The sequence below is a fragment of the Pelodiscus sinensis genome, chromosome 6 (assembly GCF_052426305.1).
Source record: "Pelodiscus sinensis isolate ZL-2025 chromosome 6, ASM5242630v1, whole genome shotgun sequence".
Taxonomy (NCBI): domain Eukaryota; kingdom Metazoa; phylum Chordata; order Testudines; family Trionychidae; genus Pelodiscus; species Pelodiscus sinensis.
This window is the reverse complement of record NC_143057.1, coordinates 4564723-4853080: the sequence shown is the minus strand read 5'-3', so window position 1 is coordinate 4853080 and position 288358 is coordinate 4564723. Positions and strand designations below refer to the sequence as shown.

General features: G+C 43.2%; 8 protein-coding genes across 12 annotated transcripts; 5 read left to right on the top strand and 3 right to left on the bottom strand.

Annotated features, from left to right (window-relative positions):
• Positions 1–16193: 16193 nt before the first annotated feature.
• Positions 16194–30014, bottom strand: POFUT3 (protein O-fucosyltransferase 3). Its single transcript, XM_006111096.5, has 5 exons — positions 29915–30014; positions 26534–26880; positions 24336–24627; positions 20787–21622; positions 16194–18451 (listed from the first exon to the last, which is right to left on the bottom strand). The coding sequence occupies exons 2-5, from the start codon at positions 26612–26614 to the stop codon at positions 18227–18229; spliced, it is 1434 nt and encodes a 477-aa protein (XP_006111158.3). The 5' UTR covers positions 26615–26880; positions 29915–30014; the 3' UTR covers positions 16194–18226.
• Positions 30015–38657: 8643 nt separating this feature from the next.
• On the top strand, positions 38658–50912 carry FNTA (farnesyltransferase, CAAX box, subunit alpha). Its single transcript, XM_075931334.2, has 9 exons — positions 38658–38838; positions 39985–40070; positions 41640–41754; positions 43276–43380; positions 43767–43893; positions 44293–44441; positions 44847–44909; positions 48021–48192; positions 50247–50912. The coding sequence occupies exons 1-9, from the start codon at positions 38702–38704 to the stop codon at positions 50367–50369; spliced, it is 1077 nt and encodes a 358-aa protein (XP_075787449.2). The 5' UTR covers positions 38658–38701; the 3' UTR covers positions 50370–50912.
• A 7364-nt stretch (positions 50913–58276) lies between these two features.
• KCMF1 (potassium channel modulatory factor 1) lies at positions 58277–106109 on the top strand. The gene is made up of 7 exons (XM_075931328.2): positions 58277–58545; positions 89570–89737; positions 93557–93696; positions 97987–98088; positions 99276–99450; positions 101104–101386; positions 104042–106109. Exons 1-7 carry the CDS (start codon positions 58530–58532, stop codon positions 104301–104303), a joined length of 1146 nt encoding a protein of 381 aa, XP_075787443.1. The 5' UTR covers positions 58277–58529; the 3' UTR covers positions 104304–106109.
• Positions 106110–109629: 3520 nt separating this feature from the next.
• On the bottom strand, positions 109630–204721 carry HOOK3 (hook microtubule tethering protein 3). 3 transcript variants are annotated; one of them, XM_075931326.2, is made up of 24 exons: positions 204587–204604; positions 188387–188472; positions 183584–183772; positions 177088–177160; positions 167985–168035; positions 164726–164858; positions 163391–163458; positions 157996–158058; positions 156230–156313; positions 155226–155389; positions 151596–151736; positions 151153–151354; positions 148463–148573; positions 145864–145951; positions 144852–144921; positions 143960–144100; positions 139560–139647; positions 131041–131075; positions 129512–129594; positions 127200–127300; positions 124885–124989; positions 124578–124649; positions 122822–122958; positions 109630–111830 (listed from the first exon to the last, which is right to left on the bottom strand). In XM_075931326.2, exons 3-24 carry the CDS (start codon positions 183595–183597, stop codon positions 111815–111817), a joined length of 2040 nt encoding a protein of 679 aa, XP_075787441.1. In that variant the 5' UTR covers positions 183598–183772; positions 188387–188472; positions 204587–204604; the 3' UTR covers positions 109630–111814. The 3 variants fall into 3 exon arrangements, with proteins under 3 accessions (XP_075787441.1, XP_075787442.1, XP_075787440.1); XM_075931327.2 differs by lacking the exon at positions 183584–183772 and having other exon boundaries at positions 204587–204721; XM_075931325.2 differs by lacking the exon at positions 183584–183772 and having other exon boundaries at positions 109630–122958; positions 204587–204721.
• Positions 204709–232399, top strand: RNF170 (ring finger protein 170). 3 transcript variants are annotated; one of them, XM_075931331.2, is made up of 8 exons: positions 204709–204839; positions 207194–207251; positions 215057–215200; positions 220437–220512; positions 221823–221931; positions 227033–227106; positions 228674–228778; positions 230790–232399. In XM_075931331.2, the coding sequence occupies exons 1-8, from the start codon at positions 204752–204754 to the stop codon at positions 231057–231059; spliced, it is 924 nt and encodes a 307-aa protein (XP_075787446.1). In that variant the 5' UTR covers positions 204709–204751; the 3' UTR covers positions 231060–232399. The 3 variants fall into 3 exon arrangements, with proteins under 3 accessions (XP_075787446.1, XP_006111163.1, XP_075787444.1); XM_006111101.3 differs by lacking the exon at positions 204709–204839 and having other exon boundaries at positions 215057–215138; XM_075931329.2 differs by lacking the exons at positions 204709–204839; positions 207194–207251 and having other exon boundaries at positions 215066–215200; positions 220386–220512.
• A 28303-nt stretch (positions 232400–260702) lies between these two features.
• Positions 260703–275628, bottom strand: LOC142829786 (transcription factor JunD-like). Its single transcript, XM_075931323.2, is given in 3 exon segments — positions 260703–263857; positions 270038–272634; positions 272637–275628. Coding segments are annotated over 2 exon segments (1170 nt in total). The 5' UTR covers positions 272917–275628; the 3' UTR covers positions 260703–263857; positions 270038–271744.
• A 126-nt stretch (positions 275629–275754) lies between these two features.
• On the top strand, positions 275755–279211 carry THAP1 (THAP domain containing 1). The gene is made up of 3 exons (XM_075931324.2): positions 275755–275976; positions 276763–276964; positions 278627–279211. The coding sequence occupies exons 1-3, from the start codon at positions 275906–275908 to the stop codon at positions 279062–279064; spliced, it is 711 nt and encodes a 236-aa protein (XP_075787439.1). The 5' UTR covers positions 275755–275905; the 3' UTR covers positions 279065–279211.
• Positions 279212–283703: 4492 nt separating this feature from the next.
• Positions 283704–287551, top strand: IQCN (IQ motif containing N). Its single transcript, XM_025183207.3, has 2 exons — positions 283704–283730; positions 286032–287551. The coding sequence occupies exon 2, from the start codon at positions 286094–286096 to the stop codon at positions 287510–287512; it is 1419 nt and encodes a 472-aa protein (XP_025038992.2). The 5' UTR covers positions 283704–283730; positions 286032–286093; the 3' UTR covers positions 287513–287551.
• Positions 287552–288358: the final 807 nt, after the last annotated feature.

Genomic DNA, 288358 nt, shown 5'->3' with positions numbered 1-288358 from the left:
TTTGGCAACCCTGTGTGTTTGTGGACCAGATCCTGAGCTGGTTTAAATCAACACCATTCATTGGTTTCAGAAATGCTGGCGATCTAGGCCTTTACTTCTTTCTCTCTCTCTCTCTCTGCACTCTCGTAGCTTCCTTGACTTCAGTGCAGTGACGCAGGTTTACATCAGCTGAGGATTTGGCTCAACGTCTTTCTGTCTCCACACTCTCGCGCTATTTCCTTTTCAGATCAAAACAGCTGAAGTTTTCAAGGATGCTGAAGGAATTTGGATGACGCGTTCTCCTTGGACTTGGGCCCTCCTCGGCTTGGCAGATTTCCCCTTACTGTTGACTAGATGATATGAGTCCATTCTGTAGCTACAACAATATGAGACTGATCAAAAGCCCACTGAAGTCAAGGGGACAGCCTATTGATTTCAGTGGGCTTCATAATAGTACTTTACTTTAATCTAAGTCTTTATTTAGCATCCACTAGCTCTGCCTGTTTATCATGTGCCATATCTTATTAGCCTAGTCCTGACCTCCTTGGTTTTACAGTGCTGACTCATCATCCACCTACTTCCCTCCCCCACCGCTCCATGTTCAACAAAACTGATTGATTGTAACTCATGTTTCTGCCCTTTATTTCACTTACCCAAGGTGGTGGTGGTGGTGGTTGTTGTTTGAAGAGCACATTACAGCATCTGCCTTTCTTGTCTGGTGCTATTTTTGTACGCTACGCCCAGTCTCATGGAACCCTCTCATACAGGCCCTGCTGTGATTTTCTGACATTTTAATTTTAACTTTAATGTGTGTGGGAGGGAGGGGGGCATAAACAGTGGTGCTAAATTAAATAGCTCATTTGGCCTTGGTTATAATCCCCTCGTATTGCGAGCCAGGCCCACGCTGAAGATGTGCGATGTGGCTTTCAGGCCTGGTGATTGTGCCGAAGCCAGACTGCAGGGAATTGGGACATTGTTATGGAGTTTTCAGACCACTTAATGGGTGATCTAGAAGCTCTGAACAACTTCTCCCCAACTCTGGCTACCACAAAAGATTGGAAGCTCTGGAAGTAGTGTAGTAATCAAACTCTGCTTTTTAGGGTTGCCAGATGGTTTAACAAAGAAAACTAAAAACCGCCGCCCCCCCAAAAAAAAACCACTGGGGAAAAAAATCTGTTGAGTAAAAAAAAAAAAGGGAGGGGAGACCAAATGTGTTCATCAAAAAAAAAAAAAAGGACCCCGAGACCCTGAGAGTTGTTAAGCAAAGAAAAAAAAAGTGCCCCCCCCTTTAAAAAAAAAAAAAAAAAAAAAAAGCTTTGCTTTTGAGGCTTTTTTGGCCCTCACAGGCTGCCGATGGCCACCCATGCCACTGACACCTGCTTTCTTGCTCTCTGGTGATCCCCACCACCCTGTCCTGCTGGGCCAGAAGCTCTGGTCTTCCCCAGCCATAGCACAGAGTTGGGGTTACCAACTTCCAGCAGAGCAATACAGATGGTGAACTAGTTTAGCTCGGGGAGGGCTCTAGGCTATAAGGCTGCTGACAGTACTCCTGTCCCCACAAAGGGGACCAAACCCCCAAATAAATCTGTCTTATCCTGTGTGAAAGTTTTACACCAAGAAAGATCATAAAGATGGTCGCCCCCTTTAACACTGGAAGAGAGAGATGCACAGTGGTTGGGTTGCTTTCACTCCTCAGCAATAAGTAATTTCCACTGGGCTTGATAATTATCAAAAATGTTTTTATTAAGTATAAACCATAGGATAGAATGATTGTAAGTGAAAACAGACAGGTCAAAGTAAGTTACTAAGCCAAAAGACACTCATTCTGATACACTAACAAACTTGTTACATACAAATTCTTACCCTAAACAGTGATAGAAATGTAGCCGTGTTAGTCTGGTGTAGCTGAAACAAAAAACAGGACTGTGTAGCACTTTAAAGACTAACAAGATGGTTTATTAGATGATGAGCTTTCGTGGGTCAGACCCACTTCCTCAGATCAATTGGTGGAAGAAAATAGTCACAACCATATATACCAAAGGATACAGTTAAAAAAATGGACACACATGAAAAGGACAAATCACATTTCAGAACAGAAGTGGGATGCGGGGCGGGGAGGAAGGTAAGTGTCTGTGAGCTAATGGTATTAGAGGTGATAATTGGGGAAGCTATCTTTGTAATGGGTAAGATAGTTGGTCCCTTTGTTGAGACCAACACATAGAGTGTCGAATTTTAGCATGAATGATAGTTCAGAGGATTCCCTTTCGAGTGCAGATTTAAAATGCTTTTGAAGTAGGATGCAGGTAGTTAAGTCGTTGAGACAGTGTCCTTTCTGGTTGTTTTCCGGTCTCTTCATGTATATCTTCTAAGGGTGGGGAGGCAGTTTCAAAAGCCAGCGGAAGACAAAGACTTACCGCAGCTGGTTGAGGGGTTGGGGCTGGAATCCCTGTGCTGTGTTTGGAATTGATTCTGGTGAAGCATTCGTTGGGAAACAGATTGGGGTGGGGAGCAGCTAAACTTGGGTTGGAAGAGAGGGTAAAAACAAAACCCCTGTGTGTGGGGAATGGCAAAGAAAACACAGGCCAGGCGTTAAACCACAGGTTGTTGGAAAGGGAATCAATAGGACAGAGCGGGCCAAAGGCAGGGAGGAAGAATCGTGACCTCCCATCCCTTTCTTACTACTGGCATTATGGTCACAGCTAGAGGCTCCAGCTGAGATGGACTAGGCACAGACATGGAACAAGAGACAGTCCCTGCCCCAAAGAGCAGACCACCTCACCGGGCCAGGCAGCCAGAAGGGAGTGGAGGAGAAGTGACTTGCTCCAGGTTATGCGTGAAGTCTGTGGCAGAACCAGCATGGGGCCCTGTTTGTTAAATCCGGGGCCAGCACTTTAAGCTCCGAGCTGTGCTGCTGCCCCATCTTGGCTTGCATTCAGGCCACCGTCCCACATTGGGAACCACTAACCAAAGCCTCCATGCCCTGGCGCAGCTCCCATGGAGAGCTTCCCGCAAAGAGCCACACGCAAAAAGCCATTTGCAAGGCTAGCAGCATTCGTGGCTTGACCGTTCCAAGGACCAGGGCAGTATGCTATGGAGCTCCGTCTGCCAGTACCTCATAGATTGACTATTTACAGAGGTACAGAGACCACCCACTCCGGGAATTATTCCACGGGTGACTCTCCCAGCAGATACCAATGAGCATTGGGAGCTTAGATTATAAACTCTTCTTGTCTTTATTCCATGCCTGCAGGGTACCTAGCGCCTGTCTCAGGCTATGTCTAATCTATGGGGGTTTTCTGGGATACATCTGGTATCCTGGAAAAATTCCGCCATGTCCAGGGAACACGTCTGCTCTTCTGCTTTTTTGTGTGGAAGAGCAGATGCGCTCTTTTGGAAGCCCTGTCTTCCTCCTCCCACAAGGAAGAAGGGCTCTTCCGAAAGAGCATTTTTTTCCCAAAATTTGGCCCAGGGTAGACAGGCCAAATTTCGGAAAAGCCTCTTCCAAAAAAAACTACCGGAAAAAGATACGCAAATTGCGGAACTAGACATAGCCTCTGAGAGGATGATTCTAGCCCTGATCTGGGAACTGCTCTAGGCAAAGGAAGGAGGCTGGGGCCCACATATCAGTGTGAAGATAACTCATGGTATTTTCACTTTTAAAAAAACCCTGCGGAGCTTCTCAAGACTCTGCTTTTCCTTTAGTAGGGTTGGCAGAGACCTCCGGAGGGCCTTATGGGGGTAAGTCACAGCTCCTGCAGTAGATCTGGGAGCGGGATGCTGAGAGCCTGTGGACCCAGCATGCTTATCGCGACATGTTCATCCGCTGAGTGCAGCTCTGCACCGCCAGGTCTGGGGTGGCACCACGTCTCCGACCATTTCTGCTTCTGCGGTGACTAGAAGTCTTAGGCAAGTGCTTTTGTCATGATGTCCTTATAAAGAAACGGCCAAGTCCTTCCAGCTGGCTGGGACATAAATATCTTAATTAGAGATTTTAAAAGAGAGAGAAATCTGGAAGGCTGCACGATGTTTGTATGAAAAATAGTCCGGTATTGCTGGCACCAGGCTGCTTAATCCACTTAATAGGGCAGAGAGGGCTTTGTAGCTGCACCACAGATGCCTTTGATAAGTTGGGGAAAAGACAGCAATCTATATCTGCAAGCAGCATTACAGCAAGTATGGATTGGAAACCAAACTCAGCTGATGTTAAATTTAGGAGCTTGACATCTTACACAAACACGATTGGATCTTCGCTGCCTCCCCTCCCCCTTTTTTCCCCTTTTTTTATGCAAACACTCATTTTGATCTATTGTTTCGATTCAAATGGCTACCCAGGAGCTGATTGTAATGGTGCCGCTGCAAAGGTGGTTTTTGCTGACACATGGTTGCGTGGATGCTTTGCTTGTTCATTTCCCTACATGCCTGTCCAGCTCCTCTCTTAAAGCAGTATTGTGACCCAGGCAGTTAAATCCCCCCGTGACTCTTGTTAAAACTCCAACTTGAGCTTTAAAAAGGGACCGAGGGATATCATCACTTGCTGTCGGGTCAGATGGGCTGGCACCAAAAAATTCTGTTCTGGAATGGATACAGACTTGTAGAGAGGTCCCTGGATGTACCATTCCCAGAGTCTTGACTGGTGCCCATCTCGTGCAGAGACATACTAAGACTTTCTTACTAAAGCACAAGCACTTCTTGCGTTGGTCATTGTACGCTGCAGGCTGGTGTAAGCGGACCTCAAAGTCCACGGCACTCTCTGTGTGGTCAGTGCCCCGTGTTGAAAACTCACTGGTCGTCCCTCCCCCTTCTGACTCACTGAATTTTCAAAATCCTCAACTGTGGCTTCTTTTAATTTATTTGCCTTGTGACTTTTGACTCCTCAGGAGTCTCGTTTTTCAAGCTATTCCCCACAGGCTCGCAGTCTAGATCGGTGCAGTTTTATGAATGAAAGCTGGGATTCTCTGATAAGCACATAGCACCAGGAGGTGAAGCTTTTTTTTTTTTTTAAAAAAAATCAATTCTTACAAATCTTGGGGGCTGTGAGCTAAGAAATTCTCCTTTTTGTTTTTGCTTTCTTCTGCATTCCGAGGCCTAGATCTTTGATGCAAATCTCGTTTATTTACAAGGAATGTATAAAGAAAATACCAGACTTCGTCAATTTCTGCTCCGAATGGGAACATCCCCTTGGCTCCAGTTTTTGAGTAAAAAAGGGACAACATAATACTAAAGCAGTGATTCTCAGTTGGGGGTACATGAATCGCTGGGGGAGCATACAGGGGTCTTTCAGGGGGTACATCAGTTCATCTAGATATTGGCCTCACTTTACAACAGGCTATACAAAAAGCACTAAAGTCAGTACAATAAAGGCTAGTTTTTTCTGGCATATTAGAGGAATGGAGTGGTGTTGGTAAGTGAACGAAGAGTTTGGGTGTGGAAGGGGATGCAGGGCTGGGAGCTGGGCATGGGAAGGGGCTCAGGGTGCCGTGTTTGGGGCAGGGGGAAACTCACTTTGGCTAACCACCTGCCAGTGGCAATCTGTCCCGGCTGCTCTTAGGCAGATGCGCAGCCATTAGGCTGTGTGCTGCCCCTGCCTGAAAACAGGCTCTGCAGCTCCCATTGGTCAGGAGCCTCAACCAATGAAAGCTATCAGGGTGGTGCTGCAGGCGGAGGCAGTGCGTCGCCTGCTGCATCTCCGCCTAGAATTAATCCGGTTGCCTCTTGCAGGGAGCCACCCACAGTGAGCACCCCCCAAATCTAGCTCTCCCAGCTCTCTCCCATGCCCAGCCCCAGACCCCCACCTTCACCCAAATTCCCTCCCACATCTCGCACCCCAGATTCCTCCATCAAGGAGCAGCAGGGACTTGTTGCTGCTTCCAGGGAGCCAGGAAGGGAGCTTGCCAGCCCCACACCAACTGGACTATAAACCAGACTTTCCATGAAGATTAGAAATGCCAGTTTATGGAGCTTGCCAGTGTGTGCAGGCCGGATAATGCAGCTTTTACTGTGCAAACATAAATTTCAGACAGAGAGTGACTTGTCTACCCCGCTCTATAGCCAATATACTGAAATGTAGGCAAAATAGGTACATTCCAATTGATTTATTTCATAATTATATGCTACAGATGAGAAAGTCAGCACTTTCTCAGTAACTGTATTGTGCCCCTTTTGTATTTTTGTGTCTGGTTTTGTAAGCGGGTAGTTTTAAAGTGATGTTGTGACAGGAAAAGCTGCAAGAGCTTACATATTCCCTGTCTCCATTCAACCTACTAATATTCACGTGGCCGCCTGCTAATTTCAGCCCCTCTTCTAGCCCCGCCTGTCCCCAAGATGCTCTTTCCATCCTCTGACAAGCCCCATTTACCAAGTGTGTGTATGTAAGTGCTGGTTTTGTGCTAGCAGCGAATTTCCTTGTAGCAGGAGAATTCTGTGCCAGCCTGTTATGGCAAGAATCTATCTCCCTTGTACTGTTCGGTGATCGACACACACAGCGAGATTGTCAAGTCTCGGTCTTAGTGAGCTTTGACAAATTATTCATTATTACTAATTCTCTCTAGCTAGGGAACAGCTTCCTGTTAAAAAGGCGGCATGGGAAATATTGGTATAAATTGGATTTTATTACTGTGTGTCTATCCGAGATCTGCCCAAGTTGAGTCATATATAGTAGCATTTTTTCTCTCTCCCTTTGCTAGTAGTCTCCTCTTGAATTGACATAGACAAGCTCCCAGGGAGCAATCTTTTGTTATCAATCCACACGGTCCTCTTGCAGTAAGAATAACCATCATCAGTATCTTTTCTTTTCTCCTTTCACATTTTGTCTGTTGATTCTCTTCCCAGTCAGGGCAAACTGACTAAGTTTGTCACAATGAACTTGTCACTTGCATTTAAATCTCAACTACCAAAATGCAGATTATTCAAAGTAAGGGTATGTCTACATTGCATTCCTCTTTCAGAGAGGGATGCAAATGCAGCTGAGTGAAATTGCAAATGAAGCGTGGATTTGATTTTCCCGTGCTTCATTTGCATAATGGCATCCGGGCACTTTTTCAAAATACCCTATTTCGAAAGAAAAAATGCAGTCCTCACTGGGTTATTTCGAGGAAAAAACTCTTCTTTCGAAATAACCCTTAAACCTTGTTTTTTAAGGAATAAGGGTTATTTTGAAATAAGGTGTTTTTTTTCTGAAATAACCCCATCTAGACTGGATTTATTCTTTCGAAATAGGGTATTTTAAAAAAGCACCTGGACACCATTATGCTAATGAAGCGCTGGAAATTCAAATCCGCACTTCATTTGCAATTTCGCTCCGCTGAATTTGCATTCCTCTCTTGAAAGAGGAATGCAATGTAGACATACCCTTAGTGGCCAAGCACATTGAAAAAGTCCGAAGATACAAGAACAAGGCAAGTGTAGGTCCTCTGCTTATTAGGGAAGGAGTGCTGATAGCCGATGACATAAAGGAGACGGAAGTTTTTAATGGCTGTTTGGCTTTGTTCTTCACTAAAAAGGTGAATGGTGACCAGATACTCAATACAATTAATATTAACAAAATGGGGGAGAGAATGCCAGACAAAATAGGGAAAGAACAAGTCTGTAGATCAGATGCAGGTACAAATGTGTCTGTGCAGAGCTCTTCTGAGGTTGGTAACTTTCTATGATAACTTTCCAATATAAATCAATGGCAACCTCCTCCATCAGCTTTGACCATGATGAATACTGGTCTCAGGCAGTGTGGGAGGTTAAGGCATCGGTCGGAGACTAAGGACACATGATTTTCAGATGTGTCTAAATATTTGGGTGTGCCCAATTTGAAATATCCTGATGTCCCAAAAGTGCAGAGTATACACCTTCTGCAAATCAGGCCTTGTCCACGCTTCCTGGGAGATTGGCGCTATGGGGATCGATCTCTCGGGTTGATTTAGAAAGTCTAGTAAAGACCCTCTAAATCAGCCACTGATCACACTCCTGTTGACTCTGGTACTCCGCTGGGTTGAGAAGCATAAGGAGAGTCAATGGGAGAGTTTCTCCTGTCGACCCCCCACATAGGGGATGGCATGGTAACTCGATCTAAGGTGTGTGACTCCAGCTACACTAGTCATGTAGCTGGAGTTGTTTGCTTTAGTTTGATGTTGCCTCTTAGCATAGAGCTGGCCTCAAACTTCTTCAGGTGTCTCCCATTGGACACCTAGAAATTGAGGCACCCAAATCACTGGTCACCTTTGCCCAATACCTATGACACCACCATAATATCATTCATCAAAGGTAAATGAATTATAATGGGGTAATACATGCTTAAAATGGTTAATAATCATTTAACAGAAATGAGTAGTTTGTGTTAGAGGCACAACAGGGAGGGTGTCAGGTGGCTGTAAGCAATCTATTAGCTTCATAATTGACTAACCAATTATTACAACAAGCTATTAATTGATAAAGGGTCAGTAATCTATCTGTAAATACAAGTGTGTAGGATAAAATGTCAACCAATTCTTAATATATTCTAGGCTAACTCAATTTTTCTGCTTGTGGCAGCAGAGTTTTCTTAAAGTACCACCTATAGACTTGCATGTTTAAACAATGCTCTGACCCATAGTCCTTTACGGTGTTTTGGCACACTGGAAAAATGTGGTACGTTCTTTATTTTAATTGGATTTTTATTGCTTTGTAATAGAGCTAACTCTTATCACATGCTGTTTTCCCATAGAATGCAAAGCACTTTGACATTACCCCCATTTACTGGTGGGGAAACTGAGGCACAGAGAGGTGACATGACTGGGCCAAGGTGACTCAGCAGGCCAGGAATAGAACCCTAAAAACCAGGTCTCCTGAATCACAGACGAGAGCTTTCCCAGGGTACGCTGCCTGCCACAGAGTAGTGGGGAGGTGATAGCTCTGGGAAGAAAAGACTGGTTATCCTGGACTGAGATGTCTTAAGAAAGAAATAATGTATTAATGGAAAACAAAATAAGAGAAATCCTTTTACAAGCTGATCGTTTTTATTAGGTGCATACAGCACTGACACGGCAGCAAGGATACAGTTCTGGGGACAGGCACATTCCACAGAGAATTTCCTCCGGCACAGCTTGTGTAGCACGCTGCAGACTGCAACAGCGGAGCGTTTTTAAACCCTGTAATAGAAGGGAAGAGGCCGCGTGGTCAGTGGATTGGGCACTGCCTGAGGAGACCTGGGTCTGTTCTCCGCTCTGCCACGGAGCAGTTGCGGGACCTTGGTGGGGCATCGAAGCTGCCGCCGTAGGCGGTTAGACAAGCCATGACAGTTAAAAGGCTTAGCCAGCAGCTGGGATGTTATGTCGGAGTGGAACCCCTCTGAAGCTGGGAAGGGAAAAGCTCCAAGTCGGACCTCCCTGGCTGGACCCTTGGGACCTGTCTGGTTCCAAACCAGGGTGTTTGCTTGGCCAGGAACGGTCAACACTCCCCTGCTGGCCCTCGCTCTCAGGCTCCCCTCCCAACCTTCAACCCCAAGCACCGGGCTCCACGCCCAGCCCCAGCAGAGCTCCTGGCCGCAGGTCCTCCAGCCACTGCCCACCCTGTGCTTCCAGCCCCAGCAGAGCTCTCAGCTGCCAGCCTCCACTTCCTCTGTCCCCTCTGCACTTCCTGTCCCTGCAGGACTCCCAGCCGCTGGTCCCATTGCCGCCAGCCTGGCTGCACACCTGGCCCGGCCAGGCTCCTGCCCCTCTTGCTACCGGACATTCGACTGGCCGCCGCTCCCGATCTCTCTGGTCCAGAAATATCTGTGGTCCGGCAGTTGCCAGACAAAAGAGTCCCGAATTACAGAGGTTCATCCTCTATTTCTTTCTTGGTTTTTACTTCACGGTCCCATCTGCTGCCATGCGTTGTAGTTTTCCTGCATGTTTCTTCTTTCTTCCCTGCTTTGCTTTTGTCCCCCTGTTCTCTTCCCTTAAAATAAGTGAATGCAAGGAACGACTACATTTTCTCCTCCTTCCTACTGCTTATTTTTCTTCCCAGTTACATCTTGTTTCAGGTTAGATTGCAAGACCTTTCAGGCAGGGACTTGGAGTTCTTCCTGTGTCTCTGTAAAGCAGCCAGAAAAACTGGGCCTTGATCCGGATCATGGCTTTTGTGCTACCACAATTAGGGTTGCCAGATGGTTGAAACAAAAATACTGAACCCCTACCCCCTCCAAAAAAAACCAAAACACTGGGAAAAAATTCTGTTGAAGGGGGGAGAAAAAGGGGTGGGGGGGGAGACCAAAGTTGTTGGGGGGGGGGGGAAGACTCCAAGGACTTAAGCCGAAAAAAAAATTAAAATAAAACAGCATTAAAATAGCATATCCCCTTTAAGTGCAGGGAAAGGAACAGGGGAGCGATTGAGCACTAAGACCAAGGTGCTTCCCCTAGGTCTTTTGCCAAGAAGCCATTTTGTGCTGGCAGCCTTGCGAGCCAGGTAAGCATGGGGGCTGGGGTTGGGAGTTGGCGGCGGGGAGGCCGGGCGCTGCATGTTTGTAGGGTTGCCAGGTGCGCAGCATTTTCGCCTCCTGGCTGGGGAAAAATTCAGAAAATACTGGACCTCTCAGGTGTCCGGTAATCTCTGCATTTTTTTTACCGGGCAGGAGCTGAAAATACCGGATTGTCCAGGTGAATACCGGATACCTGGAAACCCTAACCACAATAGACATAGCAAAGGACAGCAACATGGAGGCTGATCCCTTAAACACACAAAGGTTGGGCTAAAGTCAATGTCCTCAGAACAATGTTAACGCAACTCTAATCATAATCTTTCTGATCAGACTATTTGTCATTAAACGTATACTTTAGCGCACAGGGCATGTTATGTGGCCAAGTTAATGCTATTCTAGGAACTCATTAATTTACTTCTGTGCATTCACTTTATCAGCTGGAGGGTTCATTATTCTGCATTTGGTAGATTTATACCAGTGTCCTCTGCAACTGAAGGAGGACTAAAAAAATGAAAAACTGCTGTGCCATGTTTTGTGCTGTACTCTATACTGTCCTCTTCCTACTTGTGTAATAGCATTGTCAGCTTTTAGTGAACACTCACATTGTAATAATGAATAGCTGATGGAATTGCAAATACATAGGATTTGTTTACTTGATTATAGGAACAGTCTAACTATGTGCCAAAGTGCAGACATTGTGGTCCAGATTCTCCAAGGTGTTTAGGAGCCTACCTTCTCGGGTGAGTTAGGCACCTAAAATAACTTTGACAGTCTGGTTTTTAGGCCTAATTCTGAACTCTGTGACCTCAGTGGCAGAACTTCCATTGACTGCTTAGCTATGAAAGCTGGCCCTTGATGAGAAGGTAGTCAGCATGCAAGCTACATGTGACCAAGGATAAAATGTTCAAATATGCCTGTGTGATTTGGGAGCCATCAGAAGCTGATGGGGCTAAGGTCTCTAAGTCACTTGGGCACTCTTAAAATTTTTCTCCCATTTTGGCGCGGGTATTTAAATTGACACCTATGTCCATATTTAGGCCCCTGTATATTCAGTTTGATAATCAATTGACAGATCAAACTGCAAAAGGGCCTAATATGGGTTCAGGTGCCTCACCCAAGGCCCCCATATTTTAAAATGTTGGCCTTTGACCTTAGGCCTAGCTCTTCAGTGAGAATAAGGCAATGAAATACTTCAGGGAGCGTCTTGGCTTTGGTGTTTGTGAGGATGCTGAAGGATCGATGGCTCAGGCCATTTAACGTCTCTGTTGGTTCACGAGGCTGGTCCAATCTGGGGAGCAGTGTCACAAGACTCCTTATGCTGCTCTGCCATTGTGGGACCAGGTCTCTGGGTGTGAGAATTTTTAGTCTCCATGGTCAAGCCCAGGCCTTTTTGTTGAGTCTGGGAGCCAATTACTTTGTGTCCAGAATGGACCTGATGTCACAGATAGCAAATCATGAATAAACTTGGATACTCTGCCTAGGCAAAGAGATGTAACATCATTTATGGTGTCTGCACAACCTGACTGGAAACAATTAAAACAATTAAAAGTGGCTGGAAAGGGACGTGTCTCTGCCCTTAATCCTGAGTGGTAGCTTGCGCCACAGTGACATCTTGTGGTCAACGTGCAGATGACTGGTCTGAAGACACCTAGAAAGGTACCTACTAGGATGCTATTCAGAAGGAAACTGCCCTGGCAAATTCACGCCAGCTGCAATTGCCGTTCGTTCTCAGGGTGCGGTGGGAAGTTTTATTGCACAACAATGATGCGGCGCATAAGCCGAGCAGTATTAGAATGAAAATACTGATTTTAATATCTAGGCAAGACAAGTGCTTCACTCTCCCCTGCCCCCACATTTCTGCTTGGTCTGCCCTGTGCCTCTCCTGCAGTACCTGCCCTGAGCACATGTGGTCCCTGTCCCTGGAAACCGAGCTCAGACAGGAAATAGAAGAAATGGGACCAGCCACTTCACATGCTGGTCTTTCCAGGTCCCTGCTCCCTGCAGCATGTGGCTGCCTAAGAGAGCCCCTCTGGGAAGGCCGTAGTCCGTCCCCTGCCTGAGCCCAACTTAGTGTTGCCAGATTGTTGAAACAAAAATACTGACCACCTCTCCTCCCCCACCAAAAAAAACCTGGGAAACAATTCTGTTGAAGAAAAAAAAGGGGGGTGGGAGACCAAAGTTGTTGAGCCAAAAAAAAGGGGGGGGCTCCAAGGGTTATTAAGCAAAATAATAATAATAAAACAAATAAAACAGCATTAAAACAGCATGTCCCCTTTAAGAGTGAGTGCAGGGATAGGAACAGAGGAGCGGTTGAGCACTAAGACTCTGGGAAATCATTGCTTCCCCTTGGTCTTTTTGCCGGCAGCCATTTTGTGCCAGCAGCCTTACGGAACCAGGTAAGCATGGGCTCGGCGGGCTGGAGGTGTTGGGGGCTGGGGAGGACTTGGGGGGTGGGGGAAGCCGGGCGCTGAGTGTTTGTAGGGTTGCCAGGTGCCCGGCATTTTCACCTCCTGGCCAGGGAAAAAAATCAGAAACAGAAAAATCAGAAATCGGACATCTTAGGTGACTGGTATTTTCTGAATTTTTTACCGGACAGGAAGCGAAAATACCAGACTGTCCGGGTGAATACTGCACACCTGGCAACCCTAGCCCAACTGCAAGTGATGGGGAATGAGCAAGCCAGAGTTCCCTCTCCCACCAGCACTTATCCAGCTCTCTCGTCCCCTATGCCTGGCTGTTGGGCCTGGGCAGGGAGCAGCCTGCTGCCACCATCTCTCTAGCTAGGCTCCCTTGTGGAAACATCAGCTGTTCCAGCTGGCAGAGCTGGGTTCTAGTCTAGCATGGGAGGGAAGGCGTGTGAGGCTCAGACCTTTCGGAACACAGGAATGCTCCGAAAGCGGCCAGCAGCGACTTTCCTTCCCAACTACCATGTTACTATGGGTGATATTGAAAGGCCAGTTGTGATCCTCGGGGACCCAGCCAACCCCTGGCTCTCCTCCCTCAGGAAGCTGTACACCAGCTGCCTTGACAGCACCAAAGAAAGATTCAGGAGCTGCAGAGTGGCAGCTGAATGTGCTTTTGGTCAACTGAAGGGACATTGGCGTTGCTTATTCCCCGGATTGGATCTTTGTGAGGAAAAACATTCCTGTAGTTCCAGCTGCCTGCCGTGTCTGGTGTCATATCAATGGGGGAAGGTTGCTGTCGCTGGGGAGCGGCTGTTTGCTGTGTTTGAATAGCTGGACACAAGGGCTATTAGAAGAGGCCTCAAAAGAGCATTTTAACTGTGATCCACAGTAATGTGGGTGCGCTGCTCTGTGCTCTACCTGGCCCTAACATTTTGGAGTCTTATACAGTGCTTGCTGGACATTAATTATTGTAATACTGTCCCTGATCTTATGAGTTCTGTCACACCGTATAATAAGTACTGTTAGGCATTCTGTGACCTAATAAAGATTAATTATTTTCCGTGACACATCCTGGCCTCTTTGCAGAGACTGCAAACAAATAGGGCTACAGATCTGTCATGGAGGTCACGGACTCTGTGATTTTTCATGGCCTCAGCAACTTCAGGGCTTTTGCCATTAGCCCCTCTTACTCCCTGCCCGTCAATATGGTTCTACATGATGGAAGGTCTGCTTTCCTAGTTGTCTTTTTTTTAAAAGCCTAGGCAATTTTACAATTCTTTTGTTTGTAAAGATCATAAAAGTTTCAGAGTCAAGCACTTCAAAGTTAGGAAATGCCAACATTACGGTTACCAGTTCAAATTTAATTCAGTCCCCATGTTTATAGATAGCATGATTCAGTCTTTAATTATACAATCACATGCTTTTTAATCTAAAGCATCCCTGCCTCATTTATAGGATAGACAATGAATGAGGTAGATCATTGCAAGAAAAGAACAGATGTTCTCTTCTCTTCTGGATATGGGACCCACACGGACTGCATTCTACTCCTGGTATAGACTTCTTCTATGATTTGGTTATGCTTGACTTTGCAACTTTAATATTATTTTAATGAAGTTTTTTGTATGTCATACAGACATAGGCTAGATGAAAACTCTTTCAAGCTATTCTAAATGTTGAATGTAAATAAAGCATTACTCTTATTTTTTAAAAAGGAGCATATTAAGAGATGAGCAAACTACTATGTTATAAATGGTCAATTAAAACTGTGTTTAGTAGATGTGTTTACACAGATGCCTGAAAATGAAGGCTCGGTATTTTAAAAAACAATTAAGCAAAAGATTAGGCCAGTTACTCTATCACAATGCTGCTTTTTTTTACTACCCCTTCTGTCTATGTATAAGCTTTAGTGAGGCTACAATATTTTTGTAATGTTTGATGTCTTTCAAAGATGGCTGTTAGGTAAACTAATGAGAAATATTATAATATTTGGCCCACTATGAGACAAGGGATTACTTATGGGAATATTTTTTTTACACATGGAAAGTATTTAATTTACACTTGGTTCAGTTTTATCTATGAAATATAATAATTGCATACAGTAGAGCATGCGGACAGGTCCCAAGATGCGTTACACGAGGCTTCTTTGCGGGCACGACCATTTGCTTAGCACTTCTGTGGGCACTTAGCTGAGTCCACATGCTATCCTTCATTGTATAGGATGGCAGATGGAAGAAGTGTGCTGGGATGGACATTTGATGCCTAATGTCCCAAACAAAGGTGCCTCGTATACTGTTCACCCCAATCCACTGTTATAAAGGCAGAGGGGAGACTACTCCCTATACCACCAGATTTCTTAGAAGGCAAACACAAGACTGACGACTAGTAAAAGGCATCATACACTTGGTAGGGGTGCATCTACACGTCAGGGCAAAAGTCGAGTTAAGCTACGCAACTTCAGCTACGTCAATTGTGCAGCTGAAATCGAAATACCTTAATTCGGCTTTTGGCGCTGTTTACGCAGTAGGAAGTCAAAGGAAGTCGAAGGACGTCCCTTACTCCTCGTGAAATGAGGGTTACAGCAGTTGGAGTAAGAAGTCCTCCAGCTTGCCATTATTTCAAAATAATGGCTTGCTGTACATAAGAACGTAAGAACGGCCATACTGGGTCCAACCAATGCCAATATATCTTTCTGAGATGAGGGGACCACATCTGTATGCAGGATTCAAGACGTGGGCGTACCATGGTTTTATATAGAGGCAATAAGATCTTATCTGTTGTATTCTCTATCTCTTTTTTAATGATTCCTATCATTTTATTTGCTTTTTTGACGGCTGCTGCACACTGAGTGGATGTTTTCAGAGAACTATCCACAATGACTCCAAGATCTCTCTCTTGAGTAGTTGTGGCTAAATTAGTCCCCCTCATAATGTATGTATAGTTGGGATTGTTTTTTCCAATGTCCATTACTTTACATGTATCAACATTACATTTCATTTGCCATTTTGTTGCCCTCTCACTTAGTTCTTCACAGTCTGCTTTAGTCTTAACTATCTTGAGCAGTTTGGTATCATCTGCAAATTTAGCCACCTCACTGTTTACCCCTCTCTCTAGATCATTTATAAATACACTGAATAGGATTGGTCCCAGGACAGAGTCTTGGGGGACACCCCTAGTTATCTCTCTCCACTTGGAAAACTTATCATTTATTCCTACCCTTTGTTTCCTATCTTTTAACCAGTTATCAATCAGTTAAAGGATCTTCCCTCTTATCCCATGATACATACTTTACTTAAGAGCCTTTCGTGAGGGACCTTGTCAAAGGCTTTCTAGAAATCTAAGTATACTATATCCACTGGATCCCTCTTGTCCACATGTTTGTTGGCTCCCTCAAAGAACTCCAGCAGATTAGTAAGGCATGATTTCCCTTTATAGAAACCATGTTGACTTTCCCCCAACAAATTACGTTCATCTATGTGTCTGACAATTTTATTCTTTACTATAGTTTCAACTAATTTGCCAAATACTGACGTTAGACTTACCGGTCTGTAATTGCCAGGATCACCTCTAGAGCTTTTTTTAAATATTGGCATCACATTAGCTGTGTAGACATATCCTAACAGTGTAGCGCCTGTAGCCTTCAAGATCCCTTGGCATCTTTCTTCAGTGCCTTGTATGAGAACATATTTGGCTAAATTTCCAACAGGTGCCTCCGCATCTCTGTGTGCCGGAGACAGCAGAGTCATTCCCCCACAATCTGATCGGGGTTCGTGCTGCACTGAAATGAACACAGCCATTCTTATTGTGTATTTCTTTAATTAATTTCTAGTCATTGATTCGGTGTAAGGTTTCTAAGTTAGTTGCACCATTGTTCTCCTCCTTTATGCTTAGTACATCGTTCCAGCATTAACCTTCTTTGCGGTTTCTAGAGGAAAAGGGAGAGGGAAAGGGTGCAAATGTTTTACTACTGTTGGCATTATGTTAAAAGGTAAAGCAGCAATTTATTGTGGGGAAAACCCTTGGTAATGAGCATGTGTTGGAGAAAGCAGATTGCGTGTCTACACTGCTAACAAAAAACAAGGGAGCAATTTGGCACTTGAGTCAGCTCCCTTGGGCTCACAGGGCTAAAAATAATAAGTAAAAGGGGCGAGGGGGTTGCGCAAAAAGGAGCCATCTACACAGCTCTTTTTTTGTGCAAAAACCTCTTGAGGAAAAGGGATCTGAGAAGGAAATTCAAATGCGAGCGCGACATATGCACTTCTTCTTGCGGAAGAAGATTGCAGTATAGACGTAGCCTTTGTAGCAGGATCAGACCCTCAATGTAATCATTGCTGCACCCGATCCTGTTCTTTCATCAATTGTCTAAGGCCAGGACTACGCTAGACCCAGAAGGTCACATTAAGGTGTGCAACTCCAGCTATGTAAAAGACATAGCTGGAGTTGGTTTACCTTATGCAGAGCTTGGCGCCGTCTTCACAGAAGGAGGCCAATGGGAGCAAATGCTCTTATTGGCTTCCCTTACTCCTCATGACTGCCAGAAGTACCGGTGCCGACCGGAGCTGCTCTCAGCATTTGAGTTAGCGGGTCTTAAGTAGACCCATTAAATCAAACGCCAGAAAATCGATTTCCAGTGCAGCAAGTGGAGATGTGGCCTAAGTGAAAGAAAGTAGATTACTACAGAATTATTTAGTTTGGAGTGACCCCCGTTGAGGGTAAAAATTCATATGGCCCTATGTTTTAAATAGCAGACAATGGTTTAATCTTACCCTGCGCTTTTTCATTCATTCTGTCCCTAGGTACTAGCAGATGGGGGTTTCCCAGTGCTCAATGCTGATGTGTTTTACATCCTCAGCATCAGAATACGTTAGTTTGTCAACTCTCAGTTAAAACTGTGAAGTCCAACGGGGCTGATGATAAACAGACATTCTGAGCAGCTGTGTGATCGCTACACCTGCCTCAAAGGCACTCTGCTGTGACCTTTGTGGCCATGTGACTAAACCGTTCCACGACCTGTGAATGTTTGTTAACCCAGAGAGGTGGGGGCTTGGATCAGAGAAGGTGATGGGCCTGATTCTGCACAGAAGTTCCTGATCCTAAGTAAGTGACCGTGGTCCTATCAGCTTCACTGGAACTACTCATATGCTTTAGATCAGGCTTGTGCTTCAAGCACTTTCCTGAATAGGGGCATTAACAAGCTAAGGACAATTAGTATACAAATATGTACTTTTAAAAGACAGCTCTGGTAATTCTGTGGCTTATCAGTACTCACTGAGTATTGTACCTACTAGATTCTGTCTTGCAGGACAATTTAACTCTTTCCTGTACTTACTGGCCTACAAATGTTAAGGCAGTGGTCAAAAGTATAATACACAGCTGGCTGCATTGGGGAGCTCGCTGTGTGGGCAATAACCTAGCATGTTCATTCTTTGAACACAAGTGCCCAAAATTCCCGCACTGTAAAGTTCGTATTCCTTTCCACTAGCTTTCTCAGTGCTCGAGCTTCTTTCTTGGATTGTTCAAAGCTTGGAATCCACATCTCTCGCAGAGAGGCCCAGCGTATGTGTGGAGAGGAGAACAAGAAAGTCTCAGGTTTCGGGCAGCTCAGGTGGTTAATCTGTGCGTTCCATCTCCTGGGGGACAGGCCCTGGCAATGGAAGAGAAACACAGGAAGGATTTAATTAGACTCCAGGTCATGGGTAGCTGCAGTGATGAGTAAAAAGCATTCTTCCCCTCTTCAATACTCTCTCTCAGCTGAGAGAATATTTCACTGTTTCTTGTACTGTTGGAGTTCCTCTTTGTGAAGCTGGTGTTCTGGACTGCTTCCTGCCTGTTTTACCTTTGCCTTCCCCACCCTGCCCTGCATAATATACCTTAATCATGTCCTGGACAGTGACAAACAGAATAGACTGTTTCCATGCCCATCCACACAAGTTCTCTGCAGTGTTATTGTAGCTGGGCTGGGCCTGGGATACGAGAGGCACAAACTGGGTGGTCCTATTATTGGACCAGCATCTGTTGGTGGGAGAGACAAGCTGTCAAGCTTCCCAGAGCTCTTCTTTAGGACACTGTGTAACTTGAGTGCTTCTCTCTTCCACCAAAAGAAATTGGTCCAATAAAAGATATTACCACCTTGTCTCCCTCATATCCACGAGCGTGGTAAACATCCTGCTAATTTTTGGAAAGGAAGACATCTCTCCTGCAGGAACTGAACTGAAACCAAATGAGTTTTCATATAGGCCACTGAAAAAAAAGACTCGGATGGTAAAAGCTTCCAGATGCTACAGACCTTGGCTATGTTGAAGTGACAACCTAATGGTGAAAGATGCTATATAGCTAGCAATCCACTGAGTCATTTCAGCAGAATAATCTAATCCCTGCGCGAGGGTCTGATCCGATGTTGCTTGGTACCACTAGTAAAGTTCCTGCTAATTTTAGTGGATCAGGATCAGCTTCCTCAAAGGGTGTGTCTAGACTGCATGGCTCCGTCAATGGAGCCATGTAAAGTAGTTTACTAAACATAGTCAATGAAGCGGGGATTTAAATAATCCCCGCTTCATTAAAATAAAAATGGCTGCCACGCTGTGCCAACGATCAGCTGATCTGGCACAGCGCGGCAGTCTAGACGCGGATTGGTTGACAAGGGAAGCCTTTGTCGACCGCTCCTGTAAGCCTCCTGAAACTTGTCTTGTCCCTTGTTGACCAATCCGCTTCTAGACTGCCGTGCTGTGCCGGATCAGCTGATTGTCGGCACAGCGTGGCGGCCATTTTTATTTTAATGAAGCGGGGATTATTTAAATCCCCGCTTCATTGACTATGTCGAGTAAACTACTTTACATAGCTCTGTCGACGGAGCCATGTAGTCTAGACACACCCAAAAAGCCAGAGCCTCAGCTCATATGAATTCATAATGTTCTCTTGACTTGGACAGAGGGATGCTGAGTTAAACCTGCTGATATTGTGAGACTGAGTTTAGCAGTTAATTGTTGTCATTTCAATATATATGCACTGGGTTGGGTGGTAAGAGCTATGAAGCAAACACTGGTGAACTCTGGGGTCCTGGAAGCCTCTGAGATGAGACCTAGCAATGTGGGAACTAGGAAAACCTTAGTGTTCAGTTTTATCGTTTCTCTCCCCTACACCTGCTTCCTATGCGTGCATGGTTACACAAATAAGAGATTTTCTGATCAGAAACTTGCCGAGTCAATTGAAGAGTCCATTGAATGGACCATCCTGTGTAAGCTGAATGGCAAAATTTCTACTCCCATTCAACTAGTGACCGACAGACAAGTCGCTGAAAACAACTTGAGTATTCTTATTCCCTTTTTCCATATGAGCACAGCTGACCTTCCTAAGAGTTGTCTGTCTTCCCTTGCTAGTTGATGAAAAAGCGTGGCAGGTCAGACAGCCACAGTAGAAAACAAACAACAGAGGAGATGTTAAAAACCAGACTGATATATAATGTAAATCTAAGCAAAGTTCTTGGTTATGTTAAGCAGATGTAAAAATTATTCAATCCCTATTGAGAAATGACTAAAGGGGAAAAATTCAATTCAGATTTTGGGCACCTCCTTTGTTGGTGTTTGAAATTGGGCACCTAAATGTCTGTGGAATCTACAATCAGTGGCCATTTTGAAAAGGTGGCTGCCCATCTTTACTGTGTGATGATTAAGGCCTACATGAAATGAGTCGGTGGTTTCGGTCAAATTCCAGATGTGCCATGTCCCTATCAGAAAAATCCATCACAACTAGTAATCCCTGGAGAGAAGCCAAGGAGCCGGAAATACTCTGTGACCCTAACAAGTGACCCTTCACAATCGTAACTGATGAACTTGTGAGGCAATGTTGTCTAAATAAAGTGAGTCTCACTCTGTGTGGTGTTGGCAGGGTTTAGCCCTGCTGGAAGATCAGTCTGATTCCTCTTGCCAAAACTGGCTGTACTTAAAAGAAAACAACCCCCAGACAATGAGCGTTATGAGTACCTTTTCCTGCCTCCTGATGTTTTCCCACACCCTGTTGCACACCATGCATTCAAACACATCAATATAATTGTCCTGGGTGATGTCCTGGACTCCCCATTTGCGTTCTTGGAGAGCAGCGAGCAGTCGTTGGTTGGAGATGGCCCCTTCCAGTTTCCATTGCAGGTAGGCCTCGTACTCTTGGTCATTTGTATCCAGCGCCTTGATGTAGTGCGCCAGCTCCCGGGGATGTGAAAATCTTGTTACAAAGATTGCACTCTTATTACTCGGCAGCCAGTCCATCACACTGGGGGACCCATAATACACTGGTACCACTCCCAACTTGAGGGGTCTCCAGAGCTTTTCAGTGATGTAATCCTCGCAGACTGCATTTTCAAAAGCAAGAATGAATTTGTACTGAGCAAGTATGCTATAAAAGCTACCATCGTCCATGGAGGCTGGGTTTTGGAGGTGCTGAGGGAGGTCTCTGTTATGCAAGCATTCCCCATAGGAGTCCACCTGGATGTACCGCATTAGCTCGCGCACATAGCTGTCCCGGTCTGAAGGAGGGTCACAATCGGACTGCACATACACAAGCGGCGCAAGTCTCTTTCTCAAGATATTCTTCTTCTCCAAAGGAACCATGTAGCTCAGAGACTTTATGGCCTCTATGCCCTCTAGGTACTGTGTAGTCAGCGGCAGGTGGGAGTGGCGACTGAAGGTAGCGGTATGGTTGAACAGGGTGATGGTAGGTTCGTGGAAGAGCTTGTAGTTGTTTTTGGGTGACTCTTCATGGAAAAGGGCCCAGTCGTGATGGCGTTTACGAGGGAGGGGCAAACTATCGATATTAAAGTCAGTGCCTAGACAAACACAAATAGTGTCACCAGTCAAACCCTTAATATATTGAGCCAGGAAAACATATATTTTAATCACTATACAAGACCCCTGTAATTTACTTTGGGTCTAACTGTGCCACTTTACTCCCAGTGAATTGGACTGTATGGCTGTGTCTAGACTGGCAAGTTTTTCCGCAAAATCATCTGATTTTGCAGAAAAACTTGCCAGCTGTTTACACTGGCCGCTTGAATTTCCGGAAAAGCACTGACGATCTCATGTAAAATCATCAGTGCTTTTCCAGAAATACTATGCTGCTCCCGTTTGGGCAAAAGTCTTTTTCCGAAAGACTTTTGCGCAAAAGGGCCAGTGTAGACAGCATAGTACTGTTTTCCGCAAAAAAGCCCCGATTGCGAAAATGGCGATCGGGGCTTTTTTGCGGAAAACCGCGTCTAGATTGGCCACGGACGCTTTTCCGCAAAAAGTACTTTTGCGGAAAAGCATCCTGCCAATCTAGACGCGATTTTTCCGAAAATGCTTTTAACGGAAAACTTTCCGGAAAATCATGCCAGTGTTAGACGTAGCCTATGTGTCGTAAGGGTCTACTGATTGCAACAAGTCCCATAATAAGGTTCTACTCACCAGAGGTAAAGGGGGCACAATTGAACTCTGAGTTTTTCCAGTGAACTCTGTAATAGAATAGCAGTAGACTTCAGACGGGCCAAAACGGGTTATGTTAATTTGCATTTTAATGTACTCATTAGCTTTAATTGTTGTAACAGGATTGCACCTATCTCTGGAATGATGGGCTACAGACTCAACATTCCAGATGCAATAGTCACAACTAAGGAACCAACACTACACAACAACAATAAGCACTAGCCTGGGGAGGTAGGGATCTGTACCACATGTTCTCGTGTAGTCACGTTCTCCGATTATGTGCCTTGGAGCCCATGAATAACCACCCTTCAGGTGACTCATGCGTGATGGATGTGCAAATCTGGTCCCATCAACTCCTGTCAGTTTCCTCTTCACTGTACATCCCCTTCTCCTGGCCAAGTAAAGGGAAAGGTCCTAAAATGTGGCAAGGGCCTGTTTGCAACTCAGCTGTGGAAGCCATTTAGCAGCAGGGAGCTGGAGAAAAGCCTCGGGAACTATTGACGGGGCTGCAAATGGACAGGCTGTGACTGCTGAACATCACAGCTGTGTGCAGGTCTCTTGTGAGGCTTTGTAGGGAGTGGAGGCAGCTGGGCAGGGAGCCAGTGCAAAGCCCCCCCCCTCCCTCCCCCATGAGAGAGACACCAGGCATGCTAGTGGTACCCCTCGGAATTGGGATACACAGTAAGCCCAATAATTACACTTGCTTCTGGGTCCTTTAAAGGAATCCTACTTCTCCCCAATGATAAGGGGAAGGTGCCAAGAAAAACGGGACTACAAAGAGGATGCAAGAAAGCAGAGGGAGATGAGGGAATGGAAATAGGAGACTAAAACTGAGTAATTGAGGAGAGGAGGATTATGTGAGGGAAAACATTGTGCCCTGTAGAAATATGCACTAGATCAGTGTTTCTTAAACTTTTGAAGACCGAGGAACACCAAACAATATTGTTTTTAAGGAGGAACACCAAGGGTTTTTTTGTTGAGGCTGGGGAAAAGTTATTGAGCAAAAAAAAGGGGGGGGGGGTTGGGAGAAAATTATTGGGGGGAGCAATAAGTTGACTGCCCCTTTAAGGGTGGTCCTTTTGAATTCTGTTGTAATATGGAGCTGTCCCTATCTCATAGAAGGGGACGGGACCTGGAGAAGTCATCAAGTCCAGTTCTCATGGCAGGACCAAGTACTATCCCTGATAGATTTGCCCTAGAGCCCTAAATGGATTGAACTCTCAGTCCTGGGGTTAGCAGGCCAATGTTCAAACCACTGAGCTATCCCTTCTTCCCTCCCTGCCTGCCTGCCTGCCTGCCTTGCAGCACAGGGGTGTGCTGTGGAACACAGTTTAAGAAATACTGCACTGGATGGTAAAAGGCCCGGAAATGACTGATTCTGATATCACACACTTACTCCATCTTGCTCAAGCTGGTTGACCAAAAGCTTTTAAGGATGAAAGAGGTGACAGCAGTACCGGCCAGTGCAGGACAAAGGGGGATTAATCTGTTTCCAATGAGAGAAATGTGGGACAAGATGGAAAGTGTGCATCATTTCCAGCGTATTAATTGGGAACCCTTTGACAGGAGGGAATGGAGGATGTGAAAAGGCTAAACTCTGCTCCTTTGAAAGCACTTTGCACACAGGGGCAAGGCGACACCATGGCTTCAGCATTCCCTTCTCCATCCCTCTCCCCGCTCTGCACAGCTAGCAGGAGATTCCTGGGAGCAGCTCAGCTGCAGGATGGAGCGAGGTGGGGAAGTCAGCTGTAAATATGCTCACTCTGCTAATCAGCTGGGCAGGCGGGAGAGAAATGCTTGGCGGGCCACATTCGGCCCCCAGGCCTGATTCTGCTCACCACTGAGTTAGAAGTTAGCAAGAGACAATACACAAAGAATTCCACCATGCCATGTCCCACGATCACTTTTTAGAAAAGAACTGCACTGGAGATGCAAGTGAAGATACGTGCTGGTGCACTTTGCCAACTTGCAGACTCTAACAGCTTCAGTTGCAGAGGGTTACGGTTACGCAGTGCTTGATCTGTAACAGAGAAATAGCTGGGAGGGAGGGAACTCATTTACAATTACTCAGTTCCTTACCATAGAAAAGAAAGGCTTTTGTCATGTGATTATGCTGGTAGCTCCTCTTGATAGTAAAGAAACAGACATTTTTTCCGCACTGACCCAACCTCCCCGTCTCGCCAGTCAGGGGGGACCACCAAATCAGGATAGGGTATCTGTCCGTATTTAAAACTCTTCTGGTATCGCTGTAGAGTTCCTGTTTATTAAAAAACTGATATGCATGTTTCTGCGGCTTCTCCAGTTTTAATGAACCATCTTGTAAACTGGAGACGTGTATCTTCCTTTCCGACTTGCCCAGTTCAAGAACCACCTTTGGAGAAAAACACATGGACCATAATGTGCATGGCCAGAGATTTACAGTTTGGTTAGCAGACACAAATTTCCTTGTATAAAGTTTGTCAGTGACATGCACCCATCTCCTGGGTGGACTTTGGCAGCTGTTCAGTAGCTCTGAGCAATGCTTCATGGCTATTTTACATAGGAAGTGAAAAATACTCTACCCATTTAAAACTGTCAAGGGAATTTAAGTAGACAAAGAAAATTATTCAGCTTCAAACTGGCGAGGGCACTAGTGGTTTATAATATACCTTCTGCTGTCTGTCTGGTTAAGACATACAACATAGACAATTAGCCCTACTTGTGATAGGCATGCTCTATAAACAGTGATATCAGGAAACTGTGAAATTACAAGGGAAATTAAATAGATGGTGCTCAAGAATATACAAAATTTTCCCTGATATTGTAGGATCACTAAAACCTTCTTGAAATCCTATGGCAAGTTAGGGTATGTCTACACTAGCCCCCTGGTTCGAACTAGGGAGGCTAATGTAAGCATTCAAAGTTGCAAATGAAGCCCAGGATTTAAATATCCCAGGCTTTATTTGCATCTTCCCGTCCGGGAACCATTTTTAAATCCCCTTAGTCCAAACTAACTGCCCGCGGCTACACGCAGCAGTCAAACGTTAACTCGAACTAAGTCCTTAGTTCGAGTTAACTGTTACACCTCATTCCACAAGGTGGAACTAGGGGGCTAGTGTTACACCTCATTCCACAAGGTTCGAACTAGGGGGCTAGTGTAGACATACCCTTAGAGACTAAGGGCACGTCTACGCTACAGAATTATTTTGAAATAAGGCATGTTATTTCGAAATAACAAGATGACATCCACACCGCAAGCCCGTTATTTCAAAATCATTTTAAAATAACAGGCTTTTTCTTCCAGAAGAATTAACCCTCCATTTCATGAGGAATAACACCTATTTTGAAAGTTATTTCGAAGTAGCGGTAGTATGGATACACCACTGCGGCTATTTCAAAATTGCTCCTCCCCAGGGCCATTCAAAGTAATTACTCCCCAGTGCTTCCTGGGGCTCTAAATCGAGGTAGCGTGTCCACATTAGGGGAGCCTGCCTTGGACTAATTTTAAGGCTTCTCTGCAGTGTGAACATGCTATTTTGAAATAGTTTTTCAGGATTTATTATTCCAAAATAGCTTATTTCGAAATACCCTTGCAGTGTAGACATACCCTAACTGATTAATCTGGGCATAAGCTTTCATGCAAAAACCTACTTTGTCAGGTGCATCAGGGTTTGATCTTTTCTCCTTATTTTTTTAAGCAAGTTATCAATTCATTTATCTTTTCCTTCTAGCCCTGTGTTCTCAGGCTATGTCTACACTATGGATTTTTTTGCAGAAGGGCAATGCAAATGACACGCTGATTAGCATTTTCTCACACTTCATTTGCATAGTCTCTTCTGATCTGTTTTTGTGCAAGAGGTGGTTGTGCAAAAACATGCAATGTGGATGTTTCCATTTTGCGCAAAAACCCCTCTCTGAGGCATAAGGATCTTGCGCAAAAAGGGGTTTTTGTGCAAAACGGAAACGTCCGCACAGCACAGTTTTGCACAAAAATCTCTTGCGCAAAAACGGATCGGAAGAGACTATGCAAATGAAGTGCGAGAAAATGCTAATCAGCGCTTCATTTGCATTGCCCTTCCACACAAAAAACATACCGTTGCCATAGTCTCGGTGAAGTAGAATTTCTTTACACTGGTACTTCTTAAAGTGTTATTGATTAATGAAAATATTCAGGGCCTTTAATGGCATTTTTGTCCTGCCAGAGCTGTATCACAGTTGGAATGCAAACACATGCATCTCTTTTCCCTCCCTTCCAAGACTAGAACTCTTCAGCTACCCAGTCTGAGGATTCACAGTACCTGGAGTGTCACAAGAAGGAAAAAGAGAGCTGCAAAGCAGAAGAAAGAGGCCCAAAGTTTCTTCCTCCCAATTCTAATCATGCTGTGCTGTCAGGCACACGAGGGTGCCAAATGATGGTCAGGGCCTGTTATCAAGAATACCAGCTCCTTCTACCACGTCAGTCATTCTCTCTGTGCTTTCCCATTCAGTCATTGTCTTTCTCAGTGGCCACGGCTGCTGAGGAGGCTCCATCCAGGACTGTGTTCCCAGCTCGGTGTTTAATTCAGTGCCAAGACAGGACTGTGTTCTTCTGTAGTCGTCAGAGCAGCATTTTGTACCAAAGGAACCTCGGAGGAGGATGCAGTAGCTAAAGCAACCACAGAGCAAATATTAGAAACTATGGGCTGTAATCCACAGCACAATTAAAATTAATACCGGGTGGGACATTGGGAAGCACTAACTGATATGTTCACTAGCTACATTTCAGAGGGGAGCCAGGCCTGCAAGGCACGCCAACAAACTAGAGCCTGATTCTCCTCTGCCTATGGAAACACCGCCATAAATTTAGTAGCCCAGAGAAGATGATGGCTGTTATCACGGTGGCATGATAGCCAGAGTGAAGGGATGTGCTGACTCATCAGAACGCTTCACTGTCACCAATGGCACCAAGCAAGGAAGTGCAGTGGACTAGGCCTTCTTTGCCATTGTTTGCATTCCTGGACTCTGAGGGACGTGCACACACCCTGGTTAGTTTGGTAGAGCGCCCATTCAAGCTACAGCGACGCAGGGCCTGTGTCAACAAAGGAGGTGCTAGTGGGGACTTTAGCCATCCCAAAATTTGCCTTAGCCCCCTTATAGCCACTCTTCCCCACTCAGGAAGGGTTCCCCACCACCCGGCTGCTCATGCTCCCACAGGCTCTGCTCACTGTCCCCTGCCATGCGCTAGCAGCACCGCTGCTCTCGGTTCTCAAAGTGGGTGCCACAGAATATATCGAGAGGGGTCGCATGGGCTCAGAAGGTAGAGTAGAGAGAGGCTGCTGCTGGCCGGGCACCCAGCTCTGAAGGCAGCGCTGCCTAGCCACAGCGGAGCAGTAAAGGTCACATGGTAAGACTGGGGAGTACCCTGACCATAGAGTTGAGGGCGTGTCATCGCCTGAACTTGCCTGAGTGACCCGATCCAGTAGGCGGCCTCTGAGCACACCTGCTGGGTTGGGCCCCCTAGTTAGTCAGCAGAATGTCTATCTTGCTGGGTAGTGATAGAGATGTAGCCGTGTTAGTCTGGTGTAGCTGAAACAAAATACAGGACTATGTAGCACTTTAAAGACTAACAAGATGGTTTATTAGATGATGAGCCAGACCCACTTCCTCAGATCAAATAGTGGAAATATCTTGCTGGGGTGTGAATCAGTCTAGGGCTTGGATGCGAGTTAAGCACCTAGACCCCCACAAGGAGGCAGCGGTGCACCTGCTCAGAGGCATGAGCATTTAAAAAACTTTTACTGCAAAAACTTAGGAGCCGAGTGAGGTTCGGCATTTACAGGGTTTGAGCTCTTTGCATTGCAGTGGTCCCCAAAACTGGGATTTAGATGCCTAATTCCTTCCGAGTAGTCCTTTGGGCTTCGTCTCATAATATTAAGGGCCAGATTGGCAAAAGAGCTCAGCTCCCATTTAGACACCAAAATGAACTAGACATTTTTAATGTGCTCCAGGCCTCAGCAGCTCCTATTATTCTCAACGAGAGCTGCTGGAGGCTGAGTTCACTTGGAAATCTGGCACTCGGTTTTCTCTCGGTAAGTGCGGGGAAAAGCAGTTGAATATGCTCCGCCATGGCTTTTAAAAATGCGGGCCTGAAGTTAGGCTCGTAAGGGTGACTTGGCGAGAGTTGGCGACACAGTGGATTCTTATTACATGCCTCGTCTACTTGGCATTTCTATTAGAGCTGCTGGTGTCCTGATGTCCCATAGATACACTCCAGTTTCAGGTTTTGTTTTTAAAAATTAAAGTTTCGAATAAACTTTATCACCAGAAAGGAGAGTTTGAAAACATGAATCCGCTCTGAAAGCTGTGAAACCAGAAGAAAAGGACACACAGGCTATGTCCACACTTGCGGCTTCTTGCGCGAGTAATATGCAAATGAGGCTAAGCGTGGAATATCGCTGAGCCTCATTTGCATACCTAATCAGCCACCATTTTTTTCAGAAGAGGCTCTTGCACAAGAAGGAGCGTCTACCCTGCCCCTTCTTGCGCAAGAAAAACCCTCTTGCGCAACGCCGTTCTTCCTGAAAAGTAATAGGTGCAACGGCATCGCGCAAGAGGGTTTTTCTTGCGCAAGAAGGGGCAGTGTAGACGCTCCTTCATGCGCAAGAGCCTCTTCTGAAAAAAATGAGGGCTCATTAGGTATGCAAATGAGGCTTGGCGATATTCCACACTTAGCCTCATTTGCATATTACTCGCGCAAGAAGCCGCGAGTGTAGACATAGCCAAAATGTGGTTTTAGGCCTTACTCATGACTTGTGGATGCTTTGGGCTGACAGTTCTGGAATGCCTTTTGGAAATCAATCCACTTGTTCCGGGGCCTCGCTGCAGGGTTTGAAGTGCACCAGAAAGCAAGTAAGTACACCTATGTAGCAGGCCAAATTCTTTACTCTGTTCAACTGGTGTGAATCCAAAATATCTATATCCAGAGCTCAGCAGACATCAGTCTGGAGTCTTTAACACAATGCATTATATTTTCTCCTGCTTAGGTCAAAACTAAAAATCTGATTCAATAAAAAATGTCAGCCAGAAATGAAGCAACAGTTGGTAATTTTGGAGGATGAGGGTGACATATATTTTCGCTGCAGAGTGTCCGCATGTTGTGATGTTATTATGGGATGCACTGTCTGCATACTGAATTTACAATGCCAAGAATAAATTCAGAACTCCCAAATAGTGGTTATAGTAAATACTTACTTTAGGGTAGCACCCCTCATTGTTTTGAAAGCTTAGCTGGCCACCTGTGATGATCAGAACTTTCCAATTAATTTCAAAAGGGGCGGAAAGCCTTGGGATTTCAGCAATGAATGACAGGAATCCATTACAAACTTTTTGTCTTTTAGGGAGTGAAACAACCTCATTTAAATTTACACAACTGCATTTTGGAGACTTTGCCTATTCAAAATGCCAGATTTTACAGCTCAGCAACACACATAGATTATTTGTTTTCCAGCATCAAAGTACATCTGTTTAAACAATCCAGTTCATAACAGCAATCAAAGGCTTTAAGATTTGCTGATCTTGCTCTCCAGATCAGCACTGAACGGGTTGCAGACAGCTCTTTGCATCTTTCTCAGCATCACTGCATCCTATGCTGTTAGATAACCATGAAATTCACCAGTGATGGGGGTTTTTTTTTTCCTTACCTCGGGAAAACTGCTGTGCTCTTATGCCATTGTTGCTATGCTGTTTTTACTTTCAGTTTGTGCAGCTGTTCAAGATCAGGATAAAAACCTGGAGCTCAGAATAATTCTCTTAGCAAAATGAATATGCAGAGAATCCCTCTGAGAGGGGCCAACTCCTGTTAATCCAGTATCCATAGTTTCATTAGTCCTATTGCAAAGCAGAGCTATTGCCAGGAATGGAATCCGCTCTTTTCTAGGTCCTGAATGTTCTGCAAAGGAAAACTCAGGAGACTAATTACATTAATTGTGCTATCATTTTAGTGAAGATTGCTCTTCCTGGAAGTCCCGGACAAGGAGATTTCAGCAAAAATCTGTTCTTGATTGTGATGACTTCTTTTTGGATAACAGTGCAGTTATTTTAGCCAGTATCGGTCTCCTAGCAGGACTTAAATTCACTGTACTCTGCCAGAGGAAGGTTGTTCAGAAATGCGTCACAAAAGTTTGGAGTGTGTGGTGAGCTCTGTTTTTCAGTCCAAGGGCAGGCCAAAATGCATACACTTCACATATTCTGTAATCAGATGTGGCAGTTAGGTATGTCTAGACTACAGAGCTTTTCCAAAAAAAAAGTTAGAAAAGCGGATGCGTTTTTTCGGCATCCCTGTAAACCGTGTTTCACGAGGAAGAAGGGATGTTCCGAGAGAGGGTTTATTTGTAGATGGGCCAAATGTCGGAAAAGCCTCTTTTGGAAGAAAAGCAGAAAAAGATATGCAAATTGCAATTCACAATTTGTGTATCTTTTTCTGACTTTTCTTTGTAGTGTAGACATGGTCAGCAAAATGAAGTGGACATGTCCAGTATAAAAATGATGAGACCAATTCTCTCTTGCCTTGTGCCCTACACAGGTATATCTCTCTATCCCTGTGCAAAGTGAATTTTCTAAGGCTCTGTTTACACCATTTGTTTTCTTCAGAAGAGGAAATGCAAATGAAGCGCTCATTTGCAAATCTTGCGCTCTCATTTGCATAGTCTCTTCCAATCCTTTTTGCGGAAGAAGTTTTTGCCGAAAAAAACCACAGTGTAGATGGGATCATTTTTCAGAAAAAACCCCTTTTGTGCAAGATCACCTATTCCTCAAAAAATGAGCGTTACAGGATCTTGCACAAAAGGGATTTTTTCCAAAAAATAGTCCCGTCTACACTGCGGGGGGGTTTCACAAAAACCTCTTCCACAAAAAGGATTGGAAGAGAATATGCAAATGAGAGCACAAGATTAGCAAATAAGCGCTTCATTTGCATTTCCTCTTACGCCAAAAACAAATGGCGTAGACGGAGCCTTAACTGCTCGCATTCTGTGTAGGCAGAAGTGCTACACAAAAGCAATGAGGACACTACTCAGTCCCTTTGGGTCTAATGTGCTTCTATTATCTGGCTTAAAGGTGCGTATGTGTTTGAAAGCAGATTACTTTGGCTCGTGTCAAGTTTCTTTTGCAGCAGTTAGAAAATCTCATGTGTTGTGCCCTGAGCATCAACAGGGCAAGTGGATTGAGTTTGGGGAAATGATTAGAATTCCCTGCTACCTTTCACCGGTATAGATGTCTAGTTCTATAACTGACGGACCAAGATGAGCCCAGTCTGTGTGTGATGTAATTGTTTGAGGGAATGGAACTGAGTGATGGAAGAGGAGGACTGAGAAACTGGTCATAGCAGAAGGGAAGGTTCGTGATATAGCGGACGAGACTGGAATAGCAACGCAGTTTAAAAGGAGTTTGAGTAGGCCTGGTGATGTTGAGGGGGTGGGATAGAAGTGGAACATAGGCGGTTAGGGAAAGGATGGTGGGGAAGAGAGTTGGGTCACAAGTGGAGGGAGATAGGATTGCTACCAGTGGGGAATGGAAAGGGATAAATGACAACTTACCCCAATGTGGGCATTTTGAAGGGCTGGCTATAGAAATGTATGAATGTCCTGGTCCAATGTTGCAGTGCAGAGCATTAACTTAGGAAATGTAATGCTAACAACTGTTGCAGGCTCCTGCCCCGTGTGGTTATACGTAGAACTTTATGGCAATATGGTCTAGCAAACAGTGCCAGCACCATTTATAATTTTCCTGTCAGTCATCTACTGCACGGAATAACCACAAGATATGTATCATTCTCAGAGGCAATCTAGTGGCTAGAGCAGTGGCAGAAATATCATGATTTCTTAAGACTCTTGTGATTTTTGAATATGAGGGGTTGGTAATACTGAAGTCTGCATGCAACAATGAGTAGTCTAGAGAGCTGCAGACAGAATTAGAACGTAGGGACTGACTCAAAGCCCACTGAAGTCACAGAAAACCACGTTGATTTCAATGGCTCTCATTCTACAGTGTAATTAGATGGTGTTGAGACTGTCAAGGTTTGCATCTTGAATAACGCCTCCCCATATTTCATAGTCTGATAATGTTCATCTGGGACAGAATATCTCTTGTAGTTAAGGCTGACGGCAATGTTAGCATTATAAAGACTAGGAAGAGAATGTGGGTGTGTGGCCTGGTCCAGATGTGCCATCCAGCGGAATTAAGATGCTACTGCAGCTTCTCACCTGACCACACAAAATAAACTTCAGTGATGACTAAAACAACATGAGCAAAGTATGCATTATATACAACATGCTCAGCACCATGGGAAGCCGGATGTTCAAGAAAGAATAAGCATTGTTTAGGAATGTGCCTAGTTCATTCATGGGTATCCCTCAACTCCCAGTAAAATCCTGCAATTGTAGATTCCAATTAAGGAGATAGGAACATAACTGAATGTAAAATTAAGAAAAAAATGTAGTCCAAGCAGCATGAAAAGCCTGGCAAAGAGGTATATGAAGTGGTAGAATGATTTTCCCTGGGAAATGGTGGAAACCCTTTTGTTTAGGACTTTTAAAACAGGAAACATATTGTAGGAAACATTGGTATTGGCAGAGAGAGACTGGATGATTTAATAATCTAATTTCTGATTTAATTTCTTTGGGGCCATATCCATATCTCTCTTTCTGTTTTACCTTCATTTTCTTCACTTCATTTTTTTGATCTTGAAATATTATTGCACGTCATCTTTAATATTATAATCCCAAAATGTAATTTCTCAGGTCCTCAGACGGTATAAAGCAATATTACTCAGGATTTGGCCCAGTAACACCATTGCATGGTTTAATATATGTATTTTTATTTTCTTTATATTTTTCTGCTCCAGTTTTGCCTGAAAAACAAGGATTATTTTGTTTGTGCTCTTTTTTCTCCTCCGCATTTCTCTGTTTCCCCATGGTTAATGTTGCATTTCTCATGTAAATTGCAATCCAGAATTTTTCCCTCTATCCCTTGTATCAGACTCTTCCAGCATACATCACGTTTTCTCAGTGTTATCTATAATTTTTATTTCTTGTTTTTCCTGTGTTCTTAGAATCATAGAATTAGAGAACACTAGAACTAGAAGGGACCTCACGGCAGGACCAAGTACTGACTAGACCATCCCTGATCGAGGTCTATCTAACCTGTGCTTAAATATCTCCAGAGATGGAGATTCCACAATCTCCTTGGGCAATTTATTCCTGTGTTTAACCACCCTGACAGTTAGGAAGTTTTCCTAATGTCCAACCTAAATCTCTTTTAATGCAATTTAAGCTCATTGCTCCTTGTCCTATCCTCAGAGGTCAAGGAGAACAATTTTTCTCCCTCCTCCTACTGACACTCTTTTAGATACAGGCAGTCCCCAGGTTACATGGATCCGACTTACATCAGATCCCTACTTACAAACGGGGTGAGGCAACCCCGCACTAGCTGCTTCCCCCCCAGCAGACCAGGGAGACGCAAAGCTAGCGCCCTCCCAGCAGACCAGGGAGACGCGGAGCGGCTTTTCTCAGCAGACCCCTCAGCTTGAGAATAAAGGGCTGAGGGAAGTGAGGTGTGGGAGAATAAAACTGAGCTCTGGAGAAATGTTTGGCTAGAGTTTCCCCTACAATATGTACCAGTTCCGACTTACATACAAATTCAACTTAAGAACAAACCTAGAGTCCCTATCTTGTACGTAACCTGGGGACCGCCTGTATTTGAAAACCACTATCATTTCCCCTCTCAGTCTTCTCCTTTCCAAACTAAACAAGCCCAATTCTATCCGTCTTCCCTCATAGTTCATTTTCTCTAGACCTTTAATCATTCTTGTTGCTCTTCTCTGGACCTTCTCCAATTTCTCCACATCTTTTTTGAAATGTGGTGCCCAGAACTGGACACAATACTCCAGTTAGGTCTAATTAGTGCAGAGAAGAGTGGAAGAATGACTTCTCATGTCTTGTTCACAACACTCCTGTTAATGCATCCCAGAATCGTGTTTGCTTTTTTTTGCAACAGCGTCAAACAGTTGACTCATATTTAGCTTGTGGTCCACTATGATCCCTTTCTTCAGTGCTCCTTCCTAGACAGTCACTTCGCATTCTGTATGTGTGAAACTGATTCTACCTTCCTAAGTGGAGTACTTTGCATTTGTCCTTAAGAACCTAAGAACATAAGTCTAGGTATACCACGTCCACTGCTTCTCCCTTATCCACAAGACTTGTTGTCCTATCAAAGAAAGCTATTAGATTGGTTTGACATAATTTATTCTTTATGAATCCATGCTGGCTGTTACCTATCACCTTATTTTCTTCCAGATGTTGCAAATGAATTCCTTAATTACTTGCTCCATTAGCTTTCCTGGCACAGAAGTTAAACTGAAGTTAAACAGGTCTGTAGTTTCCTGGATTGTCCTTTTTATAGATGGGCACTATATTTGCCCCTTTCCAGTGTTCTGGAAACACACCGGTCTTCCATGATTTTTCAAAGATGATAGCTAAAGGCTCAGATACCTCCTCTATCAGCTCCTTGAGTATTCTAGGATGCATTTCATCAGGCCCTGGTGCCTTGCAGACAACTAACTTTTCTAAGTAATTTTTAACTTGTTCTTTTTTTATTTTAACTTTTAAACCTACGCCATTCCCACTAGCATTCACTATGTTAGGCATTCCTTCATCATCAAACTTCTCGGAGAAGACCAAAACAAAGAAATCATTAAGCACCTCTGCCTTTTCCAAGTTTCCTGTTATTGTTTCTCCCTTCTCACTGAGCAATGGGCCTACCCTGTCCTTTGTCTTCCTCTTGCTTCTAATATATTTATAGAATGTCTTCTTGTTAACCTTTATATCTGTAGCTAATTTGAGCTTGTTTTGTGCCTTTGCCTTTCTAAGCTTGCCCCTGCATACTTGTATTGTTTGCTTATATTCATCCTTTGTCATTTGTCACTTTTTATATGACTCCTTTTTTATTTTTAGATCATGGAAGATCTCCTGGTTAAGCCAAGGCAGGTCTTTTGCCATACTTTCTATCTTTCCTATGCAGCAGAATAGTGAGCTATTGGGCCCTTAATAATGTCCCTTTGAAAAACTGCCAACTCTCTTCAGTTGTTTTTCATCTTAGTCTTGCTTCCTATGGGACCTTACCTACCAGCTCTCTGAGCTTACCAAAATCTGCCTTCCTGAAATCCATTGTCTCTATTTTGCTTCTCCCTTCTACATTCCTTAGAATCACGAACTCTATGATTTCACGATCACTTTCACCCAAGCTGCCTTCCACTTTCAAATTCTCAACCAGTTCCTCCCTATTTATTAAAATCAAATCTAGAACAGCTTCCCTCCAGTAGCTTTTTCAACCTTCTGAAATAAAAAATTATCTTCAATTCAGTCCAAGAACTTATTGGATAGTCTGTGCCCTGCTGTGTTAGTTTCCCAACTAGTTCTTGTTTTATTATTTAACAGGCTAGGGGTTGTAAGAGTTATTTTGGCTATTTTGGGTTATCTGTTTTGTATGTTCTGTTTTCTTGTGTATGTTTATTCATAATCTTAAAAGTCAGAACAGCCTTTCTGTATATTATACGGGTCAGCCCATTGAGTTATAATAATCATCTATATGACAATCATGACTAGTAATACTCACTGAGATCAGCAGCACTGCATTGTTCCACCAGCTGTCCAAAACCAGTGTGAGAGCCAACCCATGGCCCAGAGTGTTTGCAGTGCAAATTGGCAAGCCAGGTGAAGACTAGGAGGGAAAACAAAGGCCCAAGTGGTAACTCGCCCAAGGATGTGCACAGTAGAGTTGCCAAACCTCCAGGATTGGCCTGGCATCTCCCAGATTCAGGCATCAATCGGCTGGTGACTATTGAAAGCAATCAGGCACATTTTAATAGGCTATTTTAAGAAAATGACCTGACCTCATGTTGGAGGAATAGCTTCAGTCAGAATTGGCAATCGTAGCACACAGTTCAATGGCAGAGCTTGGAAGGGAAGCAAATGGCCTGAGGGGCACCACAACCTCTGAGTGTCACTTAAGACTGGTCAACACTATGAGCTAAGGTCAAAATTAATCACGTTAGGCCAATTTTTTAAGCAGTGAGTCTACATCACCAAACCCATTCCACTGATTGTAAAGGCAGTTAAAGTTGGTTGATAAAATTTGAACTTGCATTGTTGACTTTGAGATAGAACAGATGTAGCACTGTTAAAGTCAATATTCTTGGATTCTGGGGGTGCCTCAGAGTGCCCAATGTGACTGCTCTGGCCAACACTTTCAACTCTGCTGCTCTCCCAGACACATAGGAGAAGCCCTGGGAAAATTTGAATTTTGTTTTGTTTGGCCAGCAGCACATTTGACCATGAATGCCCAGGGTTGCAAATGAGCGCCAGCATGGAGTTGATCAGATTGCTATATGAGGAGAGGAACCTGTGTAGGCAAAACTATGAAGCAGCAGAAGAAATCTATGCCAAAATTGCACACAGCATGGTGGGGAAAAGATACGGCAGGGACACGTAACAGTGCTGCGTGAAAATAAAGGAGCTCAGGCAGGAACACCAGAAAACAAAGGAGGCAAACAATTTGTCTTGTTCAGAGCCACAAACATGTTGCTTCTATGAGCAGTGCATGGGATTCTAGGACGGGAACCAACTAGTGTCCTAAAGCTGTCCATGGATACCTTCTAAGCAACTCTTCAGGAAGCCTCTAGTAAAGAGGAGGAAATGTTCAGCACGCAAGCAGACCATCTGAGTTCATCAACAGCTAGGATCTTTTTTTAACTTTGGATGTATTGCTGTTGGATCCTAATGGCAGGGAGGGTGTAATGTCAAAAGCTCCTCATTGAGAGATTGTGCTACTTCCTGCTATTTTCTGAGCACTGAGCATGACCGGACCCACTGAGCATGCTCAGCAGTTCTCTTGCATCCACTTCCAGAAACACTGGTTTAGAGTAATCCTTTGTAAACAACTGTTGGTGGACTCCTACATTGTTTTTAGATCAGTATTTCCAAAATGGTGTTCCATGGAAGACTGGGGTTCAGCAAAGATGAAAGTGATACTTCCAGTAGGAGTTTCTTACAATAGCAATTTCTTATTTCTGGAAATCAGAAACTGCCCCCAGGAGCATAATCCTACAGGGAGCTGTTTTCAACACAGAAATGTTGTAAACTACTGCACGTATGATTGCGCTGCCACTAGCAGCTGTTTCCTACAGTAGCACTACCTTACAATTGTACCAATAAGAAAGTGCCACCTGTAGCACATTCCTATAAAGTAGGAGCTTTCAACATTACAAGGGCACTTCACATTTGTAAGAACACTACAAGTAGTGGAAGGTGGTTGAGTTTATCTGTGGCAGCCCCTCTGCCTACACACCAGGAAGCTCCCCCGGAAGTTTAACGTGTCTGAAGATGGGGCAGGAATCCATAAAAGTGGCCTTATGCATGCGAAAGTTTTGCAGCCACTGGTCATGGTTCCATAACTGCATAACAATTCAGCCTCACCAGTCTATGTTTGTCTCACAGGACCAGAACTGGTGTTCCTCTTTGTCAACAGGACTGATTGCCGCCAGTTTGTGCCAATTTCTCCCATCAACGGTTTCGAGCATATCTGTGTTTATGGCTTTTTCAACATTCATCCTCTCTCTGGCAACCACGAGGTGTTTGCAATGCTTGCCAAAGCAGTTTGCAGATGAACAGGGGTTTGGGGGTGGTCCATGCTCGCCCAGTTATCCATTCAGGTGTCATACCTAGGGGAAAAGGGACACAAAAAATTGCTTTCACACGGGATGGAGGAAGGCAATAAGTGCATTCAGGGAGGCTGATGTTCCCAGAAACACCCACTGGAATGCTGTTGTCCCATTGGGAACCTAACCAGGGCTCCCTCTAAGCTGAGTGGTGGAGTAGCAGGGGAGAGCCTGGCATATGGACCAGCTGATTGGCAGAGCACCCACAGCGGGCATCCTGTGTTTTTGTGTGTGGTGCGCAGCCACGCACGCCTCGGTGCACAGAACAAAACTTATTCCACACACAGATAGGAGCATTGAGCCTAACCCAGAATGCAAAGGGGCGGCAGGAACTGGGGGAGAGCATGGGACAGGCAGCTCTGCTCTACCTGGCGGGTAACGATCTCCCCGCCCTGCAGGCGAATTGCCGTTGAGCTGGCCCCGCCCCTCTCCCGCTCCAGACGAATTGCCGTTGAGCTGGCCCCGCCCCTCTCCCGCTCCAGACGAATTGCCGTTGAGCTGGCCCCGCCCCTCTCCCGCTCCAGACGAATTGCCGTTGAGCTGGCCCCGCCCCTCTCCCGCTCCAGACGAATTGCCATGAGCTGGCCACGCCCCCCCCCCCCCCCCCGCTCCTCGTCTTGTCAGGAGCCAATAGACGCGCGGGGGGGGGGGGGTACCGGAAGTCGAGAATCGCGCCGGCCCCGCCCGAAGGAGGAGACGCTCTAGTGAACGTCTCTCTATGGTGGGCGGCGGCGGCGCTCCCGGAAGCGTCGCTGCAGCGGCGATGGCGGAAGCCGAGGGCCTGGAGGCGCGGGACGGGGAGGCCGAGCTGGAGGGCGGGGAGCCCCTGGAGCCCGGCGGCTACGTGCTGTACAGGTACCGGCCTCGGCCCGCGCCCTTGCCACGTGGAGCGGCCCCGCCCGCCGGACCGGCTCCCCTCAGCCCGCCGGGGGGGGGGGGAGAACGTGGGCGAGCGAGGGGCTGCACCCTAGGCCTCGGGGGGGGGGGGGCGGTACCTCACTGCTGCTGCTGGGGAGCGGGGACAGGTGGGCGGCCCAAAATGGGGGGGGGGGGGCGAGTGCTTGGCAGTTGGGAGCTGACTTCCTGCCACAAGAGACCTGCCTGCCCCTTTATGCCAATCAGGGATGTCAAATCCTCTTTTACACGCGCATTTACCCGGGGTCCCGCGGCTCATAGACTCCAAGGTCAGAAGGGACCATTATGATCATCTAGTCTGACCCCCTGCACAGTGCAGGCCACAGAATCTCGCCCACCCCTCCTAGAATAATCCTCTCACCTATATCTCAGATATTGAAGCCTTCAAATACTTTGAAGGCCCCAAGATGCAGAGAATCCTCCAGCCAGTGATCCATGCCCCATGCTACAGAGGAAGGTGAAAAATCTCCAGGGCCTCTGCCAATCTACCCTGGAGGAAAATTACTTCCTGACCCCAAATATGGCGATCAGCTAAACCCTGAGCATGTGGGCAAGACTCACCAGCCAGACACCTGGTGACCCTGGTAAATATACCAATAAGGGGACTGTTTGCCAGGTAACGGGTTAACTCTTTATGTCCTTAATGCGGCTCGACCTAAAATGAATTGGGGTTCTGGCATGTGGTAACCCGCATTAGTCCCTTGAAAGCGTGGTACATTTGAGTGTGTGGAGCCTGCGATCAGAATTGAGGTAAGAACACTCTGACCGAGGTGAGCGCAGCCCAGGGAAGAAGAGCGCTGTGTACATCCGAAAGGTGGTCTTGCTCACCAGCAGAAGTTGCTCAATAAAAGATACTACTTCACCCTCCAAGGTCAAGGAACACAGTCACTGCCTAGGCTACAGCGTGACTAAATGATAGGACTTTTGGCATCAAAATTGTGCCTGTGTCATGCAAGTGTGTGGTACAGATAATGACCGCTAGGAAGAATGGTGCATTTGTAAAACTGTGTTTTTTAGGGAGGAGGCTTGAGTAGTTTTTCCGGTTTATATTGTTAAGCCATTCAAAAGAAAAATGTACATTTGCAGGTACAGAAAAGATTGGTCTGATGTTGAACCAGTACCTCAAAATGATGGGCCAAATCCTGTGGTTCAGATCATCTATAGTGAAAAATGTAAGTTTTTAAAAAGCTTTTAAATGTAATTAAAACTTGGTAAGGTGAAAACATATGTGTAATGTGTCCATGCACCACTCAAACTAGCCTTTAATTTTCTATAATATTGTCATCTAGAAGTGAACTTTAAAAGTTGAGGTTTTAATATTAAAATGGAAAATATACCAGATAAAAATATCATACACATTAGGGGTTCTTTTGAGAAATTATGTATTAACCAACTTGAGCCTTGAACAAAACTTGTTTCACTTTGTCATGATTATTGGATATACCGTATATACTCGAGTATAAGTCGACCCGAATATAAGCCGAGGCACCTAATTTTACCCCAAAAAACTGGGGAAAAGTATTGACCCGAGTATAAGACTAGGGTAGGAAATGAGTCGGGGCGAAAGCTGCTCCGGTGCCCCTGGTCTGCTGGGGTCCAGCAGACCAGGGGCACCGGGCGGGTTCCCGCGCTTCTGAGGCTTTGCCCAGAGGCGCGGGACCCCCCGCGGCTGCGGCTTCAGTCCGGGAGCCTGTGGTCTGCTGGGGACGGTCCCCAGCAGACCACAGGCACCCAGATTGAAGCGGCAGCAGAGGCTCTTCCCCGCGCCTCTGAGGCTTTGCCAGAGCAAAGCCTCAGAGGCGCGGGACCCCCCGCGGCTGCGGCTTCAGTCCGGGAGCCTGTGGTCTGCTGGGGACGGTCCCCAGCAGACCACAGGCACCCAGATTGAAGCGGCAGCAGAGGCTCTTCCCCGCGCCTCTGAGGCTTTGCCAGAGCAAAGCCTCAGAGGCGCGGGACCCCCCGCGGCTGCGGCTTCAGTCCGGGAGCCTGTGGTCTGCTGGGGACGGTCCCCAGCAGACCACAGGCTCCCAGATTGAAGCGGCAGCAGCGGAGGTTCCCCGCGCCTCTGAGGCTTTGCTCTGGCAAAGCCTCAGAGGCGCGGGGAAGAGCCGCTGCTGCCGCTTCAATCTGGGTGCCTGTGGTCTGCTGGGGATCTGAGGCTTTGCTCTGTTCCCCGCGCCTCTGAGGCTTTGCTGAGTTTGTCAAAGCTCCAAGGATAATGTTTACCTGCTTTCAACCTTAATATTCAGCATTGTCTAACATTTAAAAAAAAATCCTCTTGTTTCCTTTCAGATTTTTTTTATGACAGAGTTAACAGGTTTTTAAGGAAGAATAAAGCAAGTATTAAAGCTACTTGGTAGGCAGCTACATTTCTAGTAATGTGAGCAATTAGGAAGGTGTGTCTAGGCCTAAAGGAAAATGCAGTGATGATGTTGAAGAATGTTGAGCAATAACATGGCTCCATAGTGTTCTCATGGCCATTTTGGACGTTATCTAGATGATGTGTTGAAAGATGTTTTAGGAGCTGTCTAGTCTTAGGAGCTGTAAAGTACCCCAACCATAATGGTGCTAGTGAATGGTGATTGTAACAGCATGCAGACTGTTAGAACCAAACACCTTCAAACATAGTTTTATGAAATAGTATTTGATGCATACAAAGTAGCATCAATGGGTTGCCAGCCTTAGAAATCCTGAATAGAAGATTTGTAATTGCTTTGGATAACATGCTGTCATCTGTCCAGTCAGAGATGTCTATGATTACTTTCGGGCTGTTCTGCAGCGGGATGAAAGGAGCGAAAGAGCTTTTCAGCTAACAGGAGATGCCATTGAACTAAATGCTGCAAATTACACTGTGTGGTAAGTAATGGTCTTGGGGGCGGGATCATTAAAAATTAGTTGATTAAATTAAATTGCCTCATTTATCTTTCAGCTCTCCTGGCAGCGTATTAGTCACAATACAATTGCCTTTCTGGGTGGCTGGGTGTTAGAAACTTCAGTGGCTCTTAAAGCTACAGCAGGCTCTTAAAGCAAGATTGTAATGCAGCATAACAAATTTCTGGGAAGTGCATCTGGTAATATAAACTTTTAAACAAGATTAGGACTAGCCATTAAAACACCCTACTGTCTGTCATGGCTCCTTCCCCACTCTGGCACGATAAATGCAGAAGTGGGGGCCAGCAATTGTACCCCAAAGCCTTATCTACCAGGCTTTGGTAAAAACTTCCCCCAAAATCTTAAAACCCTAGATTTTTGGGAATAAAACTTCCGCTGCCACCACCCAAATATTAATAACGAGATTAGGGGAAAGATCATTTGGGAAATCTCACCCCATTATAAAAATTAGGACACACAAGTAACCAATGCCAGGTTAATAAAAAGAAAGGAGAAAACTTTTATTATTACAACAATATTCCTGTTGCAAGTGTAAAGATCAGATGGAAAGGTAACAAAATATATTCATGGAGGAATTACACCATGGGCTAGAACTTAGTTAAAAAGAAAAGCCAAACATTTCTTAAGCAGTGCCAGATATCAGATCCCATACCCAACCCTTAAAACAATAAAGTCTAACGAAACTACCTAAACTTTACCCTACTTACAGAAAGTGAAGAATTGTTTCTTGGAGAGAGAGAGACATGCTTGTCCCTCCCTGTAGCTGCAGAGGACTCACCCAGAGAGACAAAAGGAGAAAGGAAAAAAACCAAATTCCTTTGTCCCAGTTTGAAAGTGCCACCTAGATTCCTACTGGTCACTCCACCTGGCTAAGTGTAGTTAACCCCTTAATTCCCAGGCTGCTGGCTAACCCTCAATTTAAGATGACATGACAAATATTGAAAATGTTTCTCTTACACGCGTTCCTAGTGGAAAAACTGGAACCATTTCCTAATAGTTTCAAAGAAAGTTCATAAGTAAATATATTAGCCGCTAGTTTTTTGTAATATATATTACTAAAGTAAGTCCAGAATTTTCTTTTCATACTTGCCAATTTAATTTTCAAGTAAATGCTAAACTTGTAAGACTTCTGACATCACACAAGTAGATTTCGCAACCAATAACTGCTGTTAAATTCTTCCCTGTATAAATTAATGCACTCATAACAGGAAATATATACAACTTATTTCATATCCAGTACACAATGTGTAGTGTCACTGCAACAGGTGTGGGGTAGACAAACCTAAGTAGAAACTCAAAGTTGCTAAGGTCTTGGCTATCCGTCTGTTTGCAGACTTACCTATTATGGTTACCATGAGCAGCTCAGTAATGAATAAATATGTAGCAGAATTATTTGTGTCCTTAAAAATTAGTTTAATTCTTAAAGTACTTTCAACTGCATTTATTCCAGCTTAAAAAAGAAAAATGTTTGTTTCTTTTCTTTAGGCATTTCCGTAGAGTTCTCCTGCAGTCATTAGGAAAGGACCTGCATGAGGAAATCAGCTACATTACAGCTATCATTGAAGACCAGCCAAAGAATTATCAAGTCTGGTAAAATCTTTTTGGTTTCTAGAGACAAACTGTTTCACCTTTGTTCATCTCAGAAATGGACATGGTCCTAAAAGTGGGAGGTGATGATTCATCCTTCCTCCTTGGTTGGAGGCAGTTTCGGAGATGTTAAATGGGACTGGCAGTGAATTTTTACAGAGTGGATATATCTAGTGGTAGTGTACTCAGAAGTTTGTCTGCTTACATTTAACCGGGTAACTAGTTACATGGGATTTTACATCCCTAGTCTGGTGACTAGCTGGTGTGGTGGTGGTGTTTTGTGCATTTGTCTTGGTAAGTATTGTAATCAGGTGGTATTTTAATACAAGTCTAATGTTCAAGCAAATATTGGAAGGGAAGCCTTTTGAATTATGGTATTTCATCTTTAGGCACCACAGACGGGTGTTGGTAGAATGGCTGAAGGATCCATCTCAAGAGCTTGAGTTTATAGCTGAAATTCTTAACCAAGATGCCAAGAATTACCATGCTTGGCAACACAGACAGTGGGTTATTCAGGTATTGTATCCAGGTCTGCTGTTTTCTCTGTAGGGAGCATCCTCCCAAAATTGTAGAGATTTTTATCTTAAATTGAACTTTACGTGCTGATTCTTGTAGATGGAGAGAAAACAATTAAATGTGTGTGATATCAGAATTCATCTCTAAACTAACCCGTCAACGAACCAGCTCAACAAATTGCTGTTGGTGACTTGCCTTTGTGCCTTTTTTTAGAGATGGCACTAATAGCACTATATAATGAGGGTTGTGAGACACTTCCCAATTACCTCAATTTACTACTTGGATTTCTTGGGGGACCTAGAGTGTGAGAAGCTAGGCTGGAATTCTTTTTATGAAGAAGGAAGGAATTTGTTAAAACATATCTAAATTTTTTGTGTTTTCCTCTTCTCATCATTGTAGGAGTTCAAGTTGTGGGATAATGAACTGGAGTATGTTGACCAGCTTCTGAAAGACGATGTGAGAAACAACTCTGTCTGGAACCAAAGATACTTTGTAATTTCCAACACCACGGGCTACAACGATCCTGCTGTTCTAGAGCGAGAAGTCCAGTTAGTAATACTATGTACAATTACATTTGGTGCCCTCCATTTCTCATAGCCTAAAGAAGTGGGGCACGTTCTCGAATGCTTCAGTTCCCCTTGACTCTGCACAGTCTGGGTACAGAATAAAAGCTATGGTGCTGGCATGGGTAGAAGATCTTGAACAATAATCAGGAGATAAGTATCCATGCTCATGTTACATCTAGCAGATGCCTTTAACAGCTGCAGTTAAATTGGAGAGCAGTTGTATTTTGTGCAGCTATCTGAGTTGATCATTAAAATGTCTGCTTTAGTCTGTATTTTAAAAAGCCTGCGGAGAGGAGGTTGATGTGAGTCTGGATAAAGAACTGAATATATTTCTCTCTGGCTCATTGACCTTTGACAGAAGCGTTTAACCTCTGTTTTTTCCCATAGGTACACTCTAGAAATGATCAAGATGGTGCCGCATAACGAAAGTGCTTGGAACTACCTAAAAGGGTGAGATTTGTATTTTGTATCTGGTAAGGGGGATTGTTGCGGGGTTGGTGTTAGTTGCTGGCTATTTCACTTTGAATGTGTCATGCCTAAAAGTACAGGAAACCTTTGCCATTTGTGGTGGATGCTATTTGTGGGGCTAGACAGCCGCTGCCCCCCTCCTAGGCTGGGACAGGAGTCCCACAAATATGTGGAACCACAAATAGTGATTCTGCAAATTGTGAGGGTCTCTTGTATATACAGCTTTAGGAGAACTGAAAAGCAATTATCTAAATCAGCTTGAAATATACCCACAGAAAGGGGCAATATGATAACCTCCAAATCCACTTGCCATATAATTACTGACTAAGTAGCTTTGGCCAGGGGATAATGAATACTTGAAAGTGCACTACACAGCAGATTGTTTCTATTTGCTGGATCCAAAAAAGTCAGTCCTTTAAAATAGCCTATAAATAACTTGATTGTCGGGGTGCTGACGGTGTACTAGCCTCTCTACAAACCACCAGGTGATGCTCTGTAGAGAATGAAAAGTCTTTGATAGTACAGAACTTGGAAAGAGAAATGGTAGCATATAGTAAGTTGGTTGACTGGAGTCAAGTGCATCTGCTTTTGGGGCCTCTTCTGACTGAGTTGGGTGGCATAGTCAGCTTTCTGATTACTTTCATTAGCGCGTACTGAGTGTGTTTCCAGAATCCTTGCTAGAGATGGGATGGCAGTGTCCCAACAGCTTAAAATATTTTCACAGTAGTAGAGGAAAGCAGTTGAATCTTTTCACTTGAACTTGCTCATCTCTCTGTGGGCATATTAATAATGAAGGGATATGTGGCATAAGACCACCAAAAGTTGACTTAAAAAGAAAGGCAAAATAATATTATTAGACTGCTCTGGCTATGCATTGGGAGAATGTTGATTAAAGGCATCTGTATCACTGTGCTCTTGAGATGTTCATCAGTAGCTTTCTAAAGCTGTGGCTTTTCAGCCTGTGGCCAAGAGACCCCTGGGGTTCTGCAGACTAAGATTTCCAAAGTGGTCCACATCTCCATTTGAAATTGTTTAGGGGCCCACAAATGAAAGACCGAAAACCACTTGCTATAGCAAAGCTGTCTTGTTGCTGTATTGAACTACATTTATTACCCTCTGTGGGCTATAAGGTTAAATTGCTTGCCTGCCATACCAGATAATATGCCTTTCTTGGGTGATTCATACTAATTATTATTGGATCCAGTATATAAATATAGTATACATTATAAGGTATTCATGGTTATCTGTAGTATCAAGCTGTAATGAAAAACCTACAGATCTGGATCCTATATGAACAGCTAACACATTTTAAAGTAAGTTAGCATAAGCGACTTTTTCCTAGATACAGTGCTTACTCGGATACTCCTCAGCTTTGGTGTACTGAATAGGGGAACTAAACATAAAATAGATGAACTGGCTCAGATGTCAGAATCAGTCAGTGACCGCAAAAGGACAGCAGGGCAGAGAAGCTGCTAGAAAGGCCAGAGGTAGTAGTTTCAGGAACGAGATAAACCTTATTAATATGTAGTGATAAGCGTCATAATTTACTAGTCTGTAGCATAAATGTGCCCATAAAATTCTTTGAGTGAGGAAATAAAATATGGGCATTGTAGGTTGGGTCAGATTCAAGCAATGACCAGACCCTATAAAATACCCGTGCAGCGGGTAGGGTTAGGGTAGGTGGTGGTACTTTAAAAAAAACAACAACAACAAATGGTCTGGTAGTACTTTATAGACTAACAAAACATGTAGATGGTATCATGAGCTTTCGTGGGCACAGCCCACTTCTTCAGATGACCTGAGTTATGAGTTTGGGATGTGAAAACTTGAAATAAATAGGGGGAAGGGAAGGGGCAGAGAGAGAAAAAGGGAGGGGTTTAGAAGACAGCTCCTATTTATTTTGAGTTTTTATATCCCAAACTCATAACTCCGGTCATCTACAGAAGTAAGTTATGCCCACGAAAGCTCATGATACCATCTACGGCTACGTCTACACTGGCAGCTTCTTGCGCAAGAACTCTTTTGCAGAAGAGTTCTTGTGCAAAAACTCTTCCATAAGAGAGCATCTACACTGGCATGTGCTTTTGCGCAAGAGATGTGCTTTTGCACAAGAGCATCCATGCCAGTGTAGACGCTCTCTTGCACAAGGAAGTTCTGATGGCCATTTTAACCATAGTGTTTTCTTGTGCGAGAAATTCATGTTTGCCTGTCTACACTGGCCTCTTCTGGAAGAGCTCTTGCGCAAAAGGGCTTCTTCCTGAGCGGGTGCATCAGAGTTCTGGTGCCAGAAGCCCTGATTTTATATATTAGAACGTCAGTTTACTTGCACAAGAACACGCGGCAGTGTAGACAGGCAGCAAGTTTTTGCGCAAGAGTGGTCGCTTTTGCACGAGATGGTGCCAGTGTAGACACAGCCTACATGTTTTGTTAATCTATAAAGTGCAACCAGACCATTTATTTTTTTCTGTAACAGACTAACTTGGCAACCCCCTGATACTCCTGGGTCATCTTAGTTTGTTGTTAGTTCTTCTTTGCTGCTTGTTGGCTTATCTTTCACAATATAGCTTAGCCACTCCACACTCTACCCGTCTGGACCTTCAACTTCATTGGGCATGCCAGGGACAAGGCTGGCCCTATGTTTCCTGACGCCAGGCCTTCAGGAAGGGGTATGAGTATGCTAGATTAAGCAATTCTTTGTATTAGTAATGTGACCAGAGGGAGTCCTCAAATTGTATTCTGTTCTGATAACTTTATGCTTTTTGATGTTTGCAACTGTTTAACATTTATTTTAATAAAGGTTTTTAATGACTCGGTATTGTCCTTGACTTGTTCGCAGTTTGAATGCCCCACCACATTCCCTGAAACTCCCCTTCCGAGAGTTCCGCTCTCTGGCTTCTCTCTCTCTTTCTGTAACGTATTTTGGGACAAGAACCTAAATATCTTCCATAACCCCATACCCATTAAATTCAGGTCGACACCTCTGCCTTTTTTTACTATTTATAGCTCCTATTAGACTAAAATCTTCAGAAAAAGCCAAAACTTGCTTAAGTTTTAGTCAGAGTTGCCAGCAGTACTTGTTAATCTCTGTTTCAGAATTCTGCAGGATCATGGTCTTTCCAAATATCAAAATCTATTAGAGCAACTGCTGGATTTACAGCCAAGCCACAGTTCTCCCTACCTGATTGCCTTCCTTGTGGATATATATGAAGACATGCTAGAAAACCAGTGTGACAACAAGGAAGAAACACTAAACAAAGCATTAGAGGTGAGTTGAGAGCTCAATTTCTTCACCCCAGGGAGTTGTCCAGCTGAATCTATTACCACAGAAAGCAAAGGCTAGATTATTTAATTGAAAAGCTCTCTTGTAAAATAGAGCTGTACATTAACTGCACAGTTATTGGGTGGTGATGATTACTATAAGTAGCTGTTTCCATGCGCTGTGGTTTAGTAAATTGTTAGTGTGTGGAATCAGTTTACTACTTCTCATTCTACTGAAGAGAAATCCTTAGGCACTCAAAGTTCATGGATGCTGGTGAGTTGTCCTTTTCCTTCACTCCCAAAGCATCTAATGCTCATTAGCAATGTCCTCTTGCTAACTGTACGGTACATGAATCCTCACCCTCTGACATCATCCAGTCTGTTTGCGAGAATTTTTATAGTAGCTTGCCAGCAACATAGGTCACCTTCGCTCCACTTGACAGAAGCAAAGTGTAGAAACATCCCAAACATTAAATGCTAATAAGCAAAGAACCCAAACAAGCTTTCAAATTGCTGATAGAGCAGTTTTGTTTTGTTTTTTAAATTATTTTGTTTAAGTTCCTAACATGCTTGCTCTGCCCTCTGCATAATTTAGCAGACGGCTCTCTTTAGACTCAAAATAATTGACATATGTATATGGAGAAACCTTCAGCTTCCTGGTCCACAAGACTGATGGAGCAGAACTCACCATGGCTCTTGAAGAGCTTTTTTACACCTGAGAGTAACAACACTGTAATTTAGCAGGAGGTAGATTCCCTGTATAGACTTATAGGCTCCCCATACTGCGTCTACAGATTACTTTCTGCAGCTGTAGATTCCAGCGGTGCTCTTCAGAAACCCTTTTAATTGTGTCTGGTCTGATAGAACTCAGGCACTTGCCTTGTGCTGCTACTGCAGTACTTCACTACCTTGCTCTCAGCATTAAGAACATAAGACTGGCCGCACTGGGTCAGACCAAAAATCTATCTAGCCCAATATCCTGTCTTCCTACAGTGGCCTATGACAGGTGCTCAGAGGAACGAACAGAACAGGTAGTCATCAAGTGATCCCTCTCCTGTAGTCCATTTCCAGACTCTGACAAACAGAGGCTAGGGACACCATTCCTGCCTGTCCTGGCTAATAGCCATTAATGGACCTAACCTCCATGAATTTATCTAGCTCTTTTGAATCCAGTTATAGTTTTGGCCTTCACAACAATCTCAGGCAAGGGGTGCCATTGACTCTGCTCATTGTGTAAAGAAAAACTTCTTTTTGGTTCTTTTAAACCTACAGTCTATTAACATGACGTTTAACCAAATGGAAGTTCTTCTGTCACGAGGAGTACATAACACTTCCTTATTTACTTTTACCATACTAGCCATGATCTTATAGACCTATCACATCTCCCCATAGACATTTTTTTCCAAGATGAAAAGTCACTCTTATTAATCTCTTTTTGTATGGAAGTTGTTTCATATCACTTATTTTTGTTGCCTTTTTCTAAACCTTTTCCAATTACAATATCTTTTTTTGAGATCAGGGCAAATACACTCAAATCTACATGCATTATTCAAGATGTACCATGGATTTATACCATTTATCCTTCACAGTTCACAGGCACCAAAATGTGCCTTGACACCTTAAAATTTCATGCCTCTTAACTGTCTGCACTGTTCTGTTAATCACTGGCGCGCGCTCTCGCTCTCGAAGTTGGTGGTACCAAACCCTGGCTCATCAAATGAGCTGGATGGAACATTTGAAGGGCATTATTTATGCCTGTGGGATGGAGCACAATATCTGATGTCCCATAAGGGGAAGATAGTGGGGTGTACAGAAAGCTATGAGTTAACCTACAACTGGAGAGCCAAACTTCTGTTGGGCATTAACTGTAGAGATCATTGATTGTGTTTTAGGAAGATGCATTCATCAAAAGTGTACTGATACTGGTACGAAACTTGTGAATGAAAAGCCATGCTTTGCTTGCTGAAGAGAAGGCCTTGCTTAATACGAATTATGAATATTTATTTTTAAGGACTTTTAACGTTTGGCTTAATATATTTCAACTTTGTAACTTTTCCTTAGTTATGTGAAATTCTGGCTAACGAAAAAGACACAATACGAAAGGAATATTGGAGGTATATTGGGAGGTCCCTTCAGAAGGAGCACGGCACTGAACCAAGCTTGCATACAGATAAGCAGCAATAACTGCATGTGGAAGAAGATGGTGTGTCAAGCTCTAAGATGCTTGTAAAGAAACTCCCAACTGCGGGGAGGGGACACAAGCCAGTATAAACTTAGATATACTGTTCCCCTCTGCCTGAGTATGATGTAACAGTGTGCACTGCACAGGTATTACTCTTAACAGGAACTGAGTTTGGAGTGTTCAGTATAACACAATCCCCTTTGGTCACTGCTGCTACTGACAATAGCTATAGGTAAATCAAAATTAATTTGACTTGAAATATGCCAAATAAAGGACTTATTTCTTAATAGAAAATACATAATGCTCTCTCACGTTTTAGCCGAATCCACTCTAGCCCCCCTTCCTAATACAGATTACCTGCAATGAATTAAGTCCTGTATGTAATGGTTATAAAGCTGCTTAATTTTAGTTACTTTAAGCAGAGGAAGGCAATTGTTGCTATAGGACAGAACAGCTCTGCAACAGCAACAAAATTATGCTATGATTGTACCCAACTAATGCCAACAACCTGGTTTTATAATAAAAGTGTAGATATATTTCAAGTACTCATGTGTTTTAGCATGTTTCTCTCTTCTATACAGTGTCTTGTAGCAACAAGACAGTGTTTGCTGTCATTAGCCATCTCTTAGGACAATCCGGGGAGGTTCTCTAATTTCACACTCCAGCATACACATGCTTTTTAGGTGTCAGTCTTTGCATTGGAATGTTTAAACTCCCATGTTGCTTTAATGCATCTTGTGCCTTGGAATATTCTGATCCGGACAGCAGAGAGGAGTTCTTGTCATACTCAATGTAAAGAGCAGGCATGAGTGAGTTGTATGGGGTGACCCAACTTCTCAGAGCCAACCAGGTCTGTGGAACGTTCAGACCTGTCTTCATTTCAAAATCCAAATTACTGATTCCCCCCCCCCCCCCCCCAGCCTCATCTACCCTTTTAACATGAACAAAACAGCATATTTTTCCTGCTTTTGTTCTTATAAACAGCTTAACAATTGTAATTACCTATTTCAGGCTGATTTTATAGTTTATTTCAGGCCAAACAATTAGTTTGGCAAAGTAATAAAGCAACTGAAAGAGGGTCTTACTATGTGCTGGGTGACCTTAACTTTAGGTGTTGTTATCAGCTCTGCTTAGATTCAGATGAAACAGGTAAGTGATCGGCCCCTTGGGACAGCTTTTCTACAAAGGAGAAATTGACCATGAGCCTAATTATGCTGGTATAACTTCCCATGTGGTCACTCTTATTCCAAAAGGAGAGTGTCTTTTTTTCAGTTTAGTTGTTACTGGAATCCGTGTCTACGCAGGGAATTGTATGAATATATATTACAGTATAACTACGCAGGTAAATTTCCCCTATAGGTAGAGCCCTCTGTCAAATTCATGGTCCATTTTGGTGAATTTCACAATCATGAGATTTTTAAAAACACAATGTCATGATTTCAGCTATTTAAATCTGACATTTCAGGGTGTTGTAGTGTGAGGGATCCTGTCCCGAAAAGGAATTCTGCTACCCTTACTCTTGTGCTGCTGCTGGCAGCGCAGCCTTCAGAGCCAGAAATTGGGGGCTGTTGGCTGGGATCCCTGCTCTGGTGACAGAACCGGTTCCTGTGACAATGCAGAAGTAAGGATGGCCTGGTATGGTATTGCCACCTTTACTTCTGCACTGCTGCCTGCAGAGCTGGGCCTTCAGTCAGCAGCAGCCACTCTCTAGCTGCCCAGCTCTGAAGGCAGCACAGAAGAAACAGTGACTGTACTGCAACCCCCTTCAAATAACTTTGGCCTCCCTGCAACTCCTTTGTGGTTAGAATCCCCCAATTGGAGAATCACGGTTCTCCCCCATGAAATATTTATTGTACAGGGTAAAAACACATGAAAGACTGGATTTCATGGTCTGTGACATGTTTTTCATGGCAGTGAATTTGTAGAGGCCCTACTTCTAGGCAAGCCATGTGTGTTTGAGTAGGAAAAAGTCACTATCATGTTTTCATTTACTAGACCTGTTTTTCCCAAGGCAGGAGAGGACTGTCAGTGCAAAGGTGTGTGGGTGACTACATATAGCTGAGGATGAGTGATACCAGTATGTTGGGAAGGGGGGGGGAGAGATAACAAAGGGGGAAGTTCCCTGGCATTAAGAAAGGTAAGCAGAGGTGCTGTTTTCAATTAACTGATTAAAACTTTGATGCAGCTCTCTTTGCTCCTCTGTCACTAGATACCTTGTATCAGATCTGTACTCTGCTGAGTCTGGGTGTTTTAAAGCAACTGTAGGATGTCAGTACAACCTGCAGTGGGGGAGAGCAGCCTTTTGTCCTCATGTTTGTGTCTGGTCCAGGCTAAGATTTTCAAAGAGGACTAGTGATTTTGGGTTGCCAATCTGAGACACTTGAAAGAGATCTGATTTTCAGAAAAAGCTGGACATCTGTCCTCTGAGTATCAGACGCTGTTAAGGTATTTCAATGTGCGTCCCAGTAGTCTTAGTCACCAGTGTTCCCACAAATGCTGTCGGGGTTGGGGTTTTTTTAAGGTACGTAGGCACCTCATGGGATTTTCAAATGGGCCGGGCTGCTAATTCTTTTGTCCTGCTCAACATCGCCTGGCAACACTTTTCCACGGGTTCACTGTGTGTTGTGTGGAAAAGTACTCCCTTAGGTTTGTGTTAAACCTGCGGCCCATTAATTTTATTGAGACCCCCTCTGGTTCTTGTGTTATGGGCTGGGGGGGAGGGGAAGCATTATTTACCCCTTCATTTGTGGTGATTTTTTCTTAAATACTGTAGATCATATGCCCTCCTCCGTCATAGCTTTTCCAGGCTGAACTGGCTCAATCCTTAATCTCTCCTCATGTGAGAGGAATTACATACTCCTAATCATTTTGGTTGCCCTTCTCTGTACTTTCAGTTTTACTAGATCTCTTTTTGAGATGAGGCGACCAGGACAGCATGCACTATTCAAGATTTTGGGGCATATCCTAGATTTGTACAGTGGCAGTATGATATTTTGTTGTATTTTTCTATCCTTTTCCCAGTGGTTCCTAACAGTGGTTTAGGGGTTTTGTTTTTATATCTTTGACTACCCTTGCCCATCAAGCAGCTGTTTTCAGAGAACTATCCGCATTGGCTCCAAGATCTTTCTGGACTGATAACAGCTAATTTAGACTCCCATCATTTTGTAAATATACTTGGGATTGTTTTCCAGTGTGCATTGCATTTATCAACATTGAATTTCATCTGCCATTTTTGCTGCCCAGACACCCTGTTTTGTGTGATCCCTTAACTCTTCACAGTCCACTTTGGACTTGATTATCTTGAGTGATTTTTGTTTCCCCTTTTGCCAGCTCCTTTGTGATTGTGCTAAACAGCACTGGTTCCTGTATACAGCCTTGGAGAACCCTGCTATTTACCTCTCTCCATTCTGAAATCTGACCATTCCTATCCTTTGTTTCCTGTCTTTTAATCAATTACTGATGTATGAGAGGACCTGTCCTCTTCCCCTACAGCTCCCTACTTTGCTTAAGAGTCTTTGGTGTGTGGCACCTTGTCAAAGATTTCTGACATTTCAAGGACGCTATATCCACTGGATCACCACCTTGTCTGCTTGTTTGTTGGCCTCCTTCAATTCTAATAGACTGATGGGGCGTGATTTCCTTTTCAAAAGCCATAGTGATGCTTCCCCCAGTACATCATGGCTACGTCTACACTGGCCAGTCTTGCGCAAGAACATATGCAAATGAGGTGCGGGGATGAATATTGCCGCGCTTTATTTGCATACTTCATGAGCCACCATTTTTGCACAAGGGGCTGTTCCTTCTTGGCAAAAACCCCCTCTTGCGCAAGAGCCGTTCTGCCTGAAAATAAGCAGAATGGCTCTTGCGTAAGAGGTGGTTTTTGCGCAAAAGCCCTTGCACAAAAATGGCAGCTCATTAAGAATTCAAATGAGGTGCGGCGATATTCATCACCATGCCTCATTTGCATATGTTCTTGCGTAAGACTGGCCAGAGTAGCCATAGCCATGATATGTTGAAGGAAGCATCACTATGGCTTTTGAAAAGGAAATCACGCCCCATCAGTCTATTAGAATTGAAGGAGGCCAACAAACATGCAGACAGTGTGGTGGTGTTAGTTGCAAATATAGCACAGATTAATTGCTGATCAGTTTTGTTTTTGTGGGATTCTTTTCACAGCAAAGATGTTACTATACTCTGAACCTGTTTTTTGCAACATTAGATAAGCATGTTTAATGTGAAACCTCTTAGGAGAGCGTCTTTGTATAAAAGTTGATGCTCTACGGACTCTGAGAACTACAATTTACTGCTAGGAGGTGCTTTTGTGTGGTTATGTCAGAAGAAGAGGTGGTGTTTTGTGAGCAATTCCATTTTTTCATAATTTATGGCAGGGGCCATTGGAGCCTTGTGTAGGCACTCTGCTTAATTTGTTTATGCTTCTTAATAGAGTTATACAGTTAGGAAACTAAAGAAACAAGTACAAAATAGCCCCTTTAGCAACGTAAGACAGGAAGAAACTAATGAACTAGCAACGTGCAAAGAGAAAATAAATTTAAATAACAATTATAAAATTTAATATTTGGTAGCCTGCCTAAAATAACAAAGGGCAGGAGGGCAGAAAAACGTTTTAACAGTATCTAACAACAATAAACCCAACTCCTGGGATTAGAGGGTTTTAATTTCAGAAGTAAATACAAAGAGTAGGGTGAACAATACTGAGGCCTAGGTTACACCAGAAAATAAATTTGGTTTAATACATTGGTTAGAATATTCAGGGATGTGGATTTGTTAAACTGATCTAAATCCCATGTAGACCGCACTAGGTATTGTTCTAGCATTTTAAGTACAGGCAAGCCCTGAGTTCTGATGTGGGTAGAGAGAAGGAACTGAACAGTGGGAAGGACTACACCTTTCTATATCTTTGGGTAGCTGGGTAGTGCTGTGTGAGAACAGCTCCTCTGGACACTGCTGGCCACATGAAGTGCATGTGTACCATAAATGGGATTCACAGGGCTAGTAAGAAGCAGGAAGTACAAAGAGGAATTGGGGGCAAAGACAGATGGAATGGTTTGCCTAAGGTCACTTAGGGTGTGTCTAAACTACATCCCTCTGTCACCAGAGGGATGTAAATTAGACACATCTGAAGTACAAATGAAGCAGGGATTTAAATATCCCGCGCTTCATTTGCCAAATGGCAGCCGCCGCCTTTTTTTGAAAGGGGCTTTTCGGAAAGAAAAAAAAAGGCAATTTAAACGGGGCATTTTTGACACATGCCCCATTTCGAAAGATCCTGTACTCCTCAAAAAAATGAGTACAGGATCTTTTGAAATGGGGCATTTTTGACAGAAATGCCCTGTCTAAACTGCCGTTTTTTCGCACAGCCCTGTTTCGAGGAAAAAAGCAGTGGCTGCCATTATGCAAATGAAGCATGGGATATTTAAATCCCAGCTTCATTTGTACTTTCGATGTGTCTAATTTACATCCCTCTGGCGACAGGGGTGTAGTTTATACACACCATCAGGGTATGTATATACAGCAACATTATTACAAAATAACTTAGTGAGCATCTCCAGAGCTGGCAGTTACTCTGAAATGTCAAAATACTGTTGAACTGGAAGACTGCTTGCTCAGACTCTTGGAACCCTCATTGTATAAGGAGTATGGGAAGGAGGAGGAAGCGTGCTCTATTTTGAAGTAAGTACGGTGTAGACACTCCCAATGTTGAAGTAAGCTATACAATTGACATAGCTTATTTCAAGTTAAGCCTGGCTTTGTCGACACACCCTTAGTGAATATGTTTCAGAGTGAAGACTGGAACCGACATCTCCTGAAGCCTTGTGCAGTGTCCCAGTCACAAGACTGTTAGAAATGCACAGGGAGCAGCTTCTTCAGGTGGCCAATATGTAGGTCAAAATGCCTTTAGATGTAAAACTGACCAAGATGGGCCCTGGAATCTGGTTTTAAGGAACACCTAGTTACTTTAGAGCCACAAGCTCTCATTAGACTCATCTTTGGGGGTGGGTGGTGCTAAATTCTCATTTCACATTTTTGCTTCTGACAGGGACCACCATCTCAGGTTGCCCTCAGTCAAAATGGACATCATTTTCTTTCAGTTTCTGCATGTAACACTGAGGGATGCCTGTAATAAAGATGGCCACCATTTCCTCTCCTCCCCCCCCCCCCCTTTTCAATGAGGCTGAATATAAGCTACCCTAAGTGGGGGAAGAGGGAAAGAAAAGGGATACGGGGAGATTGTCTAGCAATGACCATCACTGTGAAGTGTAGGGGGGAGACTGAGGCAGGAGAATTCAGGGCAGGACATAAACAGAAGGAATATGAGAATGGGAGAGATTGACTTGGGTGCCAGAGAATGTAGGGTACAGGAAGACTTCCCAAAAGTACAGGGGCTCAGGAGCAAAGAAAGAGACTTTGAGGGGACATATGGCTGAAGGGGCAGAGGAAAAGCACAGAGGAAGAATGTGAAGGAGGTGGGAGATATTCAGGGAAGGGTCAGAACAGAGGGAGAGACAGACCAGTGCTAAAATAGTGAGGAGGCCTGCATTTCTGGTTGTATTTTTTTTTCAAAGTTTAACTGTATTTCAAAGTTTGAACGTGAAGTGACAAGTGTAGGTGCTTCCTTCTAAACACAAAGTGATGCATTGATAAACATTTCATCATTTGGGGGTCTCAATATTTGGGATTGGCAATACACATTTTAATGATAAAACTGAGATGTTCAGATAACGATACACAATCATGGTGGAAAAGAAGGCATGTGTGCACAATGTCCCATGGGTCTCCCCGCCATCTACTGGGGCTGGCCCTGTGTCCTTAATCAAGTGTAATTAAAAATCGGTTGCAATTCATAATAAAATAACCGATTAAAACATCAGTTCTGAGCAAGCTCAGTAGTAGTGGCTATAGTTGTTTTTTTAAAACTAAAATTAATGATTCCCCACCCTCTCTGTGACATCACTGCAGATTTCACTGCCCAAAAGGGGCAGAGCAGGCACAAGGACACAGCTACTATCAGGCTGGTTGCTTTACTGAGATGGATTGTTGGTTTTTTTTTCAATGAGATATACAATCGTCCAAAAATAGTGCCTTGCCAGCAGGGAAAGAAGGTTACAGATGTGAAAAAGGTGGGTCTGACCGTGGGGGATTATTTTTAAGTTTTCCAGCATTCTACAACTTCTGAGGGTTATTTAAAAACAACACCCACTCTTTTTTTTTCCCCTTCCGTTTCCGAGATTGAAACCCCCCTCAGCGGAGAAGATGGGTTTCTGCCCTATTCACAGAGGCAGAAAACTGCCTCCAAGTCCAAACCGGAGCCAGGCTGAACTCGTCCCAGAAGATCACTCTCAACTAAAACAACATACAGGACGATGGAGCACTTGAAAGACTAACAAGAGGGTTTATCATCACCTAATAAACCATCGTGTTAGTCTTTAAAGTGCTACACTGTCCTGCATTTTGCTTCAACTACCCCAGACTAACACGGCTACATTTCTATCACTAAAACAGCTTCCCTGCCCAGCTGAATGACTGACATAAGCTGCTAGGAATCACAGGCACTTTCCTTGGGGTTCCCCCACTAAAAAATAAGCCAGGGAAAGCCGAGGCCGCGCTGGAGTAAACAGCAAGCTGCGGAGCCCCCCCTGCTTTGGTTTCAATGCCCCCGCGAGGGTTGCTGCAGCCGGCGCCACTGAGCCAGGCTCAGCCCCGCTCGCTGGGGTTTGGGGCCCAGGCGCTGGGGCTCCCCCGCGGGGCGCCATGCGGCGGGAGGGGGCCCGGCCCCGGGGCTTGGAGCGGGCGGAGCAGGGGGAGGGCGCGGGGCGGCGCCGGCCTCCTGTGCCCCCGGCTGCCGTGTATTTCCTCTTCCTCCCTGCATGCAGCAGCGGCGGCCGGCGGGCGGGGGGAGGGAGGGGGCCGGGCGGCGGCGCTGTGTCCGGGAGCGGCGGGCGCCCAGCCCGGGCGGCGGAAGGAGGCGGCGGGGAAGGGGGCGGCGCTAGGAGCCGGCGGGGCCCGAGAGTCGCCGTGTCGCGGGCGCCCGGGGCGCTGCTGCCGGATCCGCCCCCTGGCCAGGCCGGGGCGCAGCGCGCGGGGCCCAGGCCGAGGCGCCAGGGCAGCCCGGGACGGGCCGCGGCCGCCGCCTCTGCCCTAGGATGTCCCGACATGAAGGTGAGGCGCGGGGCCTGGGCGTCATGGCGGCGCGCGAGCCCGGGGCCGGCCGGGGCGGCGGCTCTGCAGTGTCATGGGGGCGGGGGCCGCGGCCGTTACGGGCAGGCCGGGAGCCGAGCGGCGGCGCCGGGCCCAGCCCAGGGCGGGCGCGGGGGCCTGGCGCGGCCTAGCGGCCAGGCCGCCGCTAACGGGGCCGTCTCCCCCCCCCTCCCCCGCCTCGTCGGGAGCCGGGCCCGAGCCCAGCGGCCTGGCGCCTGGGGGGGAATCCTGGAGCCTCCCCGCGGGGCCGGGGCAGGGCTGGGGGGCTGCTAGGGGCTGGGCTCGGCGGGCACGGGCTGGTTAGGGGTCTGGGGGGGCAGAGCTGCGGGGTACAGGCTGGGTTGGGGGCACTGGTGGGGTAGAGCTGGGGGGACACGGGGTGCTAGTAGGGGCAGAGCTGGGGGGTACAGGCTGGGTTGGGGGCACTGGTGGGGTAGAGCTGGGGGGGACAGGCTGGGGGGGGCTGGTGGGGCAGAGCTGGGGGGTACAGGGGTGCTAGTAGGGGCAGAGCTGGGGGGTACAGGCTGGGGGGGGGGTGCTAGTAGGGGCAGAGCTGGGGGGTACAGGCTGGGTTGGGGGCACTGGTGGGGTAGAGCTGGGGGGACACGGGGTGCTAGTAGGGGCAGAGCTGGGGGGGTACAGGCTGGGTTGGGAGATACTGATAGGGGCAGAACTGGGGGGTACAGGCTGGGTTAGGGGGCACTGGTGGGGTAGAGCTGGGGGGGACACGGGGTGCTAGTAGGGGCAGAGCTGGGGGGTACAGGCTGGGTTGGGGGATACTGATAGGGGCAGAACTGGGGGGTACAGGCTGGGTTAGGGGACACTGGTGGGATAGAGCTGGGGGGGACACGGGGTGCTAGTAGGGGCAGAGCTGGGGGGTACAGGCTGGGTTGGGGGATACTGATAGGGGCAGAACTGGGGGGTACAGGCTGGGTTGGGGGCACTGGTGGGGTAGAGCTGGGGGGACACGGGGTGCTAGTAGGGGCAGAGCTGGGGTGGGTACAGGCTGGGTTGGGGGATACTGATAGGGGCAGAACTGGGGGGTACAGGCTGGGTTGGGGGCACTGGTGGGGTAGAGCTGGGGGACACGGGGTGCTAGTAGGGGCAGAGCTGGGGGGTACAGGCTGGGTTAGTGGTACTGGTAGGGGCAGGCTGTGGGGGCACATGCTGGACTGGGGGGGCAGTTATCGGGACAAGGCTCTGGGGGGTACACTGGGCTGAGGGGTGCTCATATGGGGTAGGGCTATGGGGGATATTCTTGGCTGAGGGGTGCTGATACGGGGCAGGGCAATATGAGGGGACATCCTGTGCTAGGGGTTGTTGATATAGGGGCAGGGCTATGGGGGGACATGCTGGGTAGGAATAGGGGACGTAGGAAGAAATGCATGTCAGAGTGGGAGGGTGCAGATGGCTTTTGGAGATGTAGGAAGGGTGTGGGCATGTGGGGTGCCTGGTGGGTCTGGGAGGGTCATGTGTGTGCAATGTGTGCTTGAATGTAAGAGGAACTTTGGGGCTCTGTGTCCATGACATGGGAGTGCTGGGGGTTTGTAAATAAAGAAGAGGGGAAGAAGAGCCTCGCATGGTATGGGGTGGCGAGTTTCTGTTCGCGCTGGTGAGGCAGATGTGCTCAAGCATATGTCTCAGTGGGATGGGTCCAGGAAATGTGCTGCATGTGGCACAGGGGAGGGGAATAGTCTCTGAGGGCAGGATGGTGGCTGTTTCTGAAGTTTGGAGAGAGTGTTTTTGTGAACATGAGGGGTGGAAGATATTGCATGGCAGTGAAGAACAGGTTCCTGTGTATGTTTGGTACGGGGAGAGGTCTGCATTGGGAGTAGGATTTGGGGCTCTGTTTAGTAGCTGTGGTCTTGGCTTTGGGACTAGCTGACATTTTGGCAACTTTGGCAAGCTGTAAACTTTTAATTTTTTAATCTTTAATGTAGGGAAGGAAATGAATGCAGATGTATTAAATCACAGCTAACATTTTGAAAGGTTATGAAAAGTTACATACCTAAGCAGAGAAAATGTTTTAGATATGTACTCTTGTTATGCTGTGTTCTTTATTGCTATAGGTGAGGTAAATGGATAGTTAAGGATTAATCAAAAACAGCAATAAGGAGGAGGGAAAGAAGAACACCGAAAGCAAAGCAGGGAATATATCTGGGAAGAAAAGAAGAATGTAATAGCACGGATGTCCGTGAGGAGAGGTTTTTTTGTAATTTTTGTAAGTGAGACAGTTGGGTTAGATGCAAGATATTGAAGAAGCTACTTGTAATATGAGACTTTATCTAGGTTATTGCTTCTTGAGGGGATAACCCCATCACCTAACATGGCAATAAGTTATCTCCTATTTCCCTTTGCTTACAGAGGGATGATCTTTGTTTTCCCAGTGATACAGAAGTAATCTTTCTAAATTAGGTTGATCTCTGAAGATATATGGGAATAGAAGTGTCTACATCTGTCTAATCTTGACAGTTAACATGGTGGGAAATTTCAGAATTTGGGACGTAATCTTACAAGCTTTCAGCCAGATGGTAGGAAACTTTGATGCAGGACTAAAGTAAAAAAGGATGGAAATTGGTGTCCACGTTCCTCACTGTGCCTTAAGATTTGCTAATTTAGCTGAATACAGTCTTACAGGGGTCCACTTGTACGGAGAAGTTTTTATTTTGAGTTGGAGGAGGATTTGCCTAAGGAGATTTTGGAAACGGTCATTGGAGGTTTTTAAGAATGTTAGACACCCGACACAAATGTTCTAATTATTATGTGGTCTTACATTAGGCACAGGCCGTACTAGATGACTTCACAAGATCCCTTCCCGTGCTACAGGTCTATGTTTCTTTGATTGTTGTGGAACTTTTAGTCTGTCAACACCAGATCCTAGCTCAGTCTCCTCATGTGAGAATAAATTCCTTTTATATTTCCCTGGATGTGGGTGGATTTGGTAGTAGTTAAGCAAACAGCAAAATCAAGGTTAATTTCAGAGAGGCTTTATGTATTATTTTTGTTGAGGGATATTATCCTGTAAAAATTGGTAGTTCTCAAACTGTGGTGCATATATTCTCCATCATGGTATGTGTGTTTAAAATATAGTATGAGGACAAGAACTTATAACCGCACTGATTTAAGTTGCAAAGATGATATGCCAACTGCTTTTGAAATTTGTTGCATGATAAGGCTGTACACCACTGCAGTAAGTCGACCTAAGGTATGTAATTCCAGTTATGTTCTCCACATAGCTGGAGTCAATGAAACTTTGTTCAATTACCTGTGGTGTCTACACCATACCGAGTTGACAGGAGACACTCTCCCGTTGACTTACCGTAGTCTTCTCATCGAGGGTAGAGTATCCGGTTAGACTAGAGAGCAATCTTCAGTCAATTTGGCAGGGTATGCACTAGACCCGCTAAATTGAACACCACTGCATCAATCTCTCTTCTGTGGATACCAGATATAGTGTAGATGTAGCCCAAGTCTTAAAGTCTGAGATGTTGTAAATGTTTGTAATATTTGATGAAAAGGTATTTCACTCTTGCAGTTAGTATTCTACTGTGGGACAGGAAACAGAAACAGAATTTTTATAAACATTTCTATGGCGGCATATACTATACTGTGAATTTCCTAAAATTACATTAGCATCAGGTTGCTAGTATGGAAGAATGTTACTTTCAAAGTGGGATTTCAGTGGTGAGTAGGTAGAAGTATTTTAACTACATAAAGTAAATATTTGGTTTGTCATAATTTAAGAAAATCATACTGTTCCTTCTTTCTGTGCTGTTGGGATAGTTTTGAAGATGGAAACTCAACTTTTCCTACTAGGTTGCAGGGTGATGTCAAGTTTGGTAACTTCACATTGTGGATGTATTCTTTTCAAAGTAAAAATGATAAGATAGAAAATGCTGCTGCCCCTTGGTAGGATGTATGTTATAGGAACCTGGATAGTCTCTTTTTTTAGTTTTTCTGTTACTTATCCCTTTATCATAGAAGATTAGGGTAGGAGGAGACCTCAGGAGGTCATCTAGTCCAACCCCCTGCTCAAAGTAGGAACAACCCTCGACTAAAGCATCCCAGCCAGGGCTGTGTCAAGCCGGGGCTTAAAAACCTCTAGGGATGGAGATTCCACCCCCTCCCTAGGGAACCCAACCCAGTGCTTCACCACCCTCCTGGGGAAACAGTTTTTCCTAATATCCTACCTAATATCCAACCCAAATGCAGGACTCTGCACTTCTTCTTGTTGAGCCTCACCAGATTTCTTTTTGTCCAGTTCTCCAGGTCGAGTAGGTCACTGTCTAGGACTTCACACAATGTATTCAAGTGGTTTGATAGTCAAAATTTGAAATTAGCTGTAGGATTGAAATAGTGGATTTCTTTACTGTACAGTATTACCAACGTGTTCTTTAGTTGGGATTGAGACTGGGTTTCCATTATAAGACTGATATGACATTATCCCACCCCTCCAAAATCCTCCTCTTCTCTTCTCCCCCCCCCCCCCCCCCCCCCCCCAAGAAAAAAGAAAAAAAGCAATTCCCAGTTCAGATCTTGTATGTGTGGTCTGGCCATCAAACAATTTTTGGTCCAAATTGAGGGAAGCAGTTTTTAAGTTGTAAAACAGGAAAAAAACAAACTAGGATTTAATCATGTTTAGAAAAGAATCTGTGCTATTGTCTCTTCAAAATCATTTGTACTAGACATGTCAAGAGATTTGAGAGATCTTGGGGAAATCTAGAACACGACTAATTCTGAAATGGGGAAGACCATATTTGGGAACTAGATGCTGTAGAACTTAGAATGACAGAAATGGTCCATTGGGCTTTAAACAGGGCATTAAATGACTGGTGGCCTATGTTTACTTTCATCTAATGTCTTTGGCCCTCTTCCATGTTGTGATGTGTACAGAGTGCAAACGAATTGTTAAAGGAACCTGATTTTGTTCTGGGGAAATAAATTGGGAAAAATAACAGCCTGTCTCTCAGTTATGCTCTGGTCTGACACTTGGCGGGAAAAACACGAAACTCCCTTTATCTCCTTCTCTCCTTCCTCCCTCCGCCAAATGGACACCAGTGAAATTTTCATTACGGTAGCTCTGTCCTAATATATTGGCTCTTTGCTTCAGTGACTGTCAGCAGTGCTGCTTGGAGAAAAAGTCACTAGTAATGACTTTGTCTCATCCCCAAGAGCTTGACCCAGCTATTGCTTTTTATCCACCCTCGACGTAATTCCACATTTTGAGAGAGAAGTGGCTATCTCCTGCTTCCTTGCTCTGCGATAATATTGTCATCCTTCTTTTGCTGGGATCCTCTCTGGACGAGCAGTGTGCAAATTCTGCTGAAGTTCTCCAGTGGAGATCCTCTAGCTCTCCTCCTTCAGGGATTTGCGAAGATGTGATCTTCAGTGGCCTGCAGGGGTGTAGCAGATGGCAGGAGAATCTTCACACCCTCCCATGCATGATTGTAGACAGCAGAATCTACACATACAGCCCACCAGAAAGGAGCCAGCAAAATGTGTATGTCTGGGAAATACAGATAGCTTTTTTCTCCATAGCTATAGACCTTTGATCGCAACAGGCAGCTGGATGGGGGAACCAAACAGTCATGAGGACTGAAGTAAGGTTGGAGAATCTGACTTCCATGAGCTCTATCTGAAAATTACTTGTGCTCTGGTTATGTAAAACCAGGGTGTTCTGAGATTTATTGCTTTATCATTTGTTCAAGAGAATAATGGGGAGCTGACAGGTCAAAGGGTCTGCAGATCCCAGCACAAATACTGGATTCCAACTTCCCTTACTCAGCAATTTGTATAGCCCTTTGCAGCCACTAAGCTTCCCTTGGCGTTCTCCTGCGCCATCTCAGAGTGCCAGCAGAGCTACCAGATGCCATAGATTTTTTTTTTAATATCCTTGATGGATTTGGAAATGTTCCTATCTATTCAGCTACCCTGTGCTAGTCCCCCACCTCCTCCCCTCTAGTCTCCTTTGTTCCTCCAGTTTCGACTTCAGCTCACAGATTTGCTTCCTCACAATCTTTTAAGTTTGAAAGAACAGCTGTGAGCTTTAGTAGTATCCATGTAGGGCCAATGGCTCTTGCTGACTAACAAAGCTCCTCAGTCCTGTGGACTGCGGGAGTCAAAGCTGCAAGCAGAAACAGAAATGAAGCGATAGAGCACAAGAGAGTAGAAGAGAAGTGGGGTGCTGGCTAGGAAGGTGTGAACCAAGGGACAATGTGGATTTCTGGTCACTGATGCTGTTTCTTATGAAGTCCATTCTCCCTGTACAGGGGAGATTCTGCAGGACATCTGCTCCCTGATTCACAGTGCATTCGTAAACGATGTAAACACACATCCCAGACACACCAATGGTTAAGGTTATGGTTAAGGACATACCAGTAACTTAATGGTAAACCTATTTTAAAAACCACATTATGTAACTATTTAAAAAGAACCACCCTATCGATTGTACTCCCCTGGTCCGACAACTTTGGGACCTGACCAGTTCTGGACCAAGGGAGGTTAATGCCAGCCCCTCTGCTGCCTCTAGTGGCAGCACAGGGGCTGGTATTGATTTAGCGGGGGTGGAGGGTGCTCAGGGGAACAGGTAGGCAGCTGGAGAGCCCTGCAGCTGTGAGGCTGCGCTCTTGGCCCCCCCTGCCTCTTCTCCTGACCATCCTCCTGTCCCTGTTTCTCCGTCACCTTCCCTGAACTTGAATCCCGCAGATGAGCTTGGAGGATGGAGGACTTGCTCAGCCGGGGCCCAGCTTTTACCCCATGAGTGCTCCAACCCAGGACCATAGATGTTCTATAGTCCAGACTATAGACATTGAACCTATATTAGAAATTGAGAAAATATATTGTTAAGGTTAAATATACATTTGAAAATCTCTGAAGACATTGGTAAGTCACCAGAACAGCTGTAACTGGTCTTGGTCAACCAGAAATGTTGAGACACGTAGGTACTCAATTTGGTCAATATGATATAATAGCGTAAATTATCTCAAACAGAAGTCGAGTTGTTCAAGATAACAAACTGGGATGATTTCCCCTTATTTATGTAGTGGCTGTGCATACTCAGTCCACAGAAAGACTTTACAAGTTCCTGACTAGACAAATAGCACTTTGGAGGTAGTCGTTCTCTGCTCTGTATTAAGAATTCATGTGCCATACAGAATTTGTACCTTTGTTTGCAAATCTCTGAGACCCAAATAAGGAATCTGTAGTAAATTACATGAATCATGCAAAGCCAGTGTGTTGAAGCATCAGTTTACTAGCAGCAACTTGTATGCATGAAACCAATTGTAAAATCAGTACTTTGTGGTGTACATTTTCAGTTCTTCACATACGTCTTCCTCAAATGCAAGATTTATTCAGAAGTAAGTCTTCCCAAATTAGCCATGTAGCCTGCAAATTTTGTAAAGCCGTTTTGTAGAAAAATTTAAGAGATGAGTATAGTAGTTATATAGCCACTGACTTAGCACAATGACTTTTCCAAATTTAATAGTAATACTTAGCTAGCTCTTATATAGTGCTTTGATTTGGATATTTCAAAATACTTGATATGGGTGGGTTAACGTTACTCAGTGAGAACAGGTTTAGGCCTATAATCAAAGTTAAGTGCAGTCTCTGAAAATGGATCAGCATTGTAGTTCAGGTAATGAGAACCATGGTTGGAGGAGGAGGGAACATATTGCTAAGCCTAAAAAACTACAAAACTAATTAGAAATATGGGAAACAGAATCATTTTCTGTATAATAACAATGTTTGCATTCAGTGGAAAACGAAAACTTTCTGGAAATATATGTTTGACAAATGCATTCTCTAATATTTTCTTTGGCAGGTCAGCATCCTTATCCATTAGTTTAATAGAATTTAAGCTTTTATTTTTCTTTAAGTTTACATTTCTGGCACTTCTGGTGGCACTGAAAACTTCTGAATGTGAAGTGATGCAGAGTGGTCTTTCTGAAACTGCAGAAGGGACCTAAAATAATAGAGGGCTGTGAGAAGACTTTCAGATGTGGGATGAGAAACAAATTTTGTCAAGGATCAAAAGCTGGTGAGGAGACAGAAAATTAAAAAAAAAAAAAAAATTAAATGGTCAATATCATGCTGGCAAAAGGGTAGCAGTAGAGTACCTCAGTGTTCTGTATGAGGTACAATATTTATTATATTTATTCCCCTACCCTGATCATTCATGAAGAGTGAAGTAGCCAGATTTTCAGATGAGGCATATTATTTTAATCTAATCTGGTAAGAATGGAACAGTCCAAGAAAAACTTCATTGAGACCTGAAGCAAGTGATTGAATGCATAGCATTGTGGCAAATGAAGTTTGGTATCAGGACATGAAAAGTGATGAACAATGAAGGGGAACAACTAAACTACTCCCACACCCTCCAAGGTTCTAAATTAGTTGGATCCAATCAAGTTTGTTGGCTCAGCCTTCTTTATAGACAACCCAGTGGAGATGCTTGCTCTGTTGCTGTGGTCAGAAAATGCGAACGATGCACAAATGAGTGGGATGGAGAGTAATATGGAAAATATTATACACAAACACATACAGGTCACTTAGGTAGCAAAGTCAGCACTCAGAATGTGGGAACTGCCATATTTCAAGTTGCCTGTGCAAGCTTGTTATCGTCTTTGTGTAAGTTAATTAAGATAAGATAGTCTTAAGTTACCCAATCACATTCTACTTTTTCTCCAGGACCCCTGCCTCGTTGAGCACATTGGATAGATGGTACTCACTGAAGGAGCAGCTACCTTGTTCATTGTGTGAAACCATACATCCAAACCCTCTGAGTACAGATTCATTTCCTCATTGGCTTTTCTGTGGCACTCATTTCTAAAGTAACTTGAGTGCTTCATGAACTTTAATGAATTTATTTGCATTGCACCCATCTGAGACACAGTGGTGGCATTACCCTCATTTTGCAGATTGTGCCTGAGGCACAGAGTGAGAGAGAATTTTTGGCCTTATGTGAAAAGTAGTTGGAAAAATTGGGATTATTTACCTTAGTTGTGAGAGAAATAAGAGGGGACATGGAAAAGTATGTAAAATGAATGGAATAGAGAAAGTAGATCAGAAGCATCTTTTTTTCCTGTCTCGTAACATAAAAGCAAGAGAAAGTTTCAATTACATTTAAAAATGTCAGATTCAAAACTGATTAAAAAACCCTTTTATTCACACTACATGTAGGCTACGTCTACATTGGCCCCTTTTCCGGAAGGGGCATGGTAATTTTTGAAATCGCAATAGGGAAATGCGCGGGGGATTTAAATATCCCCCGCGGCATTTAAATAAAAATGTCCGCCGCTTTTTTCCGGCTTTTAGAAAAGCCAGAAAAGAGCGTCTACACTGGCCCCGATCCTCCGGAAAAAGCGCCCTTTTCCGGAGGATCTTATTCCTACTTCAAAGTATTTTTATTTAAATGCCGCGGGGGATATTTAAATCCCCCGCGCATTTCCCTATTGCGATTTCAAAAATTACCATGCCCCTTCCGGAAAAGGGGCCAATGTAGACGTAGCCGTACAGATTGAACCTCTTTAGTCTGGCGCTCTCTGGTTTGGCAACATCCGTTGTCCAGCATGATTTTAGTTAGCCAGACGTCCACATATCATGAGTATGACCAAGTTTTCTGTAGTTCCGTAAAGTTTGTTCACAGCCACCAGTCCTGGCTGTCAATGTTCTGTGCTGTGATTTAGCTCGAATTTATCCCTTACTGTTTTCTAAGAGCCCAGTAAGCAGTGGAAGAGTTGGTAATGCTGCTAGACATAGTGACCTCCCGAGGTCCTGCAAATTCTCTGATTCAGTACTAGTTGGGTCCCGAGGCTGCCGGACTAGAGTGGTTCACCCTGCACTTAAACTATGGAACTCATTGCCCCTGAAGGATGCTGACAAACAAGAACTTAGAAAGATTTGAAAAAGGATTGGGGATTGCATATGTATAACACAAATACCCAGGGCTGTTATAATTATGAATACGTTTTTGAAGGGATATTAAACTTCATGATGCAGGGTTTAAGCCAATCTCTAATTATTAAGAGACCAGGATGAGTCTGAATGTATTGGCTAGGGATGTGAAAATGTAACCATGTACACAGTTAACCAAGGAGCCTAGGTTCATTGCTTAACTTTATCAGTTGCACACGAGCTCCCTTAAAAGTTGGCTCCCCGCACCTGCTCCTGGGGAGCCACCTGCCTTCCCTTCCCCCTCATGCAGCGCAGAAGGGAGGGAGGCAGGAACTGGTACGTGCAGGGAGCCATCTTAAAAGCTGTCTCCCAGGACGTCGATTTCCACCCCGAGCGTAACTGTGTAACCGCTGAAAATTTCAGCAGTTACAGGGGTACTTAAATGCATTTTAGAATCCCTAGTATGAGCAGACTATCCCGCTCTATTGTGTGGCGTTCTTATGCCTTCTTCTGAAACATCTGATGCCGCAATTTGCATACCTTTTTCCAATTTTTTTTTCGGAAGAGGCTTTTCCGACATTTGGCCCATCTACATGGGGCCAAATGTAAGAGAAAACTCCTTTCGGAAGAGCCCTTATCCCTCATAAAATGAGGAATACAGGGCTTCCGAAAGAACGTGCCCACATTTTTGGAAACTGATCCGAAAAAGCGGATGCGTTCCCTGGACGCAGCAGAGTAGACACAGCCTCTGAGACATGATGCTCACTCTGATCTCGCATAACAGTTTCTTTTATAGATGTGGAGGGCGTTTATAGTTATCAGTGCTTTTGGCACCTCTGGATGGATTACGATAGTGCCCTCGATTTTTCACACTGCTGTGGTAGACTGCTTTGAAATTGTAGTTGATGCAGTCTGCTCTATATAGACTCTTATTTGCTTCAAACTTATTTTTTAGGTACAAATCAAGAGTTTGGGTTAGGCCTGCTATATCAAACTTTAAATAGTTTCTATCTTCTCCCTCAGCCGAACCCAGCTGGTAGTAATGCTCAGGATGACAGCATCCTAGTTCAGACAGTAAGGCTTTATCCCTGAAGTAATATTCTATACCAGTGGTTCCCAACCTTTTTTACTTTGCGGACCGGCAAAGCCAGTCACAAACTTTAAGCAAACTGGCAGCATTTTATCTCCATAGTCATGCAAATAATGAATATGCAAATATGCAAATGTTACTGGCCCACCAAGGGGCCACTGTACACTGCTGGCTTCTGCTCCAGCAGCCACGGCAGCCTGGCAGCCAGCAGTTCGCTGCCCAGCACCAGTCTCCAGTCTGCCGGTTGAGAACCACTGCTCGATATCACTTATACAGTACATCTGTTGAGCTCCAAATTGTTTTTTAAGGTGGAGTACATGTTATTGTTAGGGGTGTTAAAATGTGTGTATTTTTGTAAACAGGTAACCACGGAATTTTTCAATATTTACCCATTTCAAGGGGGGCAATGAGAGCTGGTGCTTGTGGGGATCTGCCTGCTCCTGCACCCCACATCTGCTGCCTCTCAAGTCCCAGTGCAGAGCTTTATAATCAAGCCCATGCTTCCGATCTCCTTTTTTTTTTTCCCCTAGTTTCAATTGTTATTTCACGCATACCTGCTTTACTTGGAGCTTCAAATTGTGGTCAAAGTAGTGACTATATTCAGTTTTGATCATGGTACTCACCATCAGAAAAGAAAAACAATCCAATAAAATAGAGGACGAACATAAGTAATTTCAGAAATTTGTAAGAGTGAGTGAATCCTACAAAGTAGGTGACAACATTCACTTTGGGTTGTAATTCCATTTTTTTTCCTTGTGTAACATCTGATTTGATTCATCACTTTCACCATTTCCTGATGCCAGAATTATCTTTGGGGGGAGGGGAGAAGGTTTCTTGTGTCAGTGACAAGAAGTGCTGTCTCTGATAGTTTGTCGTCTTTCTCTTACCTTGTGTTTTTTCTTCTCTTGCCTTCCCCAAATTCCCTTTGCCTCTATCATGGTTTTCCTTCTTCTTTACTGTGCTCCCCCCACATCCCTACAAGTTCTTCTCGGATAGGCTTTTCAAAAGAGCTTAAGGGTTTTAGGCACCCAGGTCCCATTAAAATTCAGTTAGGCCCCAGAATAGTTCTGCTGGAAGCACAGCTAAGCCAGGTGTGCTTTAGGAAATGTCACATAAAATGTTCCTAAGGTTCTACCACCATCTGTTTATACAATTGCTTAAGTACTAGTTTAGCTTAGAGAAAATGTTATTCGTGTCAAAAATTGTCTTGTCCTTTTACATAAGAGAGTTCTCCTATTGTGGTTTTAGTTATTTTATTAGCACTAGTTACCAAATACATCAGATGTTCTCTGCCTGCTACAGACCTCAGATTCAACCGCTAGAGCTCAGATCTGATAGGATTATTGAAAATCCCGTGCCAGATTCTTGTTGGTATTGCACCTCTTCCACTACTGTGTCCCTTTCCTTTTCAAGATGTTTCTCAGCATTGAGGTACTTGGTATGCATTTACTTAAGATCAATGTGGATGCGTGTTGGGGTTTTTTTCTGCCAAATCTCCTTCAAAACCCACTTCTTCATATCTTTTCATGGATCCGTCTCACAAAATGGAGCTTTTGGAGAAAGCTGATTCTCTCCAACAAAGGAGCCTTAAAGGATGGTGCTATGGGCCCATCAGATCTTTCGGAAAGATTTGAAACTTGTTGGATGGCGCCTGAGTTAACCATGTCACTTAACACTTTGGTACTATGGCTAAAAGGAAGATGCATGGAATCTCACAATTGTCTCACTTTCTTCAAGCAAGCCCAGGACCCGTAAGATATTTGCCAGGACTGTGAGGAAAGCGAGGGTGTGTCTAAACTACACCCCCTATGCCGACAGAGGGATGTAGATTAAGCACATCGCTATTGCAGATGAAGCGGGGATTTAAATATCCCGTGATTCATTTGAATAGAAATGGCCAAAGTGACAGGTTCCAGCTGATGAAATCCAATTATCTTGAAGTTCCTGGATGTTATGCGAGGAAATTCTTACTGCCCCTCAATATGATTTCTTCTACATTTCCAGTATTTCTCTATCACAGGGGTGGGCAAAAAGGGCCCCCACGGGCCAAATCTGGCCCACCAAGCAGGTTGATCCAGCCTGCGGAGGCCCTGCTGCTCGCCTGGCCTGGCCTGGCCTGGGGGCGGGGGGAAGCGCATGATGTTTCCTCCGCCCTGCCAGGAGCGTGCAGTAGTATTTACTATCCAGTTACAAGGGTCAATCAGAGCTATTCTTCCATCCCCCATTACTTATAAAAATCACTATAATTATCTTATTCAGCCATCCAGGGTGGGTCTGAGGTCCAAACTGATACATACAACTTGATCTTGGATGTGATTCTGCATTATGTGGATCTTCGATAGTGTGGCAGAGTAGTTAAATCTGAAATTCTAGACTTAAAAATTGCTTTTTTTGAAAATGTTACCTTTAACGTAGAATTTCCTAGTTTTCAAACATTTTGAAAGCTTTTTCCTTTAGAAAGTGTCTTTACAACTTGAATTCTCTTGATGATGATTTCAGTTTGAGAATGCATTTTGTTTGCATAATGTAATGGGTTTTTTTATTGCTAAAATTGAATTTCGTGCCTTTCATGCAGCAGCTGCCTACTGGGCTGAACATGTGACTGGCAGGCATGAAGCCTCAGCTCTGATGCCCACTCTGCCATATTTTTTTTTTTACTGTGAACAAACGACTTGACTTTTCTGTGCTTTAGTTTTCCAATCTTGTAAATATCCAATCTTTACAGTCTTGCAAATATTCAGTGCACCAGACTGTTTGGCTTTTAAAGAAACTTTCTCCTAAAAATGAAAAAGGGAAATTCTCTAGAATTACTTTATGGGATAATGTTCTCTGAACCAATTTTCTGAAAATACAAAAGGAAAAAACCCTTGTACCAATACCAAATAGCAGCGGGGTGGGGAGTGAACATTTAAAATATTAATGGGCTGAATTTTTGCAAACTAGTTGTAACAGGTCTGCAGTGGTGTTTTGCTTTGTTTTTATTTTCATTTTTTTGTCTAAATAGTGTCAATTGACCATTATGGGTGTTAAAATGCATTTATTTGGCTACACGTGTAACCACTGGCTAAACTTGCAGCCACTGGTTACACGTGTTGCACGTTTGGTAAACGTGCAACCCAATGCGTACTGTACTGGCTTCTGCGGAGCTGTTTGCCTGCCTTTCTTCCCCTCTCTCCCATGCACTGCTGCCTCCAATAGAGACAGCAGTGCAGAGGGGAGGGCCTGCTTGTAACTGTGAAGGTTAATCGATTAGCCCAGGCTAATTGGTTAGCCATTTACACTGCCGCATCCCTATTAACCATTAATATTTTGGATCCTCTGAATATTTCTCTAAATCTGGGGATTTCAACCTTTTTCCATCTTTAACTCCAAAACCTGCTGCTGTTGCTTTCCATAATTGCAATCCCCAAATCTTTTCAGAAGGTTATTTTTAAGTGTACAAGTTTTAATTAATTTTAATGTGGCTAGAAATTATGCTGGGGTGGGTAGCAGAAAGTTATGGTTAAGGACTGATGGCATGAAACCTGCTCCTCAGTGCCTGCATGGCTCCTTCCTCAAGCTCTCTGCGAGTATGTCTACACTGCAGTAAAAAACCTGGCTGTAGGATTCTGCAAGGTGGGAGGGTCCCAGAACTCAGGCTATAGCCTGAGCAGAAAATCTGCACAGTACTTAACAGCCTATTAGCCCAGCCTCAGGTGTCTAGTTGCAAGTGTAGACATATGCGGAGTGTTCAGTCTGCTCTGTATGATGTTTTAATACTGTCTTCCTTAAAACTTCACATAGGAAGAAAAGGGGAAGATCTAGGGGCCAGAGAGCAAGAGAGGGGAGCCTTGGGTGACAGGAGCTACCTTTAACAGAGCTACTTTTTTATGGGAACTATTTTGGCATGAACTCAGAGACTATTTTAAGGATCTACTTTGGGCTATTGCCCCACTTTTTTGGGGGTGGAGGGGGAGATGACTTCTCTTTTTCCCTTTCCTTAAATTTCGTACAGTTAGTTTGGATTTTGAGGAGATATAATAATAGTGTAGCTTGACTACATTTTTGTTTTGTTTTTGCAATAAGTAGGTCTTTCATTGTCCAAATTTTTCCTTGCTTTTTTCCAGATGCATTGTTTGAGTAGCACTATTTTCCTTTCATTTGTTGGAATAGGCATAACAAAAGTGATGCTAATATTCTTATTTTATTTCTGGAAAATGATTTTATCAAAAGATTTCTTTTAATAGATACCAAGCCAAATTGCCATGCTAACCAAGCCATGCGTTTTGTGAGCAACAAGTTCAAAAAAGATTAAAAAATAATTTCCTAGAATTGTTAAATTGTGATCTTTAGACCAGTGATGATTTTTAAAGCACTTGATTGTAGTCTGTATAGAGTTGTTTGATCGTATGGTATTGGGTCTGCTCCTTATTTCCAACTGCTTCTAGAGGGGTCCAGGATTTTCTCTGGCTATGTCTACACCACAGAGGTTGTAGTTTTTTGTTTGTTTGTTTGTTTGTTTGTTTGTTTGTTTGTTTGTTTGTTTGTTTGTTTGTTTGTTTGAAAAACGGTGGTTTTTCTGAAAAAACTTGCGGAGCTTCCATACCTCAAGTGCATTTTTATGCAAAAAAATCGAAAGAACGGAGGGGTTTTTGCGCAGTTGGTATTCCTCTTTCTACGAGGAAGAAGTCTTTTTGCAAAAGAGTTCTTCCGCAAAAAGGCATGTGTGAGCAGGGGGGGTTTGTGTGGGAAAGAGGAAAAAGCACAGGTACCCTTGTCGCCATTCTGTGCATACCAATCAGTGCTTACTTTCGAGAGAGCGTCCATGCAGTCTGGGCGCTCTCTTTCGCAAAAGTGCATCGCTTTTTCGATGTGCTTTTGCAGTGTGGACGTGCTCTTGCACAAGAAGTTTTGCGGAAGGTCTCTTCCGATAAAAGCTTCTTGTGCAAGAAGCCTGCAGTCGAGATGTAACCTCTATGAATAACCCAAAGGCTTGTAAAAGTAGGTGCAGGAAAAATGACACAAGGATGAGAATCAGTTTAGCTGCTTCCACTTCAGGGTTTTGCTATACAAGAGAGGAAATAGGAACTGTTATCTGGGTACTGTAATCATCAAGGAGCTAGTGGTGTTAGCCACCAACGAGAGAGGAATGTTCTGAAGAGAAGGGACCAAGGCAGACATGTAAAGGAACATGTAGGGCAGCATATCTAAAGAAGGATGGAACCAAATTGTACAGAAGTGTGTGCATGTGGGAATGAGAGGAGGGATGAAGTAAAGGGCAAAAGTAGACTGTGGCAACACTTTTTAAAAAACACAAATCTTTTCCTGCATTAAAGGCAGCTGAAAATACATAACTAACGTAATATTACTTTCCTCTGAAAACAGTTGTAGTTTCCACAGATGAGTAAGAAGGAAGGTGTTCTGTGTGATAGTGAGTAGCAGTGGAGATGTTTCTTAGGGCAGCGTCTGTATTAACGTGTGTCCATACTGTGAAAATGTTTGAGAACTCTTGGAGTTAGATACCTAGTTGAGGCAGTGCAGTTTTTTGCATGGTGTTCTTTTTTGTGTATTCTGCTCTCATTTTAGTTCATGTCCAAAAATCTAAACCCACAGTCATTTGTACAAGTTTCTAGAGCTCTCCCAATGCTTGAGAAACATGAGTTCTTTTGCATGAACTGGCGATGTTAAATTGCAGGTAATTGACTAATCGAATAGTCAATAGAGCATCTCCGCCTTTGAAGGGTAAAAACAACCCGGGGACTGTTGCTACACTTTAAAGGAGAAAGTGCCACGTGGAGCTTGGGGTCCAAGATTAAGAGGATATTAGGAATGACGGTTGAAATGTCTTACAGATATAGCACCAAATCTAGCTGATAGGAAAACTCCAATTTCATCTTCTTGCCTTGCAATAGGTGTTCTTAGTATTGCAATTAAGGGAGATGACTGAACACCTGTTTTGCCCCAGCCTCTTACAGATTTGTTTTCTAGTTGTCACCTTATATGTAAAACTTGAGTGAAGGGAGTGTGATCTTCCTTTTGGAATTTTAAATCTGAAATGTCTCCCTATAATAAGGAATGTGGAATCTTTGAAGTGAAGGGTTTTTTGGTCCCCCTGGGGCAGGTAGAGGGTTGGAGCACTTATCTAGATGAATGGCTTTTCAGTTTTGCTTTCTTTATCACCAGTTGTGACCAACACTGCTTACTTGCCAGGTGGCTCCATGTACTAAATCTTAGGTCTTGCCTAGGTCTCTACCTTGGAACAGTAGAGGAGGTTGCCCCATGTACTCATTTAGGAAATGTTTAAATATAATAAAGCTAAGATCCTGTCTACTAATTTAAAAAAGAATGAAAACCTTGGTATCTTTGGATGTGTATGCCTAAATAGGGTCACTCTTGCCATTCAGCCTTACACAAAGGGGGGAAGAATTTGTAAGGGAAGGTGTGATGAAGACTGCATCATCCATTTGGAGGTGGTGAATATTTTAGGAGCCAGTGGTATTAGTGTGGCTGTGTAAGCAGAGGCTGATCCTAAAGCCTTAATTCTAAACTTTTTATAATGCCTGAACTGACACACCGCTCCTGTTTGCATTGTTTGTTTTTTTCCATTTTGTCCATCTTTGTGTTTTTCTTAACAAATAGGGTGTTTTTAATTGAAATCTGCAAGGATGTTTTCCAAAAAGGCAACCTCACAATTTCACAACACTGACCAGGAAAATAAATGTTTATAACCTCTGTTCACTATCACTTTTAACACTTTCTCACCATTGTTGTGCTTTCCATTTCTTCTGGCTATTATTTTTCTCCAGGTATAATAACAGATGTTTTCAGAAACTGAAATTTATTTTGTTTCTGTCCATATCTGTATGCAATTTAGGTCCCAGATCCTGCACCATTGCTTTGCCATTAACTTCAGTGAGGATGGCATCAAATCTTAGGCACTGTTCTGTATCCTTTCTTTGCTTTTGCTGGTGTTTGCAACTCCTCTCAGTTTAGTATTATCTGTTAATAGATTTCATATGCTATTTGCCTCCTTCCAGATTGACACAGATGTTAAATGAGTCCATCTCTAATGCCAGTCATTAGGCGGCCACACTTTGGAACTCTTCCCATACGCGGAGTCAATACATTGCGCTCTCTGATTGTTCTGTTGACAGTTCTTCAGCCAGCTTGTCTCTTGTGACAGTGGTCAAAACCAAGTCTATTTGATTTTAATTTTTTTGAGACGTTCCACCGAATACTTTACTAAAAATCCAAATATATTTGATCACATGTGCTCGCATTGTCCACCAGTTATTGTTTCTCTGACAAAAATCTCATTCCATAAGTCAGTACTGCTTATTCCAAAGACCTGTCAGACCATCTGAGAGCATGACTTTTTTTCTTAGTAGTGCAACTGTACCTGGTAATATGGCTATGATGGATGATTGTTGCCTATTTTTTCTTTAAACAAATCAGTATCTTGCTTGCTTTGCCTCATGGTCAGCCCCATTATCAAGTAGTACTTCAAGTGACTCCAAATGTTACTTGGACCCTTAGTCCGTGTTGTCAATATGTATTTCTTTGCTAGTATGAGGAGGAGCAGAAAGAGTGGATTCTCTTTTTGCACTAGCTGCTTGAGTGATGGGGAGGAAAGACTCCACACTGAACAATAAGGGATTAAGGAATTTCTCTGGGCCCAGGCAGCTCCCACCACTACCACACCAACTGCAAGCGGGGTTAAAAAGCAGGGGAGCAGCTCATTTGATGTCTGTCCAGGTAAAAGAACAAACTTGTGACCCATGTGCCCCCTAATCTTTTCCACCCGTGTGTGGATTTTTTCCATGCGGGTGTGGAATAAATCTTTATGTGCACCGAGGCATGTACAAATGTGTACCACTTGTAGAAACAAAAAACCTAGCTGTGGGCATTCTGCTATTGAGCAGCCACCCAAGCACGCAGCTTACAGGGAACACTGCCTGTGACCTGCAGTTCTAGGAGCAAAGAGCTGAAGGAAAACAGAGTCTCTCCCTAACCAGCTGTTCAGTGTCCCCTCCCTAAGGTGAAGGGAGGACCCACTGCAGAGAAGGACAAAGATGGAAGTGTTCCCCTCTCCTCATACATACTCTGGACTTGATTAATCCCCCTTTTTGTTCAGACTACCCGAGCAGCGGAAAGCCTTTGGACTAACCTGGCCAAGAAGGCTGGGTCATACATACCAGGGAAGGAGGCAGTTGCTGCTCGAGAGAAAAGAGAGCAGACTTGCTGCACTCAGATACCAGAAGGTGCCTTTTAACTAGCAGACAACCCTCCTGCCACCTAAACCCGGCAACTTTAGGACAATTGTATGAAGTGGCCCAGAGATGCAGGGTAGTCTCAGTGCTCTGACAGCTGCCACTGCGTCAGAGCCTGCTGGAGTGGGGGAATCCAGGCTCCCCTATCAGCCACCCTGAGTGAGGACTGTCACAGCTTGTTGGTAATATGTAAAATCTATAATTATGGTGGTATAGCTGTGTACCGGTGGTTTCCCTTGGTGCTCAGCCCCCATTATTGTACACATGACCTAAGGCTTCCTCAGCAACAGAGCTTGGGTTGAAGGTGGCACTGGGGATGGAATTGAGGGTGGGAAGGTGTGGGAGGTGGTTTAGGGATGAGAGGGTATGAGGGCAAAGTTGGGCTGAGGGCAGAGCAAGAGGTGGAGTGAGACGGGGGGCAGTTCTGCCCTGGAGGTGGAATGGAACCTGACAGTAGAGCAGGACTGGGGGCTTGGTGATGGAGCAGGGAGGAAGTGAGATGCTCTCTTCTTGCCTCTGGGAGGGTTGGCCTGGACTCCTCCATGCTCCCTGCATTTTTCTCTGCACTGTATCAGGGGGTGCACCCCACAGTATGGGGACCAGTGCTGTAGACTTTCCAGACAACATTGGGACTAGGTGGCTCTTTTCCCATAAATGTGAATTACAGTTCAGTCTTTCTCAAAAAGGAAAAATATATTTTGAGTGCCAAATTAAGTTCCACAGCTGTTCCTTCATCTTCTTAGTTGTTTGAATAATATTGCCCAAGTCTTCTTTGGAGGAGCTAAAGGGTTTAGCAACATGCCTAAAGTTGCTCTTTGTACTTTCTGGATTTGAAAGGGAGGTGTGCTATTTTGCCTGATAGCTCTTCTCTTCAAAATGGATGTCCTTTTTTTTTTTTTCTTCTTCTTCAGTAAAGTTGAATCTGGGGTTCTCAATCTGATTTGTCAGGAAATGTAGTTATGTAGGATTATAGGCTTTGATCAAATGCAGAGGTTTATTTCAGGAAAGAGAAACTGTCAGTACTTTTTGTCTTATTAGCAATCTAGGAAGCGTTTTAGAAGCTGGATACTTCCTGATTGAAATAATTGAATAAGGGTAAAATTATCAGAAGTGTTCGTTAATTGTGTATGCCTCATGTTTTGAGAGCCCAACTGGAGGATCCTCTACCTGATTTTCAGCTACAGGCCCACCGTTCTAGTTAGAGCTGAACATTCCTGAAGATTTGGCTGGAAATCAGTAAAAAAGAAATGATTGTGCTTCCCCTTCCTGGCACACTGTAGGAAAATAAAAATTAAATGCTGACAAATACTAATCAGAATTAGACTCGTGTAGTGGGTGGGTGTAGAACATACTTTCATATGAATTCAGTGGAGAGTAAACGGATGAAACGTTGCCTACTTTTGTAGGTGACAGATAAGTATTATGGTGATTTAGGATTTGGTTCTTATACTGAACTGTACGTCAGCAGTTTAGCATCTAGATCTTTGGATCAGAAATGAGCCTGGGTTTTTGTGTTGAATGTTATCTGCTTTTTTGCATACAGTAAGTCCTGTATTTCCTATAGATTCCAAGTAGATGCGGTATCTCATTCAACTGGCGTTCCTGCTGCTTAGTAGCAATAAAATGCCATCTTCCACAGGTAACAAGCCATTCATAAGTGGGGAGCTAGTGTAATAGGCTCGTGTTCCTAAGATCTGTTTAAAAAAAGTTTAAAATCTTGGGGTGATTTTTATTAATGTTTGTGGAGAGGCCCAGAGTGCGTTTTAGTGTGTTTGTAGAGGTGGACTTTGTGTTTGTGATGTCATGCCTCTTGCTGGCCAGCCTGGCAGGTGCCGTGTTATACCCAGGTTCTGCGTACCATACCGGCTAAATCCCTGAAACGTGGCTGCTTGGAGATCCTTGGATGAAAACTGCTGAAGAAATGCAGTTACTATGTTTACGATTGTTTTTGTTGTTACTGGATTTGGAGTTGGTTTCTGCTCCAGAGAAGAAGGGTTGGGCCTATCCAACTCTTCTGCTGCCTCCCCCCCTCATCACATTCTTCTAACTGAGACCTGAAAGAGGCTCCCCTTCTATGCTGTATTACTCTGTCAGGTGGTTCTAGGAGGAGCAGCTACCATTGCTGGAGTAAATTAGGTGACCTTCTTCCGGCTCTGCTGTGAGGGGTGGAAGGAGACAAAAAAGGAGGAAAGAAGCTACAAACAATTCAATAAGAGAGACCCTATTGCCTGCATTAGAAAAGACAAATCAGAGTTAAAATGGGAAGATAGAAAAATCGAGCGGCGTCATAAGTAGGTTTGATCAAAAAGTACTCAGTGAATGCGTTATTTGATTTTATTTGACAAATACTGGCTTTGCGTTATGTAGCCAACTGTGGAGCCAGTTGTGGCTTTTGGCAAACATATTCTTGGATAAAATATACCTGTAATTAATCTAATGTATTTTACTGTTTTTCTGCTGTTAGGTGAGCCCTAGTAGGTACGCTGTCAGACTGCTTCCATTTGATTACACACAAAACTCTGTTAAAAACACAAAGGCTGCAGAGCTGAGCACTCCATAGGTAGGGAATGCCGGAATTAAGGTTGCCTGTACAAGTTTAATTTGCTTTTGTTCTGTGTGGGCATTATGATGCTGTCTTTCATTCCGTGATCAGAGATTATTTTTTCCCATAGGAAAATTTAATGCACAGGATGGACAATGCTCCCTTAAAGAGCAGCTATTCAGTATATTTGTTTTCTCCTCATTGTTCAATGTGTGGACCCAGGCTACAGCGCACTATTCAAACCTGCCCTAAAAGTGGAATTATGAATTTCCTCACTGGCTTTTCCCTGATGCTCATCACTATAGTATTTGATTGCTTCACAACAGTAATGCATGTATTGTCACAATATCTTGTGAGCTGAAGGGGATGATGATATTCACATTTTACAGATGGGGACTGGAGTGCACGGAGATCATGGCCAAAAGTATCCATTAATTTTGGATGCTCAATTTGAAACCACCAGGACCTGATTTTTCTGAGTGTTTAGTAGGGGTGTAAATCCCTAGTTTAAAAACATTTAACTGGTTAAGTACTATGTTTAACTGGTTAATCCTGGAGCAGCCTCTCGCCTGCAGCACAACATGGCAGCAAGTCTGATTTACACTCCCAAAACATCTTTTTTAAGATGGAAGTGCTGGAATAGCTTCCATGAGGAAATAATAAAAAGACTGTGATGTTTCTGCTTGGAAAAGATGACTAAGGGGAAATACAATAAAATCTATAAAGTCATAAATGGTATGGAGAAAGTTGAATGGGGGATACGTTATTGGCCTCTCTACACCACACACGAACTTGGACGGACACGGACTTGGACCACACACGGACGTCACCCAATTGAAATGAATAGGTAGCAGGTTTAAAACAAACAAAAGGAAGTCCTTCATACAACACACGGCCAACTCTGTGGAACTTGTTAGGGGATGTTTTGAAAGTCAGAAGTATAACCTTCAAAAAAGATAATTACTTTAGTTTTTGGATGATAGATTCATCAGTGCCTGATAGTCAAGATGCAACCCCATGTTCTGGTTCTTCCTAAGCCTCTTCCTGTCATACTGGGACTGGGTGAGAGGAAATGGATCATTGGATAATTGTCCTGTTCTGTTTATTCCCTCTACGCTTTCTGACATTGGCCACTGTCGGTAGACAGCATACAGGGCTGGATGACCATACTGGATCAGATCAATGGACTGCCAGCCGTGAGCTGGTCGGAGAGTCATATAAAAAGTAGTCTTCAGTTATTACATGGCCCCATTCTACCTCACAAGCACAAAGAGGAAATTTTTAAAATCGCATGGGCAACCTTAATTCTAGCGCTTCCTAACTCAAATGCTTGATTTTGCAAATCTTAATATTCTTTTAATGTAGGGTTGTTTTTTGTGTGAAATATCCTAGGTGCTTAAAAAAGCAAACTGAAACACAACTCTCCTCCCTAAATTCTGTCATGTGGCATCGCAATGATACCCACATAGGGCATGTGCTGGATGGAGATGGAATATGCACAAAAACTTGTCGCATGGAGCTGTGAAGAGCTGGAACATTGAATGGTGCATGCAATGTCTGCCCAGCCTTAGGGTCCATCAGAGACTTAGGCAAGCTTGTGCAGTGTGCATGGAATCTTTGGAGATGTGAGTTGCTAAAATCTAAAAGCTCTATTAAGCAAGTGTGAACTAAGGATTTTTTCAGTTTTTCTAACTTGTCCAAATTTGGGCAAATCTTCAAAGATACATCTAAAAGCACTACTTCCTTGACATGCAGGCTAACCGGCTGCCAAATTTGACTTCCTTGCTCCAAAGCATGGGGAAGTTTGAGCTTTGCAATGAAAAGGTCACTAGATTTTATTTTTTTTCAAACATGGTAAACCTAAATATTTTTCTCTAGCCTGGTTCTTTGAAGTGGCTGAATTATATCGGCTAGAATTTTCCAAAAAATCCCCCACCAAAACTCAAACTCCTTTAGGCTAAAGTGGACCATCCAACATGGAAAATTTCAGCCCATTGGTTAAATGTTTGATGATGATGTTATAAGCAAATAAAACAGGGAAGTTTTAAAGGGTTGATAGGTACTCCCAGTCCTGCCTATGCCATTCTCCAGAAGGTAACATTAAATATAGTACAGTTTGTGTTTCTTCCTATATTGCAGCATTTGTGCCTTTGAGGGGGCAAACCCAGCACAATTTTTATTAACTTTAGTTGGTAGGTTTATACTGGGATAAGCTAACTGGGCCTGAGGGCCAACTTCCATGGAATTTGAAAGGCTTTTGGCCATCCAAGAACCTTAAAACTTTGAAGCGCTCGCTCTTAGGTTACTAGGCATCAGGTAAGCTTATCCAGTGCCACATCTAACTCAAGAAGGAAAGCTGGTGTGTACAACAGCATGTCCCTTCTAAGGAAAGGAATGCTGAGCAAGAGAGTCCTACTCCTGTGTAAAAGGAAACTAGGAGGACAAGGGTTTAGCTACCCTTCTTAGTTGATAGACAGAGGAAGAGGTTCAAGCCCTGCTTTGTTTTGGTCCAAGCTAGTTCTTGTGGCATTGTCCGTTATCAAACATTACATAGACAGGGTACCTGCAGTCATCACTGCAGCAATGTGCTATTCCAACAAAGGGCTTGATCATCCTGGACTTTGTCAAGAAAGTCGTATGTTATAACCGTATCTCCTCTTCATTACACCAGACAGGCAGGAAAGTTTTCTAGTGAGGTACTTCAACCATGTGAGTCGTGTCCATTATAAATGGTTTTACAGAGGTCGCTAGAGGATCCTTTAGTTGGTGTAGGTTTTTTTTTTTTAAATAAGTGGGCTGTTTGCATCCCAGAATGTTGCTACTCTTTAGTACCAGTTGGGACAGAGAGCAAGAAGCCCTGCTGCAGTGGTTCCTAAATTGTGGGCCATACCTCCCTAAGGCAGGTGGGAAGGAATGTCCTGCGGGTGTAGCAGGGTCCAGGCCAGCTCCCACAGACATGGGGAGCAGGGAAAGAGCGTTACCCAGCTCTGCTCTTCTCCCACTTGCAGCCTGGCTCCTGGCTGTGGCCAGGCTGTCGGCCTCCACTCTTGGTAGCTGTCTGCAGCTCTGCTCCCAGGTCGGGGGAGTGCAGACACATTCCATTGCTGGTGAGGGGGACATGAGAGGAAATGTTTGGGCATCATTACTTTGCTGAATCCATTCCATTTTCATTGTGAAGCTGCATTCTTTTTGCTTCGCATGGTGTAGCCTCATCCAGTATGGTATTTATACAAGCGCATGGAGAGACACTGCTATTTGGCCCAAATACAGAATTGCTGCACCTGGTAACCTAGGTTCTTCAGTTTAGATGGCATAATTTGCATCAAGGAAGTCTGGAAAGTGCTCTTTGGAATCTGTTAGCTTCTGTTTGTTTTTTTGAAGTCAAGTCCATTGAAACAGGCATGCCTTTTAATGGGGTTTTGTAGGGACGGGATACCTTGAGTATTCTGCAAAAGCGACAAGGAGTCCTGTAGCACCTTATAGACTAGCAGATGTATTGGAGCATAAGCTTTCATGGGCAAAGACCCACTTTGTCAGATGCATGCAGTGGAAATATCGAGAGGCAGTATAAATATGCAGGCCAGAATCAGGCTAGAGATGAGGAGGTTAATTCAATCAGGGAGGATGAGGCCCACTTCTAGCAGCTGAACTGTGAATACCAAGAGAGAAGTTGCTTCTGTAGTTAGCTAGCCATTCACAGTCTTTGTTTAATCCTGAGCTGATGGTGTCAAACTTGCAGATGAACTAGCTCAGCAGTTTCTCTTTGAAGAGTTGCTTACATCAATAGGCAAAAAATGCCAAGCTATTTAATGTGAAAATAGTGAGTGCTTTTTACTGAAGGAGAGAACAATTTTTGTCAGTATGTGTGTGTTGATTGGGCTCATTAAAAAATCTGTTTTGTTAGTATTATTAATAGATATCAAGAAACCTTATCCTTTTATAAATGGAGAGGATTGATACTGAGGAAAAATATTAACAAAAAATGTTTAGGGCTCCTGTTTAATCAATTAAAAATACTCTTAGGCTTTTAGCACAATGCTACCCTCTAGTGGACCTGTTTTGTATATAAAAAGGCAGTCCTATTTTCCATTGGATCGTCAAACGGGCAGGAGCGTGGGAAATAAAGCAGAAGGCAGAGAAAAAAGATAAGAATGGACTAAAGCAAATTCTGTTGCTGTTTTCAGAAGCAGGAAGTTGAGACAAAAGTCCTAGGAATGAAATGAATGTTTAAAAGAATTGGGAGTACCTTAAATTAAGCATGTTGAAGATTGCACCATATTTCCGTTTTTGTGCACATTCCCTTCCCTGAGGAGCAGAGTAGATGGTTTAGTCTCTACTTCTGAGCAATGCAGAAAGTGTGGTGTCTGTGGTAGAGAGGTCCCATCCTCTCCACTCTGCTTACTGCTTGCCCTGCCCTCACTTACTTTATATTAAAACTAAAAGATTTATCAGACATTACTCAATTTCAAATAAGCTTTTTTGTTTTTCTCCATTTAAATCATTGCTCTGGGGTGAGGCTGGAGACGAAGCTGCCCCTGGGAGAGAGGGCAGTCCCAGCCCTCTGTCACCTCAGCTTGGAGCCAAGGGAGGGGTGCATTTCCCCCAGCTTAGTGACAGACACACACACATAGACACACTGAAATATATAGTAGATAGCTGACCCTTTCTCCACCTCTGCCTCCTGCTGGTCCAGTGGGGTTAAAGCTGTTTCAGTCCCCATCTCTGGCCCCTTGCTGCCAACCTGTGGTCATTCTCCCTCCCAGGCACATCCCATTGTCCTGGCACAACCAAACCCTGACCTTGCTTTAAGTTATGATAAGAGGAAGCTGCATCCCAAATTTGGTGGTCCTAGCTCTTGTCATTTAGGAAGAATTCTCGAAGAAACAGGCTCACGCACAGATGGACAGAAAGATAGACACATGCACATTTCTAAAATATATAGTCAGAAGATGTTAGAGGGCCTGCTTTGCATTTACATCAAGTTCCCTTTATGCTGCTTTTGGCAGGCACCTCTGTGTCAATCAGAATTGCTTCATCGTGTCTAGATTCTTGCCATATGTGGTCCACACAGTTGTCCCTATTACCCTATTTTATATTGGGGACCTTCCCCATATCCACTTTCTAAATGTCAAAGTTGTATTCTACAAATTTGTTTGCAGTATTGTAAAATATATGGGGAAAAGATTGGACACCAGGGGATAAGCTAACAGGCCTGCTGTGCTCATTCCCCTGGATGTAGTGTTGATTTCAATTTGCAGTGCAAAAATCTGTTGTTAGATTGTGGGCATTGAAAAAGGGGGAAAAAACCCTCAAGAAATTAAGCTGGTGGAGGATGTGAGATCTTGAGCAGCTGTGTGGTAGGCTTTTGACCAAGAATGGTGGTAATCATAGACGAGTCAAATTCAAGTTTAAAAAAAAAAAAAAAAACAACCAGGGGCATAAAATGAGTCTCCTAGTCAATATTTGGGAGCCTACATGAGCATCTACATTACCAAAGGGCTGAGCACCTGCCAGATTCTGTTGGTTTTAATGAAAGCTCTAAAGTATTCAGCATTTATTTAGGTGCTTAAATATTGGCTTAGGCTTCTAACTTTTTATCTTCTCAAACTGTGAACTCATACAAAAATAGTAATGTGGTGCCACCAGTTGCAACGTGTTATAAAAATGAGATGATGCAGGCCAGTAGTAAAGTGGAGAAATACTGGCCTTGAGCAATATGGGAGAACCTGTGTTTTGGATGATTCATTGGTTCTATGTTGTGTTCTAGAACTAAAATTGCAAGTAGTAGTGTGATCTAAAGACTTATATTTTTTTTTGCAGAATTAGTGTATACAGTTTGTAGTCGTTGAAAGTTTTGAATGGATCATAAAAAGCTTTGGGACATGCTGTTTTAAAATGATGTGGCATATTAACATGTTTAAGGGGAACCATCCTAATATTTTAACAACATTTTTAAAAATGTGTTTTCATTTGTATTCACGTTTGTGGAAAACAAAGGTATTTTTCCCGGAAAAATTGCACAGTAAGGTTTCTCAATTTTTTTTTCAAATTCTATGTCATTCTAGCATCAAAAACTCCTTTATTCACACGCAATTTTCAGAAAATTAACTTTCCCACTTAAATCTGAATGAAAATTGAGTGTTCTAAAGAGTTAAAAGCATGTGATAACTTAATAATTTTTTATTATGACATGAAAGTGGCAGGGTGGTTTAAAAGCTTAGAAGGAAGGATAGTAGGTGGAGTCATTTGGTGATTGGAGAGACCTGTATGTCTGATAGGTGTAGTCAACTGTCATTTCCTTTTGAAGGAAGGGGAGCGAATGGAATGATGAACTATTGGAAGGACAGAGCTTAAGACTTAGAAGCACGGTAGAGCGTTAGATGATGTGGTGTTCTAGACAGTTGGCTACCTTGCATTGTTTTTCACTTCACTAGTGAACTTGGAAGGTGGTGGTTTATCTTTCTAACTGTACTAAAAGTTAAGGAACTGACAATACTGCCAGTGGGTGGTTAATGTTCAGAGGTCATCAATCATCAGGATGTCAATTTATCTGACTCCACGTAGCTGAAGTTGAAGGGAAGTGACAGGAAGCAAGCAATTGAGTGAATTGAAGTCATAAAAGCAGATGACTCTTCGCAATCTTTGTGTAGACATTGTCAAAAGTTAAATAGCAACATGGAAAGGATTCTTGCTTGTCTTGAAAAGTGCAGGAAATAACTTTCTTCAGCTCCTTCAAGATCCAATGTACCATTTACTCGGATACCATCTGTTGAAAAGATCGAAATATTCTTGAGTTTGATCCTGTGAGACATACATCATCTCCATTGATACATAGACATGATAAAACACCTAAAGACTGTTCTCGGCCATGAGCAGCTGAAATAAACAATTGAAGCACTTTCCCACAGAAATACTCTTCCAGGCAGACTTAAATTGACAAGTCCAATGTGGCAAGTGAAGAAATGAAGGAAAAATTAAACAGAGTTGCACAATGTCAAACAAATGACCAGATAATGGCTACAGGTATCCATACAGGGGAAGTACAGTCCTATTCAGTCCTGTTGATTCTAGGTCTAAAAAGAAAACCTCAGAGTCTACACTGGCAACGTTAAAGCACCAGCACTGGAGAAGAGGGCTGTTTTAAAAAAAAAAAAAAAAAATCCATGCCGCAGAGGGGAGTAAAAAAAAAACCACACCCCCGCATTGGGATCATGGCCCTGAAAAGTGTGCTCACACCCCGGACTGAGAATACTTTAGCACATTAAAGTGCTAGTGTAGACCTAGCTTAAGTTGTTGAAGACGTCACTTGAGAGAAGTCTGATAAGTCGATATTTGCTGTTGAAAACTAATTGAGCATCACCTAACAGAACCTTTAAACTGATGGAAAATTCAAAGATTCTTCAGTAAGCGTCGTCATTCTTATGGTTGGTTGCTTGCTCCAGCTTTCCCAGTGATTTCTGATGGAGGAAGATGGCGTCTGCACTACCAACTGACTATGAAAACCTTACAAATTTGCACTGAACACGAGGAGGACGTTGATTAACATTGGGCACACGTTTACACTGGTTCCGCTCTAGAATCCCATAATTTACAAAAGCAGTTGAAGGAAGTGTAGAGATTGTCAGATTACAAGCAGATGACACTTCTGTTGCAGTCTGAGGCTTTATCTAACCAACAACAAAGAACTGAAACTACATGTACAACATCACAAAAAGCTTACAAGAGGCTATGAAATCTTCTCATGACATAGCCAGCATGACTAATTCCATATGCAAAGGAATAAGGAAGAAACCGAGAGGTGGCTGATGGTATATAATCTTGATTTTTGTTTCTTTTTTCCTAGTGTTTTAAAATAGAAGATCCAGATGGCTACTGCAGATCTGTTTTGCAAAGATAACTTTGTCAAACTGCTGCATCAAAAAGATGGAAAATTGGAGAAGAAAAATCACAAAAGACTGAATGATTTAAATCACGATTTTAAAAAAAATTCTGCACTAGCCACATTATCGCTTGAATATAAATTTTAGCTTCAGAGGGGGAGCTGAGTTAGTCTGTAACAGGAAAAACTTAAGACCACAAATAGTCTAGTAGCGCCTTAAAGACTAAAAAAACACGTAGATATTGTCATGAGCTTTCGTGGGCAAAACCCACATCTTGTTTGATGTGGGTTTTGCCCACGAAAGCTCATGACAACATCTACGTGTTTTTTTTAATCTTTAAGGTGCTACTAGACTATTTGTGGTTTCTGTAAATTTTAGAGTCTTCCGATTAGGGACGTTGTAATTACGTAACTAGTTCTCCAGGAGTAGCTGTGGCCTGCTCCAGCCCCACTGGGCTCCTGTGTGGGGTTGCTGGACTGCTAGCTAGGAGCAAACCCCACCCAGTTGGTGGCTGAGACTGGGAGTGGGAGCCCTGCAGGCTGGGGACTAGTCCAGCTAGGCTGAAGCAACCTCTGGCCAGGATCCCACTTAGTCGGTTAACTAGTTCAACATTCAGTTAACCTAGCCTTTGCCTGGTTAGCCGATTAATCGGGATTTTACAGCACTACTTCCTATTGTTTTGGTCAAAGCTTCCTTATAGGCAGTGTCCTTGAAAACAAAATCAAATGACTAAGATTGTATTTAAAGGCACATGCAAAGGATTGTACAGTAGAACCTCGGTTACAAAACCCTCAGAAATGGAAGTGGTTTGTAACTCTGAAATGTTCATAACTGAACAAACTGTCATGGTAGTTCTCAAAACTTTACAACTGAACTTTAACTTAATGCAGCTTTGAAACTTTGCAGAAGAAAAATGCTCCTTTCCCTTTATTTTTAGTAGTCTATGTTTTAACAGTGCTGTACTGTAGTTTTTTTTTTTTTAAATTTTTTGTCTATTACTGCCTGTGTACTTCCGGTTCCAAATGAGGCGTGTGGTTGACTGTTCATTTGTGACTCTGGTGTCTGAAAGTGGGGTTCCACGCGTAGTCATAATGAGTTAGCAAACTAGTGATTTGATTGTCTTCTTGTGCATTACTTTCAGATTGTGTCCAATGTGTGCCTTAGTTTGAGGAGTAAATGTGCTTAATCCTGTAATATGTTTTAGCTGCATAAGACCTTACTGGGTTTTTTCTGGTGGCTTTTTCAGGTAGAGGAAGATAGTGCTAAGCCAGCTTTCCTTCCAAATAAAGTGTAATTACCTCTGTTTATGAGCAATTTTCTTTGTTTACAGGTGTCAGCTGCGATGCATGTTTAAAAGGAAATTTTCGAGGTCGCAGATACAAGTGTTTAATTTGCTACGATTACGATCTGTGTGCATCTTGTTATGAAAGTGGTGCCACGACAACAAGGCATACAACTGACCATCCAATGCAGTGCATACTAACAAGGGTGGATTTTGGTAAGTGATGTCTTATTGAAATTGTTGTTACTATTTAGAATTATATCTCAACATAGCATGTATTGTCATTTTCTTATGTATAAACCGTTGTGTTTCTGAGCAGCACAATTGAAAAATGAGTCTACAGCAGTATTTCTCACCCTTTTTTTCATAAAGTACCCCTTAAAACTAGGTACTGGGGGTACTTTTTTTTTCTCTACCATTGTAACACATTTGTTTAAACAACTTAATCATAGCCAGGTGGGTGGTGAAATTGTCGGGTATAAAAAGTATAAAAACAATAAAGTACTGTAAAACTTAAAACAAAAATTCAGTTTTCTCCAAATTTCAGTTGAGAGAAATTTGGGGGTATGTCATCACAAGTATCCCTAAGGGTTCTCATACCACTGGTTGAGAAACACTGGTATACAGATTTATGTCTTTTAAAAGCATTCTACTGGCGCTTGGTTTTGGCGGTAGAATGGACAACCTCTTTCTTTAGGGAGGCTTTAATTCTGTTTTTTCTTGAATTATCTGCTCAGATATTAGAATACATCCATTAAGGACATAACACAGACTTTTAATTTCATGAATATTATGACAACTTCTATTAAGACTAAATGGAAACGTGAAAACTCTTCTGTAAAGCGTCATTGGCTAGCAGCAGTGTGGTGTCAAAGATGAGATGTGAGGGCTGTCATCCTTGGTTGTTACGCTGGGATTGTAAACTCACCCGTGGCAATGCTAGGTTGTTGCTGAATAGTGGAAAATTAGTAATAAATCCTTTTGGGGTTGTTTGGAATACAATTGAGTACAACTATTCTAAATAAGTTCAAAGCCATTAAATGTAAAGATTGGCTTCTGTTGCTTTTCTTCACAATGGTGAATCCATAGCACGGTATTTGTAATGCTTCAGGTATGACTAAGGAGGTATGTTCATGATAAGCATTCTTTTAAGATGCTAATAATATACTGAAAAAAACATTCTTTGGATTAACTTTTTCAGGCTTGTTTTAAACCTGCAGAGTAAATTTTGTATAATTTGATGAAATTCCACGTGGTTGCTATCCATTATCTAAACACGAAAAGTGTTTTTCAAGCCGGTGGGTTTTCAGCTGCTTTTCTTGAGCCTGGAAAACCAAATGGATTGGAATTAAAACTTCTGAGTAGCATGAAGTTTGAAAAATTAAAATGAGTTGGATCATAAAAGTATGCTTAAGTGGAGTTGTATTGCCTAGGTGCAGTGCACTGTTCTTTTAGATTGAGTTCTCCCAGAAAGCAGATGGCTATGTTGGGTATACAAATATAAATTTGCTTCTTCAGGGTTTGGCTAGAAGTAAGATGGTGAGCCTTGTGGTTCTGTGTGGCATGAAGAGTCCATCACAGTGGTCCAAGAAAGTGACATCTCTTAGCTTTTTAACCAAGATATTACAACCCTAGTTCAAAGATTTGACACACTAAAATGGGAAGAAAACAAAACTCCATGCCAGAATGTGTTTCAGAACACACAGAAATATTTGAACTTTTAAAAAAAAAACAAACAGGAGAAAAGGATGAATTTGAGTGTGCATCACAAATCCTTTTATTAAATGTAAATATTTATTGGTTAAGTCAAACAATGAACTGTTTGTTTAAATGAAAAGTTTTATATTGGGATTAGAGATGTATTGTTTTCTTATATGCTCAGGTGGCCTTGTGTTTGGAGTTGTTTTAGTTCTGCAGCAAAACACAATGAACAGAATTCAAAGTATTACTCATCTTTCCATCCAACAAAATAAATCTTGGTATTTACCTTAAAAAATTGTGCTTTGCTCAGATTTTCACCTGATTTTGTTGTTGAGATAATAAACACTGATACATTCCCAAGGAAAATGAAGGGCCCTATGTGTATGCTAGCAGTGATTGTTTTGAAGAGGATATCTTTCTTTCAGCTGCCTACTTAAGGCCCTATGGGAACAATATCATGAAGTAGAAAAAGAGGATTATTTGCCAAAAGTAACTTGTGTTAGGCAATATATTGCTTATATTAATAAGAATAACACTGTGACCCTCCCTTCTTACCTCTCCTTAGTAGCTGTTGGCAAATAAGACTTCCCGAAGCAGTCGGGAATAGATAGACCAGTAGAGGAGGCTTCTTTTTAATGCCACTGGCCTTGAGATATTGGGGTCTCGGGTGTGCAGACACCCAATGACTGATAATTATTGTTCAAAAATGGTTCAGTGGCTGTGTGGTTAGGTGTGATATTCCTGTGGTTAGGTGTGTGGGGCTCTGTGCCTGTGCTAATCTGGGGGACGAGTTCCTATTAATAATGTATTTTCAGTTATTTTAAACCAGTGCTCTTTCAAGCTTCGTATCCTGTTTCTGACAAGGGCCGATAGCAGAAAGTGCAAGAAACTCTGTACAAGGCAGTTTTGGAATAATTTTCCCCTCAGTGAAATGCCTTCCTAACCTTCATCATTTTGAGGTTGATGATGCCTTGAACCTTGAAGATTTATATTTTTCCCAAAATGTATTCTTTTTTCAATCCATTATTTCCTGTGACTGGCTGCAGGCACAAGGAAAAAGAATGCTGGAAAAGAGAGTTGAATTGAATCTACGTGCTCAGGAAAAATACCTCTTTTTAAGCCTGCAAATAAATAACAAGTTTTATTCATTGTATAGCCATTGTAGTGAAGAAGTGGGGGCAGTTAAGTGTTGAGTACAAGTGGTTAATTTTTTATGACAGGTTTGCAAGGGTGCGTTTTAATGTGGCGGCTTGCTCAGGAGCGGAACTATATAAATTTCACAGAGGCAGGTGCTTGAAATAGAAACTAGAATATAACAGCTTGCAAGTGACTTTTGCTTTGGTAAATAGACAAGTGTAGGCTTTGTTTGGAATAGGCATTTTCTCACTCCAGTTTCCCATTGTTGCTAATGTAGGTTCATTTCCAGCTGTGGAAGGGAGTAACTGCAGACAAGACACACTTAAATACTGTTTTGTGTAAATTTGCCGTGACCAGGGTAACCTTGTAGAACTTACAATTTAGAGATGGAGTTGAGGGGACAAGTTAGGATGGAAAGTGGCATACTTACTTTGTGCCTATTAGGGATGTAAAATCCCGTTTAAATTGTTAACCAATTAAAGGGGTGGTCCAGCGCCCATTGGCTAACAGTTAACCGGAACCAGTAAGCGTGACCAGTTAACCAGTAAGCTTACCAGTTAACCTTTTGCATCCCTGGTGCCTGTGTTTTGATGTTTTTGATAGCATGACATTATATTATCTATTTATTCTAGGGCTGTCAAGCGATTAAAAAAATCGTGATTAATCATGCAATTAAATAATTTAATCACGATTAATTGGGCATGCTGACCCTTGGAAACACTGCGGTGGCATTTCAAAGGCACAGCACTGCGAGAGCCCGGGATCGGCTGAAGTACCCAGCTGACCCTGGCTCCGTGCAGTGGTGCCCTTTGGAAACACCGCCCCGGCAGCACCGTGGGAGCCCAGGATCAGCTGGAGTCCCCAGCTGATCCCGAGCTGCGTTGCGCTGCCCCTTTGAAACCCCACACTCCTACTGCGCTGCCCCTTGGAAAGGCGTTAATTGTGCTCTGTGTTAATTGCAGGCATTAATGTGCGTTAATTGACAGCTCTAATTCATTCCTTCGAGTGTTTAAATTTGATGAACACCTTTATGAAATCAGTGTCTGCTCACGTTTTCAGATATACAACCAAGTGCCTGAGTGAGTCACTTGACGAAATCACTAGTTTAACTGAGTTGCCTGTACCATATTTCAGCTCAAGTGTATCTTGTAATGCTTCTTCATGATTAAAGTCTACCACATTGGGTTTCTTTTCCAGATTTGTACTATGGCGGAGAAGCTTTCTCTGTAGAGCAGCCACAGTCTTTTACTTGTCCTTATTGTGGAAAAATGGGTTATACTGAAACATCTCTACAAGAACACGTTACTTCTGAGCATGCAGAAACATCAACAGAAGTGGTAAGCAGAAATAACATTGCTTATGAATTATGGTGAAAACATGAGAAATTAAAAGCTCTACTATGTCTTTGATTTTACTTGCTTTATGTGTTCATGTAAACTACAAGTGATGGGTGCACACTCACACCAGAACAGGCGTTTCCAAATACTGGGTCACGGCTTGTAAGGGCAAGCCGCTAGCTAGCCGCGGGATGCTTTATTTACCTGCATCTCCACAGGTATTGGTGACCATAGCTCCCGTTGGCCGTGGATCGCTGTTCCCGGACAGTGGGAGTTGCAGAATGTGCTGAAAGAGCTATGTTGCTTCTGCTGTTTATTGGCAAGTAACTAATAACCAAGCATTCATGGCAAAAGATGTTACCGTTCCTGAAAGTTTTTATGAATGGGAATAATCCCTCTTTACTACATGTAGGAAGGCTTGGATCTGTTCAAAAACAGGTTGCAATCGGTCTTTGATGCCTTATAAATTCTCTGTTCTTGACTTTTGTTGTGATGGTCTGAAACTAATGACTTGTACCTCACCTCGGCTATTTAGGAACTGATGAGTTCCAGATTACTTTTGTCTTAGAAAACTCCACAGCTCTTCATACCTAATTTAGACAAAAATACCTACCAGATATATTCTGCAACACAGTTTTTGAGCTAGGTTAAGTTCTCCTTGCAATCAAATAATTCATGTATGGATGCTTGTCATGCTTCAGAATGTTGTGCCTGTAGAGCAACATTGAGCAAATGTATTTGTTGCTCAGTTTTATCTTTATTTGCTGTTGGTTGATATAAAAATGTAAAAGCTTGAAATGGATTACATCAGACCTGCTGTGGGATAGGGAAATGACTCGCATCATGTCAAATGCTCTCCCCTCTCCTAACCCCTTTGAAATGTGAATGAAGAACTAAAATAAAATAGAAGCTTTGGGGGGTAGCCGAGGTAGTTTGGTACAGGAAAAAAACAACAAATGGTCTGGTAGCACTTTATAGACTAACAAAATGAAAGCGCATGATACCATCTACATGTTTTGTTAGTCTATAAAGTACTACCAAACCATTTGTTGTTGTTTTTTTAAATAAAATAAAGAGGGTAACATAGTTGGCCTTTGGATCTGAGAGTTAAGAGAACGAGAGTGTTCATTCATCTCTATTTAGACGCAGATATGGTATCAAGTGCAGGTGCACTTCCTTCTTTCTACTACTTCCCCCCAGGGGGTCTCTTTTAGGTAAATTCAGATTAACTTTCATTGCTATGTTGGATAAAGCGATTGCAATAAAATCCCTAAATGTAGATGCTTTTTTGTCATTGGTGTGGTAATGTAGTTCTGATTCATGCCACTTGATGTCAGTGAAACTTTGCAGATATAGACTCTCGTGTGACTGAGTTTCCCCAACTTGCACATTTTGGTCTGCAGCTACGTTTGCAAATGTCTCTTATTTTCACTTGGGAGCCGAAGTTCATACTGTTGAGCACCTGCCTCTCTGCTCCCCCAAAAATGGAACCCTTCTTTGTTAGTCACAGATCAGCCTCCTGTAGTTTTATACCCCTGTCTTTGATCCTAGCTTTGGTGAAGGGCATTTTCATCCGTATACTTTATTCATCTCATCGGGGCACGTTCACATGCTGTTTTAGTAGAAAGCTGCATTTATCATAGCTTATAAAGTCTCCTAATCGTAGCTCTGTGTAAAACTGTTTCAGTGTTGTAGTATTGCAGCAGCTGAGCAAAGACTGAGGACAGTTAATTCAGATTTACAATTGCTTTATGAGCCTATGTTTTGAAACAGCTGTACTTGCTTAGATACTGGCATTCAGCAAATACTTACGATAGTGATGGGTAATGAAAACATGCGTATCCACATAGAGCATTTTTACTTCCAGCCAGATTTGCAAGGCTAACTGGATCGTTTTTGCCTTTGTGCGGTCGTTCTTGTTTTAGACAGCAAGTTAAAGAACTCAGTTCCGTAGAATAAATCAGATCCTGTTCAAATAGATGCCATGTTATGTGAGTGAGGCTAGAACTAAAGGTTTTGCATTTCCTTATCATGTGTAGTGTTGGCATAATTGGAAACTTCCAGCTGAGAGGGTGACACATACCCGGTTCCCGTGGGCATGTGTACTGTTGTAGTAATTGCTGGTGCTACCCCTGGATATTTAAACTTGGTCGTGAGTCTGATTGGAAAAACAAGGGTTCTGTTTCATGAATCAGAGAATCCTAGAACACTAGAACTGGAAGGGACCTCGAGAGGTCATCAAGTCCAGTCCCCTGCCCTCACGGCAGCACCAAGCACCATTCTAGATCATCCCTGATAGATGTCTGTCTAACCTGCTCTTCAGTATCTCCAGAGATGGAGATTCCACATCCTCCCTAGGCAATTTATTCCGGTGTTTAACCATCCTGACAGTTAGGAAGTCTTTCCTAATGGCCAACCTAAACCTTCCTTGCTGTAATTTTAAGCCCATTGCTGCTTGTCCTATCCTCAGAGGCCAAGATGAACAAGTTTTCTCCTTCCTCTCTGTGACATCCTTTTAGCTACCTGAAAGCCACTCTCATGTCCCCTCTGTCTTCTCTTTTCCAAACTAAACAAGCCCAATTTCTTCAGCCTTGCCTCATAGCCCATGTTTTCTAGAACAGTGTTTCTTAAACTTTTTGAGACCGCAGAACACCAAACAATAATAATTTTTTATATGGAACACCTAGGAAAATTTTCTTTAAAAAAAAAAATTGTTGTAAGACGAACAAAGAAGTAACACAAACAAAGAGGAGGTCACGGCACACCTGTAAGTTGTTCACGGAACACCAGTGTTCCACAAAATGTAGTTTAAGAAACACTGTTCTAGAATTTTCATAATTTTTGTTGCTCCTCTTTGGACCTTTTCTAATTTCTCCACATCTTTCTTGAAATGTGGTGCCCAGAACTGGACACAATACTCGTGTTAAGGCCTAATCAGCGTAGAGTAGAGCGGAAGAATGACTTATGTCTTGCTCACAACGCTCCTGTTAATGCATCCCAGAATCATTTTTGCGTTTTTTTTTTTTAAAACAGTGTCACACTGTTGACTCATATTTAGCTTGTTGAAAATGTTGAATGTGTCAGATTTTTTTTCATTCCAGTGTGGAACAAAACCAACGCTTTCCTTTCCCCTGTAAAACATGAAACCCTTCTTCATCTCTCAGCTAGAATAGCCAGTAGCCAGAGTGATCCCTCACATGGTATGGGAGGGACGTAGGTTCAAGTCGTCTTTTTCTGCCTGATTCAGATCAGGAGCATGAACCTGATCCTATACCTCAGGTGGGTGCCTGAAGCCATACCTCTGGTACAGTAGAAACTCAGAGTTATGAACACCTCTTTATTTTAATAGTTTACATTTAACACAATACTGTAGCTTGGGGGGGGGGGGGAGGAACAGCTGCTGCCGGTTGTACACTCTTGACCAGTCAACTGCACATCTCACTTGGAACTGATCCACCTTTGGGATCTGTGTAACCAGAAGGCTGAGAGAGCACAGCCTAGGTGACTGCGGAGCTGCTCCTGGAGCAGGGGGAGGCTGCTGTGGAGTACGAGGAGATATTCATGGTACAATCACCCCTGCAGTGCATCGTGGGGGAGAGGGGTAGAGAACAGTGGCTGAGCCAGACCCTCTCCCTAAGACAGCTCTGGACCCACCCTATACAAGTACTGTGGGAGTACTGTTAGAGGTCCCTCACCTCTGGCCATCTAGTGTGAAGGATACTTTCCCTCGCCCATAAACACTGTTGGAGTGTACGAGGCCCCCTTGGGGGCTGTCAGTGTTGTTATGGGAGGCACTGTGTGCAGATGCTACCCACTGGTGATGTGTTACAAATACTCCCTTTTGGAGTAGTTCTCCTCTGTCTTCAGTAGAGAGAGAGTACCTCTGGCCTTCAAGAGCATCGAATGAACATGCTGAGGTCACCGCATTGGTGCATGTGAGCTGTTAGCAACATGTGTAAACTAAAGCACTCTAGCTGCATAGGAAATAGCATATGAAAACAAGTTGTAAAACTAGAGTGTTATAAATTGATTGGAAAATAAATGTCACTGGGCTTTGAGGTTGTTACTAAAAATGTAACTGGGGGGAACCAGTTTAAAAAATAATATTGTGAAGCTAATAATGCTCCTTGGAGGCTTTACTACTTTTTACCTGTGACTACATCTATGCAGCTTCAGAATTTGATTATTAAAACTTAGTGATTTATTATTGAGAGATCTGCCTAGAATGATGAACGCACATTGCTGTTCTGTGAAGTTGTTAAACTTGTTTTTCTGACTTTGCCATTTCAGATTTGTCCAATATGTGCAGCGTTACCTGGAGGAGATCCTAATCATGTCACAGATGACTTTGCAGCACATCTTACACTAGAACACAGAGCTCCTAGAGATTTAATATCCTTTCCCAAACCAAGTCAAAAGGCTGGATTGCATTGCATATAATTGTAACTGCTTATTTTGATTTTTTTGCAAGCAGGTTGTAGAATTTTAATTCCTCTACCTCTTAGAACTGCCACTTAGTTCAGTTGTGTTGGAAAACCTGCATATGAGAGGGGTACTGTAGAACCAAATGTACTATTAATAACAGTAACCTATAATAGATTTTTGCAAAAACAGCAAATAGATGCAATTAAAGTTACCTGCCGACAGTATTTGTCTAAAGCAGTGGTTTTCAACCCTAAACGTTTTCAAATGGAGGTGCAGACATCTTTGAAACTAGATAATCTGTAGACTGCCGGGGGTCTGCCGACCACAGGTTGAAAACCACTGATCTAAATCAGTAATATAAATGCAAGAGTCTTGCAGTGAGCCCAGCAGCCTCTATCCCCAGGCTCTTTGCTCTCCACTCCCTGCCACCACAAGGAAATGTCTTGAATCGACATTTGGTACTCCGTATCAAAGAACATCTAGAAAACTTCTTCATGATCATGCAAATAAGGCCTCTTAGCTAGGATTCTCTGCAGACAAAGAGGACTTGACAGTGAATATGAGATTAATAAGGAAGCTTGGTTCAAATAACTATAGGAGTCTTGAATTCCATGTACTATAGCACTACAGACCCTAGTGGCATAAACTTAAAAAACAACAAATGGGCTGGTAGCACTTAATAGACTAATAAAACATGTAGAGGGTATCGTGAGCTTTCGTGGGCACAGCCCACTTCTTCAGATGGCCAGACTTTTGAGTTTAGGATGTGCAGACCCAGTTTAGGAGAGAAGGGGAGCAGGGGTTTGAGGGGGGGAGGGGGAAGAAAGGGGGCAGGAAACAAGGAGCAGAGGGTATGAAAATATCAAAGGGAAAAATAAGTAGGCAGAACTGATAATCTATAAGCACCTGAAGACTGGCTAGTTAAAAAGAAGCAGATAAGGATCAAAGGATAGTAATTAGATAGGAAGGGTGCTAACGCAAGAATCTGTACAGATTATCAACTCTACATAGTTGAGATTGAGTTGTTTTATACTTAACAAAGAATCCCTGTATGGAGGATGCAGCGTGCCATCCTCCCAGCCCATTCTACTGGTAAAGCGCTCGTCTTTAATACAGTAACAAACAATTTGGTGTTTTCTTAACTGTTGGCTTACGATGAGTCCAGCGGTGTTCGGCATGTGCGTCGAATGTTTCACCCAGGCCGGGGATTGGGAGGCCCTCGCGCACGTAGATCAAACATGCACTTTACTAGCAGTTCCACTGGTGGGCTTTCATCTTCACAGAGTTCGTATTCTTCAAGCAATAGGGAAGCCATGGATCCTATAGCTGGTAAGAGTCACGACTACTTATTTTCCCCTCCACCCTTAGGTGCAAAATCCAAAGTAATGGTTGCTCTGCTTGTCCGTATTTGGAGTGTCTTTGTGTAGGTGTGTTCTCCCCTTCACTCTAAACTCTTTGAAATTCCAGGGGTTTCTGGTCTAGTCTCCTCAGACACACAACACAGCCTGAATGCATTGGTTTATATTTTAAAAATGAACAGTTTTTCCAGAATCCATTATCTACCTCAGTGCTTCTCATTTGTATTTGCCAGTTCTATAGAACTGCTTTTGGGGAAGATTTGGTATCTGAATCTTTTCTCCACACACACAACTATATACTTCAGAGTTAATCAAGATGAAATAAGCTGTATTTTGACGATATTGATAAACATTACGAAATGCCTTCTGTTTGCGTTCAGAGTGCAGAGTGAATGGCAGACGTGCTAATTTTAAATTAAACTCTACAAGATTACTAAGCCCTCACACACATTTTCTGTTGTAAAAATTTGGACCAGCTTCTGGTCAAATCTCTGTATAACTGTAGTCTGCCAGCCATACTGGGGTTACAGTCTGGGTATTGTTACAGGGTGACCCAAACACACTCCCAGCCTTAGATTTTCCCCCTAGAAATGTATGTTCTGTACTGCCCAGCCCTCTCCTGGACGAGACAGTAAAGAAAGATGGAAGAAAACTGACCTGTAAGAAAGGGTAGTAGAATATACTTCAAAAAGTCCAACACCCAAAATCCAAAATTTCTTCTTCTCCTTTCCCCAAACAAAATGTAACAAATTAACAGTTCCCGCAAGCTTTTTGAATGCAGATAGGTTCTAGCTCAATATGCAGACAGCATTTTTTTACTGTTTATTTTTGAAAATACCTTTTTGTGCAGACAAAACTCACCACAATTCTCACCCTGATCCCCCTAAAATGGAACAATTCCATATTGGCCCCATCCAAAGCCTGACATGTTTTTATCTAGGCAGGCCTTTACTACCCTTGTAGGAGTAGGGATTTTTATTAGGCCAGGTATGAGAAGTCATAGTAATGCCTTTCGGGCAAATGGTAAGTATATTATTTATCCTAATTCAGGGGAAATGTACTGTCTATCTTGTTACTCCAGCAGAACTCGCACAATGTGCAGTATGGTAAAAATCTGTGGTCTGAATTTTAATATTCCCCATAAATAACTGACACAAGTGTCATTTTTCTTTTCTACAGCACCGCTTCCCTCCTGTATAGCATGAACATTGTGGGGGGGACGGGGAGGAGCACACCTATGAACTTAAGCCAAAATTGAAATGGTTGCTGAGGCAACTGCCATTTTGTCTGGAAGATAACACGTTAGGGAATTGGCAGATGAAGATGTAGTCAGTTCATAATCCCTAGGGAAGGGCCTTTCTTTCATTGATCAACTGATTTCAGACCTCGAATTCTTCACCACAGGAAAGAGGTGAATATTGTAAGTGATGCTGTGAGCTTGGGGACTGGAACGTGCCTAAGGTGTTTTGCAGTGTGCACCCATATGGCAGTCTGAGCCAGAAATAATGTTGAGGTATTTTAGAAATAAAAGATGGGGAGATTGATACCCAGCCGTACTTAGACTCTCATTTGTTAGTATTAATGCAAGCAAATGTCACACTGGTGCTTCTCTCCTCTTTGGCAGAGCTTTTGTCTCAGTTATCAGGCGTGAGGCGTTCTGCAGGAGGACAGCTCAATTCCTCTGGCCCTTCCGCTTCTCAGTTACAGCAGTTGCAGATGCAGCTGCAGTTAGAACGACAACATGCACAGGCAGCACGGCAACAACTGGAGACGGCACGCAACGCAACCAGACGCACCAATACGAGCAGCGTCGCCACCACTATTACACAATCTACAGCAACAACCAACACATCTAACACAGAGAATAGTCAACAGGCTTCCCAGAACTCCCAGTTTCTTCTTACAAGGTAACTCATTCTAGAAACATACTCGCGTTACTTTTCCTATATTCACTATCCCTTTTCTTGACCCTGTTTGATAAGGTGCTTAAGCACATATACAACTTTAAGCCCATAAGCTGTCGCATTAAATTCAGTAGGACTACTCCATGCTTAAAGTTGAGCACGTGCCTAAGCACCATGCCAAGTGAGGTTATTTAATTGCAGTTTAATATCCCAAATCCCCTCAATCTCCAATGCCCAAATAGCTTGTTTTGCCAATGGGTGGTAATGCAAAATGCATATGCTAGCACTCAGCAGACATGTAAGTGATACTCGAAGTTGTGGCAAAATGATTCTGCGCTTTGGCGGTGAAAGTAATGGACGATCATCAGTAGGGAATTATTTATATTTGTTCTAGTAAGCATGAAAATGCTTGGTCTGAATGTGGTGTTTTTCATCTAGCCTGTAAAACGGCACTGCATGGTACACTATCAGTTTCACCCAAAAAGTTAGAATGAGATATCATTTATATATCTGCTATAAGAGCAATTATTCAGTTCAGTTATTGCTATGAGCTGTTTTCCATGGCAGTGAGGTACGTACTTACTCAGTGAAGATGCTGGTTGCAGAAGAGCAATCCACAATGAATAGTTTTAACTGTTGTGTTGCTGCATCTGTATTGTCAGGTGTAAAGATGAGAGTAAACTGAAAAGCAAACTTAGGCGCGAATGTCAAACAGATATTGCTTGCAGTGAGCAAGTGTCTAGTCAGGTCCATGCGGGGTGTAGGTGAGAGGTTCTCTTTCATGTAACCTTGTTGCTTTTCTCCCACACAGCAGTGGAGTAGCTAAAGGTTTGTATAGTCATAAGATTTACAGTCATTTCTACCACTTACAGGTTCATGGTCTGCTGATTTTGTAGAGGAATTGATGCTTACAACATAGCTGTGGAATTTTTGGGTGGATCACTGCTGTGTAAACACAAAGTTTTTGCTTCATCTCTTCTTTTTATACACCAAGTGTCTGTCCACTCATGGAATCCATTTTAACACTGCTTCTGTGGTTCTCTAGCATCAGTTTGAGAGGCGTAAAGGGTTGTTACTGTATAGATAATTTCCTGTTGATTATGCTTGTTTACATTACTCTTCCAGTAAATGTAAGAGCATTTCCAGTTATATCAACCTATGAGTTTGAGCTGTAATGGAGAGGAGGAGAACCTGGAAGTTAACATTTAAATGCTGTTTTACAGGAAATGAATGTTTTAATCCTAAACTGGAGGTTGAATAGAGGGTGTCTTTATGTATATTAGATAGTCTGTTGCACAGGGGTGGCAGGTGAAGGCACCTGAAGCCCTGCCCTTTCTCCAAGAACATGCCCCTTCACAACCTTTCCTCCCACCCCTCAGCCAAGCCCTGCCCAACCCCAGCTGAGGGCCGGGGCTGTTGTGTGGCACGGCCCCCAACCTTCTCCGGCTGCTGGGGAACTAGGCTGCCATGCGGCACGGCTCCAGCCCCTCCTGGGCAGCAGGGCAGTGTAGGCAATTTTGAGACTGCAATGCCTTCTCTTGCCTACATTACCAGCTGCTCCCATGCAGTTACATTATAAGTGGCAATAGAAGAAAACTTGAGTAAACAAAGATGCCATTAATAAACATGACTGCTGTAGAAAAGATTATTAAGCTACGGGGTGGCTTTCTAAAAGGGCTTATCATCTTGGTGTGGTTCCATCTCTTTTGGGATGCCTGAGACATTGTAATATACAGGCCTTCTGGTTTTAAAAGTCCTATTCCTTTCCTCCTCTCCACCCCCCCCCCCCCAATCATCTGTTGGCTTCCAAATTGATGCATTCTCCTCTACAGCATTTTATCTGCTTCTGGGTGTTGGAAAACTGAGATAGAAACTTGAAGGTTATATCAAATAATGTATTGCTGTCATGCTGAGTTTTACCTAAGTTACCAAAAATGAGACCTCCAGAGAACAAATGTATGTGACATATATTAAAATTTTCTACAACTAATCAGAGGGCCGGTGTTTACAGACTTTGCAGTTACAGACTTTCAGCGGAGGGGGTAGAACCGATTATTTTATGCTTAGTGGTGCAAGTTGTCATGGCGTTTGCATTCAGAATTTCATGTCTCCCTTTTATCAATCCAATCTGTGCAGAATGTTGTGCCTTGAAACAGCAGGGTTTTGGAATGTCTATTTTAGTTGGATTGGGTATGTCCATCATAGTCAATCTGTCCGCCTCAAAAGCAGGATAGCAACACACAAAGGCCATGTCTGCACTAGGCAGAAGATCGAAGCGGCTGTGGTCGATCTTCCAGAGTTCAATTTAGTAGGCCTAGTGAAGATTCGCTAAATCAACTCAGAGGGCGCTCCTGTTGGCACCAGTACTCCTGCTCCTCATGAGTAACGGAAGCCGACGGAAGCATTTGCTCCCATCGACCTCCCGCTGTGAGGGCGGCACAGAAACGCAACTTAAGATATGTCGACTCCAGCTACATAATTAACTGAGTATATTAAGTCATCCTTCTGCTGTAGCGTAGACCAGACCAAACTGGTTCCCTTGAACGCCTTCCAGTATTTGTCAGCCCAGCAGATAAGAGCACGCTTGCTGGGTGACGTCTTCAGCCCGGTGGGCTTTTATCAACTCCCTGTCTTGTGTCTCCCTTCGCTGTTGTGCAGGTTGAATGACCCTAAGATGTCCGAAGCAGAGCGCCAGTCAATGGAAAGTGAACGGGCAGACCGTAGCCTATTTGTTCAAGAGCTTCTACTGTCCACTTTGATGCGGGAAGAAAGTTCCTCCTCAGATGAGGATGAGAGGGGGGAGATAGCCGATTTTGGTGCTATGGGCTGTGTAGATATTATGCCTTTAGATGTTGCTTTAGAAAACCTAAATTTAAAAGAGAGTAATAAAGGAAACGAGCCTCCTCCACCTCCTCTTTGATGACATCCCACTTCGCAGACAATGTCCTCTGTGCTGTATTTGCCAATGAAAGTGGACAACTACTATCTTGGGTTTGTTTTGGTGATTGTAATTTCAGGTCTGTCACTCTTGTTACATTGTGTACATTCAAAAGGAAGAGAGAAAAGATATATATGATAATCATTTCCACTTAACTAATTTTTACTTCTAGCAGGTAAATGTAGGTCGCAGTGCGGAGGAGAAAACCTCTGTGTTCTGTACCTTGACATGCAAAAGGCTCTCCTAATACTCCACGTTCAAACTGAAGAGGAAAAAAAAATGAAAAATCTCTAATGAAGCTGCTGTGTGTATTTATGAATATTAATGAATAAAAACTGCTTGGATGGTTTACCTTAACTACTGCATGAGGTTTTTTGCAGCGTGCATGAGTTTTAGTGACCTTGTCATTTAAAAAATTAAATACAAGGAGTAAAACTATAAAAACCCAAAGCTTTTCCCATTATTCAAAGGTTACGTGACAAAAAGGTTTGTGTTCACTAGCAGTTTGTCGCCACGCCGTAGCTTTTGAATAATATGTGACCGAATCACCTATTTCTATGTGCTTCCGGCACATAAAGCAAGCTCTGCAGTGGGATACATTGTTGTTGTTTCCAGGGTTTGGCATTTTGCTATATGTGACTATTATGTTGTCATATTAGTCATCCTGTCCATGTGGAGTTTAGCTTCTCTCCTACACGTCTGTCGGAGATACAGCAGTAAGGTCATTGCTGGTATCTACTGCAAAGGGCTTTTGTGTGCCCCAAAATCAAATCTTGTTCATCTTTGTTTAAAGTTTCCTTTTTGTGGTTGTTAAAATTTTTCAACTGTTAAACATGTTTTATTCAGGTGTAGATGATTCATTTATTCACTGTCTTTAAAAAAAAAAAAAAAAAAAAGTTAACCTGGATTATGTTGTCTTAGTTTTAAAAGCCTTTCACAGTCTCAATCATATTTTTGAGTTTTATTTATGTATTTGCTTCATAGTTTGCAGAGACTTGTCAGTATCAGGAGAGCTTGAGGATTTGACTTCCCAGACTGTCAATATATTACAACTGAATTCTTAATGCTAACTTTAGCACCTTTTATTTATTATTTCTCTGATTATTTTTCTGGCATAAAAAAGTAAAAAGCCTTTTAATTGAATCATGCCACCTACATGCCTATACTATTAATCCTATATGTAAAAAAATGTACAGTGTTTTTTGTGCATAGACTTTCATAATCGCCCCAATGCAAAGACAGCTGGGGTTTGGTTTTTTTGGAATGTAAAGTTAGACTATAAAGACAAAAGTGCACACAGCTTCTGATAAATTTAAAATAGGCTTATACCATAATCATGTCTCTTTCCAGTTCTCTAACCTCACCTGCTTTCTCTTTCTCTGTATCTTCCATTCCTGCAGCATTACAAGCATTTTAGAATAAAATTACAGACTGGAACACCAGCTGGTGTTCTTAACAGAACTGTGACATGTATACTAATCTAAAACAACAAAAAAACCACCCCACCGTTTGAAGTTTGTTTTGATCTTCTTTTCTTAATCCTCAAATTCCAAGTATTTCCAGACAATTCAGTACAACTTTGTTTTTGTTTAGTCTCTGCAACTGAAAATGTTTTAAGGGAAATTTTACACCAGTCTTCTGGCTATACTAGGAGTTACCCCCAGTAGGGATTTTTTTATTGATTGTTGAGGATTTTCAGAACCAGTTTTCAAGCTGTAGTCTTTTCAAACACATCTTCTGCACATTACAATAAGACACACCGTTCAATAAAGCATTTTCAAGACTGTTGTTCAGTTGATTTTTTTTGGTGTCGGTGCATTATCCTGACAGTTTGGCTCCAAGATTTCATTTGTGCTGGACTGAGAAATAGCCGCAAACTGTACATACAAAAACATACTTCAAAGCTGTGTAATACTCCACAAGTGCATGTACAAGTGAAATGCAATGTAGGATGTAATTTTGCTCACCTTCACCGATATGCTTCTCTAATCTGTTAAACCAGATGTTCATTTATTAATATCTATATACAACTTTTTTTAAGGACGTTTGTTACATGATTTCCAAACTTCACTTCTATGTACTGTATTACCTGCAAGTGCTGGTAGCCACAAATTTCCATGTTTCATGTGAAAGTCTGAATACCTGCTGGCTTATATTTAACATTAAACTTTGATGAGTTGAACTATACAACATATAGTGTCCCAGCAAACAGTTTCGTAATGAATCTTCAAAGAAATCTTAATGAAAGTGTGTTGGTAAGATACATGAAGAATATCCTATAAGTATTAAATATTTTTCCTAAAATGATGATTGACAGCTTTGCTGGAGGAGGAATCAGTGCCTAAGTTAAATTACAAAGGTTGCATTTACAGGAAGATGTTCTTCAAATTAAAATGCATCTGACAAAGTGGATCTTTGCCCCCGAAAGCTTATGCTCTAACACTTCAGTTGGTGCCACAGGACTTGCCACCGCTTTTTCAAATTAAAAGCTTTCCTGAGCTTTGTATTCTGAGCTTTCAAAAGTCTCCACTATTGTGCCCTGTGGTGGAATTAAAACATCCCTTGTGTAGGTCAAGTAAATTCCCCCTTCCCTGCATAAAACCCAGTGTTGTGGGGCTTAGGGGGAAGCAGAAAGTGGTAAGTAGTAGGAAGGGGGGGGGGGTTACATGCTGGCAGAATATCTAGCCTTGGTGGTAGCCTGTTCCTGTCTACTCTATTAATGAGTCAGAGCAAGGGCAGAAGTCTGGCTGTGTTGGCTTTTTGCAGAAGGAAGGCTCCAGGCTGGTGTGTATGGAGTTGAGAGCAAGGCTGACTGAAGCATGTCAAAGATTGTGTTGGCAATTGGTAAGGCATACAACTGATCACAGCCACAGGTGGGGAAAAGCAGTGTAGGGTTTAGCATGAGGCATATTTTTACATTACAGAGGGTGACTAAAAAGGCTGTGCACATGCTTGTTCACAGGGGACACAGTATCATCCCACAGTGTTTTAGGTGGCTGCTTTCTTGTTTAATACAAAAGTGACAAACTAACCCACAGCTATTCTCAGATACTGTCACCATGCATTTCTAAACTGTCTTAGACAAGGCATTTTAATCAAATCTCTTGGCCATCCTTTAAGTGGACTGTCCAGTCCCAGCACCTTTTTCCATCATGCCTGTGGGAAGTTTGAGCCATGCTATCCCCTAAACCAGTGCAGTCTAGCAGTACCGACAAAGGCACAGCTGGCCCGTGTTGGCAAGGCACATCTGGTGTCTGGGGGTTCCACTTGCCTAAGGGCTATCCAGCCACGGCTTTAAGCTCCTGCCTGAATTTAGCAGTTGACATCACCACTCCTCTTCCCTTGTTACTGCTGCCAATATTACACCAATAATGCTGAGGTCTGGTCAGAGACTTCTATGGCACACATCAGAAAGTGCATGGAGGGTGATCCTACCACAACCCTTCCATGGTATAAAGAACCTGTATAGCATCCAACAGGCCCTCAGTGACTGACTGCCATCCACTGCAGCAGAAAGCGACCAGCCTCGCTTGAGCCGCCAAATTTGGGATGCAGCTTCCTGTTTAACTTAAAGCAAGGTCGGGTTTGGTTGTGCCAGAAATGGGGGACTCTCCCATAACAGGGGGTGGGGTGGAGGGGGAGGGATAACACACGGCACGCAAAGGGACACAATACTGAGCGTGGTCACTGGGGGCAGCTGCAGCACCATGGAAGTGGCCATCTTGCTTGCTACCAGAACCGGTAAGTAGCCAATTTACCCCCTGATGTGGAGAGCTTGTAAGCCACAAGGGGGGCCAGTAGAGGGGGTTCCCCTGTGGAGAAGCCTGCAGGCCACCAGAGGAGGCAGCAGCCTCTGGAGCCTGACACCCTCCCCCCATGGCCTGCAGGAACAGATGGGGGCCTCAAGCCCCTGAGAGGAGTTGCCATCAGCACATCACCACTCTCAACCACCAGGGGTTGCCTTGGTAAGCCCCCCTCCACCTCCCAGTGCCTTGTGCTGAGCCCCTGCCCTTGGTCCTGCACCTCCCTTGACTTCTGTGAGCTCCCCTACACCTCCAGCCCTCTGCCCTAAGCCACCCCTCAGCCCCAAGCTCTCCAGCCTTCATTTCCAAAAACTACAGTCACTGAAATAAATCATGGACATTTTTCACTTATTTAAAAATAATTACTTCAGTAAAAGACCAGAACAACTCCAGGTACCTCTGCTAGTACATAAATAATGGAAAAGGTTGTATGCGCCTACAGAGATTACAGAAACTTCTCTGGCTCCTCTAGGATCTCTTGGTATAAGTCTTCAAAACAGGCTAGAGCTAGATCCAACCCTGTTCCCAATGGAAGGGAGGATGCATGCACAGACACATACACCCCATTAGAGCAAATCCACAATTATCTGACCAAACCAGATGAAAGTTTGAAATGGTCTGGAAATGGGAGATTTTACTTGGTTCTCATGGAAAAACGGCTCAATGGCTCTTTCCATGCAGCCCAGGGATCTTCCGTGACAACAAAATGTTTGGCAGGCAGCAGGGGGGAGCGCTGAATGTCCATGGCCATGTTATATGGCTTTACTCCAGGCGTTTAAAAGCTCCAGACAGCTATTACTAAGCTAGTACAGCCACATGAATCACGGCTGACCACAGGTCTGCCACCTGCCCATAGCCGGATCGTATCTCCTCGACCTTCAGTCCAGTCTTCAGGGCTTAGTGTACAGGGGTGACATCGCTCCAGCAGGCTCTCTGACTAGTCCTCTCAAGGCCACTTTTGAATACTACAACCGGATTACTGATAAAAATGCTCGAGTGTCTGTTTGTGATGCAGAGGCAATACCTCCAGTCTCCTGCCATCTTCTGTAAGCAACCAGACTGGGTAGCTCTAAGCTTGACCCAAAACTTACACCGAGCACCCATCAACCTTTCTGGAAATACCCCATTGAGTGAAGCATTCCAGTTATGACTAAAGACCACTTACCTTACCATTCTGTATCTTACCGTGCAGTCCTAGAGCATGGACTTGTTATCCAAAGTTCACCTTCAGTGTTGTGTTCTCCTACACACTGGTATGTGCTCCTGGAGGGTGGGAAGCACTAAAAGATCCTTGTGTGGGGAGATGCAGGACCAGCTCCGAGCCCCTGTAATGAGTCTGCTTGAAAGATTTAGTTGGATAATAACTTCAGTCAGACAACAAATATGACCCCATTAGTTTGTGGCTACAAAAGGAGAGTTTCAGATTTAACAAAGCCACAATTTTAACACAAACCTTAGTTTCTGCACTCTCTCTACTACAGTAAAATTCCAGAGAAACAAGAGACTCCATTTTATATAAGCCTTTATTTACAACTTGTTTAACAACTGTACACTTTTTGTAGCCTTGGAAGCATTATTGTATTTGACTGGGAAAAACGTTATTAAAATGTTCGAATTCTTCTGACCACAACCATGTCTTTTTGTCTATATACAGATATGTATATTAATACCACTACCATGACAATCTGGTAGTTACAGGATAAGAATTCATAGTGAACTGAAGAGGGCAATCAAATGTTTTCACACTCTAGAAATCCATTCTCTGACAGAAAATATATTGGCAATTTCACAAACAGTTATTTTGATAATTGGTCAACACAAATAAGGACAGTCAAACAAGCTGCCACAGAGAAAATTAAAGTCTCGTATGCAGCACACATCAAGTTAGTACATTGGATACATGCGTGGGATCATTGTTAATTTGCCACTGAAATTTGCAGTTGCTCCAGGAGAGCGCGCCTAGGATAACTGAATTAAAAGAAAAAACATTTACGTGCGGATACGAGCTCAATCGGACATTTCTCTACTGCACTGAGGAAACTAAGTCAAGCTAAAGGATGATTTTCAGGACAGTTCAATACCTTGGGCTTCAGACCAGCTTGAACAGTAACCTACTAATCTATATGGCCAGGCTGGTGGCATGAAGAATGGCTCCAATACCCAGAGCCACCCTCGAGGAGTCTCTGTCTAACCCCTGAACAGTCACATGGCAACCAAAAGCTATGGACTCTGGCGGCACTGATCTCCAGTGGGGGTAGGGAAGCCTTTAATCATCCCCAGCGGCTCTCCAGAGTTGGAAATGCCACTCATCCCGTTCCCAAGAAGGCAAAAAGGCCAGTTTGTACACCCCCTCATCAGCTCTCAAGGCCTGAACGTTCCTCTGTGATGAGGAAGTGTGGGGCTGCTCAAGACACGGACTTCTAATCAAACCAAACAACGTACAGCGCTAATGAGTTCAGCTTCTCTGGAGGCAGTTAGCAAATACTGTGGCTTACAAGGTCTCACCTTTGCCCCAGAGGTTCAAACAACCATAGATTTACAGTCAACAGTCACTTTGAATACTCTAGAACAGCATGGTCTTGCATCTTGCCAGTGCTGTCCGTCCATGTACAAAATGAAAATACAGTAACACAAATGGGTGGCTAGTTCAGAACTTAAATTTTTAAATAAGCAGCTTTTTAAATTAGTCAATAGAGGCAGCACCAAAGCATTTTGAGTTATACTGTCTACATATTGCAAATCTTAGAGCAATCCTTCATAATACAAAGAAACCAGCATGCTAGTGCAATTGGAAATGAAATAAACTGGGATAAGGAAAAGACAACTAAATAGTACAAGTAAAATTTAAATAACTCAAATAAGCTAGCAAGGATATTTTGCATAATACTGTAAGTCTGTAGACTGCTTTTGTACTAGTTCTGTCGACTCATGTTCCTTTCTAGAATCATTTATCATTTGTACATAGATGGAAAAAAATTGTTACTGAAAGAAATTGAGGACACAGCTAAATGGACAGAGAAAAAAGTAACAGTCATAAACTACTGTGTATATACATATTAAGAAAGTATGCAATGTTTGCAAATAAAATATTGCATGATAGTCCATGCTTGGAATTTATCAGCTGGATCTTGCTTAGTTTTTAAGGAACATTGGAGGAGTCAAACAGCAATTCAAACATTTTCTCCTGCAAGAAAACTTTCTTGGCTTCATTTAAATAATAAAAAGCCTGATTGAAGCAGAGCCTTTAAAATATGACTATACAAAAAGGTACATTGATGACCACATTAAGACTAGCCATTATCTAGTTTAGTAATCGAAAATATTGCAGGTGGTTATGTGTTAATAATTAGAATGAAGTAGTTAAATCGGATAGAGAAAGTAAAATGGAGCACTGAAAGGGATCTGTGTCAATTTATCAAATGCCCTTTCAAGAATTCTGAATACTGAGTTTTTGCCTTCCTCAGTTTCACTGGGAGATAATTTTTTTTGGAGGGGGTGGAGGGAGCAGGTGGTGGAAGAGGGAAACCATAAAGCCACTCCCCAAGATGGCAAGCTTCTTTGCAAGTCTCTCTTTGAAATCAGCTGGCATGAGTCTTAAGTGGTAGAACTGGTTAAGTTTGGGGTTATGCAGTCTGGCAGAAAAGCAAGTCATGCACTGAACAGTCCCTGTATGACAAATAATGCTGCAGGTCATGCAACCACATCACTGCAAATGAAAAAAAAAATAAAGAAGAAAGTTAAAAAGAAGCCAAACATTTCATTCCTGTTAAAAAGGAAAGCAGAACACACATTTTCTATGCAGTTTAGTTAAGCGGCGTCTAGTTAAAGCTCAGCTAGGTCAAGGGGAACGGTTTCTTGCGGGCTACAACCATTATTTTATTAAGGCGACTAGAAGCATTCGCAAGATGCCTAATGTGCTACCAGCTGAATGGCGGAACGAAAGCTGGCCTCTAGCCCAGCGCTGCCCCATGGGCTGGGGGGACTGGGACAAGGGGTGTTTGCCCCCAGCCTCCCCCGACGGTTTTTGCATTGGTCAGAGATCTACAGGCCCCAAAGTTGGGGGCAGCGGGGGCCTGACCACTTTTAAGCAGCGGTTCTCAACTAAAACACCATGGCTGCTGCCTGAATGGTCCAGAGCATCACCCCAAGGGGCACGGTGGCAGTGCTACTGAAACAGGACCAGGCTGCCACTCCAAATGGGGCTGTGGTCTGGCACACGGGTTCCTTTACAGCCAAGCTCCGGGGGCTCTATTGAGAAAGCGATTCTTGGCAGCATAGGAGGACGAGAGAGGGGATATGCCACAGCTGAGGAAGATCTGGGGCGGGGCTAAGGGATGAGCAGGGGCCCTGCTGGGGGAGGAAGCTGGAGGAGGACTGGAATTGCACCCTCGCTCCCCTCCAAGAAATATCTCCATTTGGTGCCACTCCTAGGAACGGACCACGACCCAGATCCTCAAAGCTATGTAGGCAGCTAATTCACATCGATAGACGTTAGGCACCTTCATACCTTTGAGGAGCTGTGTCCAAGTGGTTACACCACTCTTAGTGCAGAAGGCCTCTTCAGACCACGCCAAGATCTACAGTAGTATTGAAATTGGCCTCCACACATTCTTGCTGCCTGTGAGCACAATCCGCTTAAAAAAAAACCACATTTCCAGAAATAAAGAAGGTGCTGCTCTCACAGCATGGGTTTTAACCACTGAAAAAGGCAATGAGTCATATTTTCAATTCTCATCGGTCAGAAATGCCACACAAGTGTCGCAAGATAAAAATATTAATGAGCAAGCCCTGAGTTTTGATTAGCTCTACCAAAGCTGCCTAACAAGCACATCTGTGTCATGTTCATTGTACACAAATAAGTTTTAGTCATTTCATGTAAAATAAAGTTTTCGATTGAAAGCAAATTTTAGATATTACTGCAGAAATATGCAGAATAGGAGAGAAACTTGATTCCAATGTGGGCTTATTCTGATTTTCAATAATCCCATCTCAATATAAACAGCAAATACGCTCATCTGATAGAATACAGGCTCTAAGAATTGTCCTGACTCTAATAATGCTTCTCATCGCAGGCAAATCTGGACTGAATTTATTCGCGAAAATGTCTTTATGGCTAAACGTTAAGACACTTCTTTCCAAAGTTATTGCAAAAGCACAAGTCCTGTAGATGCTGCGTTAATTCTACCAAACCCAAAATAACACAACTACTTAACTTTGCTGCACACATTACAAGTGTACGCTTTCAAATTTCTGTAACAGCACAATGACCTTACTATGCGCCCACCTTCGTGCTCCTGTCCTCCTAACCAGAATGTTTATTATGTAGAGAAGTCAGAAAGTGCACAGAGAGAGAGAACAGACCATAACAAATCAAGTGAAATAAAATCAAGAATGCATTAAACACCGAATCCTGAAAAAGTATGCTGGTAGTTGCACATCCAGGTGCACCGTTGTCCACTCAAGCGCTACTAAACGAGCATGCACAGCAGGATGTGGATGATTGGAAAAAAAACGCCGCAAAATGTGAAAATGCTGAAGCTGAGAGAGAGCCCAGTCCACTTGTTCACTCTCATCAGAGGGTGAGATACTGAAAATCTGCTTGTCCAATCGGATTAAATGAAAGATAGGGTGATGCAGTTAACATACTCTAACACACTGGAAAATACATTGTTTCCGTTTTACTAAAGGGAGCCCTTTGGGGAAACAAAAGAAAAGGTAAACCTGGCCACAGACTCTCCGAAATACACTGGCCCAAGAGAGGGAGAGATGTGACTGTCCTTGTGGGTTAGAATAGTGCCTGTTATTACTAGAAACGAATCTGGTAACAACTTCTAGGAAGTATTTCCATAGTAGGGAATTTTTTAATCACTGTAACAGCAGCAGTTTTTTAAGCCTGGAGAGGTCCAAGATACTGAGGCTGATCCTCAGCTGGCAGAAAGTGTCACTGCTTCAGAAGGAAGGAGCTCTGAGGATTTCCAACGGCTGAAGATGAGGCGGTTACTTGCCTGTAACTGGAGGTGCTTTGAGGGGGCGGTCCCTATATGAATGCCCTGATACTTACATAGGCGCACCACACGAGAGTCGGAGAATTTGAAAGCAGCGTCTGTTGCTCTGCATATATAGTCTGGCTTGCCTTACACTTCTGACCCAGGTAAGGAAGGGTAGAGTGGACCAAAGATCTCTTCGGTTCCTTCTCCTCCACAAATCGGAGAGCAGATGGGAGAAGGATGGGTAAGTGAAATAGAAATAAGGGCAAGGTATCTCAAAGAGCCTCTAGTTGTGAGTAAACACTTCTTCGAGTGATAGTCTCTACAGCATTCTACTACGGGTGACTGACGAACAGCACTACGCAGGAGGAGGGTGGGATAAGCTGAATGGAGAACTTCCATCACAAATCAGTCATCAGCTACTGAATCTTGTACCACGGTGCAATATCTTGCTATGGGTGCACCATATGATGGCTTCAGACATTTGGGAGGGGTATGTAGGGCTCCTGTGGAGTGCATGTGTACCCCCACTGGGAGAGGGCAAGGTTTGGGAACCGACAGGGTAGAATCTTCATTTGGAAGTTCTCTGGATGGAGATGGGCTATCCTCAGATTCTCTGCGCTCTAGCAACAAACTACCGCGGGGTCTTTCAGAAAGGTTTGGGTCTCTATGGCAAAAGGCCATCTAGGAAGTGGAGTCCATGCTCTTCTGCAGATGTATGGGGTTTTGGGAAGACTATAGGTAAGTGAATGGATTGGTGAAGGAGAAATGACAAAACCACTGTTGGGATAAATCTGGGATGTAGTTGTACAGCAACTCTCTTTGGCAAATGTAACGTGTGGAGGGTCTGTCTTCACTGCTCTGACCCTCCTTGATGTGATGACTATGAGAAAGGCAACTTTCACGGAGAGGAAAGACATGAAGTCAGTCACTAAGTACTGGGGAGGAGGGGTGTTGAAATGGAGAGGACAAGATTTGAGTCCCACAAGGGTGTTATTTTTCCAGGAGGCAGGGAAAGTCCCTATCAAAGCATTTGAGAATCAAGTGGTTAGCGAGTGTGCAAAGAGAAAGTTGCCTTCCATAGAGAGATGAAGTGCAGTAACAGCTGCCAGGTAGACTTGCAGGGAACTGAGGGATAGGCCCGATATGTCTTTCTAGATAGGATATAGTCTAGGGCAGTATTTCTGAAACTTTTTAAAGACCGAGGAACACCAAACCATTTTTCTTTTTAAATGTGAAACACCAAGGATTTTTTGTTGAGGGGGGAAAAAAAAAGTTGAGGGGCGGGGGGGAGTTATACCCTAAGTATTTCAATTTAAGACTGGCAGATTTCCAAGTTGAGTTCTTTATGCTATTCATATTCATGGCCTTTGTTACCATGCCATGTTATCAGAGTGACAGTGAAGGACTGGTTTTTAGCAATGCTGATAAATTAGCAAGACATGGAAGCAGAATGGCTGAATTATAAGCAGTTTCTAAGCTGTGGGCAGCATCGATACCTCCAGCAAGACACCACCGGAGCAGCTGGACTGCTAAGTTCTGTAACAGTTGCAATCCCTAAATGTGTTTCTGGTGGCAGCCCTTAAACTGGTAGCACAAAGACCATTGTCCTGAGGATCCACAGCTGGAAGAACTGATTGAAACGTCTCCTTTTTTAAAGATGAAAACAGCCATTCTTCTCTCACTGAAACCAGAGCTTTCACCTTCTGTTCCCGTACAAAAACTGTTCCCATGCCTAAATGCAAAACACGTCAGCCGCAACTGGCAGTAAATAAGGTTGCCAGCAAATACGAATGGTTTCCCAAGTACCCTGTAAGCCACACTTTCATTTTTCCTGGACAGTACTTCAACCAGTTCTCAAACCCACTTCTGAAATCGGAGGCTCCGAACAGCACTAAGAGAACGCCTCTGATCTCATAAGACGGGGATTTACTTTAAATTGTGGCATCAATGTATAATGCGCCACGCTCCCTCCTTTGTCAGGTCTCCACGTGTCTTCCTATAAGCAATGAACACAGAACATCTCTGATCTTCCATTGGCACTGACCAATGCGCAGAACCACTTCAGAGCTACCCCATTATTGTAGAAAGAACTGTATCTTCAGATGAGAGAGTGAAAACCCAAGTCAGTGGCAAAATGCCCATGCACTTCAAAAAGCTCAGCCCTTCACCCCCACCCATGGTGTCCAACACACTAGCCACAAGTGGCTATCTGGCCGCTTGAGTGTGGCGAGTTGCTATAACAATAACCATTCTAGTATTTACATTTTCAGACTAACAAGGCTAGTTCGCTAAAGCAGTAACCACTATTGTGGCTACTGCTTCAACTGGTTGGACACCACGGATCAAGACTCTAGAGCATTTATCATGAATTGTTTCTGATCCATCAGCTGTTTTGGGTGTCAAACAATTAGTTTAGGAAGCTGACTTGAATCCATTGTTAGGGAGTAATCTGATGTCTTTTAGAACTGTGCAGCTGGGAAAAAAATGCACATTGCTTCTAGTAGAGTTTCCCAGGGCTTTCCAGTCTACTTTTATTTGTTAAATGCCAAGATATGTCCAATTCCATCAGTGGATTGTTTCTAAAGTGACCTTGTGCCTCGCTCTCCAATGAAAACATTGGAGTCAAGAATGGAAAACAAGAGAAGCAGTCAGATTCTCCCAATATGGTGCCAGTTGCAGAGCCAATCTCCAGAGATCTATTTTGACAGATGGGAAAAATCTGAGGCTGGCCTACCTATACTGATGTGGGAAAGCCCCTTTCTTGAGTTTCTTGTTCAGTCAGCTGTAACTCAACATTAAATTAAATCTGTCAATGCCAAGAACCCAGTATTTTGCTTCATACGGTGTGTGAGTTGCAGCGAAAAAAAAAAAAAAAAACTTACGACAACGACCACTCTTGGAGATTTGTACGCAAGCACCCTTCTCAGAACAGGTGCCTGTGTCTGTCTTGCTTTCTTCACCCGATGAAAAAAAAAAATCCTCTTATTTTCACCTCATATTGGTCACTACCAAGTTTCCGATGCCTCCCTGCACTCTAGATAGGGAAGAAATGTCACCTACTTATGCTTGAGATGGTCCTCCAAGGATGCCCAAGACCTAATGCAGATCTGAAATAAGACTGAAGCGGCAGCTAGTAGCGTATCTATTCCCACACTTATTGCTTGTTACAGAGACTTAGTCAGTGTCTTCTACAGCCATCAGCTTGAGGGGTTTCTGGCTCAGTCAGGATTTGCCTCTTGAAATGCGAGGAGCTCACATACCCAGGCATAGCAGATCATGCCATACTTCACCTATTTCTATTGAGAAAAGACAGGTAGACAGGAGAAGTGTTTGTACTCCCAAGAGCGAAGTGTGCAGGGAAATGAGCAATGCTTAACTAGAATTGGCCTGGCACAAGCCATTACTAATATGAGTCCTCAGTTTCGTGACCATTAAATTTACTTTTTAGTTTAAGGGAGGGAACACCGGATTTCACATGCAAACTTTGCTCAACACGATCATTTTAAGGAAGGTGTCTGAAAGTCATTGTTGCTATCAAGTGCAAGTGACCCCATTTTAGATTTTATTGAGAACAGGCTTCACCAAGATGGATCCAGTTCTGATCCACAGTGTTTCAGAGGGGTCTCAACTTTGAGTCCCCCCTCCACGTCAGCCTGCTATAAAAGCTGCAAAGCACACCTGTCTCACAGGCACTGGTTTGCTGAATATCAAAGCCAGAGCTGGCATTAGGAGGTAGTAAGCTGGATAACTGCCTGGGCCCCCCTCCCCATCCCACTACACTGTTCAGACTTCCACTTCAGCCGCGAAAGTGGGGTTGAGAGCCCTGGGCTTCAACCCCATGCAGGAGGTTGGGGGTGGTGGGGACGGCTTCAGGTTTCTATCCCATGCACCGATGAGTCTAATGATGGCCCTGCTTGGTGGCCCCCCTAAAACCCGCTCTTGGCCCCCCAAGGGTCCCAGTTCCCTGGTTCAGAACCACTGCTATAGATGACACCAAAGGCATGAGAGTGCCTAAGGGCTCACAGCAAGAGGGAAAACGTATTTATAAGTTTCTCCTTTGTACAGAAACTCATTGCCCTAAATCCTGTCTGATTAGCATATATTCATTTTGGAGATACCTAATTATTTTAATGACAGGCATCTTGCAAAACATAAGGGGTCAAATTTGATTCAGTTTATGCCCGTGGAAACCTAAGTATTTTGCCCTACATGTGCTAAATTTTCCTCCCAATCTTCTCCAAGAGAAAAAATTTCTCGATAAAAGGTGTTCAATCCAGGGGTTGTTTTAAATTTCATAGAAAATGAAAAATTGGAGACATACATTCTGGGTGTTCTTCCTCAAACTCGCTGTGTAAAGCGAGTATAATATAACTACCAACTATGCCAAAGCATCAACACTACTCAGACAGAATCATTACAAACCATCCAGGAAGCTGTCGAGTGGACAATCTGATGAGGAGTAATATTGATAAAACTGCAGAAATTATTTGAATGCATCAGCAAAAAGGGGCCCTCAAAAATAAGTCCTACTTTAAAATTTTCTTAGCAACTGGCACATACCCCTCAATGCTATGGAGACAGCAGAAAATGACAGGTACTTTAGTTCTAAATAGGATTCAAAAAAATTCACCCTTTGATACACTAATGAACATTAAAGATGCTAATGAAACCTGTTGGAATAGAAAACTGCTAGCAATATTTTTAAAGCAAACATAGAAATTATTTTAGTCTGGCAGTGACACCAAAATTGCAAAGAATTCTTATTTGCTTAATATCAAGAAGGATACAGTGATAAAACAACAGGTAGTCCATTTCCTGTTTGTATTATTTTCAGTATAAAATGTTTACATATTTATATTTCTATGTTAGACGTCTCTTTGTGCTACACTTTGGCTAAAAGTTAACTTTAAAATCAGTCTGTTACTGTTTATAAAGCACTTGGAAAAATATAAAGCATTCCTCAAGTGCTAAGTATTATTAAGAAAAAACTGAATCTTACAAATTCTTCCTTATGATGTTTCTAGTACAACTTACAGGGCACTGTACATGCTTGAATCCACACTAGGGATGTAAGTGACTAGTCGACTATTGGATAAGCATAAGCTTATTGGATAATCGACTAGTGATGTGACTAGTTGCTTCCCCCCTTGCTGCCTCAATCAGAGAGGCAGCAAGAGAGAGATCAGGAGCCAGTGCTGGGGGAGAGGGCTTAAAAGCTGGTTCCCCTCAGCACTGTCTCCGTGGAGGCAGGGGAGGTAGAGGCACAGCAGAAACTGTCTCCGCTTGTGCCACTTCTGCTGTGATTTTGCTTTTAAAACATACAAGAGCCCTAGGAGGAAGCGTGGAGACAGCGCTGGGGCTCTCGTACATTTCAAAGGCGGAGGCACCACAGGGAGCACAGGACCAGCAGGGCTATTGCTACAGTTAAAAGGCAAAGGCACCCTTACAGACTAATCAAATAGTTGATGAAAACCCTATTGAATATTCGATTAGTTAATTAATCTAAATGTAACATCCCTAATCGGCACGTTCTTGAATATAAAAGAAGTTAAGTTCCAGTCGTTTGATCATGCTGTAGAGCTGTGGACTTGCTTGGGCATTAGGGTATTTCCTTTATTTAATACAAAGCTTCGAGACAGAAGGTGCCTGCCTGAAATTTCCACAGTTGTTAGGAAGCTCAGAAAGGACTCCCACGGACTGCTCAGCTCTTTGTCATAATCAGCTAAAAGTGTGGCTGCCCAGGAGGACTGTTTACCCCTTGTAGGAATGCAAATTAGTTCTCCCATAGGAAGTAATCTTTTTAGGTGAGCAGGGCAGGACTGTGTGTTTTATTTAATACGGATTTATGGTATTAGAAATAGTCACAGCAGTTTTCATGAAACCTGGTAATTATGCACAGCAGCAACAAAACACAGATTTACTGTTCGTCTCTGCTGTTCCTACCTACACAGTGTCAGCTGTAAAAGCAACATAAAACTCAACAGGATAGTACAGCTTTCATTGAGATGCTCAGAAAGACCCATGGAAAGCAGCTCATGGGGAAAAGAAGAGAAAGGCCAAAATAAAGAGAGAGAGAGGGCTCCAAAAACAAAACCTCAAAATAGTAAAACCGACAAACGTGAGACAAAAAACCCAAAGGCAGCGAAGAGGGGGAAAAGGAGCCAGAAAAGAGAGGGGGAAACCCCCTAAAAACAAAAGCAAGTTGTTTAATTTTAGGATGGAGTTTCGTTTGGCTACACAGTCATCTGAAAGTGAATTAGCAGACAAACTTGGAAATATAACCTCCCCTTAAAATTCTGGAATCCCCTTCATTCAGAAGTAGATGTTGGCAGGTGGTGGTACAAAGGAAGAGCCTGACAGACAAAAACAGAATAAAGTCCTAAATATTCTTGGGTTCTTTCCTAGGGGGCTGAAAACTGTTGTATATATTTATTGAGGAACACGGATTAACTCTTGCTCCTGTACACACAGGGTACATGCAAGAAAGATTCCTAAAGCGACCCGTCTGAATTCCACAATCAAGATGTGTCAGAGTAATCATATTGCTAGTTGGTGCTTATGAAACTTGCCTTTTTACATTTTATTTCTCACCAAAACACAGCAAGGCTAATATCACTTTATGCCTAAACAGCCTCCTACACTGTTAGTTTGACACACACTACAGGTGAAATTTTCTCTTCCTAACCTAATTTTAGGCTTCGTACAGAGGGCAAACCAGAGCTATAAAGCTTTTTTTAATCAATACATTCAATGGCGCTCAACCATTATTTCTATGTTGGGGGAATGAAAGACAAACACGTATTTTGCCCATGGACTTCAGAAGATGTTTTTTGTATAGATGGGAAAATCAGGATCAAGATAACTTCTTCTATCATTTAATAGTAATTTTTAACATGGATTAGGTATGAGCAGTTGACTGTGCTCTAGACTATAATAGCACTTACAAATGAATCTATGTCTTTGAATCCATGTCTACTGGTCCTTCAGAGTCCTATAACCAGGGCTTGACAAATGGCGACGAAATCTACTTGCCAGCTCTGCACTGCACATGCGCAAGACCCGCACTGCGCATGCGCCCGCCGCTGGTGAACGGGGCGACCAGCTGAAATCTACTCACCACGGGCGAGTAGAAACAGCGATTTGTCGAGCCCTGCCTATAACCATTTTACACTAAAAGGTTAGATTAAAATATACCTTGGGCTGCTTTAAAAAAAGTCAAGGTGAGCTACTTTTGAAGGGTTTTAATAGAAGGAAAGTCCTGCATTGGGCAAGAGATTAAAATCATTAAAAAAAATGTAAACTTAAGAAACTACATGGTTTGCACATCATATTAGGAACAAGATTTGTGTTGAAGGTCATATCACAAAAACACAGGTATACAAAGCTCCCTTATTAGTAAAACTGCAACGACTGATCCTAAGAGATTTTAGGTGTTGAGTATCTTCAACTCTTCAGGAAGTTATTAGGAGTTTAGGGTGGTTCAGAACACTCCGAAATACTCAGCACTGTGTAGAAGGATCTGTCCTAAATTAGTATTAGCAGTGAGAACCACTCATTTTATCAAAATGAAGGTGCAGCGAAGATGGACTGTTACGTGTCAAAAGAATTAGCCTTCAAACTTTTCGGTCAAGTAAGTAACCAACTTGCCTAAAGGCACAGCTATCATTAGTAAGGCAATCAATATAACCATCCTCCTAGTCAATAAGTTACAAGAAGTCTTTTAGTGGTGGATGACAATGTGAATATGTTAACGGCAACAATATTGAGCTGGGCTTTGCTCCCTGAAGTATGGTTAGTCCGTAATTACAAATATTTAAAATAAATGCCATCTTTGAACTCAACGATGCTGTAGAACATTAAAGCATTCCAAATATTCCATGATCTTTTTTTCTGGATAGACTCAACTAGCGGGAGAACAATCTCAAAACACTGCACCTGTGGCAGCAAACAATAGTGGAGAAATAAAAGCAGCTCTTATGCCTTTTAAGGGGAAAGGGAATGGAAGAGGGGCCTCCAAATCAGCCTGCTTCCCTATTAAATGCTAAATGCCAAGAACAGGAGCAACCTCTTCCCAGGAAAAGATAAATTCATGTCTGTTGTGCACATACTGCATATCAGATGCCACAGGATGTAGCTCAGTTAGCACCTATGCTAATGTCTATGGGGTGGAGTGGTTTTTTGTTTTTGTTTTTTTGGGTGGGAAACATGTTTTATAGCCATTTTATGCCGCCATTTTGCATATCCTATAAAGGATTTTCATCAATTTTAAACACTGATTATTACATAGTAAAAAGGAGAGTAATTCCCTTTCAATGAAAAGAGTCTTATAAAGGAGAACAACACACATAAGTAGGTGTGTATCATTTCTGACAGAAAATTCACGTTTGCTACATAGCCTATGTCAGACGCTAGGAAAGAGAGAACAAACTTCATACGAATTTAAAAAAAATCCATTATAATGCAGCACTCCTCTGGATGTTTTCAAAATGTTGGCACATTTAAAGGGAGAGAAGAGAGGACTCCGGGAAAAGTAGAATGAAGGGCATTAAAACAATAAGAAATCATAATAAAACCCCTTCCTGAAATGAGAAATAACAGCGGTAACAAGAAACAAAGATAAAGGATGCCAGTTGCATTTCCTGAAACGTTGTCACGTGCAACAAAGTATGCCAGGGCTGTTTCCTTTCTAAAGGCAAGTCTTCTCTACCTTGCTGTAGCTGGCTGGACATGACCAGGGTAAGATCTCCGTGTGCTGGTAGCTTGCCTTTGTCTAGCCAGGAAGGACTGTCCTGAGCCTGTGCTAGCTAGTCTGTCTTCTGCTGCTTTTTTATGCAGAGTCATTCCCTGTGAATAGAGACAAACTCATTAGCAAACATTAGTGCACACTACTTAGCCTGTCCATTTACCTATTGTCTGTGTAAAGTCTTCTCTTTTCCTATTGTCCCTTTGATAGAGACACCCTCTCTCTCTCGCTCGGTACGTCTACACTGCAAGCTTCTTTCGGAATAAGTTATTCTAGAAGATATCTTTCAGAAAAGCTTATTTCGAAATAGAGCATCCACACTACAGGGGAGCCTCAAAATTAGTCCGAGGCAGGCTCCCCTAATGGATTTACAGTGCCAGGAAGCACTGGGGAGGAATGACTTTAGAATGGCCCAAGTGAGGAGCTATTTCGACACAGCAGCAGTGGAGCTTCCACACACACCGTCTTCCAAAACAGCTTTTTCGTTATTCCTCATGCAATTAGGTTTACCAATGTCGGAAAAAGCCCTCCATTATTTTGATTTTCTTTCGAAATAATGCAACTGCTGTGTGGAAGCTTGTATAGATTTTCCTGGAATAACAGCCGTATTCACCCTCTCTTGCTCAGTGCCATATGTAGTAATCATGCAAAAAGGTTTCAAGGATGGACACCCTCCAGTATTTGAGCATGCTTTTCTGCATGCCTAAGCATGCCTCTTGAGGTTTTTTTTTTAATGTTATCTTCAAAGAAAATTAAGGTGCCTCGCTCAACTTTCAGAAATGCGTTTTGCCTATGAAGTGTCAGCCAATGATAAATGGAAGGAATTTGTCCCAAAAGAAAACACAAACAACGTGTTTGCTGTCAATGGTTGCAGCAGGGGCTAATTGGCCATGCTGGGAGAGATGAAAAATTAAAATCAGACAGTCCAAACTGAGAGAAGCGGAAGAGCCAGACACCATCCTAGGTAGTGGAGAAGAACAGAGTAGGGCAGGGTAGACTCATGTAATAGCAGCAACAGAGCTTTTTTACTGGTATAATTCATACCAGTCCCTAAACAAAACAAAAAAAACCTGGCTTTGGTTAGGTCCCCCTGATGTTCCTTTTGCATACACCAAGGGAAGTGTCAGTGTGTTGTTTTTACCAATGTAACACTCATTATTGTACACTGGTTAAATTCCCCTGTGGTTCTCTCAGATATGGTTCTCTTTGCCATATGTGGAGAAACTGTCTGCACCAATTCCAATTAACAAAACTAAATATACATAATTTGGCTAAGTGCCATGGTAGGAGGCCATAACAGTTCTATACCCAACACCGAGAGCCTCTTGTGAAGAGATTTTAAGAATTATAAATAAATACACTGAAGGTTGTGAGCAATCAAGGACAGAAAACCAGCTTGAATTTTATATTGTGAACTTATGTTTTACCTGATGTCCATTATCAACACTATCTCTTTCAGCATGTTTTGCATCTCTATTTTAAGTTATGGCAGGCATAGCCAGAAGGCACAAGTACATGGTTTATTTATATGTTTAGTGTCGACTTGGATATAGATGGCTGAGTCAAATGCACTCATCTGCAATGGGGCAGCGCTCCCTCTCCCCCACCCCTCCAAACCACTCTAATGTCATTAAATGGAAAGGGCTCATGCTACATGCCACACAAACACCATCAACAAAGACTGACACTTGTAATCATAATACAGTTTGGGGCATCTTACCATATTATACCAGGCGCTCACGATAAATTTTTCCTCCGTCTCTCTTTGAGTCTTTGTTTTCTCATATTCTTTCTAAGAAAAAAAAACCAACAACCAAAAAGACTATAATTGTAAAGTGGTATGCCAAGAACAGAGAATGCCTAGATTCATAGATTTCAAGGCCAGGAGGGATCACTCTGATTCTAGTCTGACCTCCTATATAACAGGCCAGAGAACTTGCCCAAAACAATTCCTGGAGCGTACCTAGCAAACATGGAAAAAAACTGGAAACCCGAGAACAGCCAAAGGGGAACTTGTAGATCGTTACCTCTAACGAATGGAACATTCGGTCCCGTTCTTGCAGTTGATTTTTCAGAGCCTGAATCTCTGGAGCGGTGCCCTGGTTCTGTTTAGGATCTAAAGTCCGGATAACCTGCAGGAGGCAAACACAACAGTTCATTTAAGTCAATACCACAATGTGATCTTATCAAATACATCTAGATAAAGTAAAAGGAACCAATGGCCAAAGCGCTGTAAAAAATGTTCAAGTCCTTTAAAGAAAGTACTTGTAACTCTGATGGTTTTAAGAAACTTAACCCGACACAATGTGAGAAGAGTGCACTATTCTAAGATGCTATATCCTTTAATCCAATCACATCTATGCTGCTCAGTCCACGGTAGCGACTGACTTCACCGTGCGTGCAGGATGATGCAAACCAAAACCCATTTAAGAAATGCCATAGGATCAGTTCTTTGCTTTCTCTTAAAGGAATCCATCAAAACAAAAAACTGCTGGTGGGAGAAAGAATGAGTTCTTCTCCAGCTCCCAGTGTCACAGAGTGAGGGTGAAGAATATCCCCCTTGAAGCCATTCTCCTCAAATATGCTGGAACAAAATCATCATTAAGTGTTACTAACTCTCCGTTAGTGGATGATAGGCATGCAAGAGTCCAGAAGGAAATTAATAATGAAGTGGCTGAGCTATGAAGAGACAGCATTAAATCTAGCCACCACAATGGGTATCCATTTTTTAAAGAGACACTGGGGAAGAGTTATGGAAATCTCCGTAAGCCACAAAAAGCATCAATTAGTTGAAAAATAATTAAAGATAGTGTTACATAAAACTCGTATCAATAGGACAAATCAGTGCGGCTTATGCAAAGGGAAAAAAATCTCGCCTCTAACTTGTTAGAATGCTTTGAGTGTGACAGTAACGTAACGGATAAAGGAAAAGTGTAAACCAGAAATTAGTTGGAATTTCATAAGGCTATTAAGTCACAAAAGAGGAGACGCAAAGCTCTGTCATGGACTAAAAACTCACTGATGGGTTCTATATTAATTCTTCTTGCTTAGGAAAAAGACCTAGACATCATCACAAACAGCTCAATGAAAACATCTGTCAGTGCAGGAAAAAAATCCTCAAACAAGATGCTAGGGTGTATTCAGAATAGGAAAGAGAATAATAGTGAAACTATCTTATTGCCATTTAAAAAACTGATGGTATACCCATAGCTTAATGGAGCCAAGTGATTCAAGTGCTCAATTACAAACCTAAAAGGCCGTGGATCTGAGTTTTGCTTGATTGCACACTGAAAAGCCACCTCCAGTTTACCCAACTGCAAAATGGGTATGTGATCTATAGGATTAGGAAAGTAAAAGGCCACAGTAGTCCTTTGTGTACTGTTGGCTGTGGAAACTGACTTGCCTATAAAACGGTATCAGGTTGATCTGTAACTCGTGGAAAACCTGATTTTTTTAATATAACAGTTTTGGTCACCCCATCTCAAAAAAGATATAGCAATATCGAAATGGAGTAGAGAAAGGGAAAAATGATTAGAAGCATAGCATAGCTTGCATATGAGGCTATACTAAAAATTGTTAGTGTTGAGAAGAGATGCATAAAAGGTGATGCAATAAAGGGGCATATAAAATAATTAATGGCCTAAAGAACAACAATTGGGTGTTCCTATCTACCTTCTCAAATAAAGGACAAGGGGAGAGAGACCAAAGAAATTAAAACTAAAATGGATACATTACATTGGACACCTATCATATATAATTAATCCACAGATCTCACGGCCAGAAGATATTACTGAGGGAAAGAACTTAACAGTATTAAAAAAGATTTTCTATTTTCTAGAAATAGCTAATCAAGAAAATCACCTGTAGTTATAGCTGTTATAATAAACATTTGAAAGGCAAATTAATCCTTATGCTTCAGACATTAAACCAACCTGCTAACTGACTAGAGTTAGGAAGAACTTTCCCCAAGAGGCCAGTTATCAAATAATTATTACCTTACTAGTATATCACCTTCTGCTGGTCACTGTCAAGGACAGAGCACTGGTCTAGGTGAACCACTGGGGCGAATGAACATGATGCTTCCAGTTGGAGCGGGTGTTTGTATAAAAGACAGATAAGTGAAGAGGGGCGAGGTTGGACAAACATAAATTTGAGGTAGAGGCTTCTACAGGAAGAGAATCTTAATGCTATGTATCATCTTGGTGTCCAACGGAAAACTACCACAAAACCCATGCATTCCCTTCCTCTCCTGTGGTGACTGACATAGTTAGGTTTGTTTTATTTTTATTACCACAGAGAGGCAGTGAGCAACATAAAGCTTAGCTCAGAGCACCACACTTACACTCTTGGCTTTTTCCAAGTACTTTTTGTATCGTTCCTCCATTTGCTTCATTTCTTCCTCTTTTTTCCGTAAAGCTTCTTGTAATTCTTCTATTTTGAGCGCTTTATGTATGGAGAAAAGCATTTAAAAATTTCACATTAAGAACATACTTAAATATTATGTTTAAATATAAATTAAACCTATAGCTAGTACTTATTTTTTAACTGAAGGAGAGAACAAGTCAGGACAGCAAAATATTCTACTAATTCAGCCAACATGGTGGTTAAATATTTAACAATTCAGAAACACTTGTAGGAAAACAGTGATTTCTACTGCTCTGTATACACTAGTTAAATAATTAACCTGTAGACAATATTACTATCTGAATGTATGGAAAATTAAAGGAATAATTAATGCCATACACTAATGGCAACTCATTGTTAATTAATAAAATGTTCCAAAACATTCTAGCAATGTAATTCACCTAAGGCAAATATAAATGCTAAAGAAATCTACAGAAGAAAGACCCCTTGTACATATTTCACCAAAAGTAACACTGAAGGATTTCAATAGAAAAATGTGACATGAAAGTAAAATTATTTTACTCAGATCATTTCATCTGAAGAAGTAGGTTTTGCCCACCAAAGCTCATGAGATAGATAGATAGATAGATAGATAGATAGATAGATAGATAGATAGATAGATAGATAGATAGATAGATAGATAGATAGATAGATAGATAGATAGTATTTTGTTGGTCAACAAAGGGTGCCATCTACACAGCAGGGCTAAAGTCGAATTAAGCTATGCAACTTCAGATAGGTCAATTGCATAACTGAAGTCGAAATAGCTTAATTCGGCTTTTGGTGCTGTCTACACAGCAGAAAATTGAAGGAAGAACACTCTTTCTTCAACTTCCCTTTCTCCTCGTGAAATGAAGGTTAGAGGAATTGGAGTAAGAAGTCCTCTAGCGTGCCATTATTTTGAAATAAAGACTTGTAGTGTAGACGCACTCTTTGTTATTTCAGAATAATGTCAGTTAATCTAAAATAACGCTGTTGTGTGGACGTACCCCAAGGTGCCACAGGGCTACTGCCTGCTTTCATAAATTACTTTCTGTGGAGCAGTAGAGCAGTTGCACTAACTGGACTCCACATCTTTTTTAACACAATTTTTCTCTTGTATGAATATATTACATTTTTAATATTGATCAGCTCCCACATTGTCTTTTACTCTTAAAAAAAAAAAAATCTGAGAAAACTGTCCAAAAACTGTTGCTGAAATGGCAGCTTGACTTTTCTTTGTGTGGGCGCGCACGATGGAGGGGAGGAAGATGGGGGAGCAGTTTAAAAATTATTACTTTCTCCTTCAGCCCCTCCCTGTCACCTGCCACTCATTCCTACTGCCTTTTTTCTCTCCCATGCCCACAGGTCCCATACGCCTGCCTTTCCCCATCAAAGTTTCCCTCCTCAAACCTGACATCTTACAGAGGCCTGACTGGCCAATTGAACCACATCTTTGAATTATATCAGCATCCCTCAGCCATACTCTTTCTATTACAGAAGCTAACAAATAAAGAACAGCAGGTCCCACAAACAAATGTGGAATAAAATAATACATGGTTCTTACAGGACCCTTTCATGAATAAAACTTGCATGGCACCTTCAGCTAGATGCTGGAATTGATGTTTGAAAGATGATGAGATGAGCCACTTATTTTTTTTCCAACCTACTCAATGTACTGACAGTACGTCTGGGCCTTGGTGTATGGCTGTGAAACCCCAAACTGGCCCATTCTTATTGACCAACCAGTGTCCACAAAGATTTACTCCAATCATCTTTCTGAGACTCCAACTGTCAGCAGCATTCCAGTTTACAACCTGAACCCGTGTTCAGGCCACATGAGGTATGTACCATCATATTGCGGCTGAGCTAATAAATGCGGAGGGATTTTCAACGTAAAAGCTACCAGGAGACATGACCCAATCTCAGAAAATAGCCGTTTTGAATAACTGAGGTTAAAAAGACCAATAAAGAACTGTATTAACTTGACATTCCTGTGAACATCAAGATTTTAGCACTCTTCAGGGTAAACATCCTTTCTATAAACATTAGCAGTATCTTCTGGGACAGCGAATCTCGCTGTTCTCCTCTACAAGAATTAATTTCTGTTTACCATTGTCACACTTCCCTGTCATGTTGTATCACTAAAACACCTGAACTTAACTACACATTTTTCTTAAATATTTTCGTTTTCTCCGTTAATTATTTAAGACCCTCCGTACATACAAACTTTTTTTTAAAGACTGAGTGTTCTAACAGGGGGAAACTCACAACTGCTGTTATATCTTGGTTCCAAATCTTCAATTATAGCTCGTTTCCTCTGTATTTCATTGTTAGCCTCATGCAGCTTCTCACTGTTCCAAATTGTAAAAAGATACATTAATGTGCTAACACTGTTCTCCATCGCAAATGAAAATTAAGCAATACAAAAAAAATCCAGGTTCTACAATTCTGGGAAATTATAAGAAAGCTGATTTTCGGCTATGAGGGACTAGGGCAAATGGTGAGTGATATCAATGAACAAAGAATGGAACTGTTTAAAAAACAGAAGAAAAAAACACTATTGTTGTACATTAGGACACTCCATTCATACTCCAAAATTCTACCAATTATTTAATAATTTAAAAATAAGGTGCACAAAATGTGCTTGAAATAAATGATATTGGCAGTTCTGATGTTATGAAAGACCAGCTAACTCCCTCCCCCCCCAACTATACACATCTTGAGGCTGTACACATCTTGTAAACTAGTAAGTCATCGAATGAGGACATTAACTATCTGTAATTGGAAGTTCTATAAGATGTGTGGTCCCTATTTGTATTCCATATCTGGGTGCACAAGAGTGCCATGCACTTGAGTCTGGACGTATTTCTAGCAATGTTTGTTGACAATCTAACACCCAGTTGCCTACTTCAAGGGACCACCTGTATTTAGTTCAGACTCTCCTCTTCCTTCCCCAGTAAAAGAGAACTGTGCTCGAAAGCTTGTACTTTCCATCAACACAAGTTGGTCCAATAAAAGCTATTACCTCACCTACCTCATATTTTATTATATAACTCAGCAGTTCTCATCTTTTCCAAACTACTTTATCCCTTTCAGGAATCTGATTTGTCTTGCGTACCCCCAGTTTCATGTCACTTAAAAACTGCTTGCTTATAATACCATACATAAAAATACAAAACTGTCAGCACACTGAAAAATTGCTGACTCTCTCATTTTTACCATATAATTATAAAATAAATCTACTGGATTATAAATATTGTACTTACATTTCAATGTACAATAACTAGAGCAGTATAAACAAGATACTGTCTGTATGAAATCTTAGTTTGTAACGAGTTTGTTGCTGCTTTTTATGTAGCCTGTTGTAAAATCAGGCAAATATCTATATAAATTGATATACCCCTTGGAAGACCTCTGCATACCCCCAGGGTTACATGTATTCCCGGTTGAGAACCACCGCTATAACGTATACTAAAAAGTGGATAAGTAAATATTGTTTATATTAAGTTTGTTCAGGGCAACTTGAAATATTCCTCTTGATTTAAGATTTACAACATTTTAGATCACATTTTCTAGCACCACAAAATGATGATTCTTAATTACTATTCTTTGACAAAGACTTTCCCCACAAGAAGTTAATAATGCTTGAATAATGGCTCTCATAGTATCTTTTGTTGTCTACACTTCTGCTGCTTATACATCTTCCAAATTATACTGCTAAGCATTTTCCAAAATACAGAAAGTCAGTGTTTTTATTTCATACTACAAAAACAATACAGGAAAGTTTTATTACTTACAGATGCTCTTCAAGCTTCTTTTTCAGCAGAATTGACTAAAATAGAAAGTTAAGTGTGTTAATTATTTTAAAAAGCTGTAGAGCTTAGCTGCCAGATTTTCATTTTATTCGGTTTACAGGCAGTCCCCGGGTTACGTACAAGATAGGGACTGTAAGTTTGTACTTAAGTTAAATTTGTACTTAAGTCGGAACTGGCGTCCAGATTCAGCCGCTGCTGAAACTGACCAGCGGCTGACTACAGGAAGCCCGAGGAAGAGTTTCTCTGCCCCAGGCTTCCTGGAATCAGCCGCTGATCAGTTTCAACAGCAGCTGAATCTGGATGCCTGGGACAGAGCAGCTGGGGCGCTGCCGGCTAGGTCCCCGCAGCACAGCACCTCGGCGCTGCGGGGACCAACACGGCAGCACCCCAGCTGCTCTGCCCCAGGCGTCCCCAAGTCAGCTGCTGCTGAAACTGATCAGCGGCTGATTCTAGGAAGCCCGGGGCAGAGCAACTCTGCCTCAGGCTTCCTGTAGTCAGCCGCTGGTCAGTTTCAGCAGCGGCTGACTTGGGGACGCCTGGGGCAGAGCAGCTGGGGTGCTGCCGGGTCGGTCCAGTAGCACCGAGGAGCGGCACTGCGGGACCAACCAGCAGCGCCCCAGCTGCTCTACCACAGCGTCCGGGAGAAAAGCCTGGTCTGCTGGGGGGGGTGCACTAGCTGCGCCACCCCCCCCCCCGCCCAGCAGACCATGGAGACGCGGGCGGCGGGCCCGAGACGCGGTCCCGCCGCTTGGGTCCTCTGCGGCTTTGCTGGGCTGGGGGCCCAGCAGACCAGGGAGACGCGGAGCAGCTTTTCTCGCCCCGGAGGACGCGGGCGGTGGGACCGCGGCGCGTCTGGGCGGTCCCGCCGCCCGCAACCTCCGGGGCAAGAAAAGCCCCGTTCATAAGTACGGATTCGACATAAGTCGGATCCGCGTAACTCGGGGACTGCCAGTATACTATATATTTACAGCAGTTCTCTATGGTACTATAGTCATGTCTTTATTGTTTTAATAAATATGTACAAATATCTCATACTGTAGTGTTCTACGCTATACCTTGTGGATAAGTCACAGCTGTAATGCCCCTCCTCCCCCGCTATTTTTCAAAAAAGCTTTACATATTTAAGCATCTCATTTTTTATCAAAATAAAAAATGTCTAAAACATGATAGCGTTAAGGAAACAGAAAGCCATACTCACAATAGCCTTGAGCAGAAACCCATGCCAAGAGACAGAGATAACATATTAGCAGGAAGCAAAAACAGCAGCCAAGAGAATAAACTATTTAGTAACTTACGAACAGAAAAGTTAAAACTATTCACTATTTTTGGACATTTTCCCTTCCTTTCTGTTCTTAGTAGTTTCATCATCCTGTCTCATCTTTTTGGGACTTTTGGAAAGCCAGCACAAAGTATCCATACTGCATTCAAGCGGATGGGTTCTCTACCAGGGATGCTAAAACAATTAACAGGTTAAATGCTAGAGTTTAACCTGTTAACTGTTTAACTTAGGGCCTGCCACAGGCATGAGGTCCTGCTGCCAAGTCCTACTGTGGCTAAGAGGTCCTGCGGTTGCTGCAGGATCTTATCTGGCCCTTCAGTCCATCCTCGGACAGGGCTGTTTCGGCCCAGCATAGCTGGTAGCCATCAGAGTTCACCAGCAAGGGCTGATTGACTGATTAACAGGTAAGTCTCATGCTTACCAGTATGCTTACTGGTTAGCTGTTTAACATCCCTAAATTCTCTATAGTATCTAATGTCACAGGCCAGCTGTTGGGTTTTATTTGCAGTCTAGACACACCTGAGGAGTGCTTTTCTGCCTCCACACTAAAAACAAACTATCTAAAAGGAGCGAAGGAGCAAATATGCGAACCAGCCAACTCAAACTAGAATTGCATGGGAGAATAGTTGCCGTTTTTAAGAGGCATTTTGAAGCAGCGCCCGTGTTCGTGACAAAATAGTCAAACACTATGTAATCAGCTGGATGGACCTATGGGCCATCAAGTAGGAATGTGTTTATTTAGGGGAGAGTGAATTGGAGCAGAGCAGCTCACTTCAAATTACATTACCATTTTCAATTCATGCTCTTCATTATACACAAGCCAAACAGTGTAAGCTCTTTGAGGCAGAGACTACCTTTCCATTCTGTTCGTACATTGCCTGGCACAATGGGGACCCCGAGCCACAAATGGGGCCATCACAATTCAAATAAATAATAATCAGCAAAGGTACGATGATTAAGTCACTGCTCTTCCTCCAAATTCCGCTCCACAGAGGATCAGCTACAAAGCCAAGTAATGGACCATTTAAGTGCAGCCCAAGGAAAACCCCCAGCTGAAGTCTATGCATTTTAAAACATGTTTTTATGCTCACTCCCTTTCTTGTTTCTCAGGATAGAGTTTTTGATTATTTGAGAGGGGGACTTTGTTATACTTGATACTCTGGCAGAAGGTACCAGACATTCAAATGGTATAAGCTGGTGAAAATCCACTGACTTCAACAAAGCTCTAGCAATTTATACCAACTAACGATTCAACCCCGTGTGGTCCCTTGATTCTTGGAATTTTTTCTTTTAACTTTTGTACTCTCTGTACCAACTTTTATAGAAGACAGGCACATGGCTCCTTTAAACAACTGTCACAAACAGTTGTATGTATCACCTGGGGAAGGAGATGTGGTGGAATTACAAGGTATTTAATCCCTGGACACTAAGAACTCAATTATTTCCACTGACTTCAAAGAGGAAGGATCCAGATATCACTAGTACCCAGTAATGTTCCTTCTAATGTTTTCCATCCATGTGTGGAATAATTTTATGCACACCAAGGAACATGTGGATGTGCACCACTTGTATACCTGTGCATGTGCCTGACCTACAGAAACAAAAAACCTAGCCGTAGGCTCTCTGCTAAAAAGTGGGACAGCACCTGAATTTCTCTTGAGTGGCCGCAGAAGTGCTCAGCTTACAGGGAACACGGTGCATGGTCTCCTTCAGGTCTTGTGAGCAGGAGACTAAATGACATTCAAGTCTGGAAATCCCACTTAGTGCTCTGATTCATTCCATAGAGAACATGAGTGGGCCATTGGACTAAGCTGATTTTGTTTGTACGCACTTGCTTCTATTTTGATGATTACTTGCACAATGCCAAAGGTTAGATTTGGAAGAGACCTCAGGCCGTCATCTAGTCCAACCCTCTGCTCAAAGCAGGACCAACCCCAACTAAATCATTCCAACCAGGGCTGTGTCAAGCCGGGACCTAAAAACCACTGAAGGTGGAGATTCTACCACATCTCTAAGCAAACCAATGTTTTCACCACCCTCCTAGGGAAACCGTTTTCCCGAATATCCAACGTAGGCCTCATGCACTGCAACTTGAGACCATTGCTCCTCATTCTGTCCTCTGTCCCCACCGAGAACAGCCTCTTCTCAGTCCTCTTTAGAACCTCCCTTCAGGAAGCTGAAGGCTGCTATCAAATTCCCCCTCACCCTGCTCTTCTGCAGACTAAATAAATATAGTTCCCTCACCCTCTCCTCATAAGTCATGTGCCCCAACCTCTAAATAACTAAATCATAGAATAATAGGACTGGATTATATAAATAAGCAAGTGATGTGCTAAAAAAAGTATAGCAAACCCTTTTCAAGGGCATTGCCAAGTTGAAAAAACACATTACTGTCTGGAAATTTTGAACCTACTATTGTAATAAGTAATGCCTACGATTATTATAGTGGATAGGAGGAAAATGTATTTTTCTCCATTTAAAAATAATTGATGTTCACAGCACCCTCTTAATTTTCGGGAAGTTTCACCACTGTTTGCCATTAGCCTTGCTCAAAACTTTCATTCACAATAGGAGAATTTTCCCATAAAATGCTTAAGCAGCCTGCTATTTTGCCTTTTTCCTCCCACATGGAAAACAGTTTGTTCATTTATGATAAATACTCAAAGGTACTTAGAGGCCAGCTTTATCCCACTATAATTACACTAAAAGCATTTATAGTTCAAACACCTGCATACAATTATCACCAAAAACCCCCACCTAACCCTGGCAAAAATATTCAGGAGGTAGATTTTTTTTAATTAACTAATTTATATCTACCTCAAAAGAAATTAGTGAAAGAAAACTGTCTTGTCAGTGATTTCTTACCTGTATAAAGAAACAAAGGAAAACAATTCCCAGGTAATTCTGTTTTTGTCCTGCACCCTCAAAACAGAACTATATCTGGATCACATGTTAGGAGCATATGTACTTCGGTATGCAGAATCGCCTGACTTCAGAAATAAGCAATATTTTAAGGCTCTATGGGACAGGCAATGGAACTACTTAAACTTACAACAGCAACTAAAAACATTTCCAGATGGAATATAATATTGATCTTCCAATTTTCCAGATTAGTTGTACTTGCAATATAACTGTACAAGAAATTAATATTTCAAAACTTGCAGAAAAGTGGCAAAAAATCAAATCTGTTGCAATCTTGCCACACAAACACATGAAAATAATTCACACGATTTGTGCAGCAATTATTATTAGACCTTCTCATTGCCCCCTTTTCAGGTTATTGAAGGAACATTTTTCTTGTAAGAAAAGCCATCTCCTCTCGTTGTTTAGCGCCAGTCTAGACTCAAAAGCTATTAAAGTAAGCCATGAATAAGAAGCGCTGCAAACGATGATTTGTCACTTAAGAAAATGCAGTTTTCACAGCCTGCATTCCAAATCACTGTCTAGACTAAAGCCGCCCCCAAAAGGAGAGAAGATTTAAAATTATATTAAATAAAAATGAATTAAACTGGATAATCATTTACAGAGCTTCTAACATAAGGATTTTCACCAACACACACTGCTTGAAACTTTAATTAAATAGCCAAATAAAGCTTTATATGTTTACTGCTAAAAGTACAATAAAATACACTTTGTACTTTATAAAAGGTGAAGTTAAAAAAAAAAAAGCTGTTGAATGATGTGGCAGAAATGGGAACTTCCTGCAATATCATTGGGAGAGCATACTGTAATACGTTTATGTACCACTGGTCACAATCTGCATGTAATTCCCTGGGGGAGGTTGAGCACAATTTCTGCAGGGAATTAAAGACAGCAGAATACGATTAGGCAAATTCACTCAGGTTGTAACGCCTCCAGAGAAATACTAGACTGTTGGGGGCTTGCCGATACTAGTTCAAACTGGATTATCCCGGGGCCAACAGACAAAAGTGACTTTTGGGTAAACAGACTGAATTTAAAGAGACTCGAGGGCCTTCTTTCTGATCCGGTAAATGGATGGACTTTGTCCAAGGCGAGGGCAGGGCTTCATGGGAAGGGCTGGGAGGACTTTGGTCTACTGAGGCCTTGCAAAACTGACGGGTGACATCAGATAAGCTTTTAGCAGGCATATAGAAACTTTAGCTTTCATATACTTTCTCTGTAATGCTTTAACCTTAAGAATAAATGTGCTTGCTTATAAAGGGCTGTGGGGTGATTTATAACTGCTGGAAATTATGCTACTCATAAGCCTCGAGAGAGAAAACAAAGCAGAGATGCTGGTCTGTTTATAGATTGGTCTGGCTTTCTGAGAATATCAGTGTAGTGAGGGTTCTGGGAAGCCTGGGAAAGCCCCTCGTCAGGAGTGAGATACAAGCAGGTCTCTCCCCAACAGAGTTGACAGCTGAAGAGCTGGTAGTCTAGTGGATGGCCTTGAGGAACCACAGAGGAGAATACGGGTGCAGCTGCCTTGAACTATGACAATCCTACATAAGTGCATTTGACTACACGTTTTTAGAATACCATTATAATAATTTACTGTCACAAAAATGTAAGTATATTACGTTTGAAGCTAGCAAGCAAAATTGGAGATGCACATGAAGTTTGTGTATACTCTCTAATCTTTGGTTCAAGCAATTTTTTGGTGCACTTGTTGCCCAGATAGAACAAAATGCGGGTCTCAGACTGAAGCAAAAGAGAGTTTTGCTGCTAATTTTAGTGGACCAGGATTTGACCCAATTTTCACTAAGAAAAAAATGCTGTTCAACACGCAGGGTTACGTAAGGCAAAAACCCACCTACACAAATTCTTAAAAGTATGGTATTGTCCAAGTATCCTTTAACATACACACCTTAGCCCCCAACACATACATTCATCACTCATTCACTGGCCCCGTTCTTGAAAGATACATACACACCTATACATATACACCTACAACATGTAGTCCCACAACACATACGCCACATTCTATTGTGAACCTTCTGTCCAACCTCCGCAACATCAACTTACATATCAATAATGCCCCAGTGTATGAATCCAAGGAAAAGCACGAAGTTGGAGTTAAGTGCTATCAGAGGTACAAAGGTTGTTGCTGAGCACAACTACCTAATAGTTTCTACCCATTATGCCCAAGTGAATGAATGATCAGGTCTCACACTACCTAGGAAATCCAATTTCTCTGGTGATTCTTGAGGAGTGCAGAAGGAGCTGCAAAGCTTTCATAGAATAATCATAGAATAATAGGACTGGAAGGGACCTCGAGAGGTCATCGAGTCCAGCCCCCCGCCCTCAAGGCAGGATCAAGCTCCGTCTACACCATCCCTGACAGATGTCTATCTAACCTGTTCTTAAATATCTCCAGAGAGGGAGATTCCACCACCTCCCTTGGCAATTTATTCCAATATTTGACCACCCTGACAGTTAGGAATTTTTTCCTAATGTCCAATCTAAACCTCCCCTGCTGCACTTTAAGCCCATTACTCCTTGTCCTGTCCTCAGGCACCTTTAGATAACCTTGATGCAGTTGAGACCCCCAAGGGAGTGTGAAGAATAATATACAGGAGGCCTGCGACTTGCAACACGATTGGGTCCAGGGGAAGCACTGCAAGTCGGGGGTGTCATAACTCGAACCCTCATTTACGAAAGGTGCCATGCGCCATTGTAAATGCGGGCCGAGAACGTAAGTAGGGAGGTTTTGGCTCCTTCCGCACTTACAAAAATGGTTGTAAGTGAAAAGGGTTGGAACTCGGGTGGTTGCAAGTTGGAGGCCTCCTGTGTTCAGAAAATTACAATGGTACTTGGTAAAGATGGCCACCCATTCTTGAAGCAGGTGGGTCAAACCAGTTGTGGCTGCATACAAAGTCCTATTTACATAGAGGATGATCTTTCCCTTCACCATGATTGTCATCAGAATATCAAGGACCTGTCCAGACACTCTAACAAGTGCTAGAGTTATATAGGCAGCAGGAGGAAGGGTGGAGACCAGTTCAGGCTCTGACTTCCCAGGGCTCCTTGGAGCTCTTTGTATGCTGCACAGTTCTAAGACAGACCCCGACTGTGAATAGGGTCAGATTTTTCTCAGCATTCAGCACACAATGAACAGATCCTGAGTCAATTGTTCGGGCTTTTAGAGGTAAAGCTCCCACAAAGGGAGGCCCCCACAGATATTGCTAACCTGAGACCTACCTTCAAAATCAATTATCTATTCTTCACTACTTATTTTAAAAATTATACTCTGTATGAATCCTGTAACTAAGCATCGGTAGGTATGGTTTATTTCGGTATAGTTTAAACTGGTAAAATCTAGATTAAGCTAATTTAAAATAAGACATTCAAAGCACAATAAGCAGCTACATACAAATTTGCACTAGCTTAACTAAATCTGCTTTAAAACAAAGTGAAAAAGAAAGCAACAGCTTGAAGACTTGTGCCTATGGGTTAGAAAGTAACATACATTCAGATAGGCAAGACAGCACACACGCAATCCCAAAGGTTACTGCTTTGCAGGCAGCTCTGGAGCTTGTGGTTTTTACAGCATGTGCTCTCAAAAGTAGGGATTTGCTAAAACAAATTTCAGTGCAGAACTTTAAGTTATGGCTCCGCAGCAACTGTATCTTTGCCCCACGCTGCATTACAAAGACAGTAAACTGTACAGACTAACTTGGCTACCCCCTGAAGCTTCAGAGACAGTAAAGTTATCAATGCATGCATGAAGCGACACTACTGCAGGAGTAACAGGGTTGATCGTTTGAATTGTGTGTCCCTGGCATATGTAAAATCTCACTCCTACTTTGTACTATTGCTGATACATTAATCCCAGCAATTCCTCACATTACTTTGGGAAGGAAGGACTTTGCTTCAGGAAAATAATATAAAAACAAACAAAAAACATGGTATATTTTACTAACTGGTACAGGGAATGGTAAATTTGCACAGCGTGGCCTTGATTTTCTAACTCTCACTAATCGACACAGTACAAACAGAACTGAAATTAATGCTGAATTTACCAAGGGAGCAGAGGCATTGAAGATGATAAGACAGGGAAGGGAAGGTAGAGTCTCATTTTACAAGAGGTAGGCATAGTTTAATTTTAGGCCACGTTGTTGAAATCTAAATTCGGGAGAATGAAAAGCTGCCAGAAACCTGCATCTGGACTATTTCTTCATGATCTAATAAGTCGCTGGTATCTCATAAAAAGTGTGACTATGGGTACTTGAATGTAAGTATGATGTACACTTCTACTTACATCTTCAGCTTTTGAACCTTGCTCCTGCAAAGATTTCTGCAATTCTTCAACCTGTGACTGCACCTCCAGAAGCCTCTGATTTACAAGCCTAGAAAGCAGAAACCAATGTTATTTTTCTAAGGGAGTGAATAATTAAATCTGCGATTTTCATTTCTCTTTTAGAGCTTACTTTTCAGAGAGTTTACTTAATTTTAAATACACTGACAGTTCAATACATTTCAAAGCCCCTGGGGAGACACATTTGTGCCCACCCATACTGGCCCACTCACGCAAGAGATGCAAAGCTACATTAATTTATTCAAAGTCTACAACAGCCTTGAGAGAGATTATGGCCTTACTCTTCTGCCGTTCCCTGCAGCAGTGGTTCTGAACTTTTCCAGGCTACTGTACCACTTTCAGGAATCTGATTTGTCTTGTGGACCCCAAGTTTCACTTCACTTAAAATTTTTTTATAAAATCAGACATAAGCATACAGAAGCGTCACAACTTTTATGGTAAAAATGAGAAATAGGTGCTCTATAATTATTGTAAAAATGCATCAACTGGTATGTAACACCTGAGCCTGTTTTTCTCTTGTGAACCTTGTTTGAAACCCAAGTCCCTCTGCCTGAGGCTGATGCATTTCACTTAGCTTCACAGGACCCCTTGTGATGTCCCCAAAAATTGCCTTGCTTGCTACTCCATAATGCCAGACCTGCACTTGTGACCATCTGAAACCCTTCCTGCAAACCCCAGATTGAAAAACTCTGATTTAGATGAGCGGAGTCCCCCTTAGAAGACATGTGCATACCCACAGAGATACATGTACTCCAGTTTGAGAACAGCATCTCTGTCCATGAATACTTCAGGTGGGGCTATGCCTCATATGAGTTTCTTTCCTGCTGGACATCCTGGGAAGCTATAACTCATTATTAGTGGGTCACAGATACCAGTTTGTTCTCTTATGAGCCCACACAGTGATGACTTGCCTTCTTTTCCATTCCCCGAAAAGGACACATTTAAAAATAAGTAGTTTTAAGCTTACTATGTCTTTAAACGAGAAAATGCCCTAGAAAACTAAAATAGTTCTACCCATTTAACAATTATGCAATATATTTGGTAACTTCACGTTAACTCATGATTATGAGTAATAGTTTAAAAAAATCACGGAGTAACTAAAACTGTTCGCTTTTCTGTAAAATACTGTGAAGCCTTGTGGATCAGCAATGACTGCATAACTTATATGTCAAAAGGGGTCTCATGTTCTGGACAAAACTAAACCGTACCATGTATCCTACAAGCTCTTTGTAGCTTATGGGGATGAACCCCAAGGTAGAACATTTTCTACATAAAGACTCTCCAAATGGAACTAGCTCTGCTATGACAAGACTTACAAAGGCAGATGGCATAACTGGTCAATTGCTAGCACATTGTCATAATCAAGACTGGTTCCTTGAGCAGAGACTTAATGATAGCCCTCAGCAAGGAAACAAAGATGGATCTCTACCAACAATGGATCCAGTCTAGTTCCCAAAAACATTGACCCTCACTAAGGGCTCATCTAGACTATGGGGAACGGTCAAAAGAAGATATGCAAATTCCATGGGAATTTGCATATCTTCTTCCGATCACACTTTTGAAAGCAGAGCTTTCGAAAGTGAAAGTAGTTAAGACGCAGCTTTTTTGGCAAACCCCCCCTTTAGCGAAAAGCCACTCTTCCTCAAAAAAGACCGTTCCCTGTAGTCTAGATGAGCTCTTCTTTCAATCATTCCCCATTGTCTAGATGAGCCCTAATTGGATAGGGACATGGGTCTCTCTCACAGGCTGTAGCCCAAAGCTAACCAGCCTTTAAAAACCCTGAATATGGAACATGGGTGAAGACTCAGGCAAAGAAAATCGAGCATTTGCCCCTTGAGATAGTGTTCTGTTTCCAGTCAAGTAAGTATATCAGGTTGGAGTCCAATGATTTTAGCCTCAAAGTAAAATGAAAATTCTCCCACAGTGAGGAAAACATGACTGTGTTGCTAACTGGAGATCACTAGCATTTACCAAGCTATCAACAGCTCAGAACCGTTCCACTGTCAGAGATTTCACAGCCCCTCTTTACCTCCTACATAGCGACAGCATGTGTCAGGATCAGTTTGACTTCACATCAGTCTCCAACCATCAGGCACTCTAGCCTTTACTTCATCAATGAACCCTGGTGATCACTGAGCACAAAACTGGGACACAGTCTTAGAAGCAGCTTTATTGAAGTTGAGGGCAAGACATTAGTACACAGTCCTGAGCATAGCCTGTTCGTAGAACAGTATTTGACCACAAAATTACCAGAAAACAATCTGTTCTGAAAGATGTGTTGTGCACATTCCTTCCATTCTAAGTGTGCACATGCCCACTGGAGATTTTTCCCTTAGTGGTATCTTTACGGTTGGCTGTGCCCATGCGCCGATGACCCTTCATCGTCTCAGTTCCTTCTTGCCAGCAACTCCGACAGAAGGGAGGAGGCTGGGTAAAGGAACGGACATGAGCAACACATCTCGAGGAACGATGAAAGGCAGGCAACTGGTTTTATTTTTGTGTGTGCTCGCGCATGTTGAGTCCATTCTAGGGGACTCCCAAGCAGTATCAACAGAGGTGGGCTCGCAGTTCACAGTTTAGCAGCTTGCAATGCTGCTCTTACCAAAGCCAGTATTGTCCCTGGATCTCCTGGGTAAGTGTGTAATGGAATGTCAAAGTGGTGCCCACCCTATAGTTATCCTGGTTAGGCACTTGTGCTAGGAAAGAGGCTTAAGAGGCCTGCCTCCTGGCTGAGTGAGAGGTGACAATTCTGGAGCGGGTACATGTGCCCGACCGTAGCAGCAGTGAATGAAGGCAGTGATCCAAGAAGAAATTCTTTGAGTAGACAGTGAACGATGACTTTTCATCCTGACGGCTATGCTGATGAACAACTGCATCAACGTGCAGAATTGGCTTGGTCCTGTCAGTGCAAAAAGCAAGCACGCTCCTGACATCTAGGGAGTGTAACCTACCTTCCTCCTCCTCCAACTTATGCGGCTTTGGAAAAGAGGTAAGTAAATGTCCTGGCCCATATGAAACTGAGACACCACCTAGTACAGGACACCACATAGTTCCAAGATAAGCACCCTAATCTCAGCGATCTAGTGAGCAGATGTTATTGCAACCACATATGCAACCTGCCAGGAAAGGAGAAGGAGACAATAGGAAGTCAGATGCTCAAAAGGGAGATCCCGTGAGCTGCAGCAGCACACGATTCAGGTCCCACAGAAGGACAGGGTCCCTGATGATGGGAGGGTAGAGGTACTGGAGGCCCTCTAGGAACCTGACCGTCATGTCCTGGGTGAAAACGGGCCTACCCTCGAGCAGCAGATAGAAGGCTGAGATAGCCATCAAGTGGACCTTGATAGATGAAAGGGAAAGGCCTTGGAGCTTGCGATGCAGAAGGTAGCCCAGGATTAACTGCAGCGAGGCCCGTTCAGGTTGAGTGCTTTTATGCAAGGTGCAAACAACAAACCGCTTCCATGTGGCCAGGTAGGTTGCCCTGGTGGAGGGCTTTTGGCTAAGCAACAGTACTTGCTGGACATCAGTCAAACATTCCTGCCCCTCTGCATTTAACCATGCAGCAGCAAAGTCATCAGGCGCAGGCCGCCAGGTTTAGATGCAGAAGACTGTCATGGTTCTAGGCCAGCCTACGTGGTAGTTGTAACTGAGCAGCCACCAAGAGGTCCCGCAGCGTGCCAAACCACTCCAAGCTGATGCTATGAGGATCACCTTCGCCCTGTCCTGCTCCATCTTCGTGAGGATCCTGTGAATGAACAGCACTCGGTGTGGGAGCCGAGAGGGAGGGCTCCAGTGGACAAAGTACAGCCTCCATAAGGGGGTCCCTCAGCGGACAGCCCACTCCTTCTGGATTGAAGGGTGGACGTTCTCAGATTCTGCGCTTGACCTTGTGATGGGTTTCCCCAAACACTTCAGACAATGGCTGTGGAGCACACTAATCGGCATCGGCCCATGGCATGACGAACACGGTTTGAAGCCGGGAGAGCAGGGCATACCCTGCTCCGGGATGAAGTCCCAGCCAGAACTCTATCTAACACGTCACTTAAAAAACAAGTTCCTAAGCTGTATACAAAGACAGACAGACAATGGGCCGCTGAGAAACTGATCATGTAATTGCAAGACATGGTGCTGTGACCAACCTTCACAGGTGGAAAGAAGGAACTAAGAGGGTATACAGCTGGCAGTAGGGACTTGAATACCAGTGCATTCAAAGGGGCACCACAGCCAACCCTATGGATACCACTAAGGCAAAAAACTCTGACTGCACATGGGTGCACACAGCCCTAGAATGTAATCAACATGAGCAAGCATTCTCAGAAGAAACAGCCATTAGAAAAGCCTACCTGTTCTCTGACTCCAGTTCATTCTTCCGTAGATTTGCATCATCTAGTAGGCTCTGTAACAAAGCAATCTTTTCATTGTCGGAACCTTCTTGGTTAAGCTTCAGCATTTTGTTCTCGTGCTGAAGACGGATGAGTTTCTCCCTGGAAAAACAAAATAAAAACAGTTATAAAAATCTTATAGACTGCTACAAGGTGCAAATCATAGGAAGTGTGACTAACACAGACAGACAATTTTCTCTTCACTAGTTTTAGAGATGGTTAGAGATGAAATAACAGTTACTTCACTTGAACCACCAAAATAGTAACACATAATAGGATTACTGAATCTGTTTGGAACCTGATGAATTAGATGGAGATTAGGACATTTGCAGAAAACAACTGGTTGGGATTTGATTCACTATTCGTCAGCATATATATCACATCACAAAGGCAGCTTTAAGACAAAGAATACATGCAAAAGAAATAAGATAGTTGGCATTCCTTGAGTACCTTATTACACAGTTCCATGCTCATGGAACAAGCCTATATATTACTACAAAACTTTACATGCACTCGGTGCAGTTGCCAAGCTGAATGGGAGGACCGCAAGGTGGTAGTGGTTGGGACCCACTGTAAAGTGCAAGAGGCATCTGAAGAACACTTGGAGCCAGGACTGATGGCTGTAAATAAATGTTATGGGACCGCGGGAAACTTGGCCACACCCATGATAAGTGGACATCCGGCTAACTAAAATCATGCTGGACCACAGATGTTGCCAGACCAGAGAGTGCCAGACTAGAGAGGTTCAACCTATAGTGCGAATCTTAGTGATAAACTTCAGAATATTGAAAAAGCTAATTGTGTGGGTACACACCATAAGGTCTATGGAGACAATAAGGATGTTTTAACTTACTTGATTTCAGGAGTAACGATTTCTGCTGCTAGACTGTCTGAAGACTCCTGGCTTCCCAGCGGCATCAATCCTGTTTCAGCCAAAAAGAAAAGAAAGTACAATTATTGTTCCAAAAGGCCATGGGTAAGTGTTATTCAACAGGATTACATTTTAAGAGAACATTTAAAACTATATGCTCCTTCTACAAATATGAGAAATAATACAGAGTAGTTATGCTATAATAGGAAGGAAAGATGAACATAACTCCATTTCTGGACAGGTTTTCTGTTCCTATATTCCTCCATTTTGGACAAAGAATTTTTATAAGCTTTGGTTTATTCCTTGGTTTACGTGAAAATATGAATATTTGTGCACTATGGCATGTGGAATATAAATAAATGTATATGTACTATTTGCACCAGATAAGTTTAAGAAAACTATATTAGGTCAATAATTCTAATTTTTCTGGAGATGAGGGAGTTAAGTGAGTTGGCTTCTTACTGTCCTTACTTCAAAATCAAACCATTAAAAACTTTTTTTTAAATATCACATTTTGGAAGAAACCAAGCATGGAACATTTCAGCCAAAAGTTGACAGCTTCACAAAGTTCTGAACATCTAAAAGGACATGTCTAAACTACATTCCTCTTTCAAAAGAGGTTTACAGGATCTTTCGAAAAAAGAGGGTTTTTTTCCCCCCTAAAGAACCGCATCTAGATGGCAGTTTCACTTTCAAAATACCCATTTTCGAAAGAACGCACAGATTCTATAATGCAAATGAAGTGTGGTACATTCCAATCCTGGCTACATTTGCAATTTCGATCTGTCTAATTTACATCCCTCTTTCGAAAGAGGGATGTAATCTAGACATAGCCAAAATGTGACAACAGCAGAAAAGATTTTACAATCTCAAAATGTAGTGGATATTACATCAGTCAACAATAAAACAAAGGCAAACCTGTCTAAGCTGACCTATGAAACCTCCGGGGGCATTCTTTAGAAAAACGTAACTTAGGTTTCTCTCTCCCAATTACCTGACGTGGTGAGCTGCCCTTCTTGTGCTTGTACGCATCGAAGCTCTTCAATAGTTTCTTTTAGGGAATCTCTTTCTGTTCTTAATCTCTATACGATTGGAAGGATAATAAATATTAATCTCTGCTCTACAAATCCAACTTTTAATTCTAGGCACGTTGCCACTATGAATAGTGTTGTCCACCCTTTAACAAACGAAGAGGTTTAACGTGCACTGCTAGACCTGCCTACCAAGGAATCCCAGTTCATTCCACAGACAGAATTTTAAGAAAGGAGCCGCTACTCACTAATAATTGTGGCTCTGTGTGAATCCTGTCTCTGAATATCAACACTTGTGGGGACAAGACATCTGTGCCATGAACTTCCCGAAATTAAAGGAGAGCACTATCCCCATCAGGGCCACTCACACTGTCCTTCCTCTCTCCTTGTGCAGGCTTTCCAGCTATCAAAAGGTAGTGGGCCAACACAGTCAGGAAGGCAGGTAAGGAATGTGAATACACAGAGCAAAACTACTACTGCTAAATATCTTCTCTTTCCACTTCAAGGGCCTCTGCATCCTTCCAGTGGTGGAAGATTAGTGAGCAGCATTACCCCTAGGAAAGCTAGTGGCATTGATCTTTAGATGAGCATTCGGTTGAGATCGAAACACGGACGAAAACTTGCTGCTTGCAGCTCAATCCAGGTCAGACTGAAATAATGCTGACCGGAAGATAAAATCATCACACAGGGCAAGGGTAGTGTCTGTTCCTCTGCGTGTTTCTCATCGGTTGCTCAAACCTGCAACATCAGGAGACTGTTTAGATTGGTGGTAGGCCCAAAGGCCGCATGCAGCCTATCAACGTGTGGCCCACGAATCATTTTGTTTACTGTTGTCCATGCACTGGGTTGCCAGATTCTGCTGGTTTTTATCTGTGTAATTTTTTCCCTACCTGTACTACGTAAAGCAAGGGCATGTGAAGTGAGGTGTGTGCACACAGCAGTGTGAGAGTCTGCATCGCTACTACGGCTCAATCAGCACAGCCTGCAAATTTTAGGTACGCAAGCGCCATAAGCAAAACTACCCTAGCTGGGAGACCATCTGGGTTCCAACAATCTTGCCACCCACTGAGATGAAGGAGGCCACGCATGCGGCCCGCTCCCTAGCCTAGGCTCCCTAGCCTCACTGGTTTAGATTCCCAGCTTCACGATCAGGGAGCAGCAACGCCCAGGGTGACATTTTATTTAACAGTGGCCTAAGACCCATCAGTCGCCTAACATGTTTTTGAAAGTATTAAGCCCTGTCTACTCCAAGTGATAAGTGATATTTAAAAACATCAGACTAACTGGGTCAGTGAACACATTTTAAAAACACGGATTTTCCTTGCCAAGACACAGCACAAGACCCTCCAGCACAATTTCCCATTGGCCAGCGTCAATACCTGACAGCCTAGAGTTAGATGAGTTTAAAAATACCAATGTGTTTCTCAGGGACCCAGTACCGACTGTCTGCCACCTCCATGTGGGGAGAAATTAAAGCTGGGGTTACCAAGGCCCAAATGGTCAATTAGATCACAGGATGGGAGCTATTCGGTGCCTCTGGCAGCAAAACAGATATCACTACAACAGAGATAGCACTGTTGACCCCATACTCCAGAACCGTGGACTCTGACATTGACAGCCCTGGATAGCTGCCCCCACTCCATACCAGAGTCACACAAGAAATCTCCCTCCTGGATTAGCTGTTGAAGTATGTCCTTGGAGCCAGGACAACAGGTGGACTAGAGGATGGTCTAGGATAAAAATCCAAGCTGCAGTCTATCTCCGGAGAACTAGGATGTGAGTCAAGTCACCAAGAAATCCAGCAGAGTCTTCAACCTCCATCCATGTACAGAGTTAATGTTGGCGAGCAGCTCTTCGCAACTGATCTTGATCAATAAACTCCACCATGCCTGGTGCATTTGGGGGTCTTGGCTACTTTGGCAAGCAGTTCTCTGTCACACCTTCTGAGGTCAGTTAGGGCCTCTACTCTTTTTATGTCCTCTAATGAGTGGCGCCAATTGAGACTGCTTTCCAAAAGATTGCGGAAGTTCACAGCGCATGCACTTTGATCCCACAAATGGGACTATATAGAAGCTCTGTTGAAGATTTTTTACTTTAAAAGAACACTTCTGAGTTTAACTCCAGAGGTATATTCTGGAAGTTTGAAACCCATTGAAAATTAAATACACTTTACAATGACATTTGAGATTTCGGAATCTTCCTCTACTGTCTGTTCAAATGAAAAATTTGTGACACTGTTCCCACGAGGGATCTACGTAGGAGATTAGATAAACACAATACGGAAAGGGAAGTAGGAAAGGATAGTGAGAAGCGGAGAGATACTGGCTCTTCATTTTTAAAATCGACTGTACACATTTTCATAGCTACCTTAAAATCAGAATATCGGTTTATCAAATTCCATAATTATTACATTTACACAATATTTACCAAGGCAAGACAATTTAATGTGAACAAAGAAATATAACTTGGCTAAACAGATAATTTGGATAGCATATCCAGGGTAATAATGATATAAATTTCTTTCCACCACCAGAAAAAAAAAAGCAACATTTAAACACTTACATCTTTTTCTTTCTGGAGGCTGTCTACTTTTTCTTTCAGCAACTTGTATTCAAATTCTAATTTATCTGCTTTCTTTGATTCTTCAGATAATCTATTTTGTAATTCAACTACCTGCAAGACAAAGAAGAATGTATTTGTCTATCAATGATGAAACAAATATGCATGAAATAAAGTAATTAATTATCTTGCAATATGAGATGAGTGTTAAAATCAATGGAAAATTCATCTCCAGCACATGCTAAATGCTTTGTTCATCTATTGATGATTGAAACAATATCACTGAAAGGATTAGAAAGCAAAGCTGTGACGATGCAAGCTGTTCTCAGTTTACCAACTACGCAGCTACTTACACCTGAAAGTGAAAATTAAAATTTCTACATAACAAATGAATCACCAGAACTGTAGAATTTAATGGATCAGAGAGATGAGGAAATGGGTAATGGCTCTCTTCCTTCCTCAAGCGTGGGAGGGGGGGGGGGGGGAGGGGGGGGGAGAGGGGGGGAGAGGGGGGGAGGGGGAGAGAGAGAGAGAGAGAGAGAGAGAGAGTGTGTGTGTGTGTGTGTGTGTAAAACCCATAGAGAAAAATCAAAGGTGCATTCTCCTACTTCTCCTGTCTCTGTTTTCTAAGCATCACTTTGAGAAGTCAAGCCCAAGCTTATGTGAACAGGTATTTTTTTATTTATAAATCTGTTTCATCATGAGTAGTCCTGTGGCACCTTAGACACTAACAAAAATATATAGAAAACAACAAATAGTATGGTAGCACTGTACAGACTAACTCAGCTATCCCCCTGAAGGCTTTAAAACTATATAGATTAGTATCAGGAGCTTTCATGGGCAGAGTCCACTTCTTCAGATGAGTATCAAAGGTGCCACAGGACTCTTCGTCGTTTCTTCAGATGAGATGATCTGGAGATTCAAGATCATCTCATCTGAGGAAGTGGGTTTTATCCACGAAAACTCATGATACACAGGTACCCCAGCACTACTCATTGTTTTTAAAGTTACAGACTAAGGAATGATAACCAAACCCACAGGAACTAAAGTATTTTTGATTATTTAATAAGAGGAAGTAATCAAGCTATCCAGATCCAGTCAACATTCCCGTGGCGACTGCCATGCAGAAGATCAATGACAAGCTATTCGCAACTAGAAGAGGGATGAAAATGGATAAAGCTTTCTGAATAGATTAGTGGACACACACGTCATGAAAAACAATTAGCAAAAAAGCTGCTCACTCAAAGTTTTATACCCCCCACTAACCAAGGCTCAGATCTAAGAATGGAATCAATAATCTACTATATATTTGAGAGAGTTTTTCCTGTCTGTTTGATCAAGAACTCCTCCTAAATGGTAAGGACTAGGATCACTAAATTTGCTCTATGGTTTCCTCTTATCATAACTTAAAGCAAGGTCAGGGTTTGGTTGTGCCAGGGCAATAGGATGTGCTTGGAATGGGATTGCTTCTCATAAAATTATATGGAAAAGAGACAATCACCAGGCAGGTGAAAGGGGCTGGCGGGCACACTCCCATTCCAGGAGTGTCCCAGCCCCAAGCCTCCAACCTACCAGGTGCCCTTTAGCGAGGGCAGGGTGGCTGAAGCTTCTCCCTCCCCCAGTTTGTACAGGAACATTGCTGGCTGTTTCCCCTCATCAGGGAGCGAGCGAAAAGTACCCAGTTAGCTGCACTCCTCACTCTGGCTGGGGAGTTCAGGGAGCAAATGAACTGGGACATTCACCCCTTCCCATGGCTATACCCACTGCAGCTGCAGCAGTCATGGAAAGGCGCTTCTCACCCGGCCCCTTGCTGCGGCAGTGAAGGAGGGCTGAGGTAGGGCTCTCTCCCCAGGGTAGCCTACACACCTCAGAACTGGCAGGACAAGAGATGGAGTCTGAGCAGAGCACAAACTGGTGCAACTGCTACTGGAATACTGTGTTCAGCTCTGGTGTCTGCACTTCAACAATGCGGTTAAAGAACTGGAGGCTTCAGAGAGCCATGAGAATGGTGAAAGGGTTGGGAAAGTGTCTTAGAGAGAGATCAAGCTCCTTTAATCTATTTACCTTTTCAAAGATAAACTTAAAGGAGGACTTAAGCACTGTCTACAAATACCAACATGTGAGAAAGAAATTTAACAACAGGATATCTGATTTTTGGTAGGCAAAAGTATAACAAGAGCCAACATTTTGAAGTTGAAGCTCGATAAATTTAGACTAGAAATAAGGTGCACATTTTACTGGACCAATTTATGGGGGGTTATGACAGATTCCCCAACAACAGAACATTTTTAAGCAAGCCTAGATATTTTGCTACAAGATTTGCTCCAGTTTAACCACAACTATTGGACTTGAAACAGGAATTAACTCAGGTAGATTCTTTGCTCTACAAATGATCACAGTGATTCCTTTTGACCTTAAAAATCTATTTTGTTTATTCAAGAGAGAGAGAGAGAGAGAGCACGCTCTTGTTGACTTTTTTCCTACTGGGTTAGTGAAACGATACCAGCACTATATAATGAGTTATGTGAACTAGGGAAGAGGGATATTTACAATAGAGAAGATCCTTTATGCAGACGATGAACAAGTTCTTTAATGAACTCATAAACAAGTTTTTGAAGTATTACCCAAATTACCATTCACAGAAAAGGCTAAGAAATCAACAAATTAATTGCAATATCTGTGTCTGTTCTCACCTGTCTCTTGTATGTTTCCAGCTGGCTACGTGCTGCATTGGCTTTCCTTAATTCTTCCTCCAAGCTTACAGTGTTTTGCATGTACATAGTATTCTTCTCCTCTAAGAGTTTCACTTGCCGCCGCAGATCGCCAAGATCTTCAAGCTTCTTTTTGTACGACTCTACCTGGCTTTCTAACTTGGCCACTTTATCAGAGGAATGCCTGGATGATTATAAAGATGGAGAAGCTGCGTCAAATGTATTCAGATTGAAAACTTTGGAGCATGACCATCTTTTTGTTCTTTGTACAGTGCCTGATCCATGGCCAGAACTTCTAGGACTACGATTATAATTCTATAGTGTTTGTATTGTCACAATGTGAACACAGTATGTGCTCTGAAGTCTCTTTAGTGTTAAACTAAATAGTTCCCAGACACAGTAATGGTTACAATAACGTAGATTACCTGAGTACATCCATCTCATCCTTCAAAGACTGAGCCTCTTCTGCTAAAGTGGTTAGCTCTTCATTTTGCTGTCGCAATTCTGCAATTTCTTTTTCAAGCTCTTCACAACGTATTCGATAATCATCTTTGGCTGCCTCTAGCCTACAGAATCGAAATACACCAGTAGGTAAGAAAGGGGAAAGCCAATGTACAACATCATGCTGCCAGTTTCTCTTACATTTTTAAGGATGTGGCAATAGCTCCAGCTTAATGGGTAAAATTGCTTGCAAGTCAACATCATCATTGACTATGCATGGCAATGTAACAAGGAGATGTATGCTTTCCATCATAGTTTTTTTTTTTTTTTTTTTTAAAGGAAGAGAAATCCTAAGGCTTTTACTGTGCTACTGAAAATCTTTGCTAAAACGCTCTTCTGGGAATCGCCGCAGCACAAAAATATTATCTTTTCTGGAGCAGAAAAATTCTTGCTTTAACCCTTCTTTTACTCCAGTGTAAGCAGGATTGTGTACAATGGTCAACATTTTCCAAATGCAGGTGCCTTAAACAATATAGTCTATTCATATTTGGGCAGCCAGATAAGCGACCAGCTATCTTTAATGGAAGCTGTGGATGTTCAGCACCTCAAAAAAAATCCCATGTTGGCCAACATACAAAATGTGCAGAACAAATAACAGAGCCTTGGCCCTAAGAAAATATCATGCAATACAACAGAAGCAAGATCTACTCACGAATACTTTCAATATTTAATGTAAAAGATGTTTGCTCAGGTTTCTGCAAGAGACAGAGGTTGCACAGTGTAGGATAAATGAAAAATTAAAGAATTAGAGTTATCTTAAATCTGGTTAAGAAAAATGTGCTGTAAAGAAAGGCCCTGAGAGGGAAAAAGAAGGAAGGCCTTGAAATTAAGTTATAAGTCAGAAGGAATAAGCAGGGAGGGCATCTGGTTTAAGGAAAAACTAATGAGATAAAAGGAAGTTTCTGAAAAAGGCCCCTGACCAATAGGGGTGATTACACATAGGTTTAAATAAAACAAAGGGAATCTGACTTCAAATGAGACACGGTCCTTCTCCAACCCGCACAGCGCTGGTAAAGCCTAGGTGAACCCAGGTGCAACAGGAAAACCGTTGGACAGCAAGATGAAGGGGAGGAAAAGCCTTGGGTAGAAAGGAAGAGGTAAATCTTATCTGGATGAAGACTGGAAATGAGGGTGAACTCTCTCAATCTAGTTATTATGCTGAAGTCAGTAATGGCAGTGACATTGCTGGTTTGTTAAAGGGTATAAAGTTACTCTTAAAGGAGTCATTGCTTATATCTGCCTGACCATGTTGGAACTGACCCATATGGGCCTATGCACTTTAGCTCATTTGTAAGTATCCTGATCAAATGTTTATAAAGTTTGTTACTGTTTGGATGTAGCAAATTGTTTATTATTTAGGCTTTTTAGGCATGTTTAGAAGCAATCATATAAATACCATTTGGCCTTTGGATTTAATATGGGAATTTATGGTTAAATTAGTGTTTGGTGGTTTCCCATATTACTATTAATAATTTCAAATATTAATAATTCCAACACATGATAAATAGTGACAGAAGCTGTACCAAGTACAGAAGGCGATGTGAAAGCAGGGATGGAATTCCCCATCAGGGAATACTCAAGAGATATTTTGGAGAAGCATCCTGTATGGGGAGAGTGATACGACAAAGGCAAGGCAAAGCTATGCAGAATCTTGGAAGTGAGGAAGAAGAGCATGGATTTGCTATAAACGGAGAATGAAAGCCAGTAAAGGGAGCTAAGAAGGGATGGGCAGAAAAGAGAGTCACAGCAGCAGTTAATTTAAAGACATCAACAAGAAAAGGATTACAAGATCTGAGACAAGACAGTCAGTGGAAGCGGCAAGAGAAAAAAAAATCAACAACATAAAGGTTACAGGGCTGATAGACCAAGAAAGCAGATGATGTCATGGACAAGAGGAGGCAGCATTTTGGGTGGGAAGAGAACAAATTTAGACAGGATACCATGAATTCAACCTGGGTACACCAGGTACCAGTTAGGTTGTACCCACTTTAATCTGGTCTACTGGAGTTTGAAGTAATGATGTGTCACGCAGGCATGAGAATTAGATTTGAAAGAGATAATGTAGAGAGTGGTGTAAGGGGACACTAAGGGCAGAGTCCTGGAGGATAATGGGACTTGCGTCAAAGGAACAGCTCCCAGGAAACAAACTCTTTCAGAACAGGTCAATATGCTAAAAGGGGAACTAGCAGGGGCCGGACTACAGAAACCTGAGCAGAAGTGTGCAGAAGAGAATGAACTGATGCACTGATAATGTCAAAGGAAGTGAGGAAGTTGAAAGAGAAAAAGAGAAGATGCTAAACAATGTAACCAGGAAGTGGTCACTAGGGAATGTGGTACATAACATTTCAGCAGAATAGACAGTCATGCCAGACTTAAGAGAGTCACAGGATTAACTAACAGGAACATGAAGTGCTTTTTTTGTGATGGTACTGCCTGGTACACAGTACCGGCACCTCCAGATGCAGTACCAGTACCTCCAGTCAGAGCTCAACAACTTTTCCCCTGGAGTACCGGCACTTTTTTTTTTTTTAAACACAAAAAAAGCACTAGGAACATGTATATGCTAATGATACGCAGTGTAGATCTAAGGAGGGGAAAGGACACTATTGAGGTAATAGATTAAGATATAGAAAATTCTGTTCAGGCTAGTGGAAAATGAGCACAGATGAAAAGGAGCCAAAAGCAGGGACAGTGGCTAAGAGAAATGAAGCAATGGGAAGAGACTGGATCACAGACACTGGTTCTGAGGTAAGAAAACGATAGAAAAAAGACTTCCAAATCAGAGCTGGGGCAAAGGAAGAGAGATCAGGAGTGGCACGAGAGAGAAAATAAGAGAGAGGGTTGTTAATTTTGCCCTTTATTGAAAGTGGTATAATATTGAGCAGAGATGGTAGAAACAGAGGAAGGGGACAGGGCAGGAGGGGTCTCCTGTAGTAAAACGTGGTGAAAAGTCACCAGGTATCAGATGCACAGAACTAGAAAAGGGATGAGAAAGAATTATTTGGTAAGCAACGAAGCAGGGCTGAGTCAGGAAAGAACAAACTGATAGTGGAGTAAATGCAAACGCAAGTGAGCTCTCCCGGGGACCTCTTATCTCTGAGTAAATTTTTTTTTTCAAACTTAAGAGGAAACATTGTATTATTATGGACTCCGTCCACACTAAAGTTCTCCAACTGGGAATTTTTTGGCTTTGAGATAACCTTGTCCCAGAACTGTGGTTAGAAGAAAGTATATATATTTCATGCTCACTGAGCTAAAAAGGTGGCTGAAGGGATTACGTGCACATTTTTAAATTACTACTTTGGGCAGAGAGCAAGCCTGGGAAATTTCAGCCTAAAAAAGCAAATGTTTATAAAGGCTGGGCTTTAGACAGGTCCTAATGGAAGCTCATTTGTAAACTTAATGACAGTGGTCTTTATGGGCACCCACTAATAATTCATCATAACTGCCAAGGGGAACAAAAAGTTTATTAGCTAAAAAAATCTGCAGTCTGAAACTTTTAATAAGGTGTCTGTCAGTTCGAAATGAAATTTACCAATCATGGAGCTCTTTACCTAAATGTTTCCTCCTGGAGCTGTTCTAACTGTGTCTGAAGCTGCAGGTGCCTACGTCCTGCAGGGCTGTTGGGATCTTCTATCGAATCAGACTGGTTCAAACGTTCCATCAGGATCTGGTTCTCAGCTAATAAACTACTTTTCTCCTCTTGAAGTGCTGCCACCTATTACAATGTGCAAAAATGGAACAATGGAATTGTCAACTTAAAAACTTGCGTGCAAGTGTTGGAGCTAGTAATATCCATAACTAGGGATACATGAATTCTTAGTAAACTTATTTGTGATCGGTGTGTCTTAGCCTTAGCAACCCAAGACCATGCAACAATAAGGCATAACATAGCTTTTTATTTGTAAAAATATACATTAGTGTTTTTAACTGTATAGATCAGAGCCATCTAAAACCAATCACAATCTAGCCAGTTATCAAACAACAGACTTTAATGCATTAAAGTCTTAATCTACTTTCCAAACCAAAATTCTAGTATCTTACAATAAAATCTTAAAGAACAGCTCTACTCTGAAATGCAACTGATACAATGGCATTTTTGAGTACCAGGTTTATTTTCTTCATGTCTTCCAGACCAGGTTTGATCAATCTACTCAAAATAGGTGACCTCTCTAAGATGTGGTCCACATACAAGTTTTGCATTGTTGTAACTATTTTGGCAAAGGGACATGACTTCCCCTCTCCCCCCAGTAAATAGTTATACTTGTACAACCCCTAATGCAGATACAGTAATACCAGTATCACAGATTCCCTTCCTCTGGGAGAATGGCTATACTAATATAAAACACCGTTATACAGCCGTCAGACTCAGAAGGATTGTACTATTTTAACTAAACTGGTATAGTTAAAGAAGTAAAATTTCTGAGTATGGTTTTAAAAAAAGACCAGTCTCCGAACTACCTCTTTTCTTCTGCTGCCTTAAAATCACCATACCCTTTCCTCAGCTTCACACTATGATTTCCGTAAGTTTATTGAGCACATATAATAAAATGCCTACCTGCATATCTAATTCATGGCACCTCTGAGCAATTTCTTCTTTTGTTGCTAAGGCTTCATTTAACTCTTCTGTAGTTTTCTTCAACTATGTAAAATCAATAAAAACATTTTTATGTTCATAACACCACTATCATACCTTTAAACCTTTGTAACCATAAAGGATGTTGAATTAGATCACCACTATAAAGTCTGTTTTACATGCTAATATACTACTGATTTTGAAAAAAGTTATTGACTATTTTATTTTTATAAGAAGACAAAGGGGCACCTATTATCATTAAAAAGCTCAGATAATTCATGTGAGACAGATAAACATAGCTGAAGGTAATGCTTTGTTTCTAAACAAAGCATTAAGGCAAGCATTTTCTTTCTACATGCTGCACTCAAGAACCCACACAACCTGAATGTTGGAAAGCATACCACCTCTGTACATTTAAAAAATTGTCAACACCACTTTTCTTTACAGATGCAGAGTGAATAGTTTCAGTTTTAGCTATTTTTGCAAATACACAAAGGATGGGGAAATGGATTACAAGGAATAGACAATTAAGGTAAAACCTGTCTAGCCTCTGGGTACTAATTTTGCTGCACAAAGGGGAAAATCGCTGAAGTAGAGAAAACATCTAAATCTGAATAACATTATTTAACATGCACAATGTTTGCATGTATTTAGTTATGACTCTAAGGATTTCATAACAATTGAAATATTTTTGGCTGAAAAGTGCCTCTAGGATTGTAAAATTAAGTAAATGAAAAGACAGTAAGTTTGAGACGCAAAGACAAAGATACTGTGTATTTTTGGTATAAATGCAAGGCAATCTTAGAAGCCTTACAAGGGACTCCTACTTCTCCCAAAGTCTAGTCTACTGTAGAAAAGAACATCCTTTTCATTTTTTAGAGTTATAAGAAACAGCTGACATACAAAAAATAACTTTCTTATACAGTATGTACTGCCATACAGTTAACCTATGACATAACAATTCAGTAAACACGGTAACATTCTCAAGATTATACCTCTACTGTTTTAGGGATGTGGTTGAGGCTGTAGTAACACTACATAAGAGAAAGAATGTGCTCTCAAAATCCATACATAACCCATGAACATTTGGTTCAGCATTTTTCACAAATACTACAGCTATTTTGGAATTTTCCCAAAATTTCTCAAGGTGGGAAATTCACAACAATTCCCAGAATTTCTGTAAGGCTATTTGAGCCTGATCTAGACCATTAAAGCCAGGACAAAAAAGTTTTGTCTACAGCTAATAAATGTTACTAATTCTATTTAGTTTCTTCCCGATTACCCTCTGACTTGTGAAGTCTTCACATTTTGCTATATCAGAAATAATGTCAATTTTGAGCAGGATAGCTCCAAAATATTCATAATGCTTACAATGAATCTTATTTTCCGAAGAAATATTTTTGTTCTGAATGTGCACTGTGAACAATCACATTCAGAATTATATGGTCAAATGTTCTTTTATTTACTTATTTATTTCAACAGACCACTGATGGACATATGCCACGATAAAGATATGTAATTGCAACTTTTGATTAACTGACTTTCTTTTTTTAAAAATGGTGCTTAAACAAAGAACAAATATTACATTTAAACTTTGTGCTGTTCTTTTGTTTGAATTGTCCCAAAAGATTTTCAAAAAAGAGGAGATGATGATGATGAAGCAGCCTGTTTACAACATACTATATACCAGACTGACTGCACACCGATTTCCTATGATTAAAGAAAAAGAAACATCTGGTCTTAGATACCTGACGATCAAGGTCAACGTAAGCATCATTTCCAACAGAGACTGGAGATTCTTTACTCATCAACTGCAATTAGATTACACTGGATTAGAAAAAGCAAAAGATTTATTTGTATATTAAAAGCTAAGTTTTCATTTAAAAAAAAAAAAAAGGTCAACCCTGAAATTTAAGAAAGGCTTGTTGTGCCAGTAAGACCTTAAGTGTTGCCTTCACATTTTTATGTATGGTATATAGAGAATTATAAATCTTCAGGACTCAAACAATAGAAGATATTTTCATATTCCTTTAACTGGAACATTTCCCTATATAAAAGAATGCCTGCCTACAATCCATCATGAAAGGCAGGGATGCTTTTTGCAGAATACTGGCAGCAGGAAAGATCTGCTCTGGAAATTTCACTCTCGGGCCATGTCTTCACTAGGCGACACTGTCGCGATCGATTTTCCAGAATTCCATTTAGCCGGTCTAGTAAAGACCCACTAAATCGAATTCAGAGAGTGCCCCAGTAGAGCCGGTATTCCTGCTCCTCACAAGGAGTAAAGGAAGCTGACAGGAGCATTTGCTCCTGCCAGCCTCCTACTATGGAGACTGCACAGAAACTCAACTTAAAGTACATTGACTCCAGCTACATAATGAATGTAGTTGGAGTTGTGTATCTTAATTCGACCTTTCCACGTAGTGAAGACATAGCCTAACAGTGATTCTCAACCTTCTTCATACTTTGAACACATGTAACACCAACACAAAAAAATCTGGGGTCCCTACTCAAGAGCAAATCATATCTTTCTTGGTTACAGCTTTCTAGGAAGGCTCCAGATTGGCTGGAATGCTTCTCCAAAGGAAAAATAATTAGCATATAAAAAAGTCCTCTTTCTGGATGCATGTCCAATCTGTTACAATATCAAAATGACTAGAGAGGCCTTCAAACATTAAAAAAGTACACACACAAATTCCAAACAAATCCAAACTCCGCTATGTTAAGGCAGAAATTAAGCTTGAGTACATACTAGTAATATACAGATAAAAAAATTAGTTATGTTGTAATTAACCCAAAAACAAATACGGGTTTGTACGGGTTGCTTTGGGGACTACTAGAACATACCCATTTCTGGTTTGGTTCTAATATTACATGAATAATAGGTATTAGAAATGAAGACGACTAACCAATCTAACCAGACATGAAACCAATCCTGATTCCAGTGCAAGAACGTTCTCTTCAGCATAATTCCTCAAGCTTCATCCGGCCTGGGGTTAAAAATCTCTGAACAGAGCCCATTTCCACTACATTCTATGGATGGCCATCCTGTAGTTATCCAACTCGTCATAATTTCTTCTGCTATTGAGCACTCAGTTTTCTTTTGCTTAAATGTCATCCCTTAACTTCTGGTTACATCACAATGTGCAGTAACAAATCATTCCCTGTCCTCCAGCATTCAATGCCATTCAAATATTTGAACACTTTTGCACTCCCACCCTCTGTCATGTAACCAACCTATGCCTATTTAGGCATAGCTAAAGTTCTCTACAAAGCCCTTGGCCATTTTGTTGCTCTTCACTATATTTCTTCCAGTTTATCTACAAGTTTCCGGTGAGAAGCTACTCAAACAAAATACTGCATCTATAAAGCCCAAATTCTTATGAAGAGAGACTATCAAGTCCTTGCTCTGTCTTTTGGTATTTCTGCAAAGACAAGTTAGTGGCTCTTTTCATTACCACAAACTATAGTGTTGGAACTTATATCTAATATAGTGCCTTGGTTTTTAAGTTGAATACCATTTTATAGTCTCCTTACACTATTTCTAACCTTGCTAGGCCCCTTAGTAGAACTTCTTTCTCCTCAGAAGATTGAAACCAACACTGACCCCTGTGGGGCTCACTCAGCCGTCTCCTCTCCACAGGTATAACCTATCTTAACCTTTGAACAGACCAGCCATTAGTTTCTAGTCCCACATGACAGCATTCCAAACCAAGCCAACTGGATTGTTATCAGACTTCATAAGAGCTATATAAAATGCTTTACTAAGAATTCTAGAATCAGAGCTTTAATTTCAACCCACCATTTATGATTCAGCCTCAAGAAATCTCTAATATCCCCACCCCAAAATTAACCTATTCTTTGGTAAATGAGAGATATCAAATCCATGATCTTAAAAGCACAGGTGAAGCAATCTGTGCTACAAGTTAATTTTATCAAGTTTATATTTTTATAGAAAATAACTGGCACTCTCTTTATTACTCTAATTCACCTATTTTATGCCCACCACTATGGCAAGTAGCATTACAAAAATAAATACATATAGCCATGTTAGTTGTATTTTATTAAAACCCTTACCCAATTTTAACTGGTTTCCTCATACGGGCTGAATATGAGTGTTGTCATGGATACAAGCTTAGTAACTAAGGTTATCATGTGATCGACATGCATAAATATCCTAGAAACACGCACTTGATTCTTGTTTATCATACACGACTTAATCTTTCTCTTTTATTCTATGTTTTATGATGTCATAACATGAAGATGTTTGATTCTGCTGTTGCGTTATATATAAGTTGCACACAGTTCGTTTCCTTTGTCAGACTAAGATCTCTGTTTTATGGAGATTTATTTTCAAGAGATCCAATGGTATATCTAACATCTTCTACAGCTTCTAACACAGCATGACTTTTGACATTTTCAGCCATCACTGATTATTCCATACAGCAGCCTCTATAGTTTTTACTGAAGACAAAATGAAACTTGAAAACAATGAGGCTGAAACACAGGAAAACTGAAATTTGCTATGTCTGTGAAAACAACATTTTTCAGATCAGTCCAACAACTTCCCTGCTGTGCAATCTCAGACAGATTTGAAACTGCCTCAAGTACTCTGCAATACAGGGCATGGCTCTGTTTTGATGGTGTGGTGGGCATGCATACTGGAAGGGAAAAGGAATTTGTTATGAAGTTTCTTAAGTTCAGTTATTAGGAAATGAAGGTATTTTTTGTACCAACTATTTGTTGGTAAAGAACTCTCAACCTTCCAAATGACTAATTCTATGAGGCTTGGGAAAAGAACAGCATAATTTGCCATATGCATTATGAGAGCAGAAGCAATCGCAAAGCTGTATTGTTACAGAAAGAGATTTCATGGAAAACGTTAATTTTTTGTTTGCCATGAAAAGAAAATCTGTATAAAATGTATAAAATGTGAAATTGAAAACTTTATAATAGATTTTTCATTGCTTTCAGGAGTCTTAAAATTTAAATGGTTGATATACAGGATTTCAGCTCTACTGAAATGAGCAGACTATCAAGGCACTATTTGGTTTAAATGAGATTTATAAGATGTTCAAAATGTTTCAGAATCTGCCTGAAGAAACAAAGAATTTCCATTTATTTTTAAGCTTGGGATTTTACTTAAAAATTCTGATGATCAAAGTATACAGTTGTTCAAAAGCACAGGAATTTCAAATAAAATAAATATTCATTTAAATTCATTTTCTAGTATGAAATTTTACATGTAAAATTATCATTTTGTACTGTGAAATATGCCACGATATTGTTGTGAAAAAAATACCACCTTCAGGATAGGTTATTATAGGTGACAGATGGCCATTTATGTTGTGCTATGAAACACGCTTCCATAACTAGTATTAGTAATTATATATAAATTAAGAAAACATCATCTATAAGCATTTGCATATATTTAACCTAACTGGGAAAGAACCAGACTATGCAATACAGTAGAAAGATTTATTTAACAAGTCCTTATATGTTATGAATACTTAATACAGTCTCACTGTATGGAAAGTATTTTGTAATGCTTAAGATGATGTAGGTATGGAATACCTACATTTCTCACCTGCCTACATGGCTACCATATCAGCACTTTATTTTGGTAACTCCTCCACAAACCTGAGTCACTCAAATCCCTCTGCAAAGGTCTGCCCCAAGCAGTCCACCAGATATGAAAAAATTCTGAATGTCCTCGATCAAAGGAATCCTTATACCTTTGAACTTTCTAGGACCCATGGAGGCTACCTGCTATGAGGTACAATACGAACACAATTCTGTGGCACTAACTCTTTTTCTTTGGAAGTCCATTGCCCACCCAGCTCTGCAAAGAAGTCTTCAAGGAGCTATATTTTTCTCCAAAGATGAAGAGTGCAGCTCTAAAGGTTTTCCTCGGATCTGAACTCTTTATTCTGAGAAGGATCTGAAATTTTTGAATAAGCACCTCAGAACTCTCCATTAGGTTCTGAATTTCTTAGTCATCTAAGCTCTTTGAATGACAGAGTCAAGCTGCTCCCATCTGGAAAATTACTTGGAAAGGGGCTCTTTTGATCAAGTGAGTTTCAAAGGCTCCTCCAAAGGAGAGCCCTTAGCCTATGGTGTCACCTATTTCTCAGCATAGTCCACAAATTCTGAACAAGCTTCATAGCCACTGGATAAATGCTCCATTGATCCATTAAACAATGGGCAAGATTATTAACATGGATTTTTTATTAGATTAGGAACCACATCTCCTGAATATCTACTTATTTTTTGTCCATTATAGCAGAGTGGAAAGCGCTAAGATCTGGGAACCAATAAGAGACAGACATAAAAAATCCTATCAAAACAAATGGCAGGTGTGCAGAAAGAAGGGGAGACATATACACAAAAAATACCAAAAAACATAAGCCAAGAAACCAGGAACTGACTTCCGGACAGCACTGGCTTAGGGGAGGACAGGGAATGAAAGATTTCTTTAATTTTCATTTTCAGAATGCTCAATCTGAGAAGCAAGTGTGGCCTTTCTGCACTTTTTATAGCTATACAAACAAATCTCTAAGGAGGTCTCATGTTACTAAAATGATAACATTTTTATAAAATATAGTACAGTAAATTTATTGACTACTATGAAGTCAGGTTCAGCAATAACTAAAACTAGGCTACAGCTAATAAAACAAAGTAGATTTTGCAATGCGTTTTCCTCTTTATTGTATTTGTTCATTTACTTGCCCTTTTACAAAATTCAGTAATTCAGGGAGTCTCTCAATTACTAGATGCAAATGAATGACGTGCTACAGTACTTGTTTTGCTACTTACACAACAAAGTATGGTGTGTTTTTAGGAGCCATAGGTAAGGAAAGGCAAAGGAAGGGAAGCCCAGTGTCAATATCTAGAAGTTTAATCTTCTAGACTTAAAGAAAAGTGGAAATTTGCCTGAATTCTATTACCTAAATACGGTTTACAAATATTTGTTTTCCCTAAACAAAAGAGGAAAACATTCCTTGTTCTACCTTTATAAATGCTAAATTCCACACCCCATTTATTAATTACTTCTTCCTACTGAAGTTAGCAAAACTGAGAAAGTATATCCTGGTACTGAAATGAAATGCTGAATTGTTACATCTTACGGACACTTCAGCATACCTCCTGTATCGCTGTCATGACAACATGTTGGACAGATTCCTCCATCATCATGATGGTCTGGATGTATTCTGAAAGCAAACAACATTCTGGCATGTTATTATTACACTTACACTTACGGCAGAAATACAGAACAAAGGGGTAAAAAGCCACCTCTCGCCTGCAAACTGCACAGGTGCCATGCATGGAATTTGTGCCCAGTCAGTGGCCAGACCAGACTCCATCCCAGTAAACCCAGTAGTACAGTAACAGAAAGGCATACTTTCAAGTCCCATGGCAAGGCTCAGTAAGATATTTCTGAAGGCTCATGTATACATACATATGGTGGCAGGCCAAGTGAATGATAGAGACATTTTTCCAAAAACTGTCATTTCACGATCAAGCAATGTGCTAAGTACTCAGTTGTAACACAAACAAGGTTGCAGGCCATTTGCAGTAACAAAACCTGCAAATTGTGGACAACAGGGATAATGCAGTTATTCTTTTGTAAGTGCATCATGTCTGGATACACATCTTCCTTTCTGTGCTCTTGCCAAGGGCTGGAGTAGCTGTGGAAAGGTTGTAAATTAAGGGGGCAATCCAATAACCGCTATTGTCCTGATTGATGCTGGCAATGGGCAACTGTAGCAAAATGATCAACAGTTGGGTCAAAATAATAATTTTTATCTTTAAAAGCCCACTAAAGAATTCCCACTGGAACTATCTGTTTTCCAGTTGCAGCTCCCTTTTCCCCCCTGAGCTATTCAGACAGGAAAACAAGGAGATGATTCAAGAACAGGTCCTGCCCTTTCAGGATTTTCATCCTACCTTTCAATAGTAACTTATTGTGTACCTTGTGTATCTGATGAGAGACCCTCTTCTTGTCTTTGTGCATTTTCCTCAATCTATGCCCTCTACTTTTTCTCTTCCTGGATCTCATATTTGTAAATTCTGATAGCAGCTGATTTTACAGCAAAAGGCTGCATTCCTGTTCCTATGAACTTGTAATTAAACCAGATAAGCAGCTGCAACTGAGCCTTCCCATAATAATTAATAATTAAAAGCTGGGTTCAATAATTTTCATAGGTGGAGCCATTTTTCATTTCTATTCCTGGAACCAAAAGGAAAGCCATCCTTCAGAAGCATACAAGAACCAGGTCCCCAGTTCCAGATTGCAAACTCAGGGAAACTGGTAACGCGATGGCAGCGATCATCAATGAGACAAAACAAAGTCATGACCCACAGGAGAATAAATCGTGCTTCTGACAACAATGCCAGAAACATGATTTTCCCCACCTCATTTATGCACCAACTCTGACTTCCATTAATGACGCATAATGCACATTCAAAATTGATTACCTTGCTTCTGCTCACAATTCACAGCACATCCCAAAATGAGCTGCAGCATTCTTCCAAGCTCTGCAACATCCGAGTGCTCTCCAATTAGGTTAACATCAGGAAGGGTGAAGTCATTAATCTGCTGCCCTAAAATCTGCACAAAAACACAACATATATACATAGCAACTCAGGTAGGTAAGGCAAGAAGCCAGTAGAAAGAGCTCACGTTCTTATCTTTGGCACAGTTTTCAAACCCGACCTTGAATCTCAATTTAAATAAATTGGCTAACCTCTGCCCACTTACCTTTGGACAGGACCCTATAATGCAAATTCCACCCAAATAAACTGATGCAACCACCGTTTCAGAAAGTCTAGAGAATGCTGTCTCAATTAATGAGGACTGAACAACCACGCTCACCGCTGCTGACCTGTTCTTCCAGGTTGGGAAAGGCTGGCAATCAAGCCAGCAACATGAGGAAGTTCTGAAGACAGCTGACCAACAGTGCCTGTCCATTGGACTTTTAAAAAATGAAGTTGTTTTCCACAATTCAAATACAGAATTATTCAGATACAAAAATTTGCCGTCAGACAGAATAACTTAATTGCATCTGGGAAATAAACTGCAAATCACACCAGTGTAAAACTAGAATTCCAAATATTCCAATGATATAAAGCACGTGTCTCTAGCCCTGATGCATGATAATACCTAAAAATGTAAAACTGTCACTAACCTCCTTGGTCAAGCAGTTTTATTTTCAGTCTGTGGAAACCATCTGAAATAGTGGTATAGGACAAACTGAACAGCAGAAAGGAGGCCATTAAAGAAAAAAATTGCTTGACATGGAAGCAAGGAGAAAGGAGGAAAAGTAGCTGAAGAAAAGAAAATCATACCTGACATACAATTATTGTAAGCCAACTTACAACCTAGACGCATTTACACATTAATGAGCATCAGCTGAGAGAATTAAGCAGTTCTGCTAGATTAGTAAAAAGCTTTGCAAGAGGTGAAGCTATTACTATGAAAAGTGGGGTGAGTCAAAATTTTAGCATATCAACTGCAGGTAGAAAAAACAGTCAATTTAACAGATCAAAAATGTAAACAGAGAAAAAAAAAAGAGTGACTGAAAGGAATGTGTAATTTATTTGCTAATTTTTTAATCCAAAAAACACTCAACTTTGGGGAAGATATTTACTCAAAAGTATCTAGCAAATGTATGTATAGAATACCACATGACTGTCTTACAAATCAAATTGTTTTAAAAAGATTACAACAGAAGACTGCCTTATACGCCTTGCCCAAAGAATAGGCATTAATATAACTAATACCCATGTGTACTATGGGGACCCAAATTCTTTAGCAAGGATCCTTCATTTTTCTGTCACTCAAGTGAACCAGCATGTGAATTCTATAGCAGATACATGTAAACTGAAAATGAATATTTGTATTAAGTAAAACATAAAATGAATAATATAATCAATACAGTATGGCTATTTTGATATCCAATTTTTACACTGGTCCAATCTGTAATATGCGACGAAAATGTTTATATTTCTTTGCAGAGGCTGTTTGGGAGGCTAGGTAGGACATACGTCACTTGGCGATAGAGGTTATGGGGTTGGGATTACAAAATAATCATATTAGCAAGATATTTCTGGTAAAACGGAGTTAGCCCATGGCAGGCCACCGCCTCTGTATTTACCTGTGTCTCCTTAGGTACGGGTGCTTGCAGCTCCCATTGGCCATAGATCACTATTCCCGGCCAATGGGAGCCGCCAAAGTAGTGTTGTGGTCCATGCCGCTTCCTACAGCTCCCATTGGCTGGGAACTGTGATCCCCAGCCAATGGAAGCTATAAGCACCCACACCTGCAGAGGCGCAGGTAAATAAAGTGGCAGCAGCGCACCAGAGGCTAGCCCTGGCAAACCGCCTTCATTTTATTGCCCACCTCTGCATTAGAGACTAAGGAAACTAGAGGAAGCTTAGAATTTAAAGCAATATTCTGTTGGTAAAGGAACAGCCCTGCGCAGGTCCTGATGTATTTATGATACTCCAATTAGAAAGTGCTCTTCCTTCAACATGGCTATGAAAGAAGTATCTGCCAAATGAACTGTAAAAAAAGATAATTTTGAATCCAGATTGACAAGCAAAGGTAGCGAGCAGTGTGTGTGAAGGGCATGGAAAAGGATCCATAAGGGTCTTTACACGGCAGATAACAAACAAGTCCCTAGAAAAGTGTATGTTTGTCTTTCTGATAGATTCGTGCTGAGCAACTTACAGACCTTGACATGTTTGCTGAAAAACATGTTTGCTCAATTCCTTTCCTTCTGAGACTTTAATGTAAGCATACCTAGAACTTTTGAAAATTAGCCTATTTATTAAGTTTCAATTTGGGAGTCTTTAGGCCCCCATTTCTGAAGCTCCCCTCTCCCCTCCAAGTCTTAGCAAATGTATTCTCTTCCTCTTTTCCAAAATAGTAACGTGTTGAGAGAAAACAAGTGCTTGGAGTATGAAATCTCTCTGATATGCCCCATTTGTGCCCATTTCTCTGCATTCTTAATACACCAGCTACCTCAGCACATAGCAGGGAATACATATCTTATCCCTCCCACGCAGTGCAGTCTTGGAGACAAGTAGCACAAGAGCTTCTCTGTAGAAGCTTCCATAGTACAGCTGTAACAGTCTGAAATTAAAACTTTTAATGAACTTTTCTCTCTCTGCCTCAACTGACTATTTTCCTCTCACACACATACACACAATCCAAGAGAGAGAGTTTTCACTAGGCGTAGAAGAAAACATCAGACAGACAAGCTTTAATTTGTATGCATTTAACTCCAATACAGAGTCACCAGGCACCTACTATTTTCACGTCAAGATGCTTAAGAGTATTAGTGGTTTTATTTTCAACACAGTTTGGAAGCTGGGTTTGCTCCTTAATGGAATACTTGATGAAGGATGGCAATAAAGCTTTGGAGAGGTCTAGTACTCAAGGACAGCCCATGCTAAGTTCATTTATTTTGGTAAGACAGGGTTGAAGAGTATGGAAGGGCAGATAAAATACAGAATGGCTACTTAGAAAAATGAACAATTCCATTGCATGAGATAAGGGTCAGATTTTTTTCAAAGAGCTCAGCTCCACTGGGAGCTATTGAGTGCTGAGCACCTGTAATATATCTGGACCTAATGCTCAACAAATCAATATTCAGTAACACGTTCAACGCGCATAATGAAAACATTCAGTAGAAAGAAAGGTTTGTACAGAGCACTGGGAAATAGTTCTTACCTCATGATTATAATCCAATATTCCTTTTAAAATTTTCTTCAGATTGCTTATCTGTTTGATGGAAGAGGGAAAAGAGAAATTAAATATATAAAGCTACTGAATTTAAGATACAGTAGAACTTCTAATTTTACAAACTAATTGAGGACTGGAATTTATAAAATTGAAATGTTCAAAAAAATTGTACACCTCAAAATTATGGCAGGTACAGTGCATGTTACAGTATCATGCACTGAATCGTCCTTTTTGTTTTTTAAACCACTGCAGAGATAATTCCGATCCATTGAAGAGACTGTAGTGTGAAGATATGGCAACTTGTTCATTGACATCACTTTCATTATGTGATTTTTTTTCCCCTGCCTTTCCAGAAAAGTGGTTTATATAACTGGTCATTTGCAAGGCTGGTGTTAGTAAAATCAAAGTTCTACTGCAGCATGTAAATATATAAAAACAAATGTGGGGTACACAAAGCAGGCCAAAATAAATCACAAGTAATATTGAAAGCAGAACCACATACACAAATGTAAGTCTAGTTGAATTTCTAGTGAAAAGTATCTTCCCAGAATCAATAATTCATTATGATCATAAAAATACTATATAAGATTGTCCCATACTGTGGGCCTGATCCAAAGCCCGTGCCAGTCAATGAAGCACAATGAAGCGAATGAGAACAATTCCTACTCACTGGCATGAGCTTTGACTCAGGCCACAGTGAAAAATGTCTAGGCGAGGGCTGTTCAAACCAGTGTCATGAAAGTGACAGGTATGGGCTGGGGCTCCGAACTGAGAGGGTGAACTATTTCCTGATCATGGTAAATGGGAGAAGGGAAGGCTCTGGGCTGGTCAGAGGGAAAGAGAACAGCTCAGCGAGGAAAGAAGAGGAGCAGATCCTCACTAAAGGTTGTGCTGACCGGGGGCGGGGGGGGGGGGGGGAGGAGTTGCCATTACTGAGAATTTAGACAGCAGAGTTAGTGCCAAGTGCACTGGGGGCTGCTCCGCGTGAGATCCCACTTAATAGGTTAACTGATTAAACAGGATTTTACATCCCTACTTGGTACGGGGCCAGAAATTAATGCTATGTCACTGGCCCTGTATGAGTTTCTGCCCAATTCCCAGGAGGAGACAGAAGGCAAATGCTCTTTTCTCAGGCCTCTGAGCTTTTCCTTCTCTAAGCAACCATGTCTCATTTGGTGTTCTGGTCTACCTTGTTTCCAAGCGGAGGATACATCACAGGCCTTTGGTGCTGGAGTAGCCACCGGTGACAAGCTGACATTGGGCTGTCATGGATGAATTAGCCTTATGCGTTGCATCCCAGCTCACAAGAGCACTGACTGGGCTTGGAGGTACAAGGTCTCTTTGTGCAGCCTGACACCTATTCCTTTGGGTCTGCAGTGCCCCTCACTGACCACTCCAAAAGAAATAGTTTTAGCCTAGTGTCTCCCTATTTTCTCATTCTTGATGAGAAAAACTGGCAGTCCAATGGCTTTCACCGAAACAGAATAGACCACGGACACCTGCATCTGTGAGGAGAGTATGTTATTTGTGAGATGGACAGGGTTTGGAGCCACCATGGTAATGGTTGTGGGTGAAAAGTACCCAATAACAACTCATGTTTGGGGGCGATAGGGAGGAGTTCTGCAATAAAATTACAAGAATTTCCTGAAGAGAATTAACCCTAGTTACCTACCTATGGTATTTCCTCTCTTTCCTTGTTGCTGGAGAAGGGTGCAGCAGATATATACAGCCCAGATCTGTCTCGCTAGCACAGGCAGTATGAGAGAACTGAAGGATGGTTCTAGCCACTCTGCTGAGCTTTACGCCCTTATGGGAGCAGGGACAAGGACCAACAGGGTGCAGGCATGGCCTGATGGTTACTGCAGCTCAAAGATTCCGCTCCCACACACGAGGGCCACGCACATACAGAGTGGGATCCATAGTGACACACACTTGAAGAACAAGAAATACTATGTCCTACAAGTGAGGTGTGGAGTAGTGGGGGTGCTGTCTGCTCTATTCCGGTGTCCCTCTGCACTGTGATGTAGTGTCAGTATCTTGCTGGTTGGTGTGCTTGGGTTGTGGGCTGTGAATGACCCCAACTGGCCTCTGCCTGTGAGCACTCACTTCCCTAGTTCCCACATTGCTCCAACTCATCTGACTGATTGGGTCTTTGTCTACGGGACAAAGCCCTGCTGGTGGGCTGCCTAAGTCCCGTAGACAAAGACCCAACCGGTCAGACGAGTTGGGGGCAGTGAGGGAACTAGGGAAGTGAGTGTTCGGGGGAAGGGTCAGTCTGGGGCTGGAACCATGAGGGAGACAGACTGAGGTTGCTGGGGCTGTGGGCTAGGGATGATGGACCCTAACCCAAGGGATCTGAAACACCCTGGCCCTGAATCCTGTAAACACACCACGTCTATGCTGTGCTGTATCCTGGAGGAGCAATATAACCTCGCTATTCTACTGCTGGCAGAATCTATTCTTGCTGCTACGGGGGTGCAGGATCAGCGAGAGAGCAAGGCAGGCCTGGGCGTGGATTTAACACCTTCTGGAGCTCTCGGGGACGTTTTGGTCAAATCTCTAAATATACCGTACTTAAACCGCATTCCTTACTTTCTATATCTGTTGTAGCTTCTAGATGATCTCAACCCTGGGAGGCCCCTCCACTCTGCCAAAAAAAGAACTAACTCACTCCCATCTCGATTTTACTAACTACGAGGGCTCTGGCTCTGACTCCATGACAGAAGCACCCTCAGTACCTCACCAAGTAAGACTGGCCAGAACTCCAACCAAAGACAACTTTGCATCTGTCCCCTGGAAGAGGTTAATCCTGTTTTGATCCTTCCCATTTGGCCAGGATGTAGATATAAAACTGTTGATGAGAAACTGGTGTATGTCGGCAGCTAGGTTTCCCCAGCCAGTGCACCAGCCATAGCCACTCACAGATATCATGGATTTGTAAAAGATACTATGCAGGGGAGTGGAAAAAACCCTGCACATATGTTAGAACAATGGGAAAGAATTATAAACACACTTTATATATAATCTAGTAAAGAGTACACTAATCAGTGCCACGTATCATTTGTATTCCATCAAGACCCTGTAAAATAACGCAGAGAAAATGTAGCACTCATTGTAGTGATGTTAAGAGCAAAGTAGTTGGCCAACAACAAACTTAGCCAACATAGAGAATTCTGAAAGCCATTCAGTTCAATCACTCTCCATTGGCTATACAATGAAACAGGCCCTTCATCCAAAAATAGCACACAAATGTGAGCCATGAATTCAAAATGGAGGAGGAGATGGTCCAACTGTTCTAATCATACCCTCCCATTTTCCAATTCCAGTAAAGCAAACAAGTTCTAAATTGTAACCACCTACATACACAGATCTAAAACCACATGGGATAGGCGCCTAGGTGTTATGACTATAAAATCTCAAAGCAGACAAGCAAAGATGCTGTCCACTTGGATGTTTCAGATCATAATCAGCCTAAAATGAGAAATAGGAGAGACCATAGAGCAAACTGAAGGTATTCCAAACTCTCTAATGATGTCAGACTGAACAAAGAATTGTCATTAATTCCTCAATCCTAACCCACCTCCCACACCTTCTAAGGTGTCAAAATGTCCAACAATTTCCTACCCAACTGCCGAAGCATACAGGTCCCCCGAACCTCTGTAAAAAAAACCCTGTTTATAGCAGTTATAAATTGTCATTACAAAAATCTGCAGCAAATTTAACATTTATAGGAAAGGTAAATCACTTGATTTTAATATCAAATCAAACATGATTGGGAATGATTGTATTGTTCATTTTCATGTCTGATTCATTGAACACCTCCAGTTTTGAATTTACCTGAGGCTGCCGCAGAATTTCCAGCCTGCTGCACCAAAGTGCCACAGAAACCAATGGCCATGCTGCAGAATTAAGTCCAGTTTACCGCAGAGTACACGGGGACCTTGAATGTTTCCCAAAAGTGACAAAGAAATAAAATGAAAAATACTATCCTTTTCCCCATCGGCGAATCAAGATCCCCTAATTGAAAACAAAGCGATTGCCTTCCTTCCATATCATCCCCAACGCAGACTATACCCCTTTTGGTGTAAGAGATCGCTACCAAGATTAGGGCACCTAAGTTAACTGAAAAGACACCCAACATCTGATTCCTGTGATGTAACCTTTCCCCCTCCACAACAAGCAATAACTTGATATACCTCACTCACGTGTTTGCTGTAACGCCAGTGTATAACAGACCCAATCATAAGACCCACCATAATAAAACTAACTCCAACTTCAACTGGTCTAACATCTAACACTATAAAGCAGTATCGATACAACAATCATCTCATACAGGTTATTAGTTTTTCATCTAAATGTCGTTAGCCTTGAAGGTCTTGCAAAGTTTTCCAAATGCCATAACAGCTAGTCTGATACTTCTTTCCATGTCAGCTACACAATTCCCATTTCTTGATACCAGTCCTCTAAGGTACATCATTTTTTCCATATGTTTCAGTTCTTTGCATATGATCTTTATCTCTTCCCCTTGACTTTCAGTTGCCATTCAGTCTGAATGTTCTATTGTCCACATCTACCTTTTCAGTTATTCCCTGTAAATCCTCCTCTGTCAATGCTCTGAAGTCAATAAAATCCTTGACTATCCTCACACATAGCATGAGTTTGCTGGTTCCATCTGTCCATGCTAGATTCATTATTGCTTTCAGCAGTCAGCTGAACAAGTCTGACAATAGTGTGCATCCCTGTCTCAGCTCTACAGTCATCCAGTATCTTTCCATTTACTCGCACTTCGCCCATAGACTTGCTGTAGACGTTTCTATCCGCTCAATCAATTTCTCAAGGATGCCACACGTCCTCAAGACTTGCCAAAACCATTTTTGTCTAATTATATCTAAAGTCTGTTTGAGGTCTATACAGTTATTGTAGTAGGTTTCAGTTGTATTCTACATAGTTCTTCAATTAACAGCTCATGTGGTAGTAGCCTATTTTTAGAAGTTCCCATATAGATCAGACCACAATCATATGGGCTCACTGCAAATGTCAGTGGCACTCTCATGATTGAACTGACATACTGGCTTTGCTCATTTTCCATGCTTAACCCACCATCTGCCTGGTTGGGGCAAAGAGGTGATCTGAGCTCACGCAGAATGAGCTGTCACAGTCCCAGGAGAGGGGAAGTTAAAGTGTTAATAGCATTCTAGTACAGCAACTTCCCAAAGGGTCATGAAGTGGTATAAAAACTACTCTATAGCAAGAAAAAAATTGCTATAGAGTAGCAAGTAGTATCCAGGTTTGGTTGGTTGAATTATAAAACTAAACGGTTTATATCCTAATTTAATAGACTGTTTCATTTTGCTTCAAACGGAGAGCCATCCATCTTCAAAGACATCCTCCCTTTGCACAAGACATCCAACGATCTATTTTAATGGTAGAAAATCTAACAAACTATCATTATAAGGTTGGACCATGTTACTCAATATTTAAAGGAAATAAACTACGTTTTTAACAAATGCTGCAGTCTGATTGCCCAGGCAAATATCAAAGACAAAAAGCTTGGGATCTGATAGGAGATAATTGGGAACATATTGTTCAACCTTTCCCCAAAATTTATTAATTTCTGAACAATACCATACTGAATGAGAAAAACAGGAAGTGACCCAATTTTTTCTTCTCATCCCCTCTACAGTGTCAATAATATTATGTACAGTCATAAAAATATGTTGAAAACACGTACAGTCTCAAAACACTATGTACAGCAATGGGATCAACCACTTTTCAAAGTGCATGACCAGGCCTCTTCAGTTCATGATATTCCTATATCTTCTGACCACAGGAACATTGTAGTTTAGGGAAGTTGCAATGATTGGCATTCTGCTTCCAAAATGTTTTTTTAATAGAAAAATCTCTGTTCTGCATGCAATCTAAAATATAATTATGCAAAGTGGATTGCTTTTGCACTAAGCAAGGCAAGAGATAATTATCTTTTCAGTTTTAGAGATTTTTACAAAAAATATTTCTTACACTAAAATTGGTAAGGCGAGGCTATTTGTTACCAATAGAAAAGATGGATTACTAATGACTGTGATTATCCAAAATTTATAAGAACGTAATTTATTTAATTCCTCATTGGAAATGGCACCAACAATAGGAGGATATCGGGGGGGAAGGTGAAACTCTACCTTGGAAAGGACCCTAGTAACCTTCATATTCCTCATTTTTATATGAATGTGATCTTGCATACAAAGCATGCCTTGTAAGGTATCCGGGAAAAGGTTATGATCTGCTGAAAGTCATTTATCTGTCTGTATATGTATATCATCAATGCGTATGAAATTATGTGAATGTGTTCTATAGTTGTCACTAAAGCATATTGTAAGTTAGTGAATCAGCTAGCTATTAGCTTCCCAGAGAATAGCAAGGAGAATAGTCAAAGCCCTGGTGGAGTTTCAACAGTCATTTTTCAGCAAGGGAGCTACAGTGCAATGACTCGCTTGCATGAGGCCATGCCAGGGGAACTGCTCAGTTTTGCCTGGAAGCTCAGCAATGCCTCCAGACATGCCTGGACTTGGGCTTCCCAAGCACATGGAATAAAAACTAAACACAGGGTGAGCCCAGGGTATCTTACTCTCAGAGATTCGTGAGCAGCTCTGGGAGAACTCACTATGGCTGAGCGTTGGGCTTGACACGCAGCTGAACTGAGAGATGACAGCCACAGGAGGGTTTACTACTGGTCACCCGCAAAGCATTACGAAACACAACCCAAGCTGGAGAGACTTAAAAGGACACAGCAGTCCCACTGTCCCAGCCTGAACCCAGGAGAATCCAGTCAAGGGTGCATCATGAAAACAAGATCAGTTGCACGGTTATTCTACCTCATCTATTCCCCATCCTTGGATCCATTCGCTGATTTGTACTTTGAGTGCAAGCCCTGGAGACAGGGAATGGAGCTCTGTCTCATGCCTGACAAACAGCAAGAATATTGTGCTGTTCGCTATGACAAAGCCTTGCTGGGATGGTACACACCATGCTAATCCAGTAATCAATTTTTTCACTCCGATCATTAAAATCATCAGGGAAACACCACTGACATCTGAAATCTGGACGAAAGCCATCCAAGCACACATTCTGACGATATCCCCACTTATCACGTTTCAAATTACTAATATATACAGAGCTGAAGACTAAGCCTACTGGAACTGTGTGGTCAGATATGCCTACTCCTTACAGCAAGGATCCCTGCAAATGTCAAGACTACAAAGAAAGACTTAAATATTTTGTTGATGCCATTTACTGTTTTTTATGAAGCTCTTAAAGGTTGCATTGTTTGGGGGATTTTTTGTTTGTTTGTTTCTTTTAGAGCATTTCTTGCATGGAAAATATTAGCTCTTAACTTTCTTAAGTGAAGGACTGAAAAACTACTAAGAATAATGAGCTCAACAAACAAATCTCAGCTACTGCTGCCCTAATCTTCATTTAGGAGGGGAAGAGATAACCAGGGATTCTTTAAACTTATTTTTAGGGGAGAGGGGGAGACAAGGGAGGAATGAAGGGAGTGTTCGCATCACATTCAAGCTCCTGTCAAACTGACAGGAGACTGTTCCCTTCCTCCAATATAAACAGAGATGCAAAAGCTGCAGCTGCACTTTCAGCCTGTTGTGATGCTATGTGATGTCAAACAAGCACTGAGCTCTCAACATCTGGCTGTGTTCTTCCTTGTCTGTGGAGGTCAAAAAGTACTTATTACACCTATGCAATCTATTGACTTGAGGATTTATAAAAGTGTAACTAAAGATGTTATTACAAGGTGACTGAGTTGCACAAGTGGCTCGGGAACTAGACCGGGGTGGGCAAGATGTAGCCTGCCTGTGGCCTGCCCCACCGGGACCCTCAGACACAGAGCAGCCCCACATCACTTTAAGTAGCCGGATGATCCCTATGGCTCTCAGTTCCGGCCAATAGGAGCTGAGAAATTGTGCTGTGGACAGGGGGAGCAAAGTGCTTTTGCCCGCCCTCCCTTCCCCCCACCCCCACCACACAGAGCAGAGAGCCACAGGGAGCAGCCAGATGCTTTGAGTGGTCTGGGGCTACTAGCAGGCGGGGTCCTGCAGGGTTGCTGGCCAGGAGCCGCTTAGGAAAGTGCCTCCCAGCCAGAGCCTGCTTCTGGCACCCCATCTCCTCCCTGCATCCCAACTCCCTGCCCCAGGTCACTACCCAAACCCTCTGCACACAACCACAGATCACAACTCCCTCCCAGACCCTGTACCCTCTTCTACTTCCCTCCCTCAAGGCCAGACACCTCTCCTGCACTCATATCCCCTCCCAGATCCTGCACCCTAATCCCCTGCCCCAGATGACAATCCCTTCTTTTACCCAAACTCCCTTTCAGACCCCACACCCTCTCCTTCACCCCAGTTCCCTACCTCAAGCTCCCTTCTGCACCCAACCTCCGTCCCCTCAACAGAAAAGTATGGCCCTTAGCCTCTTAGAGTTCCCTCCCCCATCAAAAATTATTGCCCACCACTGAACTAGACATTAGTTAATTAATCTGATGATTATGCACAAACCCAAACCAGAATTGTTTGCTCTTCCACAGCTGAGCTGACACTGAAGTAAAGAATAGTTTCATTTTACCTTTTTCTCTATAGTAAACAGATATGACTGAATATACATAAAAAGCAGAGTAGTAAGATGTCATTTTTCCAGTGCCTTTTTTGAACTGCACTTCAGATTTTTTGGGTAATTTAGTTGTGCATTTCCATACTTAATTTAAAAAAATAAATGTTACCTTCATTCAAATTTCCTACCTGTTGAAATGTTCTTAAAAGCCTTCCAAGTTCTTTTAGAGTTCATTTTTCTGGTAAGTTCTCTCATAGAGTAGTGAAATGGGTGTACATCATTAACTTGGGTTTTGACATTGAATTAAACTGTACAAGAGCTAAGACTTTAGATACGGAAGAGTCCTTAATTGCATTTATAATAGTTTATTTGATATCTTCTACTGTAAACTAATATTTTAACTTAGAAATAAGTTAATATTGAAAAAATATTCAGAACTAAAATACTGATTTTAGAAAAGAAAACAAGAAGAAAATACCTTTAGCCTCCAATTGTCTCCTACTTCGGTTTTGATTCTGTTTAACCAGTTTTCATCAAAGTATGCTGGGTCTCTGAAAATAAATCAAATTAGCATATCCGTTACAAAAACCAATTTCTAGTACTAATAAGATAGAGATTCCAGATGAACCGTACACTGATGCTCATTTAAATGCACACATACACAAACGGTTATTAGTAGTGGCTATCTAATAATTTATATCACACATCACAGTGTTATCCAGATGTTTCCAATACTTACCTAGTATTTATGAGGTGACTATAATACTAACCCCACTGCACCTAAACTGTGGGGAGGACAGGCATTATCTGGCTTATTGTAAAAGGCGAGTGCCCCTTTGAGTGGCAGAGAGCCAGTGAGTGACTGTCGGCTGCAGTGGCAGACCAGATTAGCATGGGGATGATCACAGAGCTGGAAGAGACCTCTAAAGGTCATCAAGTCCAGCCTCCTGCTCTAGGCAAGACGAATCCCAACCTCCCGCCAGAGACCAGAATAGAAGAGGGTCTCCATAGGTCCATGCCAGTGCAGGAAAAGCCCTCTTTCACCTGGACCAGGCAGAGCAGCACTCACTCACCATCCCAAATACTGGGTTTTATCAGGCTCCACTGAGGGACCTGCTCTACTTGCTGCTTTCACAGGGGGTGAAGGAATTTCTTCTTCATCGCCAGATTGGCCAACATGAAGTGGTGAGTTTTTCACCTTCCCCACAGCAAGTCTGGAGGGAAATGGGAATTAGGCTATGTCACTCTTTGGCTACATCTACACTGGCACCCTTTTCCGGAAATGCTTAAAACGGAACAGTTTTCCGTTATACGTATTTCCGGAAAAAGCGCGTCTACATTGGCAGGATGCTTTTCCGGAAAAGCACTTTTTCCAGAAAAGCGTCCGTGGCCAATGTAGATGCGCTTTTCCGGAAAAAAGCCCCAGTCGTCATTTTCACGATCGGGACTTTTTTGCGGAAAAGACTACTGTGCTGTCTACACTGGCCCTTTTCCGGAACAGTTTTTCCGGAAAAGGACTTTTGCCCGAACGGGAGCAGCATAGTTTTTCCCGGAAAAACACTGACAATTTTACAGTAGATTGTCATTGCTTTTCCGGAAAAGCAAGCGGCCAGTGTAGACAGCTAGCAAGTTATTCCGGAAAAGCGGCTGCTTTTCCGGAATAAGTGGTCCAGTGTAGACACAGCCTTTATGTAACCATAGGGCGGCAGTCCAGTGTAGGTATTCCATAGCAAAGGGATACAGCGATCAGATAAAATGGATTGACAATATATTTAAAGGAGGTACTCTTTAAAGGAGCAGAACAAGAAGGGAAGTGATGGTTCAGGTATCCTATGGCTGTTATGGCAGGAAGCCAACCCCTTTCCTCTTTGTTACCCTCCCCCCTGTAACCTTATTCGAGGAGGAGGGATAGTGAAGTCCCAGAAGTGGGTTGGCTGGGGACAAGGATGGGTAAGCCCCTCATGTGTATATTAAAACGATGACCTGCATTGTACACTTGTACCTGTTGGGGACTTCCAGATATTTGAGAATAAAGTTGTACCCTAATTAAACCACATCCAGTGTTTCCTGTCCTTCTTCCAGCATAGCCAGACAAAGCATCCAATCCACCTGTACCATGATCTGCAAAGGGGAAATTTTCTTTCCCATCCCCACCAGGAAAGTACCTGATAACTGGAATCATGAAGTTTGAATTCTTTTACAATAACAGTAGTTAGCTTGCATACTTGTAATATGTGATATTATTGATACAATTAATACACTTCTTAACTCTAATCACACTTACTTACTATAAATTCCAGGAGCAGTGAGTTCCCACATGCTAATATTAAATATTTCTTTAAAATGTAATTCTTTTAATTTCAACAACAACAAAATCACACAAACCCATTCTTTTGGGGTGGAAGAAGTTGAAAAGGAATATTTACTTAATCTACATCTGTACCTCTTCTTAATTCTTTATCCTTCTATCCCAGTATTTTAAAAGTATTTTCCTTTTAAGCCCCATGAAACCTTTACATTTTTACTCCCATCCTTCTTTTAAGTTTTTCCAGCTTTGGCTCCTGAGATTAGGCAACCAAGATAGAACCCAGTGCTCTATGATGGGGGCACATTATCGCTTTGTATACTCTGCCATTCTATTTTCTATAAACAGCTGTTTTCTCTCTCTCTCTCTGGCCGATGCCTTCACCCAAGGTTCAGAGACTAGATAAGAATAGAGAATGCTTCTTACTGATAGCTGTTTATTCAAAGCCACATTTTCCATTCTACAACACAGAATTTTGACAGCGTTATGTTCCCACCTACACAGAGACCAGGAACTAAAATTAACTCAGTCCCAGTAAAAAAAAAAGCAGGGTTTTTTTTCCCTCCAAATCAGCTTCTAGACTTCCCCTCCCCAAAAGCATCTGTGCACACGCGCACACACACACACACACACACACACACACACTCCATCTCTCAGAATGAAGCAGAAAGCAAACAGCCAAACAGAATGAAGAAGAGACAAAGGGCATAATAATTTTTAAAAAAATCAGTGATTTAGTAGGAGCAACTTCTACATCTTAATCAGTATTAAGCCACTCCCCTCCCCCCACTCGAAAAGCGGCTTGCTTTTTTGAAAGTACTGATTGTAGTCTAGATGCTCTTTTTCGAAAGAGGCTTTTTCAAAAGTATCTTTCGAAAAAGCCTCTTTTGAAAGAGGTTTGCAGTCTAGACGTAGCCCATGTATTAAGTTAAAGACACTTCGACAGCTTTTGGGATGATCGTTTATTTAGAACCTACCAAATGCTCTAACGTGCCTTGTGATACTCAGATACTACGGGCCAACCATTGGATTAGTGCTTTTTCTTGTCCTGAACTTCTGTTGCACTAGTAACAAGTTATCCCTTCTCTATAATGTTCCTCAGTGGTTATCAGAGTTTATAAATGGTCTGTGATACAGTATATGGCAAAAGAAAAAGATCACAGTGGTGAAAGTATCTCAACTTGACAGATGCCAGGTGCTATTTTATACATTCCTCTACAGACACTATGATGAAGGCTGAGGAATATTTCTTTTTTCTCTGACACAGCATCTACAAATCTTTCTTCCCAGTTACATGTTTGAAATAGCAGGCAATAAGACTCCAAATTGCTTGTATTCAGAGAGACAGATTAAATCCATGTCTACAGGCACAAAAATACAAAATTACAAAACAGCAAATGCAACGTATTTGGTAGAATTTCATCTTGTGTTGCTGATGAAGCTCACTAGGTGTATGAAATAGACTTTGTCCAATTAGCTGTGAAATTAACCCATTTTCCTCACGAACAGGTAAATCCAGGAGTGAAGGTTTGTTTTCATTACTGACAAAGTTGTCAATGAGTACATGCAAGCATTATGCCAATCTCTTTTATAGCAGTGTTGAAGACCTTGCTCAAGAATCCATCCTTTCTTTTACTTAGTTTTCCATTCAGTCCCAAATCTCCCCATTCCAAAGATGGAGGGCTGGATAAACTGCAAAAACTACATTAGTATCTTTGACGGACCTCGGCCACGAACAAAAGTCAGCCGTCCAAGTTGATCTTGTTATATCTTTCAGCAGACATACACCATACTGCATCAGTTTATATGAATGACTTATCAAGAGTGGCTGTGATGGATCATCTGGGCCTTTTTTTTTAGAAAGCCCTACGTTATTACTCTCCTATGTTCTGCCACAAGGTTTTCCTCTTTTCACCCCAGTAATTTAATGAACAGCATTTCAGGCAGTAGAGCCATGCTTATGCTGACACCTAGTTTCACATTCTCCTTTGTGACCGCTAGTTTGAAACTTACACCGGACAAGAATGAGGCAATGCTGATGCGCAGGAGAGAATGATTTGGAAAAGCTTGCTGTTCATTGTTTATTAAACAAGTATGCCAGCCACCAGTGAAAAGGTGCAACGTCTGGATGTCAGTCTTAGTTCTGCTCAGCCTGGAGGACCATTTTCTGATAGTCAAGAGTAGCGATCATCTATGCCTTCCTCAGGCACCAAGCAATGAGTATAGTATGAGTACTGGACAGACAACTTCCTTCACGGTATTCCTGGGAGGGGGCAAAGGCATCCTGCCCCTCTCTCCATCTGCACTTCACTCTTACATGTATCAGGTTTCATTTCAGGGGAGAATAAATAAGTGAGGAAATCGCCTTCTCCCATAGCTTCTATTTGTACATGCCCACGAGAGACACTCTCCTCCCAGTGAGGGTGTCGAGCTCTGTATTCAAAATGTACCCGAGAATCTCTTCTAACCATGGAATGCTAACCAGGAGTTTGGCCAAAGCAACCTCCAGGCGAAGGCTGCTGTGGCAAGAATAGCTAGCACTGAACCAAGGTGGAAAATATTAAACTTGGTTTTGCCTTTCTAGTTCTACTGTAATCTGCCCTGAGTGCCTGGTGAGGACCTTCCATCAAAGAGGTTGATAAACTGATGGGGAAACAGAGTGATGCAGGAAACTAGAGTGTCCAGCATCGTCAGATTTCTAGCCAATATTCTGTCTGATCCAATTAGCTGTGTTCTTGCTGAAAGTATTTTGGTTACTCATGGAAAACTGAATACCTGGTGAGGAGTCTAATAGCTCCCTAAGTGGAAATTTTCTCCAGCGACAGTCCGCTTTCCTGATGCTCTTTTACAAAATGGAGTGATAAATAATTCCCTCCTTTTTCATAGTGAACCCACAAGGGTAGAAGACACATTCAGATATAGGACCTTATACAGGAGGCAGTGAGGTAGAGCAACCCTCAAAAAAATTCAGGCAGGGATAATACAGTTTACCTTTCTCAAAGCGACTGATGGGATGAAATAGTCTAGCCAGACATCCACCAGCACCCTGCTCCTACCCTTTGGCCGAACACCCACCAGCACCCCACTCCTGCCCCCTCCCTCCTGGCCAGGGCCAGACACCTATCCCCAGTTTGCTCCTGTACCCTATTTCCCATCCAGATTCTGCACCCCTATCCCTATCCCACTCACTGGCAGCTCTGTCCCACCCACTGGATCCCTCATTTTTGGCCCCACTTCAGGTTGTAGGGGTGTCCAAAAATTCCACTAACTGTGAAACCCCAGAAGAATTAATCTGGCCTGCAGCTGGGGTACCAGGGGAGTGAGGTGTCTCAGTTGGGGCCACATTAGTGAGGCTTGGGGAGTTTTGGAGGGGCTGGTTTTTTCCATCTCACTTGTGTGGCCCCGACTGACTTTTCTGTGGGTCAGTGACCCCTGAATCAAAACTGGTCCCCCACCCCCTCCCATAAATAAAGACAATGCTGAAACATTCTGTGTTTGACAATGTTTTATTTAAAAATGAAGCCTGGCCAACAAGCCCTCATCTGGCCACAGCATCATAACACTCATGTGCGTGCACACGCACACCCAGATCCCATCCTGAGCTTATCATACACTTGAACCCCCTTTCCTGAGCCTCTCATGTCCCCAACCCAAACTCCTGCACCCTCACATCTACAAGCTAACCGCTTGCTCAGCACCCCAACCTTCCCCAAATCCCTACACTCTCCAGCCTGGAGCCTCCTTCCTGAGCCAGTATACCCTTCTCCACTTCCTCCTGGACCCAAATTCTCTCCCAGAGCTTGCACCTCTCACTCCTTCCCACGCACAAATCCCTCATTCCCATCCCAGAGCCTGTACCTCCTGTATCAACCCAGTGAGAGTAAGGCTGGGGACAGCAAATGCTGAAGAGGAGGGGAGCAGAGAGGGTGGGGCCTCAAGGAAGGGGAGGGGTAGATCTTGGCTTGCCCTGACATTTAAAAAGTGATCCTGGGTGTAAAAAGGTTGGAGACCACTGGGTTAGACTGGGGGGTAAAGGCTGAAGCACCTTACACTCAAAGTCTTCATGGATGAAGAATAAGGCAACCAACAGAGATGTCATATTTCAATTCCAGTGCAAAAAAAAGAATCAGCATGAACCTGGTTTACACTGTATTTCATTAAAGAAAATTCAAAAGCTATTGTTTGCCAGGCTGAAGCAATTAAACGTTTTTATTCGTCTTTGTCCAAAATGGCCTGTAATGTTATTTTCATCACTACATTTTGTGTAGTATATCTATCTATCTATAGATATATAAAAATAAATAGATAATATGTGGCTCTTTTCACTATCCGCTGCTATTTTGGCTCTTCGTCTCTAATGGGTTGGCCACCCCTGATCTATGACCTGATACACTGCAGTTCTACATTCTAATGAGGTACACTTGTTCAGAGATTTTCAGATCAAGCTCTCAGAACCCTTCAAATTTTCTTGGGTGTTACTGAAGATGACTAGAGTAAGTACCAGACAGCATGTCTGTGGTACTGTCTCTACAATAACTATTTGCAGGAAGTAATCTATTGGCTCCTACCATCAATTTGCACTTCACTGAATTAAAGGATGTTGCTGGAGTGCTCAAATCTTTGGTTTAACTTTACTCAACAACTCTTCTGAATAACTTCTAGCACCCACCTTTCTCCTGTCATGCATTTCTACTCCTGCGACAGTTTTCCCTCAATTAGTTGGTTGTCTTGGGACAGGAGTGGGAGTCATGCTGCTGATCTAGGAGGAATGGTGGACTGGAGAATTCAGCCCTGGACTCCCCCTCCTTTGCTTGCATAGTCCCGCCTGCCTCTGGACTAAGAGTCCTTTCTGTGGCACCTGTTTGAATTGAAGGAGCAAAAGGAAAACTTTACTGGCTATTTCAAATTGTATATAGATATTTTTAAAATAGCTGATGAGCCAATGTTTTTCCTCCATAGTCTCTAAAATGGTTTAGCCTAATGCTTTCTGATTACCTTGCCGAGTACTTAGATGTACTCATAATGTGCTAGACTTATGTGCAAGCTTTGAGACACAGGTGTTGACTAGCTATTGTGTTTACTGCCACAGATACCTGAGAATCTAAAAGAATCCAAAAGAAGCAACTATAATTTTCTTTTTAAATGATTTAATGCCTGATGACTTCTCTGAAAGAATTCAAAATCAGCTGTCATTACAATTCTTTTGCTCCAAAGCATTTTTCAACAGTAGGACACTCATAGTTTTGGGAAACATTTCTAAGTATATCAGTAGCTCCAACATTTCCATCTAGCATGCCCACAATGTTATTCGCTTAACAAGGCTTTAGAAAGCCACAAAATCTATTTTGATGGGCCCAAATTATTATATGGGGTTTATCACCTGACCTTACAAATTGCTTAGTTAGTCTTTATTACAAACCACGGGATGTGAAAGCAAGCATTTAATGAAGCTGGAAAATAAAAAGTGATAACACTAGTGATCACTAAGCACCTTTCCATTTCAAATGCTGTTACAGAAAGGCAAATGTTATGTTGCACACATTTCACCTACTATCATTGTGCAAATGAATACCCCCGGTGTACATGGAAACAGTAAGTCAGGATGGATTTTCTGGGAACACTGCCCTTGGAAGTGAAAAGGTTAAAAATATGATTAAAAAATCTGCTGAGATTTCCCTCCCCATGTCACCCAATAATTGTATTTTTTGTTATATACAAGACATTTCTGAAGACCCCTATTTTGAATTGTGCACACCATTCAGCCTCATGTATTGGCCAACATGTGGAGACAGAAAAAAAATCCTATCGCCCACTGATTAGTGATGACGGTATGGGAAGTACACAGTATAAAGCAAATCATTCATGATAAATGACTATTCAAATTATACAGTATAGCCCTCTCCTCTCTTTCATGTGCATAACTTTGTGATAAAAGAATGTCCAAACTATATAAGGTAACAATATGGTCTTGCTTTCATGAATGTTCTAAAACAAGATTAAAGAATAGTTAAGCTAGAATCTTGACTTCTTACAGAGTTTACTAACAAGATTTCTTATTCCCAAGCGATTGCCTTTCTTCAACATACTCTGCTAGGGTGGCTTCTGCTTCAGATAGCAATAGTCCCTTTATTTATGCTATTATAGCATCTGATTTATGTTGTGGTTTCTTCTTTTCTAAGGCCTAAAACACTGACTTATTTTTCATGACACACAGAATAGTAAGACAGTGCTAGTTTACAACTGGGCTCAGTATAAATATTTTCATTGTTTTCTTTTTCGTATCCTCTTGAATGTCCTCTAAACAACATTTGAATATCAGAGAGTTTTTAAATCACACGAGAGCCGTTCGACATTACAAATAGTTTTGATTTAATGAACACAGGTAATGTATCAAATCTTTTAATTTAAGTACTGTTGAGGCGCCCAAACTATAAATACCGGCGGCCGCAGCCCCCACTCCCCTTTCCTCTGGGCTCAGTGTGGGAGGTGAGCATTGTGGAGGATGGGCCTCAACCTGTTTACATGTCTGTTGGGCTTATTTGGGTTTCCTAAATTATACAATTTCCTCAAAAGCAGAATGAAACTATCGGGCACAGAGCCTTCTTAAAAGTTGCCAGGCCACCAACTAGTTCACCCCACTGGACACGAGTTGATCTGTGGGCCAAAATTTCCCCCCCCAAATTGTACCCCAGGGAGTATCATGCTCCCTGGCAAGAGAAGCCATAGAGGATAACCCTCTTTGGCTACCGTAAAGTGGGGGGACAATCAACTGCCATATCTTTAATTCCGGCTCCAAATTAACTGCATATTAGATGCTTACCCCTAGTCTCAATACAGAAATAGAAAATTCTCTGTATAGGATAAGTAAGTATTGATACACTTGAAAATAAATACTGAAAATAAACCTACTTTCCCAGCTAACTAGTGATGCACTCTGAATTAGGGTATACAGTGTCTTGATCCATAGCTGATGCCATCAAAGGTCTATTACCAACATTCATGACAATCCCAAGTACAGAGAGGTTTTTCCCCCTCACTTAACCTTTTAAGAATTGAACATCTTTGAGTGGTGTCAGATTGGCAGCCTTAGAAACAGATGCTTTCTGTTTATTGCAGAACTTATATTACACAAGCATCAAGTTTCCCTATGCTGCTTTGCCAGTTTAACTCTCATGACCTGAAGGGATTAACTCCAGCAGATGAAATACTAATTACCTATGCTGGTGTGATATCTGAACTCCCCACTAACACTATTAAAAAGCATGGCAACATGGTGAGTTATTAAAATTTTGACAATTACAGCAACTTCAAGACTTATCACAACATATGTAAGTTATGATGTATACAGTATTTTCGTTAATTGTTCAAGCTATTTTGTATTGAAATCAAACTTTTTAATAGGGCTGTCAATCACAATGAAATCACATGATTAACAAAAAATTTACAATTAATGTCAGTTTTAATCAACTGTTAAACAAGAATGCTAATTGAAATTTATTAAATATTTGTGCATATTTTTCTACATTTTCAAATATATTTCAGTTACAACACAGAACATAAAGCATACAGTGTTCACTTTATATTATTACCATGATTATTTGCAGCTCAAAAATGATAAACAATGGTATTTTTCAATTCACCTCATACAAATACTGTAATGAAATCTCGTTAGCATGAAAGTCGAACTCACAAATGTAGATGTACAAAAATACTGCATTAAAAAATAAAACAAGTGTAAAACTGTAGAGCCATGGTGTCCAACATGCTAGCCACATGTGACTATTTAGCTGGTTGAGTGTGGCTAGTTAGCTTGAACAACATGGTTATTTGGCCAGTTGAGTGTGGCCTAGTTCACTATAGCAGTAGTCACTATAGTTTGACTAATTTGTCAAGCCCTGATCATCATCATCTGCAACCATAATCAATCTACTCGCCCGGGGTGAGTAGATTTTAAGTTGGCATGGTGCCGCAGCGCAATCAGTGCATGCGCAGCGTGCCAAACCGCATAGCTGGCGAGTGGGGCTCGCCGCCGCTTGTCAAGCCCTGATGATGATGATGGCTTCTTGTTTCCAGTGTCCACTGAAAGTGAGAACAGGTATTCATATGGCACTTATGTTGATGTTACTGCAAGGTATTTACATGCCAGGTATGCTAAATATTCATGTTTCAACCACCACTCCGGAGGATATGCTTCCATACTAATGATGCTTGTTAAAAAAAGTATGTGTTAATTACGCTTTTGACTGAACTCCTTAGGGGAAAAATAGTATGTCTCCTACTCTGTTTTACCCACATTCTGCCATATAGTTCAGGTTAAAGCAGTTTTGGATGATGACCTAGCACATATAATTCATTTCAAGAGCACTTTCACTGCCAATTAGACAAAACGCAAAGAAGTTACCAAAGTGAGATTTCTAAAGGTAGGTACAGCACTTGAGCCAAGGTTTGAGACTCTGAAGTGTCTTTCTAAATCTGAGGGACAAGATGTGGAGCGTGCTCTCAGAAATCTTAAATGAGCAACACTCTGATGTGGAAACTACAGAACATGAATCACAAATCAACCTTCTGCTGGTAGTGTCTGACTCAGAAAATGAAAGTGAACATGCTCCTGTCTGTACTTTGGACCATTACTGAACAGAGCCCCTCATAAGCATGTAATAGTAGTTGAAGCATGAAGGGACATATGGATCTTTAGCATATCTGGCATATAAATATCTTGTGATGCCGGCTACAACAGTACCATGCAAACACTTGTTCTTACTTTCAGGTGACATTGTAAACAAGAAGAGGGCAGCATTATCTCCTACAAATGTAACCCGACTTGTTTAGCTGAGTGATTGGCTGAACAAGAAGTAGGACTGAGTGGACTTGTAGACACTAATGTTTTGCACTTTTAAATTTTGGAATGCAATTTTTGTACATAATTATACATTTATAAGTTCAACTTTCATGATAAAGAAATTGCACTATTCTATTTGAATTAAATGAATTGAAAAGTACCTTTTTTTACAGCACAAATACCTAAAAAATAAATACCAATTGTTCTGTGTTGTAATTTAAATCAATATATTTGAAAATGTAGAAAACAAAAATATTTAAATAAATGGCAACTATTAACAGTGTGATTAATTTTTTTAATTGCGTGACAGCCCTACCTTTTAGTAAAGGATACAAAAGATATTGTTCTTAAGTTTTATTTCTCAATGAAGTTGAAATTTTATATACAAACTCTTTAACCAGTTACTTCTTTTGCCTTAAACAAATTGTACTTTTCAGATACTCTTCTCCATTTTCAAATAACTGCTAGTTACACTGGAGTGAAAACAAACTAAGTTTAGCAGGCTGAGTCATTATTTGATACTGGTCCATTTTGAATAAGAAAACATACCTAAATTTAGGTAACTGGGCACATTTACAAAGGATCAGTTCTGCATGCAAAAAGCCCACAAGCCATTAAACAATTTGTTCTTACATTTTTTGAAGCACCTGGGCCATCACAACCCCATTCGTTAAATCTTCCACAGTCTGGCATGGTGCTTCAACATGAAATGTCTGGATCTGAACGGGGGAAAAATGAAATGCTCTTATTAGCCTGCCTTAACTACTTCTTACTAATGCATCAAAGTGTTTTCAAAAGTAACACAACAGCACTGTCACCAACAGCAAATGGCAGTTTAATTGTATCAGTGAGGGGGGAAAAAATACAAGTGCTAGATTTTATTTAGTGAACCACAATACTGAGAGCTGTCGTCTTGTTGCATAATCATGGGCACAGCTGCACACATACAGTTGAAACCAACATTCTATTACAAGCTCTGACCAAAATTTTAAAAACTTGAGCAACTGGAGTTGCATTATTAAAGGAGATTTGCAAAAGCATGTAAATAACTTGGGAACAAATTCCACTGAACGTCTGTGGAACTTGTACGTTTAACCACCAACCAAAGTCCCTATTTAGGCAAATACATCAAACACCTGATTCTTAAAAATGATGGTAATCTAGAACAGGGATCAGCAAATACCAGGCAGTGGGGCGGATCTAATCCCTGGCAGGCTCCCACCTCTACGTTTACCTGCGCCTTTGCAAGTAGGATGCCTGCTCTCATTGGATGCAGATTGCCATTCATGGACAAAGGGAGTGGCAGGAAGCGGTGTCCCGGTCCCCATCACTCCCATTGGCTGTGAACAGTGATCCATACCCACAGAGAGCTGCGATGGCCCAATACCTGCAGAGGGGCAGGTACGCATAGTGGTGGCAGCCCGCCCGGGACTAATCCTGGTAGGCCGCTACTTTTTTACTGTTCACCCCTGATCTAGACAGTCCACTGGTCTCCCATGGATCTATAATATATACACACATATGCATGAACTCTGAAAAATTAATTCCTCCGAAGTGCAGCACAAGAGTGAGATTGTGATAGTACAAGCAGGTTTGTCCTGGCCAGTATTAGTTTGCTATTAATTGTAAGGTGCTCAATTACTACAATAAATGTGGCAAAAAACAATCTAGACAGAAAAAAATCTCTGGTATAAATATAGAGGTTAAGATGAAAGGTGCTGGTATCTGATTAAGAAGTGGAGGATGGGATGTGGCTGAGTCCTTAATGCCATATGTGAGGGGTGAGTAGGGGTCTGCAGCCCATAACAGAAATATAGCTTAGGGAAGGTGGAGGGATGACAGTCATTTTGGTCATGACGCACATACTAAGGTAGGATTTCATTTTTGAATAAGCAATATAATAATATATACTTAAGTATTTGCGTAAGGGATTGCAAGAGTGTTTAGGGAATTTTAATATCTATTTTCCTTATGTGTTTTCCACCATATTTTGTTACAGTTCTGGGTATAAATTTAAACTAATTTATGACTGCTATTTAACATTATTATTTGTTTTAACATCTAGAGTTTCTCCCACTTTGTCCCATTCTCTTTCTACTATTATTATACCACCTGGAGGTCCCAATGAGAATGGAGTCTCTACTACATTGGGCCCTGTACATAAACATACTGAAAAATCCCTGATAAAAGAACTTAAAACCTAAGGCCGTATCTACTTCAGAGAAATTAACCATTCTAATAGAACCGGTTGCACAGGAAAAGTTTAAGCAAAATGTTTTGGTTCGGTATCAGATTCTCATTGGAGGCTGCTGAAGTCTTGTCCTATATCCCCTCTTGTATCACCTTCTGGGTACCTATCCCGCAATTCTTGGCACAAATCCTAGAAGCAGGGAGAAATTTTACAAGCCCTCACAGGATAACCAGGAATCCTTGGAGAAGAGTCAAGCTTTGATTCCCCTGGAACAGGCCTCTAGGTCCTCTAATGACAACCATTTATGAACTCTTTTTGGAAAAAACAGGCCAAGATAAACTCTGACCAGATATTTCCTGCTCAGCAACAAAAGTTTCTAGCATACCTTTTGGAAAGGCCATCTGGAGGAGTCTGAAGGAAAGGTGTGGCAGTACCGCCAAAGAACCCAAGATGAGCATCTCTCAGAGCTCATCAGGCAACAAAGAATGTATTCATCACAGCTAAGTGAGCAAACAGGCAAAGACCATGCACTTCCATAACTGTTGCTTTTGGGTCCAGATGACAGACAGACTAAAATGGTTCTCAAAACCAGAAACAGCCAGCCGTGCCTACAGAACCTTCAGGATCAAAGGAGACTTCCCTAGAAATCTGTACTCAACTTGCTCCTGATACAGCAGTATCACATGACTAGGATGACAGATCTCCTTCACTATGGAAAAGTGAGCAGCCATAACACTGCAGAAGTTGACTAACTTAGTTTTCTACTATCCAGATAGAAACCTAGTTGCGAAGTCCATTGTAATAAATACCTTGCGTGCTACAGGGACACATGATCAAGACTACTAACGAGCCAGAGATCAAATAATTTAAGTGGCTGGGCTCCCCAAACTGTAACAGGGCCATTAATGGATTCCACATGGCCTTCTGTGCCTGAACACAAGCCTAGAAATACATAACAGAAAGGAAAATGTTTCCGTGATGATGTAATCCAAACTGCATCTCCAAAGGGAAGCCATTGCCTGGAAAAGTGCATGATGCCAGGACTTAAAATAAACAAACAAATCCGCCCCCCACCACCACACACACCTCTACATTTCTCAACAACAGGAAAAGTGGGAAAAGATTCCCACTGAACAATATCGAGGTTATGGGTGTTTCCATCCCCATTACGACCCCAAGTGATCCTGTCTGCCCCATGCAGCTTGGCTCCTTAAATCTTCCCCAACTATACCAACAACAGTAGATTTTTCTACACACTGAACCAATACAGGATGGTGGTGAAGTGTGTTTCTGGGATACCGAAAGCAAAATGTAGATTGTCTGACGACTGTTCCATGACTAATATTACCATAGCCAGAGCTGCTTGCTGCATTTTACATAATGTAAGTGGGGAAAAAAGCAGAGCTCAGTAAGGACTAGAGTGGCCTTTTCACAGCCAATAATGTGGACGCAGCTGAAACAGAACAACTCTACTTCTGTTGAGCATGCTCTACAGATCTGAAATGGAGGGCACCAAGGACTGATGTTTTATTTCTTTTTGTAATTCTTTTCTTGTATAATAAGGAATGAAGGACTAGATAGGACATTTATGCTATGTATTTTTTTAATGATTTGTTATAATGGAGACCGCGTATTACATTATATCAAGTATTAGCAACATTAAAAAAATACAATGCCTTTTTTCTAAAAATCAAACTTCATTTTAATAAAGGAGTCCGGCTGCAGAAATATTCTCCTTTCCCTGTGTCAAAAATAAGAGCTGAATGTCTGGAGAATAGCTGAGAAAGAGGTCGGTCCCAATCCAAAAAGTTGTATTCTCTGCTTTGGGGATGATATGTTGGTGGGCAGCACAAAGCAGTGCAGGAGCAGGCTCTATTTGTGGGAAAAGAGCAGCAGCCAGGTTCTTTTGTGCTTTTACATTGTTAGTAAATAATGGCTGCTGAAACTCTGCCTCCCTGTGCATTTCTGCTATATATATATTTTTTTGCATTAGTTCTGTCCTCCTGATGGAGCTGTTCCTGCCTTCATGGTGTTTTCAAGACTGCCCTCATCTTTCATCCCTCAAAGTGGTTAATTCATTCTAAGTTTCTGTTCACATTCCCTTGAGGTTTGATGAACTGGTCCTTTCAACTTTTCAACTACCAACATGGAGTCTGGAAGCCCTGAAAGCGAAAACAAGATACGATCGAATTAACACCTACCACAATCCCTTACACGTCCCACAAAATGTTAATGAATGAGACAAAGGTAACTTTTTCACATTCAAATTCCAATAACTAATGCAGGTCCATTTGACACAGAATGTTACGACATCCATTCCCAGTTCTCAAAGGGGAAGGGAGATATGTAATGCACAATGTTAAAATGGTGTAATAAACTTACTTATTACAACAATTAGGAGCTTTAAAATAAGGTTTTTATTTTCTGTAGATGATATCCAATAAAAAGCTCTGTAATTGGTGAGTTTTGGTGAACTACCTTGGTGATAGGTCTTATTTAAAAACAAATTTTTTTTGTATTAACTTTGGAGAAGTTGCCAAGCAGTTCTCCAATACAGGAACTAGACTGGGACAAAATAAGGGATAGAATTAATGAGTTTCTCTACTAGATCACCCTTCACAACATAAAAAACACACTTCTTATTTACATAATTACACTCCAAACTTGTGCTTTATACTGTTTTACTGGCATTAAATAAATAGGCATTTTCATGCATTAATTAGGAACACAACTCCAATGTGATTGCAGATATCCAAGTTGTGCATGCAGTATGGAAATGGATGGATGCCATATGGGCCAACCAATACAATGTAAGGTCAATGTGTTGGCAAACAACGAATAATTAACTTATTACAGTGTTATAGCACGTACTGTTTTTATTTTTCCATTGGTGTTTCATGTAACTTTTTTTTTAAATCCCCTTGATGTGCTGCCATTTTGGATGTGGCTACGTTATATAGCACAGCCGGCTGCCATAAATGCCAAATTATGTGCTTCCTCGGTTACAAAAATTGGCAGCCCATGCAGCTGAAAAATGTACCACAGGTAAACAGAATGAAAAGGTGAGTCCAAGGCATACCAGTTATGGGTGAATAATTGATCTGCGTGGCATGCCCTGTGGAGGGGATAATTGATTTGAGTGGCATGTCTTGTGCTATGGAAGAGAAGAGTAAGGGGAAGGTGGCTTGAGGGAGAGGGGACTGGCAGAGCAGGAGGAGAGGCGAGATATAAGGCTATACCTCCCCATTCACAAATATTCACATAAGGCTATACCTCCCCATTCACAAAAGAGGGCATTCAAAAGAGCCCAGAAAAAATTCTGAGCCCCTAAATCTGAAAAAAAAAATTTACAAAAAATCGACCCCCGTTAGTACTTTCCACAACAGGAAGCTGAATACCTGACGACGCTTTGCTCAACCCCAGCTTCCACTTCCTCATGCTGAACCAGGATCTGGGCTCCCATCCTACAACTGGATCTTGTGATCTGAACAACTCCTCGTCAGGCTGAGTGCCATGCTTCCTGTCTGGCAGTGGTGTGCTCTTCTCCTCTGAACCATTATGCTACATGACTTCATGATGTTTTTGAACATCTCATGTGGAGCAGAGGAAGAAGTCTTCAGGCTCCTTGCCAGGCCCTTGCAGAAATGGAAAATTCTATGCCAGATCTTAAATTTTCTGGTATCATCATTGATCTTACACTGTACCTTAGGCTTTTGATTTTATCCCAGCATTGTGTACAAGCCTATGTTATACCGAGCATCCAGATGGCTAGTGGTACAGAACAGCATTTAACATCACTGGCCAGCTGCTTCTAGATTTTCTCTTAATCACATCACAATTTGGACCCAAATACCTGAGCCAGCCAGCCAGACGTCAGTAAAGATTCTCCTTTACGATATCCTATATTGCAATATTCACAATCAAAGAAGCCCGCAAGTTGTGCAAGAAGTTGCTTGCAGTGCAAGCTCTCTGCTCTAAGCTCTATGATTTGTGTGGTGTTATCATTGGTAGTAAGAGTCTCCAGTGTAGACAAGACCCTAAAAGAGGCAGTAAACCAAAGGCTAAGGAAAAGTGATACAACATGCTTGCAGAGTGATCAGTGTTGAGTGGCATGCATTTTATTGGTTCAACTTTTCTCGTTTTTAATAATTATCTTATAAACATCCAATGCCTAGTCTAAATCTAAACTTTTGCCTATTTAATTATATTTTATTATATTATTTACCCTTGCCTACTACTTTTTGTCTTTTGATCATTCTCTAATATATTTCATGTAGTTCCATTTCTTCTGGAATGTTGCCTGTGCACATTCACATGCAACCCCTTTCCCTGAAAGCTGTGCGTTTGGGTGGCCACCCAGGAGAAATTCAGGTGCCACCCAACTCATCAGCAAAACACCCAGAGCTGCAGCATGTGTTTCTATTGGTGGTGCACATCTGTACATGCCTCTGTGCACAAATTTATTCCACACCTGGATGGTAACAATTAAGAGGGAATGTTGCTCCCCAAGCCCTTTCTCCCAGTGCCAGTTAGCTTCAGGATCCTTCTAGAAAAGGAGTGGTTATTAGGACCATGTAAGTGCCTTCTCATGGCACAAAACATTTAGGACAGAGGTTTTTGGTGAACCTCAAGCTCCCAAAAATGACAACTCAGGACAAAAGAAGATGATGAGGCCACATAAATATATGAAGGAAACATTGTGAAGAACCCCATTACTGCTAGGTAATCTCTCTCCTACAAAACAGACTCTGCATACTCTCGATTATGGAAATCCAGTTAATAGGACAATCCCAACAAAGGTAAAATGAGATTCTAATTAAAAAAGGATTACAGAACAGTTCTCCAAATCAAGTATCAGATCTAGACGATAACCAAGAGAGCAGTGCTCAGTAAACCTTAAAAGAGAATACCAGCTACACAGCCCTGAAGATTGTAATGTTTCTATCACAGCAGAGAACTCACAGGAAAAAGGAATAACTATGGAGTATGTTCCCCAAAATCTCAAGTACTTACATGGTAGATAAAGCACACATATCACTGCAGAGTCTAATCTATTTTGACAGTCACTCAGCATTCCCCTAATCCTGATCTATTAAGATTACAAAAAAATCTAGGCAATTTCCAAAATGCCTTTGTCCTCTCAGTACAGGACAAAACTCGAAACACCTAACTTCTAGGATACAGAAGCTAGGGTTTGGTTTAAAAAGCACCTTAAAAGACTAATGCTTATGTTCAGGTAGAACTCAAAACATTTTTAAAGAAAATCAATAATTAAAGGCTACAACTCACTCATTCTCTTGCAGATGTAACTAATGAAAATACTACTTTTAGTGATAGGTAGAATTAAGAGCATTCTTCTCAAGGTTCAGAAGGTGAATGTGTCAGCACTAAGCTGTGATATCACATCAGTGAAGTTGTCTGCCCAGTGTAAGGACAACCAATCCTTCAAAGAACCCAAGGACAGCAAGAGGACTTTTTAGTTTCAGCTAGAAGTTATCAAAAATAGCAGACATGTTTTGATCAATGACAAGGTCAGGATGAGAAATTTCAACTACAATAAACAGCCCAAAATTGATGACATGGGTGCAAGTATGGGGACGGGTTATCTGATGCCCATACTGTAAACTTTGTCCATTTCACTGCCAGGTGAACAGGTTCTTGAAATGCCGCAAGATATTACTTCACACATCGCCAGAAGCAAAGTCCTATGAGTCAAGCAATGAGGTAAAGTATCTCTGGGCTTGGATGCAGAAAGAAAGGTATTCTTGGGATATCCATGCAAGAGTAATGCTTGACCCAAGCTGGAGTGGTCAGGATGACCTCTGACTTGCCCTATTTTCCTGATCAGTAAGCAATGGATTCAGTGGAAAAGCAGTCTATGTTCCAATCCAACAGGACCACTTCCTATTGAGTTTGTCCACTCCTGTCCTGAAATAAACATGTTGATGGTTTCTATTGCTAGTTGTCACAAAGATCTAGGAAAGGATAACTCCACCTTCTGAACAACAATTCTACTATCAACTGTTTAAGAAACCATTTCCTCTGGTCTTCGCTTCTATGATTTTTCTTATCTGCCAACACATTTTCTTTGCCAACCAACTGGAGGTACACCAAGTAAATGTGATGAGCCAGACACTATTCACTGATACAAGCACCTTCCTGTTTGTCAAAGTAGAAATGTGCAGTCTTGTCTTGAACATGCAGCCGTGAAAGAGACAAAAGACTGAAAAGTCCATCTGATACTTTCCAGCTCTGTAATATATATCTATGGACTCTTCTAGTGACCGTGAATGTCACGCCAATTTCCCTGGTATAGACAAACACATACACTCTGATGCCTACAATATGCTATTATCTAACCAGATATTTAATGAACACTCTAGAGAAGCCAGATCCAAGAACTTTGTGTTGGTCATGATTGTTTCCATACAAAAGCAAAATTACTTTCAGTCCAGTCTAAAAGCTACATGAAAATATATATTTTCTATGTTGAGAGTTCCAAACCACTCTCTCAGGGATACAGGTAAGAACAACAAAAAGACAGGAGGAGATAATAGGTAAAATCAGCATGTAAAATATGAACTTTCTAATATAATCGTTTAACCTTCTCAATTCCATGATAAAATGAAGGCAATTGTTTATATTTTTTATGCAAACATAAGAATGGCTATACAGGGTCAGACCAAAGGTCCATCTTGTAACAGTAGCCAGTGCCAGATGCTTCAGAGAGAATGAACAGAAACATCAAGAATTAAGAGATCCACCCCATTGTCAGCTACCAGCTTTTGACAGTCACAGGGTAGAGATAGCCAAGATGAGCCACGATTGGGTAATAGCCATGGATGGACTTATCCTCCATGAAATTATCTAATTATTTTTGAACCAAGTTATACTTATGGACTTGACAACATCCCCTAACAACAAGTTCCACAAATGAACGGTACATTGTTTGATGTACCTCCTTTTATTTATTTTAAACCTGCTGCCTATTAATTTCATTGGGTGCCCCTAGGTTTTGTGTTCATGAAGGCATAAACATTTGTTTACTCAATTTCTCCACAAAATTCATGATTTTATAGACTCCATCATATCCCCACTTATTTCTCTCTTCTCCAAGATGAACAGTCCCAGTTTTTTAATCTTTCCTCAGAAGGAAGCTGTTCCAAACCCCTAATCATTTTTATTGCCCTTGTCTGTACCTTTTCCAATTTGTATATATATATTTTTTGAGATGCAGTGACCAGAAATACACATATATTCAAGATGTAAGTGTCCCATGGCTGTATATAGTGGCATTATAACATTTACTATCTATCTCTTTCCTAATGGTTCTTAACATTGTCGGCTTTTTTGACTGTTGCTGCACAATGAGCAGATTAGGGATGTAAAATCCAGTTTAAAAAGTTAACCAGTTAAACTATATGTTTAACTAGTTAACTGGCCCAGCACAGTTAACTGGTTAAAGATAAAGTTTACCTGTTACCCGTTTAAATCTCTAGAGCCAATTAGTTCAGAGAATTATCCACAAGAACTCTTTCTTGAGTGATAACTGCTAATTTAGATGCCATCATTTTGCCTGTATAACTGGAATTATGTTTTCCAATGTGCATTACTTTGCATTAATAACAGTGAATTTCATCTGTCATTTTGTTGCCCCATCACCAGTTTTGTGAGATTCCTTTGTAACTCTTGGCAGTCTGCTTTTGACTTAAATACCTTGAATAGTTTTGTATCCTTACTATTCACCTCTTTTTCCAGCTCGTTTATGAATATGTTGAACAGTACTGGTCTCACTATAGGTCCCAGGAGACCCTGCTGTTTACATCTCCCCATTGTGAAAACTGACTATTTGTTCCTACCCTTCATTTCCTGCCTTTTAACCAGTTACTCACACACAACAGTAACTTCCGTCTTATCCCATGACAGCTTACTTTGCTTAAGGCTCTTTGGTGAGGAACCTTGGCAAAGGCTCTCTGAAAGTCTAAGTACAGTAAAACTCCGATGGTCCGGCATCTGATGGTCCGGCACTCCTGATGGTCCGGCACCATCAGGAACCCAGAAGTGCTCCGGGCAGCCGGACCATTGGAGCTGCTCTGCCCCCAGCTTCCCCGATTCAGCCGCTGCTAAAACTGACCAGCGCTGAATCCGGGAAGCAGGGGGCAGAACAGCTGGAGTGCTGCCGGGTAGGTCCAGTAGCGCTGCCCCTCGGGGCTGCAGGACCAACCTAGCAGCACCCCAGCTGTCCCGGATTCAGCCGCTGCTGAAATTGACCAGCAGCTGACTCCAGGAAGCCTGGGGCAGAGCAGCTCTGCCTCTGGCTTTCTGGAGTCAGCCGCTGATCAGTTTCTGCAGCGGCTGACTTGGGGACACCTGGGGCAGAGCAGCTGGGGTGCTGCTGGGTTGGTCCAGTAGTGCCGAGGAGCAGCGCTGCAGGACCAACCTGTCAGCACCCCAGCTGCTCTGCCCCAGGCGTCCCCAAGAGCAGCTGGGGTGCTGACGGGTTGGTCTCGCGGCGCCAAGGGTCGGCGCTACCGGACCAACCCGGCAGCACTCCAGCTGCTCTGCTGCAGGCGTCCCCGATTCAGCCACTGCTGAAACTGACCAGCAGCGGCTGAATCGGGGACTCCTGGGGCAGAGCCGGACTATCAGAAGGGAGCACTATGAGAGGGTCTGGGGTAGCATCCCCTCACCCCACCCCAGACCCCTCATAGCCCCCCCTTCTGATAGTCCGGCATATCTGATAATCCGGCACCCCCTGGATCCTAAAGGTGCCGGATTATCAGAAGTTTACTGTATACCTTATCCACTGAATCACCCTTGTCCACATGTTTGTTAACCCTTTCAAAGAATTCTAAGATTAGAGGGTCATAATTTCCCTTTATAAAAGTCACATTAATTCTTCCCTAATAAATCATGATAATCTAAGTGTCTGATAAATATGTTCTTCCTGCAAGCTGCATGAAAACTTTTTAAAGACACCATAACAGACACCCAATTTAAATGTATACCCCAAATTAAAAAACATAGCAAGAGACCTAAAAGAGTGTCACCGTGGCTTAACCACTATGTAAAAGAAGCAGTGAGGGACAAAAAGGTATCTTTTGGGTCTTACTGCATCATACCATGACACTCTTGAGCGGGCATAATCTAGAAAGCCAGTGAGACTATGTCTAGACTATAATGTTTTATTGGAAAGAAGGTACGTAAATTGCGCTCCACAATTTGCGAACCTTTTCCCGATAGTTTTGTCGGAAGAGGCTTTTCCGAAATTTGGGCTGTCTAAACTGGGCCAAATTTTGGAAAAACCTCCTCTTTCAGAAGAGCCCTTCTTCTTCATGGAAGGAGGAAGCCAGGGTTTCCGAAAGAGCACATCTGCGCTCGCTCACACACACACGCACGCACATGATCAAATGCGTTCCCTGGATGCAACAGAGTTTTTCCAGGATACCTCTGGAATCCTGGAAAAAACCCATAGTCTAGACGTAGCCTGAGTGACAGTGAAAGAGTGAAACACTGTGCAGTGCAAATGGTGAAGGCATTGGTAATGACAAAATGGCAACAACAACAAAAACCACAACAGCATCTTTCTCTACAAATAGCTTTGTGAAAGTTTCACATATCCATGAACATGTGGAAGGAAAGTTAAAGAAAATCATGCCTGATTGTTTCTTCACAGCGGTGTTGAATGTAAATCAGCTACTGATATATGTATATATAACAGACAGTCATTTTAACACACAACGTGCAGAAAAACAAAGGGTCCAGATATTTTTTGTTGTGCTTCAGAAAGTTGTTGCAGGTTTTGGAGATTTTAAAAAGTTGTTGCATATGTAACAGATGGAGCACCTGCTGTGTCCAGCTTAAGAACTTGGTTTGCAGGTTTTACTGAAGCATTACTCTGCATTATTCATCAAGAGTTGCTGTGTGGAAAATTGCAAAACTTTAATGACATGATAAATATGCTCATGAAAGTTACAAATATGATAGGGATGGACAAACAGATCACTCCCTCATCGCTAATTAGTAGTTCTAGAGTAGGAAAATATGGAGGTATATAGAGAAGTGCACTAGCTAAGTCATGGAAAATGCCTTGTGAAATTTTTTCCAACCAAAAATACTGTGAATGTCGCCTTTCTGAAAGACACTGAGTTATGATACTACAGAGTTTCAGGAAAAACTGAAGTTTTCCTGTGCTACGCAAAATTTTTAACGGACATAACCTGAATTGTTTGATTCTGCAACTACAAGACATGAGCTAGATTGCGTTAGACCTTATTGCTCAAATGGACAGGCTCTGAAGCAAGCTTACTCTTACTAACATTTACCTGTTGCATTTGAATTTGCCTGCTTTACAATGTGATGCACATGCATTAGAACTGCAAGAATATGAATCAGAATTTAGCAGGTATGCTACTAACAGAAATGCTACTGTTCAATTTCAATGAACATTTTAAGCATTTTGAAAATTTTCAATTTCATATCATGCTTTTTAATGATTCACTTACCATTTTTGTCAATGACCAGTGCCTTCTGAACTGCAACTAGGTCTGTGAGAGCAGCAGAACATTGTATTGTTGCAAAGAAGAATAAAATGGATACTCAGTTGTGGAAACTACTTACTGAGTCCCACTTCCCAAATCTGAGAAAGTAGGTGTTGAAATTGTGCTTTCGGTTTGGGAGCACTTCCATTTGCGAAAGTAACTTCTCCAGACAGATTGATATGAAATCAAATGAAAGGAACCAACTGACAAATGAAGCACTCCTCCATCTTAGTCAGGTTGAATGCATTAACATTGATATATGTATATCTCTCAGTATGCACACAAACTTCACCCCTAAGTTTCACACTGACTGACAAGACACTGTATAAATGATAAGCAGAGGAGAAAAATGTTAAGATGGGTTTGGTTTTTTATTTTGTTTTTTTGCTATTTTCATGTGGATAAACTATTGTAGGGCTTACTTGTTTATTTTTGTATTATATAAAGGTTGTGCTAAACAAGACTACAAAATGCAGGACAATGTAGCACTTTAAAGACTAACAAGATGGTTTATTAGATGATGAGCTTTCGTGGGCCAGACCCACTTCCTCAGATCAAATAGTGGAAGAAAATAGTCACAACCATATATACCAAAGGATACAATTTAAAAAAATGAACACATATGAAAAGGACAAATCACATTTCAGAACAGGAGGGAGATGCGGGGGGGGGGGGGAAGGAAGGAAAGTAAGTGTCTGTGAACACGGCTTCATTTCTATCACAAGACTACAAAGGCACTTTCCCCACTCTTGATAGTCACATCTCCACATCAAATGTTGCAAATGAGACACATCCAGCCTGATTTGATTAGCCTCATTAACACCGGTCCTACACTTGACAAGCAACTTTTTTATTCTAATATATAACCCTGCCTTTATAATTTTTACTCCAACTTATCTAATGAAATGGGTTTTACACCTATGAAAGCTTATGCCCCAATAAATCTATTACTCTCAAAGGATATTTCTACACAGCAACATTATTTCAAAATAACTTAGTCCACGTCTACACAGCAAGCAGTTATTTCAAAATAATGCCAAAGTACTGTCAAGCTGGAGGACTTCTTATTCTGACTCTTATAATCCTTGTTGTACGAGGAGTAGGGGAAACTGGAGGAAGAGTACTCTGTTTCAAAATAAGTGCTGGGTAGACGCTCCCAATTTTGAAGCAAGCTATTTCGAAATAAGCTACGCAACTGACATAGCTCAGTTTGCCTAGCTTATTTCAAGTTAAGCCCAGCTGTATAGATGCACCCTACAGTGCCACAGGACTCCTCTATTTTTTTTTCACATACAGACTAACATGGGCTGCCCCTCCAAGAGCTTTGTTCTTAGGGAAGACGAGACTCATAGCAAGAGTCCTCATCGTAGATCGCCTGGCTCCAAATATCATTGCTCCTTAAGGTTCAGTGGCCACATGCTATAGCTTAGGCCTCAATGCCTGATATGCTCCTGTGGCACTGGTGGCTTTAGCCACCACACCCCTTAGAAGCACAGCCAAGACAGCTGAACTAGGACGACAGGGGAGCCCTTAAGCACAGAGACATTGACACACACAGGTGTCCGTCCTTCCATCATTCCATCTCAGTTGTCTGCAGCTCTTGTACATTTCAAAGGGAGAGGCACAGAGGTGAACACCTGCCAGCAGGGATTTCTTCGGTGCAGGTCCCCACTGCTTCTCTCCCTTTGAAATGTATAGGAGCCTCGGGCAGCTCTTGTACATTTCAAAGGGAGAGAGGCAGCAGGATAGCAAGCGACTCCTTTATTGACTAATTGAGTAATCGATGGAAATTCCATCGACTACTTGATTAGCTGATTAATCAAAATTTAACATCCCTGCTATATACCTGTTAGAATTAAACTGACAAATCAAACAATTAGCCTGTAATTCCAGATTACTAAATCAATAAATCAACCACAAATTACAGTTCAGATTCACCAGTGTACTCCTGCTACTTTGCACTGTAAAAACACACCTGTAAACTCATCATACACGGATAGTAAGTGCTGGCAGCTGTAGGAGACTCCAGAGCAGGGGTAGGCAACCTGCAGTCTGAGGGCCACATGTGACCCATCAGGGTTCTATGTTTGGCCTGTGAGACATTTTGTTTACTGTTGCCCAGGTGCAAAATTGCCAGATTACACTGGTCTCCAGCAGCTAAAGTTTTTTTTACCAGTATTACTAGTGAGACACTCTTAAAGCAAGAGCATGTGAAATGAGGTGAGTGCTGATTGCACACAACACTGACAGAGAGCTGCGTACTTCCCCTGCATCCAATCAAAGTGCTGCTACAGTTCAATCAGCACTTCAGCAAACCCCGCAAATTCTAGGTGCGCAAGCGCAGTTAGCAAAACAAAATTATCCTGGGAGACTATCTTGATTATGACAACCTTGCGATCCACAGATGAGTGAGGGCCACTCATGCAGCCCATTCAACTAGGCTAGGTTGCCCATTGCTGCTCCAGGATAACACTATGCAACCAGATCATACCGTGAATCAGATACAGAAGTTAAAATAAAAAAGTAATTTTAAGGTTGGTATTGCACATCGACTCATTAGATATATCACATGGTAACACATTTGTTTGATTTTCTTGTTCAGTGTTCAGGCATAATACCTTAATTTTTTTAAAGAAAATTTACAGACAAATATTGTGCTCAACTGAAATTAAGGTTGAAAATATGTATCCTAGTTACACTAAAAACAAGCATTACAACCTAGGAAATCCAGAAATGCACAATTAAGACACCCAAACAACCTTAACTCCACTTTCTTATTGTATGTGGTGCCAGATTAAAGTGAAGTGATTTTTAATTATACCGTGGGGTATTCTTTGTTTGTCCTCATGGTGTCAATACAGGACACAGTTATGGTGAAGTCAATTTCCATTGGTTGGTATGATTAGATTTCTAAGCGCACACAGTGAAAGCAGCTAGGAAGGTGGAGGGGGAGTTAGTGTTATACTGGGTGAGGGGTCCTGGCACCAAAGTGATACCCCACTGGGCAGGAGAGCAGGCACATAGAGTCACATCTTGGCGGTGTATGAACACATGGAGAGGAGAGGCTTCTGCCTGGAGAGTGATGGGGGAGATTGGAGAAGGGGGAATTAATAGGCAAGGGAGGCCCTGGCACAGAGACATCTCTAAGGGACAATGATGGCTCAGAAACACCTTGAAGGCACAGCTGGGAGGGAGGACTTGGGGAAGACACTGAGGCCCCAGGCCAGACAACGAAGAGGCAGCCCAGGCACTGAGATCCCACTGGGGTGCGGGGGCGCTGAAACACCACAGGCATGAAGGGGCTACGAGGGGGGCTCAACATGGAGGTGGACACTCCACGGCAGTGGGGGCAGAGGAGGGGCGGGGGCTGAGACCCCACGGGCAGGGGGGGGAGTGGAGGGGACTGAGACCCCACGGGCAGGGGGGGAAGGAGGAGCTGAGACCCCACGGGCAGGGGGGAGGGGAGGGGGCTTAGACCTCACGGGCGGTGGGGAGGGAGGGGCAGGAGGTCAGACCCCACGGGTGGAGGGGGTGAAGAGAGGGGCGGGGGGGGGCTGAGACCCCACTGGCAGGCGGGGGGAGGGGCGGTGCTGTCACCCCACGGGCAGAGGGGCGGGGGGGGGATCTGACCCCACGGGCGGCGGGGGGGGGAGAGGGGCGGCGCGGGGGGGGAGGGGGGGCGGGGGACCCCCCACGGGAGGGGCCCCCCCGGGGGGGGGAGGGGGAGTGGGCGGGGGCGGGGGGGGGGGGAGGGGGGGGGCGCTCCGGGGGGGGGGGACGGGCGGGGGGAGGGGGTCAGACCCCACGGGGGGGGGGGCGGGCGGGGACTGACACCCCACGGGCGGCGGGGGGAGGGGGTCAGACCCCACGGGCGGGGGGAGGGGCGGTGCTGACACCCCACGGGCGGCGGGGGGAGGGGGTCAGACCCCACGGGCGGGGGGAGGGGCGGGGGGAGGGGGTCAGACCCCACGGGCGGGCGGCGGGGCGGCGCTGACACCCCACGGGCGGCGGGGGGAGGGGCGGGGTCAGACCCCACGGGCGGCGGGGGGAGGGGAGGTCAGACCCCACGGGCGGCGCTGACCCCGCGGGCCGGGCACTCACCCAGGTGAGCAGGCTCTCCCCGAGCTCGGCGCGCTCCAGGCTCTCCACGTTGAACATGGCGGGGCCGGGCCGGGCCGAGTGGCTCAGGCCGCCGCTTCCCCCGGGCCGGGCCGGGCTGTGGCGCAGACACGTCACCGGGGCCGCCGGGAGAGCCCCGCCCCGCGCATGCGCCCCGCGCGCGCCTCCCGGGTTGCGGCTGCGGGGAGGCCTCGGCGGCGCCGGGAGCCCGGAGACACAGCGAGCCCCGCCCGAGGTGAGCCCCGCCCCCCCCCGCCGGGACCCGGGGCAGAGCGGAGCCCCGCCCGGGACCCCCCCCGCCTGGGCCCCAGCCCCCCTCACGTGCACACAGGCCCTGGGGGGAGGCTGGTCCCCCCCCCCCCGCTTTGGGATCCCCCCCCCCCTCACGTGCACACAGGCCCTGGGGGGAGGCTGGTCCCCCCCCCCCCGCTTTGGGCTCCCCTGCCCCCCCCTCACGTGCACACAGGCCCTGGGGGGAGGCTGGTCCCCCCCCCGCTTTGGGCTCCCCTGCCCCCCCCTCACGTGCACACAGGCCCTGGGGGGAGGCTGGTCCCCCCCGCTTTGGGATCCCCAGCCCCCCTCACGTGCACACAGGCCCTGGGGGGAGACTGGTCCCCCCCCCCCCGCTTTGGGCCCCCCTCACGTGCACCCCCCTGGACTCCCCCCCCCCCGCTTTGGGATCCCCAGCCCCCCTCACGTGCACACAGGCCCTGGGGGGAGGCTGGTCCCCCCCCCGCTTTGGGCTCCTCTCCCCCCCCCCCTCACGTGCACACAGGCCCTGGGGGGAGGCTTCCCCCCCCCCGGGGCTCCTCTCCCCCCCCCCTCACGTGCACACAGGCCCTGGGGGGAGACTGGTCCCCCCCCCCGCTTTGGGCCCCCCTCACGTGCACACAGGCCCTGGGCCCCCCCCCCCCCGCTTTGGGCTCCTCTCCCCCCCCCCTCACGTGCACACAGGCCCTGGGGGAGGCTGGTGTTTATCACAAGGCCCTGGGCAGAGGCTGGTTAACCCCCCCCTTTGGGCACCCGGTCCTGGGGTGAGCCTGGCGTTTATCACAAGCACGTCGCGTGCTGCCACCCGTTCTGCTGCTCTGTAGCATACACTGTATTTTCCTACTCCCTTCTAGTCTCTTTCCCGAGAATACAGTTGTGTTTCTATGCACATTTCATTCAAAAATCCAAGCTCCCACCCCTCTCTCCCGCCCCCCGCCATGAAGGCTATTTAAAAAGAAAATGTGGTCGGTGTGGTTTTCATCATGTTTAATACAAACTAGAGACTGCTAATGACTACACTGGTACCGCTTAGAACTCTAGCATGGATTCTTTTAGATTCAGCACTTCTGAGAAACTAGCTAGTGCTCAGAGTGGTCCTTGCTTTTAATATTGACAGGGCATGCCTCTTATGACTATAACTGGTTCTTGATCTTATTCGCCTGTGTATTTCTATTAAGTCCAATGGAACTGCGGTAGCAGCAATGCTGACCGCTCTATGGGTAATATTTGCAGGTTTTGACCCATGGCTTGTCAAATCAAATAAATGCTTGACGTTTACATGCATTTATAGATATGTTTCTGAGCTCATGGCAATAAAGGAATCTTTTTGAAAATGTGGAAATAATATTTTTATATAAATATTTAAATGACCAGCTAAGATAATTTAATGCTGATACTAGGTACTTGTTTAAGGGCGGCTGAGTTACAGTTCCTTTTCCATTAAGAATCTGTGGAGGCAGTTTTGCATGGGAGAAAAATAGGTTACTTATAAGCTACCAGTATTCTCTGAAAATATTGCCTTCACAGACAAACACCCATCCTCCCAACTTCTTTGCTTTTCCATAGCATTTGTGGTGGGCAAGTCAATAGGAAATGAGGAATTCAGCCTGTAATCAATAGGCAATGAACCAGGACACCCCAACGTAGTTAACTGATTTAAATTGTTCCAGGTATCTCAGTAAAGTTTGTGAATTTGTGAGGACAGTATATCCACAGAAAGTATTACTAGTAAATAATATAGTTTGGGAATGTGGGAGTAATTTTTAAAAGGAGGAATTTGTCAGATTTTTTTTCATTCTTAAAATTGCTTCAGCTCTTTGTGATAAAGTCTTGTTTATCGCAATGAATTCCTTTTTACCCACAAAACAGGTACTATAGAGGTGGTGACAGAGTGCTTCCCCACCCTTATTAGCCAACATGCCTCAACACTGCATTGGGTGGGGGGAATATATGGAGGGGTGAGTGGAAAGATATAGCCTCAATAACCAGCTGAATCCTTGGCCTATTTGCTGAGATAGCCAACAAGTGATGTTAGTTGTGATGGCATATGCAACATGGACAACCTATTAGCTAGGAATTGGACTGAAACTGATTTTGTCTATGTCTGTGACAAGCTGTCTGTGCAGTCTCAGCCACACATCGAATGTTTTAATTCTGTAGTATCTCCCCCCAGAGATGAAATTTGAATCCCCAAGTGCTAAGCAACTTTGAAATTCTTCTTCAAGAGGAAGGAGTCTTTTTACCCTGCAGCATTTTTACCCTCTAAGGTATCTCTATCCCAGCAGGAGAGTAATACCTACTTTCTTCCCTTTGCTTTAGGAAAGGATGTTCCCAAGAGGTTACTGACCCCAGACTTCCCAAAGTCTTACTTCTGCAGGTAAGTGTATTGAATTGTCACTGCTAAGGGTTTTCACATGGTAGAAAAGGACACTTTCTCAGTAAAACTGCTCTTGCAGAGCAGAAGAACCTCACCTTTTGGGGAAAATTTCAACTTTATTGGAAAGATACAGACTTTCACAAATACACTGAGTCCAAGGGTCATTGAGAATCTGAGATTGGTAGAATAGTGATAGAGATGCAGCCGTGATAGTCTGGTGTAGCTGAAACAAAAGACAGGACTATGTAGCACTTTAAAGACTAACAAGATCATTTATTAGGTGATGAGCTTTCGTGGGCCAGACCCACTTCCTCAGATCAATATTGATCATATTGATCTGAGGAAGTGGGTCTGGCCCACGAAAGCTCATCACCTAATAAACCATCTTGTTAGTCTTTAAAGTGCTACATAGTCCTGTCTTTTGTTTGAGATTGGTAGAGGCTTTAAGAACAGTTGCTTGTCCCTTGAATATGTAATATGGATCATGGTGGCAGGATGGCAGTCTGTGGTGCCAGAAGTGCTTGGGAATAGATTTGACTGCACCCACTGAGATGACTTGTCAAAATGTCAGTATTATTGTAGCTGTATCTCTGCAGTAGCTACCCAGTAATATTAATACTCACGACTTGTACACTTAACAACATACTCCAAATAAACCGTATTCTTACCGCAGAACTTATCTTGGAAATTAATACATTACTCTTATTTTAAAAAGCGCTCTCTCATTGTGTTCTGTTTCAGCTGGTGTTCTTCTTCTTAGTTTGACTCCTTGCCGTTTATATTAAGTGTAATACAAAATAAACAATAGTCTTTAATAATGAATCTTATTTATATTATTTTTTACTTATGTGTAAACACGTGCCTTGTGTGCAAACATCTCATCATGTTTACATAATCAAAATCAGCAAATCCTATAGCCTACAATAGGCAACATCAGTTGTCAGCCTCCATTCTCTAAAGTTGCCATCTGCCAGAATTCTTTCTTATGGCTTTTAACAACTAGATTTGAGATCAACAGCACTTCCTCAGTTCTTAAAAACTGTTTGCTCTTGGAGGAGGTGGTTGTGATGGGCAGGACCCCCCTTTTGAGGTGACACCTGATGTATTGGGGTCCCACTGAGCATGCTAGTTACATCAGCGTGGGTCCCCTCATCCTGTCCCACTGTGCTTGGCCCTCAAGCCATCTCTAGTGGGCACGCAGTCTGTTCTGTATAGGAAGACTCAACTTGGGGATTTCCCAGCACTAGCCTGCACACGCCCTCTCAAGTGTAAACCCCAAATTATATCCCCTTGTGCTATATAGAAATCTATATAACACATGCTCATAAAAATTGCCCCTTTTCTCAGTGTGAAGGAAGATATGCACAGCTTTTTGCTCCCCATCCCGTTATAAATTGCACAAACTGGGTTTTAGAATAAATAAAAAACAAGTTTATTAACTGCAGATGTTAACTTTTAAGTGATCATAAGAGATAGCAAACAGAACAAAGCAAGTTCCTGAACAAATAAAACACGCAAACTGGGCTGAATACTTAGCTACAAATAGCAAAATCTCATTGTAAATGTTGTTTTATGCAGGTTGCAGACTTTCTTGGAGGTAAATTGCACTGCTTGAAGTTTAAATCTCCAGGTATATCCTTCACTGGCTGACCTTTTTTCTGGGCTCCGCCCCAGTTCAGTGCCTTTCTTTCTTCACATGTTTTTGCAATCCTTCTTGGCTGGGGAGGCAGTGGAGACCCAAAATTAACTCCCCAGCCTTAAATATTTAACTTCCATTAAATAGGATTTTTTCTCCTAGAACACCTCTTACAATGGAAAAATAGCAGCCCATTTGTTTGCAGTCTGAGATGCCGTTTGGGTTGATATGTGTTTTAGTAGGTAAATTCCTGGACTGTTGTTGCTCATTAAAAGTGCTGTCAGATGTCTGGAAATTGGGTAAATATTGCATTTTATTAATATCAGCAGAACTGACTTAAATGGGGCCTGCGTGTTCTATAGTCTTGCCTTATTTTTTGTATTCATGCATGTCAGTGTGAAATAATCTATTTGCATATCTATTTGCATGTATATGCAACCACACTTAAGTTGTGGCCCTCCGCATGTGCTGTGAGTATCATTATGGTCCCCAGGGCTTCCAAAGTTAAGTAGCCCTGCTGTAGCGGGTGTGGGGGGCGGGTGGATTGTTCCTCCTGTCCAGACCTCTGGTTAATCAGGTAAGCATATTGGTAATGCTAATGCTTACTGGTTAACCGGGTAACTGTTAACCTTGCAGGGTAACCATAACCTTGCCAATGATATGTCACATGACCCATCTTCCATAATATCTATCATAATTATGACATATTCATATCATAACAGTATTTCCATGAAGAATATGGGGTGTAACATCACAGTGGTAAAGTCTGAATCAGGGATATTAGGGCAGCTTATTGAAGAATCATGAACAATAGTAGAACAGTGTCTCTGTCACCCCTGGGCATTACGTCCATGGAAGGTTTTATACTTTTAAAACTTCCATTACCCCTTCCCTCCCCCTGCAATTTCCTGCCTTAAGTTTTGTCTACATTACCAATTGAGAGAGAACTTTTTCATTCACAGGTGCTTACCTCCTACCCCTCGAAAAACAAAAGATTTGATGCAACAAGCAGCAGCATAAACAGCTTGTTGCTGTCAGGACTTCTCTCCTGTTGACAATGCAAGCCCCACTCATAGGGAGTTCAAGTATTTTGTCGGGAAAAGTGCTGACAAACAGTATTTACGCTGCCCAACTTTAGTGTCACGGCCGGGTTATAATGTAGACAAAGTCTTAATGTAGTCTTGACAAGCTGATGAAAGTTCCTTATAAACCCGTGGGCTGTGTCTACACTGGCCACTTATTCCGGAAAATCAGCCGCTTTTCCGGAATAACTTGCCAGCTGTCTACACTGGCCTCTTGAATTTCCGGAAAAGCAATGACAATCTACTGTAAAATTGTCAGTGTTTTTCCGGGAAAAACTATGCTGCTCCCGTTCGGGCAAAAGTCCTTTTCCGGAAAACTGTTCCGGAAAAGGGCCAGTGTAGACAGCACAGTAGTGTTTTCCGCAAAAAAGCCCCGATCGCGAAAATGACGATCGGGGCTTTTTTGCGGAAAAGTGCGTCTACATTGGCACGGACGCTTTTCCGGAAATACTTATAATGGAAAACTGTTCCATTTTAAGCATTTCCGGAAAATCATGCCAGTGTAGCCGTAGCTATGGTGTCCAACCAGTTCTGAAGCAGTAGGCCCTATAATAGTTGCAGCTATAGCGAACTAGCCACTCTCAACCAGCCAAATAGCCACATTGTTCAAGCTAATTAGCCACACTCAACCGGCCAGATAACCACATGTGGGTAGAAACTAGCATGTTGAACACCACGGTTACAAACCATTTATTGGTAGTAGTGATGTCAGCTTATAACATGAATAAGTTTCAGGTCCTATGGTTTGATCCATCCAATACCAGATTATACAAGCAATTGGTGATGTGCCAGTGTTTCTTCTACTCCCACATATTCATCCCAGTGTGGCTCTTCTCTGTGCATCCATTATTGAAAGGCCCTAGGTATTCTGCATGGAGCAGACTAAGGGAACACAGAAATTGTTTGCCTGGGTCAGAACAATGGTCTGTCTAGTCTAGTATCCTACTTATAACAGTGGCCAGTGTTTCACAGGCAGAAACCCTGCAGTAGAAGATCTGGGATAGTCTCGCTTTAGTAAAGTTTACTTCTGTCCCTCAGTACCTAAAGGTAGTTTATGCCTCCAGAGTTTGAGGGCTTGTCTACATGGTAAAAGAAACCAAACTAACTCCTTTAGGTGTAAATCACATCTTTAGTAATATCAGTACAAGTTCATGTAAGCATATTCTGGTTTTGAAAAATTGCTCAATTGTCCATAAAAATTGACTTACTTTTATTTTCTATTTTTATATAATTTATCCATGCACTGACTTGCAGTGATAAGTAATTATTGTTGCGTTTTGAACTTTATTTTCATTCCATTTACCCTTTAGACAAACCCTAAGGGATTATATTCTGTCCCAATCTCTTGTTTAGTTTTTAATCCTATAAAACTCCTGTTGGCCTCAGAAATATCCAGGTGGGGTTTTTTTGGCGGCGGGGGGGGGGGGGGGGGGGAATGACGACTAGTCAATCTTTCTATTCTGATACATTTTTCTTTGGGACATACCCCATGATAAATCACTTTGCATTCAATTATCCTATTGGCTTCAGCTCAGTCTTGCTCCTGGACTTTTGCTTCTTAGTGAAAGAATCCTGTGAAAATGTTGCTTTGTCAGAAACAGAATTTCAGAGATATAATGCTCCATAGTCACCCTCAATAAATCCTTAAAAGGACACTCTCAGTTCAAATCCCTCTGATAAGCGGTGTGAGTCAACAAATGCACGTGACCTGCTAATCCCTTGGTTTAATTTTCATGACCATTGCCACTTTGTAGACTGCTTTGCAGGCCCATAATAAGGTCCTTAATTTTCCTACAGCTGTCTGTGACCCCTGTGTCCAAGATCTTTGTAATCTCTCTTACATTTTGAGAATAATAGCACATATGACATCCCTTCTGAAGTAGGAGCATTCAGTACATGGAAAATGTAGAAAATATGAATATTCTGGTCTGTCTAGCCAGCAACAATTATTTCACATTTTGTGGTAAGCACTGGTTCATTTTTAGTGTCCTCCTGAAGGATGGTATATAACATTGTTCTAGCTGTGCCATAGGAAAAAGAATAGAATATTTCTTTTGTTAGCTAGCAGTTCAGAACCATGACATAATATATTTGCATTAACATGCCCCTTTGTGCCCTTAAATTTCAATGTCTCCTCTGTGTGTTTCCAAGAATAAAAGACATTGTTATAATCAAGATGCTGTTATTCTGTGATATTCCTTTATTGGGAAAGGAGCAATGAAGATCAAGGCGATGACTTGAGACCAATGTGAATTTTTAGCCTGACAGTAATTAAATCAGCCTTGAAAAATTCTCTTTCTCTAAAGCAACTGATTCTTTGTTGACAAAAGAGAAAATTATTATTAGTTTTACTAACATCACTGTCAGTCACCTGATAAAGAGCAGGCAAGAATTTGTGCCTGTGCTGGTAAATTGTACTTGACAATTTTGCCCAGGTAAATTACATTTTTTTTTTTTGGCCATTTTCAGTCTTTACTGAACCGCGTATAGTTCCATTCTATGCTCATTGAGGGTCGTGATGCAAATGTGTCTGGTATCTGTCTGTGTGCTATTTAACCAAGCCCTGATAAAACCGATTGTGGCATAGTAGGGTCACAGTACAAAAGATCATTCTTTTCTTTTTCTCACTGGAGAACTCTTATATTTTGTATTGGAAATACCAGGTTTAAAGATGAATGACAATTGAAAATGTGCTTCATGTCCTTTTCATGTCTTTTTAGACATTTAAAAAGGAACTGCAATTTTTTGCTATTTTTTGAAGAATTGCTCTTTTGTAAGTTGGCTTTGCTATAAGATTGTGAGCTTTTTCATTCCTTAATTGAAAGGCAATGTGGGAATGAATAAAAAGAGAGTATCCCAAGTGATTGTTTTTTCTTGTCATCCATCAAACTGAATAATCAGAACTTAAAAGTCTGAGTAAAAATTACTTCTCTAAATTAAACAGTAGTTTAACTCCCTTCCCCCCCCCCCCCCCCCCAAGGTCATTTTACCAGTCATTCGTAGTCTTTCATGAAAACTAGCATAAAGCCAAGAACTGAATTTCTAGTGTAAAAGACAAGGAGGATTTTTTTTAAACAGCCACTTTTCTGTCCGTTATCTACTATATATTTGAGAGCGTTTGCGTGTCTGTCCATCTGCCCATCTGAGAGAGACACTGCCTCCAGGCTGCTAGCCCCACTCCTGGGGAGTTGGCTGCGTTTCAGTTTCTGCAGTATAAATCGTATATAAAAACTTTATACTACAGAGCCCTCAGTGTGTGTAACCTTTCGGATTTTTAGCAGTTACATTTTTAAATGATTTTTTTACATCCCTATTTCCTATTCCCAAACCATTATCAAAAGGTGGTTGGGGTTGCAAGATAATTAATCATAAGGCACCATAGTCTGTTGTAGATATTATTTAAGTGGGGTAGGACATAGGACCTGGATCTGTCCGTAAAGAAAGACTGGATTTTTTTTAATATATTCATATAAATCTCATCTGTTGTGTGAATTCCAACTTTAGTTGAGTTGTGATTCTCAGAGAGGTCTGGTTTGGTGCCACTGGAAAAGATGTTCTGCATTGTTTTTTGGGGGAAATACTATGAGTGCAAATTATAGAAAGATAGAAATACAGGGGTAGAAGGACTTCAAAAGGGTCATCGTATCCATTTCCCTTACACTGAGGCAGGATCAAGTATGTCTAGACCCATGGTAGAGGACCCAAGCAGTGCTGGGTAAATCTTCAGTGCAGGGGGATGTTGGAGTCACGGGTTGGAGGTTGAGGAGGGGCTCAGGGAAAGGGACTGGGGTGATAGGGGAGGAATGCAGGACTGCTAGCAGCTCCCTTCCTTTCTGTGTAATAAAAAGCATCTCATTGTTCTGACACAACCAAATCCTTACCTTGCGTTAAGTTATGATAAGAGAAAGCTGCATATCAAATGTAGTGTGGTCCTAGCTCTTACCCCTTAGGAGGAATTCTTGGGCAAACAGATGGATGGACAGACAGACAGACAGACTTGCTCGCTCACCGACAAACTCTCTCAAATATATAATAAATTAGGAAGTTTTCCTAATATTTAAGTTACATGATGATAAATGGAGATGAGACTCAGAGAGGCTTAAAAGGCTGGTGTATTTACTGAGGGGGATGGAGAGAGAGGTAGAAGATTATATAAGTTATTCAAGTTTAGGTTCATTGCAAAGTTTGTTTCCAAGAGCTCAAATTTATCATATAGGAAAAATATTTTAAAATGTTAATTGTAATGCAACATAGCTCCAGCACAATGTTTTGTAATGTCATTCCTTTTCCAAAGCCAGCTTAATTTTCTCTTGTTGGTTTCATAATGTTCATAGCTGTGGTTCAGACCCCTACTTGATTACTGTGGGAGTGATTTATCAGCCTTTTGAAGCCAATTTTATTTTATTTACATCTCCAGCAGCAGGTTGGCCCACATTCTCTTTAGAAGGCATGGCACTCTGATCTTTGCAGATGTGAAGTTAACCAAAAAAATGGTATGTTAATGGGTAGAACAAAAAGTAATCTGAAAATGACCTCCTCTTTCAAGACTTAAGAGGTTTGTAAACTGTGCATTTATCACTTATGGAAATCCCACCTGTAGTTGCCATGAATAGGGGGGGATGGTCCAAAAGACAATGTCTGTTAAGATGTGGTGTACTCCGTGGAAAAAGTTTGAGAGCCCCTGGCTCACCTTAGCACTCCAGATCATGGGTACATTCTCAATGTAGATAGACTGTATTTGGAACACACATCAAAACAAACACTCTCCTATCAAGGACCCCCAAGTAATCTATCTGACACATTTTAAAAAAAATCGTGTTTAATTTTAGCACTTCAGGCAGCAGCCAATCATTTAAAACTTTTGCTGATGTTACAAGGGTATTAGTTCAAATGTAAGTTGTGTAAATATGGTCAATGTTAACTTCTTTCTCCCACATTGGTGTTTTGGGAATATATTCCAAGCAATAAATTATATATATAGCTTCAAGAGTTCTCTCTCTCTCTCTCTCTCTCTCTTCCTCCCCCTCTTTCCCTCCCTCCGCGTGCGTGCATACATATATATAATATATATTCTTTTTACTTTTTAGACCTGGAATGGCCAGTCAACCAGCAGAAGTTCAGAGTCTGAAACTAGTTCATGATTCAGTTATAGAAGGAATAAGTGACCAGGTATTGGTAGCTGTTGTGCTCAGTTTCACTTTCATTGCCGCACTGGTGTATATGCTTTTAAGGTGAGACAATGGTGATAGGAATTGATCAGTATATGCATTCCAACGTGATTGTTGAAGTTTTAACTTTTTCTGTTAAATCGAATAGTTGCATTAAGGTGCAAAATAATTATGATTCCATGGTGTTGAAATAAACTGTTGACTTCCCAGTCCAGATGTCTTGTTATTTAATTGACGATTACTTGACACAGATTGATGTTTAGTCCATAACTCATAGTGAAGAGACAAGTTTTCCAGGAATGATACCAAACTCTCTTCCTGATCTTCAGTTAGTCAAACTGAAGAGTATCCAACATTTTGTGAGAATGGATATTACTAAATTCATGGCCTGCATAGCTAATATCTCAATCACTTGCTAATTACAGAGCTGTTACTTCAGTGAGGAATTCTGTGGCACGTTAAAGAGCAACAGATTTATCTGGTCATAAGCTTTTGTGGGCAAAGACCCACTTCGTCAGATGCATGCTTTTGCAGATACAGACTCGCAGAGCTACCTCTCTGAGAGATGTTAATAATGACTCTCTACTTAAGGTTTCAGTTACACTTTTGTTATAAATCCTAGTTTTAATCCCCTTACACTTTTGAATGGATTGAGTGAGTTGTTTGTAGATGGGTATGCTTCAAATACTATAGGGTAAGAAGAGATTTTTTTGCGGAAGCGGGGGAGGCACCTTAAAGGCTAACGTATTTATTTGGGTATAAGCTTTTGTGGGTCAGTGCATTTGTGTTTAAGGTTGTCTTTAAGTCAGCATAACTTTTTAAAGGGTTATGCATAGAGATGTTAAAAGGGTTAAATGATAGTACTTAACCAGGTCGCTATTTTAACCAAGGTCCCATCTAGGGCTGTAATAGCGTAGTCGATTACCCAGTAAACAAAAGCTTATCGGGTAATGCTGTAGATTACACGCATCCCCTCCCTCTTCCCCTCCCCCCACAGTCTGGCTAGCCGTCCAGCTCAGTTCCAGCTTGCTTCAGGCCCAGGAGCTCAGTTCTACCCCCAGACAGGAGCTGCTGCCACCCTGAACAGCTGCCTCGTTATCAAACACAGGCACGCGGGGCGACAGGCAGCTGGTCCATGAGGGGAGCTGGGATTTAAACTGTCTCCCCTCATGGACCAGCTCCCGTTGATGGAGTGGCAGGGGACTCCTCAGGAGTGAAGCCGGAATGCACTGGCTGCTGGCCCTAGCCCTGGGGACTATAGAATAGTTGAATAACTGATAAGAATGTGACGTTAATCGACTGTTCAGTTAACCGATATTTAACATGCTTAGTCCCATTGCCTGGCTTGCTGGCCCCACTGGTGTGGCTGGCCCCACTGGAGTTAACTGACAAGGCCTAGTTAACCTGTCAGCATACTGGTAAGTCTCATGCTTACCTGTGTACTTATCAGTTAACATCCCTAGTTAAACAGCATCCTTGGCAGGTTCTGCTCCTGAGCTTGAAGGCTAGCAGGCACCCTGACCCCCTTACCCAGACTCCAGCATTGTCCCCACCTCACTTTGTAAACCTCCTGCATACCTCTCCTTAGCCACCACGCACTGGATGAGAGGAGGAGCATGTGCCTTTCCAGAGGTGAACAGTTATGTTTGATGGGGGGAGGGCACTCCAAGAATTTAAGTGGTCAAGGGTGGCATTTTTCTACAATATTAATGGATGAGGGTGCAGGATCTGGGATGGAGTGTGGGCACATGAAGGAGTTCTGGATGGGGATTAGGGTGCAGGAGGGGTTCTGACGTGGGGTAGGAGTATAGAAGGAGATGTAGGGTCGGGAATGGAATTTGGATACAGGAGGGTTTGGCGTGAGGGAGGGGGTTACCAAGTGCAGGCTCTACCAGGGAGGCGCTTACCATAGATGGCTCCCAGCCAGCAGCACCCTCAGAAAGGCTCCCTAGCTACTCAAAGCAGCTGATGGCTAGAACCAGCGTGTGTGTCTGTGCAGTGCACCCCTTGGTGGGACATGGACAGTGGGTCTCCATGTGCTATGTGCTCCTGCAAACACTGCCCTTGCAGCTCCCTTTAGCCAGTTTCTGGCCCCAGCTGCTTTGAGTGACCTGTGGGACCGCGACAACCAGGGAGCCTGTGCAAGGGTCCTGCTGGGACACAATGGGTCGGATCCAGGTGTTTGGCAGGCCCAGTTTTGCCCACCCTTTCTCAACGCCATACCATCCATGCTGCTATCCCCTGCATCTGGTCCCCTCTGCCCCGCCAGTCTCTCTCCCATTCATGCTTCTGTCTCCTGCACCTATCCAGCTTTAAACGCTTTATTTTAAAATGCTTAAAATTGGGCACAGGCAGGTGCCAGTATAGACTGGGAAGCTTGGAGTGGGGATCATGACGGCTAGAGAGGTGTCAGAGGACAGCAGGAAGCAGCACAGGATGGGGTGCAGCAGTGTGTTTGCGTGGGGCTTTGTAGGCAGAAGTGGAATGTGAAAGGGAGAGAATTGAACTTACGGGATATGGTGATTTTCCCCTTTCTCATTAAAGAGAAAACAAATCACAGTTTGGAATCCGTGCATGGATTCAAAGTCTGAGTTGTTGATGAAGATACTCACAGTAAAAGATCAAAAATTAACAGTAAAAGATAAATTATTTAAAATCTTGCAAGAGCTGCAGCTATTTAATTCAGTCATTATAATGACACTTTTTTGTAAAGTCAGTTTGCATTTATAAGTAACACGGTCTTGACAAATTACAGTCCGCTTGCTGCCATCGTCTCTTAAAGCTGAGAGCTGGTTGTCACAACAGAGAGAGCTGAGATGGTGAAATCTTAGCTCATCCAACATATTAAAAGGAGTCAAGCAATCTAGAATATTATATCAGAAACGACCTAATTGTTTCTCATGCCTTATCTAACCTGCTTTCCAAGTGTCTTAGCTATCTAGTCCATTGCACATCAATAGTCTAGTGTATCGCACACTTTTCACTCTTATAGGTACATCAGCATTTCCAAAAGAGGTGAAACCTACAAGGAAATTAACTTTTTAACATGGGAGATTACAGCGTTACCATATAGGTAGATTAGATTCCATATGTGCATTATCTCATTTTAATTGGAGGAAAGTGCATGTTGAATAGAGCAGGAGGTGTTACCTCATTTAAGACCACACTTTATTTTTTGAGTCATAACATTTGGTGGTGGCTCTTAAATCATTTCAGATTGTGGGATTTTTTTTTAAAGAAACCAAATAAACAAAGCCTGTTGTATGATGAAGCACTCAAAATTCAGGACATTTCAAAGTGAAATTTGCACAGCTAATTTTCAGTCTGCCTCCTTATATGTATACATTATAACAGGCTTTAGTTTAGTCACATGCAATTTCTTATCTAGTCCAATATAATGGACATGTTTTTCTTGTTCTCTTATAAGGAACACTGTGAATAAAGCAGGACTCCTCTGGAGCTCTTGATGTATTTTCTGTGGCTATTTGCACAGTGAATGTCCTTTTTCTCATTCCCTTATATATAAGGGACAATAGCCTACATCTGTGTATCTGGTATTGTCAAACAATACATCATTTTATAGCGCCACTCATGCAAGTACTCTGCAAACCATTCTCATTTTTATCTGAAAGAATAAGTAAGCTGTGAAATGCTAAAATCTACACTAAACAGATGTTACAATTGCAGAGTCAGGTATGGAAAATTGCAAAAAGTTCATAGAGCCATTGGAGAAATGGGTACTTTAAAGAATAAATAAATAAATAAATAAATAATAGAATTCCAGAATGCATGCTGCATAGGATTTCCTGAAAAAAAACTAGTGTGTAATTATGTTGTAAACAATTCATAAATTCCAAGACCAGAAGGGATCAATTTGTGATTGTCTGGGCTGATCTGATCTGTGTAACCCAGGCTAGAGAACTTCTTCAGAATAATTCCTACAACACATATCTTAGAGGGAGACATCCAATCTTAACTTGAAAATGGTCAGTGTTGGAGAATCTCCCACAATCCTTAGTAAATTGTTCCAATGGTTAATTACCCTCACTGTTAAGTATGTTTTCTGGTCTGAATTTGTCTAGCTTTAACTTCCAGCCATTGGTTCTCTGCTAGATTGAATTAAATATTTGTTCCCCATGTAGATATTTATAGATTGTAATCAAATCAACCTCAGCCGTCTCTTTGTTAGGCTAATTAGACTGAGCTCTTTGGTTCTATCATAACATAAGGCATGATCTCCAGTTCGCTAACCATTCTCTTGGTTCTTACCATGATTTTAGTTAGCCAGATGTCCACTTATCATGGGTTTGGTCAAGTTTCCCGCGGTCCCATAAAGTTTGTTTACAGCCACCAGTCCTGGCTCTGTGTTCTATGCTGTTAAACAACTCTGATTTACCCCTAAATGTCTTCAGAGCCCAGTAAGCAGTGGAAGTGTTGGTAATGCTGCTACACAATATTGACCTCCCATGGTGCAGATTCTCTGGTTTCGCATCGATCAGGTCTCGAGTGCCGAACTAGAGAAGTTCAGCCTGTATATGCATGCAGTGAAGGAAAAAATAAGTCATAATTGTTTGTAGCCATAAATGAATTACTTATGGAAATAAAAAATATTGTAACACTTATATCTGAGTTAACTAACATATATTTACAAATAACTTGATTTTAACCAATAGTGGTTTTGTTGTCACTTATTGAAACTGATAATTTTAATCCAAAGCTGTCCTGGAGGATTGGTCATAAAGAGCGTGTTTTCCTTTGACAAAAGTTGACAGGGCAGCACACTTCAGAACAGGGGATCTCAACCTTTTTCTGACCCCTCCCCCCCACTTCTCCATGCAATAAAAACTCCACAGCTCACCTCTGCCATAACTGGTTTTCCACATATAAAAGTCCCAGTGTTAGGGGGTAGCTAGCCAGGCAATTGGCCGGGGCCCCACGCCACATTGCTTAAGGTTAAGATTCAGCCTTGGGTGGCAGGGTTCATGGGTCCTGCCTGAGTCCCAGTGAGTTTAATGCTGGCACTGCTTGGCGACCCGCTAAAATCTGCTTGTGGCCCCTTAAATGCCTCCAAAGCCCTGGATGAGAATCACTGGCTTAGAATATCAGTGATACTTTTTGAAACACGTTGACCGTGCAGTTTTCTTAATGACACTAGAATTTTCTATAACATCCATTACAATGAGAGTGAATTATTTTCCCCCTCAGTTTCAGGTTTTATTTTCTAAATCACTTTGTGTTTAAAACATAGGTTTTCAGTCTTCTGACAATCCTCCTTCTTTCACCATTTTCCCTCGCACAGAAATGAGCACCAGAACATTCATCCAGACAACCAAGAGCTAGTGAGGGCACTTCGGCAGCAGCTTCAAACAGAACAGGTACTGTGCTAGAGGCTGGAAATGTCCACCCTTGTAATAGTATGTGGTGTAGATCTGTTGCTCCTTTACTGCTAAAGTTTAAAAAAAAATCTGAAATGGGTGTCTCTGCAAAAAGAAAACGTCCATTGAATAACTCCATTGGCTGCAGATAGATTATCAAAACTAACTTGACAAAGTGACAAATTTCTTGTATGGAGATCATGATAATCCTGCACAATTTTAGATCATAAATAAATTTTAAAGGGCCTGTCAGATTTATCCCTGTGTTTCTCAAACTAGAATCCATAACCTCTTGCTGAAGATCTTTAAGCACAGGGAAGTCCCAGCTTCCCCACAAGGGAGCATAAGTTAGATTATAGGCATGCTCCCTGCACAGGAATTTAGAGGTTGGTAGGAGGAGGAGGTCAGGAATTAAAATCTGGAGTTTGCTTTGCAGCTATGGAATGGTGCTGAGAAGCATTTAGACTAACAAGTTAAGCTTCCTGGAGAACAGCACTGTAGCCATGGGCCAGCAGGCTGGGGTGATGAGCCTCTCAGGCCAGCTGAACACATTGTTCCTTTCCCTGGCACATCTGGGGACAGGGTATTCTAGGTTGGGATGCCTGGGCTGCATTTTTAGGGCCAAGTCCCCAGAAGTGGAAGCTAAGCTTTGTGTATGAACAAAATCATCCTCAAAAGTAATCTGTTCAGGAGAGGCATTCCTCTGCCAGGTTTTCTGGTGATTCGTTAGTGACAAACCATGGAAGCAATCCAAGGATTAGCCAAGCAATCATCAACATGCTAGACTTGTTAAAGGTCAACATTAACGCTCCAGCATGTGAGTTTTGCAAGAGATACATAGGTTGCTTCTACAACAGGGCCCAGGGCCAGAATTTCTTAATGTTGATGATGCTGATGCAGCTCCTCTCACCTAGAATAGACAGGCTCTTGCAAGTAGTGAATTGGAAGCTAGTTTTTTTGAGTGTCTCATACTTCAGTGCACGTGAACTAAAGGGTTCTGTTAAATGTAAGCTCACAAAGTCCTATTTCCATTGTCCTTAATTAGCTTGAAGTGCATGCTATATAGAACAGATGGAAGAAAATAAAGTGCTTGTCACACTAGCACCTGCTTACTGAATTAGTTGTTCTATTTAAATATTATTCTATTCCTGCTCTTATTTAGTTTTAAGTTTGAGTCATCTGTGTCTGACTTCTATCCAGTGGAGAATATAATCTGTGTCTTTTAAAACTCAAGTGGTCGTCTAAATTAAAGTTAATTCTTGAACAATTTATCTCTCTTTTTTTTTTTTTTTTTTTTTTTGTATTAACAGGATGCATCTGCTGGTGATAGACATCGTTTCTATACAGACATGTCTTGTCCAGTCTGTTTACAGCAGGCTACATTTCCCATTGAAACCAACTGTGGACATCTTTTCTGTGGTAAGTAAAAATGATCAACAGAAAAATTAACTACCATTATCACAACTAGGTTACAGAATTAACATCCCATCGAGGGGATGAAGGTAGGTCACATCTCTCTGAAGACAAAACCTCACCTTCCTCCGTCATTGCAAAACCTCTTGAGTAAATGGTTTCCTTGGGAAATCTAAGGGCTTGCATACATAGTTATTTAGGTTTCAAAGGTAGCTGTGTAAAAACAAGGAATCCGGTGGCACCTTAAAGTCTAACAATTTTATTATGGCATAAGCTTTGGTGAGAGTTGCAACTCACTTCTTCATATATATGAAGTGAAAATTAAAGGAGACAAATAGCAGGGGATACAGAGATGGGAGTTTTACATCAGAGATAATTCAATCAAGGTGGATGTGGATAAGAAGGAGAGAATATCTAAAGTGGATATTTCTTACGGTAATGAGTGAGTTAGTCCCAATCTCTATTCAGACCCATCCTGATGGTGTCAGATTTGCATATGAATGCCAGCTCAGCAGTTTCACATTGCAGCCTGTTCTTGAAGTTTTTTTGCTTTAAGAGTGGCAACTTTCAAGTCTGCAACAGTGTGTCCAGACACCTACAGGAAGGAGGCCCTTGAAGAATTCCAGCAGGATTTCAACCATTTCCACCATGTCATCAATCTCAGTCTGTTCTACTCCAAAAAAGAGATCCACTTCTTGGACACGGACCTTCCCTCCTTTCACTTCACAGCATAGTTGCTGTGTGGTTGAACCTGGAGGAAAGAGCCTGCTCCACTCAGGGACAGCAAGTTCTCTTGGAAAGCAAAAAGTCCTTCACCAGGACAACTTACCTGGCAAGGTGGAAGTGATTCTTCTGCTGTCTCCAAGATTAAATAAAGTAATCTTTGCAGTCTGTCCATGACTACCTACTGAGCCTTAAGCATCAAGGCCTTGTGTTTTCCTCCATCAAGGTGCACGTAGTGGCCATATCAGCTTTCCACCACTAGGCCCAGGGTAAGCTGGTGTTCTCGCATGACATGACCATCCAGTTTCTGAAAAGACTAAAGCGGCTCTTCCCGTTGGTCCGGGACCCAATTCCACAACAGGGCCTTAACTTTGTCCTTTCGAGACTCACTGGGCCTCCCTTTGAGCCTTTGGCCTCTTTCTTCTTCTTGCATCTGTCATGGAAGGTAACTTACCTTGTCACCATCACCTTGGCAAGGCTAGTTTCTGAGATGAAAGCTCTCATATCAGAGCCCCTTACTGAGTTTTCTACAAGGTCCAGCTGTGGCCTCATGGAGCATTTCTGCCCAAGAGGGTGTCTCCTTTTCATGTGAATCAGGATATCTTTCTTCTAGTCTTCTGTCCAAAGCCACACCCTGCCAGTGAGGAGAGACAGTAACATGCTTTGGATATCTGGCACACCTCAGCATTCTAGCTTGAGTGGACCCTTCCACAGCTCATGTCAACTATTTATCACAACAATAGACAGACGGAAGGACTTCCTGGTGGCCTTGCAGAGGTTTTCTAGTTGGATCACTGCCTGCATCCAAACCTGTTATGAACTGGCTTGAGCCAAGGTGCTGGATGTAGTAAAGGCCCACTCGACCAGCACTCAGGCGTCCTTGGTGGACTTCCTGACGTGTCCTCCTATCCAGGACATCTGCAGGGCTGCAATGCGGTCTTCAGCACACACATTCACAACACACACCACACCATCAGCCAGCAAGCAAGGGATGATGCTGGATTTGGAAGAGCTGTGTTGCAATCAACCCGCGTTCCGGTGGTACTGCTTGGGAGTTACCTTCAATGGAATGGACATAGGCAAATACTTGAAGAAGAAATGACTGATGTTCTTCTAGATGAGTTGCTCATAGCCATTCCATTCCCTTATGGCATGCCCCTCTTTCACAGTGTTTTTAAGACGAGGTCTTGCTGTGGCCTCATCCAAAGTTATAACCTAAAGTTTCTTCCAAATGCCATATTAACCAATCCGTTCACAGCCAGTCTTCCACTCTGAACTTCACCTAGATTATCAAGAAGCATTGTGGCACACACTTGGTGTCAGGCCTTCTGTTTGGTTCGGACTAAAGCCTTCAGAAAGACCCTGAAATTATCTCACTTGCAGATAGATCAAAACGGTCTGCAGTTCTTAGTCAAAGACTTTCTAAGCAGCTATCTGGCTGCAGTAATTCTTACTACAGATCTTGTAATACTCAAATATCTTTACACGTGGATACTCTGTGAGGTATATTTCCATCTTTACAGCATTCTTCAAACGCATTCCCATTATTGGAATATGTAAAGCCACCATTTGGGTGTCTGTACATATATTTACTGAACAGCAACTCCATGATTTTACTTCTGATACTGTGTATGGCTCGGCTCTACTTTCTTCTGTAATTAATTCAGCTCCGAAACCCTCCCACCCAATCCTGACTTAGAGGGAACTGCTTGGTAATTACCTATAGGGGAGCACTTATAGGGACACAACTAGAAGAGGAAGAAGAAGAAAGAATAAATGGCTACTCACCATGTGCAGAAACTATGGTTCTTCAAGATTTGTGCTCCAGTACCCTTCCTCCTTCCCCTCTGCTTTAGAGTTCTCTGCTGTGGAGCTTTGTGAAAGAGAAGAAACTGAGGATGATTCGCCCACATAGCACTATATAACAATGGCACAGGATATGGGGCTGAGTAGCATGCATGCACAGGCCAAACAGACACGGCTCTGAGAAATCTCCGATCAAAGTTGCAGGGGGTGCTAGTTCACCTCTAGTGGCGCACAGTAGGGGGATACATCTCGAAGAACCACAATTACTATACAGGGTTAGCAACCATTTCTGAAGTATCCTTAACTTAATCTAAAGAGAGAAACTGTTTTGTAGCATAAACACTATTCAAAACAAATAACTTTGTATAACTTCTTGAAAAGGTGTCTGATAATAGTGTCTAAAATTACATTCTAACATCTTTTGTTTTTTTTACGTACTTCCAGGTTTTAATCAAAATTTCCACTCATTTGAAAATATTTTTTTACTCTGTTTCCTTAAAAGTTTCTAAACTCGGGAGAAACAAAATTAGCTGAAAACCTTTTTAAAAATATAACTGAAGGAGCTGAAGTAGCAGTTTTATAAACACTTGTTGAAGACACCAACCTGAGGGGTTTTTTTTATCAAGGACACGTTTACACTGAAAAAGTGAATTCTTGAAGAACTACGCTAAAACTTGCAACATTTACATCCTTCGCTTACACAAGGTTTCTGTAGGGGTAACATTCCGTAATTGTATTTTGTGTATCATTTTGATTTCCCCTTACTCAGATTCCCAACATTTTTGATTCTCAAACAAGGATTCTTTATCTGACTTCATCTAGTTTCATGTGCAGCTGTTGTAACTTATTCATTATCTATTCACTGAGTAAAGTTAGCTGGAGCAGATCTGCAAAAGATTTCAGATTTTTCTAGATATCTTAAAACCTATGCAATTCTAGAGAATGAAATATTAGAATTTTTTTACAGGCTGAAATGTAATTTCCTGTGGTTTTCTCAGCTACACTTTACCTTGATAAAGGCTTTTAAGCTTAATCATTTTCCACTTACAATGATGCAGAAACTTTTTTCACTTCTCAATTAATAGACACGTTTACACTGAAAAAGTGAATTCTTGAAGAACTATGTTAAAACTTGCAACATTTACATCCTTCGCTTACACAAGGTTTCTGTAGGGGTAACATTCCATAATTGTATTTTGTGTATCAATTAATATAGCTTCAGGAGGTAGCCGAGTTAGTCTATACAGGATAAACTTAAACAACAACAAATAGGCTGGTAGCACTTTAAATACTAACAAAACATGTACAGTAAAACTCCAGTGGTCCAGCATCCAATGGTCCGGCACTCTTGATGGTCTGGCACCATCTGGAACCCGGAAGTACTCCGGGCAGCCGGACAATTGGAGCTGCTCCGCCCCATGCGTCTCCAAGTCAGCTGCTGCTGAAACTGACCCGTGCTGACTCCGGGAAGCCCGAGGCAGAGTGTGCTGTTGAGTTTCAATTAACTATAGCCTTTACACTACATTTGGTGCTGCTTCTTGCTAAGCAGCAGGACACAGTATACATTTTTATTCTATTAGAAAATTATGACTGATGCTTTTCTTATCAATTTATTTTGTTCCTTATTATTTGTGTCAAACTATTTTGGGATAAAAGTTTGATAAAAATGCACAAAACAGCATTTTAATGTTGTTAATGAAACCTCCTTAAATGTGCTAGTACAGAAGAATAAAAAGATCGTCAAAGATTTATCAAAACCGGCTTTGCATTTGAAATTAACTGATTTATTAAACAAACAATGTATTATCTGTAGTTAGTGAATAGAACTGATTGTTTCTAGTTATCATATCCTTCAAGGGGTTAAAACTAGTAGATCTCATCCTATCACTCGTGGTTTTTATTTATAGTTTGGATAACGACAACAAGTTTTCCTGCTTTTTAATCTCCCAGTTGGTGTCTTTATGAACTAGTCATGAAGTGAACTAAATGAATTAAATAAACTTGAAATCAAGAAAAAAAATCTTTGTACCTTTAATAAAGGCCACTATTGTCAAAAGCTGAGTTAGCACTTCAACAAACTGATTTCATGTGCTTAGCCAATGACTTCCACAGTTCTGTGGTTTTACTTTCTTTAAAAAATGGCCAGCAAACATGTACTGCTTAATGCTATTATATGTTTATTTTAAATTATTTTAAAAAGTTTGAAGTTGTCAATTTCAAATTTAATTTTAAATGGGTTTATTTTTAAAATATAAATCAGTATTTAATTCAAAAAATTTAAAAAGTGTTTGTTTTTTGTTTTTCCACCTTCTAAGGTTAATATTGAAATTGAATTAGATCAGAATTTATTAATTTAATTGCCTGTGGAATTTGGATAAATTTAGTGTTAGTACCTGCAGTTAATATTATATAAAAATAACCAATTATGCCTAAATAGATGAGCCTAATATTTTGCCATTATGTTATCATTTTTCTTGATGCCTACTGTTTTTTCTTGCTGAAATAATTGTTTTAAATGAGAAATGTCTAACAATGTAAAATTTAAATCCTTACAGCTTTTTATATTTACCTCCATTAGGGGCCTGCATTATCGCATACTGGAGGTATGGCTCATGGCTGGGTGCCATCCAGTGCCCAATCTGCAGACAAACGGTAACATTTTATGTCACCAAAGACTCAGTAGTTCTGATTCCAAATTTAGGCCTGGATTCTGAAAACACCTACTCTCATGCTTACATCTGAGACAAGTTAGAGGTGGCAGAGAGGGAAAGAGTAACTGATAAGACTCTGTAAAGGGAAACAGCAGGATAAAGGCAGGCAAGGGAGGGACAGAAGAACTGGTGGTAGAGAGTGGGGAGGAGGCATGTGAGTTAGGCAAGAGCCTGAGTGGGGAAGTGAGATGAACTAGGAGGGGAGAGAGATGGGATAGCAACAAGAGGAACTGAGAAGAGATAGGATAGCAATAAGGTGGGGGAGGTGAAAGTCTCCTAGCAGCCTCCGCGCACGTACGCGCGCACGCACACACACATAGTGTCTTTCTGAGCATCCAGTGTGGAGTAGGGATATTAGCAAACATGTTTTTTGGTAAATGCAGGGTGGGCAGGCAGGAGCTTTAAACTTCAGGTTTAAATGTCAAGCTTAAATGCATATGCAGAAACATAGACTTCCACACTAGGGTTGTTAGTGTGTAATTGTTTACACAATTAACCCATAAGCCTGGATTTAATTGGTTAATCCTAAGAACTACACACACCTTCCCCCCCCCCCACCCTCCACTGCCTGTGTATCAGAGGCAGCGGGGGAGCAGGAGGCTCCCCGTGGGCACAGGCTTCCACCTCCCCCCACCCTTTGCTGCCTCTGATACAGAGGCAGTGGGGGTTGGGGGTTGCAGGTAGTCGTTAGGATTAACCTATCAAATCCAGGCGTATGGGTTAATTGTGTAAACGACTACATGCTAACCCCTCTGGCTGATCTCCTGTCTTCAGCCCTCTCCCAGGAACCATGGTCAGGCTCCTGGCTCTGGCCATTATGCTCAGGGTGTCTTTCCTGTTGTTTTCAACCTTTTCTCTCAGATGGCCAGGATCACCCAGTACGCTCTGTCTGCCAAAGGGCGAAAGCATCCAGCTCCAGCAATGGCAGGTGACGAGATATTTCACCTTGTGCCTGTCGTTGATCTGGGGCTGAATGTTGCTCAACCTGTGCAGTGGAAGGGAGATTTCATATTGGCAGGTGACTTTCCCTTGGCAAGTTGCTGAGCGAGGACAGCTTAGAGGTAGAGGACAAGTCAAGGGTTCACAGATGGAAAATTGCACAGCAACGTGTTACACTTTATTATCTGCAGGTGTATCACACGAATATCGTCCTCACATACGGGTAAAGTTACAATAGTCTCTGTGCATGGATTAAGTGTCCACATGCGTATCTCTGTCCTGTTGTGTAGCTGTAGATATTTGTAGCAGAATTAATTCCCCAAACTATGGTTTTCTTCAGGCACAGAATCTTCCATTCATGACTTTTGCAAAAGCCCTGATGCCTTTTTTTTTTTCCTTGTCCTGCCCATTCTTCCACAATTTAATCACCTTATCCCCAGAGCTTGCCATTGTAGCCACCAGCGTCACTAAGGCGGTTTTGCCCTGAATTACTGTTTCCCGTTTGGGTCTGCAATTTCATCTTTGTAAGACCTGCCAGGCATGAAGTGACTCCTTGCTGCCATTCACAGGTAACGTTGTTCTTACCACTCTTCAGTGAAGATCAACAGGATGCAGCACAAGTTCTTCAAGATGTGCACGATTACAATCGGAGATTCTCAGGACAGCCCAGATCTGTAAGTCGGGGCCGGGGGAGAGGGGAGAGTCAGTTTATAATGTGTCATTTTCTTGCACATGGTTATTTTCTGTCCATAATTCATGCGAGATACAGAGGTTTGGTTTTCTAAATGTGAGTTCCTGCAGCTCAAACAAAGACATTTGTTTTTAACTGCTCATCGTATAACCTTGCATTTCTATTGTAATGGCATGGTACTTAGTACAGCCCTGACTCAGAAGAGCATCCTTTATTCAGGATGGTCAATTAAACATGGATTTAAGTGCTTTCCTGATTCAGGGCTCGAATTATTCATAATTAACAAGTGAAAAAAATATACTGTGTAAAGGAAAAATATTTCCCTTTTTGCTTACAGTATATAAAAACCCAGAACTGATTAGGAGGACTTTGCTTTGCTTTCTTCTGTGTTTGATAGCGCTCCCTTCTTTTGTAAATGTATTTTGAGTCCCTAATGGGTTACATGGCCATTCTCTTATTTTGTTCTCTAAATTTTTCCCTTTGAGAGTGTTATTTCTACAACTGCCATAATTAGAGTTGTAAGAACTTCAGAATGTACCCCTTGCAAGCTGCTGTTGTCACATTTGCGAGGCACAGTCCATATACGCAGACTCTGATCCTACAAATAAGATGTGTCCAGGCAGATACCAGCGATTTGAGTGGGGTTCTGCCTCCGCATATCTCATTAGTTTCTTATTAGGGATGCCACTCCAACAAGTTTACAATTTCAATGGAGAATGCAGACAATAAGAGAGAAAGGAAGTATTATTCCTACTGTACAGACACAGAGGTTGAAAGTCTGGTCCAAACCCCATTGAAATTAAGTGACTTCCATTAACTTCAGTGGGCTTTGGATTAGGCCCACAGCAACCACATGGTGGTGGACCCATGAATTGAACCTGGACATCCTGCCCTAGCATCTAACACAGTCCAGTGTCTTCATCACAAGATTTATCCTTCCTCTCGAAAGTGTTTTCTGAGCTCAGTCCATGTCTCCTTGTAATTTGTATTCTGTGGCTCTGTCTGCTTTGGGAAAGGAGCCGCGATTGAAACCGTGCTAACATTAAAAAATGGCTCCCACCGAGCCATGGCTAGTTATTGTGGTTGACGCTGCAGAATAAAGGGCAAAAAGGAACCATGCCTGGGATTATTTTGTTTTCTAATCTTAAAGCTTGAGCAGTCCCTTGACAAACCACATTTAGCCACAGCTTGTATATAGAATTGTTCGTTTTCAGAGGAGATGTAATCTGTTGCCACATGATTATGCCATCTCATAGGAATCCCCAGATTTCTTCCATATGCTTAGATTTTCCATGCTTCCTTCCATGGCATCCATCTCACTTGGTCAACATCTTGCTTTCCTGAAATCTGTTTTTGTTGATTTGCCATTTTTTAACTATAAACCACTGCATGCTGGGAAACTTCCCTTGACTCTAATCCATTCAAGCCACCTCTTGTGGTCATTGCTTCTAAACTTCTCTACTGTTAAGTATCAGAGGGGTAGCCGTGTTAGTCTGGATCCGCAAAAGCGACAAGGAGTCCTGTGGCACCTTATAGACTAACAGATGTATTGGAGCGTGCATCTGACAAAGTGGGTCTTTGCCCATGAAGGCTTATGCGCCAATATATCTGTTAGTCTATAAGGTGCTACAGGACTCCTTCTCTACTGTTGTTACCTCTTCAGCCAGTTACCACCTATGAGTAAGAAATGGACACAGAGTGATTTCTCCACTGCTCGCCACTTGGTGAATCATAAGTTGCCTTCTGTGTCAATTCAGAACCTTTTTCATGCTAGTTGAACTGTTTTTTACTCCATAGGTGCCTGAGTATGAAAATCTTTCATGAATTCATTATACTGTGGTTTCAAATACCAGGTCTAGATCTTCTCAGGCGTCTAAATGGTGGTAGATGTCAGTGTCGTGCTTTAAAAAAAAATCCCATTTAAGAAGTATGTATTTTGTCATTTTAAATGCTGCTGCAAAAGATTAATTTACCTCTGTTTTGTTTGTTCCTAGATAATGGAAAGAATTATGGATTTACCCACTTTACTGCGGCATGCTTTCCGGGAGATGTTTACTGTGGGGGGCCTTTTCTGGATGTTCCGTGTCAGAATATTCCTCTGCCTGCTAGGAGCTCTGTTCTATCTGGTTTCTCCTCTGGATTTTCTTCCTGAAGCCCTCTTTGGAATTCTGGGATTTTTAGATGATTTCTTTGTCATCTTTCTGCTGCTGATCTACATCTCTATCATGTACCGAGAAGTGATAACACAGAGACTGAATAGATAATATGAGTGGAAACAACCATGAGGCAGAAGTTTTTGTAGGATGCTGAACAAAGGAAGCTAGCTGGGCACAGTGTGACATAGCAAGGCATCTGTATAAGCTTTCAAATTAAATAGCTTGTGCTCAATCATTTTATGTAAATGTGAGGGATTAAAATGGGGTGATGCTTAACTGGAATCTTTAATTTGTGGTTTGCATATGCTTAAATTTTGAAGAGGTTAGATTTATGATGCAATAAATTACTTACATTTGCTTACACCCAGTGAGCAATTGTATGTTATGCAAGATAAAGCTAGTTATAAAATGCCTCTTCAAGTGTGTAGTTTGTGAAAGGGAAGTTCTATTTAAGTGATATCAGGACTTCAAACAAAAAAGAATTCAGATGAGCTTGATGCATTAAGACACTTCAGAATACTGTATAGCTCCTCAAATTGCTTAATGTCTCACCATGGTGGGTCATAGTATTTTTAAATAACAATAGTTTTTCATGTCTCTCTATGCAAGAAGAAATCCAAAGACAGCATTACAGTTGACACAGTGAATTTTACTGCCGTACACAATTCATGTTGCACAAATAGAGGGGAAAAACTTCAGTATTGCTTTAACTGCACTATGTATAATGATATGTATTTCCAACTATTTTACTTTCCAGTTTTGAAGAAAGGGCTTTCCATTAGCGTCCAGATGAAGAAATCATGAATAACCAATGCTTTGGTGACTAACACTGAATAATATTTTTTCACATTGGTTTTGTGTACTTAAGCAGTATTTGAACATTGAGTAAGTTGCACTGTTGTAAGCCCTACTTTATACCTGTGCTACATATTTAAACTGGAGGTTTGCATCAGTGTACAACATCGGAGTAATTTACCACTTCAAAAAAACCCTAAGATTTATGGTAGCAATTTGTTTAAAAGTGGGAATACAGAGTGTATGTCATAACTGGATAATTTTACCTGAATATGGATGGTAATTAATAAAGTAATTAAAGTATTTACATGAAAACAATAACTTATTTCTCACAAGTTAGTACCAATAATTTTTTTTTAAACCAGTAACATGGGACCAAAGAAATCTGCTGGAAAATGAAAATCATTGTAAGATATTTGCCCCTAATGTTTGGAATTTGTGGGTATTTTTAACACCAGATATCACAAGCTACAAAGAGAATGATTTGAAAATACTTTCAGTGTATGAAGTCAGAGCTGGTAGAAAACTTAAAATTTGCAAGCCATTTTGTGGGAATTCAGAACTTTCCAGCTGGAGGAAAGAGATATTTTTGAAGCAAAATAGCAAACATTGTAACTTTCTGAATACTTGAAAATAAAATGACTACAATAAGAGAGCCTTCGTATGTTTACATACTGTGGGTTGGGATATACTTTGAAACGGTCTCCATTAATGTGGTCTCCATTTTTTGATCATGCAAATACTGAGTTCTTATACACGTGTGGGAAGATTGTAGGGTTTTTTCATTGAGTGCTGTTGGTTAGTGGGTTTTGCAGAGTCTGTTAATTTTGTGTTGTCATATCAGTGCTTAAAGTGCACATAGCCCTCATAAATATAAACTGGGGGGGTTTAAGTTTGCCCTGGAATATCCAAAGTTATGTTGTTGATGAAGTGGATTGCTGAACCTTTCTTTGCATGTATCCTCTATTTGAGATGGGTGAAGAGAGAGAATGGAGGAGATGCATACAAAAATAATTTAAAAAGAAAAAGACATTTTACTGAGCTTATGCTGTTGCCTTTGGCTGCTGTTAGTGTTTTTTAGCATCTCAGCTTTTCCCTTCATTTTGTCATCACTAATAGACAATGACAACTTGTTGACTATCTCAATCAAAATCAACATGATATTATGTGAATCTTGCTTGATGATCAAGGATTTTGAATCCTGCCTGATATACATGTTAAGGGTGACAAAGTAAGGTATGATGGAGAGACAGGTGCATGCATGTATGCTTTGCTGCTGTAGGCAAAGCTCTCCTTCAAGAGGTCCCACTTGATCCTTTCAGAGGGTGCCAATATTGAATAGATGGTTGCAGGACAGATAAACTCATCCTCGTACATTTTTTGAGGCTTGGCCATCATGAGTCCTGTGTCCAGAAATAACTTCCTCTTTACTTCCTGGGAGCACTTCCAGACTAGTCTTTCTAGAGTCCTTTCCTAAACGTGATATCCCACTTATCTCTTTCTCCCACGGGTCCTTTCACATTTTTGCTCTTGCCGCTCTTTACATCTGGAGTGCCCTCCCTTACCTGATCTCTGAACCTCCTCATTCAGAGCCCCCCGTAGACCCTCTTCTGCCATGATGCCTATGCAAAACTAGCCAACTAAGGAGTCTGTTCATAAAGTGTGTGAGCTCCTGCATAACCTGTCACTGAGTAAATGCATAATCTTACTGATATTACTCTGTTTCCTCCCCTTCCTTTCTGTCTTGCCAAGTCATGCCTACATTTAAGCTCTTCTGGGACCAAAGATCCTGCCATCTTTCTGAGTGGGAGGCACTCAGCTCACCTTTGGGGGCTGATAGAAAGAATGTAGGCTTCAATTCAGCAAAGCACGTAAAGGGTATGTGGACAAGTGCTTGGCTGAATTGGGGCTGACCATCCTAAGTATAAAAACGGCAAATGGATGACGTTCTAAACCCATCAAGTGTTTGTAGTATGGAAAAGTTAAGTACGTCGTTTGACACTTTTCAGCTCTCTAGGTGTAAGGAGGCAAGAGCTAGGCTCAACTCTGTTATCCAGGAGCCGAGAATGCTGCCAGCATGCAAAGTTTGCTGTTTTGCTTTGCATCCCGCACTCTTGCTAAAATACCTTCCTTCTCCAGGATAAAATTCTTCACCAAGCCACCGGTTGTCAACATTTATGGAACAAATGACTTGAGCGTGCTGCCCTTATTGCAGACGATTCTGTTATTGTGTGGAAATGTGTGTATATAGACACATGTAATTTTCATGCACTCGACACCCATATGGATGCTTCTGTAATTCTTAACAGGCCTCCTCAGAAAAATGGACCTGCAGTCCCTATTGCCGTAGGCTCTGAGCCCCACCGCTGGATGTGGGTACTTCTTGAAAGTCACCAAAGTAGAAGACATGACCGTATCTCATCTCTAAGAGCCACCATTACACTACAACTCAGCACAACCACCAGAAGAGCATCAATAGAGGGGAGTCTTTTTATGAAAGAGCCCATCATGAACAGAGTCCTCACACACCCCCCAAAGAAAGAGGGGCACTGTTAGCATAATTCATCGGGATTTTTCTCCCAGAATCCTGAGCCTCTGTGGCCTAGATAAAATTGAAAGACTGACAGCAGAAAAGCACCAGTGGGAAAAATGACATGCCCTGAATGACTTTCACAGCTTTCCAGTAAGCCATAAATATTAACAAGGAAACAGTCCCAACCATACGTCCTAGCTCCCACAAAATATCCTACAGCACCCTCAGGCTTCACAATGACCTTATCTCAAGCACTGTATAGAATTCTGTTGTCGGGTGGTTGTGACTTGCAGCATTCACATCTCTGATTACACTAGATGGGGCTAGAAGTTGATAAGACTGTTGCTGATGGTCTCCCAACAGCTGTTTGGGACTAGGGTCTCTGATATACTAGGGCTTCTAAAGCAAAACCAGTTCTAAGCGGTTTGTTTTTTTATTGATAATAAATCACTTATAGAACAAGGTTCTCCTTTTTTTGGGTTGGACTCTGTTTTGTTCTCTTCCCACAAACTTGGTTACAGACCCTTTTCTTTAACAATACAATCTTCCAGAGTTGTCCTTACTGGAGGTTCGCTCCTTAGAGCAACACAGCTGGAGCTGACCTATCTCTTAGAGATGGGTTTTTTATTTTCTTAACCTTGGAGGGCATTAGTAATAGGATGAAACATGGACCAGGTCTCCCAGAGCATCGCCTTTGGTAAGCATAAACACTGCTCTGTGCGTCTTCTAGTGAGTTTCTTCAATCTCCCAGGCGCAGTGAAACTCCCAGAAGAAGCCAATGCAGATGGTCAATTATCACAGAAAAAAGAAAGCCCAAAGTAAAATAGGAAAAAGGCGCCAGCCCTAGACACCTTAAAAGAAGAAAATCCCCAAGCGTGGCAGGCCGGTGGGGGAATCCTGTTGAGTGAGTCAGACAAGTTGAAGAAGGTAATCTCACAGTGTTTGTAGGGAGTCAAGCAAAGAAGACGCCATGGGCACTGCAACCCATTTCCACTTGGACTTGTAAGTCGTGCTAGAGGATTTCTGAGATTCTAGAAAGACATGGACCCACCTATTCAAAGATACCAGGCCTCTGACTGGACCTGTCAGGAGCTCCTAAGTTGGACCAGAATGAGGCAGCCAGGTCACAGCACCTGCCCAGAATGCAGGAAGACCCACTCTGATCCATAGTAATAGAGATGCAGCCGTGTTAGTCTGATCTTGCTGAAACAAGACAGGACTATGCAGCACTTTAAAGACTAACAAGATGGTTTAATTTCTTCCACAATGTGATCTGAGGAAGTGGGTCTGGCCCACGAAAGCTCATCCCCTAATAAACCATCTTGTTAGTTTTTAAAGTGCTGCCGAGTCCTGTCTTTTGTTACATTCAGATCCACTGAGCTCTGCAGCGTTCTGAGGTGGGGGCCCTCAGTCTTGTCTGCTGAAGCTGTTCCACTTTGTATGAAATACTTAGGAGCCCCTGGACCAGAAGAAGAATTCTCGGCCTGGTGAGTAGGGCACTTGATGGGAAGGAGGGGGACCCAAGTTCAGGCTCCTATTCCAATGACTATTTAATTAGTGCTACACCATGGAACAGGGCATGTGGGAGGCCTGTGTTCCACACCAGCAAAGTAGGAAGGGGGTTGAATTTGGCTCCCAAATCTGGGATAAAGGTTCTACCCACTGGACTAAAGATTGCGCGGGGTGGGTGGGGTGGGGCTACCTCCAGCAATCCAATAGGCAGGGCAGCATCTCAATTGGGGATCCCACTGGCAAACTGTTAGGGGCCTAAAGGACTTTTATCAATGGACATTTAGGCACAGAGGGACTTTTAAGCACCTGCAGGATTAGGTGGCAGCTGGGGTTTTGAGGCTCTCCATTTTGGAGGCAAACATCCGACTGCCTTTGTGGCTCTCATCCATCGTTTACAAGAGCAAAGGGGATGAAAAGAGGCATCTCTTCCCAGAGCTTTGCAGAGCACGACGTTGACAGGAAAAGGGAGGCCACTGGAAGGTCTGATGTACAGATGCACTGCCCCCTTTTATCCAGGATAATCAGTCGTCGAATTTGGTGCTGCCAAACCATACTCTACAGATGCTGACCGTGCAGCCGTTGTTTTGTTCGGCCGCGTGTAACACGAACCAGTTAGGCGGTGGAGATCATTCCCAAGAGCTCAGCAAGATTCAGAAAAGGGATAAACATTTTGGTAGAGCATAAGAACATCCAGAGTAAAATGCAGTGAGATGGGCAGCAGTATAAATCCTTAAGCTTCAGTTATAAGCCAACCTCTATCTAGCGGGGCAATGAAAGGAAACTTTCCTAGAAACTCATCCTCTCCTAGCTACTGCAGGGTCCTTTACACCTTCCTCCAAAGCAAGTGGTGCTGGCTACTGTTGGAGACGTAATACTGGACCCATGGGCTCTGCTCGAATCCAGTCTCTTATTTCCTATTATTTCTAATCCATGCTCACTTTCTGCACCAGCCCATCTTGCTGACTTGCTTCCCTCGCCCCAGCATTTTCAAGAGTTGCAGAACTGAAAAGGGAAGATGACTAACTTTCTCAGGGCATCTTAATGATTATTTACCATGTGTTCCATTTTATTACAAAAACCTCAATGTTTGTCCCTTGTTTTCCAAGAAGATGATTTGTTTTTCATGATTAACAGATGCTTAATTGGTAGGAGGAAAGAAGGGGGTGAGGGAGAATATTGAGCCAATTGTGCAGTGCTGGCAGGTGACTAATGAGGAGCAGTGGGTATATCAGGTGTTACTAAGAGTTTGGCTAGAATATGTGGTGCAGAAAGCTGTTCAGCTTCACACTGACATATGTTGGGCTTCAGATGCAAAAATCTTATTCCTCCCTCCCACTCTGGAAATGTACTTGCTGCATTTGCAATAGAGGGAGCTAGGAAAGGCTCACATTTCAACTTGTATGTTGTCACATTTTGTACTGGAAAGTAACAACTTGCAAGTCCTGTGGGGAAACAGCTTTCAGCTGTGGAAGTGACTCCCCTACAGCCCAAGGATCTGTCCCTACAGGTGGTAAGTTCAACACCCTGCCTGTCTCCCTCCAGCGTGGGCACAAGAAGTTAGTAGGATAGTTTGTCAAACTCTGTTGCATTTAAAAATGAGTGGTCCTGAGGCAGCTTAGAGACTAACCAAAATGTATAGAGCCATGAGTTTTCGTGGGTAAAACCCACTTCCTCAGATGAATGGGAGTGGAAATAACAGAAACCAAGATATATATACACACACAACAGCAGCAGACGTACCTGTCAATTGTAGGACCCGTGTGAATGCGGCTATTTATGTGGGCTGGATGTGTCCCATGCATAGCTTTTGATGAGGAAATGCAGATGTTAAAGGCAAGAGAAGTTGTCTGTGTAATGCACCAGCCAGTTAATGTCTTTGTTCAAGCCCTGGGTAACGGTGTCAAATCTGTAGATAAATTCCAGTGCTGCAGACACTCTCTGTAATTGGGTAGTGACACTTCTTTGTCGAAGAACAGCTACTTTGACACCCATGACTGAGTGCCCAGGCAGGTTAAAATGTTCTGCTACAGGATTCTGTGTGTTACCATTTCTGTGATGACTGCTTTGTGTCCATCTATCTTTTATCAGAAAGACTGTCCTGTTTGGCCAATACACATGGCAGAGGGGCATTGCTGGCACTTGATGGCATAGATCCCATCGATCTGTTGCATTTGTTCCCCAAGTCATATAGAAAACTTGTGACATTTTTATATGGATTTACTCAAAATACATGTGGAAAAACAGCCAATAAATTCTGTGGCAGTTTGACACCGAATGGATTTTTTTCCCATGTAGCCTTTTTATTTCCTTTGTAAACAGTCTCCTCAACCAATTTGAAATCTTTCACTTCCCTACTTTAGTGTTTTCTCCAGAGATCTTCCTATTCGGCTATTTATCTTGTTTCTTCTCTGCCTGATTACAATACCGAGGACCACACAAATAAATAAAAATCACAACTTCCATAGAGTAGTTAGTCACTTAAAAAAAAAATTTACAACCTGCTTCCGAAGGACCGTCTCTTCCAGTAAATCCAATGGTCCTATATAAATACATGAGCCAGAAGTGCCTGGAAAGAGAACCAGCAGTTGATTGTTGCCTGCTAAGGTGTCTGGTCCTGGAACTGTTAACCCACTGAAAGTAGTTCCTGTGCACAACAACCTGGAGAAACCATTTAATGGCTTTGTCCCGCTCACCTCTCTGGTCCTGGATCCCAAACAGATGGGGGCAAACAGTGCTCTGGTTTAGGGACCTGGCTTCCCTGAGGATAGTGTCTTGCTAATTGTTCATATCGATGAGTGAGAACAACTGGTGTGGGATTATAGTGGCATGAGCAGATACACTGGGCTACCAAAGCTCTGGTTCTATTCACACCCGGGTGTCTGGCCGTACCATAGACTGTTTACATGAAGTTGGAGCAACACCAGGAGAAGTGGGGCTTCCAGTATTGCCAGCTACTAGCATCAGCTCAAACATCCTGAGACTTATACAACCAGCCGGGTTGGGTTCCTTCTCATTTGCCTTCTGGCTTTTTTGAGCCTTGAAGGTTCAGGTTTCCAAGCTTGGCTTCATGACCCTGAGAGCTAGACACAATCTTTAACGATAAAACGACAGCTGAGATCCTGACATGAGTCCAGGACTTGGGGCTTCCAAACACCACCAAGCAGCATGAGACTTTCAATAAAATTACCGGCATTGGCAACACGGAGTCTTGGATCCTAAAATGTGGAAAATCCCAGTCAGGTTGGCTTGCAGATTCTGGTCTGCTCTGGCCTCAAATGTCTCCTTGTGACTCACTTCATCCACTGTGCTAACAAGACGCAGGCGAGTCAGAAATGACACTTTCAGTGCAAGATGCTAGAAGTGCACAAGCAGAAAGTGAGTAATCTCCTTGGTGTGTTGCTGTAACCCTTGTCCTGCCTGACACGGACCAGCTGGGGGCACGCTGTAGGAGGCGGGTGTACTCCCAGCTGGGCTCTGGCTGCCCCCTCTCTTGCAGGTGCCGGGCAGTGCATGGGCAGTCCCTGGTGTGCACTGCTGGTGGCGCCCCTTGGGAAGAAGCCAGGGGAAGGGAGCAGCAGAGTAGGGGGTTCTCATACCACCACTGCCCTTCGCCTTCAGCAGTATCCCCACACAGCTGGCCCACAGCTCCCTTGGCAGTCAACAGGAGCAGCAGGGAAGGGACCTGTCCCACCAGCCAGATAAGGTAATCCAGACCTCCCCCCACACACTCCTAGCCCCCTGCGCTGACCCCTGACCCCCCCACTCCCTCAGCCCCCTGCCCTGAGCCTCCCCACACGCCCAGTCCCCTGCGCTGACTCCTGACACCCCCACTCCCTCAGACCCCTTCCTGAGCCTCCCCACACGCTCAGTTCCCTGCACTGACCCCTGACCCCCCCACTCCCTCAGACCCCTGCCCTGAGCCTCCCCACATGCCCAGCCCCCTGCGCTGACCCCTGACCCCCCACACTCCCTCAGCCCGCTGCCTGAGCCTCCCCACACGCCCAGCCCCCTGCGCTGACCCCTGACCCCCCCACTCCCTCAGCCCTCTGCCTGAGCCTCCCCACACGCCCAGCCCCCTGCCTTGTATCCCCCCTCCACCTCACATTTACATTTCTTATAGGTGCTATTGTATCACAACCCCCCTGAGCCTCCTGCCCTGAGCCTCCCCCCCCCCCAAGGGGTGTGGGTTATGATATGACAGCGCCTGCAAGAAATGTAAGCTACTTTCATGGGTGCGAAGGATCGGTCCATCAATGGCTATTAGCCAGTATGTTCAAGGATGGAACTCCGCCCCGTGAGTGTACCGAACCCGCCAAGTGCCAGAAGCTGGGACTGGACCACAGGGGAGGGGTCACTCGATAATGGCCCTATTCCGTGTATGTCCTCCGAAACATCTGGCCCTGGCCACTGTTGGAAGACAGGGTGCTAGTCTAGATGGACCATTCATTTGACCCAATATGGCCGTTCTTCTGAGTATGAGGCAGAGGTGGGCGAGAGGGGAGCTGTGATGGAACAAAGGTGCCAATACTCAATACTACAAATCCTTAAATATCCTGCCCAACTTCTGCTCAAACCCTGAGACTCACCAGTGAAAATCTGGAATAAATCTGTTGATTTTAGAGCTTTGACTCCGGAATGACACTAAGAACAGAACTGGTACAGAGTAAGTACTGGAGGAATAAGCAATTACCTGACATTTCATTGGTAATGTCTGTTATACTCCTGATAGAATGATCTTTTTATCAACAAAGATAAACTAAGTATTCCATTAATACCTATCCCTCTGTCATGAGTAATAACTACAGCTGTCAAGTGATTTTAAAAAGTCATGATTAATTGCACTGTTAATAGAATACCATTTATTTAAATGTTTTGGACATTTGCAAATATATTTATTTTAATTACAACCCAGGATTCAAAGTGTGCAGAGCTCACTTTATATTTATTTTTATTACAAATATTTTGCAACGTAAAAAAAAGAAATTGCATTCTTCAGTACAACTCATACAAGTGCTGTAATGCAATCTCTTTATTGTGAAAGTTGAACTTGCAAATGTAGAATTATGTACAAAAAAATGCACTCAAAAATAAAACAATGTAAAACTTTAAAGCCTACAAGTCCACTCAGTCCTACTTCTTGTTCAGCCAATCGCTCAGACAAATATGTTTGGTGACAATTTGCAGGAGATAATGCTGCCTGCTATTTATTTACAATGTCACCTGAAAGTGAGAACAGGTGTTGCATGGCACCGTTGTAATCAACACTGCAAGGTATTTGTGTCAGGTGCACTTCAGATTCATGTAACCCTTCATGCTTCAATCACCAGTCCAGAGGACATGTGCCCATGCTGATGACAGAGTCTGCTTGATAGCAACCCAGAGCAGTGCGATCTGACACATGTTCATTTTCATTATCTGAATCAGATGCCACCAGCTGAAGGTTGATTTTCTTTTCTGGTGGTTCGGGTTCTGTAGTTTCCACATTTCTGTGTTGCTCTTTTGAAAGAATGTTCCACACCTTGCCCTTCTCAGATTTAGGAAGGCACTTCAGGTTCTTGAACCTTGGGTCCAGTGCTGTAGAAATCTCACAATGATACCTGCTTTGTGTTTTGTAAAATCTGCTGTGAAAGTGTTCTTAAAATGAACATGTGGCGGGGCATTATCTGAGACTGCCATCACATGAAATATATGGCAGAATGCACGTAAAACAGAGCAGGAGACATGCAACTGTCCCCCAAAGAGTTCAGTCACAAATATAATTAACACATTATTTTTTTAATGAGCATCATCAGCATGGAAGCATGTCTTCTGGAATGGTGGCCAAAGCATGAAGTGAGTGCTGCACATTTTGTTTTCTGTGTTGTAATAGAAAACAATGTATGTGAAAATGTAGAAAAACATCCAAACTACTGAATGCATTTCATCTGGCTTTTAAGTTTTTGAGTTAATCACGTAAGTTAACTTTGATTAATCAACAGCCCTAATAATGTCTATCTAGAGCTGATCAAACATTTTCTGATGAAGGTTTTTAATTGGAAAAGAAGGTTGTTTCCGTTAAAATGAATATTTTTGTGGAAAAACAGTTTTTTCACTAATTGCCATTTCCCAAACCTTTTTGAAAACAATTTTGGGGGGGAATAACAGGTTATTTCCCTCCAAATGTAAAAATGGGGGTGACTGAAAAAGTTAATTCGGAATGTTTGGAAAATGTAATGTAAAATCTGTGGGTTTCCCTCCCACTCTCTGACCGTATCGCAACTGGCAAAGGTCGGATAATAGGGAGAAGATGTGGCAAAATCTACTTTTCCCAATTTTCTGACTCTTTTTCCAGTTAGGATACAGGAATAAAGTATTGAAAGAAGAACTTCTGGATGTTTGTTTGAGAGATTTGTGGTGTAGAAAGTTTAGCTCTTATTCAAGAAATCACTTAGGTATATTTAAGTACTTACTTGGAATACTTGGAAGATCCATGATTTTGTCAATGAGGGTAGTCTCGCCACTGATGCAGACCGCAACTTTTCCGTGCCGTCCTGTTTTGTGCAGTTCTCTTCCCTGACTCCTCCATAAAGGATCCACCCAATGTGATGGAGGCCTTCCTCTTGTTCTTTTTACATCTCGTGGATACCAATGGAGTAGACACCCTGTCCATCTGGTGTCTCTTCATCTTGCTACATGCCCAACCCATCTCCTTTTCCAATCATACATAACTGGGATGATATCATTGACACCGCTTCTTGTATGCAAATCGTCCATAGTAACATGCTGTAGCCCCGTGTTTCTCAACCTTTTTTTTTATAAAGTACCCCTTTTTCCAAAAAAATAAAAAAAAATTATAAGTGCCCCCAGTACCTACAGTTTTCAGACATACTTTTTTCTACCGTTGCAACACATTTGTTTAAGAAACTTAATCATAGCTGGGTGGGCAATGAAATTTTGGGGTGTAAAAAGTACAAAAATAATAAAGCACTGTAGAACTTAAATCAAAAATTCAGTTTTCTCCAAATTTCAGTTGTGTTCACGTACCCCCCAGACTTCTCTCAAGTACCTCTCAGGGTACTCGTACCACTGGTTGAGAAACATTGCTGTAGCCTACTGACACCCACCATATGTCATTCCATTGCCTGGAGTTGAGTAGGAGGAGGAGGTTGGGTTGGATTGCCTTTGGGAGTCTGCACAGTCTTTTTGCTGATCCCAAACTTTCTACCACCGCCAAAGCCCGTCTCTTTAACATCAGTGTCCTTCTGGTAATTCTGTATGGTTGCGAAACTTGGAACACAACGCTTACAGAAGAATTAAAGCTGCAAACCATCCATATTTAAGTACATTCCATACATTTAAGTAAATTTAAGAACCTTAATTTTAAGCATGAATTTAAGGGCTTTCTTGCATGCAGAAGCACCTCTGTGAATATTGGGTCTTTTTTTTTATGACAGAGGAATATGGGCTTAAATTGCAGCAAGGGAGGTTTAGGTTGGACATAAGGTTAAACACTGGAATAAATTGCCTAGGGAGGTTGTGGAATCTCCATCTCTGGAGATATTGAAGAGCAGGTTGAATAGACACCTGTCAGGGATGATCCAGATGGTGCTTGGTCCTGCCGTGAGGGCAGGGGACTGGACTTGATGACCTCTCAAGGTCCCTTCCAGTTCTAGGATTCTATGAGTAAAACTTTCCCATGGCTTTCAAATTTCCTATGGGAAAACTAGCATTTTCCAACAAGAAAAATGTCAAGGGGGATTTTTCCCATGAACATTTGCATGGGGAAAAATATCCCATTTTCCCAGCCATTTTGATGTATAATTAGAAAAAGAAAACTTACCACACTGACCCCAGAGAGGGCAGTGTCGCCTCTTCGGTCCTGCTGCAGCGTTGGATGTGGATGGAGAATGCCCCTTCCTCCCCAGCAATCGGATAGCTCTGAGGGTGAAGCTATTGGAAATGGCCATCTCCAAAGGGCAGGAAAGAGACGCTCTCTAGCCGTGGGAGGAGAGGAGGCCATGGGCGCCCAGCCCAGGGAAGGAGAGGCATGGATAAATAGTTTGCTGTTAACCAGCCCTGGCCTTGGATTGGGCAGTAAGAAATGGCCTGGGAGAAGGAGCTTGGAAGTCTCCGGGGAATCCTGCTAAGGGCAAGGGAGCTGGGATATGGCTTGGGTTCAGGGAGGCTTGGTGAGCCCAAGCCATGAAGCTGCAGCCTGGGGAATGAATCCCAGCCTAGAGAGAGATCCGATTGCCGACAGCGCATGCGCAGGGAGTTGGACCGACACGGAGCCGCAGTGGAGCCTGTCCAGACGAGACCTGTTGGCTCTGGACCCACATGTGGCATCACGATAGGGCAGAGTAACAGGCCGGTCCTGGGATCATAGCTGGTTGAGAGCAGCCGGTGAGGAGGGACTGGATCAGTTCTGCTCGTTGTGTGAGTGCTCCCGACGTGAATCACTTCCCCGTTCTCCCCTCCCAGCAAGGTTGTCCGGAATCGGAGGGAAAGACCTTCTCGTGCTGGGCTTCTTGCTTCTGAGCACCCATCTCCAGGGGGCCTACGGAGCTCTGGATGCCCACCACGTTTGCCCACTGGATTTCAGTGCGGGTCCTCCAGCAACCCCCTTTCCCGCATTTCGGTAGGGGTCCTATCCTACCTGGGCCAAAAGCAAACTGGTTCCACAGCTCCTTGCGCAGCTAGAGATGTTCTGGAAGGTCCTTCTCACACTCCCAAGCTTTCCGGTCTTCCCATGCTGGGTTCTCCTTAGCAGACGCATTCCTGCATGTGAATGTCACAGCCTGCTCGTGGACGATGCCTCGGCACTATACTATCCACAGCCACTTCTGGAAACATCACAAAATAAACGTGCTGCATGATCCAGCCTCGCTGGTCTGTAGTGCTCAATGCATCGAGTGTCGGTTACTATCTTTATCATTGAGATGTAATTATCCTTTCTTTTGCATGTCCTCCCATCCAATTTTGCATTGCGGTTGTGTGTATGTTAGCTTGTCGAGAGTCATTACAACACAATCATTTGTCTTTGAGAGCAATGATAGTCCACGTCTGACTATGAGATGGAAAATAATTCCTTAGCTGGTGCTATTCTGCGCTGTGCTTTGGGCAGTATCTCAGAACCTCAGGAATTGTTTTCACCTTGGGGCGATAGTTCTAGTACTGCCTTAGAGCGAGCCAATGTTGGCTGTGCCCAGTATATAGCCTGCAAATGGTTAACCTGAATTAAATACTAAAATCTGGTGAAAATAAAGTGCTCCGAATGGGAAAGGTGAATCAATTTGGGATTAGTCACCGGTGAGTAGGCTTTACAGAGGAGTAAAACCAATGCGAAAATGTAAACTAACTTTGCATCCACCCACCATGCCATCAGTAAAGAGAGATGTTTGCTTGCTAGGAAACATAAAGCAAGAACCAATAGGCAAATCACCAGATTTACTGCAGTGAAGGTCAACAGGTTAATTAACGTGATTATGGATTCTCAGCCCTCACAGCATATTAATTTGAGCGGGGAAAGATGTATTGAACACCCAGTCTATCACTGGCCCTCCAGCCCCTACTTTACATAATGATGGGTCCAGTCTACTATTAAAGATCGCAAGGCACAGGGTTTACGGACATTCCCGGGGGAGGTTACTCCACAGTTTAACACAGTTTGCAGAAATAATTTCCTGCTATTCAGTCTAAAAATACCCTGCATGTCACCCAGTGTTCCTGTGCATACGGTCTTGCACCTCTCTGACTATTTCTTCTACAGGTTGGACCTCTGTGGTCCAGCACCCTCGGGACCTGACCAATTCCAAAAAAGAGAATTTGCAGGAGGTCCCCTGCTACCAGCCCCCATACTGTCTTGGCTGCCAGCCCTGGCAAATCTCCCCTATTCCCAGCCAGCCTTGCTGCCAGTCCTGGCCAGCTCCCTAAGCCCCAGGGCTCCTGGTCATGCAGCTGGATTCCCTCACCGTGGGGCTCCCCACACCACCTGAACCCCCCTGCCCCTGGGCTCTTTGGTCCAGGAACATCCATGGTTCTGTCAGACCATGGATGTTGCTGGACCAAAGAGTCCCTGTTCAGGGTGGTACAACTCGTATTATTATTATTTGTATTACAGTAACTGCCAGAGTCTCCAGTCAGGCTAACCACCTCTATATTGCCAAGCACAGTACACACACATGAGGCATGCACACGAGGTATACACGCACGCAGTGCTTTTTTAGTTAAAAAAAAAAAAGTGCCGGTACTCCAGGGGGAAAGTTGTTGAGAAAAAAAAAAGTCGGGGTGGGGGCCAGCATTGTCCTTTTAAGAGATGCGGCCCCTTTAAGACACTTGGCCCAGCTGACTCTTGGATATTTGCGTACAGAGGTGCTGGTACGCTCCATTTTTTCCAGGTACGCGCTGACTGCGTCTGGAGGTGCCGGTACAGCGTACCGGGTAGTACCGTCACAAAAAAAGCACTGCACGCATGAGGCATGTGCTGAGGTACGCACACACCAGGCACGCACACACAAGGTATGTCTACACTGCAGAATTAACTCAGTAGCCTACTCCCGTGTTGCCCCCATCTCTCCTTGCCTCAGCAATCTGGTAGCCAAGTCTGGCCATGTTTTCTTCCCCGGCCGGTTGGCCCAGCTGCAGGGCAGGGGACAGAGCTGGGTTGCTGCTTTAACTCTTCCCCCCTGCAGCTCTTTTGGCTAGCAGCCCGTACGTTGGCTTTAGTGCTGCCTTTGCGTCTGTCTTCCTGTGAGGCTGCCCTGAGCTGTGTTTGCTGCAGGGTTGAGATCCCCGCGCACACCCTGCCAGAGCGGAGCTGGGCCAGGTGGGCGCAATCAGCTAATCGGGCTGCAAACAGCCGGTGGTGGGAGGCAGCTAATTAGAGAGACGCTCACCTGTGCACGAGGCGGCAGGGCCTGGCAAGCCGGCCACAGCCTGGGGCTGCTAGGAAGGGGCAGTTTCCCCCGGGAGCAAGAGGGGGAAGCACTGGGAGCTGGTGCACCCTGGGAGGAGAAGGGCGGCAATGTGGGAAGGAGCAGAGAGCAGAAGGGGTGATGCTGATGGGTGGGACCGAGAGGGCAGGTGTTCCTGAGATCGGCCGGCTGGGAGAGGGGCTCTCAGATCTCCCTGCGTCTTCTCCTGCCTGCTCGGCTGCTGTCCCAGGCAGGGAGTGGGATGAGAGAGCCTGGCTGGGAGGCAGTGGTGGCCGGCAAACCAGGCTCGGCAGCTGGGGACATGGGGCCAGCAAACCAGACCCCCCCTCTACTCCCAGCATGCTCGGCGCCTGCCCCCGGCAGCGAAGCCGGGACAGGGTTACCAGCCTTGTCGCTGCACAAAACCACTCTCCCCAGCCCTGCCCCTGCTCAGTCCCTGCCCCCCTTGCTTCTCCTAGCCTCACCTACTTCCACCCAGTGGGGACAGGTTTGGGGTGTGGAAGGAGGACAGGGGATGGGGGCTCGGGTTGGGGCCAGAGGTGCAGGAGGGGGCTCTGGGCTGAGGGGTTCAGAGTACGGGAGGGAGGGCTCTGGGCTGAGGGGTTCAGGGGTGTGGGGTCCTGCAGGGAGTTGGGTGTGGGTGGGGGCTCAGGGTTGGGGCTGGGGTGTGGGATGAGGACTCCTGGTGGCATTTACCTCAGGTGGCTCCTGAGAGCGGTACCTAAGCAGACGTGTGGCCAGGCGGCTCTGCACACCACCCCCACCGTTCCCATTGGTTGTGGTTCCCTGCCAATGGGAGCTGCGGAGCTGTCACTCAGGGTGGGGGGGCGGTGTGTGGAGGCCCCTACGCCTGGGAGCCAGACATGCTGCCTGCCTCCAGGAGCCGTGCAGAGACAAGGCAGGCAGGGACTTTTAACAGCCCACTCAGCAGTGCTGACCAGAGCTGCCAGGGTCCCTTTTCAACCAGCTGTTGGGGTTGAAAACCAGACACCAGTCTGCCCTGCTTCCCACCCTGTGTTCCCTGTAAGCTGTGCACTTGGGCGGCCACCCAGGAGAGGCTCAAATGCCGTCCCACAGAGCACCCACAGCCATTGGCATGTGTTTCTATGCGTGGTGCACATCTGCACGTGCCTTGGTGCATGTAAAAATTATTCCGTACATGGATGGTAACCATTAGAGGGAACACTGGTCCCAGCCAGGTGTTCTCGGGCAGAAGTGGCTCTTTATCACTGTCCTGACCAGGGAGATTGGCCGTGTGTGAGGGAGGTGCAGGGAGAGAAGGACAGAGAGCCCCTCCACCATACATAACATGGGGGCAGGAAGAGCACTGTGGCCCAGGGCTGGGCATGGGGGGGGGGCGCATATCCCTCCTTTAGATTGTGCTGCCCATGTATAGGGAGGCTCCAGTTCCCTAACCCAGGACTGCTGAGATCAGGGTCCCCAGCCTGAAACCTGGAGTATAGAGCGGGCCTGGGTTCCCCTCACAGCTACTGTGGGAGTGGCACTGGGGCAGTGAATGGGCAGACAGCTGAGGACTGTGGCCTGAACCCTAGAAGAGGCAACACGGCATGACCAAGCCATAGAGCTAAGTCCCCACGAGGACACTCTGAGTCCTGGAGAGAGAGGGGCTGTAGACAGAGGCCGAGTGCTGGGGTGTGACCTGTAGACAGTGTCTATCCCTAGTACTACTGTCACGTTATTGGATTTTAAAGATCATTGCTGCACTCACGGGGGGGATGTTTGCCCCAAAAGTGGGTACAAAGGGGGCCATGTGAGGTGTCAAATAAAAGCTTGTGTTGTACTGATTCTGTATGTGCTATTCGTGTACTTGTGTGAGATCTGTGTGTGGACTTATAAATATGGACTCTGTGTTGATGCTGGAAAATTCTCTGTCTGAGACAGAGAAATGTGCCAGGAATGTTCGTTCAGTGGCTATGCTAATTAGCAAAGCTCCAGGGACACTGGATCTCTAAGTGCTAAAGACACACCTGAGGAATGAATCTGGATGCCTACAGACCAGCCACAAGAGTGATTGCTGGCTTGGGACACAAGCATAGGTCACTGGGCCATGTGACCTGCTCCAGCTTGGGAGAGACCCGGGATGGATATAAAATGCCATGTGGCAAGCTCCATCTTGTCTTCAGTTCAGCTCCTGATCCCAGATGCCGCCTTACGAGGAACAGCGAGTCGGAACGAACCAAGGACCCATCCTGACACAGTATGTACGCCAGAGACTTTTAAGATAGCTGTTTATAACATCTCTGCTAAGAGCCTGTATTGAGAACTGGGAGATTTGATGCATGTCATGTGTTCTCCTTAACAACCTCACTCTCATGCTTTTCTTTCTTTTAGTAACAGACCTTTAGATTCTAAAGGATTGGCTCAGCGTGATCTTGTGGGTAAGATCCAGAGTGTAAATTGACTGGGACCTGTGGCTGGTTTCTTGGGACCAGAAGAACCTGTTCGGGGTAGGTGAGATTGGGTTCTAAAACCCCTCACATGTGTGTTAGGCCCGGGGCATAGGAAGAGCTGGGGTGTCAGAGGGGTTTTGCTCGTGAGGCTTCTGGCTGGACAAATTGGCAGCTGAAGCGCTCGTTGTGACTGGTTTGTGACCCATTTGGGAAGGTCTCCAGTCTGGGGCTGTAAGGAGCCCTGAGTTTTGAGCAATTCGCCCTGAGCGGATGCCCTCAGTGATGCCCAGCGTGGCCCAGCCCGTCACAGCTACTCCTCAGTGTGACCAGAAGGAGGTGCTTGTGCAGTGGTGAGTCACGTACAGAGTATTTGTGTGTGGTTGCTGAAAGGATCTTCTGTAATCCTGACTCAGCCCCACCTTTCCCCTAAAGGCAACAGTGGGGTGTGAATGCAGGAGTAAACGTAGCATTTGGTCCCTCAAGTCTCTAACCTGGGGTCCAGGAAAATAATGTTCGAGTCTGGAGATCTTGTTGTTTTTGTTAAAAAAAAAATTAATTATGCCAAGCCATCTGTGACTAATGTAAAAAAAGATGTAAATAGATGATGCATAGTGTACAGTATCTCACATGAGCGCGCCATCTGCCTCGGCAACAACTCTGGTGTCGGACAGCTCAGAGCTGTGTTGTTCGAGAGCGTCCCCAAATGAACGCCACACAGAATCAGGGGTGTAGATTTCCACGCCTGACCTGCTTTGCAGAGCGGGAAACCAGTTCACAGTGTTAACACTTAGCCCCTGCTGACAGGCATGGGAGCACTTTGTGTCCCTCAGCTCTTGTTTCAGGCTCTCTGCAAAGTCCGGCAGATGTGGCTGCCTCGCTTCCCCTCAGGTCGTGCTTTTACACGTTTCTTTGCAAACATATCGGCTAGAAACACCCTTCTTTTGAATTTGCTGGGAGCTGGGACTCTGGGGAACAATGGAGATACTTGCCTGCTTTTCCCTCTTTGTCCTCCTCAGACTGTCTGTTTTAGGGATGCTGGTAGAGACTTAGGGACGCACATGAATGTGGTGTTATAGAGACACCCAAGTGTCCTGCTGTCCGGACCCATCGGAAGCCCATGTCACACATCACGAAACACCATGGTCTGCTTCCATCTCAGAAAGGGCTAACATGGAGCCCCTGTTTCACATGCCCATGGGAGTCACACTCCAGGGATGTCTCTGTGATACCGACAATGTCATAGTTGTATTTATTTATTCACACTTCAAGTTCTTCCTGCTTATTCCCCATACTTCTTGCATGTGTGCACAGGCATCTAAGATACTGATTTGATCTTGCTCCCCAGTTCTGCCTTGTCCCGCCTTTATTGCGGCTGTTATAACCCATGCTCCCTCCCATTTCTCACCCATCCATCTCCCAGGTCTCTGTGAATAATCTCTAATGTGCCGCAGTGCGGTGTTCGGACACTAGGGGGCAGTAAAGGAATGTAATGTCCCAAAGTATAAAACCTCCAGTCCTGCCATTGGTGGCAGACTGCGCCCCCTATCCAGGGTGCAACTGACACCAGCCGGCCTTAGCTTTGCATGGGTCACTCTGTATACGGGTGCCATCTGGACGTGATGCAGAGCAGCAGCAGGGATGCAGAGAGGAGGGCCTGATAAGAGCAACCTGGAAAATCCCCACCCTGGTATTTGAAGAGAGGGGGGGAGCAAGAGGCCAGTACTGTTGGAGGTAGGCAGGAGGAGAAATACCAGTGTTGCCATGAGACAGATGGGTTGCAGAGAGGGAGGAATATTGTTCTCCTAGCGCTGAGACCTATCCTTCCATGCTTTGCTTTAACCTGTGTCCTTGGTTATGAAGATAACTTCATAGTTAGGTTAAGTCTTACACTTCAAACATGTATTCAACCATTCAGTGCCTTCGATCTTCCCAGAGAAAAGAACTATGTCAGGGTTGATCATGCACATAAGTAACATAAGGGTCAAAACATCACCAGGGTGTTGTCATCTCTTCCAAAAAAGCACCACCAATTCAGATCCTTCAGAACTCAGGTAAAGCATGTCAAAGTATGGAAATACATAGTTAATGCACCCAGAACCTTCATGATTTGTAGGGGGGAACTGAGCAGTAAATGTATGATTACAATTAGTGTATGTTAGTGTGTGACCCAGATGAAACTGATGCAAAGCGACTTTTGTCATGTTTTCCTTTTGGTATCACCAGAGGGCAGAGTTAAGGTTATGTGGCAGACAGGCAGGGCAAGAGCTGCCTTGTAAGAAAGAGGCTGGATCCAGGAGAAGATCTTGAAAGAGTCCTAGCGGGATAAACATTGTGTTCTTGCATGGGTCCCTTTTCTGTAATATGTCCCAGTTTTCACACTGGAAGTATAGTCGCTCTGCAAAAGGGTGTATCTGTGCCAAATGGTGTACTCCATCCTCCTATGTGGTTCCCTTTCTTTTTAGTTGCACCTTGCTCTGAATTTGCTGGGTCTGTAGTGCTGGTGGGGTTTTTGGGGAGAGGGGGTGATGTTTACAACATCGCTGGAATGTGTGTGATCTTTGCCTTCCCGGTATGCATTCTCATCCTTAACACTTTTGTGGAGAGGTCCCTGGGGGAGGAAATAGATGCATATGCTATTTATTACAGAACTACGCAGCACTTTAAAGACTAACGAGATGGTTTGTTAGGTGATGAGCTTTCGTGGGCCAGACCCACTTCCTCAGATCAAATTGTGAAAGAAAATTGGCACAACCATATATACCAAAGTGATACAATCAAAAAAATGAACGCATGTGAAATTGACAAATCAAATTTTAGAACAGAGTAGGGGTGAGGGGGGAAGGTTAGTGCCACTCTGTTCTAAAATTTGATTTGTCAATTTCACGTGTTCATTTTTTTTGATTGTGTCACTTTGGTATATATGGTTGTGCCGATTTTCTTCCACATAGTGATCTGAGGAAGTGGGTCTGGCCCACGAAAGCTCATCACCTAACAACCCATCTTGTTAGTCTTTAAAGTGCTACATAGTTCTGTCTTTTGTTTCAGCTAGACCAGACTAACAGGGCTGCATCTCTATCAGGATACTATTTATTAGGCGCTAATGGCTTACCCATCAAGTGGTCATTAACATATAAGCTCTTAGGATAGAACTCTAGGAATGACAGCCAGAGTTGGAAGGCTCTTCTTTGATCAGGCCTCTAATCTTTCCCAAATTTTTTATTGTGTGGGACAAAAGGGGAGGAGGTGCACCCAGGATTACCTGGCCTGCCCATGGCACTTTCCAGGGTTTTCCCAGCTGGAAAGTGCAGAGGCTGAGGAAAGAACAGAGACAGTGTTTAAACCATGAGTTTTGGGTGAAGCCCTGGAAAGAGGGACGAGGCTATTGCTTCTGCAGACAGAGCAGCAGAGCCTGGCCTGAGGGTTCCTTCAAAGGGAGTTATCCACATGCTCTTTGTTACCACCCCTGTTCTAGGACGCACGACGTGTGCTCCTTTCACAAATGGACAAAGGACACTCAGAAAATACCTGAATCCACTGCCCTCACTTCTGCTCCAAGTGAGAACCTGACTTGCAGGGCTCCAAACTCTGCTACAACTCTGCCAAGGGATAAGAAAAGTGAGTTGCCTTCTCTCTTCGTCTGTGTGTTCGTCTAATACAAGGGGCTCGCAACTTGAGGGCCCACAACCTGCCTGTCCTTTCCAGCCTACTAAATGAGAGGTTCCTAGCTAGGCAGGATGGGAAATTGTGACCCGCTGGCAATAGGATCACCTGAAGCACAGGAATGCACCGATCATGTGCTTCTTTTCAACCAATAGGCTTACAATATGCAAATAGCTAAACTGGGGGATGAGGAGACAAGGGGATGTCACAAGCAGAATACAGTTCATGTAGCAACAAGAGGAAGAAGAGGAGAAGCAAGGCAGCCCCCTCTGCTGCTGTAGTCTTCTGAGTTTTCCAAAGCACGTGGCTCACTGGCAAATGGTGTAAGGACACCTACTGTGTGAGGTCACCGGTAGATTTAGGGTGACTTGCACCAAGTAAGACATCTCTATGCAGGCCTGCACTGCGGACTCTCTGATTTTCTAAGTGGGATGGTTCTAGGCAAAGGAGGCTCTCAGTCTTGGGTTAATGCGCTCGACTGGGATGAACAAACTTGTCTCGGGTGGACTGCTTCTCCACCCTCTTTTGGCTGCTTTCATGTATCTGCCAGAGTGCTTGGCAGACAGAAATTTGTGTTGTGGGCTCAGACGCTACCTCATTCCTGTTTGCCCCGGCTCTTAATTTAGTACTTGGAAGACTGTGCTTATCCCATTCTCACCCTGAGGTGGAAATCAAGCTATGCATCCTTACTGGCTTTATATTTGGCTCCCGTTCTTGCCTCTAGCAGTCACTGCACAGGTAGAGGAGTGAGGAAACTTAAGGGACAGGCGGTGGCTACTACTAGCACAGTGTTGACTTTTCCCCTCCCCCTAACAAGTGCAACCTTGTCTGAAAATTTCAGACAACTAAACAGCATGAATTACAGCACTAAGCTGCGTCTGCTGAAGACGGATACACAGGAACCTGCTTATACTGAGTCTGACATCAGCCTCTAGCAAAGCGCAGATCCAGCTATATCAACAAGGGATGTGTTTATGGAGACAGGACTTGCATCTCCCAGGGTGGCTGGCAAAGCCCATGGGTGGAGTGCTGCAAGTGGGGGATGGGGAGAAGCGGTCTAGTTGAATAAAGTAGAGCCAGCGTGTGTTTAAGTGAAGTGTGTTACTACAAGTCTATCGCTTCTCTTTCTCGCTCCGCTCCTTTAGGGCACTGCAGCGACTCAGAAAAGCAGAAGGGGGTTCACCTGTCAAGGTATATTTTTGACCATGCCATTTACAAGTAGAGGATAAAAATATGTGTGGGATTTCAGCTAGAGAAAGCTGCATATTTAAACCACAAAGGTCATCAATACGTGTCAAGACCAATTCCTCCATTTCCCTTATTAGTGAGATACCAGCCAATTTCAAGACTCTCGCAGTATGAAACACCATACACTTGTCATAAATCAGCACAGACCGATTTCAAATCCATCCCAGCTATTTCCTCCTTGTCATCCCGCCGGGAGGACATCCCTGGCCTGGATTCAGGACCATCTTGTGCTCTTCTGCCACCCCAGAACTTTTGGGCTTGAAAGGGGGATTGGGTTCTGTCACTTACCTTCTGGTTTCTGGAAAGGACAGTGAGTCACGGTTGCAAGTGCTGAAAGGAGTCGGTGTGCACGCTTTCGGAGCAGCTTGGTGTGCGTCACTTGAAGAAGGGACACACGCAAGACGTAAGAAAGGCTTAAGAAGCAGGACTGGTGTCTATCTGCATCTGCGAAGTTTGGTCCTTCTCCTGCAGAGTTACTCACTGGAGCTGTTAGCCCTGTTCCCAGCAGTTGTCCCAAACCTGAGTTCCCTCCCTGCAGTATAGCAATAGTCTTGGGCGTGTTGTCCAAGAGAAAGATTTCAAAAAGTCTCAGACGGGTTGCCGTGTTAGTCTCACTTTAAAAACAGTGAGTAGTCCTGCGACACCCTGGAGACTAATATATAGGATCATGAGTTTTCGTGGCTAAAACCCACTTCCTCAGATGAATTGGAGTGGAAATAACAGAATCCAAGATATATATAACACCAGAATGCTTTCATATGGTTATTGTCTTGCACTGTCACTCCTACCTTTATTTTGCCCAAACTGTGAATTTCAGTATCTTAAGCCCATCTGGATTTCTTAAATTTAATATTCTCTCTGAAAGTTCTGGATTTGTAACGCATGATTTGGAGACAATTACAACTCTCCTAATGTGTGTTTCCCCTCCTTACTGAGACTGAGAGATCAGCTCCAACTTAAATCCAGCTGAATGTAGCTTTGTCTGGGAATGTCCGTCAGTTTTTTTGCAACGATTAAAAATTTCATACCCAAACACTACACAAGAAACTCAAAGAGAATGTTCCTATGTGATCTCTCCTGTGAGCGGAACAGCTGTGGCTCTGACCTTAAATGATTGAAAAACCAAGGTTTATAAAAGCCACATTCACCAGTCTGTTCTGACTGCTTTATACCATGCTTGGGCAGGGTAGAGAGGCCAGGATGCATTGAACAGTGCAGCCAGGTTTACAGCTGCTTTGCATTACTGGAGTAGTGCTAGACTTACTTGGGAACCTGACCCTCAGTCTGTAATTGACTTACTGTTTCAGGTATCTAGGGGTTGTGGTAATTTTTAAGTTATAATTTAAAAAGGGGGATAGACCCAATTTGCTATGTGACTGAAAAGCAGTGTTCCCTCCATATTTTTCCTTCCGCATGCAGAACAAATTTTGTTATGTGCATCGAGGCATGCACAGATGTGCACCACCAGTAGAAACATATGATTTGATATGGGGTAATCCCCACACTTAGGGTGTGTCTAGACTATAGGATTTTGTCGACAAAAGTCTACTTTTGTCGACAAAATTATACCTGCGTCTACACTACCACCGAGTTCTGTCGACAGAACGTTGACAGAACTCGGCAGTTTTGTCAATGGCGGTAAACCTCATTCTACGAGAAATAACACCTTTTGTCGACAGAAGGCGTTATTGTATCTACACTGTCCTTTGCGTCTACACTGTCATGTAGACAAAGCGGCTTGCTTTGTTGACAGAACTGGATGTAGTCTAGACGTTCTTTGTTTATAGAAGCTCTGTTGACAAAAGCATTTGTCGACAAAAGCCTGTAGTCTAGATGTACCCTTAATGCTGACACATCTGTGAATTGAGAGTGGCAACCCCCTGGTAGAAACAAGTCTTATCTTTGCCCTGATCCCTCTGAGATATGAGATTTGCTAACTTTGGGGCATGGTGGGTGTAACACGGCATGACTCACCGCTATGGGCACCTCCTGCTGGGCATACTGCAAATTAACTTTTCTGGGATGGAGCGCCCCCTTTCAGCTGTGTTAGGACACACATCCCTCCCAGACCTTTGTGTTCTCCTCTTTGGGTACTTCCCCTCAGGGAACCTCCAACCCCCTATGCACACCTTGCCTCAGTGACCCGCTGCCAGTCTCCATCTAGCCCCTGCCACAGGGCAAACTGCAGTCTGGCTTGGCCACTCATCACTGGCAAGGGGGATGGACCTGCTGCATTTGCGGCCTCTCTGCAGCCCTCGTTCCCTCAGGCCTTGCTTCAGGCCCTGCAACCTCGGAGTTTGCCTGGCCAAAGCTTGCCCAGCCCTGCCGGCCTTTCTCCAGCCCTGTTCTAGGTCAGGAATCTTCCAGCTTCCTTGGCAGCCAGGTCTCTCCTGCTCCACATCAAGAGTGAGTCATCCACTCGTCCCTTCCAGGAGCCTTTATACTGCCCTCAGCTGAGCCCTAATTGGCTAATTCCTTCCATAGCTGCTGGCTGCACAGTGCCAGCCCTCTCCCTGGCTGGGTTTTAACCCCTTACAGGGCGAGTTCAGAGCAGAAATAACAGGGGTAAATAACAACATGAATTTCAGCGGTTTCATTCCCAAGTGGTTCTGCTCTCTAGATGAGACTTTTGTACTTCCACCAGGTGTGTGCGGCATGGAGAACGGTCTCAGCTTCCACATCTTATGCTGCATTCTCCCTTGTACGGAGTTTTTCTAACCCCCTCACTGCAACCGCTCCCCCAAACACTGACCTCACTTGCAATTTAGTTTCTTTTCTCTCCCAAGTAAATACTGGTAGGATGGTAACTCACCCAAGCCATAACACAGGTACATGCCTTCAGAACAGGCATTATATCCATCCTCTTGTTGGGAACGCGGCAGTTCAGTTTCCCCAGCTAATTGGCCTGTTAAGCTGGCCCGGCTGTGAAGCACCATTCCAAGATACTCACAGGCTGAGCTCCTCCCTAGCTAAGCCTCAAGCAGGTGGTCACCCAACACTCCGGCTGTGTCTACATTGGCACGATCTTGCGCCAAAGCAGCCGCTTTTGCGCAAAAACTGCTGGCCGTCTACACTGGCCACGAGTTCTTGCACAAGAACACTGACGTTCTAATGTATGAAATCAGGGCTTCTTGCGCAAGAACTCTGATGCTCCCGCTCAGGAATAAGCCCTCTTGCGCAAGAGGCCAGTGTAGACAGGCAACATGAATTTCTTGCTCAAGAAAGCCCGATGGTTAAAATGGCCATCAGAGCTTTCTTGCACAAGAGAGCATCTACACTGGCATGGATACTCTTGTGCAAAAGCACATGCCAGTGTAGACGCTCTCTTCTGGAAGAGTTTTTGCACAAGAACTCTTCCACAAAAGAGTTTTTGTGCAAGATCATGCCAGTGTAGACGTAACCTCCCTGGTTAGCAAATGCAGAGCTGTTCATAGAGCAGGAATGGCATTGAGCGGCTATTAGGGTGAAGTATGAACTTCTGTTCACCATCTTCTATTCCCAGCCCCCAGGGGTAGAAACAGCACTGTGTAACATACCTCAGCACTAGCCTAGTGGCGTATGTCAGTGAAGTATTATTTCTCCAAGTAGTATCCCAGAAATTGGGAATCAACGAGGAGCACAGGCAGGGGACAAAACTCCATTTGTCAATATGTGATTGACCCACAGGCATTTTTAAAGAGGCTGCAGTTGGGGAAAATATCCATCCTTTAGGAAACTGTCTCCACTTCAGGGTGGGAAAGAGAAGCGAGCCACCCACTGCGATGTGAACTACTAGAGATTAGGCCAAAAATGCGGGGGGCTTTCATTCTTCTAGGGAGATATGAGGACCCCCCCCCACAGATATGGAGCTTTGGAATGGAAGAGATTCTGAAGGAGCACAACAGGACCTATTTGAGATCTGGGGGGACAGGACGTTGAACGTAAACAAGAGGTGTGGGATTTGGCAGAGTATGGGACACGCCTGAAGAGGCACATGTGGATAATAAACCTGAGTTTGCCCAGAAGGTAATGACCGTTCTCAACTAAATGCCTTTAATAGCAAGTGGACGGTGCAGCTATATGTATACTCACCCCATTGTAGGTAGAACTGGTAGCAACCCCCTAAATCCAACATTTCTCTCTCCAGCAAAACCACTCCAGGGCAGGTGGCTCCATTAAGCAGAATTTCTGGATAAATGTGTCACTAAAATGCAGGAACTTTTTCTAAAAACAAGGTGCGGGAAATGTGTTGCCTCTTAATTCTTATCATGCTTCGTTGAGTAGCTCTCGGGCCCCTGTGCTTGACGCAGACACTTCTGGAGTTAGGGAGGTGCTTTTTGGTGTCCCAGTGAAAATGTGCTCAACATCTGACTATGCTAAAAGCTTCCCCAGAAACTCAACCCGCACATGTTCAATAGAGTAGTTCAGAAACTAAATTATCTGGCAACTCCGTTGATGCTGAGCATGCTCCAGCCCTGGACTGAGAAGGGCTTTTAGTGCAATTATTGCTCCTTTGTAGCTAAGGTGCCTGGCCCCATAGCCCCTTTGGAAAGCAGGAAGGAGGGGCAAAGGGAAAGAGGGGGATCACAGCTCTCAGAGGGTGAGGGACAGCAGAAGGCTAGGGGAACAGGAGCTGGTGTCAAAGAAGGTGTGTATATCGGTGAAATAGGGGGGCGCGGCCCAAACCACTTCCCTCCAGCACCTGGAATTGAAGCTGGGAGTCCTGAGCATTAACTAATGTACTTTGGCATTTTAAAGCTCTTTACCCCCTCCAGTAGCAAGTCCACAGAGAAGATAACTGGGCAACTGGTAGCAATCTCCAGTGGTAAACATGTGTGCTACAGATCTAAAGGTCTGGCCCCTGCTCATCACCCACCTTAGGGGATGAACGTGATTCTCTATGATGGAATGTCTGTTCCTCCATTTTGTTTTATGACATCTCCTTCAAATGAATGGAAGGGTGCAAAGTGAAGCACTCAACTCAGGAAATCCTAGAATTAAGGTTGCCTATTGCACAGGGTCCAGTAGGAAGGAAAACTGTTTGGTCATGTAATGAAAGACGGCCATATTATAAATGCCCCAGAGGCCTGAATTAAGGTTGCACTAACAACCTTAACTGTGGCATCTTCTAACGTTAAGAACGATTCACTGTTGAAGTTGCAAAGTTAAGTACTCTAAAGTTCATACATTTACACTTTGTCTGACAGACCTACTGAAAATGCACGTCCAGTTACATGCATGTGTGAACACTGGTTGGGAACCTCCAGATCTCTGTAAGTCTAAAGACACAATATGTCCCGTGAGCATCTGTATTTGTTTTAAAGGCATGTTAGCATTCATAACAGCTTTGACAGTTTATTGTTCTCCCACCAGCTTAATTCCAAGGGGAGCCAGGCATCAGGATAAAGTTGGTTATGAAAAGAAATTCTCAAAATAGGACTTATGTCTGTCTTAACTGAACAGCTTTCATCTAGAAAGCAAGCCCTGGGCTCTCGCCAAGTGCTTACAACTAGTATCCAAACAACTGATGATATGGCTGAGTGACGCCAGGCCGTTGTAACTTCTTACTACAGCCAATCCCCGACTTACAAACACACCGACTTTCAACCAACCTCCCATTAACCCCATTATAATATTTTCGAGTTGAGAACCACGTAAGTCAAGTTTTTCGAACAGCGCAGGCAGCACGTTTAAGGGTACTTCCGACTTACGACCAAATCGAGTTACGACCAGGTGTTCAGAATGTAACCCATTTGTAAGTCGGGGACTGCCTGTATATTCAAAACTGCTTTATCAACAAAGGCAGATTAGTCAAATGAAAAATTTTCATAGGAAGCTTTCTGGTCCAAGATGCAATTTCTGATCAAAACCAGAGAGATAAGTCCCTTTCAAATAAAGGACTTGAACTAATTTTCCCCATATCCAAACAGTGCGCTAAGTCCACCCACCCCACTCCACCCCCAAGTTATTAGCAATTCCAGGGTGGGTTGGTCTGTATCTTTTTCACCTCAGTGCACAATGGGAATATTTCTGAAATCTCAAGATTTACAGAAGGAGAGAAAACTGTCATGCTCAGCAAATGTACTTGGCAAATGTACTGTGCAGTATAACACTTCCAAACTATTACATTCCACCCAGGATTAAAATCTATTTCATGGTTAGAGTGATGGGGCAGGAGAGGAATTTGCTTTATCCAAAAGATCTGCTCCATGGGCATTTTCAGGTATGACTAGTCTGTGGAAAAACTAGTTAGCCTTGAGACAACACAAACCTTAAAAACATGAGCTGGAGTCCAGTCTGCTACTGTCAACCCTAGTCTGACAAGGACTTATTCAGAGTTCAAACTATTGGCAAGAGAACAAACAAGCTGAAGCAAGCTTTTTAAGAAGACTTACAAGTTTGAGTTGTGAATTGTGTAGTCAGTGGGAAGTTGTTGGGGAACTCTGCTTCTTTGAACATTTTTATAGATTACTTTTTCCACCTCTAACTTGGAATGCTAAGAGAAGAAGAGCAACGTGGCTAGCACTGGAAGACAGAAGAATTAGCAAGTACCTAGCAGATGTGTAACATTTAAGACAAGCAATCAGCTAGGCTTCAATGTTAGGAATGCAGACTATGTAGGCAGCGGCAAATGTGTTTTAGTTAAGCTGAAAGTGGAATTGAAATGAAGTTTCCAAATTTTCAAAACACAGCACAAAGATGAATATAAAGAAATTTTATTTTTTTCAGATTTGTATCAAAGAAATAATACTCATGGCCAAGTCCTCTACAGACCGTATCTTCCTTATAAGCTTCTTTTAGTTTAAAATGCATGTACAAAATTGCACATGGCAGATTACAAAAATTAAATATGTAATCTCTTTGCATGTAAACAATTCCAGCACACGGATGAAAATTACATTCCAAAATGTCTAGCCCTCCATTAAAAAATATTCCCAACAAACTGCAATCTCTAGAGAGGCGCTAGTATTACAAACTGATCAGTATATTTCTAATTTATTATATGACACACAGGTGCACAAAAATAGAGCAAAAGGCAAGTCGCCTTTCTGTCTTAAGCATGTAAAACAGACCAAAATCCAAACTTGATCCTGTTTGAGTCCCTAACAAGGCTCCCAGTGCTGTCAATGGTAGCAGGCTTGAGACCTCTATTTTACTGATTGCAGTATGTTTTAATCTCCAGTTTCTTTAAAAAAACTACTGGCTACCATCACTCAGTAGGAACCAGGAGTATACTTGTAAACATGGATTTACCACTCAAGTCAATTATAAAATGTACAGTATCTCCTACACATAACTAAATAAAAACTGTTTTACATTTAATCAAGTGCAATTTATCAACCAATATTTTCCACTTTGACTAATTATTTTCATTCTAATATTACATAATCTGGAACAGCATTATAAAAAAAAACCGATATAATCCCCAGTTGCATTTTTATTAAGCCCTGTAGTTTAGTTTACCATGTTTGAAAGCCAATCTGTCAAAAATTAGCTTGGGTAGTGTGTTCTAACGAAAATAGAGAATTTGCAGTCAGAATGCAACCAAATTGGTTAGTTCTGCTTAAGATACACTAGCAGAATAGAAATTTACACACACAAATTCCAAAACTCCACCAGAAGCAGAAACCCTGAAGTGTTATTGAATCCAAACAAATTAGTTATTTTTAGGGGGAAAAAAATCTCAAATTTCTCATTCAACCAACTCCAAAACATAACTGTTCACATTTCAAAATCCCTTCTTGCATGGAGGTTCTCAATTAGTGAATTTAACAAGACAAGTACGGAGGTACAAAAAATACAGCTTAGAATAACTGGGGGGAAAATCCACCACCATCCATGGATGGCTGAACAAAGCAGCTTCAAAGTGAAATCTGGGATGCGTTGCTTAGGTGTACGAACTACTTTTCTTAACGTTTGGGTTTGAATGCATGGATTCCAATGGTCCAGCTACATGGAAGAACATAGTTTGGGATTCTAGGTTCTACACCACTGATTTTTGTGTACCCTTTTGCTTTTGAACAGCACTGTGGTGGCGGGGCTGCTAGTGGCTATCCAGAGGGAATGCTTTGATCCCCTTTTGCTTGTAGGTAAAGTGATACTGTGCCTTGGAATGGACTCAAGTAGCAGTTAAACTTTTCAACTTGAAGCTCTGTTGAGGCTAACGATAGATTTTTTCCCCCATACGATAAAGAACTTTCAGGGCTCTATCCAGCCTATCACTTCCATAGCACCTAACCCGTAACGGCTGGGTCACTGAAGTAGGCTTAGGGAGCCACACGCAACCCAAAATACCTTCCTCCACTTTGCCTTTCCAAAATACATCAGTATTTCTGGCATGTGCCTGCCCAAACCTGTTCCCTTCTGGACAGAGTCAGACTCCAGCCAGCTCAGCAGCAGCAGTGTGACTCTCAGGTTGACAGCAGGGATGTTCCCATTCTAACGCAGGTAGCTTTTTCAGCCCAGGAAGACATTTCAGAGTGAGCACGGCAACTGACACCCCGCCCACGAACCAGAGCTTGTCCAGCAGCAGCTGGTTCCTTCCTCCTTCTGTTCCTCACCCGGCTCCCAAACCAGCAGAAGTGAGAGCGCTCGCACTCCAAACTGGTGAGAGTTCAGGTGAGCCTGAATGGGAAGCGACTGCAGGCTGAGAGAGGCAGACTTCAGAAAGCTGGAGCAGCGGAAATGCTTAGACCCAACACATACAGTTGCGATGCAGCTACACTTGAGGAGGCTCCATCGCTTAAGCTCTTCGTCCTCACACGAACCCTACAACTGCCTAGGAGGGAATGACTTCTCCCTGCCCGACTGCTGGGCCTGTTTCTCAATTTAGTCAGGGAAGGCACAGAATTTCAGTTGACTATAACCCTTCGATTTCCTCTCATCACATCATGCAAACCTGCCTATTCTTAAGCAGCACATGTGAAACTCGATCACTTCATCAATATAATATTAAGGACGAGAAAGACAGCTCAAACTGGTTCTTCATATGCCAGAACTACCCTAAACAGGTCTTCATAATACCCACTATTTGCAAGTCAGTAGTTCCCTAGAGATGATTTTTCAATGGGTGGTGGCATTAATAAAGCCAGATACTTCAAATCTTTTAAATACACAGGAACACCCAAGGGACGAGGAAAAACTTGTTTTTCTCTAGCCAATCTTCAACTGGAGATTTGCTATTTTTTTAAATTAAGTCAGGAGAGTACACCCTTTTGGAGTTTGTCCTTACTACATATTTCTCTTAACTGCAGATCAAAGAGTTCTGCTTCAGCTGGTTCTATCCAAACTCAGAAATCTCACTTGATTTCATTTGTGTGGTGGTTACCACGGCTATAAATAAATAGACTGTGAAATTACCAGTCACAAGGCTAGGAAGGGCAGACTTTCCAGGGAAGTTTGGTAAACATTTAAATGAGCAACACAAGCTCCTGACTAAATATTTTTGTATTTGCACCCAATACAGAAAACGTTCACTAAAATTGATTGTCAAGTGTGCCAGAGAAAAGACAGAAAGACGAGTCAAAGATTATTTCGTGGCTATTTTTTGCAGATGGTTTCCTTCCCCAAAATGATATTTCAAAATAGCACATCACATCAATATTATTAATATATCATTAATATATTCCCAACATACTGGAATACAGAGTACCATACTGCTTACCACAAGCAGCCTCCAAGGACTCCTGGGTGCTGTATTAGTTATGAGTCAGGAACTAGAACAAAATGTTCTGAGTTAGTAGTGCTCTAATGCACCAGGAGTGTTTGAGGGGACTGAACAGATGCAATCTTGCAGAGTCCAGGTAAGACAGAGGTCCCGCTTGCTTGAGGTCAAGAGATGATGTAATCTTGGCTCTAGAATAGTGGGAATAAAATAACGACTATGATAGTGTTAAACAAACCTACCACAGACATTACCTCCCCATCATTTTAGAGAATCTTCTGCTGGTGATGGATATTAAAAAGGAAAAGTTTAACAGTGAAATCTAGAACCTCGTATTTGAGTCTACTCAGTTTTCAGTTCTTTTTGCAGAGTGCCCTGTGTGATGGGGAAAGATAGAATCATGCTAATAAAACCTGAACTATTAAGAGAGTGAATTAAGTAAGCTATTCCAAGAGCCAGTAAGTATCTACTATATGCCACACCATCACCTTCTTATATAGTTTTTCTTACAGAAAACTGAAGATTTTTTTTTAAAACCTGGACTCTCAAATCCCTTTACTGGTTGAACCTCTCTAGTCCAGCACTCTCTGGCTTAGAGAGTCCACGGCCAGGCATGATTTTAGTTAGCCAGATGTCCACTTATGAGTGTGGCCAAGTTTCCTGGGGTCCCATAGTTTGTTTATAGCCACCAGATCTGGCTCAGTGTTCTGGGTTGTGATTTAGCTCTATTTACCCCTAAGGCTATGTCTAGACTGCAAGCCTCTTTCAAAAGATACTTTCGAAAGAGCCTCTTTCGAAAGAAAGCGTCTAGACTGCACGCGGAACTTTCGAAAGAGCAAGCCGCTTTTTCGAAAGAAAGCATCCAGTGAGTCTGGATGCTGTCTTTCGAAGAAGCCCTATTTACATTCAAGAATGCCTTCTTTCGAAAGAAGCACTTTCGAAAGAAGGCGTTCTTCCTCGTGAAATGAGGTTTACCGCCGTCAAAAGAAAAGCCGCGTTCTTTCGATTTAATTTCGAAAGAACGCGGCTGCAGTCTAGACGCAGGTGAAGTTTTTTCGGAAAAAGGCTACTTTTCCCGAAAAAACCCCTGAGTCTGGACACAGCCTAAGTGTCTTCTAAGAGCCCAGTAAGCAGGGGAAGCATTAGTAATGGTGCTAGACAGTATTGACCTCCCATGGTCCAGCAAATTCTCTGGTTTGGCACCAGTCAGGTCCAGAGGGTGCCAGACTAGAAAGGTTCAACCAATACTTGTAAAGCCATCCTCCTTAAACTTACTCTACGGGGCTCAGTAACAATCATGAAATCTACTTTGTCCTGCAAAAGCCAAATATTGAACCTTAAGATTGTGACTTTTAGGTAAAGACAGAAGCGCTGTGTTCCCTATTCGGGCATCTCCTCTTTCCACAGATAAACTTCTATTCCTAGCCCTATAGCATGGAAAGATAACCTGACTTTACAGTATGATGTATACAAAAATTATCCCTGGTTCAAGACTGTATTTTGCCCATGCTGGCTGGGCCTCAAGGCTAAAAGTGATTTTTGGGGGGAAGGGCGTAAGAGGTGGAGATGGAGATTCCACATAATTCTGAAAGTTTCAACTGTTGGTTGTCAAATGTGTGAAAAATTGGACCATTCCATTTTGATGCAGAGATGAACTCTACTAAAAATTTCTGGCCTTTAACATATTTCAGCTTTCTTCATTTGAGAGGCAGAACACAGAACAGTACCTATCTCAGTGATGTTGAGAAATTTAATGAAGTTTATATAATTTCACTTAATTACGCTCAGATAAGAGAAGGGTGTGCAAGATCCTCAAGAACTCTAGACACAAAATCTTAAATACTAGAGGGTTTTTTTTGCTTTAGGGAGCCAGTCATTCAAGCAGGTATCAGAGTACAAATACTTACCCTACCTGTGCAAAGTGAACTGCTGTCTGTGTAAATTTATCTTTTAGGCTACATCTACACTACGAGTTTTTTCGGCAAAAAATGCACTAATGAAGGACTTCTTAACTGCGACATCATTAGCATAGTTTCTGCCCTTTCTTTTTGCTCAAGGGGCTTTGGCACAAAAAGAAGCAGTGTGAACGTTTCCTCTCTGCGCAAAAAACCCATTTGTGCAAGATCCTTATGCCTGTCCCGGAGAGGCATAAGGATCTTGCACAAAACGGGGTTTTTGTGCAAAAAGGAAACGGCAGAAAATATGCTAATGAAGTTGCAACTCATGCTAATGAGTCCCTCATCAAGTTTTTTTTGGCCAAAAAACCTTGCAGACATAGCCTTACCGCGTTTTATCAGAACTACAGTGAACTATAATGCCAAAGCATATCTACAGTAGCCATTATGTACTAATTGTTTTTTATTAGCAGCTTTCCATAGGCAACAATGTGCACTATTGGTAGAAATAGTTGATTGAATTCACAGCTATGCACATTGTGAATATGTATTTTTTTCATTGTATTTAAAAAAAACCAAACACTGGGAGACAATGACTTTAGTGCTAATTCACAACAGCCATTGTTTACAGTGATCTTCCATTTGGTATTCAGCACATACAGCCATGGACTCTAATGCTCAAAATGTAGCAATGGTAAATGGCATTTAAAAATAACCATCTTTCTGTAGCATCAGTTCTGAACTGCCTCTTGGAAGAAATGCTGTTTGGCAGAATTTTTAAAAGTGGTCCTGCAATCTCAGCAAGATTTAGCATAATTTTAAATAGCTTACATTTTATTATTTGATTGCTGGAGTATGGGGGTGGTTTGTTTGGATTGCTGGAATATGGTATGTTTTGTGAGTTTTGCTACATACTTTGCTGTCATGTTCATTACATTTGAAGGAGCTGCAGTTCCTTTAAATTTGTATTCCGGGATCGGCAGATTAGATAAAATATTTAGTTCTTGCTTTGAACGCTCAGATATTTGCATGCTTTAATCAGATTTGTTAGCTACTCTGGCACTGATAAATGACATCTGAGCTGAAAGGATAATACTTAAAGGCACAGATATGGCACAAGAAACTGCATGACTTTAGAATTAATTATGGCTGGAGACAAAAGTAAGTATTTTTTGCATTCATAGTATTTGTTTTTGTCAACACTTTGATGAAGTGACTTTCAAGTTTTCCAGACTACTGTACCCCTCCCTTTCAGAAGTCTGATTTGTCTTGTGTGCCCCCAAGTTTCAACTCAAACGAGTTGTTCACAAAACCAAACATACAAATTCAAGAGTATCACAGCAGTTACTGAAAAATGGATAACTTTCTCACTGTTACTATATAATTATAAAATCAACTGGAATATAAATGTGTATATATTATAGTGTGATATTTGAACCCGTTTTTTATTGGTGAGCATGTGTCTTACCTTTAAGGGGGCCGATCTTGCAACAATCCTATACCTGTCTTTCAACCTCCAGCTAGATGAGTTGAGTACCACATGGAAGACCTCTGTTTATCACCAGCGTATGCCCACCTCTGGTTCAGGACCACTGACTTAGTTCACAGGTCCATTTTCAAAGGACATAGCTAGTGCCACCAGCTTGGGTTGCTTCCAAAGGTTTCAGTATGCCAATTCTCAGTAGCAATGTGGATTTTGATTCCTTGGCACACACCCTCACCCTCTGCTTGCATAAGATGTTTCAACCTATCAGGAGAGTTAAATTTTAGGCCTCTCTTTTTGTATGCAAACTTCAGAAGCAGCTTAGAAAGAGTGTCCAGCAAGCAGCCCTGTCAAACAGGGACCAGAGGAGCTAAAAGGTCAATCTAAAGCGGTTTTGGAAGACATCCAAAGTGTAAAAGTTTAAGTTAAATCTTTTTGGATCTGTGTCCCATTAGCACACAGGATCTCTCTTGCACTCTTTTCCCCTCCTGTTTTCTGAAACCTGGGTAACCAGCACTTGCCATGCAAGGTCCCACAGTGCAAAAGAAAATTACGTTCCTGCCATCATCTTTCGTTTCTTTGCTTGATAAGTTGAGTGGCACAAACAGGATGCATGTCATTTCACAGCAGAGCTGCCTGGCATGATAGCAAGAACCTGAGTGGCAGAAGATTGCTTAGGAGTTTAACACACACTGTCCTCCAAAACAAAATATAGCTTTCCTACTAAATGCAACATTTTCACTCTGATCATTGAGACTTGCCATAAACTCTTATTTCATTGGCAACTTTCTTCTAAGAGGCAATTGGAACAAAGATTGCTGAAATACTATAGTTCAGAGAAGATGTAAGAGGTTTCTTTGGTGTATCACAGAAGTAGCTGTCATGTAATTAGTATCACAGAGTTAGGACTTATTGTAATTGTACCTAAGGCTGCATTACAGTCAGTACTTGTAGGATTATCTTCACATGCACTGAAAGCCGCCCAGTCAAGACTTGACTTTCCTTTGCTCATGTTGTTCTTTCTACATGTTTTTAAAAGAGAGGATTCCTGCTAGATTCTGTAAACCTGAAAAGCCTATCTGGTCTCTGCACTCAATGCTGATAACATCATCTGATCACCAAGGATGAGAGTATGTAACAGTCAGGTAATTGTGTTGGTCATATTACTATTTAACCAACTAACAATACTTGGCAATGGCAATGTTATGGCATAAACTGAGTTGTCAAATGTGCACTTGGCTTCAATGATAAAAGAAAGAAAATCAGAAAACCCTGTGAAATAAAGTGAAACTTCTAGAGACGGTAGTTACAGGGATAAACAAAGATGGTGAAAAAAGTAGAACAAAACAGATGACCAAGTCAGCAGACCCTGATAAAATTCCCTGAAGAAACGGGGAGGGGAGGGGGCGGGAGGAGCGCGGACGCGGCTGTGTCATGTGTCACTTGAAATTACAACAGGACTCCTTGTTTTCTTCTGAAGAAAGAGCAAAGGAAGTTACAGAAACTTTAAAAATAACTGTCAAGAAAAAAAATGTTGTCACAACTTTAGGAATAGGAAGGAAAAAAACCACAAAACTGCAAACGGAGTAGGAATTTTAGGTATGTAGAATTGCTCAAGGTTTAACTCAATATTTGTGCCTTGAAAAGCCATCCCATACTCTTGGAAAAATGGCATAGGATCTTTAGTGCAACAGACTATGTCTACACTATGGGGACTACAGTGTGCCATAGCTACAGCCCTGAAGCTGTGTGGACATAATGCTGTAGTCTAGATACAGTACTGTCCTGAAATGGGTTTTCCCTGGCATTCTCTAGGAACTCTACTTCCCTGAGAGATGGTAGCTAGGTTAATAGAACTGTTTGTCCATCAACCTAGCAGCTGTGTCTGTACCAGAAGTTAAGTTGGTATAATTACAGAGTTCACAAGTGTGGATTTTTCACTCCCACAAGAGCCATAGCTATGTCACCTAAATGTTAAGTGCAGCCCAGGCCATAGTCAAAACGCTGCCTTTATGCCTCTTCTGGCAGACAGATCCTCCAAAACAACAGTGCATCCCAATAACGTAGAGGGACATTAGCTGAGGACTGGATTATGAGAGAAGAATGCCAGGTACTTATTTACCAACATCACAATTCACTTAGTCTTTTTACTCTTTTCCTAAAAAAAAGAAGGGGAAATAGAACTGGGACAAAATGAGCATCTAATTCCCTAAACCGCACATTTATCTGGCCTCATCCATAGGCCTCATCCTTGACCTAAGTTACGCAACTTCAGATACGTGAATAAAGTAGCTGAAGTTGATGTACTCAGAGGTCTGCTTGCTATGGTATCTTTACCATGGGTAAGTTGACAGATGCTCTCCTGTCAATTCTGCTTACACGTCTCATGTTGGTGGTGTGCCAGAGTTGAGAGGAAAGCCCTCGGTGGTTTATTTATCGCTTCTATGCTAGATGGATAATTCGACCCCCGCTTGATCGATCACAGCCCTTCGATCCAGGCCGTAGTGAAGACATGCTCTCAGAATATCAGTGGTGTTTGAATTCTGCACCTAAGCCAGACAGTTTCTATCCAAAAGTAGAGGAACAAAACCCATTATGGAACCATGTAACAACCATGCTGATGTGTTAGGCCAGCTTATGAAACTAGAAGTTGTCGCTACACATTGAGGGGAATGAATTAAACAGCTCTTCTAATAAAGGAACCACAAATTACTAACAGCGGAACAGTTTTCCGCTGTAGATCAGTTGCCGATAGCTCCCACTCCCTATCCAAAAAAAAGCAGGATCGAATAGGAATTCCTACCCACCAATCCAACCAAGAGATGTTGGATTCAACACTAAATTAGAATATCTAGTGAATCACCACCACCTTCCTCTAGCACCTAGATACAACAACATTCCAAACTTAAGTAAGGACATGGGCAGTAAATATTACTGACTTTAGCGCAAAATAACACATTTGTATTCTAGATCTAAAGAAAGTGTCAACGCACCTGAAAACAAATTTGTTGATGAGAAATGCAAAACAGTAGCACACAGGCACAGTGACCATGAGAGATTAGAGGAACAGTCTGGAAAACAGTGCAAGACGGATTAGAAGTGATGAAAAACGGTATGAAGAAATTTTCGCTTGAACAGCCAATATCGGGAATGAGTGTGAAGAAAGCAGATACAAGTCTCGGTGGATGCAAAAAATCTTCAAAGTCCTAGAGCCTCATTTAAAGTCAACTGACTTTTAATGAGAGTTAGGGTTCTAAATGCCTATCACTTTTGAAAATAGAATATACGTACCCAAATCACTTAAGTGGTGATTTTTCAAAGACAATGCTGGGCCCCATCCTACAAGTGGATCTGCTTGTGCTGAGTATGGGCAGATCCAGGATCAGGGCCTTAGTCCAGACAGGGTTTCTCGTTGAGTGGACCTTCGGAGTTTATGCTTAAGTCAAAATGTAATTGTATCAAGCCACAGGACTTAATAAACCTTGATTTGCAGAACTGTTCAAAACATGCAAATTGTAGTAAAAAAAGCAAAACTGCTCATAACATGGTCTTTGCTATTTATCCAGAACATCCCAAAAATAGCAAGAATTAAGTCTAAACAGAGGAAACCATTCCTTTTCTACTCCTTAGAAGTAAAATCTAAGCAAAAATAAATAAATCACACTGGACTCTTTCCATCCAGAAATACATTTCATATTCTGACTTTTGACCCTTCCCCTCCCTAGACAACTAGAAAAATGTCTGTAGAATAAAATAGAACAAGAAAATATTATTTACATATTTCTTCTGAAAAAATAAATCTAGCTCTCCATTATGTTTCTATGATTTAGTCAAACATAATGCAATGGAGTTACCATAATAACAGAGCTAAAAAAACCCTAATCTTCTGAGCCCTTTTTTGGACAGCACTGAATTGTTACTGAACCCAATAAAGAGCAAGCAGAACTGGAATGTACACAGTAAAAGAAAAGGCATAAATGCAGCTTTTCTGTCAAGCTAATTTCTCCCACTAGTATGCATGTGCTATAAAAATAAGGTTTAGGTGACATCCAAAAGTTTCAAGTTTCAATAAATAAATATATTTATCAATGCCCCATGTTTGCACTGGCACAAGAAATAATATGGAGCTTATGATAAGAGTATTTTCTTACAGCTGAACCTGTCATTAAATAGGATTCCTTCTAACCTAAGTTGTGTGGCAGAATCTCTCTCAGCGAAGGCTAGATTTAAAACTAGGCCCATTCAAGTGCTTTACTTGCAGGGCTTCCCTATCAGCTGCAAATGAAAAGCTGCTCTGCAGCAATACAATCTTAAAAAATTCCTTTCACTGCTAAGAAAGAAATACACTGCCACATTTTGTTTTATACACACACACACAGACACACACTTTTTTTTTTAAAAAAAAATGTAGAATTTGAGCTTTTTCAAGCTGGGAATAGACAACTCTGAATCAAGCCCCGCTCCAGGGGGGTTAGAAAGAACGCCTCTAGCAGGGAAATAAAGTGGACTCTTTGTGTAAACAGCGATTCTTTCAGTCCTGGGAAAGCTGCAGGGCGCGCACACCAGCCCCTTGCCTGGGAACTAGCCGCGCTCAGCCGGCGTGGCGCGCAGCGTGGCTCCCCCTCGCCTCCCTTCCAGCAGCTATGGGGAGCCCGTCAGTCTCGCATCCTCCCAGGCACCTCGGGGAAGGCGGGCGGGCTTCAGCAGGCGCTGGTCTGCGGCGCGGCGGGCTCGGGCGGGCCCTCGGGCGGCGCGGCGGGCGGCCCGGCGGCGGCGCTGATGTGGCAGCCGCTGGAGAGGTGGCTGCGCACGCGGCCCTGCAGCTGGCTGACCTGGGCGCGCAGCAGGCTGGCGGTGGCGGCCAGCTCGGCGTTCTGCCCCTTGAGCGCCTTCACCTTCTCCTCCAGCCGCGCGATGCGCTCCAGCTTGCGCCGCCGGCACTTGGAGGCCGCGATGCGGTTGCGCAGCCGCTTGCGCTCGGCCTTCAGCCGCTCCTGGCTCTCGGCGTCCAGCGGCGACAGCGAGGGCGGCGTCGGGGCGCCGCTGCCGGCCTCGCCCGGCGGGGCCGCCTCGGGCACAGTCTGCGGCTCCTCCAGGGCCCTGGCGGCGCCGGGCACGGGCAGGCGGCCCAGCCCCGGCGGCGGGGCGGGCGAGAAGGGCAGGCCGGGCGGCGGGGCGGCCGAGTAGGAGCCCGCCGGGCTGAGCGGCCCGGCCGGGTTGAAGCTGCCGAGGTTGGTGTAGACGGCGGGCGGGTCGCTGGGCGGGCGGGCCGGGCCGCAGGGCGCCGGGGAGAGCGGCGCCGCCAGCAGCTGGTTCTGCTTGTGCAGGTCGGCCAGGGCCTTGACGAAGCCGTCGGCGAAGCCCTCCTGCTCCTGCGTCACCGGCTGCCGGTAGAGGAAGGGCCCGGCCGCGGGGGGCGGCGCCGGCGGGGCGGCGCAGGGGCTGGCGGGGCCCAGGCCCGGGCCGCCCTGGATCAGCAGCTGCTCTAGGTCCGCCGCGGGCGGCAGCTTCAGCAGCGGCAGCTCCGCCGAGGACCCGGCCGCCAGCAGAGCCGCTTCCGGGCCGCCCCTGCCGCCGGCTCCTCCCCCGCGGCCGAGCCCGGGGGCGCCGCGGCGGGGCTGAGCCTGAGCGCGGCGGGGCTGCGGGCGCTGCCGCCGGGCGGCCGGAGCGGGAAGGAGCCCGGCAGCGCCAAGGGGCCCGCCAGCTCCCGCTTCTTACCGGCCCCGAGCAGCAGCTTGTGCCCCGCCGCCTCCTGTCCGGGGCCGCCGAAGCCGGGCAGCGGGACGAAGTCGGGCAGCAGCTCCAGCCCCTCCTCGGGGTAGAACGGGGCCTCCATCTTCACCGCCGCCCGGCCGCTGCGGCCGCCGCTCATCCTGCCCGCCCGCCCGGCCAGGGGGCCCGCCCCGCCTCCGGCCGCAGCGGGAGCAAGGGGAGCCCCCGCGGGGGCTGCGGGAGCGTGCGCTCGCCGGGGGCGTCTGGGGGGCCCTCCGCCCGCCGCAGCCCTGCGCCCGGGGGTCCGCGATGGAGGTGGCGGGGGCCGGGCTCACCCCTGGCAGGCGGGTCGGCTCCCCCCGGGGGCAGCGGCAGCCTCCTCCGCCGCCCAGGGCTCCGCGCCTTCGGCTTGTGGCATTTACCGAAACTCCTACAGGGGAACTGATGTCAAACCCCCTCCCAGCGGCAGCGCCGCCTTCGCGCCCGCTCTCCCCGCCCCTCCGCCGGCCGCGGCGCGCTCTCCCTCCCGCCTGGGCATGGGAGCGCACACGGCTCCGCGCTGGCAGCTGCCCACACGCCCGCCCACGCTCCCTCGCTGCGGGCTGCACAGCGACGCCAGCTGGGAAAAGGGGCTGGGTCAGAGCGCTGCCCCTTGCCGCGAGCGGAGACTGTGTGCGGGCTGGGGTGGGGTCGCGCCCCATCGCCTTCGCGCCCCGCACAGGCTGGGGCGTGAGTCCCTGCCTGTAACGCGCACCTTTCCAAACTCCGTAGCCTGCCTCTGAGCCCGTCTGCATCCCTCTAGAGTCCCAAGGAGAAACCCAAGGAACAGACCGACCCACGGCCAGTGGCGGGGGACCGTAGGGCTGAAATAATCGCCCCCATCTGACTTTCTTTGCAGAGAGTACGCCAAGGAAACGCGCAGGTTGCATAATTAAGCGCTGAAACATCAGGACGTGCCAGATTAAAATTTTCATCTGCCACCATAACTCTGCCTGTTGCCCTCACACCGACTTTAATTACCTGCTTTGTTGTGTCTCAACACAGCCTCTCAGATTTCCACTAACCTTGCAAAGGGCATTTTGGAAAGTTTATAGGGAATGAGGCAGTGCAGTGCAGCTGCACTCCCCTAGCAGATCAGGTAAAGTGTACAGTGAAACAGGCTAAGGCGGTGCAGAATACCTAGCCTTAGCCAGTGTGTATATTGTATGCAACTGACCGATGAATTCTTTACTATACTCAGGGTACAACAAAATATAGCAGAAAATGCTAAATGTGTGTTCAAGGTTGTGTTTAGTGGGGAAGTAGGTACTTTTGAGCTGTAGGAAAACGGTGTCCTCAGTTACTAGGATGGGGAGGGGAGTTACCATTATTTACAATCTCTATTTAAAATTCCTTGGGTCAGGGGGACTGATGTGGCCCTGACCAAACTGTTGATAGCTCCTTGTGAGCCACTGTTTACCATCCTTAGCTGGCTGAATGAATGAACCTCAAGTCTTTGTGACCCACCCATTTAATATTAGGGATGTAAGATTCCATTAAAAATGTTAACCAAGTTAAACTACATGTTTAATTAACTGACCTGTGACTGGGAGGGTGGGGGGCATTGGAGCAGCTCCCCATCCATGGCAGGGCATGGTGGGCCCAGCCATGGATAGAGGGCTGCTCCCGGCCAGGCGGGGTGCAGGTTAACCAGTTTTCCTTGTAAGCAGGCTAGTTAGGCAATGCTTTACATCTCTAATTAATATACCAATTCTTTATTTCCCTATGATCCACCGACCCCTACCACCAGAAATCCCTCCTTCCTTGCTTCCCATCACATTTCCTCTAGTCATTGGGCTTCTTGGCATAGTTCATTGCTTTTGGCCTAGAGGAGGCTGGCTGGTTGAGCGTCTCCGTAGCCACATGGCTTACATTACCACACATCTCTGGAGTGTTTGACTATGCTGCTGTACCTCTCCTCCCACTGTTCAGTCCTGAAAAAGTGTGGGTGGGTGGGTGGGTGGGGGGGGGGGAGGAGGAACTGAAAGACAGGAACAGTGGTGGGTAACCTGTGGCCCAATGGGGTTCTGTGTGTGGCCCACAACAAATTTTACTGTTGCCCATGGCAAGATTGCCAGATTCAGCTGTTTTCTGTGGGCATAAGTTGTCCCCCTGCTCCTATGTATTACTAAAATGACATGCACAGGTATTCACTGTCTTTTTTCTCCCCTTTTTCCCCCTCCTCCCCCTCCCTTATTTATTCTTGGATCTGGACTTTCAATACTCCAGTCATCTGAAGAAGTGAGCCCATGAAAGCTCATGATACAATCGACATGTTTTGTTAGTCGTTAAGGTTTAGACTTACAGACTATGCATTTACGTTTTTTTTATGCATGGGTAGGTGAAGCGAGGTGTGCGCAGTTGCATGCACTGACTGTGAAAGCCCTGCACACCCACTGCATCCAATCAAAGTGCTGCTAGAGTCCACTTGGCACACCCCACAAATTCTAGGTAGACAAGTGCAGTTACCAAAATCTCCCCTATCTTGGGAGACCAGGTGGATTACAACAAATCTGCAGCGCACTCAGCTGAAGGAGGGCCGCTCATGCAGCCGGGTCAGGAGCCTAGGCTGCCCCTCCCTGGGCAAGAAGGAGCCCTGGCCTGCCTGATCTTTCCCACCTCACCCAGGGCAGAGAGCAGCCCTAGTAGCTGCAGGGGAAGGGGCAGAATTTCTGGTCAAAGGCAATGGAGCGAGACTCCGCAGCAATGAAGCAGTCTGGACACCGCCTGCTGGCGCACGCTGGAAGCACAGGGACTCTGCTATCCAGATGTGTGAGCGAAGGGAGGCGGGGCAAAGGAGAAGGCGGAAGCTGGGCGAATGGGGCCCCGCGCCACACGCGGAGCCTCGGCGCCTATTGGTGGGCTGCGCGAAAAGGTTCCACCCCCGCGGAGGGGAACGGCCAATGGAGGCGAGCGAGGCACTGGTATCGCGAGAGTTCACCTGAAGCTGGCACCGCCATCTTGAAGTCGGGAGAGGCCGTGTCCCCTTTCTGCTCCTAGGGGCTAATAGAAAAGGGATGGGGGTCGGGCGGTAACTGGCGGTCGCCCGAGTCCTTGCACTCGGCCCCGGCGTGCTCCGGAGCAGGGCAGGCGGCCGCCGCCGGGGGAGAATGGTGCAGTCCTGCTCCGCCTACCGCTGCCGGAACCGATACGACAAAGAGAAGCCTATCTCCTTCCACAAGTGAGGACAGGGCCGGAGCGCGCCTGCGCGGGGCGGGAGCGCGCCTCGGCGGGAAGGGCCCCCGGGGGGGGGCGGGGGAGTAACTGTCACTGGCGAGCAGCCCAGAGCGCGTGCGCACCGGCTGCGGGGCGGCACGCGCGCACCCATAAGGGGGCGGGGCTGCGTGGGCACGTGGGACCCGTCGGGCGGGGGAAAGGCAGGAGGGAGGGGCCGCTGGGAGGCTGCCCCGCCCCCTCCTGCGAGCCTGGTCCGGCCCGCGGGCCGGTTGCCCGGGCCTGTTGTCCGGCCCGCGGGCCAATGAGGGGCAGGGCTGGCCTATCAGCCCCCAGGCCTGGCTTCAGCTGCCTGCTGGGCTCGGTGTGCGCCTGGCAAAGCCCATGAGCCGGCCTGGCAGTGACCATGCCCCTCCGAGTCCGCCCGCTCCCTGTCCAGGCCTCCTGGCCACTTGTGCCTTGGCCAGCCCGACGGCAGCACCTGCTTGTCAGTTCCCCCGAACCGCGCAAAACCCTGGCCTGCCTGCGGACACTGGCCCCCTGCGCCCCCCCATTGCGCCCCTATGCCTGCCGTAGATGTATCCGCTTGCAAACCCAGCCAGGGCGCTGAATGTCGCAGGACCAGCAGGCTGCCTCTCTGATCCCTGTTTGTACAGCAGCTAGCACCGGGCTCCTTGGCCCCGCCATGCCGACCAACCCTGAGTGCTGCACCCGTGCCTTTTGTATGCCTACAGTGCTGTCGCTTTTCCTTAGAAAGCGGTTCAGTGGCGCTGAAAGTCCATTTCGTTTGCAGGTTTCCTCTCACCAGACCTGACCTCTGCAAGAAATGGGAAGCTGCTGTTAAAAGAAAAAATTTCAAGCCAACAAAGTATAGCAGTATTTGTTCAGAGCACTTCACTCCCGATTGCTTTAAAAGAGAGTGCAATAACAAGCTACTGAAGGAAAATGCTGTGCCCACGATATTTTGTTACACTGAACCCAGTGAGAAGATAAAGGTAACATGAAAACTTTTTCTTATAATACTTTAATTTTTGTTACTCAAATACTGCAATATATGCATTTTTTTAATACAGAGAAGGGAGAAGAACCGTGTTAAGGAGATCTGGATTTTGTCTGCCCCTTTGTGTTTTTGCATATTAAACAGAGAGCAGGACAACTTTGAAGGGGCTAGAGGAGAGAGCGGCCAACTAGGTTAGTGAGTAGGCCCAATGAGTGACCCTCCTGCATCTCAGTGGGCCATGAGATTGTTGTAACCAAGATGGTCTTCCAGGATAGGGTAGTTTTGCTAACAGTGTTTGTGTACCTGACTGGTCCCGAACAAGGGAGTTTGCCAGACCAGGGGAGATCAATTCCAGCCTCTTGGCCTCGGCTCTCCCATGGGGTTGCCAGCCTCCCAGCTGGGCTCCCTTCCTGACCCTGCCAGCCCAGCTCTGCTGCCAGCTGCCAAGTTCCTGGTTGCTGGACTCTCAGTGGGCCCCAGCCATCAAGGCCCTCTGGTCCAGCAACATCCATGGTCCTGCCAGACCATGGATGTTGCTGGACCAGGGAGGTTCAACCTATATATGCAAAACGACAGGTGTAGGTGAGATACAGCTCATGTAGATGTCCTTTTTGGGTGATATATCTGAAGTATTGTCCCATTCATGCATCATTGTGGAATTTTAGAACAAATTGATACATGTAACAGTAATATGTCAGCAGGGCCAAATTACACTTACTCAGAATGTCTGAAGGAATTCAGAAAAGAAATGCAGAACTACTAACTATAGTATGTAACTGCTGAAAAAGCCTATGTACCAGATGACTGGAGGATAGTTAAAACAGGCTCCGGAGGCAATCCTGACAAGTAAAGGCTGTTCAGCCTACCTTCGCTACCAGGCAAACTGGTAGAAATCATAGTAAAGAACAGAATTACCAAGTGCATAGATAAACATGATTTGTTGGGGAAGAGTCAACATGGCTTTTGTAAAGGAAAGTTATGCTTCAATCTATTAGAATTGTTTGAGGGGGTCAACAAGCATCTGTGAAAGGACGACTTGGGTGGTTTAGTGTATTTGAATTTTCCGAAAGCCTTTGGCAAGATGCCTGACTAAAGGATTTTAAGGAAATGAACTAGTCCTGGAATAACAGGTCTGTTACGGATCAATAACTGGCTAAAAGATAAGAAATAAAGAGTAGAAATAAATGGTCCATCTTTGCAACAGAGAGAGGTTCCGTCAAAGAGCTGTGCTGTTCAGCATATTCATTCATGATCTAGAAAAGGGACTGAATGGTGAAATGACAACATTTGCAAATGCAAAATATTTCTGCAAAATAGTTATGTTCAAAGCTGGCTGCAAAGTGTTACATAGGGATCTCCAAAAACTGGGCAGCAAAATGGGAGACAAAATGCAATACTGCTGTGTGCACAGAGATGTACATTGGAAAAATAATTCCACCTATACATGTATGATGGGATATCTAATTGAGTTGTTAACACCTGAGAGAGAGTTCTTGGAATCATTTTGGATGGTTCTCAGAAAACTTTAATGAAGAAGTTCTTAGCTGTTTTTGCTAGTAATGGATATGCTTATTGTTGTTTACAGACTACAATCTGGTGATTAGATGGCCTATTCCCAAAACAGATTAAAATGTACTTTTTCTCTTGCTGTTTGTAGACTGAAGAATTTACAGAGCAACCTGAAGATCTGTCTGCAGTACCACCACCCCCTCCACCACCACCTCCTTTGCTACCACCTGCTCCACCACCATCTTCCTTTCCTGCGTCTCAAATAGATGCAAGATTTGTAGATCCAAGTGTTGGATTATTAATGCCTCCTCTCCAGACCCCTAGTAATCTTGCCGTTTTCTGTGATCACAACTATACTGTAGAGGATACAGTACATCAAAGAAAGAGAATTCAGCAGCTGGAGGAACAAGTTGAAAAACTGCGAAAAAAGCTGAAGACAGCGCAGCAGCGATGCAGACGTCAGGAAAGACAGATTGAAAAGCTGCGAGAGATCGTTCAGTTTCAGAAGGAAAAAGACATAGTGGCAGGGAAAGGCTATGTGATTCTACCTAATGATTATTTTGAAATCGTAGAAGTACCAGCATAAAAACATGGACCTTAATTTTAAAGGGGCAGTGTCAAATAGCCTTTTCAGACTAACGCGGAAGTTCGGTTTCAAAAGTAATGCTCTCTAATTGTGTGTATTAAAAAAAAAAAAAAATTTCTAAAAATAATAAAGATGCTATAAAATACTCAGTAGGCCACAGTTTGTTCATTGTCATAGAAGTTTTCAACATCTTTCATTAGGTTTGGCAGAATTGACCCTTTTTTGTAATTTTGATGGAAAATAATGTTGAAGTTTAATGGATAACTTAAATTTTTACAGTTGTGCAAAATTATAGGGGGGGCAGATAAAATTATGGCGGTCAGTAGTAAACTTTTATAATTGTTCAAACACAAAGTGTCAATATTACATGTCAAAATATACAGAGGTTTTTTGTGTGAATTAATTAATACATTCTCAAGTAGTAATTTTGATTATTGATGGAACTGATGTGTTTTCCATTGGCTTATGCAAAATTGATATTTACTGACATTTACCAATGAAAATCTATTTCTTCCATCCAAGTTTTAATAAAGTGAAAGAATGTTTTACACACATGGCTCACAATTAGAATCTGCATTTGTTTTTTAAAATCTGCCATGTTTTTGAAGGGTTGGGAGGGTGCAAGTTAATTATGTTGAAAATGTGTAACAGATTTTTGCAATGGCTGCTTGGGGTTGGGTGGCTGAAGAGCATCTTAGCTGAGAGTGAAGACCATTGCGGGGGAAGATTTTTCAAAAGCATGTTGCTTCTGCCTATCTGTGCTCCCATTTTCATAGACTTCAGTGGGAGCTGGGGAACTTTTGAAAACCCCATCTGTCTTCTATTCTGTGTGTATTGCAAAATGGAATAACTTTCTAACAAACTAATGATCCTCTGATAAGCCAGTCTCTGATGCACGGAGCAGGTGCAGAGGAGCAGGAGCGCTTTGTGGAAGGTGGGACTATACCATGTCTCTCTTTCCTCTTGTGGGATCCGACCAGTGCTTTGCTCTCATATGGCCTAAAACAGAGGGGAGCATGGGGCTAAGTATTATCTCCTTTTTAAAAATGGGTAATCTGAGACAGATTGTGACCAAAACTTTCTCACACAGGTGCCTAACACCTGGCAGCAAATAAATGGCTTGATTTTTTTTCATGGGTGCGGAGCACTCATGGCAATTGTTGCAGTCGGCTGTAACTTTCAAAATCTGTGCAGAATCAGGATTGGGGGTGGCGGGTGGACTTTGACAAAGGTTTTAAATTTTGTATATGTCTAATAAGACCTGGAAATCACACTATTTAGGTTCTTTATCATCGCTAGTTTATAATGTGAAGCAGCTGGTGCTGACCTTGATTTCATCAGTACAAGTGAAATAACCCCCCCCCCCCCCCCCCCCCCCCTGCACCATGGCTCAAATCTATTAGAAGGTGGTAGAGTGGTTTTCTGTGTCCATATCTATGCAGTGTGAATTCTAGCTCTGATTAGCAATTCTAGTTCAAGATGGGTTTTTAAAAGTATGTGTCTCATTTTTCACTTAGCTCCGCTCTTTTGAGCGTGGCATTTCAAAACAAGGAATGGTATTTAGAAAGTTTGATACTGTGGCATCAACCACTCTGTATCTGCTTTCGTTAGTGTTGGTAGTGGTCCTGTACATAGGAATCCGAGAGTACTTTTGTCAAATGCAGTTTAAGGTCTCAACTCAGTTGTGCACATTTAGTGTCCTTTCCAGCAAACAAACTGTGGTTTAGCTTTGGAGTACTTCTATTCTATGCCACACCCGCCTATTGTCGTTTTAATAGTTTTATAAGGGATGTTTTTGTGGTTTCAGAAGCAGGAAAAGTATCATCGGAAAATATAAAACAAATGTGCAAAGCAGTACTCTTGTTCTGTTGCTCTTACCCTTATGCACTTGAAATAGACTGGGAAATATTTAGGTTAAAAAATGGTTAACACAAAAGCACAGTCACTTTTAAATAATTGTTAATGTTCACATACTGATCCTATGTATGGTGACATGGGGTATAGTACCACCAGTACATGGGGTACAGGACATCAGCTTATTCTTGTTTCTTTTTCAAGAATGTACTGATTCCTGCTCTTTAACCCCCCAAATCAAAGCACTCAAGCACATGCTTGACCTTAAACATGTATGAGCCTTGCTGATTTGGGGCCAAAATAAGTATTCTGATTTTTGGATCCAGAATGCAATGGCTGCTAGTCCTCTGTTTATGCTGCTTCATGGATTTTGTCCAGCACAGAGGCAAAGCTTTCACTTCCTTTCCTATCACAATGGGTTTTCTGATGGCAACAGGCAGGAGAGGCAGCTTGTCACGAGGAAGCATTTTTCTTTCCAGTGGCTTCTCGCAGCTCTAACTTTACCATGCAGCCTTGATGCGGCTGGCAAGACTTTTAGTAAAACCTAACATTCGAACCATAGCTCATCCAGCTAGAGGAGATTCTTGTCCCAGTAGAATCTCCATCACCAGGGTACTTGTGTGCTGCAGTCAATGCATTATGGGAAGAAACGGTTGAGGCTATCTACTACTGGACCTTGAGGGAAAACCAGTCAACATATGGCCTAGTTTTCCAAGCATCTCTTACCTTTAAAAAAAAAAGAGAGGAAAAAAAGAGAGAGAGAGAATCCCAGTAAAACAAACTGGAAAAGTTCCTTTAAAAGGGCCTTCAGTGGAATGCACATACTGTTCACACGGTCTGCTGTAAATAACCGCCTGCATGACTTCCTGTTTTTGCTGGCCGCAGGTCTCCTGTATGCACGTAGTACCAGCATCAGCCCCTCCTGAAAAATGTTTGGGGCTGAAACAAGTGTGGGAATGTACGCTCTGGGAGAAGGCTTTAATAGTGGTGTTTATCTGGTTGCAAATGAAACGAGTGATTTCTGCTCCAATATGTGTAGTTGCAACACAAAGCCTTTAAGAAGAAAACAATTCAGGGAAGTTACGAGGTGTTAAAATAGGCAGAAATGAGTGGAAAACTAAATGCCCAGGATCTGGCATCATATATCACTTTATAAAGCTTTCTTTTTAGAATTGACTTCAGTGCTCTTCTTGAAGTGTCTCCCCCTTTAAACAAAAAACTCTTCCTACTGTCCTTAATTTTCCTTTTGCCAGTGTAGGAGGTTCTAGTTTAATGCAGGATTCCCTATGATATGCCTAATTCCCACTTCATTTTATATCTCTGTGCAGTAATATAAGGATCTCTATGACTTGAGTATACAGTGGCTTAAAGAGGAATTCCTACCTCCGTAGCCAATATTCTATGAAGGTGAGGGAATATTGTATTAATTGGTTAGAACATATGGCCACAGTCAGAGGTGCTAATGTGACCCTGAAACTGTCCAACATTCAACTGTTTTAAACAAGATCTGGGGTTTGGTATACACAGACCTCAACCTGCTTAGCACAGTGGCAAACATCACTAAACAACTTTTAGCCTTTTATTAAAGATACAGGAAAGAGGGAAAAACAATTAAAGCATTCGAAATGTAAAGTATTATGGCTTCCACTGTAACTATTCCCTTATCCCTTTCAGCTGGAGAGAGTTTTGAAAAAGAAACTTCCTCTCCTCCTCTCTTGTTTGACAGTCTCTTGGATGGACAATGACTGTCAGTTTGGGGAAAAGAGGACCAATTAGTTGAGATGGCCTGGAGCTGCCACAGTTAAAATCTGCTCCCATTTCCTAGAAAACAGAGCAAACACACACAAGTGAAAAGAAAAGAACAACAAAGCTAGAAAATGCAGCTTCTGCCCGTGGTGTTGACTTGCTGCTGGGAAAACAAAGACCTAGCACACAGTCCTATCAGCTGCTCAGAGACCTGACAAACTTGTATCACCATCAGATTATTTAAGGCATTGCACTTAGCTGCTTTTCTGGTCATAGATTTAGAGCAGGTGCTGTAAAATATGCAGTCTTGGTCAGCTAGCTGGATGCTTATTAGACAGAAGGAGAACGAGGACAGGTCTACTCTAAAGGGGAAGGTCAAATCAAGATACGCAACTCTAGCTACATCAAGTACATAGCTGGAGTTGATGTACTTTGATTTGAGTTTCCCACCTTACCCACATCATCAGAATACATTTTTCTCCAGGGAAACAAAGAAATCTATGGGGAACATGAATTCTGCACCCGTGCAGTGATGCAAAATTCCCCCTAGAGTAAAATTGTACCTTACTTGAGTCCTGCTTTTCTTATAATGTGACAAATTAAGAGCTGGATCTTGTCATGTCCAGAGAACTCTCACTTCTCATTGGGAACCAAAGATGGCTGAGAACACTCAAAGTGGAATTTTCAACATCGACTTCCAGGGAAGCTGCGTTAAGCCAACACCAAAGGTGAAATCCTGCTGCCATTGAAATCAATAGCAAAACTCCCATTGACTTCAGTGGGTGCAGGTTTCCACCTTGAAAGCTATTGTAAACTCCACCCTCAGTGCTCCTCTCTGCCTCTCTTGTCAGAGTGGTGTAGAATAAGACTTTTAAGAAAGAAAAGATGAGGGTAACAGCATCACTTGAAATGAATCTAACCATGCTCATTTTCCTGAACCAAGGGCTTGGAACCATGTTTTTGCTCCGACTGTCTACATCATAGTAGAGGATGATGTCATAATGAGAGCTCAGTTTTCTGTACCCGCGTTCCAGTCTCCGGTGAGTTGTGTCCAAACAGACTACTGGTAAAATAAAACCAAGTTATAATTTTAAACACTTATTTAAATAATCCAATAAAGTATACTGGTAGAATAATATTGATTCATAGATGATCATCACTTTACCAGCTCAGGAGTCCAGAATTTAATGCTCAAGGATTTTCTATATCAAATATCCACTTGTTATGATTTGACTGAGCATATGTTAAACTGTGGGGTGAATTTATCTTGGTTCCTGGTGTAGCATTCTTGAGGCCTGTTTCGAAATACTGATCTATTTGCTGATTGAAAAGTTTCTTCGGATGGGCTTGTTATATTGCCTGTAACTGGAGAGTTACTGTCTGGAGTTACATTCTTCAGCCCAAGTAAATTCGGAAATAAGGCTGGGGTAATGACTTTAGAAATTGTTGCTGTGTTCGTGGAGGGGCATTGCAGCAGATTATTAGAGAAGGTTTGAGGCTATGTCTACACTGCACTTTTGTCGGTAAAACTTTTGTCAGAAACGGAGGTAGGGCTAATTCTAGTTCTGGCACCTCCTTGGTCCTTCTTAACCCCGTACCTTGTGTTCCCTGGGCTCATCTGATTCCCTGCATTCCCCAGTAGAGCTGTGACATACTTAAGCCTGTGCCTTATGTCGGTCACGTGAGTAGGTTCATTGAAGTCAAGGAGAGTTCCCCCCGCTTGCTGAATCGGGACCTGTGGCACTGTCAAATTAGAATAGCTCATGTATGAAAAATGATAGCCAAAACATATGAAGGTGTAATTAGGTTCTGAAATGTATAGTTAAGCATCTAAATCTGCAGCCTGCATTGATTTCAGTAGAACTTGCTGAAAGGAGCGGATGGTAGCCAATTGGAGCTGATGGTAGCCCTCCTATGGGCCTGCTGGCATGGCATATACATGACTAACACAGAGAGATGTGTTTTTTGGTGTTTCAAAACACAAAGCCCCATAGATTCCATCAGTTAGAGGCTTAACAGGAAATGCTCAGGCCTGGTCGACACTAGACCAGGCAGGTCGGCTTAAGGCACCCAACTCCAGCTACACACAATGCGTAGTTGGAGTCAGTTTACCTTAAGCTGAGCCTTGGTGGTGTCCATGCTGTGGAAGGCTGACAGGAGCAAACACTCCTGCCAGGTTCCCTTATTCCTCCTTCTGCGAAGCGTACTGGATGCCAGCAGGGAGCTGCCCTCGGCATTCAATGTAGAGGTCTATACTAGACCCACTAAATTGAATGCCAGAAGATTGACCTCTGGAGCACCGATCTTCTGGTAAGTATAGACATGCCCTCAAAGAGGTCTAATCTTAAAAGACTCCCCACTAGGAATAAATAACATCCCTGTGCATGTTAAATGTAATAAGCCAAACTAAATGAATATGGCTCTGAGATTTCATACCTGCCACCTCCAGAAAGAAGGCATAGGAGAGCGGATGGAAGTCTGACCAGCACGATGAACCCAAAAATCAGAGAAGCAAAGAGTCAAGAGAAATAAGAATTGAAACACAGTTGTGGCTGTGAGGAGTTTTATCACTCTTCTTTTTTTGCCATTCCAATCCATTTCACACCACTGAAGAAGATGGTACAAAACATCCCTCCAACCTGAAATTTCAGATGGAGGAGCTGGTCTGGAAGCAATGAACTGCAGTAGGATGTGTCTTCCTTGGTCACAGGTGCTCATAATGCTGAATGAACCTGAGATGCGCACCTCTGGCTCAGGTATGCTCACTGCTTGCTTACGTAGGAGATAGATTGTTGGTGAAGTTATTTTTAAGGCTGCAGCTACACATCAGCCCAGATCAACAGTCTGAGATCGATCCATCTGTGGTTGATTTAGTGGGTCTAATGAAGACCTGCCAGATCGATTACAGATCATATTTCTGTCAAACCTGTTATGCTACCCAAGATGAGAAGAGTAAGAGAAGTTGACAGGAGAGTTTCTCCCCCTAGCCTCCCCATGTTGTAGAACGTGCAGTAAGTCGACTTAAGTTTTGTCGACTTTAACATGTTATTTAAATAGCTGGAGTTGCGTAGCTTAAGTCGACTTTCTGCGACAGTGCAGATGTAGCCTAAGCAGTAAGGGAAGGAAGCCTGCATTGACTGCAACATTAGCAAAAGAAACAGAAGGTGGTAGCAATCATAAAGCAGAACAGTTTGGAGCAAGGCTAGGCATGTGGAGCTGAGCACAGAATATATGGCTATTGCAGCCCTTTTGCCCAAGTGCTGTGGTTACTGGTACACTCACTGGAGAGCACACTGCACTTAATGGAGAGATTCCTCTGTAGGGGTTAAGTCTGTTGCTGAACATGGTTCTCTTCCTCTAATTCCAGCAGGTTGCAAGGGGGCATGGAGCAGATATAATAGCAATTGGATTTCTTGTTGTGAAAAGACCATGAAAAAAGTCCCAACTGGCAACAAAACATCCAATCGTGGAACGAGGCATGAGACACAAGAATCTGAGCCTCTGGGTATCTCTAGCGAATATGTTATGTTTTCACATTACAGACACGGTGTTCCACACACAGCAGCAAATGCGCCGAACACAGCTGCGAGGCAAGGAATGAACAGAACTCCGCCCGGCAGGTGTACTGTACAAATGCACATGCACAGGTCCGCAGTCTTCAATACAGCGGGTAAAGATGCTGCCGGGCACAGGCAGTTGGCCACAGGGAGAAGTGAAGATCGGAAAAGTGGCCAGGCTGTGTGCAAGCAAGAGTTTCTAAGCTACACCGGGCTTTTCAATTTCAACACTGCATGCCTAAGCAAGGCGCCGTCCCGGCAGCACCGAATCAGACCGAGAAAAACACCACAGCAACTCCAAAAAGAAAACCAGTCGGCCACAATCATTCAGTCCGCCTGGCGGGGTTATCAGGTCCGAAGGGAGATGGATGGGATGAATAAAGCGGCTTCCAAAATCCAGGCGGTGTTTCGAGGCTACAGGACGCGACAGGAGCTGCCTCTGGGATTTCACACCTGTGGCAAGGATGAAGGGCTACAATTGAAAAAGAAAAGGAAAGCAGAAAGCCAGAAGAAGCTATTCCCAGTCATTCTGGGGTTCTATCATCTGTGGGATTGGGACTCGGATACATCGGGCAGCCTCTCACAAAGTGACAGCGAAAGAAGCCAGCACGAGACTTCCGAAAGAGAAGGCACCTTGTTTATCCCCACAGCGGTCTTCCCGAAAGTAGAGTCTTCACTCAAGACCAAGAGGAAAGATTTTGTGTTCCCTAGTGGCTTGCCTACCCTGAATGTCTTCGAAAGCAAGACACAGCAGCGAGGGATGGGTTCGGCCGCAATGCAAATCCAAGCTGCGTGGAGGGGGTATCAAGCCAGAAAGCAGCTGAGGGAAATGAAAAGGCAAGCTCAGATCAAGGCAGAGGAGAGCCAATGGTTTTCTGATGGCTTTAAAAACAGTCCCGAGAGCTGTGAGACACCAGGGCCATCTGCTGTTTCAGAAATTCAGTCTTCAGCTCCCAAGCAAAAAGACCCAGTGCGGGAACCTGAACAAGACTCCTCCGTAAAGGAGGAACCTAGTAAGGAAAGCAAAGGAACTAATACAGAAGGTAGCGTGCCATCTATTAGAAATATTAACATATGCACCCTTGTGAAGGGGGTGCCAGCTGCTAGCAGACCCCCCATCTCCATACGCGTGTCCAGTCCTAATGCCATCGTGCAGGGATACCACCGAGACATGAGCAGAGGGACACGGGGGCTTTACACAGTCAAAAATCACAGTGATCCCAGGCCTTCTCAAATCATTGTGCAAATAAACATGGTGGAGAAGGAAAGTAATCCAAGAACTCTTCCTTAGTAATGGTAAAGAGAAATAAAAGCTGGTACTTGAATCACACCAAAAGGGTTTTCTGACGATTTTTTTACAGAGGTGATTTTATAATCTTAGTTTTAAAGCAAAGTTTAAACTAAGGGCCTGTTGACTAACAGAGTACATTCAGAAACTGAGAGTATATACTTAGGATTGGCAAATGACTGTTAAATGGCTTCATTCCCTCTTGAATGTCTCTTTCAGAGGTTCTTGTTCTGCTAATAGCTCTGGCAGGCTTTTCCACTTTTAAGTTAACTAGCTCCTCTCTGGAGGAAGCAAAACCACAGAACAGGGCTAGGAAGGGATGGGTGGACATTAAGACCCAGTGGTGCCCCTAATTTTTGGGTGCCCTACACAGCTGCATGTTCTGCGCATGGGTAAGGACGGCGCTGCACAAGGCAGTCAAAGACCTTTGAATTTCATTCCAAATCCCAGCCGAGGTGCATAGCTTTGGGCATTCCTGTTTGTAAATATTAGTCCGGTTTTATATGTAATTGTGGGGTATATTTATTTACTATTCCACAGAAAAATAATGTTACTGGACACAACCTTACCATTGTTTTTTGATCACCAAGAAGTCAACTCATTTTGAGTTATTGGTGCTTTGGCATGTCTTCCTCGTAATGTCATAATCACGTAGCACAGGCCATGTCATAGACTGTGTGTGGCAAACAATAGAACAACTGGAAGGAACATCCTGATTTAAATGGGCATCTACATGTTTTGTTAGTCTGTTCAGGATGCACTTTAAAAACAAGAAATGGTCTGGTAGCACTTTATAGACTAACTTGGTTACTCCCTGCAGCAGTCCCTGTAACTTCCTATGAAATCCAC

Excerpts from the sequence above, each read along its gene's own strand:
- POFUT3 (XM_006111096.5), bottom strand. The coding sequence starts at position 26,614 with ATGATTAGAATTGGGAGGAAGAAACTTTGGGCCTCTTTCTTCTGCTTT. Across the intron at positions 24,628-26,533 it reads TCCTTCTTGTGACACTCCAG|GTGGTTCTTGAACTGGGCAA; the intron begins GTACTGTGAATC and ends TTTTCTCCAAAG. Across the intron at positions 18,452-20,786 it reads ACATCAGGAGGCAGGAAAAG|GGCCTGTCCCCCAGGAGATG; the intron begins GTACTCATAACG and ends TTCCATTGCCAG.
- FNTA (XM_075931334.2), top strand. The coding sequence starts at position 38,702 with ATGGTGGGCGGCGGCGGCGCTCCCGGAAGCGTCGCTGCAGCGGCGATG. Across the intron at positions 44,442-44,846 it reads GTTCTAGAGCGAGAAGTCCA|GTACACTCTAGAAATGATCA; the intron begins GTTAGTAATACT and ends TTTTTCCCATAG. Across the intron at positions 48,193-50,246 it reads CACTAAACAAAGCATTAGAG|TTATGTGAAATTCTGGCTAA; the intron begins GTGAGTTGAGAG and ends ACTTTTCCTTAG.
- KCMF1 (XM_075931328.2), top strand. Across the intron at positions 93,697-97,986 it reads CAGAAACATCAACAGAAGTG|ATTTGTCCAATATGTGCAGC; the intron begins GTAAGCAGAAAT and ends TTGCCATTTCAG. Across the intron at positions 101,387-104,041 it reads TCCCAGTTTCTTCTTACAAG|GTTGAATGACCCTAAGATGT; the intron begins GTAACTCATTCT and ends GCTGTTGTGCAG.
- HOOK3 (XM_075931327.2), bottom strand. The coding sequence starts at position 204,643 with ATGTTCAACGTGGAGAGCCTGGAGCGCGCCGAGCTCGGGGAGAGCCTG. Across the intron at positions 156,314-157,995 it reads ACGTTGACCTTGATCGTCAG|TTGAAGAAAACTACAGAAGA; the intron begins GTATCTAAGACC and ends GATTTTACATAG. Across the intron at positions 155,390-156,229 it reads GCCATGAATTAGATATGCAG|GTGGCAGCACTTCAAGAGGA; the intron begins GTAGGCATTTTA and ends ACATTGTAATAG.
- RNF170 (XM_075931331.2), top strand. The coding sequence starts at position 204,752 with ATGCGCCCCGCGCGCGCCTCCCGGGTTGCGGCTGCGGGGAGGCCTCGG. Across the intron at positions 221,932-227,032 it reads CTGTGGACATCTTTTCTGTG|GGGCCTGCATTATCGCATAC; the intron begins GTAAGTAAAAAT and ends TACCTCCATTAG. Across the intron at positions 227,107-228,673 it reads GCCCAATCTGCAGACAAACG|GTAACGTTGTTCTTACCACT; the intron begins GTAACATTTTAT and ends TGCCATTCACAG.
- THAP1 (XM_075931324.2), top strand. The coding sequence starts at position 275,906 with ATGGTGCAGTCCTGCTCCGCCTACCGCTGCCGGAACCGATACGACAAA. Across the intron at positions 275,977-276,762 it reads AAGCCTATCTCCTTCCACAA|GTTTCCTCTCACCAGACCTG; the intron begins GTGAGGACAGGG and ends TTTCGTTTGCAG. Across the intron at positions 276,965-278,626 it reads AACCCAGTGAGAAGATAAAG|ACTGAAGAATTTACAGAGCA; the intron begins GTAACATGAAAA and ends TGCTGTTTGTAG.
- IQCN (XM_025183207.3), top strand. The coding sequence starts at position 286,094 with ATGAAAAAAGTCCCAACTGGCAACAAAACATCCAATCGTGGAACGAGG.